Here is a 288,358-nt window from a genome sequence, read left to right on the forward strand (position 1 = left end):
ATGCAACAATAAATTGTATAAAATGTGACTTTTGGATGTAGTTTGATCTAACGTATCTTCAAAAACAATTTGTAAGTAATTAGAATGCTAGTTTGGCAATACTTGGGAAAGTTATTTTATTACTCGGCGTGACGATTTATTATTCATATGAATTTGCAAAGAAAAATTTCGAGTAGAAACTAAATGGTTGGTTAATATTTGTTATTAAAATGTCCAAGGGTAAACTCTGAGTCTTTAAACAGATTAGTTAAATTCCAAGCTACTCATTGTTATAGATTTCGCTAACCCCATTAAAAATCAATGTTAACAAATAACTCATTTCAATGTTCCCATTGTGTACCTAATGTGCCTGATGTTTAAAAGGTGGAGTGGACTGGAACAGTCTTGTCATATTTAGACTCTCTAGAGTGTATTTGGTGGAAAACTTTGCTACTCAGCATTCTGTCCTCGTAATATACCTCGTTTTACACTGATATTTAAGCCGATATATGCGGTTGGTGACGATATGTAATGGGATTTTATCTGTTGCTGTTCGCTTTAATAAATTTCATACTGTACAGACTAAATTCTCTTCTTGAAAAGAACTATACAATTTTGCTTTCATTATATTGTAAGTTTTCTAATCAACGTGGTCACGCTTGAATATAAGTCACTCAAAAACATGTATTTGAATAGAAATTACCAATTTAGAAATTTTGAAACTAAACTACGCTCCAAATCTTAATTATCTGACGAACAGCTTCTTTCTTAAATATACATACGTTGACATTTATTAGAATTTCAATTTTAAACAACAAAATAAAATGAACTATTCATTTTCTGCTTCAGGGTTCACAACTTGCTTAGATTTAGATTTTTTTAAAGTTTAATTAGCGATTATATTTTAGTGAGCACTACCCACAAGGATATTTGTAAGTAGTGTGTAGCGGAACGTGGTGTCAAATATGCCACAGTTGTCAGACAGAGTGAAGAACTTCAGAGCATTAAAAGAACGTTGTTGACAGAACACTTGAAGATCAGACGAGAAAGCAATTCAGATTGGAGAACACACCGAAAGATGACAGCGGATGATTGAAGGCTATTTACATGTTTTATTCAAATGCCTTTAGTTAAATACTCCTGCCTTATTATCTTGTTTTACAATATCACAAAAAATGCCATATTAACATTAACATAAATGGCTAGCAGTGGTTCATCTTCAATACGAACATTAACACAGCTCTACCGTACGGAGCTGAAACTTCGAGAATTACTACAACCATCATCAAAACAGCACATATATTTACAAATAGTTGTCAACGCATGATAATCAACATCCATTGGCCGCATACCATCAGCAACAGCCTTCTCTGAGAGAGAACAAACCACCTTTCAGCTGAAGAAATTAGGAAAAGACGATGGAAATAGATAGGACACACGTTACGTAAATCAACAAACTGCATCACGAGGCAAGCTGTAACTTGGAATCCTGAAGGGAAGCGGAAAAGAAGAAGGCCGAAGAACACATTACGTCGGGAAATAGAATCAGATATGAAAAGGATGAATAAAAACTGGAAAGAGCTAGAAAGGATTGCCCAGGACAGAGTTGGATGGCAAGTGCTGGTGAGCAGTCTGTGTTCTTCCATTATTGTTAATAAGCGTAAGTAACGTAAGTAACTGAGAATTTAAGGCAGTCTAAATCTCCTAGTATAATAATGGTTTTACTCGAGATTATTCAAAAGCCTGAACACCAGTTATAGAGATAGTTTATTGTCCAAGATTGATAAAATCCGCAAGCGTACAGGAAGCAAGCGCACAGGGAAACCAACTGAGTATGGGTTTGTGTTAAAAAACCATATATATATATGTTAATCAATTGTAGATAAATTATTGATTGCCTGTGTGTTACAACCAATGGGAGAAGGCTATATTGAGGCAATCCCCACAGGATGCGCATATACCAATAAGAGACTAATCAATTGCAGTCCTAAGCATCAATGGGAAGATTCAAGCAAACAATACCAAGTGAATTTGAAATTTCATACTGTTGCTAGAAAATGTTCAGGTATGTCATTCTAAGTATTATAATTTTGAAACATTAGTGATTTGTAGCTTATTTAAGGAAATATCTAAAACGGTGCCTTTTTTAAAACAGTAGAAGAATAAAAATATTATGAAATCAATTTTTGAGTGATAAATATTCATGTGGCCCAGGGTCTGACTGCAATCGGATCGTATGAATGATTGTTGGTTATTCTCATATATAATTATCGACTTAACTCGCGTTAGCGAATAACGGAAATAAAATGAGTCAAATATGAGAATGAATTTTGATCATTGATCTAGGCAGATGATCAGAGGAACGAAGCAAAGGAAGGGAAGAAGAGAGTGCGAAACCAATCGACGCGCAGTGGAAAAGGCAATATGAGCCAACTCAATCCAATTAAGCGTTAATCTGAGTTGGAGCTGGAGCTCAGAGAACAAAACTTCATCAAAATCATTCATCTGAGCTACAAATCTTCTCCACCATCTCAGTATCGATGAATGCAATTTCAATGTACCCAAGTACGTTACTAGTTGTTTGTTAAAAATTATTTATGTCTGTTTTACTTTTGAGTGAAAATATGATCAACTAAGTTGTTTCTGTGTATGTTGTTAATTAGATAGGACGAAAATAAATGTTTGCCATTTTTACTATTTCGTTACATATTCAAATGGATGTTTAATACATATAAATTAATTCAGTCGCATGTAATTTCTATTCTGCATTCATGTTGATACGTTGGTTTTTTAGAGCTTTTTGCATTTCGAGATGTTATGTAAGATTTGTTACGCATTCAATTTTGGTGCCTGAAATGTTTAATGTATCAAATCTTCATTGATGGTGTGTGCAATCTTCGTTCTAACTGCATAAAAATATCTCTGAATCGGGTGTATTTCCGAAATTCAAGAAATTTTAGACTGGGTGTAGATAAGCTCCACTCTTGTTTGCGATTTTGACCTTGCACTTGGTAAGCATCCAAAATGAAGCAGGAATCATTATTTACATCATTGTAATCCATAATGAAGGAAGTGTCTCGTTCTCTGTGGTTTTTTATTGGCTTACATGGAAAATAGTAAATTTTCTACGACGAAAATACCACTTTATCACGCTACAGACGTATCAAGTGTGTGGCAGTCAATCATGATGGGAGGAAAATTACAACATAAGAAAAGGCATACCTCTAATGAATTTTATAGTGGAAATTATTCTAAAATTATTTACAAGTAAGCGACTTAGTAAACGAAGACATAACAATAATTATTGACTACGATACACTTGGATGACTTGGAAATATGGAGTTTATCTCCAAGCCTTTAGACAACTAAATAAACAATGTCAAAAGATCACGCTTTCTAACTAAATACATATTAAAAATGATTATGAAACGTTCGTGTTGAATAGATTAACAACGCTTTACTCTGACGAAAAGAAGCATCTTTTTAAACTATTTTATATTATAAATTCATTCTTTTTGTCAAAATTCAGTGAGTTACACGAGTAGTGTAGCTGAACTAAATATTATCTCACTTGAACTATCATTTTTATGAAGACAACTTATCTTGGTGTTAGTTACCAATGTGTTTCATCAGTTCAATGAAATTTCGTATGAAAGTAGAGTTTCTAGAGATATTTTCAATTGTCTTATTAGTGTTGTTCATAATCTGAGTCTTTATATTACAAAGTGTGTGACTAATGTATTTAACAAACCAAGTTCCAGTTACGACACAGTGAACCTATTTATGTTATAGGTGAGTCATTTGTTATTCTCAGTGTTTTACAAGTGAACCTGAAAAATATTCTTTTACTCGGATAAAAATTACTGATTTGACAGGATACTTTACGCCATACAAATGTTTGTTCTCTTTGATAAAACAATTAAGTTTTTTAATACGATGTCGGCCTTCACGCGCCCTCCATGATTTACGACGAAAGCCTCCACTCACGGCCTGCTTCATGGTAGAAGTTTCAATACCCATATCCATCGTCAAGTCCCAGGTTCCCTTGATGTAGATTTTAATTTTTTCCACCGTTTAGTTACTGGGTGAATTTTGATGGACAGAAGCAATATAAAGACTCCTGTGTTCTTTCCTGCAAGTGACATATTCTGAGAGTTTCACCGATCCATAATAGTTAACTTTATTAGGATCTCAAATTGCTCTCAGCTCAACTATACGGGAAAACCTGCAAGCTCCATAAGGAAATTTCGTTCTAATATGGGATTCCTGAGAAGTGTACATCCACGATCACACAATCGTAAATTCAACCTGGGACCTTCGATCTTGGGCGGAAACACATAAGTCCTAGGCCATTGAGCCGGCATCCAACGGTTATAATGTCTAATCTTAATCAATCTATGACACTGAGTGTGAGACCAAAGGTCCTGGATTCGATCTCCGGTTGCAGAGTCGTGAATGTGCATTGCTGAAAAGTTCCGTACTAGAACAAGTCAGCCTCTCAGTGCTTCCAGATGTTCAGCGGTTGTCTAACATAGATCGATTCGTGATGTCAATAAAACTTAACAATCTCCAAAACCCTCTACTTTTAGTTTACTTCAGAAATTTCTATTTCGTAATGTAATTCTCATACTGTAACTTGATGATATAAACGATAAAATTAGAAATTGGGTGTTTTGAAGATTATTCTAAAAAAATACCCATCAAAACATCTTTAAAAATGTTGTTTACGTTCAGTAAATTAACATAAAAACAATTTGGAATAAAATTAATAACAAAATTGGTCAACCGTAATAAATGACTATTATATAACCACAATTAACAAATGTTCTGATAATTAGAACAACATATATAACCGAACAATATTGTTTATATATATTTATATTTTCATTAGACTCATAAAGAGAAACCAATTGAGGTTGTATATCAGTCAGTTATAACAACTAATTACAATAAATAGAATGTGAACATTTATGATAATATGAAAGATGATCTAATATAAATATGACATAATTTATGCTTAAAAATTTTTTTTAACGATTCGTTTCAACTTACTTACCTACTAATACAAAAGCTTCTACCAAATTATCTGTCTTGACTTGCAATTTGTGTGTATAAGAAAAAAGGACTGGGTCATCTGCAATGTCTTAATCGTCCTTTCAAATAATCATAGAATTCAGTATATAAACGGATTAAATACTCTTTTTTTTCAATGTTTATCATACACCATAATATAGGTCTTTATTACCTTGACCTATTTAATTTAACATATAAAAGTGCATTAACTTCAATTTCAATTAGATTTTTCAAAACAATTTTATAATTTGTCTCTTATTGTTGTTATATTTTATACCATTGAAATAACTAGGTCATATAAAAGTAATTTAAGAAAGTGAGAATTACTATTCTACTATAAAAGTGTATTTAAAACTATTCAAGTCAAAATAAAAAAAAACTTTATTTAAGCTCATGTAATGATGACTTTATTATTTTATAATTTCAATGTTTAATTTATGTGTTTAGTTGCTAACCATTTCCTATCAGAATTTTCTTTTCGGTTTTTTTTCGTTTTAGCGTAAAGCCATTAATCAAAACACTTTGTTACCAAATATTGAACAGGAATTTAGGAAAATGTATAGTGCAATGAATTGTAATAACAACGTCTTTATTTTTTTTTTTACAATTGCAGTCTGCTAAAATCAGAAACTCAGAAATATAGTTTGTTTTCATGTTAGATTAATTTTTCTATTTGTCTATTATTTTAACTCACTAAATTGATTTCAATAAAAATCATTAGTATTAGAAGGGGTTTTGTGGAGATTTTTAGAAAGTTCAATAGTTGAAATCATGAGTCAATTGAAGCACTAGAGTCCCATACTAGGACGAAATGGCCGTCCAGTGCTTCCAGGTTCTTCATAGTGGTCTAGCTTCAATTGACTCATGATTTCAACTATTGAAATTTCTAAAAAATCTCCACAAAATCCCTTCTAATAATAATCATCTGCTCACTAATGACTGACTTCAAGAGGCATTTCCTGGAGTTCTGGTGAGAAGCCGTTATCAGTGGAGTTGTGAGATATCAACTCACTGAAGACAATGATGTACGGTGGCACAACTTCGTGGATTGGTTGAAGTTAGACATTAACACCATTGGATGCCGGCCAGCTCAATGGTCTAATGGTTGAGCGCCTGATGCGAGACTGACGGGTCCTGGGTTCGAATCTCTCGTGAGGTGGGATCGTGGATGCGCGTTGCTGAGGAGTCCCATACTAGGACGAAACGGCCGTCCAGTGCTTCCAGGTTATCCATGGTGGTTTAGCTTCAAGTGACTCATAATTTCAACTATTGAAAGATCATTAATGCCTAATTAAAATACACAAGAACTTTCCTTTCAATAAAATAATAATGGTAAGTTTTAGTCAATTATGTCAAACTTTATTTGATTATAGCGCACTATAGGTTTTCGTCAATAATGGTATGCTTGATTATGTTGGAATGATGTTATTAAAAAGACTTAAATCTTTATATTTGTTGCTTTTACAGTAGATAACCAGTTCATGCAAGTTATCGTTTCTAAGAAAATATAAACGGTAAGTTTGTACATTAGCATTGTCTTCATATAAGTATCTAAATAGTGATTTATTGGTCATCATCTCCTCTATTGTATAGTTACTGTTTTAATAAACATTTAGGCTTTTGGATAGTGCTTCATAGGTACATTATAGTTGTATAAAAGATATGTGATTTATAAACAGATAAATACATCCCAAGTTTACTAGTAAATTCGTATATTAATAGGAGATACCTGGATGGATTGTATACACAATATAACATGTAACTATATATATATATATATATATATATATATATATATATACCTTGGGGAGAAATTTCAATATCAACACACGTACGTTTATTAGGAACTATTTTCAGTCTTCGGTTTATGAGCAGTCAACAGGTGCTTGAAGACGTTCAGAATTTAGAATCTACCATGTATTAGCATTATCAAATGTACAGATTATTAAAATAGGTTAAATCAAACAGTTATACATTTCTACTATTCTTAATTTTAAATACAGTGCGATCTTTTTGATTAAATTTGACAAAAATGCGCAACTTAATTCTGACATTGCTTTCAATAAGTTTAAAATGTTATCGAATCGACTAGTGTGAGGGCTTAAGTTTTATTACTGAATATTCCAATTTAGAGTAAAATAACTGTCAGCAAAAGATGAACATTTACCAATAAGAGACTGATCAATTGCAGTACTAGACATCAATGGGAAGGTTTAAACAAACAATGTAAAAGTGAATTATAAACGTCCACTGTTTACAGGTATTCAATAACTACCCAGTTGACTTTACTTCATGGAGATATCCTACCCTGATTACATTGTTTTTATTTCTCATTTATCTTACTTTTATTTATACTGTATAATCATTTACAAAGTACATATAATTTAGAATTTCCGATAATGTTGATGATAATAATATACTGGAGCTGATTATTCTAAACATTAACGTTAATCTATGACTGATGCCAACTGGCGAAAGAATGCCTATTACAAGAAGAAGCTAACAGTACGCGAACCAACCAAGTTTAGAACTGGGAATGATATCGACAAGTAACAGTGGAAAATAAACAAAACAGTGAGTGAACCAACAGCTAATTATAAATTCTAGATACGTAGGCTAACCGTAGCTTCGGCTATACATCTGCTGACGTTAAACATAGTTCATCATAGCTTTTAAAAACGGCGTCATGTGAAATGTTCGATGAAAGATTTAATTACTTACAGATCTTACGTTGATTATTATCGGTGTGACATACATAAACTATGTGAATAAATTAAAAACCCTAAACTTATAGACACTATTGGTTTTTGTCTGACAGAGTAGTTCATTAGTTAGAATTAGTCTTTTACATGTATCAGTAACTAACTATCCTGAGCTACACAAATATTACACTTCCATTAACTGTAAAACTAGATTATCAAAATTTCCAAGATTTAACTAGAAAAGTAATTCACCTCATAGAATGTACCATCAAATTAGCTATGCTATGATCATTCCTGTTATGATAATGAATACATAAAACTTGTAATACTTTTCGCTTCTTAAACCCATTAACTACACCTTATGCACTATGTAGCACTAAACAAATCTGTCTACATACTATAGTTATTTACAGACATTTCAACCACTGACGTTTTCGAAATCTAATGATTCACGTTTTGTTTCTCTACATGATTCAAATGATAACATTTTTCTTTGTCTATTCTACCTCAAAAATACGGGTAATATCACCCTTAAAGTAAATTAACACATGATTAAATATATTCATCATGAGGAAATGCAACATATTGTTTCAACAATCATCATAATTATAACTATATATCCTTTCTTCATTATGATCACTATTGTTGTTCTTCTGTATCCATAAGAAGAAAACTTAGTCCATGACAAATTAATTATAGTTTATCTTCTTAAAAGGAACAAAGTTTCAGTTATAATCTGTTTGATAACAAGACATTGTTAAGATAATACTTACTCAATGTTATATTAAAGTAACTATTATAATTCTTGTTATCAAAAGGGGGTTTCGTGGAAATTTTAATCATTTAACAGTTGAATTCATTAGCCAATTAAAGCTAAACCAGCATGGAAAACATGAAAGAGCTGGACGGTCGTTTCGTCCTAGTATAGGACTCATCGGTAGTGTGCATCCACGATCCTGCTCCGTGAGATTTCGTCCCAGGATCTATCGGCCTCGAGCGAGAGCGCATAACCTTTAGACTACTACTGGGACGAAACGGCCGTCCAGTACTTCCATATTTTCCATAGTTGTCTAGCTTAAATAGACCGATGAATTCAACTATTAAATAATTATTGTATTGAATTTTGAGAAACAAACAAGTTTTTATTATCCCAGTTGTCAAATGAATGGAGTTGATGTAATTTATAAACAAAATACTACAATATATTCCATTGTGTTTAGTGACAATGTGAATTAATCATTGATTGATATCAAAATGTTTATCTTCGTTATTTGAACATTGAACATTTCTTTGTTTAAACCAGTAAATATCGAAAACAGATAATTTAGATAATATTTACAATTTAATTCCAATTAACAATGGAACCATAGACCGAAATAATTATTGTAAATCATAGAGAATTTTTGGCTACAAATTTTAGGATTAAGATATTTACTAATATACAAATCTTTAAAGGTGATTTTGACTAGAACTTAGTTATTTTTCCGATTGTAAATGATAGAATCAGTTAAATGATGCATACCAGAACATCTTTTATGAATAAAGGTGTATTATTTTCATAAAACAAGTTACTTAATCATCATTTTCTTCCAACTCTTTGAACTGCTCGACATAGAAAAATGATGTGCTATGATATATCTGTCCAATAGTGTATTAAATGAAACTATCTCAACATAGGCAGCTTTACCCATGGAAGCACTCTGAAGTGTAGAATATAACATCTTGTTTATATTTTATGAAAACATTACTGTTTGATTAAAAGAAATTCTATGAGCATAGTGTTGTGAATATAAATTTACACATATCTAAACAACATTTACTTAGCTTACCAAGTTCAACTTTTATGCAAGTCACTTATAAGTACCTTGAGCTTGTCTATTATGTGTGCAATAAACGTCGTTCTATATCCTGAAACTGATGCCTGTCCAAAAAAAAGTTAATTTCAATGGCGCTATTTATAATGGTTATTGAACAATCCGCTTCAACAATGTTAGCGAAACTTGCATTTTTAACTATTTTGTCTTGTGATCCTTTCCATTAAAATAAATAATAATATCAAAGGCACAATCTTCAATACGAACGTCAAGGCAGTTCTGTTGTAGGGAGCTGAAATTTCGAGAACTACTACAACCATCATCAAAACAGTACAGGTATTTATAAATAGTTGTCTACACAAGATACTCAACATCCATTGGCCGCATACCATCAGCAACAGCCTTCTCTGAGAGAGAACAAACCACCTTTCAGCTGAAGAGAATATACATTACGCAAATCATCAAACTGCATCACGAGGCAAGCTGTAACTTGTAATCCCGAAGAGAAGAGGAAAAGAGGAAGGGCGAAGAACACATTACGTCGGGAAATAGAATCAGGTGTGAAAAGGGTGGATAACAAGGGGAAATAGTTGGAAAGGATTGCCCAAAACAGGGTTGGATGGCGAGTGCTGGTGAGCGGCCTATGCTTCTTCACTAGGAGTAATAAGCGTAAATAAGTAAATAATGACGTATTTTTAGTGAAGAAAATGAAGTCAATCGAAATCATGTTTCTTGTTGTTGCGACTTGCATTTTTCACATTAAATCAATTATCATTATGAAGTTATGTTTAAACAAAATTGTTTTTTTTCTTTATGTTATCATGAAAATGTTTCTTTGAATATTTAAATGTGGATTATTTTTGTTATTAATTCAGGTAAAACTAATATGTAAAGACTTGCGTAATTCATTTAAATACTTGTCATTATGTTGTGGATGTCTTGTTAATTATTCATTGACAGGTTATCTGTTTCAATGTCATTTTTCTTTATGGGCTTAGTTGTTGTATTTATCACTTTTGTAAAGCAGTGAATTGTTTATCTGCATGAAACTACAAGTTATTCATCAGTTGAATTAAAAATTTACCAATAATTTATTTTTTACATTCTAAATGTAAGAGCTTGTAGTACGACCGAGATTCCTAAACCGAAGTACATAAATCAGAGTTCCAACCTGAGATTTTGTGACTGACAATTTGATTTCTTAACCTTCAAGCCACCGATCTACAGTAGTTGCTGTCATTTCCAGATGGGCTGGAACCACCACAGCGACTAACAGATGAATGAGCCAACCCACTATTCCACTAAGGCGAATGATGTAGTGCAACAGATTTAGAAACTGGATGACCACCGATCTAACATAATCTGCATTTTTTTAATTACTCCTATATATTCATCGCGAACATATGTACACTAAGTTTCCTTAACATTTTGTTAAAGAAAACAAACTTCAACTTGGTTTATCTAGTATGGGCTTAGTTTCGTCGGCACAAATTGATTTTTAGCCGAAAATTAACAAACTTAATCTCAAGTCGTATGTTAGCAACTCTACTGTGTAAAAGGTGTATTCTATATGAAATTCCGAACTCATGTTCTACAAATTGATATATGTGACCATCAAAACTTCTTATCATTTTATTCGTTAACGCAGAAATGAGGAAGCTAATTAAAGTGTGTTTTAGTTAATGTTGTATAGATCTTATTATTTATATACATTATAAACTGCAAAAACTGATGAAATTGTTGAAGAATAAACTTTTCGTCCAAATAGTTTCTAATGCTGGTATAGGTCTCTTATACATAAAGTCGAATTCGAATTCCCAGAGCAAACATTCTATTCAGTCGAAAAGTTTTAGGTTGAATGATTTGATATTTCCATTACTATTACTACCAATACTAATACTACTAACAATAATAATACTACCAGTGCTACTAATAATATCAATACTAATACTACTACTATAATAGTACAGCCCTCAGAAAAGTAAGTAATGGAAATTTTGACGCTTTATGTTTTTGTATATAAATAAAACTGCTTAGCATAAACGAATGTCCATCATTGTAATTTTTTTTCCTATGGATGACCTATTTTTTCACCATGATAAAATGAAAATTTACATAGATTTATCTATCAATTGATAATAGATGTGATTTTGAATATATTTTTCCCAACACGTGTCATAATTGACCTTTATTTGTTATGGAAATCAAGAAACAAGTTAATGATGAATTGATGCATTGATTCAATATAGTGTATGTTTTCTTATATAAGCTTGGAAGGGGTAGTGTTTTAATTAGATGGCAATTAAAAATAGACACATTTAAGATTTAAGATAGATTTGAATCTATATTTATCTAATTCAGCTTCTTCCAATTGTGCGAATATTTCGATAAAATTTAACTGAATAATTACACATATTTAGCTCATACACCTACGTACTTTTATGGAAGGCTTACAACCTATCTTGAAGTGAATTGCTGCAACATTCAAGCCGAAATAGTGATTGGTTGCATGTTTTCCTCTTATTTAATTCTTTAGGAAAAACGACAAGCGATCAAATTTACACATCAAGTCTACCACATAATAAAGAAGAGATTTCAATAGAGCCAAACACATTTACAGCTAGAGATCTATTGCTGTTGGCTACCATTGAAAAATTTATGAATATTTACAATTTAAATGGTCATAAGCTAGAAGATTAGCGCAGTAATGCATATATTTCACTTTATAATAAATCCAGGTAGTCAATAAACTTCATCGGCTTCAGTGTACGTGTGTGTATCTGAGTAGGAAATTAGTTTATCGACCTTTCGAAGAAAAAAGCTGTTCAACCAACTGAACGATTCTTACTACCTAATTTTCATAATGTTTTGATGAATGTTATTTCATTGTCAGTTTTTTCAAGTCGTTAACCTACTTTCTATTATGAAACATTGATTCAAAATTTTATTATTTTTATGACAGCTAATAAACCTGTCATCACACCAACAGTTTAGACTTTTGACTTATTGTTTATTCATGAAACCTAGTTCCCTAATTTCATTGACTCATGATTGATTTAATGATCTCATATATATACAAATATTATTGTATATTAGAGCAAGGCCTGATTATGGGCAACAATTGATGTGGGTACATGGAATGTCCAGATAATGTGAGATACCAGAAGCACCAGGCAAGTTATTCAGTGCTCTGCACCCACCAATGATAGCAATGACAACGATAAAGATCAGTTCTTGTCAAGGACTCAGTCGATCATAGAGAAGTGTCCAGGAAAAGATCTGACCAACCTGTCAGGAGATCTAAACGCGAAAGTCATAATGGATAACAACGGTTATGAATATATCATAGGACGACATGGGCTAGGAGAAAAGAATGAAAATGGAGAGAGACTTGCGAACCTATGTGCATTCAACGAATCGGTTATAGGCGGTACAATATTCCCACACAAACGTATACACAAAGCTATATGGATCTCGCCGGACCACAGCACAGAGAACCAGGTAGATCATATTTGTATCAATAACAAATTCACAAGGTCTATGAAAGACGTGAGAACCAGGAGAGGAGCTGACATAGCTTCAGATTACCACCTGGTTGTGGCCCAGATGAAACTGAAGCTATCGGAACATTGGACATCCGGGGAGACAATAAAGCAAAGGTTCAATATAGCCTTCCTTCGAGATACTAACAAACTCAACGAATTCAAGATAACTCTCAATAACAGGTTTCAAGCCTAGCAAGAAGCCTAAGAAAAAGAAACGACGATGGAGGACAAACGGAAAGGGAAAGCACTAATTTCGAAATACCGAGAGGTTCTGGGATTCAACAAGCATCATCATGAGTGATGCATTTCTATAGAAACACTGAACAGGATTCAGAAAGAAAGAATAAGAAAACTGCAATTAAGGACAGTCGAACAAAAGCAGAAAAAGTCAGGGTACGAGCTGAATACAATGAAGCAAACAAGCAAGTGAAGAGCAGACAAGCAGAAATACATGGAAGAGCTAGCGAAGGCGGCAGAAAAAGCTGTAAGAGAAGGAAATACGAGACAGCTATACGACACAACGAAGAAACAATCATGGAAATATAGTAAACCAGAGAGACTGATCAAGGAAAAAGAAGACAAGCCAATTACTGCAATTGAAGAACAGAGGAACAGAGGGGTAGGGTAATTTAAGGAACTCTTGAAAAGATCAGCTCCATTGAATCCACCGGACATCGAAGCAGCACACAGACCTTCCCATAGCTGTCACTCCACCAACGACCGAAGAAATCAGGATGGCCATCAGACAAATCAAGAGAGGAAAAGCAGCAAGACCTGACAATGTACCGACTGAAGCACTGAAGTCAGACATATTAGTATTTGCAAACATGCTCCCGCTTGTATTCATGAAGATTTGAGAAGGACAAGTGCCGATGGACTGAAAAGGACACCTAAACAGTGGGCCTCAACATACACAAATGAAAAAGCAAGGTCCTCAAATACAACAAGAAGAACACCAACCCAATCACACATCATGGCGAAACTATGAAACAGATGGAAACATTCAATCACCTGATCACCATCATCGATCGATGTGCAGAATCTAATGCACACGTAGAGACGAGGATTAGCAAAACAAGTACAGTATTCCTACAGTTGAAGAACATATGGAACTCAAAACAACTATTAATCAACATCAAAGTGAGAATCTTCATTACGAACGTTAACACAGCTCTACTGAACGGAGATGAAACTTCGAGAACTACTACAACCATCATCAAGATAGTGCAAGTATTTATAAACAATTGTCTACGCAAGATACTGCATTTTGTCGGTCAGATACCATAAGCAACAGCCTAATGTAGGAGAGAAAAAAATAGCTTCCATCTGAAGAGGAAACTAGTAGGTGACTCTCGAAGTGGATAGGAGGTGGATTATGGAAATCATCAGTCTGCATCCCAAGGTAACCCTAATTCGGAATCCTGAATGAAAACGGAAAAGATGAAGGCCAAAGAACACATTACGTCGTGAATTGAAAGCAGACATGAAAAGGATGAATGGCAACTGGAAACAATTAGGAAGTATTGTCCAGGATAGAGTTGGATGGAGAATGCTGGTGGGTTGCCTATGCTTATACAGAGGGTACCAGACGTAAGTTTTTGTAGGAATACAATATAATATTTTAAACGACCCATTTCTGTTTACTACAAGACTACTATCGATCAAATGTCATAGGGCAGAAATGCGTATTGTTTTGACAGTACCTTTTCCCTATCACAAGGTAGGGGTGTTCATCAACTCTTTGAATCAGTTGTCTGGTAATCTACAATGTAAGGTCATTTAAAATATTGTATTGTATTCCTACTAACTTTCCTTGTGGGGTTCGACCCTGTCTTTTACACATAGCAGAGGCTACAGGGATTCGAACTAACAATCCAAGTCTTTGTGTTCATAATAAATTTGTAACACCTTTATCTCTCCCTTGGACTTAATAAATGATTTTATTTATTATTATTTTCCATACTCTTTCTTCATTTATTTTTCTTAACTCCCTCCCACCTTTTTTTCTCAAATATGTGCTTTACAGTCCAATTATCTGAACACTTCATATTATGTAATCTATTAATTTTTATGAATGTTAATCCAGCGTCTATGTCTTTATAATAATTGACCTATTTCCCATTATTATTCTTATCACAATTAGTACGCCTGTCACCACACTATCAATTTTTACTTTTCACTTATTATGTTTATTTATGCAATCTATACCATTGTTATCATTGACTCATAAACTGCTTTGAATGGTTTGATAATTCAGTTGTCTGATAATGAACCCAATATAACTTTTGATTAATTTAATAGTGTTTGCATATGCGTATAAATATTACTGTATATTAAAGTAAAATCTGATAAGGATATAATCGAAAACACTATTGTTCGCTTATATATGTTATATATAAATAATATATTCACAATATTTGACCGGAAACATTAATTTTTCTCCCATTTCTTCAAAAAATTTCTTATTTACTAAAAAAAGAAAAGGAAAAAGAAAATTCATAAAATGAGTCAATTGACTCATGATTTCAATCAGTGAAACTTCCAAAAACTCCACAAAACCCCTCCTGATAATAATCATCTGCTCACTAGTGTCTGAATTCAAGAGATACTCCTGGAGTTCTAGTGAGAAGCCATTACCATTGGAGTTCGACCAGGTCTGTTGTGAGATATCAACTCACTGGAGACAATGATGTACGGTGGCGCAACTCCGTTGATTGGTTGAAGTTAGACATTAACACCGTTGAATGCCGACCGGCTCAGTGGTCTAATGGTTAAATGCTCACGTGCGAGACTGATAGGTCCTGGATTCGAATCTCTCGGGAGGTGGGATCGTGGATGCGCGTTGCTGAGGAGTCCCATACTAGGACAAAACGGCCGTTCAGTGCTTCCAGGTTTTCCATGGTGGTCTAGCTTTAATTGACTCATGATTTTGTTTAAAAGTAATTTACACATTGAAATATAATCACTTGACATAATTTAAATATAAAGAGTTTTCTATCATTATAGATTTGATAAAATTCAATTATATGTTTATTTGATCTGCCCGTCACCTCACCATCACTAAGCAGAAAACATTGTTTTATTTCATTGTACATCTATCAATAAGTGAGTAACCTTGAAAGAAAGAAAGAAAGAAAAAAATAATAACATGACCTAATTGCCTGTGATGTGTGATATTTATTTTTTATCAATCAGATAAAAACCAATTTTTATATTTATTTTTTTGGATTGAACTTCAGAAATAAATTATCATTTATAAATATGTTACTGTATAATCAAATAATAGAAATTGAACGAAGTGAAAGTTTAGTAATCAATAAATAAGATAATGATATTTTCAGAAGAAGGGTTTATGGAAATTGTAGTAATTTTAATGGTTGAATTCATGATTCGGTTTAAGTTAGACCATCTTGGAAAACTTAAAAGCAATGGATGGGGTTCACATGCGAAACCGAAGGTCCTGGGTGTGAAATCCCATGTATGGGATCGTGGATACGTATTATTGAGGAGTCCTATACTAGGACAAAACGGTCGTCCATTACTTCCAGGTTTTTTATGGTGGTCTAGCTTAAATCGACTCATGAATTCAACCATTAAATTAAAACAGTATTTATTTAAAGATTGTACATGAATCAACTGAAGTGATAACAGTGAGTGATTTTTTTACTTTTTGGAAAAAAATTTATTAAAACAAATATAATTGACTCATGATTTCAACCAGTGAAACTTCCGAAATCTCCACAAAACCCTTTTTGATAATAATCATCCGCTCACTAGTGACTGACTTCAAGAGTTATTTCCTGAAGTTCTAATGAGGAGCCGTTACCAGTGGAGTTCAACCAGGTCTGTAGTGAGATATCAACTCGCTGAAGACAATGGTGGCGCAACTTCGTGGAATATAATGTTTGACAGCTTCTTTAAAAGATTTTATAAAATTATTGTACGTGATAATCAGATTTTGAGAGACTATCTAACACAATAAAATCAGATTAATTCATGTGTTCATACCATTATATTCTTTGATTTGCATTGCTTATTTAATGTTTTACAGTTTTAAACTCATCCTCAACAATAATTGTGATATTTTGTTTGATAGAATAAGTTTCTAAAAAAAAGAAATAATCTTTCAACAGAATTCTATTTGTCAGTATATGATATTTTTAATTTGATTATCGTTACTTGGTGAATATATGAATATGGAGTCCCACAACAGGACGAAACGGCCGTCCAGTGCTTCCAGGTTTTCAATTGTGGTCTAACATAATCGGTTCATGATCTCAATCAAAAACTTGGCAATCTCCACAACCCCTAAACTGATATGAATTTACTGTTAGTTTTTTTAAAGAATATACCGTGGACAGGTATTTAACATTTGGAAATATTCATGACTGTATACAACATCACCCAATAATGATATGATGTTTCTAATCAACAGTTTTTTATATATGAAAACCTAAGTATTTTTAAGGCATAAAACTGATAATACAAATAACACTTTATTCTTAAGATGTGGTATTAACCAAATTAAATTCACCTGGTATTTTTCACTTGAGTCTTCCCACTGATGTTTAGGATTGCAATTGATCAGTCTCTTGTTGGTATATGTGCATCCTGTGCGAACTACCTCGATATTGCTTTAATTCACAAGTACTTAAGCAAAGATGGATGGTAGCTAGCAGTTGGATCCAGACCACGATATTCATCCTATTTTAGACACATCAGCTGGTTATACCTGGGTCCCAGAATTTATCTTCACTCTGGGACTCGAACCAAGTACCGTTCGATTCAAATGCCATCACATTATCTACTTATTTCTTAAGTCCTGAGTCCAAATTAACTGAAATATTTTTCAACAGTGTACTTTGGATCATGTAGTTGAATAAGTGATGTAAATTAATAAAAAATGACTGTGTATCATGGATGGATAAAGATACTTCAGATTATGATGAGTTTGAGTTCTCATGGTGATGCGTTTCACTATGAAACTACGTATTTCTTCACTGGCATGAAATTGCGATTATTCACTTGACGTTTATATCATAAAAGCTACTTTTTTGACTCATATAAATTATGAAATACGACCGTAATTCTGAATGGAGTGAGTTACTGTTAAATAAAGAAATTCGGGTTACGTAGTCACTTGCTTTAATGCAATTTTATTTTAACCCGTATACACATTGAAATTTTTAATGTTTTTTCTTCATAAAAGAATAAACTATAGAAAGTCAGTGAAGGATATTCACCCTATGAATATTTATTCATCAACCGATAGTCAACGTTTTGAGTGGAATTTCACATATGAATCTATATTTAAAGAGAGATAAAATAGATTACAAAAATAAACCTCTGAGATAAAGGTTAGATATTATGACTGTTGAATGATGGCTCAATGGTCAAGCATTCGAACGTGAGCCTGGGTTCGATTTCCTTGTGTAGGGTCGTGAATGAGTACTATCGAAGAGTCCCATACTAGTGAGAAATGGGTGACTTGTGATTCCAGATCATTAATTGTGACCTAACATCGATCAGTTCATGATCTCAATAATGTTAATTGAATTTCATATTTCAGTGAAAATACATAGTACTCATAAATTTTCATCTTACATATTACATTGTACACTGATATAAACGAGCATCTAAATCATACACTTTTCTTTTTTAATGAACAATGTTTGAAACTGAAAATAGAGATGACTTTTATTAAATGTAATAAATTTATTTCTCAACATAAAAACATAAAAGGCATAAGGATAATTCAAAACATTATTGAATGATTTATTCACTATAAAATTAGATGACTATTTATTTTGATTAATAGTAGAATACAGAAAAAAAACGCACAACGAAATAAAGTTTATTTGAGTTTTTTCGAACAAAGAGGTTTGTTTGTAGTGAACAAGGACACAATTGGGGATAATCGAATGTATCTGAACACAAAATTACAGAATATCTTTGTAAAATCTGAGAACCATACAGTAAATACCTTATTAGCAAAATATTAGTCACTCACCTCAGACTTCATTGTTCCTTCATTTTCACAGCAATCATTCTTTTTTCTATTGAGTAACTTGTGTAGACAATAGTTTAGAAATACTTACACCAACTTGATGATGATTGTAGTAGTTCTCGAAGTTTCATCTCCGTTCAGTAGAGCTGTGTTTACGTTCGTAATGATGTTGATTAATAGTTGTTTTGAGTTCCACATGTTCTTCAACTGTAGGAATACTGTACTTGTTTTGCTAATCCTCGTCTCTACGTGTGCATTAGATTCTGCACATCGATCGATGATGGTGATCAGGTGATTGAATGTTTCCATCTGTTTCATAGTTTCGCCATGATGTGTGATTGGGTTGGTGTTCTTCTTGTTGTATTTGAGGACCTTGCTTTTTCATTTGTGTATGTTGAGGCCTACTGATACAGAGGCTGATGCTACACTAATTGTCTTCATCTGCATTTGTTGATGTGTATAGGATAGATGAGCTTGATCATCTGCGAAGTCAAAATCTTCTAACTAATTTCGAACTGTTCACTGTATTCAGTGCTAGCCCTGATATGTCGAGGTCTTCATAATTCAGTAAACCACCAAAAGAAGGGTTAGAGTAAGCAGCCTTGTCTGACTGTGACACTTACTTGGAATGCATCTATCACCTGTTGTCCATGTACGACTTTGTATTGTAGTCCGTCATAAGAATTCCAGATAATGTTGACGATCTCAGGTACTCAATAGTGTCGAAATATATATATCACCAAATAAAATTGATATAGATACTAAATTAAAAAGTATCATTTATCTATAAATTAAATAAATAAAGCCTACAAACTATCCAATGTAGACAAATAGAATTAAAATGAAAGAGACAACTTTAATTTTATCAGTATCCTATTTTAATCGTTTCAAACAGTATTATTATTGTTATTTTCTCTAATGGCAAGAATCTGTAATGACACAGCTGAATAAAACTTATATTTATAACTTAGACCATTATAAACTTTTAGGCTTAATTTTATTAGCTTTGAAGTGGATACTTCAGTTTTTAATAACTTTTACATTTTAATAAAAATTTTATTATACAATTTGCTTAATTCAGTAATATCAATGGATTAAATCAAATTAAAGTGATAAGTGAACTTTTAAGAAAAGAAAAACGAGATAATCGTTGATAAGGATATATTCACTGTATAAAGTGTGAGTATTTGAAATGATATAAATGAAATTCGTAGTTTATTTGGAAAAAACAAGCTGAAATCTGTTTATTACCGACAGTTTGTTTTGGTTGGAGTTTTTTTCTCCAAACTGGATGGTTTACTCATCGACAGTGAATTAGGGTAATACCCATAGCAAACATATTAATTTTTCAACCCAAATTGATAACTTAATTATTTAGTTTCATACTGTGGTGTAAGCTACTTATATCCATATAGGTGGTATATAACAATAGTCAGGAATAGAATGTATTTCAGTAGAAGACTGAGAAAGAAAGCATGGAAACGGAAAGTAATTGCTATGAAAATGCAGGAACAATGAAATCTGATATGGATTGATATTTGCGAAAGGAACAGTCAATTTTAAGACAATTGATTGATATGTTGCAAATTTACTGTATGATTCTTAGATTTTACTAAGATGTCCTGTAATATTGTGTTCAAATATATTCAATTTTCCCTCCACTTGTGTTCTTGTTCATTACAATACTTATTCAAATTGCGACATCCAATTTACTCGTAGATACTAATTTCGTCCAGCAAGGCAAAATATAGTGGATAGATATCCTCTTTAAAAAGAAAAAAAACACCGAATAATAAAACTAAATGGATGCGATTAAATTTGATAACATATGTCATTAATTTTTCTGATAGTGGATAATTTATTCGGCGAAATTTAAATTTGAATTTCACATTCGAAGTAATTGCGCCCATCAATGTTCAATAATTAAACAAGTAATGTAAATAGATAGACTTGAAAGAGGAAGGTACATATATGTAGCAAAACAAATTTAGGCCAGATGAAAAAGAAAGATAAGGAATATGAAGTGAATTAAAAATACATTTGTTGTTGATTACAGAATGTAATTAGTGATATGAATGCATTGATGAAAATATTAACAAAGCTTTCATACAACTACTTACCATTAATCCAGTTAAATTCATTTGATTCAGTGAAGAAATTTTTCTTGTCGACGAAATCACCTACTTAAGCGGTACATTCATATTTATAGTTATTCGATAAATATAATATGTCTATAGGAAGATAGAAATGGTTGGATCATCAAGTGAATCGTGATTTTAAATAACAGATGAGGTTGCAAAATAATCAAGTGTTTAGAAAAGGAGGATAAAAACAAATTACGGGTCAGAATTATGAATGATAATAGTCCGCTTGACGAATATGAAGAAAAGTGAAAACCGTAAAAATAATAATAATAATAATAACTGAAATAATAATCATGAAAAATTGTGAAAAGATAATAATAATTGATTACAGCTTGAAATTACAAAACAACACGAGAAACAAAACAAGACCAAAATATTCTATAGAAGGGAATTAGGGCCAAGGAAGGATGAGAGGTTGAACGTATCGTTTTTGTATGCAGAGTTTGGATTTGAATGGTTGCCCCCAAATGCCCCGGTACGGCCGAGAGTGGGGGAGTCCGCTCTCTCTCTCTCGAAATGCTCTCACATGGCCACGTGCGTACAACCACTGACAGAGAAGTCCTACTCACTGCCTTCTTGCAGTGGGGGTGTTGTTTACGAAATTCAGAGGACAAAAAGCGAATATCCGACGCTTTAACCGTGTTGGTGAATATGGAAGATTCACCTAGAGGAATTGAATAACCCTGATTCTAAACCAATGGTACACATGAGCTCCAGGATCCTAAGGAAACAAAGAGCGTAATAACCTATTGTTGATCACCGGCTACCATGAGACTGCATCTTCTGACGTTACTCCACTGCCTTGTGGATCAGACCTTAAAGTCAAAGGCTCCGGATGTGGCCCCCTAAGAAAACCACCGGTTTCGGTTTGGGCACCCGGACAGTATCACAACCCTCACAGAAATTTGATGGTGTGGCGCATATGTATCTGGTGCCCCCTTGTGCCAGTATTTATGTGTTCAAATAAATAATAATAAATAATAAATTTGAACGGTTGGATGACCAATGCCTCAGCAGTGAGTACGTCTTTATGTTGGCTTCCTTTTCATTCAGTTCTTTTGATTGTGTAGATTATCTTGAAGGAAAACGTTTTTGGAGCAACTTGTCCAGAGCTCATTAGGCGCTCCCAAATTGAAATGGTAATTGTTTTACATTCTTCCTTCTAAGGTCATGCCGGTGAATTGTCTGAGATTCATTTAAAAAGTGACCACTTTTTGAGGCTAATGTAACCTGCCCCACAGAAGGAAGTAAATTTATAGATTCGTATTGATGTGGCTAAATGCGGAAGTTTATCCTAAACATGTCCGCAAATGGTAGGTTGGCTTGAGGAAACAATACGAAGCTTAGTTGAATAAAAGGTTTTATTCGGGGATTTTGAATTCTATTTATTCAAGGTGTCGGCAGATGTATCTCCTTTAAATCCGACATTCATAAAAGTTTTCTTTTGAACTGTCCATGCATTTTCAGGATGTTGTATTGGTGTTAAGTTATTATCGACAAATCTAGGTAAATAACCATTTCGGATGATTGTCTGTCGAAGTTGAATACTTCGTCATCTATTTTATCAATATAGCACACTCGCCTAGTCCTCGAGGATAAAAAGTGAATTAAGTTTCTTTTTGTACTCAATGGGACCAAGCTTTGACCATTCCAGTTCTGCTTTTTATATATAGATCTATTTAAAGAACCATCTGACCTTCTTTCCAACTGAGCATCAAGAAAATAAGATTCAATGTGCATTAAATTAAATAATGACAATTAGTGAATCGATTTAAAATTTAATTGAGATCCATATCTTCACAAATAATGAAAATGCCATCCATATATCTCTTATATAAATGAAATCTCTCAATTACTGGTTGAAGTAGCGTATTTTCCAGGTTTGCTATAAATCAATCAGCTGTGAGAGAATCCAGCAGTGCACCTATGAGATCATTTTTCTACCATTTTCATCGATATTTCTAATTAAATCGACAAAATCAAATGAATCAAGAGAGTTGTATTTATTGGTGTGACTTCTGACGGGCTGTGAAATTTCAGCTAACCATTTATGCTTCGAAAAGATTTGAAATAGTTAAGTGATAGAAAATTTATGCAACTTATTGGGTAATGCTCCAGAATAATGATTTAAAATGTTACATATATTTTTGTAGTCGCATTTTGTCGTGTATTTAACCTTATTTGTTAACTTCACTAATCTGACAATTGAGCTAAACAAATATGGAAGTTCAATAATTAACTTATCAAGGTCACACGAAATGAACGTGTTCGCTATAAAATAATTAGAGTAATGGTATTTTTAATTAAGTTGGGTTTGTATGAGAGGCGAGTAGCTTACTAGCCTCATTTACTTTATTTGCAGCGATCAACAAGTCCTACAGCTGCGATAATGCCCGGACTCCATAACTGAAGTTAGTTTTGTATAAGCTAACCAGTTTAGCATTTGATTAGAAGATTTAATTCATAGGGTGATAGAGAAATTTCAGGAAATGAAATTCTATGAACGTCAGTTACTATAGCATATTTATGTGCCAGTCGTTCCCTTGAGAGCCTAAATCTATTTTGGACGCTTGGTTTAATACGAAAAACTTTAAGTTTCGCAACTTTGAACGTCATTATCTACTAACTTCATTTAGTCTTCTGAAAATCGTAGAGATTGTTGACTACTTAAAAGAAAGTGTTATGATTTCCCTGCAAGGAATCGTGATAAGATTCCACGTGAGAGTATTTCGAGAATAAGCGTCATCTACTCATATCTTTGTCAGTAAAATTATTTTTGTACATACATTCAAATTTCATTTTGAATCTTAGGTAGAATTAAATTACTGAATACCTTTCACTTTATTAGTCTACTAATTGATAAAATATTTATCATAAGTATTAGGTGGTTTGATAATTACTACTCTAACATCATTTATGTGCAGATGATAAATGGATAGTATTAAACAGTTTTAGCTCTTCACTTTATTATTACAAATGTTTGGAATGTACAACAGTGAACATTAATATTCATTAATCTTGACAACTGTTCCTAAATTGTGATTATCGTCATAATAGTTATTCGAAAGTTATTCATTCTAATTAATCAGTTAACATCAAATAACATGTTTGCTTGAATTCATTTCAACAAAATATCTTGGTATCCAAGACAGAAAATTCATGAATATACTTTAAAGCGTTATTTAATGACATTTTAATGGAATGAGATATGAACTAAATATAATATTAGAATCTCTGTTTTGTGTCTTTTATTTCAAGTGAAGTATTAACTTTCAATGATCACATTAATAAACTCTTTTCAGTTTAATTGTAGTGGCTGGAACTATCTCAAGCCCACATAACTTATTCTAGCTTCCGGACAGATCAATTTATCCAATCTTCACAAGTCACATTTTGAGTTTGTTGATTATTCGCTTATTAACCCTGACTTTTTTATATGATCGTAAGCGTGTTAATTGCTTACCCTATTCATCACATGTCTGTAACTTATTTTTGGTCTGAATACAAATAGCGAGTCACGCTTGACCCAAACGAGTTGGCTTATTTTCCTTCTTCACATCATTTCTGTGTCTGTTCAGATCAATTAGTGTACAAAATATATACGGGTCCAGGGTATCCAGTTGACTACCTCCAACCACCATCTAAATCTCAATATATAGTGCCCACAGTGTCGAGTCACCTAGACTGGTGGCCACATTCCAACATGATCGATAGCATTAGATTTGCACTAATAAGGACTAAACAAGCATGACATTGATCACCACCCAGTGATCAATCAACTGTGATTACATACTCGAAATTCATTCTTGTATTTGACTTATTTAATTCCGCTCTTCACTAACACTATTTAAGTCGATAATTATATACAAGGGTTGGTGACATATATATATATTCTGATAACATCAACGTTCAGTTTCATTGGAGTCAGATACAATTTTTCCATTATTCTTTTAGATTACAACCTAACTTCTCTAATAACCAGGATTTTTGAAAGTGTTACTGGTTCAGCATTATTTTTTAACAAAACAACACATTTATATGATATATAACAACAGTTGAAGTAAATGATACTATCAAAAAGAAAATGATTTAAAATCTATTTGAAGTAAATGCGTAATTTTACATTCATTTATATAATCAACAACTTAATTTGATTGACGTTCTGGAGTATTGAAGCTTTTTTATAATTAGGAATTACAACAATATGCGCAATTAAATGAAGAAACACTTCTCTATCTCGTATGTATTGTTTGTATTTTAAATAATACTTTTATGTAAGTATATGTATATACCTACATAAAATATGAAAACCATACATCAAATACATCATTTGTACAGCTTCCATCAGTTATTCTTTATATGCTTTATGATTCATTCAATCCTGTTTTTACTACAATTATTCTCTGTTTTCTTCAATTGAATCTTCCCAATCTTCTACTGGTATGCATTCCACTTACGAATGGTGTTACATACTACTTGCATCTGTCAATATAAGTAGCATACACATCTATACATATATAATTAGAAAAGGACTCAATTCACAATGTCACTCGTCATATTTTTTTTTCAAGATTTTTACTTGCTGAGAGTTTTTTGTTCAAATGCAATATTCAATTATTTTGACCAGAAATCGTTTAGTCTTTGTTTACTTTGAAAAATCCAAACTTCGGTCCTTTTAATTTTTACTCATATAATTAGATACTAGTGATAATAATGTTTAGTATTAACCAAAAATAAATTATTAGGTTATCTTTAAAAGAAGAATTAAATAATCTTGTAATGTTGGTGAAAGCAATAAAATATGAACGAGTGTTTATAAAAATTCCACAGAACCCTACAATAAGGAAGTTTATTTCATTTACCGAAGGTAGAAATCAAACAGAGTTTATTGTTTCACCTTCTACCACTAACTTATTACCTTTAGCCTTATTTCTTATCAATAAGCAGATAAAATGAAATGTTTTTACGAACACGTCACCACCCTAGAAATAACTAATCTTATCAACTTGAGATTTTAATGAATGTATATGTCAAAAGTTGGATGTAAACCCATTGATTTTTATAAGAATATTCACAATCGAAAACTGAATACATAGGAAGTTTGATTGTGCCTTGATAGAATCATTTTATGTCTTTACACATCTCTCAGTTAATTTATACTTTCTGCTCAAATTCGAACGTTAGATAACTGGTTTATTAATAATAATTGAATATTCTCGTTACCTTACGACTTACTTCACATAATTTTTTTGTCATATATAAATACAGTGCATAACTCGTAATTCTATTAGAACTCCCAAGTCTCTAAAGATCGGTATTCTAAAAGGACAAACCAATAAATTAACAAATCACAATACACTGTCAAAGTACTTTTTTCTTTTATTTTGCCGTTAATTCGAATATTTCATTTGAAAATACTACTGACTGACTTCAAGAGGTATTTCCTGGAGTTCCAGTGAGAAGCCGTTACCAATGGAGTTCAACCGTATATGTTGTGAGATATCAGCTCACTGAATACGGTGGCGCAACCACGTGGATTGGTTGAAGTTAGACATTAACACCATTGGATGCCGGCCAGCTCAGTGGTCTAATGGTTAAGCACTCGCGCGCAGGACTGATAGGTCCTGGGTCCGAATCTCTCGGGGGGGGCAGGATGGTGGATGCGCACTGATGAGGAGTCCGATACTATGACGAAACGGTCGTTTAGTGCTTCGAGTTTTGCCGTGGTGGTCTAGCTTCAATGGACTCATGATGTGGACTGTTGAAATTACTAAAATGTCCACAAAACCCATCCTGATAAACCGAGATATGTTGAAACTCATGCGGTTAATTTTCATATTTTGCAATATTTTACACACTCTTAGCAATATTTACTATAATAATTAAAATGACAGTAAATCCCCTGTCAATATCGACCTGAATTGTTGAGGTACTTTTGTTTTGCATTTCATCCGGATTCACTCAAATCCAAGTGTTAATGAACATACATACAGAGACTGATCATAAGCAGTTCAGAATATCCATAACAGCATAATAAAAACCAAATAATTGTAAAAAACACAACCTAGAAACTTCAATCACCTTATCTTATTTCTGTTATTTTCTTCTAGAATTGTTTAGTTTTGAAGGAAAATTCATGTTGTTAACATGAAATTTTCTACTTTAAATAATAAATTCTTTAGATAACACTAATATTTTCAAGATTTTATCATTTTTATTGTCAACAATTTCAACATTTGAAAAATGGTTTCCAATGTCAATCAAAATGCTATGTTTGAAGTGATTATGATTTAACCTAGTCTGAGAACAGAACAAAGACTGTGACCAAAAACCAATAAGCTAATTATCCTGATGAGTGCCAGCCCTGCTAACTAGAGAGAGAAGTCCAAGTTCGAAACGGGGAAATATATTCCGCAAGCAGCCAGAAGCACGAGCGATTGTTATAACTTGTGACCTGTGTGCTTTGTCAATGTATAACGTAATGGTACCGCGAATTAGAGAACAGTGAATTATCGATCGAACCAACGACGCACAAAACCCGTGCGAGCAGTCTAGAGTCTTTACCGGTTCTACTTCTCTTCTAGCCCTGCCTGTTAAGTCAAGAACAAAAAACTCAGCCTCTGCTATATAAATCATATATTTCAGTTTAGGTGTTGTGGAGATTGTTAAGTTTTTGGTTGAAATCATGAGTCAATTGAAGCTAGACCACCATGGAAAATCGCGAAGCACTGGACGGCCGTTTTGCCCTAGTATGGGACTCCTCAGCAGTGCACATCCACGACCCCGCACCCCGCGAGATTCGAACCCAGGACCTATCAGTCTCGCGTCAGGCGCTTAACCAACTAGACCACTGAGCTGGCCGGCATCCAATGGTGTTAATGTCTAACCTCAATCAATCCACGAAATTGCGCGACCATCTTCCATTGTACTGAGGTAGAAACAGGTGTCTACAGGAATATCGTATGTTATACAGAATAAAATGTCATAGGGGAAAACAAAACAAATACTATACTGAGTGATCACCAAATTGAATTAAACGGAATTAATGTTGAATATAAATCATAGTGAGTAATCAATCAAATCTTGACTTTTCATCCCGACATAGCACAAAATTACGTATTATAATATACCGTTTTACTTTATAGGGATATATCACAAAAAATCTTTAACCATTTCAATAGATGAATTATATTGATTAGTTTTTCAACCACATGACAACAATCGATAAACAGTATGTGATGGATGCTTTATAAAGAAAAAAATAATTATGTTATTCTTTGTTTATTCAAAATAAGAAACTATTTAGTATTACAGTAAACAGGTTATAAATGTTTTAATATGTCGACATTTCAATCAGGAATTGTTCTAGTACATATTAAATTAATAACAAGAATTTGGAACCAGGGTAGTATAGTCTAGTTTTAGATTACGTTCGCTCAGCATGACTAAGTTAACAAAACATGGTAATTTAAGGATGATAGGCTACTTCTATTATAATCAATACATAATTCATTGAATATAACGCTTTGTTGTTTTACAATTAATCTCAGATATTCGTAAACGGACTACAATGAAAATTTCGGTATTTCAAAATACTTGTTCATAAAGTATATAAATATTTTGTCTAGTAACTCTGAAGTCTATTTTTAAGTTACATAAGCAATTAACAAAACTGTGTGAAACTCTTATTATTTTAAATTCAATGAAACTGTTAGGTATGCAGAGGAATGTACCAATAATTATCATGTTAAGTCTATGGTGGCCTTGGACTTTAAATGTACATCCCCTATTGGCAATTATTTAATTCATTCGTTACATATTGTGTAAATGTTGTTTTCTATTTTTATGGTACGATGTGGTTTGTTTGGTTAGTATATAAATAGAGTATGTCTGAAATACAATGATTCATAACTCAGAGGCTGTGACTTGCGTTCTAGACTCAACTGGCTGGGCTAGACAGGGAAGCAGGACCAATCAGGGCACTAGGTCGTCCTTACGTGTTCCCCGTGTCACCGAATCGATCGATAAATACGCTGCGCATCCAACCTGCAGTCCACGCGTTACAACAGAAGCAATCGAATCTAACCTGTTGATAACAATCATATTAATTGTTGGTGATTAAAACCAATATTGATTTTTACAATAAGTTGAAATGGATTAAACAGATCTAACTACTTAGTGTTTCATCTACGTTATCATAAGTTTTTCAATGCAATGAGAAATGTAACAAATATCTCTTTCATACACATAGTTCCCTTTATCATTCATGCTATTCTGCTAGGATGTTTGTTCTTGCTCTTTTCAAAATATCTCTTTCATATTCAGATAACCAAAATGACAAACATTTGATTATTTTGATTATTAAATCAGTGTAATGAAAATCACTTGAAATCTTTATTTAATTATCTAATCCATAGTCAAACAATTTACTTATTTTATCAACAAAAGAAACTATAACATTCTTAGTAAACACACAGATATACCGACATTCTAGTTGCATGAAATCCAAAAGGTGATGATAAGTTTTTGATCCATTTTCAGGTATTTTAACATATACAGTAATTGATTATTTCAGATTTGTTTATTTACAGCCAAGTTCTTTTGATTGAATAAAAGAATTTCTCTTTGAAGATTTTGTATCAACTGATTACATGATCTTCCTTAATTTGAAAAGAAAAAAACAACAAAAGTTTTCATTCAATTTACGTGAAATAGTTTAATATAATTGAAATACCTTTTTTTGACAGGGGATGAAAATAAATTTTTACACAGTTTCTTAGTTGTTGATATTGTTATCGTTGTGTAGAGAATTCAAATAGTGTCTTATATTATTAACAAAATATTATTTTCAGTTTGGTTGTTTACACTGTAGATCACCAACGTAGATGATCTATGTTGAAATGATTGGAGGCCTACTTGAGTTAGACGTGAATGGTGTAACAAACTAGTTAACGTCGAAGTCACACCTCGTGGTCAGCGCTTTACATGGACTACCCCATTGACGTATCAAGGTACCATAGATGCTTTAAAGACTATACAACACAGAGGACGTTAATACAGAAATACATTAGATAAAGTAGATACAAGCGAAAGTAAGACCACTGCCGCATGGGCCAGTCCATGGCATACGATTAACTGATGCGCGTTGGTTGTCCCTGACCTTGACGAGGATCGATGATTTGCTCGATATTCAATGACCCAACTGCCGGATGATTTGGCTAGGGCTTAGTGACATTTCGCTGGCTCTACAACACTTTAGTTTGTTAATTCTATAGTTGTGTTTGAAAAAGAAAAGAAGATGTAGGGAAACTTTTAAACTAATATTAAATCATGGATGCTTAGTGTTGAGGTGTTGTTGTATGCTTGATCAAAATATTTGTTCAATGCTCTCTTGGGTTTTTACCGGTAGTTTAGCTAAAATCAGTTTGTAATTCAAAATTATGAAAATTCTACAATCTTCATAAATCCTACTATATTGAATCTATTATTTTGCTATATGTAAAGAGATGGATGTGAAAATTGTGATATAGGAAAAATTAAACAACTACATTTATAAGACATTACATCACAAATCAGAAAAACACTGGGAGGGAATCATATTAGGATTGTTGATTGTATTATTTTATGAAATATTAAACATCTAATTCTGTTGTTCTTATACAAACGATAACAAATATTTGAATATTAGATTTAAACTATAAAAATCCTTTAAAGTATCTGTGACTACATTTTTAAAAAATCGAGATTAAACAAAAGGTATTACGTATACTACTTATATATTTTAAGTGAACAAGTAAGGATGAGTTAAATTTATTGAAAAAGTATCAATGAAATATCAACGAAAATCAGCCCCAACTGTGACTCTAATTTGGTCGTATGAATGATTGTTATTAAAACATACATGTTGCCAAACCTCATATATAATTGTCGACTTAAACCACGTTTGTGAATGAAGGAATTCATGGATTTACGTATACATATATTTTGTACACTCATTGATCTGGACAGGTAATCAGCGAGATAAAGAGAAGAGAAGAAAGAGAAGTGAAATGCGTACAGTGGAGAGGGCATGTGAGCCAAGTCAATTTAGCAAAGTGTTAATCAATATTTATAGTCTATAAGCTATAGATATGTGATGAGTAAGATAAGAGATACATACGCACACGCTTACATAAAAACAGTTAAGGTTGATAAACGAATACTTGATAAGGTCAAAATGTAGCTTGAGTAGACTGCATATATTGGTTTGTCCATAAGCTAGAATAAGCTATGTGGGCTTAACATAGTAATTGGAACTACAAATGAACTGGAAAATTAAGATTGGAAATCTGAAATGAATATTGCCTTAAGTATGATACATGTAGCGATCGAAAATCAAACGATATTTTTAGATTTTTGATGATACAACTAATTAGTGATAAATGAAAAGTATTCCAAAAACCATTTGTAATACTATCCATTATAGTTTAATTATTAACTACAACATAGAATACAAATAATTCTTGTACATGGTTTCTATGCTGAAATGTTTCACACAAATCTTGTTTTAAATTATTATTCAGATCATGGAATTTTTAAAGTAGCAAATATTGATATCACCTACATCATTATTTATTTATTTAAACACATAAACATTGGTACAAAGGACCACCAAATACATATGTGCCACACAATAACAATGAGGCCAGTAGTAGTTATCATTTGGTTTGTGTGTGGGCTGGGATACCGTCCGGATGACCAGACTGAAACAGGTGCTTTTCTTACGAACCACACCCCATACATACCTACATGATAAAAGAATTATTATTTCGTTTGGAAATAAATCAAATTGTTTTTGTGTAACTGCTTCACGATTTTAACAAGTAAATTGTCTACTTTTGTACAGTTTTTGTGTACAGCTTATCGGAATACTGATGTAAATGACAATTTTTGTTTTCTTTTTTCACCTCTGTCCGTTCACTTACTTTCTTGCTTCGATTTGGGCACTCGGGCAGTATCACAGCCTTCACACATCAAATGAGATTTGTGTAGCACATATGTATTTGGTGCCTCATTGTACCAATATCTATATGTTAAAATAAATAAACAATAATGAGTTCATGTAGACTGTTGTAAAAGGTCCATAAAATGATGTTATATAATCATCTAAGATTAAAATAAGTAAAGGAATTGTCTACAATATTTACAACAATAAAGATTTATTGCAACTATAAATTGTCAGATTTGAAATAAAAAAATTAAAAACGAAATTCAAAATAGTATAAAGAATTGCTATACTTATTTTTAGGTGAACTATATTGACATCGTTACTTATTAACAGTGAATTAATTCTTTTGAATGTAGTCATAGAGACAATATTATTCTCTTTTATTTGATTTAATTAAATAATAGACTGTCGGAAATATATATTTAGCTTAAGATAGGAAATGAATTTTGATGAGGTTATCTCAATACTAGAATATTTCTATTTGGGAGTGACTATAGATAGACTATAGATACACCTGCGATCATTTATTCTAACTACTTCTAAAAATATCTATTTATATATTTTATTACAATGTCTATCACTGTGAATAATGCTACCTGGAGAGTTTAAAGCGAACTACATTTGATAGATATTATCTATGTTGTTCGTTCAGTTTCTTCGTTAAATATATTCCATATTGAAATTTAAGGTCAAAATTTAATACTATGAAAAAGAGAAATTAAGAGTAGTAAGTAAACATATTGTATTGAAAACAACAAAACGAAGCGTGAGTTTCTTGATTAATGTAAAAATATTTATGAACATACATGACGTAATCTTTATAATCAGAATACTACATTTAGCTTAGTAAAAGCTTTGAAACAACGCGTTTTTTCTTATGTTATTTAGTGTATTTACTTGGTATTGTTTGGCTTGTATCTTCCCATTGAGGTTTAAGACTGCAATTGATCAGTCTGTTATTGGCATATATGTATACTGTGTGTATGCCTCGATATTACCTTAATTCACAAGCTATTTGTAAGCAATGATGGATAGTGGTTTATTCTAAGAAATTTTGTGCCAATTTACATTGGTCAGTAGTAAGGGATAAAAATTCTTTTATTGAATAGTTATCAATAACCTGGATGCTTCATTTATTGGTCAGAAACCATTCAACTGAGGTATGTGCTTAACAAGTATATTGGTAATAGAGTGGAAAGTTTATACAGAAATAATTGATAATTCCATTTATGAAAAGTCCCCTTTTTTTATAAACGACACATTGGTTGTTCAGCGTAGTGTATAAAGCAGGCACAAAAGCAAAGCTAAACACTTCTAATTTTAATAACTCTACATTTTATAACTTGATCCTTAAACCACAAAACCATAACATTTATTAATTTCGAACAATCATTTTTATTTAAAGACTATCATTCTTAATGATGAATTGGCAAGGTTCAATTTAATGATAATGTTGTAAAGACTATAAAATTTTCGTACCTCTGTCCGATTGACTGAAATTTATCATAAATTATAAGTGAGAAGGTTTCGAATAGTCTTATTACAAGTTGATGAAATAAAAATTTTAATGGTGAAGTTCATGAGTCGATCTAAGCTAGACCACCATTGAAATAACAATTCCTTAAAATCATTATTATTGTACTGCATGTGAATGATAACTATAGTTCCACTTTTTAAACAGTACTTTTAATTTTCTTCAAACTCGTCAGTTGCCACTTAATAAACATTTTCATCTTGTTTAGCCGTCATGGTTAAGCCACTTCTATCGATCATGTTGCAGTGTGATAGCAAGACTATATGAACAGATGTCAACGATTTTTGGAGAGGGCCGCCATGAAACCTGAAATTTATTGTTTTTCTTTATTTGTTTCGTCAGGATGGTCCATTTTCAAGGAGACCAAAGTTTCCCGTTAGATCAATATCCCCTCTACTTAGAGTTTTATTCAGAGGTGTCACCTACAAGCTATTCAGATATCGAAAGATTTCTTGTAAGACTTTATTTAATCACTGAGTATTAGTCCAGTCCCTAGTACTGACCGAGTTCTATCAATTGATCACAAGTGATAACTAGCACGCTATCCAAGTTCAAGCTTCTTGATCAGATACTTACAACCGTCTACCTTTTGTTTAACTATGTCAAACTCTATGCGTTTTTTGTTGTCATCTAGAAACACCATTGAGTATCCCTTCCTTTTTAAATCCAATAATGAAACTTCGTTGAATTAATCCAAGTCACCTTTTCTATACAACTCAGTGTGCTCGTCTGTTTCTAATTGATCTTCAGAACAATAAATTAGTGATTGGATTGTAAGGATTATTTTTCAGGAATCACAAAAATGTCTTATAGTGTCATGGTTTTTAAAATAATTCTCTACTGAAAAATATCGAAGTCGTTTTATCTTATTGATTATTAATTCAAACTAGAATTCTCTTAGTTTCAATCGGGTTTCTTTACGATAATCAAGATCAGTTCATTGATCCACTGCTTACGGTATTCAATTGTGTAACTACATATATATTGCAGATAAATCTTACCGGTCATTATTCATTTAATAAAGATTTAAAACTTGAATTAACCTAACAAAAATGTATCGCGAAAATTATTTTAAGATTGATGGAGATTAGTGGAGAAAGTGATCTTTCTAATAGAAACCAAGTTCTACATTAGTTGATGAAATAGTTATACATACACGAGTTGTAGTAAACAATGTGATCTAGATAGAGATGAACAAACATGATGGACAGTATTTGATTAACTTTTATTTCAAATACATTTGATTATACTGGTTAAGTAAACTGAATTAATGTACATCCTAATGTTTGTTAGTACCAATTGGATCCCATTGATCTAGTTATAGCATTTACACTGGTTTTAGTGTTTTGGAATACTTTTTAATTTACCTTTATTTGATGCTGTGTGGTATACGTGTGAATCCTATAAGAATTGCCAGCCTCATGGAATTTATAGATGCGTTATGCTGTGTCAGGTGGTAAGTTACCTTCTTCTATGTCTTTTAACAGGCCATACCGTAAACCGTTAAATTACATAGTTCAACGGTGTTTGTGATGAGAAATCGAAATAATATCTTAAACAATAAATAACAAACATAAAGTAAAATACAAGACTAGTGATGTTTGTTTATTAAGGTGGAAAAATCTGTTGAAACGTTGTATAACAACAATAGATAAAACCTAGTGCTTCAAAGTGTTTAAATTATTTTTCCTGCACAATTTTTATATAAATTGACTGTAATATTGACGGTAATTACCTATGCAGTGCAAATCTGACATTATTCTAATTAAAATGAATTCAATATTCCTAAAGCAATTTGTGGATAATTATCAGTATTTCAACACTTGACAACAAAAAGCAAATTATTGTTTAATATTACCATATAGCATATATATTTGAAATTATAATTATTTCCGAGAGACAGCCGGTATTCACTATTAACTATTTTAGGAAGTTACGTTATTATTAAGCAACTTCTGTTCGAATGATATGCGAACTATATTTGTAGTGAACGAAAATTAGGGTAAGGTAAATCGATCTATTAATTCATGTAAGCTCACACAGTGCCTTTATAAAATATGAAAATCATATATTTAATATATCATTTGAACATTGTCCCTGAATTGTCCTATACATACGCCATCATTCTTCTAAATTTTTTGTTATTCCGATTGCTCTCTATTTTACTTCTCTTTTTTTCAATTTTTCGCTACTAAGGATTTCATTTATAATCCGTACCACATACTACTAATAAGTAGTGCACATCATATATTCACTATTATGGAATGTGCTAAAAGTATGTTGTATATGTGGATAATAACTAAAATTTCGAAAAAATCAAGGGTCATGCGCTTAAAATGGAATGTTGAATAATAGTTAACGCCCAAACGATAAACTTGTAGATTTTTGCTTCTGTCTTTACGCCTACCAACTTATTCTTGTTCATGGATATTATTATTCAAAATATATTTCTTAAGAATAGCAAAATTAGAGTTTCGCGTAAATTGATATCAAATACCCAACGTTTCAATCCTATGAATCACTGAATGACTATTTCATATTCATTTGAGGCTTCTCAGTAGTACATGCCTGTTAATCAACCACAGATCTTCTGGAAAGGTGGAGAGGACACTAGATTTCGATTACAAAGTCGAACGGAATCTAATGGTTCATTTTCCTCATTTCAATCAATGTGTTCGTTAGCCTTAATATGTTTTAAAATATAAAGTATGTTAAATAAAGACGTAAAAAATTGTAACTCATAACTTATTAGATATTTGTTTAGTAACTTAATTCAAAGTCTTATTTAAGCTTATTACTGATCATAATGTATTTCATATATATTGACATATTAGTCAATTAAGTGGAGAGATTTACTCTTGAATTTTTCTTCTCTAACATTTATTTAGAAATTCTAAGGAGTATTTCCATTGAATGAACACATAATAAACAGTTATTTGATTAAAAAACGTTTTGGAAAAGAATGTCAAACTATTTGTTGGTTATTTTTTGTACCATAATCGAAATTCAGATGGTATCGGATCATTATTTTGTTCTGGCTAGTTTTGAAAATTATTTTTTGTAGTCCAATATTGTTAGGGAGTTTACTTGAATATCTGGGCTACCCTTTCTTGCCATCTGAATATTTGTTTGCTCTAACACATCACTATGCCTATTAGTCTCATAACCTATTCAGGTGCGTTTGTGAAATGTTTACAACATTTTGCTGTACAAATTACAAAACAGCCCAATCAGAGACATTATAGTTGCTGGCAATATACATCGAAGAGAATACACATCATTCACATATCGAATCCTGAACTGCTAACTTCTGACTAGCGACCACACAATAGTTATCACAAGGATCGACCAAGAAATGAGAAAATGAATCTTGTTGAAATACTTTGTGTTGAGAATTCTATATTGTACTAAAAATATAATATTGAATATAGCCACTAATAATAATAGTAACAATATATGTTACATTGGATGTATTTCATCAAAATGAAATTGAGAAATACAAAATGCAATGACTAAAATTTTGACAGAATCAAAACGTATTTCTTTTTAGATAAGTATTATTAAAATTAGTGTACATTTAGTGCAAACAATAAATAGTTGAATTAATGAATTAATTAAAGGTAGACCACCATGGAAAACCTGGAAGCATTGGACGACCGTTTCGTTCTAGTATGGGACTCATCAACAGTGCGCTTCGCGAGATTTGAACCTCGGACCTAGGAACGATTAAATTACTACAATCTCCACCAAATCCCCTTCTGATAACATACAATAAATCACATTTATTTTTCTAATTAAATAAAATTTTCAAATGTAAATTTTGTTACTAGAAGATTTAGAAAAAAGTTTTTTTAAGTTTCATTGGTGCTATGACATTTGTTTATTGATAACAAATGTTTCCTTAAAATAAACAGAATAATTAATCCATTCAGATGTTATATTTAATTATGATGATATTTTGTCTTCGAATGATAAGTCATTCATAATTACATTTCATTTCATTCAGTATAATTATTCACCAATAACAGTGTTAGAACATAAAATACCAAATGACTGAAGCAGTACGTGTACAAAAAAAAACGTACAATGTGATCTTAACACAATTAGCGTTAATGCTAATTCACTGTGAAACTAAAGAAAACGTTTTCTTAAACCAATAAGCGAAAGTAGGATGACAGAATAAATTGGAATTTATATAAAATCTTATTATATAGTAAAGCTTAGTGGTATCGACATTAAGATAAATAGAAATCGACTCTACTATCAACAAATAGACATATATAATGCTGCTAAGTCTACGAGTTAACATGTATATGTATCCATACATGGATAGGAAAGTAAACAACTTAGAACTACAGAGTAATGAGACAATTATGCTTTTTTTTACCTTGTTAATCCACGATTAATTTTTGATATCATACTTATCATTTATAAACAAATATGAATTATTTGCAAGTTTTAACTTAGTTTCAACATGGTGTTTAAGAGAGGAAAAAGATATGTATCTAGTCTCATTAAAACCGTTCGTATCCAAGTTCCAAAAACGTATTATATATATATTTACAAAAAGTTGCTATTTCGATGAACCTTAATCGATATATCTAGTGTCGTTCTTCATTGATCAGTTTACCAATCAGTTCCCAGTAACAGGAGAACATGGAACAAGTGTGTACGGCCTTTTACAAGATGAATCTTGAACGAGTCGAAATTAAAATCGTATCAATGGTAAGAAAAATATTAGGCAAAATGATTCGAAAAGTAGGAATGCGTTAGCAGTATAAAAAAATGTGAAATAATTTCTAAATAAGAAAGATCAGTTCAGCGACGAGTTCTCTTTTAGGCGAATTCAGCTTTGAAAATGAATTCGCCGAAAAAAGAACTCGTCGCTGAACTAATCTTTCTTATTTAATGTCTTAATAATTTCTAAACTGAGGATATATGAGTTATGCAAGGTAAATTCATCTCTACTTATCTTGAATCATGTTTCTCGGCGTCTCCAGCGACTGATCGTCGGTATTGCAGTGAGCGCGTCAAATAGTCAGAACCTATAAACACGACCAAAAGCAATAGTAAATTATACCACAGACTAACATCACCCACATCAGTAAACATCTGGAGTAGAAATAGGCGTTGATTGAGTCTATTCAAGCCATATCTCAAAAAAGCCGGTGGATGAAGGTTCAAAGTCTTATCAGCCGAATTCCTTTTTAGGTTCGGCACCCTATGTTTAATCTTAGCACCATCGTATGTGAGTGATGCACCGCAGATATCAATATTTAAATATACTAAACGGCATATTTCACAGCTATATATTACAAGATTCCAACTAATGAGCCAAACAAAGTATTTAGTCGATAAGGTCCAATTTTATGCTTAATTCATCGTTCTACTTTTTACTCATGAATTTATTCTGTCACAAAACATGCAAGCCATCAGTTTGACCACCCGAATCATTACTTGCATGTATGAATAATAAGGCTGAAAATAGCGACATTGATTCCACAAATGATGAATAATAAGTGACTATATCAACAAATTTCACAAAACTAAGCTTTACTTATGATATGAAGATAAATGTTTTATTCACTGTGATTGAACTAAGTCTTACTCATCGATTGAGTAATACAGTTATGTAGTCAAAACTTAGCTACAATAATTGTTTTACTTCGGATAATTTTTTATATAAATATATGGCAATATTCATTAGAGTTGCAAAGAATCTGTTTCATACTCAAGCATTTTCTTCTGACATTCGTTCCAAATGACTGTTTTGAAAGAATGGCGATTAAATCCATTAAATTATACGTAAATAATCATGCTTATTGATCGAATCGTTTACATAAATTGGCTTTGATGCACTGGAATCTAAAAGCTTAAAGGATCAGGTTTGACATCATACTTTAATTACATAATTGAACATATGGTGAGACTATAATTTATGGACAACCTTCAAGCGTTGCCAAAGTGACCTTGAGAGTGTTCAACTAATAACTAGGACTGAATGGGGATTAGAAACCAGTGTGAGAAGTTGGAATTTTGATTTACAGTTGATGGTTAGGTTAAGGCATTACATTTAGAGTATTCATCACTAACTGACATCTGCTATAATGCCAAAACTCCATTTAGCCAAATGGATGAATGAATTTCGTGCCAAAATCCTAGACCTGTTAAGATATACCTGATTGGTTCGTTCATAAATTATTGTGCGCCGAACATGTTAATGTCTGTGCATACATTGTACAGTCTACCCATTTTTACAAATAAAAAATAGTGAATAACTATCGGTTGAGAAAGCTATCAAAAGTATTTGCTTAGTACAACTCCACACCGGTATTCTGGAGAGTTACGGAGGATATATATATATATATATATATATATATATATATATATATATATAAGCTATCAACTTTTCAAATAAATAAGTTTCACGATCACAACCGTTAAAATTACCATAATATCCACAAAACCCTTCTGATATTAATCAACATATGCTCACTAGTAACTGGCTTCAAGAGGTATTTCATGGAGTTCTAATGAGAAGCAGTGGACTTCAACCAGGTCAGTTGTGAGATAGTAACTCACTGAACACAATGGTGTATGTATCGCTTAATTTCGTAAACTAGTTGAAGTTAGACATTAACACTGTTGGATGCCGAATCAGTGGTCTAGAGGTTAAGTGCTCACGCGCGAGACCGATATATCCTGGGCTCGAATCTCTCGAGGCGTGATCAGGGTTGTGCACTGCTGAGGGGTCCTACAATAGGACAAAATCGCCGTTCAGTTCTTCCAGGCTTTCCATAATGGTCTAGCTTCAATTGACTCATGATCTCAATCGTTGAAGTAAGTTTCATTCAAAATAAACTCGATTAAACAAAATGAGTCATTAAGCAGTATTTAATATCATAATAAACAAATCTTTCAAAAATTATAAAACCATATGCAAAATAGACTATGGTTGAAAGTGCAGTCTAAATTTATTTATCTTTCCAATCTATATCAAGATTTGTAGATTTTATACTGTTTTGTGTCATCAGTGAGAACTTACGACGAAATCCATAAAAACAGTTAATCAACTGCTATATACTTTCTTGATGAAAATCAATTTCAAAATTTTCATGTTAACGATTTAATAATCTAATAGAGAGTAAATCTTTCAAATTATCTTCTCATGAACATGAAGATATAATGTATATGAATTCACAATAAACACCTTCTAAACTTACAATGTTAGGTATCCCAAATCTATTTCATTAAAACAAATATAACAGATAAATTCATTTCTAATCCATATATATATATATATATATATATATATATATATATATATATATATATATTATTGATATACAATTTAATAAATACATTGACATTATTTTCTTTATCATTATGTCAAATTTCTTTTCAGTACTATTTCGCACAATATTCATTCAGTAAATATGAGAAGAAGAAGAAGAAGAAGAATAAAACAAATGAAATGATTGAATCATGTACAATTACTTTTTAATGATCATTTAAACAATGTTGAATTTCAATTGGAATATCTACTTCTATTCGTATATAGACATATAGATATTACTTATAATGATGATTATTACTTTTCTTTTTTTCTATTCTGGGCAAATTGTTTAGAACATTTTGTTTTGTTTGTTTGTTTTGTTTTTTTAGAAAAAAGAACGTTGTAAAAATTGAACATCGCAAAGATCTAATATAATGAAATGGAATACAATGTCTTATGTACCATTATCCTATTATTAATGAAATTATAATGAAAAATATAACAATCGATAATCTACTTACCAATGAACGATATATAAAGACATATAAATCAATAATAGTTCACTAAAATAAAATGTTAGAAAATCACTATCCGGATATATAAAGAGAAATGTAAAAGGAAAGAAGAAAAAGACAAATGATACATTTAGATGGATCAATATAATTTATCGAATGATTTTAATTATCATTTAATATAAAGGAAAAGAAAAAGAAAAAACAAACAAATAGAACAAACCAGTTTATGAGAATGTTTTTTCCATTTGTTATTTAACACATAGATACTTACAAATTAGACAAATAAAGAAGAAGATAGTATTCATTAAATGAGTTAGTTACTATGGCAATTACACAAGTTAATAACAAAAAAGAAAGAAAAAAATGTGAAGAATCAATGGGAGAGATTAGAATAGAGAGAAAGGGAGAAAAGAGATTTTCTTTATGCTATATTTCAATGAATTAAAAGTTGAAAATAATTAATTGACTATTATTTCACTTTATAAATTATCATTTATAATGATCTTATACTTGTATCGATGTATTTCATAATTAAATCCAAATATAATTATTCCTCATTTATCTGAATTTAAAAGAAATTATGAGTTATTGTTTGTTATCACTTTTTTTATTTTAATGAACATACATGAGATAAATTGGAAGGAAAGAAATGAATATTAACTTGGAATAAACTAAATTTTCTTTGTGATGATAATTATAATGTCAACGATTGAATGATTTTCCTTCAATTTAAATTGATATTTATGATGTATATGTGTTAGAATATTTCGATTAGTTATTTATTAAATTAAGTCTTCTTCAGCAGATTCAGTTTTTTGACTGGTGGTAAATGTACGTGAAGTGGTTAGTTGTGATTGATTTTCTCTTGGTGGTGGGGGAGGGGGTTCTGTCATACGTTTAATTTCATCATTACCTATAGTACTTAGTACACTATCATTTCTAGAAGTTGAACTTCCATTATTTCCACTGAAATTTTGATGGAATAAACTCAATAGGTCAATAGGTAGGGGGAAAATGATGGTAGAATTTTTCTCATCTGAAATACTGCTTAATGTTTGTAAATAACGTAATTGAAGCGCGATGGGACATTCACCAATTTCCATAGCAGCAGCTTTTAAAGCTACTGATGCACGTTGTTCACCTTCAGCAGCAATTACTTTAGCTTTGGCCTCTCGAGCTGCCTCTGCTTCAGCTGCCATAGCACGCTGTAACTGAATAGGTAAACGAACATCTTTTATATCGACACGCTCAACCTTTACTCCCCATGTCTCTGTTGCTGTATCTAGACAATCTTGCATTAAATGAGCAATTTGTTCACGCGCTGTTAGAAGTTGGTACAAATCCACTGTACCAAGGACATTTCTTAATGTAGTCTGAGCTAGAAGACGAGTGGATCGATTAGCATCTTCCACGTTGACAACTGACATCACTGGATCGAATATGCGATAGTAGACAACAGCATCGACAGCGACAGTCACTGAATCTTTTGTTAAAACCTCTTGAGTTGGTACATTGAATGTGAATGTACGTAAGTCTATTGTTTTGACATTGTCCAAACAAGGTAGAATGAATACAAGACCGGGTCCTTTAGGAATTTCTGATACTAATCTTCCAAGGCGAAATACGACAGCTCGTTCATATTGTGCAATCACTTTGAGACACATAAATAGGGAAAATGGTAAGGTTAACAGTGCAGCTAGATAAGCTAAGAGCTGCATTGCAGCCTCACAACCAAACATTCCTTTGTTGCCTTGACGTTTATAGGATCCTCTTTTGCCCAGACGTTCAGGAACAAGCGAAAATCCACGCGCCAATGTTGGCATTGAAGCTGGAACACGCAACTGGGTTGATTCGTTAGCATGATCTGAAACATTTCCTGATCTTTCATTTTCGCGGTCTACTTGATAGCCAGTTAGGGCTGGTGGTTTACGTGCATTAGCGTCCATTCCCCCTGGATTTGTGTTTTGTGTATCTGAAGCAAATGAAACCGAAGGCATATTTTAAAGTCACAATTAGAAGCTGTTAAATGTTTATCAGATTCTTTGAATATCAACAATCTGTATTTATACAGTGCATTTGACAAGTTTTGCAATTCATTTAACAGTTAGTAGTACTGTCCAGAACATTTGAACAATTTAGTACACTTTATTCACGTACAAGAATGATTTTGTATGATACTCATGTGTGTATGTCACGATCTTTGTAACCTTCATACATTCTTCCATCATAGTTAAATTTGTCCTATCGATTTAATAGGAATAACTAGTTTATTGACCAATCAATTCATTGGGATAAATGTTAGAATAGTTAGCTGACTATCCTCATATGTCCGTCTAACAATCAGTATGTTAACTGTAAAGTTGGTAACCAATGGAAGCCTTAGTTTACATTTATTGTCAAATGGAAACTCAAATTGCAAATTATGTAAGCTTAATTATACTGTTTTTTGAGAGATGATTTATGGGATAATCCATCAAAACGATAAGATTAGCTATTATTACGTTAGGTGTTATAAAAGTATAAAATGCTAGTTTCAGTAGTCAACATAAAACTAATGGCTAAGCTACTAAATGAATTCTATTATTATGAAGGAATTATTTATCCATACAACTATTTGAGAATTCAACTGGACAATAATTATACTCGAAATATATTAAATCTCTATATAAAATAGGTGAATGGATGAACGTTTCGTCTTATTTGGGATTGGTCAGATGGATGTAATCGTTACACAAGTGAATAGCTACCTGGAATTATGAATTAAGTTAATAACGCGTCGGCGTTTGAAACGAAAGGTACTGAGTCCGAATCTCGAAGTGGACATCAACTCTGGAATATCAGTATATCCAGCTGACAAGTCCTAAATAAGGGGAAACGCTCATCTTGGATTCCGCTGATAGCCACATTTCATCCATTTTACACAGACTTATGTCATAATTGTACATAGGGTAATCTGCAAACGACCCACATATGGCAACTACGACCAATGAAATTCTAATCAAGATATCAACGACAAGATAATTCAAATCGTACCAAATCAAATATATTACAACTATTTTAGGGTAGTTTCAGTATCAGTCAAATGTATTTTCAAAATAACTCAAGAAAGAATCATCTATAATTTCACCAATATGTAGATAACATCAATAGGTCAATTAATATTTTTTATATTTTCAACATAAAGTATAAATTACTGATTATAGCATGGAATGAAATATTTAAAAAAAACACAAGGAAAAACTCTTTTTTCTAAGGCTGTATCAGTTACTGTACCTTTATGGACGACCTGTGGGCGACACTAAACTGACCTTGAGAATGTCCACCTACTAACTAGGACTGAATGAGGGTTAGAAACCAGTGTGAGGAATTACAATTATGATTTACAGTTGATAGTTAGAGTTAAGAGTTAGATTTTGAGGTTTTACATCGCGAACTGACATCAGCTTAAATGTCAAAACTCTATTTAGCCAAATGGATGAATGAATTTCGTGCCAAAATCCTAGACCTCTTATCTTATATCTGATTGGTTCGTTCATAAGTGATAGTCACGCCGAAAAACAACATAAATGATCCACTTTTTTAGTTCTTTTCCCATTATATTTTAGAAATGGGATGTCTTTCTAGTGAACGAACATAACAGTAGCCATCGTGTGACATACCCACTGACAATGAACTTAATTAACCTAGGTAAAACTGCCCACTCTTTTTTCAAGCTTGAAAAAAGTGTGATGAATTTTAGAAATAAACCAGTGTGAACCATTCATGCACCTCATTATGAAACATATTAAGATAATGAAGTGAGATGAAGTTTATCAGAACTATGTAACATATTAATTCAAAACACCTTGAATAGTCCAATCACACATATACTTGTTAAGATGTTTGTAAATGATTAAAGTTCGAACTAGGAAAATTATAAGGTCAGAAAAAATATTCATAATAAGGAGAACAGTAAGAGTCACATCACTCTGGATAATAAGTCAGTGTTATCGGAATAGGTTCAAAGAAGAACTAACTGTTTTTAAACACATAAATGGAACTTGAATCTCCATGTCACAAAAGCTTTAGTGAATCTTAGCATTTTCACCTACACACTTTTGCACAATGTTGAAAAAAGCTGATTTGTTACCACCCCTATGGCCTATCTCAACTAAATAACCTTTAATGATGAGGATATTTGTTTAGTATGTATTCTTATTAGATAATTGGAATTCATGAGTTTTTGTAACCAGTTGGATATACTTTCAGATATCCGTATATGTGGATTGCGATCTCTCTTCTCTATTTACTTGTTCACTTGGGAAATTAAAATGATAAATGCATTGGTATATGCTTACATGCTTTTACGGTTTTTAGTGAAGCGTGGAACTTGACAACCCAACAGGGACAAGTAGGCTATGTAACAGTTCTGCTGATTGGTAATTTAGGTCTTTGTTTCAATGCAAAACTAGTTCACTTACTTCTGAATGACAATGTAATGGAAACACTTTTTTGATTACTGAAAGCATAGTCAAAATATGTTACCACCTTTCCATCAATTTGTGATCTTTGGAGAATATCTTCTCAATCCTTCGACTGATAGATTTATTGTTCCCTAGTGGTACTGTCTGTTTAAACATTTAGTTTTACTGAATGATAACTTTTCGTGTGAAATGACTCGAGAAATAAGGATGAAATTCCAAATATTATGACTTACTTATTTCACTAGGGTGAAAATATAAAGAATTATATGAACTTCAAACAGACAATAATGAATAAGTTTAAAAATTTAATAGTTGAGTTCATGAGTCATTTGAATCTAGACCATCATGGAAAAGCTGGAAGTACAAGACGGCCTTTACGTCCTACTGTGGGACTCCCCAGCAATGCGCATCCATGATTCCGCCTCGCGAGATTCCAACCCAGGACCTATCAGTCTCGTGAGGGAGCGCTTGACCATTAGACCACTGATCCGGCATCCAACGGTGTTAATGTCTAACTTCAACCAATCCACGAAATTGAGCCACCGTTCACCATTGTGTTGAGTGAGTTACTATCTCACAAGTGACCTGGTTGAACTCTACTGGCCGTTCAATGCTTCCAGGTTTTCCATGGTGGTCTAGTTTCAGTAAACTCATGAACTCAACTAATAAATTACTATAATATCCACAAAACCCCTATGTGATTATATGTTTATAAATGTTGATTGAGCTTTAAAGTTGTAGCTGTTAAAATATTATATGTTATCATACATATGAAAGTACATATCGTATTTCATGATAAATAAAAGAATGATTTTGAAAGAAAAACACACACAAGTTAGAAACTGAACAGTCTTATTATAGATTACAATTATTTAAAAATGCTAACTCCTAACTAAACAATAATGTGTATTTCATTGAAATTATGAACCGATCTAAGTTAGACCACCAATGTGTTTTCAGGTTTTTACTGGTTGTCTAACTTAGATTGATTCATAATTTCAATGAAATTCAACAATCACCACGACCCTTTCCTGACGATAAATTAAAACAGAACTATGGGTGTAAATGACTTATGAATTGATGGCTTTTGAAAGTTTCAATTAGTGAAGAAAAATTTCCTATTTTTCAAAATGATCATATAATTATTCCGTGTTTCTTCATTAAATTTACATATTTACAGTCTACAATGAAATATTGATTATTTCAGGTCATTAATTAACCTTACTTGAGTTTTCCTTCATTTATTACATAAAAGATACTCAATTCATTTTATTCAACTTTGTTATAATGATTCACTCAACTTCTAGGTGGTTTTAAAATAAACGAATAGATAAATCAGACTGTACGTATAAAGGATATTCAATGACACAGCCAAGAAATACAAGAAAGTAAACAACTAATGACAATATTTGTGGAATCACATCGCTATCTGGAATCATTTACATCATGAATTGATTTTAGTTAGAGACCTATTGAATATAATGAAGATTGTAGTTCCATCTTGAAACAAGTGTTTAGTGGCCCTAAATCTGATTCGTATTTGATCGTATGTTGATTGCTATCGAAATATATATATGTCGTCAATCCTCGTAAATAATCATCGACTTGAATAGCGTTAACGAATAACGGAATTAAACAAGACATACGAGAATGGATGCTTGAAAACGCATATTTTGTATACTCATTGATCTGGACAGACAATCAGCGAGATAAAGAGAAGAGAAGAAAGCGAAGTTGAATGCGCACAGTGGAGAAGGAGTATGAGCCAAGTCGATTTAGCAAAGTGTTAATCAATATTTATAGTCTATAAGCTATAGACATGTGGTGAGTAAGATAGGAAATACGCACACACACATGCTTACATAAAAACGGTCAAGGTTGATAAACGAATACTTGATAAGGTCAAAATGTAGCTTGAGAAGACTGGATAAATTGGTTTGTCCAGAAGCTAGAATAAGCTATGTGGGCTTAACATAACAACTGACACTATAGATCTTCACAGTAGTATACAATAACTGCCGTACCACGTATCGAAACCAGAAAATTTATGCTACACATCAGGGGCATTACTTTTAGACCTGTGAGAGTTAACTAGCTTAAAGTGATGGTTTAATGTCCTGACTCAAATATCAGTAGGATTGTGGTCCTAAACATCTCATTGTTCCTCAGTTTTCACTAGTTGTTCATTTGAAGTCGCATCACAATTGAAAGTATCCTGAAGTTAAATAGTCCACTCAAAACTCGCATTCTGGTAATATCTAGATGAAACCTAATGAAGTCCCTTGGAATTCCACATGCACGAAATCATTTCCGGGAATCGAAATAAGGAGATTCTGTCTATTGTGCTAACTCTTAACCCCGAAACCATTGAATGACATCCAATGATGATTCATGATGTTTTGTCCAATACTTCATCGTTTTCACTGATAGTCTAGTTCGTGATCTAAACTATGAAAATTTTGCAATCTCTACTAATCTCACTATACTGAAAAGACTGTAATAAATTAACAACAGTCAACGAAACAAATATGAATGGAAAATAATTCTCAAATCAATGAGATAAACAAAAATAAAATATTTATCTCTCCACCGTACCATTCATAAAGATCCCGGTTATTCGTTTTTTCCCCATTAATTATTTCCCAGAATTTCAAACATTAAAATCTAATTAATATGATTTTATATTCTCCATCAAATTTATTCCAATCTAAATTTCCCGTTTAGTCGGCAAAAACAACATATATTATCTCATCTTTATCAGTTATTCTATCATAAACAACCAATCTATTTTAACAAAATAATACAACACATACATTTATTTTATTGTATTACCTTTAAAATTAAAGTTGAATTAATGTGAAGTTTAAATTGTAAATTATAAATTTCCAATTTGTTTAAATCTTCAATACTACTAAATGCAAATAAAATGCATCATTTTGTGGTGGTGGAGAAGATTTGTAGCTCAGGTGGATGATTTTGATGGAGTTTTGTTCTCTGAGCTGGATGCTTTGGTCGTGGAGCTTTCCGAAGAACGATGAAATCATATGATCATAGTACGTTTCTCGTTGTTCGAAAAATGGCAGAATTTCGCCAAAAGGCGGTCTTCCGCTCGAGAACAACTGCATTTTTTTCTACGACTATCTTCGTCAGCATGTTCTACCAACAAGTGTAAGATACAGATCTCTAATCAGCTGCCCATTGAGATGGAGAATAGCTGAGCAAAGTGGAAGAAAAATTGGGAAACCTCATGATAGCGGATGCACATTACAAGATTCGCAAATACCAACACGTCATAAAGGACCAAAAGATAATGCTATAAAGGACACTCACGTCAGAACACATGGGAATCTTAACAACAGCCATCGAAATATTATACAAACGACACAGAGAACAAAGAAGAAATACCCTAAGTTTAAAAGAACGGCTAAAATCCCACGACCAAACCATCCAGCTCAAAGAGCAAAACTCAATCAGAAAAAAGGCGCATCATTGATCAAGTTAATTAGGATTATAAAAGATACGTAAAAGAAAGGAAACATTACATACCTTAAGGGTGATAAGATCTCAATCAATTATGATTATTATTTTTAAAAATAACAAAATAGAAATTTTCGTTTTGTGATCAACTAAGAAAACTTGAAACAGTGAATAATTTATTTATTTATTTTTTAATCTGACTATGGATAAACTTTAAGAACTTCCATTAATGTTTATTAATCAATTACTTAAGGCAATACATAAACTACACTTGAACAAATTTTAAACTCTTCTAATTGTTCGGAAAATCGATTAGTACACTGTTGTTTTGTAAACCCTAATTGTATTCAGATCTAACTGCTATGAGTAATGATAGAATGATTTTTGGTTTGACTCTCTGATAATATTATAAATAGAATTTGCTTCATAAATTTATTAATATAAACTCGGTGCTTAATTATTGTGAAAATATTTGTCCAAATTTGTATAACAGGTTTTGTAAAACTTAGTTACTTCGTTGACTTTGTGTAATCTGAGTGTGATTCATATAACCCCAAATGCTCTGGCACGGTTGAGGGTGATGAGAGTCAGCTCTCTCTCTTTCGAAACGCGCTCACATGATCAAGAGTATACAGTCACTGTCGGGGGATGCTTACTTACTTTACGAAGTTGAGAGGACAACAAACGAATGTCCTGCACTTTAACCGGGCTGGTGGGTATGGAGGATCTATCTGTGAGAGTTGGAAAACCTTGATTCCAAATCAATGGGCTCCAGGATCCTAAGGGAACAGATGGTGTATGAACCTATTGTGAGCCACTGGCTATCATGGAAATGCATTTCTTTACGTTGCTCCACTGCCTTGTGGGTCACACCTTTAGGTCAAAGGCTCCGGGTATGGCCCCCCAGGAGAACCACCTGCTTCAATTCGGGCACCTGAGTAGTATCTAAACCCTCACTTAAATCAAATGACGAAGTGTAGCGCAGATGTACTCCGTGCCTCTTTGTACCAATATTTGTGTTTAAACAAATAAATAAATATGACTCACATAACTAGATGAATGTTTTGTCATAGTTTCAAACTCTTCATCTCACACGAAATAAAACTCGGAGAACTCTGTATTTCAGAGAGTCTGAGAGTGAATTGCTCACTATGAGGATTGAATATCCTGGGTTCGATTTCTAGTGCGGTCGTGGATGAGCATTGTTAATATGCAACACATTAGGCCCAATACCTATCCACTCCTCCTTAGTTTTAAATGGTTTTCTGACCAAAGTCAATCCATAATATGACGTTTACTTCATTAGTTCTCCATTCATATTATATCAGTGAGTAGTAATTACTAAACACCATAGTAAGAATTAACTATAACCAATCATAAGGCATTAATATGTGAAACTCAATTCTAACTTTTTGCTTCATAAAACCTGAATGTTTTGGTAGGCATTTGTTTTTGAACGAATTCCTATAACCCTTCCATTGAACAACTTATACAAACATACAATTTAAGATATCATTTTCGTTTTTTGAATAACCAAAAAGTTTGAAAATAAATAAATACGTATTCTTCAATATTATTTCAGTCATAAGAGATAAATGATATTAAATTAGACATGTATTTGACATTGTATCACGCACCGATAATTTTGTTAATCTAGATAGAATACTTTTCAAAAGATCTACCGTTACACCATACGTTGAATTTCTTTATTTCCCTTGAATTTCATTCAATACATAACAGACGTTGATGCATATATAATTAATTTTAACTATTGTATACAGCGAAACAATTTTCGATAACTTTATAACATTAAGGCAAGAGTATTAAAGGGAGTATCTATTAATGTAGATCAGTTATTCAGAGCAGTATTAGTACATTACTAAATAAAATGCATTTGTTTATTGGTATACAGTAACATATATTTACTGTTGATTAAAAATTTATTGATTTGCCCATTACAAATATAAGAAAAATGTACAAGGTTAGCTATGGGTAGGTAACTGAAGCTCACAATTGTAGTACTTGCGGTTTAATTACCCGATATATCATTTATTTCATTGTTACTAATTAGAATGACACATGTATACGTTTGCTAGATGTGATTTACACCATCACTTATAGCGCTACTGTAGCGTACTCAGAAGTACAAACATCTAATCTTCATATTCATTTGCTACCATAACCTGAGGATGTAAGGGTAGGGCCTTTTACCAAATTACTTCTGTCTTTAAATATGTCATAATATTGCCTAACAAATGCATATGACAACTGAGTATCAAATATTGGTTGAAAAGTTCGATGGTTTGTCTACATATTGTACATACTTATCTGATCTACTAAAACAGCAACATACGAAGATTGAATCTCCTATCCAAAAAAATCACGAGTTTTACCAGTATATAAACTAACAAGAATTAACTTATAGTTGTCAAGCCATATAATTTATCTACTAGGTAACATGTAATATCTAACCAGCTGTTCATAAAAACCTTAAATTTAGATCTTCTATGTAGCACCTCAATGTATTTTCATATAACCTAATTCATTTATAAATTTTCAGTATAAGGTTGTGGAGATTGGTGAGTTTAGATTCATATCACGAATGGATCAATATTAGACCACTATTAAGAACCTGGAAGTACTGGACGACCGTTTCGTCCTAGTATGGAACTCCTCAGCAGTACGCACTCACGATCCGTCATACGGAATTCGAATCCGGGACCTTCGGTCTCGCACGAGAACATTCAACCTCTAAACCACGGAGCCGGTATCCAACGGTGTTAATTTCTAACCTCAACCAATCCAATATTGATACATCCATGATTTCATTTTATAAATTTGTCTAATCGCGTAATCATTCTAACAAAAAACAAAACAGTCAAGTTTGTTATATTATTTTACTTGTTGGTTTTTGAATATTCCCCTTGTTCACCCTAAGGAATGAATTTTGCCCAGTATCTGTTGGCATATGTCCATTCTATGACGATTGTTTTTACACAGATAATAAGTCTTAAGTGTTTCTAAGTAAGTGTGAATAGTGGCTGGTAGCGAAACCATAATGTAGTAACTGTTTTAAAGGAAAAGATGCCATAGTTGAATTCTAGAGTGAACACCAACACTGAGATCCAAGTTTACTTTGTTTGAAAATCTATTTTAATTGATGACAAACAAAAATGATTATTTAAAAATTTTTGGTGTCGTAGAGATTGTTAAATCGAAAGTTCCATTTAATCGGTTGGGACTATTTAGACAACCACTACAGACGAGAGAACACTGGATAGATGCACAACGTGACACTTCACAGAAAATGTGGTTGGTCAGTTCCTAGGACCATCTCTCAGGCTACTGTAATTACTTACACCTGTTACCCCTCGTTGAAGAGCGCAGGTTACCCACCAGCATTCTCCACCCAACTCTGTTCTGGACAATCCTTTCCATTTGCTGTTCATCCTTTTCATGTCTGCTTCCAATTCTCGATACAGTGTGTTCTTCAGCCTTCCCCTTTCCGTGTCCGTTCACGATCCCAAGTAAGCACTTGCCTCGTGATACAGTTTGGTGATTTCCTCAATGTGTGTCCTATCCACCTCCAACGTCTTTTACTTATTCCCTCCTTAGCTCGAAGCTGACTTGTTCTCTCCCACAATAGGCCGTTGCTGATGGTATTCGGTCAACGGACATTGAGTATCTTGTGCAGATAACTGTTTGTAAATGCTTGTGCTGTTTAGATGATGGTTATAGTTGTTCTCCAAGTTTCTTCTCCGTACAGTGGAACTGTATTAGTGTTCGTATGGGAGATTCTGACTTCGATATTGCTTGACAGTTGTTTTGAATTCCGTATATTCTTCAATTGTAGGAATACTGTCCTTAATTTGTCAATCCTTTCCTTTAAGTCTGCATGAAATCCCCTTTGCTTATCACTGATGCTGACTAGATAGGTAAATAAACGTTTCCATCTCTTCCAGAGTTTCTCCATCGAATGTGATTGGTTTGGTTGGTGTACTTCCTGTTGTATGTGAGGATCTTGTTTTTTCTCTTGAATATGTTGAGACCTACTGATGCAGAGGCTGCCGTTACACTAGTTGTCTTCATCTGCATTTATTGGTGCATATGAGATATAACAGCTAGATCAAGCCATCTAATTTCATGTAAGCTGTCCAATGTATTCCGTGCTTCTCCTAAAATACCTTCTAATAGGACTAAACACATATTTAAGGCTTCCAGTTTTTCAATGGTACTCTAACTTACAATATTCTGTGATGTAAAACTATTGTATTACAATATAGATTAACTATATATGTATAATGGTAGAGTTGATGATAAACAAAACATGTTATTTGTATATTATGATATAATTCATTTACATCAAATGAGCATGAAAGAATTTAACTCATTGTTATAGGATCATTTAGATGATGTTATGTAAACAAAGAAATACATTAAGACTGATGAAAAAGTAAATATACATTGAATAACATCTCAGATGTACTTTTTACATATGTAATCAAATAAGCAATAAGTTGTTTATTTAGTCAATAATTATGATTTTAGATAATGTGAAATAATTACTTGACACTTCGATTACATTCTATTTCAACTAATGATACTTCAAAAAATATATTGAATTAATTACATAATACTAAGAGATAATTTAAGAGAAAAAAGTAAAAGATATTAGTTAGGAACATTTTGATTTTCATAACGAGATAGACATAAATGTACTGGAAAGCACCCAATTGCATCACAAGACAAGCCCTCACATGGAATCCTCAAGGAAAAAGGAAAAGAGGAAGACCAAAGAACACATTACGCCGGGAAATGAAGATAGACATGAGAAAAATGAACAAAAATTGGATGGAATTAGAAAGGAAGGCCCAGGACAGAGCGGGTTGGAGAATGCTGGTCGGCGGACTATGCTCCATTAGGAGTAACAGGCGTAAGTAAAGTACAAATTGTTTGTTTATTCATTAGTTTCAAAATAATCACAATACTTTACCTAATCCAGTACTTACTTCAGAATGAAAATAAACCTACGAGATAAAAGCAATAATAAATAGTGGAAAAATTTTTATACACAAATTAATAGATTTGTAATATCCCATTGAATAGAAAAATTAGATTTTCTGACGTTTCGTGATTTAGTGTAAGCCACTTCCTCAGAGAATAAATAAAATAGCTAGGCTTACACTAAGTCACGAAACGTCAAAAAATTTAATTTTTCTATTTAATTAGATATTACAAATCTATTAATTTATTTATAACAATCTACTCAATGCTCAATTTATTCGAAATTATCAAGTCAGACCTTGGTAATGATACCTACATATTGTAAGGTTCATTTTATTATATGAAATCAGTATTTTCATTGGTATTTACTTGAAAAGGTTTAAAGTACCATGCAAAATGTATAAAAAACGCGTCAAATTATACTATAATAGAGCTTCTTGGATATATATGTTTGATTATTAAAGTTGATACGTCTAATTTAATAAATGAGGTTAAAAATAAATAAATAGTGTTCAGCGCACTGAGCATCTTATGCATCATACACATCAATGAGTGTTAATTACTTACTTACGACTGTTACCCCTTGTGAAGGAGAAAAGGTCGCTCACCAGCATTCTTCATCCAACGTTATCATGGACAATCCTTTTCAGTTGTTCCCAGTTAAATGACTATTAGTTTACAACCAATACACATATTTCAAGTTAATTGAGAGGATTTGCTTTTAAAGGAGTATATAAAATTATAGTTCATCTTATTGAAATGGTGGAGAAGATTTTTAGCTGAGATGGATGATTTTGGTGGAGTTTTGTACTCAGAGCTGAATGGTTTGGTTGTTATTCTGAGTAACGATGAAAGCTCCACGATCAAACTATCCATCCCTGAGAACAAAACTCTACCAAAGTCCACCTTATTACTGTAAGTGAAAACATCTCCGTTTAGGAATTAAAGAATAATATTGTTTAAATACAGTTTAATCTACTCTGAAATTATAACCAGTCATTATATAAATGATAGATAAGCAATTGTGAAATGAAATAATAATTTCTCATTAGTAGCTTTACAACAAAAAATATCAACGAGACTATAATTTATAAAGGAACCAATCAGATATAAGATAACAGGTCTTGGATTTCGGCACGAAATTCATTCATCCATTTGGTTAAATAGAATTTTGGCATGTAAAACCCCAAAATCTAATTCTTAACACGAATCATCAACTGTAAATCATAATTCTAATTACTTACACTGATTTATAACTCTCATTCAGTCCTAGTTAGTAGGTGGACACTCTCAAGGTCACTTCAGCGTCGTCCAAAGGTCGTCCATAAATTATAGTCTCACCAAAAGATCAATTCGATTCACAAATATGGGGTAAAACATATATCAGTGGCCAATGACAAGGTATAAAATATTTTATTCAATATTGCCTCAGATGAATATTCTTAAAACTTTCTAAATTTCAATTGTGTATTAGTTTTGTATAGGAAAATTTCTTTAAAATATTTGCCCATTGAATATTGAACTGTGGTTTTTAACAATGAAATATTCTTTTACGATTAATAGTCTGATATACATGTACTCAGATTTACTAATGTTGTTACGTTCGAAGTGCACGGTACTGGGTTCGAGTCTTAGAGTGAACATCACCTCTAAGATGCAGGTACATCCAGCTGACGAGTCCCAAATAGGATGAAATATGCGTCCTGGACTCCGCTGCTAGCCACTAATGTTGTTATATGTTTTCAATGAAATGTTTGACTAGTTATCATGATGAGATTATTGAAATATATCATCATGGCTTTTTCTAAGTTCATAGAATTTCTTATCAGTATAGTTGAAATATTAAATTTTTCATCAAGAAAAAATTATTAAAATCAATCTATATTTTTCAATAGTCTACATTTTCAAGCTAACCTGAAGTTACAAAAAACAATCACCCCTTTGCTTTACGTAAGACAGTCTTGATGTAGGTCAAATGTCTACAAGTGTCTTAGATAGTAGAGGTGTTCTATTCTGTCAGCTGTTTGATTTGTTTGTGAGGCTTTCATTTTACTTTAAAGATATGTAAACGATAAGTTGGTGATTATTCCCTCAAGGACAATAAAAACTTCACAACTATACTATTCCTCTCAGAGAACATAACATTAACATCTGCATCTTGATTAATAAACATCTGTTCTCTCAGTTTCCTAGGTGTTAAATTAATTAAATAGATTTTATTTCATTTATTCTCTTATTAGCTAAGTTTATTTGCTTTCTTTCAACCTGATATAAAACATTAACATTTACAATCATAATGTTTTCCGAAAACAATTATTCATTTATGTTCTATTGTTGTAAAATGTTGGTTGTTTTGATATAGTATAATTTTCATTTGTTTCATTTGCGTCTTTCTATTGGTCAGTAGAATATTCTGAACACGAAATTAATCCAAATCCATATATACATTTGCAGGAATATGACTAACTTATATATCAGAAGGGGTTTTGTGGATATTATAGTTGAAATAATGAGTCATTCGAAGCTAGACCATTATGGAAAACCTGGAAGAACTGAACGGCCATTTCGTTCTATTGTAGGACCCCTCAGCAGTGCACATCCACGATCACGCCTCGAGAGATTCGAACTCAGAACATTTCGGTCTTGCGCGCGAGCGCTAAACCTCTAGACCACTGATTCGGCATCCATCGGTGTTAATGTTTAACTTCAACTAGTTCACGAAATTTAGAGATATATCCACCATTGTGTTCAGTGAGTTACGATCTCACAACAGACCTGGTTGTAGTCCACTGGTCACTGCTTCTCATTAGAACTCCATGAAATACCTCTTGAAGCCAGTTACTAGTGAACATATATTGATTATTATCAGAAGGGTTTTGTGGATATTATAGTAATTTGAATAGTTGAGATCATGAGTCAATTGACTCATAATTTATATATACCTACTTACACATAATGTTACAATATTTAATAGATGGAAAATACACAGATGAATCTATCACGAGATAATTTAAAACTCACATTCATTTAAAGTATCTTTTAAATTCAGACATTTTTATATGATCTTGAAAGGAACAAGTATTTAATGTTTAAACAATTAAATTGTGTTCAGTCTATTGAATTAAGTTACGTCAATTTGGTGTTATCACGAAATTAAACTCATCTCTGTCTACTTTGTTCACATGTATGGTATAAAACACAATAGGTATGGTGTTCTAGATATTAACCACTTAAAATGCACATAATCTCATAGTTAAAAAGCTTTTGAGCCACATATTTTCTAATCATGCTTATCTTACAATCATTTTTCTGCTTTCAGTAGTTTTACTGATAATCACATATGTTAATCACTTTGGGTATTTAGGCACTTCATGAAGATTTTGGAGCCTCTGACTATGTCTAATTTGGAAAAATTCAGGTCTAAATATCAATCATGTTGGCATATTTTCCTTCAAACATACCCCTTGAAGACGAAATACGCCTTTATCTTGTAATTCATACAGCAAAAATATGTAGTGCTGGAAAACCAATCTAGTGATGGACCATGTCTAAAAGTGAACATGAATTTCAGTTATTCATTGGTGGAAACGTTCTTGAATTTATTATAATAATCGCTTTTACTATTTGATCGAACATTTTCATAAGCTTTCGATTCTGAGCGCATATTAGTATTAATCTATTCAAAACACATAAATCATAGTATATATATTAAAATAGCTATCGCTTTCACTGTAAATAGATATATCCTGCTTGTTACTCTACTACTGGAACCCGTATACATAAACATTCCAATTACTTTTAGCTGATCGCCATAAATAGTGAGTGCTGAAACAGTCTTCTGAAAGTTTTGAATAAATACGTACATTTTGAATATCTAAGGCACATGCATCCATGAACATTATTTGGGACCAAAAGTAAGTGGGATTTGGATAGTCAGTGAAGACAATATTAGTAGTTGAGTTAAGGGAGGGCGGTGAGGTCATAAGATCCTGCTAAACCCCGCGGCTGAACTGAAACAGTGGAGAGAGATGATTATACACTCGCATTCAACCTAAGGTTCTTGTGTACAGATACTGCCAAGGGATGCTAAACCTCACTAATTCATTCACCTTCTAAAAAAAAATCATGGAATAATATTTTTTCCAGCAAACCGAAGATGGCTCTGGTTCCAAGAAACTCATTGACTGAGCTAAGATGTGGCGGAGAGTGAGGATGAAATCGATATATTCGTGAAGTGGAGAAAAATTGGTCTTCTAATAGTAAATCAGTCTTTTATCAGTTCTGAAAAATCTGTGGAGAACAATGGAATCCAATGGTTCAGAAGCATTGGTGATTTTATCAATTCAACTTACAGCTACAAGTACTTTGGAAACTGAAATCCAAAATGAGTTCCATACATACCGGGCCTAATATGAACCATTCTTGCCCATAATCACTCTATTAATAGCTGATGTGATCACCCCTCAGTCCCGGCTTGAGTTGGAAATAGAAGGCGCCAGTTAGTGCATCGGTGATGGGGATGACAGAATGTGGTTCTAAAGAACAGTCTGTGTACTTCACAGAGCAGCAAAATACTATCCTAGTTGTTGCACTTACGACCAAGTGATCATTAGAGTGACTACCATATGATCATTTTTGTATTGGTTGTTTGAATCTTCCCATTGACATTTAGAACTGCAATTGATCAGTCTCTTATTGGAATATGTGCATCCTGTGCGGATTGCCTCGATATATTGCCTTAAGTCACAAAGATTATAAATAGAGATCGATGGTGGCTAGTGGTGGAGTCCAGGAAGCGCGTTTCGTCCTACATGTGACTCTTTAGCCGAACGTACGTTTATCCCAGAGTTGGTGTTCACTCTGGGACTGGAACCTAGTACCATTCGCTTCAAAAATCATCGCGTTATCCACTTAGCTATTGATTTTAGACAACCACTAACTTGTGAAGTGGGGTGGGGTTTTAATTCACTTTTGTATTGATGGTTTGTATCCAAATTTCTTCAACTCACCTAGTCAGATCCTCCGTATCCATAAACCCGGTTTAAACAATAGACACTCCTTTTATGTAGAAATATGTAAGCGATCGAAATTAAGTAATCCAACGTTTCGTTAAGCAATCTGGTTCAGGCTTTCTCCATAAAATAATCAAAATCAACGGCATCAAAAATGAGTCCAGAATAATTGTTATGCGCCAAACAGCCATCCAGTTATATTTACTTGAACACTTTATTTGTAGCGATAGTGACAGTCACTTTATGTGAAATCCGACCAACTTGTTGCATGTGAAGCTATGTATGTACTTTTTTAATTATATCTCATGAAAGAAAAAGACCTAAGGCTGTAGTTTTGCTTGTTTTATTGATTCTCTTCAGCAAAAAACTAAATGTATAGAAGTATAAATTAATCTTATCAAAATATGTTAAAACAGTATTGTTGATGTGCGTGCTTTCATGTTAATTAAAAACAGGATGAGACAACGTCAAACATAATGGCTGACTAAACGAATAAAAGTGATAAGTATGGGGTTGTGGGGATTGTTGAGTTTTTGACTGATATCATGAATCGATCATTGTTAGACCCTCGTTGAAAACCTGCAAGCACCGAAAGGCCGTTTCTTCCTAATATGGGATTCTTCAGCAGCGCGCATCCATGATGCAGCAACTGGGAATCCAACCTAGGATTTTCGGTCTCGCGCGTGAATGCTTAGCTTCTAAACCACTGAGTCGGCATCCAGATAATCCGTGTCGGCTATGAGGCAGTTAACCACCGAAGTCAATAGAAGATGGTCGCGAAATTTCGTGGATTAGTTGAAGTTGGAAATTAACACCTTTGGATTCCGGCTCGAATGTCTAAAACTTGATCGTTCGCGCCTGAGACCGAAGGTCCCGGGCTCGAATCTTTCATGCAGGATCGTGGGTGCACACTGCCGAGTCCCATATTAAGACTAAATGGCCGTTCGGTCTTTCTTGGTTTTCAATGATGGTCTAGCATTGACCGATTCGTAGTTTCAGTCAAAAATAAAACTGATTTATTGCTGATACTCGTGCTACTTGAAGTGCACACAAATATGTAAGTTAAAAGAAAGATCTACATGTTTTTATAAACTAATGATTTCGATTATGCTGGTAAGTGTATTCTATCCATCTATTCAAATTGATAGTATCTACTCATGTGTGTAACACTATGGCTGTCAGTCTCTCTTTATAAAAACTGGGACCCATAAGAATCCGTTTAGTTCCGTCGAAATCAATTTTCTATTTTGTTTTCGCTTGATATAAAGTTATGGTCTACCTGAATATATTTCAGTATTGTATAGTTTCTGCCAGGAGTTCGTTACTATAACCGGTTATATAGTTTCAAATAAAATGATTATTACTATCACTACTATTCTTGTTACAATAATAAATAAGAAACTAACGTGACGGGATAATTTTGTAGATCCCAAGATGTTTATTTACTAGTTTTTAACCACGAAATAAAACGAACTACTTAATAAGTTGATATTTACCTCAGTCATGTGGAATCTAACGTCTAGGCATTTCAAAAAATATGACCACACATTAGCTCCTAATGAATTTTATGAATGTGAAACAAAATGATAAACTTAGATAGCTGAGAATACATGAAAAAAGGTCGTTATAAGGACATGATAAAATCACTTATACCACTCTTGATTCTAACAGTAAAATCAAGATTAAGCAGGTAGATATAGAAACTGTTTATAAATACAAAAACTCATTTAAGACAGACTTTCACCCAGTTTTTAATTTATGTCTAGCAATAAACGAGGATTGACGTTTATCATCTGTTTCATTAGGATTGTTGAGAACTTTTAAAATATAGGCGCCTAGTTGACAACTCATAAATGTATATTCTATATATATATGGAAAAGCTTAGATCATACTGTCTAGCAAAACAACGGATCTTTTTAAATTTCAGTCATTGAGATCTTGAGAGATTAATTTTCTTTCTTAATCTCTTCATTAACCTGGCGTCCAAATACTATGAGACTATTTGAATTGAGACAGGTCTTTATGTACATTCTTGTCCTTTTTGTATATTCATACGTATTGACACACAGTTGGATTCCAGTTATGATGGTAAAGAACGAATTTTGTTATCGTGTTTAAATTGATTTTCTCAGCATATTATTTTCTACTGACCTCCGAAGTCTAAATAATGTGAACAAGCTCTTCATGACTAGATGATGTAAATCAAGTTTTGTGGTAGGGTTTTTCATCATTTTCTGAAGTCTGATGGGTTTCTATTTTGCAGGAATGTTTCATTTGATAGTGTTTATTCAATCTTTTATAGTATTTCTAGTACAAATACGTCCAGTTCGTTTGAACTTACTCTTATTCAAAAATATTTGATACTGGAATAAACACGAATCCAGTGCTTCTGAGTTTTCAATGGCGATTTAACATCGATTGGCCCATGATTTCAATGAAGCCATGATGTATCTTCTCTCATATCAATTCATGTAGGCATTTGATTGGCCATCGCTGAGATCATGAATAAAAGGAATATTATGAACACTAGACAATTTTTTAAAAGTTTGGTACTCAGGTCAATCAGCAATCGACAAACACATTGAAATTAATCTAATTTCTCAACCAGTTGAAAAAATTATGAGCGAATATCAGACTAAAATTCAGATCTGTTATGTTACGACATGCATAATGAATGGTAACTTTTGAGATCTATTTATGGACCAATACTATACGTATATTTTTATCGTATAATTGTTATGTAACTAAACTATTCATATTCGTGTCCAACTTATTATGAGCTTTATTTTGACCTATCAACTATTATTATACGATTAACCATTCTTGAACTATGCCCTGTCTATTAATTACTAACTCCCTCATTCACAGCCACATCTGTCTAATTCTTGTACAAATGTTGTTTCATATTTTATGGTACTGTGTGGTCTGTTTGGTTGGTATATAAACCCAGTGTGCTCGGAATAAATGATTCATATCGCAGAGGATCTGGACTTAACTGGCTGGGCTAGGCAGGAAGCAGGACCAATAAGGACTCTAAACTGCTCGCACGGGTTTTACGCGTCATTGATCCCATCGATAATTCACTGCTCTCTAATGGGCGGTATCATTACGTTATACCTTAACAGGACACTCAGGCCACAAGTTATAACAAGATCAAAGGAAGATCCGGTCAAGATAAAAATGCAGATAATGACAGGTTAAAGGTCAACGAAACTAATCAGGATCGAGGTTTGCAGGATAAGCTGTTCATCATATGTAGACAATTTCTAATACTCCACTTCTACCTGAACTTTGTGCTGAGGATGCTATTCAGAATAAAACAAGTTAGGAACATATTTTTTGGCTAATCGGAGAATATTTTGTAATAAAACAGTGTAGTTCAAGTGTGTAAACTGTGTAGAGGATACCCAATGAAGACAATCGAAGATGGTTGTACAGTATGGTAGACTGATTGAAAATTGACTTGTACAACATTAAATCTCGACTTAATTGTCTAGAGATTTGGGGTTCGCGTAAGGGACCGAAGGTGAGGGTTTCGACACCTGTCTGCGGAGCCATGGTTCCATCCCTTGCTTACAGGTTTCTAATTGTTTCCTAACTTAGGTCAGTGTGTTCAATATAATCGGCCAAAATACAGAGCTTATACAAGCGGATTGTAGTGTACACAACATTCTTAAAACCAAAAAGTATAATATATGATACATGTTGTTACCATAGTAGTCTTATAATTCTGTTGAATCTAATATTAACTGAGAGCACTGTTAGCCTTGTGTCTACATCACCTAATTAACTTACCATTATATGCTCTTTTGTTGTGTGAACACAAAGCATAACTTTCCTCCACTTCAGGCAAATAAATTACAACATGATAAAACTGAATGAAGGATTTATACAAATAGTCACTAAAATCAAAATCTATGCATTATAACTAATTATTACTGTATTTGTGGTTATTCCATAACATCCAACGGGAAAGAAAGAGGTCCCAATTCGTCGACAGGAATTTGTGCCATTAATTTTGAATCCATACTATTGGATCTAAATAAAAGACACAGTCGAACTTTACAAAGAAACAAGAATCAAGTTTATACTGTTAAATTTTATACATTTATTTAGGTTTCGCTAAAATGTTCATTGTATCTTATATTAACTGTGGAATATACATTCGGAACTAGTTTACACAATATATCGAAACATGTAGTAAATCTTATTAAAATAAAATTTCAAAGAAAAATTGAATTATACTACATATATAGTTAAGTGAATGAAAACAAAAGTGGGGACAATCGCATGTATTTCAACATAAGATTATAGAATTTCTTAGTAAAATTTGAGAACGATACAGCAAAATCTTTATTTGAAAAATGTTAATCAAATGTCTCAATCACAACTGTTCCTTCTACAAATGTCAATCATTCATCTCAAACTTCGTTGTTCTTTCTATTTCACACCAATCATTGTTTGTTCTCTTTCTCTTTTTTTCATCATTTTTAACCTTCTGCCTCCAGGTATTTCAATTTCGATTGACGATACATCGTACTTATATCTGTCGACATCAGTAGCACACACCCCAATAATACTAATTAGTAATAAACTGAAGAAATTCACTAATATCATTACTCAAATATCTTCATTTACAATATTTATTTCTTCTAATAAAAATAACTTGATTTTCTGTCCAAATCTATTCATTACAGTAAGTAGATTGAATTAATCCTCTTTTTGACGAAATCATTTACTTAAGCTGTACATTCGTACATGCGAAATATGTTTATCTCTTTTTATCCTTCTATAGATATATATTTTCCATATAACTATAAATATGTATGTACGTACAGCTTAAGTAAATGATTTTGTTGAAAACATTGGATTAACTCAAATTCATCTTCAGAAACTAAGTAATAATAGAAAGATCCATTCAGTTTAATGACCTCATTCTTATATATATGAAGTAGTATTCTACATAATTAGATAAAATAAATCATTTTATAATGGATAAAATATTATAATAATGAGTAATATGATATCATTTTTATTAAATTATTTAAAAACTAATCTCAAAATTACCAATTTTTTTTACAAATTCCTGTGTACTTTAATCCTTCAAATATGGATTCATTTATTAGTGATACTTATCAGAAATGGTTTTGTGGAGATTGTAGTAATTTAAATGGTTGAGATAGTTGGAGCTAGACCACCATGGAAAACCTGGAGGCACTGGACGGCACTTTCGTCCTACTGTGGGACTCCTCGACATTGCGCATCATACCTCAAGAGATTCGACCCCATGACCTATCAGTCGCGCGTGAGCGCCAAACCGCTAAACCACTAGACTGTAAGTCCTGGGTTTGAATCCCGCGAGGCACGATCATGGATGCGCACTGCTGAGGAGTCCCACAGTAGGACGAAATGGCCGTCCAATGCTTCCCGGTTTTCCAAAGTGGTCTAGCTTCAATTGACTCATGATCTCAACTATTGGTATTGGTGATACGTTATTCATGTCAAATCAGTAATACATAAATCAACTTCAAAACTAAGCTTACAGTTTTTAAAAAAATTCCTATTCAAATTTGTCCTAATCAATTTTATAAACTATGTGATTCATTAATTTTACACTTGAAGTATTTATATCAGTAGTCTATGTATTGTTACAGAACAATGTACTTCAACTAAACACGTGGTTCGTATGGATTTCTTAGATAATATTGCCGATTAGATGTAATGTAGCAAAATGATAGTAGTTTGTGATGAGACAAACATAAAGTAAATATACCAATCTAAAATATCTTTAACTTCGTTGTGAACATAGTATTTTTCATTATTTTTGATGAACTTTGAATCCTGAACGGAAACGGAAAAGTAGAAGGCCAAAGAATACACTGCGTCGGGAATTGGAAGTAGACATGAAAAGAATGAATAGCGACTGGAAACAATTGGAAAGAATTGCTCAGGACAAAGTTGAAAGGAAAATACTGGTGAGCGGTTCATGCTCCTTCATGATGAATATTAGGCGTAACTAGGTACGTATAGTAAGCATATTTCAAAGTCATATAAATTAAATGTTATTAACAAGATACTGATCAACCATCTGAAACCATCCTTATCCAAGTAAAAATTTTCAGTCCTGGGTTTATTCTCATGTGGGCTTTATTACGTACGCTGATGAAGAGCTTAGGATAAAATACATATCTAGAACTTTAAGTTTTCCATAGTCATATTTGAACAAAATTACTGAAATGAGCCTAAATGTTTATGCATTATGAATATTTTTGGCATAAATATAAAAATATTGATTTGAAATTCCCTAACTTATTGATAACAGGAAGTTATATCTATGTTACCGCGTCCATACTTATGTAAATTAGGCAGAACTAATCATTTTGTAACAATCCAATTACTAGTCTTATCGAATGTTTTATCCTCATATATCAACCTAAATAATATAAATTCATATTAAATATCCTTTTCTAAAATTTTAAATATACAGATAACCTGTAATAGCCGATAAGTAATTTATCTCATGTTTAAGAATATAAGAATGTAATTTTCCAGTTCCTTATTTTGTTTTCAGTAACTATCGTTAATGAATTTCAATGAAAGTTACTTCTACAAAAACTTTGAGCTTAGTTTTCAGCGGAACTTTGCTGAAAGTATTTCGATTAGATTTCAAAACTATCTATGTTTAGTATTTGTAACTAGGTCAGGATAATTATCTACCAATCAATAAAGTAGTTAAAAATGATTTATGACAATTAAATACAATGCAAATAAACGTAATATGTAACTTATAAAAATTATTGTTTGATAAACTGTATAATTTATGGTCAAAAGAGATAATGATCGGTTAGAAGATTATGAATCACTCATTGGTTGTTCGAATTATGAATAGAAAGCAAGGATTTGTTTGACTGTTATCTATTAAATTTAAATACTTACTATACTGTAATTATATATATGTTATAAAATCAATACGATTCGATCTACACTAAGAAGGACCTGACGTACAGGACACCGATCACCACTCAGTGATCAATCAGTTGAAAATACGTTTACTTGTATTTTCACTTTGCCTCTGTTCACTATATCGCCGATGAATGCTCTGTTGGATATTTGATAATTTTTTTCATGTGAATTAATGTACTGATCAACTTTATTGAGGATGGTATTAATAACGTGTGATATACTCTCAAAGGGGATATGAGATAACATTACGAACCAAGAAACATTTTGGTAATATCACTGACTATAACACATTGCACTAAAGCTCCCAAACTGATACATAAATCTACCGAATTTAAAATTCTGGACCTCTCAGTGATTTGAAATATATCACATTGATTAGTGAGCTCGTAGACGGATAGAGATAATTAACTTCAAACTTGAATAAAATTGGTTTCCAATGATTCCTGACTTTCAATAGTTCTTCCAATTGAAGTTAATCTGTGACAAAATTATATTAAAACTGCTTCAGCCAACTTGATTGATAAGTTGGTATACCTTTGCATTATTAACCACTTAATAGAAAACATTTAAAGATTTTGAATAAATTATGAAACATAGATCAAAATGTCTCTTTTTTGTGTGTATCTAACTATCTTGTCAGACGAAATATCTAGCTATTTATGGCCGTGAATAATTAATTTAGACAATATTTTATTTTAAAAAATATCAGGATAATTTACTTCATTGCCAAAAGAAATATATAATACTTATGTTTAGTAGATTCAATACTGTGTTACTACTTACTGTGAGGTGGTTTAACTCCATACAGTCTAATCTTGAGCCATGATAGTATTCATTCTATTACTTTCTTTACGAGATGATATTTATAATCATCTTGAGACTAAAATGCTGATTTATTTATTCATTCAATCTGTAATACGTATATTGAATAATTTCGACTTCTTTTTGAAGAAACTATGTTGGATGATTCTTCAAATGAGTCCTAGTAACTACAATTAATTTAATACTTTCAAATGAATACTTCAGACGAAATACTCCCTCAAAGCAATCGATGTCAAATCATTTCTTGTGGAAATATAAACATAAATGCCAAGTCCAACTGCAGCTTCTTATAAGTATTATTTAATCATACATTATAAAAAAAACAAGCTAAGCACTGGTGAAATACATGATTATGAGACTGTTTTTAAAAAGCTGCTCAGCTTGAAGAAAAAACTCGAAGAGCTATAGAAGAAGCAATGAATGATTTAATCAATGTTACTTGAATCACATTATTTAATGCTACTAGTTTATCTTATTTTTACCTTCCTCTCCAAGACGTAAGAAATGAATAGTACCTGGTGTTATTCATTGTCAGAGAGAGTGCTTTGATATTAACAATTGTTTTCATGTTGAGTAAAAAGGAATGAAGACACAACAGTTACACAAAAGTCCATAGTCAGTCGATACAAATATAGCATCTATAAACAGGTAAAAATACTTTCGATTTAATGCACAAATTTCTATACATCATTTGTATGAATTCTATACCTGAGAATTTGAAAATCAATATATCCTTTTTACCATGTAATTACATGAACCATTTGAATGAATAGTTTGAACATTATGATTTTAAACAAATTAGAAAAGGTATTATTGGTTATATCTATCTTCAGTTTTATTAAGGCACAGTTAAATTTGTTGTTCATTATTTTGAATGTATTGACTGAGTTCATTATGTGTTCTATGTCTGATAGGTGGCATACTATCAAACTGAAAAAAACTATATGGCGGTCAACGGCACATGTTCCTAGGAATATGTTCAATAAAATGTATAGATAACCATCTTCCTGTTCTTCCAGTCTATATCATTTAATAAGTACGCATAAATAGCTATGGTCAGTTATAAGTGACAAGTAACGGTTAATTGTCTATCATTTTGAGTCTTCGAGTATTGCGTTACGTACAATGAAATCAAATTTCCTACTGGAAAACTAAATTTTTGACCTCTTTTTAGTTTTCTGTCAGTTACATAGATTATTCGATCACTTTTAACCATCAGTTGGATAGAAATATGTAGCTTTACCGGTTTGCGACTTTTACCCCTGTTTTTAGACTTTCTAGTGTGATTAGTTGAAATTATTGAATTGAATTTCATGAAAACGTCCGGCATTATTTTTTGGAGATAAATAAGAGTAATTTTGGTCATGTTACTATCAGATTTGTAGAAGCTATTGTTATTTTTACAATTTAATTCATAAATCACTGAAAAATCAAAAGCTATCAAGGTAGAGCATTGGTTATCCACTGTCTTATATTTTATCCAATTCGTTAGTTTCTATTCCTCTCATCAATTTTGTTATAACATTTAAGTTATGCTTTCAATGTTATAGTATGATGTCTATTTTTAGTCAGACGTATATCATACATACTTAGGATACTTTATTTGTAAATTTTCGAGTTATATCCCTCAACTATCATATCTCAGAAACTAATTAACTCATCATTTTGACAAATTATAGAGAAATAAAATTCATTGTAATAAGTATCTTATGATAAAAATATACATGAACGCAACTAATAAAATCCTCCTTTGATTGTCCAAGTACATCTAATTCTATCGTATGGCGCTGAAAAAATGGGAAATTAAACTTTAAAAAACAGCCTAATCCCTGGAGGTTATTAAACATTATTCAGATAATAACATCGAATGCGATCACGTCCAATGATCTGAGTTTGACTGAAATGATAGGAAATGGTAACTAACTAAATGACTGTTCATTATGCTTGGTAGCAAACCTAGAACAGGAAAAGTAACTAATCCAATATTTATATCGCCTCAAAAATTATCTACAATTATGAATACTGACCATATCTAAGACACACATTGACTTTACATAAACATACTTCAGTTTATGTTAATTAAACTAGCGTAATTCAATTAAAATATGATTAATCAAGTCATGATTATACATTTATTGCATTGAGTTCGAATATACATTCATATTTTCACAAAATAAAAGGCATAATTTTCCGAGAAAATGATAATCATTTTAAATCTTTCTATACTTCTAATAAACACTTGGTGGAGAAGATTTGTAGCTCAAGTAAAGTTTTGTTCTCTGAGCTGGATATTTTGATCGTGGAGCTTTCATCCTTCTTCTGAACGACGTTTAGGATAACAATGAAAGCTCCACAACTAAACCATCCAACTCAGAGAAGAAAACTCCATCAAGATAATATGTATATATATATATACTTATTAGTTAGATTAACTAGCAACAATATAAGATTTTATTTCCTTAAAATAATTACTAATACACTTAACTTGGTTAAAAGATAAGTATCGAATTAAATGACTTATTATAATATTATTAAGCTACAACAGTAGATAATTGGATTATACTCTAGTTGTCATTATTCTTGAATGTTTTGTGAATATAAACAAAATCATATTAACCGCGAATTTTCAACTAAAACAAACAAACAAACAAATGTTCTTTTCCAAATATATTGCTAAATAATCATTTTAAATTATGAATGTATAGATTTATCATTCTATTAAATATCAACCTCATTCTATGTTTACTGTCTAATAACTAGTTTGAAAGATATTATTTCCACAGTTGTTAAGTAAGTATGGGTAAAGAGTGTTACATTGTTACATTTATGATAACAAAGAAGGAAAAAAAACAACAGATAAGTATGTCAAGTTATTGTTATACTTTGTATTCATTTGAAATTACAAACTTATAACTGAATAATAATGATTATAACATTGCTTTATTATACATTAATCAACAGTGTTGTAAATTGATATTAAAATATGTTTTAATCAAGGTTCTCATACAATTTATTGTCATAAAATTATCTTTTATAAAGTTGTTATATGTGTCATCCGTTTGCTCGATCATTGAACTTGTGATATTAGATACAAAATTATTAAAATTTTTATTGACAAAGTTATGACAAATTAAAAGTGAAATGGTTCAAGTTACCCTGTTCTAATAATCCAAGAAAAAAAACTTTCATAATAAGTGGGATGGAAATAAAATGGTGTAACTTAATGGTAATGATAAATTTAATCACTCACAATATAAAAACAAATTTTAGTTGGTTGAACTTTAGTCAATTAGTGACTTGAAGAGAAAAAGAAAAGAGTCAGTCAATGAACTTTTCTAACCATTGAAGTAAGTATAAGAGTGTTAAAATATTCTTAATTTATTTATTCTTAAATTAACACTGGCATAAAACTATGACTGAATTTTCTATTTGACGTCAAGCTACATAGTTGTTCTCATTACTCTATAGTGCACATAACACATTTCGGTGAGACTATAATTTGTGGACAACTTTACTACGACACTAAACTGACCTTGAGAATGTCAACTTACTAACTAGAATTGAATGAGGATTAGAAACCAGTGTGAGGAATTACAATTATGATTTACAGTTGATAGTTAGAGTTAAGAATTAAATTTTGGGGTTTTACATCACGAACTGACATCAGCTTAAATGCCAAAACTCTATTTAGCCAAATGGATGAATGAATTTTGTGCCAAAATCCAAGACCTGTTATCGTAAGTCTGATTGGTTCGTTCATAAATGATAGTCACGCCTACATTTCTTCATATGAACAATCTGTGATATAATTGTCATTAGATACAAGTATGTAAGTAATTTAAAATCTTTATTCGCTTAAATAAATAATCAATGCACATCTATTGGACATTACTAAATTAAACGTTGGTCAGTAATCTATATCAAAAGGTGTGATTTATTAATCATAGAATGTTCAGGTAACAAATTCACTTTTGATGTGTATCTTATGTACTGTAACGTAGACCGAGAGATGGAAAACAACTAATCTTTATTATCAAACACTCACATACACACTAATGTTTTTAAATTATCGTAATTTATAGGTATCATTACCAAGGTTTGATTTGATAATTTCGAATAAATTGAGCATTGGATAAATTGTTATAAATAAAAATAATATGTTTGTATTATCCCATTGAGTGGAAAAGTTAGATTTTCTGACGTTCAACGACTCAGTATAAGCCTAACTATTTAATTTATTCTCTGAAGAAGTGGTGACGAAACGTCAGAAAATCTAATTTTTCTATTCAATGGGATATTACAAAAATATTATCTTACAATATCTGTTCTTATCACTCTATATTTGTATATTAATAGTTGGATACAAATGTAAGAATAATAATTACCATGTAATTAATTATTAATTCATACAAACTAAAATATAAATATACACACGTTTCACTGAGTGAAAAGCATTGAATTTCATCATGACTAGAAAACTTCAGTTAGTTCAGTTAGACAACGTATGGTTATGCACTATTATTCCCCTATGATGCTACTTAGTTATATGGATTTCATTATATATTGAAGAGGCGAAATAAGTTGATTGTTTATACTATATTTACATATTAATATGATATTTCCTTTTTGTTGGAAATATATTACTCATTTTTTATGAGTATATAATAACAAATTATTCATTATCATTGATATTGTAGTGAACGAGAACACAAGTGGGAACAATCGCATGTATTTCAACATAAGATTATAGAATTTCTTAGTAAAATTTGCAAAATGTTAATCAAATGTCTCAATCACAACTGTTCCTTCTACAAATGTCAATCAATCATCTCAAACTTCGTTGTTCTTTCTATTTCACACCAATCATTGTTTGTTCTCTTTCTATTTTCTTTCATCTTTTTAACCTCCTGCCTCCAGGTATTTCATTTTCAATTGGTGATACATCGTACTTATATCTGTCGACATCAGTAGCACACACCACAAGATGATATAGAATAAAGATACTTGAATATTATGTAAATATTTTAAATTTATTTTGTCGTAAGTAATCTATATCAACTGTAAGATTAACGTTACTCGGAAATTTACCGGAGCTGACAGGATTATATTCAAGTTGCACATGCTTATTGAATGACATAAAGAATTATGAAGATAATGGAATATTCTATGATAACAACCACATTTTGAATCTAAACATGTTTAAGAGAAGAATGTTTGGTTTCTCGTCCCATTTTCTATAAATTTGTAGATGATAAACGGAAGGTTTCAAAAAAGTCAAATCGTGTGTTTTTTGCTTTAAAAAGCATTCTATTTCTCAATGAATATGGGATAGTCTGATTCATGTTAAAAAATGTTTTTTTAGTGACCAAAACTAAACTTTAAATTAAATAACATGACTTTTTGTTCAAGTAGAAAAAACAGTGAGACTATAATTTATGGACGACATTTGATCGACGCTAGACCGGCCTTGAGAGTAGCCATCTGATAACCAGGACCAAATGAGGGTTATAAACCAGTGTGAGGAATTAAAAATATGATTTACAGTTGATGGTTAAGGTTTGAAATTAGATTTAGGGTTTTCATTACAAACTGACATCAGCTATAATACCAAAACCCTATTCAGCCAAATGGATGAATGAATTTCGTGCCAAAATCCTAGACCTGTTATCGTAAACCTGATTGGTTTGTCACGCTGAAAATAGTTTAAGAAATTTCTACTAATATTTATTTCGTAAGAGATACGAATTAGCGTATACTGCTTTACTGTAAGTGGATAATTTGTACTCAGCATCCATTTAAGTTTTCTAATATATTTCTTGAATACTTCACCCAGTCACATAAAGTGTAATATTATATTTAGAAAAGTATGTCATTTTTCTAATTTAGCCGTAATAATAGTCATTTTGTACTGAAATAATCAATGTATTCTAGCATACTATATCAATATTATCCAGTAAAAACTGATCTAATATCATACCTTCTATTCACTTGACTCAATAAATCTAAAGCTTCCATGTTAATATATTCGTGTTAAACGCAAAAATTCACATGAAAATCATTTTCTTATAAATTGTAGGAGTTACACATAATGAAAAATAATATTTTTCCATGAAATTCATGTTTAATTTAAACAACTTTATTTCCATTTCCACACAATTTGTTACTCATATATCATGAATAAATGTTCATCAACATGGATACATTGTAAATATACAGACACAAAATCAGCAAATGTGACATTCTGAATTAATAGGGAAATTCAGACTTTCTACTGCCTGTGTAGTGAAGGAGAACACAGGTGAGGACAACCGAATTAGAATTTGCACGAAATTACAGAGTTACGTGGTAAAGTAGAAAAACCATACTATAATTCTTAATTTGCAAAATATTCAATAATTGTCTCGAACTTCGTTGTTCTTGCATTTCCATACTAATTGCTTTCTATTCCCACTCTTCCTTTCTTGATCTTCCCCATCTTCTGCTGCCAGACATTACATTCCTGACTTGCGTCATATACTACTTATATCAATATACGTAGCAAGCACCACACCTGTCCCCCCCACTTGATCATTTATGAAATTCTGCGACCACTTCATAAAAACAATTACTTACATACAAAATTTTAAACAATGATCTTGATGATCATTGTAAATTCCACTCCTGATATTAGATAATTCTTTTATTTTCTGAATATCTTCAAAATGAATAACTATTTATTTAAAAAGTACTAGAAAATATCTTCAAATTGACAAATTTTAATAATTTAAATGATCAAATAAGTATGAAACGTTTAGATCTTTTTAATGTAAATTTAACTTCATACTTTTTTGCATACGTAACTTAATGATGCCGCCAATTAGAGAATAGTGAATTATTGACCGAACCAATGACATATACACCCGTATGAACAGTCCTAGAGTTTTTATCAGTCCTTCTTCCTGCCTACCCCTGCCTGTTGATTCGCGAACATCAATTTCAGCCTCCGCGATATGATTCATGTATTTCAAATATACTGGGTCTACATACAAACCAAACAGACCACATCGCACCATAAAATAGAAAATAACATTTGTACAAGTTCTAGCCAAAAGTGGCTGTGAATATAGGAGACAGTAATTAATAGACTGGGCATAGCTCGAGAACGGTAAATCGTATAATACTAGTCTATAGGTCAAAACAAAGCTTAAAATATGCGGAACATGATTATACATAGCTTAGTGACTTAATAATTATATAATAAAAGTATATGTATAGTATTAGTCCATAAATCGATCCCAACAGTTACCATTCGATATTCTCGTCGAAATATAACACTATTCTTGAAATTTAATCCCTAGTCGGAATTCTGAAATCACCACAATTATTTCTAGATCGTTTACGTAAATTATATTATGAGCAGAATGTCTATCAATTTTAGAAGGGTACAATATTAGTAAACATTTAAATATGGAATAGTGTAATAAAATTATATTATATAAACCATAAATTATATTTTATACTTTCTGTCAATTATTGAAATTAATAATTAAAACATCATGCTGTTTTGTCTGTTTATGTAACTTAGACTATACGAACAATGTACGTATCATTTTAGCAGACACCGTTTTTATTTACACACATTCTTGTTGACTTGAAAACAGGAATGTGCAGTTAGAAAGTTCATTTAATAAAATAGTTTTCTAATCGTACATTTTTATTTTACTTTATGAAAGACAACTATCGTATCGATAAACAGTAGTTGAGTAAAAAAATTGAGCTATATATATATATATATATATATATATATATATATATACTAATGATTTCTTTGAACCAAGATGGAATACCTATTTAGGGCTCTTTAGTTATCAAGATTATTTTAACTTATTTTGAAATGTTTACTCCATAAACTTTTCAATAAAGAGCAACTGTTGAATGGTACATATATATTCTTATGTACTTAAAAATCTTTTTATTCATCACAGACTGATCTCAATTTGGGTACCGTTGAAAATCATAGAGCACTGAAAAAAAATCACATTCGATTAGGTTAATTCTTCAGCACTGTTCATTTAAGATTCAAACTAAGAATTTCATGTCACATGGTAGGAGCGTGAGTGTGAAGCGATACACATTCCTATACTTGAATGAAACTGGTGTCAAATACTCCATGGTTTCTAATAATATCCCAGCTGAAGTCAGTCATGAGGAAATTCCACCTACAAATTGTCTTAAATATTTCCTCGCAGAATAAAGGTGTATTAATAAATGAAGTGGTTTATAGAATTTAGTGAAAATATATTCACGCTAACTAGTCACACCCTTGTTTTTGTGTGTAACCAAAGCCTTTGTTGATCAATGCATAACTAAAATTATATGTTACCACTTTAGTATATTCGTTATGTTTTAAATGAAATACAATTTTACAGAAAATTCTAAAATAAAGATGTAATGAATATGGTAATGAAGTCAAAAATGGTTCTCAGTAGCTGAAAATCTATTATAAATACTTCTTAGAAAACTGATTTTTAAAATGTTATCGAAGATATGAAACGAACAATAACAAATTAGATAGTCGAAGGTCAATTATAACTCATTTACGAATGTTGCCTATGAAGATTGAATTTAAATATTCAGCGTTAGTTGTGGACATCAAAATAACTTTAATATAGATGTGTTCATCTTATACGTTTTAAGTTGAAAAAAATATTTCATCTGGCTATCAACATAAAGACTAAATGAATATATAATAACCATGAGGACCGTAACATCTATACAATCAACTCGTAAGTTAGTATGTAATTAGTTCAGTTGTGTAAATTCAAAAGAGTTACATTAACTTCTCATGAAATGGTATACAGAAGAAGTAAAGAGAAGAGTTATAATAGTGAGTATTCATAATGTCATTGCAAAGCAAAATTGCTGACATACCTATTGTTCCAGTTGCATTATTTTATGTAGTTGTAAAAATATCTTCAATTAATGATGTTAGGAAAACAAACCTACGCACAAAATTCATCTGTTGTGTAATATTTTGTCAATTTCTTGTATCTCATTAACAGAATACCTTCTTTTGTATCAGATAAATAGAAACAAAACCGACTATGGAAATATAGAAACAGTAGGGGGTGTATCACTTTCAGTATGACATTAAAAAAAACACACAATAGAAGTTCATTTTGAAGTCAAATACTTTTTAAAACAATAAACGTTTAGTTGACATTAAAGATCGTTTGCTTCGTTTTTTTCTTTCATCTTTAAATATTTTTGATGTTTAATTTCAGTTTTTACATAAGAAGGACATACATACCTGAATAGTTTCATAATTTCTAGGTGGAATGATGTCTGTAAAGTTTTATTGTCTGTTCATTGTTTTATTAATAAAATTTAGTATTGTAAATCAAAATCCCAATGCTTGCAATGAATTCAGATGTAGTTAATGAATTGATAATAAAAAAATACTAGGAGAATGACAGAATGTATTGCCATTCGAAGTCTTCAAAACGATTTTATGTAATCAACGATCTTTACTGTTTCATTTGTCCTTCCCCCATCCATATTCCCATCCTTGTCGTAAAGGTCATTCATTTGAAATTGCATTTTTGTTTATGGTATGTGTATATTTTGGTAAATTTTCACAATGTATAGAAAGAAAGGTCGCATATCTTGTTTTTTTATCATTAATTTTTAGTTTTGAAGAAATCTCAAAAATTCACTCCATCTACTAATTAATACCCCTAAAGGTTGAATTTTTTATATTATTAACAATATATTCTTAACAGTATCAAACAATTTTGCTGGAGTTTTGTTCTCTGAGCTGAAGTTTGTGCAGATGATGTCGTTCAGAAGAACGGTGAAAGCTTCACGACCAAACCATCCAGCTCAGAGAACAAAACTCCATCAAGATCATCCACCTGAGGTACAAATCTCCTCCACCATCTCAATATAAAAAAAATCATTATCCTTGAAGATGTAGTAACAGTTACCTGGAATAATACACGAAAATATCATTGATTTTAATTAATTTGCTTTACTTAGTTTAACTTGTTATTAATAGAAATTCAATGAGATATATTCCATTTTTACGCTGTCAAAAATCATTTGACTTCTAAGCTTATGTTGTACAAACCGAAAAATTGTAAGTAGTTTTTGGAAAAATGAATCAAGAGACTTATATTACTATTTTTGAAAAGAGAAGTAATATCTCACCTGGTGTCTGTTAGCTAGCTTGTTAAAAACTTTATATCCTTCAATAATCGTTCCAGAATCAATAATCTTTATATCTAATAGCACTGTTCTGCAGATTTCCCAAAAGTTTTAAATAATAGACTAACTACTTATATACTTTAAAAGCAATATAATAACTTTTAAGTAAATACCACCAACCCAGTTGTCCATAATTTTTAAAATTATGTTAAATACCTCTTTCAAGCAAGAATAAATGTGACGGTAACCAGTTTTCTGTTATAACACCAAATCAACATTGTGTAAAATTTAATGGAAATATCTTAATTCAAAAACAATAGATTAAATGTCTTCACATTCAACTGTCATCTATTTAATTTGTAGATCACTAACGTAGATGATCTGTGCCGAATGATTGGGTGCCTACTCAAGCTAGATGAGAATGGTGTGACCAACCAGCTAACACCGAAGTCATAACTTGCAGTTAGTACCTAACGTAGGTTACCCTTTGTCGTATCCAGGCACTATGGGTGCTTTGATAACTGTACAACACAAACGACGTCTTTATACAAATGTATTAGTAAGAGTAAGTACAAGGAACGGAGTGTGATCACTGATGCATGGGCCACTTAATAGAGTGCAAGTAACTACTCTGTGTTGGTTGTTCTTGACCATGACGAGGATCGGTTAACCGTTCGCCATTCAGTGACCCGACTGCCGAATGAATTGGCTAGGGCTCAATGAAATTCCTCTGGCCCTACGAATCTATACCAAGTCAGAAAATCTTCACCTGTTGATCAGTGTTATCTGAATCTGAACCATTTGTATCTTTGCTGATAGAATAATTTGGTTGGTCAAAGAAGTGATATCATAATGAAGATATATTGTATAATTTTTCTCAAATATCTGTATATTTACATTTTAACCAGGCTTAGATTTTATTGTGTACAATGAAGCACACAAGCGTAATGATCAAGAAAATTTGAACTGTAATGGTTAGTTATACAACTGTGCAGAGTGAAGACTGGATAATTTGACAGCCTTATCTGAATATATCAAACACCACCACGGGATATTATTATGAATCGGCTCCCAGATTACTAGTCATCTGCTGGTAATTTAACTTGATCATTATGGAAATAATATAAAAGCTGGTGAGAGATTAAAATTTTGCAACAATTCACCATCCTTCATCATTTTTATACTAAATACAAAGTTATCTTAGTTTATTTCTATTACTGGTCTCTCACATTCGTATTGAATACTTTTTATCTGCTGTGACCTGGTTGTTATTTATTTCATTCCCGTATATTTGAGTACAAATAATTGTGTATTACAATACTCTTCCTCATATTTATGTATGTACCCAAATAAGTCAGGTTTGTTCCAGTTAGGGCCAGTATCAGAGCTTGGAACCACTAAATAATTGAAGAATGTATGGTAACTTACATAATTCGTTGACCATTAACTTCAGGAAAATCATTTTACTACTTCTCAAAAAATAAGTAGTTTAGCTTAAATTCACATCTTTACTCAATTGTTCAATGAAAAGAAAAAAGCTTGGTGTTTTCGTTCATAATTTTATTCACGTAAAATTAATTAAAATGACTAACAGACTTCTTTTCTTGTAAGGGAGTGATATTATCGAGTTAGGATTGCTGTATGCTACGTTTCTATGGCGTAGTGAAACTAATAAAATAGGTTTTTATAGGTCTGTTAACCAGATCATTTGTATCGTCAGATAATTATGTATTCAGTGACGTTCAGCAATAGAGTTTAGTAAGTTCGCCGTACTTTAATTTCACCAACTGAATTTGCTTATATTTCATTTTACTGACATTTTATACTAAATTAAAGACCAATATTCAACTACCTTTATGTAAAGGCGCCCAGGATTGAGTTGGATGAAGAATGCTGGTGGGCGGCAAATGCTCCTCCAAAAGAGGTGACAGGCGTAAGTAAGTAAATTCATGTAAATGTTATTTAAGACTGTTAATTAATCTATTTGCTTGTTGTACAGTCAATCTTTTTGTCACTGAAGTGTACTTAAAACTCAGTTTAATTGTTTAAAACTATTTGACCACATAGAATATGGAATCCATGATCTTCGCATAAATCTTTCTCTTTTTCCAATTTCAACAAATCACGATTGAACTAAAAAGATTCAGATTCTTGACTGGCTAATAAAATTACAAGATATTTGATAAGCTATGTGTTCAGTGAGTTACAACACACTTTAATTAACTTTAAAAACAAACTAATTGAGAAAAGTAAGCACTGAATTGTTTCATAAATACACAAACAAAAATCAACATATAAAGTTATAACTGCTGACAATAAAACTGGACAGTAGAATAGTTATCTTAGAAATCCTAATTCAACGTAAACAACTTATATTAATAGTGATTATTTAGAGAAGTAAACAATACCTGATTAAACATTGAATATCACATTGTCCTAAAGATTAACTTACGTGGTCATAGTAAATGTGTAAAAGAAAGTAGAGCAGTGGCATATTCTAAGTTACATGAAGTAATATCATTCTGACATTATATGTCTATCAATATACACGATCATCCCTAGAATGACTGAATAAACGAAGTATTGAGCTGAAAGTAGAGACTGGTTTCAAATCTTTGATAGAAATCATTTTAGAATTATTTTGAACGATTTCCACAGTATTCTTACTGATAAATATTTAAGAAAAGATCATATGGTTTTACGGATACTCAGTTTTCACCAATTTAGGTATTCTGGCAAGCACTTGTTGACTTTCAAACACAGCCGTAAAATTATCGTTCTTAACTATATATTTAGTTTATAGGTGATCATTTTGTTTGCTGCATTACACTAAATTAGAGTAGTTAATTTGGACGGAAATAACAGCAAAGCCGCTAAAAATATTTATTCTTATCTTGCAGATTACACACCCGATTTTTTAAAATGTTGACTAATTAGAATCTGAAATTGAGTCACACTAAGAGATTAAGCGCTTCATGCCATCAAGATTATATAATAAGTAGGGTACTTGCTGAAAAAAGAAAATTTCAGATATCCACACTGATTTTTAGTAAGAACTTTACGACTTTCGGCACTGTATATGATCAAGAGTGTCTACATTTTAAGAGACCAAATTCAAGAATCGAAAAAAAACTGTTCTATAATATTTCATTCCTAATGACATATCAACTAACCTCAATCTGTTATGAAATTAACGAATGAATATTAGTGTTTCCCAAATGTTCTGGTAAGGCTGAGAGTTGGGAGAGTCAGCTCTCCCACTCCAAATGTACTCAAATGGCTCCGCGTATACAGCCACTGTCATGTATGTCCTACCCACTGCCTTCTCGCAGCAGCGGTGTTGTTTACGAAATTGAGAGGAAAAAAAGCGAATATCCGACGCTTTAACCGGGTTAGTGAATATGGAAGATCTACCTAGAGGAATTGAAAAACCCTGATTCTAAACAAATGGTACACATGGGCTCCAGTATCCTGAGGGAACAAATGGCGTATGAATCTATTGTTGGTCACAGGCTACCATGGAACTTTATCTCCTAACGTTTCTCCACTGCCTTGTGGATCAGACCTTTAGGTTGAAAACTCCGGGTATGGCACCCTAAGAAAACCAACTGCTTCGATTTGAGCAACAGGGTATTATCATAGCCCGCACACAAATCAAGTGAATTGTGTAGAGCATATATATTCGGTGCCCATTTGTACCAATACTTATGTATTCAAATAAATAAAATAATATATATGTTTCCCAAAGCCATGAAAAAAAGGACTAATAATTTGTACTATTTTGTTTTTTGTATTCTAAACTACCCTATCACACTTATTCTTACAATGATCCATTTAGTAGTAATGAAAAAAGATAATTTATATTCAATTATTTAATAAGAATTCTCTTTTACATATGTTCACAAGAAACTATGCATTCATTTCTATTGAACATTATGTAAACCAACTAGAAATATTATTAGTATTATTATTATTATTATACATACAAAATGATCAAATAAAAGAATGAATACATCTATGTTATATTAATTATAACAAAGTTTTTGTATTGTTTTACATAGAAACACATAAACAAAGATATTTATGATCTATTTTATCAAACATTCAATGTTTAATTTTTTATTTGTCTGTTTGTTTATTTAAACAAAACGAACATATTACTCACGTATTCACTTAAAGAATAAAATCATGACAAACAATCCCTAGATCTGTTTTTAATTTTTTTTAATTTTAGTAAAAGACACAAAAAAAATTTTTTTGTAATTATTTTAGTTTTTCATGAAATAATATTTTACATAAAAAGAAGAAAAAAAATGAATGTTTTCTCTATTTTTTTCTTTCTTTCTTTCTCTCTTTTAATGTTTTTTTTGTTCTTGCATATTAATTATTTGTTGTCATGTGAACTAAACAGTTCAATTTCAATTCATTTATCTTTATGTTGTACAATGTTTAAAATGAAAATCAATATTATTTTGTTTTAATAATATAATCAATAAATAATTCAATAATTCAATAGAAAAACTTATCCGGGATATTGATTAATTGATTATTACTGTACAAAATGTTTAATGATAATTTATATGTATAGTAACATATTGTTTAATGGATAGAAATATGAATTAGTAGATCTTTATATGTTTTCCCTAAAATTTGTAATATAGAAATTTAATTTAAATCTGTATTTGTACATGTTATATTTATAGTTTGATTCATTCTAGAATTATTAATTACATTAGATAATTGTCCAGATTTGAATTGTGTATCAAAGCATGTAATAAGCATAATATGTGATTTACAAGCATCAACACGTTTACGTAGAATTTCTGTTTCTTTTTCTAATGCTTCTAAAAAGCTTGGATCATCAGGATCCATTTGTTCAGCAACATAAACTGTTAATAAATAAAAAAACAACAACAGAGAAATATTATAAAGTTTGTAAAATAAATGACTTTTTTATTTTCAGAAAAATCAAATCAATAATTTCGCATCATGGGTAATGTATATCCATTTTTGAAAAAAGGAAATGTTGACATTTTGTAAGCTTTTAAAGTTGCTATGCTTAAATAATCATCCATTTTACATTGATCACTGATGGATATTACTATATAACCAGATAATGAACCAGTGACTTTTAGTAAATTCTATACAAACTACTACTATTTATTATGAGCTTATATCAATTATTTGTTAGATTTATCATATTAAAATAGAAAAAAAATACAGGTAAGAGGTGAAGTAAAGGAAATTTAAAAAAAAGAATAATTGTTTACTGCAGAAAATAATATTCATTCTGATATACATTGAAAACATCCACATATATGACAAGAACCGATTGTTCTAATTGTACGGGTTTTTTTTCCAAGGAAAAATGAAACAAGAAATATGAGTTTTCTTATCAATGAGAACAATGTAATTTTATGAATATTTCTGACAGAAAAAAAAAACTATTTAAAGTGATTAATTATATTTAATAATGTAATTGGTATGAAACAGTGTGTACTAAAGCAAAAACAACAATTAACTTTACTCTTGATGATTGAAATAATAATTAGTAAAATATATACTATATTATTATGATAAGGAAATGAGATGAAGTTGGTTTGAGAAATGAGACGTATATTCATTACACATCTTGAACAATCTGATCATATATGTGGTTGTATGGTTGCATTGTAATGGAAGGAATCTAGCGGTATTTGCATATTTCCCAGTCTAGGTTTTTCTTCCTACAAACTAATTGTTTTAAAGTTTCAAACTTTGAGAGCTCTCTCAGCTGAGGCATAATTTCTCATTTGTTGAAAGTTTATTTAGTGAGCTCATCGGCAAATTAACTCCATATACGGGAAAGACGGATAGCATGATAATTATATGTAATCAGGGGTTCAATATGTTGTATTATGCTAACAATGTTATTTAAGTAAACTTATAAATACAATGAAGTCAATTTTTTTAAATTTTATTGAGTTGATAGTATATGAAATATTCTAAAGATAAGTTCCACCATAAGTTTACATCAATTGATGTAATACTGGAAGGCTATTTCGTTTTAGTTTAGAAATATTCAACCGTAGAAAATCAGGATTGCATGCTTAAGTAAAAAAAAAAAGAACCATCAGATCCTATGATGTACAGATCACTGAATTAAAATCCAGTGTTTTATACTATATCGGAAACGAAATAGTACTTTAGCGACAAAAGTAATGAATTCTTTTACTGGTTTTCTGAATTCCATCTTTATGTTGAAAACACTTTTCACTAATTCCTATTGATAATGTAATGAAGGAGAACACTGGTGAAGACAACCGAATTAGAATTTGCACGAAATTACAGAGTTACCTGGTAAAATAGAAAAACCATACTATAATTCTTAATTTGCAAAATAATCAGTAATTGTCTCGGACTTCGTTGTTCTTGTATTTCCATACTAATTACTTTCTATTCCCGTTCTTCCTTTCTTGATCTTCCCCATCTTCTGCTGCCAGATATTACATTCCTGACTCGCGTCATATACTGCTTATATCAATATAAGTAGCACGAACCACAATAAGACTAAAGTATATGTACATAATCTTTTGGTTATTATATTTAGTCAATAAACACTTTTCATTTCAGATGATTTAGAAAATTATTGTGCACTATATCATCATCATCATCATCATTAATGATCAATCATCATTTTATCCCCCATATAAATAAAAAATTCTTTCGTTTTAACTCACGATCAAAACTCCATGTAGAAGGATCAATAAGAAGACGATCTTTAGCTGTCATCAATTCCATTTTAAGCATATCTTGTTGTGCTAGTAAATCATATGTTTTTTCATATCGTATTTGACGTTCCATTTCCTATTGAATAATAAAAACAAACAAAACAAATTCACAAACAATGAACGAAAAAAACATTAGTAATCATAAATAATTTTTAAAAAAATTAAAAAAAATAAATACAGAATCTCAGGACGAATCATTCAAACTAATAATTACACTTAGAGTAGATAAGATACAAGAACTAATCATTTTTAATTATTTTCTTTCCATTTTTTTTCGCATTACAATTATTATCAACTAAATGAAATATTAATGAATGAAATCTTGTCATTGCAATGCTTAGTCTTCCTCATCTTATTTAATCTTTATACTTCCTTCCTATCTTTAATTCACCACACATAGAAACTAACAAATATACAAACATACACACACACACACAATGGGTCTCTTGAGAGATTTTTATTTAAATTAAATTTTCTTATATGTATTCTTGTATACATTGAATCTATTCATTTAATAGTGAATGAATAAATGACAATACAAATATGAGATTTGACAGTTAGAATGATAAAAAGAAAAAAAAAATGAAGAGAAACTGAAATGTTGAAGGTCTGATTGAAAAAAATTTGTTGATTTACTTATTATTTTTTCTATTCGTTTTAGTTTAACATTTTGATTAGTTGAATATTTCAAATGACAAAACAAAAACAAAAAACAATAAATGAAGCGATAATATGGAAGAAGTACACTATTGAATGTGTTTGTGTTTCTTCTTTTTCTTCTTCTTCTTCTTCAGTACTATGTAAAGTGTTAAATTAAATCATAGTTGAACTGTTTAATTGAATCAAAATTTGAAAAAAAAAGATAATAAAGATTAATATTTTGCCTGTTGATGAGGAATGAATAAATTAAACTAATGAAATAATAAGTTTTTTTTTAAAAAAGTCACTAATGATTGTCATTGTCATGTGAATAAATGACAACCGTATAATTCTGAAAGAAAGCGGAAAACAGAAAAGCCAAAGAAAATATCACGTTGGGAAACAAGCGGATATGAAAAGGATGGATAACAATTGGAAATAACTGGAAAAGATTGCCCAGGACAGGGTTGGATGGAGAGTCCTGGTGGGTAGGCATAAGTAAGTATGTAAGCACTAATCAAGTACACATTCATATTATTTATCCATAATCTAGAATTGGTATTTGATTGCTAAAATTTGAAGTTAAGTTTGCAACTATCTGCCTAATGATCACAAGTTAAATTAGAACAAAACATTTAATATTGCTTTCAATTATATCGTTATCAGAATTCCCTCTAATATACAGGGATATTTAAATAATCACCGAATGAGTGAACATTTCACTGTGTGGTTGGGAAAAAATTCAAATGAAGAAAACACGTAGCTCTATCTTGGCATATTTGATAGATTATAGATAAAGTTCGTATACCTTTGTCTCTTTAGAGTGAAGTTTAATACCATATTCCATATATAACATATGATATTGAAATCCAAACCTATAACATTAGTTTATGTCTTTAGAAGAAATTTGGGACACCTTTGTCTCTGCCTTGGCCGGATAAATAAAAATCGAATTTATTGATTATTTTCACATCCTATAATTATTGGTTATTTTGTTTACCTCTTTTAATTTATATTCATTTTTATCTAATTGTTTACACACTTCTTATTAGATAATTTTGATGATGCTCTGTGATTATTATTTTGATGTTTATTTATCCAAGTTTGACTTATTTCATGTGTTTAACTAATGACCAGAACGTTTGTTATTTTACGATTCTTATCACTGTTTGTACACCCGTCTTCCTGTAATGTTACATCCTAGTGAAGATTAAAGTATGGGTAACTTCTGAGAGCTATTAATGGACTAATATTATATATATATATATATATATATATATATATATATATATATATATATATATACTCTTATTGTATAATTACTGAGTAACTAGATTATGTTTATTTATATGCCTCTTATTACAAACTTGATTTTGACTTATAGACTATCATTACACGATTTACAACTGTTAAGTTATACCCAGTTTAATAATCACAGTCTCTCACAATCACAGCCACATTTGGCTTGATCTTGTACAACTGTTATTTTTTATTTATGGTATGATGTGATCTGGTTTGCTTGTAATATAAACCAAGTATGTCTGAAATAAACGATTCGTATAGTGGAGGTTGATATTGAAAGGACTAGGCAGAAAAAAGACAAATAAGTACTCTAGGCTGCCCATACCGGTCAATACGTCATTGTAGTGGCACAGTGTTAAGATTGCATAAGTCGTGTTATGAATGGAAGTCATATCACGTGAATATTAATTAGGCAAAAGCTACAACACACTCCATTTGTACTTTTCACTTGTCATATGTAGCTATGCAATCTATTTCATTGTGCCAATTTGACTCATAAATTGCCTTGACTTGTTTAATGTTTTAATATATCCATATAGATATTCCAGTACGTTACATGAAAAGCGACCAGTGAAGTTGAACCATGTTGACTGTGGAACGGTTACCCACTAAAGACAATGGAAGACAGTCGCGCAATATCATGGGCTGGTTGAAGTTGGAAATCTCTGGAGATTAAGCGTTTATACAAGATCGGAAGTCCGAGATTCGAAATTCACGTTCGGGATGGTGGATACGCAGTGCTGAGGAGTTCCATACTAGAACGAAACGGGCGTCCAATGCGTCTAGGTTTTTAATGGTGGTCTAACATCGATTCGTTCATGGTTTCAATTAAAGCGATTCAACCGAAAAAAAAAAACTAAATGTGTTGTTCTAATTTTCACAATGTGAAACTTTATCATATATTAAACGTTCTAATCATTGAGTGTTAGCTTCATTGTCATTTGAGAATTCTAAGCTCATAACAAAATAGACACATCTATTAGGTTGTATGTTTTTAGAACAAGAAGATGCTTTTGCGTAAACCAATAAAATAACTAAGTTTCTCAGAACTACATGATCTACTTGAGCAATACAATTTTAAACGATCTGATCGTATTAACTTTCTAAAACATTTATCGATAAATATAAAATCGAAGCTATATAAACTGTTATGTAATCAGACTATTCGAAATGTACTGCCATAATCTGTCACCAAGTTCTAATAAACATTTCCTAAGTGTATTATCTAGAATTTACCAATGACTATCTCTTTTATATCCTTTTTTTTAAATGGACAAATACTAATGTGCTATGAGTCAAATTTAATAAGACAAACATATGTATATATGTAAACACATAGGCTAACACATGTAATACATTTGCAATGATGAAAATTGTAATAACTGAATATTTTAAGCCATTAACAAAATGCTTTGTTATAGTCTAAATGATAATATTGATTAAACCTATTGAATTAATGAGCATATTAAGTGAATTGATGCAAATGAAGTGTGACAGTTAGGATGCTTATTCAATTTGATGACTTTTTTTTCTTTTAAACCCTACAAGATAATAAATAGAGAATTGTTATGGGTTTTATATAGAATTATTCAATAGAAAATCATCGAGAATTTGTCCAGATAACGGAATTCAAGAATTTACATTTTGATAATAAAAATAATATATATATATATATTAGTTCAGTAGTTGTGTTAATGGATTCACTGTTGAAAGATATGTGGACTTGTGAGAAAATATCAAAAAAGTAATTTCTTTTTAATTGAGATCATGAATTGATTAATGTTAGATCATCACTGAAAACCTGTAAGCACTAGACAGCCGTTTTATCCTGGTATGAGACTCCTCAATTGTGCGCACCCACGATCACGCATACGGGATTCGAACCCAGAACCTTCAGTTTCGCGTGCGAACGCCTAACCTCTAAACCACTGATTCATCACCCAACGATGGGGTAATTCTCGGAGTTTTAGTGAGAAGTCGTGAACAGTGGAGCAAATCTGTGTCGGGTAGAGACAAGTATCTACCTCAGACTACGGAAGATGGATTGGTTGAGGTTAGATATTAACACCGTCGAATGCCGGCCCGCGCGCGGGCTCGTGAATGCGCAATACCGAGGAGTCCCATACTAGGACGAAGTGGACGTCCAGTGCTCTTAGGCTTTTAATGGTGGTTTAACATTCATCAATTCATGATCTCAATCAGAAACTTAACAATCTCCACAATTCCACACTGATAAAATAACTTCGGCAGACAGTGAATATGAACTATGTATTCAATGTTCATGCTTGTAAATCCAATGTGCTAAAACAATTTGTATCTTTGATAAATCTGGATTGCGTAACAAGAAGACGAAGTTTATTATTCGAAATGTGTGATATATTAGCGCTAATGGTTGTATACTAAGGTTTATTGAAGACTTAGCTATACGAAAATTCGAATCCACACTACGTATTCAAAAAAGGTTTGTTCCCACTTTAAAGTTACCCTGGTAATATTACTTTATTATTCAACACGGTGAGTTTCACATAGTTTTTCCCATTATTTTGTTGATTGTCTTTGTTTCCTCTTACCCTCCATTTTTTTAGTTGACATTCTACTTTTTCCATATATAAATGCGCTGATATATCTCATAGTTCTGATAATCTTCATTTTCTTACTACATTATCCAAAGTACTAAATTTATCCTCTAGTGACTGCCATTTAAGTATTAAACATATCGATAGAACGATATATTAATTATCTTGACAATTTCTAGGTTAGTTACCATAGACAGTTATCTTCATGGTTTTGAAACTCAATTTTAATATAAAATATACATTTGAACCAACAAATAAGTAAACTGATAGAACACTAAAAATACATACTTCAGCTTTCCCTGGACGATTCCCTAGCTTAGTCTTATGTTTGATAACTATCCTCACCCCACTCTAACTTGTTTGATTAACCAATGAGATATGGTAAAAATTATTTTATGTTCACGGAACCACATTATGTTAGTAACATTTTGATGTGTGTAGTTTTTTTGTTTTGTTTAGGATAATAAAGTAAAATAATCAAGTTTAGCATTTCGAAGAACGTTGCTCAATATGCACTGAAATTAACCAAAGTCTTTGAAAACCAAACAGTAAATGAAACCTGACTCATTACAGTTTGAACCATCATATTTAAATCGAGTTGTTCAATAGAAGGTTAATAGGCAACCACAATTTTAATGTTGAGTTCAGAAATACATTTTTTTCTTCAATATTCAGTCATTTTGAAGTATGAAGTGAATGATATCCACAACTTAATTATTTTAATACATAACAACATTTTGGAATTTTAAAAAATTCATCAATAATAATCTTATCCCCTGATTTATACAATAGAACACACATTTTGATTTAAGATATTTTCATTGAATAATTTACATCAAGGTACTGAGGCTATTAGAAGAAAATCAGCAACAACTCCAAACACAAAAGTTTGACATTGTTATTAGACTACATGTGCTAGAAATCAATGAAGTAAATTCAACTTGTAGGCTACGGGATGATTTATTTTTAACTACTCATAAGTAGTTTAGAGATATAGAGAATATTTCAGATATGATATGAAATTATAGAGATAGGAAATACGTTATAAATGGAATTCATGTAATGTTATTAATGTACTCACAGTTGATTTACTTTATTTAGTCAGTTTTCTTTTCAAAACAAAACGAATTCTTCATAACTTACAAAGATTAGTATTCAGTGGACAAAACACTAGTCTACTAATGCATATTTTCAGAAGGGGTTTTGTGGAGATTTTAGAAATTTAGTGAAAATTCCCATTTTGCCATTTGGTAAATAAAGAAGGAACGAATTGAGCGAAGAAATTTCACTGATTGATTGTGGGATCGTGGATGGGCACTGTTGAGGAGTCCCACACTAGGACGAAACGGTCGTCCAGTGCTTTCAGGTTTTCCATGGTGGTCTAGCTTCAATTGACTCATGATTTCAATCAGTAATGCATATTAGTAACTAATTTCCACTGAAATGATGAATTTTTCTTTCTAGTTTTTAATTTCTAACAAACTAAAGTTTTAATCTGGACAGTTTTATTCTTACACTTTTATTGTAATAGTTGTTATTTAAATGATACAGAAAATATAAGTAAAACTGTTTAAAACTGATAGTGAAATAATAGAGTAATAGAGATAATATCATCTCTTAAGTTACAAAACAGTAACACAGAATACAAATGTTAGAACGTACTTGTACTTCTTCTGCATACATTGGGAGAATACACGAAACATTTGAAGAATTTTCGAGAACAGAATTCTTAACATTTGTCGAGATTTGAGATGAAATATTTTCACTTGGTTTATTAGAAACATATCTTACACTAATTGGACTGCTTGATGTTTCTTCAGATGTATCTTCTGAACAAGGAGGAGCTGAACGACTTCTATGTGAGGTAGATGATGATGAAAGAGCTAAAGTGCAAAAAATAAATAAACAGAATAATAAAGGACAAATGAAAGATTTTAAACGATCGCTAATGTTTTTTATATGACTAATACGTGATTAGACTAAAAAATGTATGACTGTATTACAATTGATGTACGTTGGACATTAGTCAGCTTTTTAAATAGCATTCTTCATCAATTACTTTGAAGCAGTCATAACTTATACGTTTAGTGGATTGCAGTATCAATATTACATTTCTTATACGACTACTTAACGAGTTCATGTCCCATGAAGTTATATTTTTATATACACTTCATCAAATGATTTCCTACAAATGAGGATATATTATATCCAATTCTAGCATGTATTACTTTAAACAAAAATACTCATTTAAATTGAGATACTGTTTCATTTAAAAGATGGAAATCTGTCTACACTGAATATTCGACAAGACTAAAATTTATGGATTCTGAGTGATCCTGAGAAATTCTAATAAATCAAAATGTAGGCGATCTACATCAACAATAGATTACAGAAAACCGAAAAAGATAATGGATACACATCTTCAAGATTGTGTTCTCAAATTATAGTGCGTGAGGTACAGAAACCCATCCGTGTGGCTCCACAACAATCAACCTTTGAACCCATGACAACGTCACAGAAATATTCCTTCAGCCTTGACCACATAGATTCTGTATCATTTTTGTGTACGCCAGTGGTGTATCTTATATAGACTATAACACGTTGAACAACTGAGTCTAGGCAAGCGCCTTTACACCTTCCACATACTGATTTATACAGTGGTGCCAGGTTGAACATACTTTAGTATAATTAGTACCGATAGTGTTGCCTGATAGTTCGTGACACGTTGAAAATATCGTTTTTGTAATGTTCTATTGTAAATACTGAAAACCTGTTCAGTAGATTCCAGTAACTGTATTCACCTTGTCTGCTTCGACAGTTCTTCCCCTTTCATATTTAAATTTATTGACAACGGCTTCTAATGTTCTCAATTCAAGAAGATTTGGAAAGAGAAACAAGTGAAGGACTGGGAAGAAGGGCACCTCATCAAAATACTAAAGAAAGGAGATCTCAGAAAGTGTGAGAAATACAGCAGCATTACACTACTGTCAGTACCAGGAAAGGTTTTAAACAGAAGGTTGCTAAACAGAATGAAACATTCAGTAGACGCCCAAACTCTAGATCAATAGGCTGGATTCCATAAGACTCGGTTGTGCACACACCAAATCACGACACTACGGATCTTCGTTGAACAATCGATCGAATGGAACTCGTCACTATGCATCTACTTCTTTGACTATGAGAAGGCGTTTGTCAGTGTCGATAGGAGGGCATTATGGAACCTTCTTCGACACTATCGTGTCAGTAGCTAAGATGGTTGTCAACATCGTCCGGAATTAATGCGACGGACTACAGTGAAGAGTGGTGCTTGGATGAAACTAATAGATGCATTCCAAGTGAGGATCGGAGTCAGGTAAGGCTACTTACTCACCTCCTTTCTTTCTCCGCTTATGGCTGACTGGATTATGAGGACTTCCAAATTTGACGGGAATCACGGAATACAATAGACAGGTTGGATGCAACTAGACGATTTGGACTTCACAAATGACTTGGTTCTTCTATCCCACACACACCAACAAATGAAGGCCAAGACGACCAGTGTAGCAGAAGCCTCAGAAGCAGTAGACCTCAACATACATAAGGGAAAAGCAAGATCTTCAGATACATCACGGAGAATATCAACCCACTAACACTTGATGGCGAAGCTCTGAGATAGGTGGAATCTTTCACATACTTCGTCAACATCATCGGTGAACAAGGACGATCTGACGCAGAAGTAATGGAGAGGATTACCAAAGAAAGAACAGCACTCCTACAATTGAAGAACATATGGAACTCAAAACAACTGTCAATTAATATCAAAGTTAGAATCTTCAATGCGAAATTCAACACAGTTCTACTGTACGGAGCCGACACTTCCAGAACTACCGCAACCATCATCTAATAGTACGAGTATTTCTAAACAATTGTCTACACAAGACACTCAATATCCATCGGCCAAATACCATCAGTAACAGCTTACTATGGGAGAGAACAAATCTACTTGCATCTCAAAAGGAAACTAAGAAAAAACTTTGGGATGGATTGGATAAACATTACGGAAATCATCAAACTGCATGTATATATGTACGATGTATATATAGTCGATAATAGCTCTACCTTGAAATCCTGAAAAAAAACGGAAAGAGGAAGGCCAAAGAACACACTGAGTCGAGAACTGGAAGCAGATATGAAAAGGACAAGTAGCAACTGGAAAGAATTGTCCAGGACAGAGTTCGATGGAAAATGCTGGTGGGTGGCCCATGCTTCTACACAAGGGATAAAACGATTACATAAGTATTATACCACGGACTCTTCTTCACATTATTTATTGGATTCAATCAAGCATTACCGAAAATCTGCAAACTTTCAATTATGTCAATTCATAATCCATCCAGGTTTACACAATCATTAGCTATGTGAAATTCAATCCGTCATTTGACCTCATCCATAACTATGTCTCTAACAAGTGAAAATAAATTGAAACAAAGTATATGTTTGTATGGCGTATACTAATCAATAAAATTGAATATTTGATAACTATTTATTATGATAGACATCTCTAGCTGATTAGATCCAAATAATGGATTGAACATTTTTTTACTTAAGGAATAGGAGTGAGAAGTATAGACCGTTGACTATCTAAAGACTTGAATGTTATCAAGTAGGTCACATATTTTGTTTGATAATACCTGACACTACTCAGCTGATTGAACTCAAACATAAGAAGCTATATTCAAACTTGAACTAACTCGCTTAAATAAGGTCAGTTAGATCTCAGATTAACTGATAGTCTTTAAAACAATCTACTCATAAAATTATTGAAAGCCCATTCTTCTCAATTATCCTATAGTAATAATGGATTGATCATTAAACAATTTTCAAATCGACTAAAATATATATATAAGGCTGAATTAGAAATAATTTAGCAGAATTAAAACGGAAACTGGAGGCATTAAAATACTTACATTGAGAAGTTACAGTTTTTGATGTTGCACTGGATTTTGAATTTGTTGAATGTTGTTGAGAACACTGCTTAGATGGTGATGTCAAATGAATTTGTTGAAATCCTTGACACGATAACTCTTGATTATTTACATCTGAATCAATTTTAGAAGTGTGTAATCTCTGTACAATTTGTAGATTATATTGAATTTTATGACTATTGCTTGGAATAGATGGTTCATTTTTGTCTAGCTCTTCTTTACAATAACTACTCATATTAATACTTTGAATTACTTGTGACTCTTTTATTCTTTCATCTAGTGATACATTTGTTTGATTGATTCTATGACAATGTTCACAGTATTCTTGTGTCGTACAATGTTTCTGAGGAATTGTTTTATTCTTCTTAACATCCGCAGTGATAACACCAATTCCTCCAGCAGAGCTACCACTGGTAGAATCAGCGTGTGATGAAGCTTCACTATCCCTCACAATACTCTCATAACCACTACTTGCGTGACCACCTCCTCGACGAGGACCAGAGCCAGATATATTAGAAGATGGGATGCCAATAGACAACTTACCGGTTTCAAATGATTCAAGAAGAACTTTGCCATCATTACAATGTTTGTCATGTTCTTCTGTTTCTTTGTTTTCAACTCTTCTGTGGCCACTAACCGAATTACCACTTTCTGAACTTCTCTTACCATCAGCTGGTCTTCTTGTTTCACTTACTGCTTCACTTTTTCTATTATTATGATGGTCTGGTCGACATGCAAGTGACAGTTGAAAACATCTATGACATCTTTGTCCATTTCCTGAATGATGGTGATGTTGATGAGTATGATGATGATGATGTCTTTTGCAACGACATCGTAATGATGTATTAGGTTCTGCTTTTGAATTCCAAGCACTATTGTGTTCAGTAAGTAAACTACTACTACATTCACTTCCATGTCCACTACTTGACTGCATAGAAGAAATTTTTGTGGAGGCTATTGAAGTGTTAAATGTAAGTGGAATGTTACTAGCATGTGCATTAGATAATAGTGTATTCTTACTCGAATTATGCTGTTTTTCCGATTGTATGTGCTTAGAACTTGATTTATCCCTACGAATGCATCTTATACGTGTCTGAGACTCAAACGTATCAACCTGAGAGGAAGAATGTTTGTTTTGATTGGAATGGTCAGAATCTTTAGTTAGTGGTTTACGACGTAAGTCAGAATTCTTTACAGCTTGATGGTCAACATGTTTTGTATCTTGTACAACTTCAGTTTCAGAAGATTTCGCCTCTTTCTCTTTACGCTTCCCAAATAATGGACTTGTCAAAAAGCTTAACCGTCCTTTACTTGTCTAAAATTCAATATAGAATAATTCATTCAAATAGATATTGCAACCGATATGAATAGTTAAATAAGAGGAAAACTAACCGATATGTTTATGATATATGCTTATCATCTTACACAGAATTACTACTCGTATTCCTTCTCATTCATTATTGCCGTAATCTGTTATTATAAGTCATTGAAATGAAAACCTTATTCATTGGGATTAGTTTAATATGAAGTCAAATTATAATTTAAAAAATGATATTAAAATATCTAACTATGCTAATATAAAGATATCCGTTTAAACAATAGAGTTGAACTATTTCTAGTAACTGATTCTAAAGTAATAATAATAATACCAAAATATTACTTAAACTGTAAAATTATTTAAAGTAGATCATCTAGTGCATAATTGGCTAGGATAATCATCTGGATCTAATAAATCATTAACATTGATGACTGTGCCTTAAACTCTGTGAATTCCACAGCTAATTTCAAGGTTAGAAGTTAAATTTAAAGCTAAAGAGTTTTCCCAAGTTCGGTATTGACTTACCACTCTTGAAACCTTAAATACCTGAGGTATTCCTAACAGTTAAGTATAAATGACATAGCTTATAACAGAGGTGACCTGCTTGAATACCTGGGCTACCTGTTTCTACCAACTGGATATTTCAACAAGTAATCTGTTTTCTTGTTTGTTTTAACACATTATTAATCCTATTAGTCTCATAACCTATTCAGGTGCGTTTGTGAAAAGTTTACAACATTTTGCTGCACAAATTACAAAAGAGCCCAGAGACATCGTGGTTACTGGCAATATACATCGAAAAGGATACACATTATTCACACGTCTATTCCTGAACTGCTAACATCTAATTGGCCACCATTCAATATTTATCGTAAGGAACGATCAAGAAATAAGAAAAGGAATCTTGTTTAAATACTTTGTGCTGAGAATTCTATATTTTAAGTTGCCATAAATTTTAACAAAAATGAGTACTTACTTTAGTACGAATTTCTTTTGATAACTTTTTTCCTACAGTAGTCTGTAATATATTTGATTTCGTCCCGATGCTATCATTATTTTGTGCATTGTCAGATTTATGAATAGTACAACTATCTAAAAATACATCATTCTTATTGAAAGAATGCTCACTTTCTGTGGAAGAGCAAATACTATGAGTTCTTTGACATTTGGATGATTTTGGAGAAGTACAAACAAGTAAATGTGATTCATTCTCTTGATGCAATTTGTTAGATTTTTTCTTTGTTTCCGGTGAAAAGCATGTTTTTCGTAAAGGGGAAGTTTTAACATGTGTGTTAGAATATTGACTAGTTGTTGTAGGAGAAAATCCCACAGTTTCTCCATGAAAAGGTTTTGTATTAATACGAAAATGAGACTTTTTTGAGGATGCCCAAAATCCAGTTGGCTGGTGTGATAATTTTTCTTCAAATATATCACTGTTATACTGAGTTTTATTACCACATGATACTATGTTTTGAGTATCAGAAGTTCCTTGTGGTTCTTTATGTAAATGTGGATTGGATGATCCATCAGGTCGTCTTGAAGATGGTATGTCTCTGTCACTTTTTCTACATATATTGAGTTTCCCTTCCTTTCCATAAAGCGGACCAGAAGATACAGAAATCGGGAGTGGAGCAGTTGTTCTTTCGGAGTCAGTGACTGAATCCTGTTTAGTGTATTCATCAAATGAACGAGGAAGTTCAGAATGACAACCTTCCTGGATTGAGTTAGGTGGTACAGACCTTCCACGGCGTAGTTTACTAATTTTCATACACTGCGGACTTTGTATTATGGCATTTTCATAATTACACACTCTAGATCGTGTCATCTGATGAGAGATAAAATTTCTTTCTCCAGAAAACATAATCTCATTTTGGGAATTATTTTGGCAATAGCATGTTTGGTGGTGAGCTGATGGGTCATGTTTAGCGTTTGTGCAAATGTTTGTCGAAGATTCACGAGGTTTAATGATTACATTACTTTCACCTGACTGGTTAAGGCCACTTTCCTGTGAGTTATAAGTTTCAACAGAAACTGACTTAACCCAGGCGGCTATTCTTGCAAAGTTTGAAGATGTCTGAAGAGAAGTAATGAACGGTTGTTTCGACTGAAGAGCAACATTACCGAATAATGCATTACTAAGTGCTTTTGAATTAGATATATTCGAGCATGAATTATCTTCAGGCTTCATGAATTCTGCTTTGCCATGAAATCTGCAAAATAAGAGTTAGTGTATTTTTAATACCAGTACTGAATATAACATCACTTTAGAATGTGGTTAATGGTATCTTGGGTGTAGAATATGCTTAATAAATTTTTAACGAATTAGAGGAAAAAACAATGAATCTACCATCCTCCATGTTTACTTTATTATCAAAATGTTGTAACTACTGGTACAACTACCACGGACTATATTACAAGTGTAAATTCTTCATTTGACACAAATACAAAATGGGGCAATCTAAGCTAAAAAAATTAAATGTAGTATCTTGTATTATGATGGCAACGAAATACGTATTTCTTTTCATGTATTAGTGTGAATAGTTAATGGAGGTTTTAAAAACTAATTTTTAATGATAAGTTATTCTTGTCGATGAGATATCATCCAATAACTCTTAGGATATGTTAAATACTTACATTTCCAAATACAGAATTATGCACCGACTGCTGTTAGACCACCTTTGGAAACCTGGAAGCACTGGGCGGCTGTTTCGTCCTATTGTGGGACTCCCCAGAAGTGCGCATCCACGAACCCGCTAGCGGGACTCGAACCCAGGGCCTTCGGTCTCGCGCGCGAACGCTTGACCTACTGGACCACTGAGTCGGCATCCAATGCTGATGGTGTCTAACATCAACCAATGCACGAAATTGCGTGACCATGTATGTTAGCATATACTTTACTAAATTTACTTACATATGATGTCTGATAGATTGACCATCATTACCAATCTCTCCAAGTGCCATACTAAGATTTGCATTTATTACGGTGCATAATTCATTCCCATCTGATTTCATCAATTGTAATTGGTGATTTTCGTTTGTCTGAAAATCGAGTAACAATGTAAAAAGTGAGAAACAGAGGCAATTCTGAAATAATTTGATTAAATTAACAACACAATTACACTATGGAATGACCAGTTCAGCAGATATTTATAACTGTCTGGCACTAGACAGTTGTTTATTTTTATTATAGAACTCCTCATCATTGTTTATCTGAAACTTTGTAAGAGGTGAAACGCAAGACCTTCCTACTTAGCAATAATTGTGTTAACTTTAGATTTCTGAGTTGTCATTCATTTGTTGGGAATTTCTATTTAACCAGTTAACGATAGAACGATTATTCTGCCACTGTCATCAGTGATAAATTATTCAGTGCTGTACATGGGTGAACTTCAATTACTACAGCTTCTCTATAGAACTTTGGGAATATTTATCGAATCTGGACACAAAAAAACACGATTTTTAATACAATGCCTCGTATTCTAGTTAAATACAAATTGACTGAAGATGGGACTGTGAATCATTGGATACTAACTAAATAATCTTCAGATAAAGAGCCTGCAACAATGCCTAAAAGTTATAGATTCAGTCTCTGATGGAGTAGTAGGTATACATTGCCAAGAATACCTGTGCTATGATGAAATCATGGTATATTATTTTTTTCTAAAGAGCTGACCGTTTAAGTTAACAATACATAAAAGTATCATTTCCGTTCCACTGATATGTTATTTACTACGTCAGTTTCAAAGTGAACCGTTTAATGAGTTATAATTAAATTTTTTACATTAATAAAATGAAACAATCAACATACTTTGATAAAATCTTCTTGCATAGTAGTGCTTATTGGTAATGTGCTATGCTTTTGAATCCAATCTTTAACAAATGGTTTAACTTTAGCTATAGGTGCATTTGTATCACTATGATTCATAAATGATTTAGTTAAATAACATTCATTAGAAGATTGTTTCATAATAGGATTTACATTTCTTATCTGATTTAGATTAGATGTATGAGGAATAGAATTTGTTTGTGTATTTAATTCATGATCATTTAGATTATTATTACTATTATTAGTATTATTATTCACTGTCCATGATTCTAATGATTGTGGTTTAACAAGTTGGATATGATTTCCTATTGGTACTATACTTGTTAAATCACCTGTTTCTACAGTTAAATTACTCTGGTTCATAAGTGAACCAGCCATAACACATGTTGAACATTGACTGCTCAATGTTGTATCACCATGTTGTACTTCTAGAAAAAAGAAATAATTTATACTTTTAAATTTAGCACAATGAAAATTATTATTAGAAAGGGGTTTTAGGGAAGATTGTAGCAATTTAATAGTTGAATTCGCGAGTCAATTAAAGCTAGAGCACCATGAGAAACCTAGAAGCATTGGACGGTCGTTTCGTCCTGGTGTGGGACTCATCAGCTGTGCACATTTAAGTTAATATTGAAATACATGTATATTGAAAGAAAAAGAAGAATCTAAACAAGTATGTTGTAATTCATTTCAGTGATAATTAAAAATGAAAAAATCTTACTATATTTATTAAATCAACTCTTAGTATAGACCAATTTAATATGATATATAATTTTATATATTTTATCAGAAGGGGGTTTTGTGGAGATTGTAGTAATTTAATAGTTGAATTCATGAGTCAATTAAAGATAGACCATCATGAAAAACTACTGAAGACAATGGTGGACGATGGCGCACTTTCGTGGATTGGTTGAAGTTAAACATTAACACCATTAGATGCCAACTCAGTGGTTTACAGTTTAAGCATTCGACAGTGAGATCGATAGGTCCTAGGTTCGAATCAAAGTTGAGCACTGCTAAGGAGTCCCATACTAGGACAGATTGGCCGTCCAGTGTTTCCAGGTTCGCCATGATAGTTAATTGACCACCATCTACTAACTAGCCTCTTTTTCACATTATTCAATTCATTTGACTTTACTGTCTCAGTAATATTCTCAAATGATAATAACAATTAATAAGTTTGGTAACAGCTCACATTCAATTAATTTAATTTTGAATTCGTTTATTTTCTGACTTTGTATGTTACAAGTAAAACTGAATCTTGATAAAAATATGTATTATTAAAACAAAACTAACATATTTTGAAGATTCGGTGAACGTTTTACATACTACTTAAAATTTAATCAGTTGTTCAATACCTTCGGTAACTTATTAGCTTCTATCAAATCAACTGAAATCGTCAGTTTTTCAAAGAATTTATTTCTGCTAACTTATGAACACCTACCTTGAATAAAATAATTAGTTCAAAGGCTTTTTACCTTTTAATATCAAACCATTAATTTGAAATAGTAAGAATACCTTAGTTATCTTCCATCTTTTATTATCCTCAATGTTTCATGGAGCATATGAAATATTCTCAGAGACCTTATTCACCCCGTTTTTTATTTATGTTTTCATTATATACCTACGTAAATACTGCGATATTTCGGGATTACAGATTAATAATAAAGCACGAAGCGAAACACTTCCTGTTTTCTACCTTCAAAATCAACGACAGTTTATATTTTCGAAAATTAAAACTTCATTGAATGATTTCTTTAACAGTATACCCTTGAACGGATATGTTGCATATTAGCTATTATGTATAAGCGGTATTACAAATAAATTTGATATTATTGTCATAAAAAATCGAAATGTAAGAAAGATTGTATGACTCGATGAATATGAATGAAAAAGAACATATATCATAAATGAGGCAATCATTTCGTTGTCATAAAGTATGTTGAACTACTTTCATTTAGTTTATTTATTTGTTTACTTATCATTGTATTTTCACCTTTTTGTTATTTACTTACTATGTATGTACTTACAAGAAAACTATGTGTAAAAGGTGAATGTATAGTTTATCTACTCTTCATATATATATATATATATATAGATTACAGAGACGATGATAATTAGACTGTTGTAAGAAATAAAATCAAGAGTTAGTCAATAACAGAATAAACAAATAAGGTGAGAAGACAAAATTTATACTTGAAGTATGTTACATTCATTTTATCATGAAAATAATAATCATAATAAGAGGGAATAATTCTATTTATAAATAGGATTTTGTTTTTGCCTTAATTTGAAACCAAAGAAGTTGTATCAGGCAAAATAAAAACCGAAAGTAACTTTGAAATGAGCTGAAATGTAAATATCCTAGCCGGAATAAAAATGATTACTTTAGTGAACAGTAGACAATGTACCAAGAAATCTTAAGCAAAAGAGGTGTTGCAAATACGTACCTACGTATGCTCAATCACCAATCAATAATATATATATATATATGTATACCTTTAACATTAAACAGGTAAATAAGTTAAAACACCATAAACCGAAGAATCAAACACACGTCGAGTTAAATGTATGCTTCGATCGTAAGTAAAGTTCACAGATTACAGATAGGAATTACTTTTATTTATACAGAAATGATCCCACTGATTTTTTTTATTTGTAAATACAAGACTTGTTAAAGGATAACCATGTTTACTAAGTTTCAGGTTTTACCATTTTCTAGAAAATCTGAATAATTCATTTTCAAAAGGTCAGACCACGTATTTAACCCTATCATATTTTAGTTTTATAAGACCACCATTTTGGGTTCAGTATTATAATTGTGTAGTGAAGTATCTGTTTTATTTCCAGTATGATATTCTGTTTAGCATAATCTTGATAATATCTCATGCAGACATGTATTCGGGATAACCTTATTTGTATAGATTTAATGTGAATTTCGTTCAGTGTGACATGTATGGGCTTTTGTATTAGCTCTCTATATTTCCCTAATGTGTACTATTAGTTAATTACTCATCATATATGAGTAAAACAGTATATAACTGAGCTCATGTTTGGTTCAAGTTGACATGTTTTGAGTGATGAAGTAAGTATTCTGCAACTGATTTGTTTTCTCCATATTTATGTAGTGCAAATCACAGTGGTTCTCTATTCGTAGTAATCAGTAGTTCAAAATCGCAGTGGTTACCGCTAAATAAACACGTAATAGTCTCACAATGAAAACAATGTTTAAAAAAATTAAGTGAATTCGACATGAGGATAAATATGTTGTGATAACACAAGAAGACAATGTACAAGGAAGTACAAAAGATAGTACGTGTATATTTACCTCCATTATTTGGACAATGATCAATTATTCTTTCTATTTGGATAATTTTGTTAGATGTTTTGTTAGACGTGATATTTGACTTTTCTAAAGCAATTGGTTTTATGGATACATTTTTTTGAATGTTTTGAACTTGTTTATCTTGTTCTGTTTTACATAATTCATCAGCTTTTTGCTCCAAATAGTCTTTTTCAGGAACCTTTTGATGTATATGTGTACAGTTGGCACTAATTGGATGATACTCTTCTTGTGATGTTAACTGACATGGAATTATCACTTGTACTGAAGTTTTAGTTAGTTCATCAACTTGAGTTTCCTGGAAAGTCATATGAAATGGGTAATATGTTAATTAATTATTTATACACATTACTGAAACATTAACGGTGCAAATGTACTCTTCCTAATTTGTTTGAGAATTCTGAGAGTATCTGCAAATATTTAACTCGTTCTGGTCATCTGCGTAGATTATTTTATACTTCATATCGGTACACAAACATATTTTTCAATTTCATATCAAGGAAATTATATATTCGTTTAAAATAAGTTCAGCGCTATTTTATACATTTTAATCTCCATTTTTCACTCATTTTGTTACTTTCGACAGTAGATCTAAAAGTGTAGTGAGACAAACTTCGTATTTCTTCATGAAAAACAGTTTGATATAAATAAACACAGTATACTCAGTTTTCGCTATCCTTGATTGATAAACTCAAAAAATAGTTCAGTCATGAGATAACAAATTTACTTCATTTTTAAGTCAAATAGATAACCAAAAGCATAAAACTCACTTTATCTATCATGCTTGGTTTCGCTACTGCATTTGTAGTAGTTTGAGATGCTTGATGACTAGGGTTGGATGGATGGAAATCTGATTTTGGTCCATCAACCCATTGTTCTTTTTGAGTACTTAAAGTTTCAATTGCATTCTTCACTGCATTACGTGGCCATGCATAAACATTTGTACGTGGTGCTGATCTTTTACGTTCCTTGGAATGTACTGCTTGTGGTGAACAGTGGTCACCAGAGTTTGTATGACTTCCTGAATGACCTAATGAACCGCTCTCAGCTCCTCCACTACCACGTCTCACGCCAACAGACGAACCAACTGGTGAATCATGTAATTGTTGTCCGTCAAATTGTTTCACTTTACTTCCACTGCTTGCCTCCTAAATAACAATATGTATTTCATATATCTGAATATAATTTGACTTACATTGTCTCAACGCAGTGTGATAAAATATGCTTAATTAGATATAAATTAATAGGTCGAAGGTTTATTCGTGAATAACTCAGTTATTAACAGTGATATCAGCTAATATCTAAACTACACAGGTAATACATGTTATAACCCGATTCTGTTTATCATTTGATGTCTTTCAGGAAAAAACATTCTAGATTGTCAGTAATACCACAATCTATTTTATCAGGGAATACATGGAAATGAATGGGAACTCTAAAACTGATGTACTATGAGAAAAATATCCACTCTTCGCTTAAGCCGATAGTTCTACCAAATATTATAACACAACAATCTCTCTTCCAAACACACTGAAATTCTACGAATGTATTCATATCATCCAGTTTTGTAACCTGAATGTATATTATAACACTTCACTCATATTTGGGTCTGTATATGTTTTAGTGAAGACTTTCAGTTAGCGTATTTGTCAGACAGTATCATTTGATCAGTGACAACTTGTTTATATCACCGTATTACTATTGGTATTATCATCATGTTTGTATCACCATGTATGTCAGATCACGTGTTACAGCGTACACTAATATCCCTTTTATTAGCTTAGATATTAGTTGCTTAACTCTCTCAGTGACTCATTAGCTTTCTTATAGGTGTGGTTTTTAAATCCAATTTACTAATTCTTTCACATTTATTCTCATTTCTATTTTTATTCGCTTCGTGTGCTTGTGACCTTGTGATCAGCACTATGCTTCGTATTGTCTTTTGAAATTTGTATACCATTGGGAGTTATCTAATAACAGTCATCAGGACGATTAATGCATGAAGCATGGGAATTATCTTGTTCTCTGAGCTGGAACAAAACTCCATCAAAATCATCCACCTGAGCTACAAATCTTGTCCACCATAGGAGATTATTGTAATATCAAATGTTGGATTTATACGTTGATAACTTAATTTTTAGATGTTACTAGCTACAAAATTATTACTAGCCTAAAACATACTATGGTGAAAAGTTAGTAGAAATAAACCACCTCTTAATCACATTACGTAACTTCATAACTCAGGTTCAGGGTCTACTATCGATTGTCTCCAACCACTTGAATATGAAAATGAATAATTGGTAATTTATCTGAATTGTTTGTTTTTATCATACAGGAAAATTAGTTCCCAGCAAAGTAATCCTAACATGTTATAAATTTAAATTACCAGCGTCACCTACACAGGAGTACTTAATATAAGGATATAGATTATCAAAAACTTAAATCATGTATGCTTATAATTGTAATCAACACCTACTAAAAATGGGTTATCGTTAATCTTATTTGTTGATAACCGGATGCATACCGACAAATACAAGTGAACATATACAAAAACTTACTGAACCTGTGTCAATACTTGCTCCTGATGTTGGTTTACCAAGTCGAGAACGTACCTTCTGATTATCATCTTGAACATATTGATGACTCAGTAGACCTTGACGTCCTAAGTAAATAACAGTATCACATGATTGTTCACTACTAGATGTATAATCTTTCTCAGATGAAGCAGGTACACTTAAGAGACTATCAGGACCATAATGCCTATATTTTGTGGAAAATCCTTTGTATCCATTTGAACGTTTCATAGCTGAGCGTAATCCCATATTTAAACGTAACCGTCCTGCTCGCCTTAAACCAAAACTATCACAAGAAGAACTGTCTTCGGAGCTGGTATTCTGATCATCAACCTTAGAATTTATCTCACTGCTATTTGGACTAGTTCCTACTAATGTTCTCTCATGAGTCCTATGGCGTCGACTTCTTTGAATTTTAGATGCAAACTGTAAAAGCTATTTAATGAAAGAAAAAACAAAGTGATGAAATAACTTGAAAAGCTTATTATTTTGGCTACAGATGAGGTAACTACGAAAAGTAAAGTACAATTTTAAGCTGAATAAATAAACCCAAGGAAAAACTTCCAGGATAAGCTAACTTAAGTAAAATATTAACAACACAGATTGTAACTCAAGGATTAACATAGATCCTAATCAGTAGGTTTAGTCAATAATATTCTGACGTTCAACACTTTCTGAACTAGACCCCAGTTATTAATAAACAGTCAGAAGAAATGTACAATATGCAATTTCCAAATTATTTTCATTTCTAAGAAGAACGTAGTAGTGGACTAGATAAATTATTCTGTGCTAATGTAAGTTATGCGTAACAAATGTAACTTCAGCACTTAATAGGCAATGAAGAAACATTCTGACTGGAAATATCAGTAAGCAATAGATCTAAGTCGTCATCATCCTCAAATATTTATTCCACTCCCTTATTACCATTGCCATATGATCTAGAACGTACTGAACATTATGATACTTGACATAATATGTGATATAAAGAAACGCTCGATTTATTGATGAAATATTGGTAAAACATCAATACAAAATTCTTTGAATGTTTTAATCCTCAAACTCATGAATAATCCATTGAAATGAATTTATCCAAAACCAAGAGATTGAATAACGTCTAACAGCTAATCAGTTTCTTTTAATTAAATGAAAATTCACAATCACGAGTACGTTCAGATGTTAACGACATTTATTTACCTATGATTGATATAATGCTTCAAAGAGACTTCCCATATCAAACATATTTTACCCTAAAATATCTGCTTAGAGCTCAGTGTAACAGACAATCATCTAGAAAATACTTACAAACGTGAAGATAATGTTGCGCAGGAATGATTACTGATTAATTTATGATATTTAAACTCATGAGTTACACCAAACTTGAATGAATATGTAGTGTATAAATTATTAATTAAATCTCTTATTGTGTATACTTATTTAGTTGACTTTGTCTTTTAAAATATGTTTATTTGAGGTATATGGTTCAATCCATTAAGGAAAATATTAGTTTAAGTAACATTGGTCGCTCTATTAGTGTTACCATCAACTGCTCTGACATAACATATTCATTGTTTATAATTGATTGTTGGTTATATTTGATCAAGATAAGGATTTAAAACCTTATAAATTATTGGTTTGGATCGACAATAAAAGCCCTTACAAATAAGTAAAAATTCACCTTTGTTGTACAACCAAGCGATTATCTAAAATCAGTAACTAAGTGGATAACACGTTGGTAATTTGGAGCGAAAGTTATCGGGCTCGAGTCTTGGTGTGAACATTAGCCCAGGTACAGTGAAATTCGGGTGGAAGTTCCAAATAAGACGGAATTAGAATCTTGCATCCAAGTGTTGCCTGCCTTCCTACTCTAATTAGAACATAATTTTTTGTCTGTCTAATTACAATATGATTACTACCAGAAGAATGGAAAGGTTATTGTATGAATTTGATGCGATGCAATGTGAAATCGATAAAATTTAAGAAGCAATAAAAACAATAAAGATATGATGAAATTCATAGTATCCTAAACATTTTAGTGAACATATAAGTGAAATTAATTATATATATAGCCTACCTGCAAATTTTCATGATAATAATTTACATTTGGTGATGTTTGTATAAGTATACATGTTCGGCAGCCAATACTTCCAATAGCTTCACGTAACATTTGTGAAAGCTTACTATTTCTATGAGGATGGTGTCTATTGCCATTGATTAATGCTAAGACAACTGAGGTCATGGAAGAAAGTGATAACACCGAATCGTTTAATGAAGTTGTTGTTTGCTTGTTTTCTGAATTTTGTGATTCCGTATCAGCTGAAATGTCTGTTTCAACATCTCTAGATAGTTTTGTATTTCCCAGATCGATCAAATGTAACCGACTCCGACCACCAGCGACTTTATCAAATCATATAAAAAAAATCAAAGTCATTGGTTATGTTACAGTGAAAATTATTAATTAAGCCATAAGTAAATAAACAATAAATAATAGTATTATTATATTTTATCGCTGGTTAATCACAGAGGCCACTGAAAATATAAAATATAAGAGTTATAGGCTGTAAATAACTTGAAAACATTGAACAAAGATAGACAAAATGACAGTCATTCGACCAAAACAAAATTCAATGTCAAATATTCTCAAACTTTCTTTAGAACAAACAAGCACAGTCAATGAAAACTAGCTGGTCAACGACGATGAAAGAAAATTAAAGATGACTATGAGGTTACTTTTCTTAAATTTTAGATACGTTTTCCTATTGATAATTTCATTTGTAAAGTTCTGTAAAATTATGTAAGAAAACTAAATGAATAGTTTACAAGTGAAACAAATCATTAAATCATATAGTTTAGGTAGCAACTATAAAGTGCCTAGAAACAACTGATATTATTAAGTTATCCAAGAAGAGCTAACAAGTTTAGACAAGTTTAAATAGATGATTCAGTGAAAATTCTCTAATAGATAGGAGGATAATTTGAAGATGAAGATTTCAGTTAATTGTTTAATAAATAAATAAATAAAAAGAAGCTGTTCAAGACAGTTTATTGTAGCAGTGATTAATTAGTAATTATTCTTATATGAACGTATAAATAAGATTTAAGTCAGGTGATAGTAACTATGATCCCAACACACCATGAACCGTTTATCATCCTCGGCAATTGCTATAAATAACTTTAAAACGTTAAAAAAGTGACTGGTATTTTATTGAACGAGAACACAAATGGGGACAACTAAATGTATTTCAACATCAGATGACAGAATTTCTTATTAACTTTTGAAGAACCATACAGTAAATACTTCATTTGTGAAATGTCAATCAGTCGTCTCAGACTTCATTGTTCTTTCGTCTTCGCACTAATCATTCACTGCTCTCGTTCTCTTTCCTTTAATCTTATTAACCTTCTGTCACCAGGCATTTCACTTTCAATTGATGATACATACTACTAATGTAGCACACATCACAGTATTAATAGGTATTTTAACAGCTATAAAATTAATATTACTTGAGACGAGCTACAGAATGTGTACACTTAATATTCTTTTTCCCCTTTCAAAATCAATCTTTTGACATTTGAATCAATAAAACCTGCTAGAAATGACATGAATTATCATTTTTTGTATTGCTTAAATTCATGATGTTAAATCATTCAACTTCAATAAACACATGAAGCTGAAATGTAAAAATACCAATTCCTTTTCAACTATAACATAATTAAGACTACTAGATCACGTTTTCATATGACAATTATAGACTTTTTTAGGTGATTACAACATTTTCTACATGGTACTCTTTTAAACAAGTTTTAAAAAATATCTAATTGAAAAGAAATTCACTTGGTATTGTTTAATTGAATCTTCCGATTGATGTTCAGGACTGCAATTGATCAGTCTCTTATTGACATATGCGTGTACTGTGCGTATTGTCTTAATTCGTCCTACTTGGGACTCGTCAGCTGGATGTACCTGCTAGCCACTATCCATCTTTGATTATAATGCTTGTGAATTAAGGCAATACGCATGATATGCACATATATCAATAAGATACTGATCAATTGCAATCATAAACATCAATGGGAAGATTCAAGTAAACAATACCATGTGAATTTAAACTTCACCTCATTATATACGCAAGTGGCTCTCAAAACTCAGTAGCTAAATGGACAACGTGATAACGTTTGAAGCGAATGGTACTGGATTCGAGTCCCAGAGTGAGCATCAACTCTGAGATGCAAGCACAAATAGGACGAAACACCCATCCTGGATTCCACTACTTACCACTATCCATCTTTGTTTCTAATTGGATATAATTCTCACAACCCTTTTGCTTGTAATTTATTTTAAAAAATGAAGACTGTCGTATGTGTTTTAGAATGGCGGTTTTTGGTGATTGCATTAATTTTAATAATTGAATTCATGAGTCGATGTAAGCTAGACTACCACTGAAAACCTAAAAGCACTGAACAGTGAAATATGTATTTCAGTTAGAGATAAAACATAATAATCTTTCATCATCATAATCTTTCTTTAAATGGACATTATATATTAAGAGTTCAATTAAAACAATATTAACTATTAGATACTCATGATTTCTTTGGCTACGATATATTAAGAATATGAGAAAAAAAATCTAGAATTTACTTTAGAAGTTTGAACACATTCCAAAAACCCTGTTAAATATTTACTCTCATAATCAAAAGAATACAGAATCATATGATTACAGAATGATGAAAACTTTTCCCTCCTTAAACGTATAATCCAATCATTCTTTAATCAGAAAACTCACTATGTACATAAGAAAGCATGTTAATTAGAAGATAATGTAAATAGCATTCTCATAATCCTAATTTCTAGGATCAGTATATTTTCTCTGTATTGTGATTATTCTGAAAACATAAAATTTCGTTAAGAATGATATAAAGAACAAAGGCGATTGATCTAGATCTAGATCAAATGCTAGAGATACGCTTTTATTTTAAAATCTTCATTCAAATTAATCAGTAAGTGATAAATTATTCAAAAAATAACTATAGTACATCAACAATAGATATAATCGAAATATACATCAAAGTTCTATGTAATAATTTCAACTGTGATGAAAGTGATAAACATCTGTTGGTCTGTAGTATTCACGAGTTACTTCTAGTATTGTATAAACTTGAGTAGTACGGGTTTTAGTATTATTGAAATTGGTCTCTCATAACAATCGAAGAACAGAAAATATCAAGAAACTATAATTTTCAAAAGTAATACTAGTTCAAAAAATCAATAACTAACCTTCAATGAAGAAAAATTAGTAGTCCGTAATGAATAGCTTCTACTTACTCTGAAGAATATTTTAGCAATAGATTATTCCAAATTTCAGTCATATCAGTATGTTATCCAATAATATTATAGATTCATTTCTCATTTCCTTTATTCCCATAAGTATTTAACTATATGTTTTTCTGTTATTATGTTAATGGTCATAGTGTAAAGCCTAATTTACATAACTTTATTACAGATAACCTATTCCACATGGTCTTTTTTGATGTTAGTAATTTATTAGAAATATGTGGTATTGTTCTGTAAATGTAACTATCGTCTTAATTATACAATAAACTAAGTGTAAATCTATTTTATTCAATAGGTTCTAATCCACTATAAACAGTTAGATTCTTTTTATGATAGAGAGGGTTTTTGCAGGTAAATATTGATTCATTCTCTCTAAAGTAATATCATACCTACTAGGTTCTATATACTTATGTTATATGAAATTTGCTCCATTTTTCTAATTTTTTCAATTCATGAAATAACGTATCCTTATCTTAAAATGTTTTTATTTTTATTTGAAATTACATAAAACACTAAGTCAGCTTTATTAAATTAATTTAATAGGTGAATTCATAAGTCGATTAAAGCAAGACAACCTTGGGAAATCTAGAAGTAGTGGACAGCCATTTTGTTCTAGTCTGGGACTCCTCAGCAGTACGTATCCACGATCCCGCCCCCCGCGAGATTCGAACCCAGGACCTATCAGTCTCACGTGCGAAAGCCTAACCCATAGATCACTAATGGTGTTAATGTCTAACTTCAACCAATCCACAAAATCAAGCCTCCGTACACCATTGTCTTCAGTGAGTTACTGTTTCACAACAGGTACGACTGAACTGTATTGGTCACGGCTTATCACCAGAACTCCAGGAATTACCTCTTGAAGCCAGTCACTCGTGAGCACGTGATGATTATCATCAGCAAGGGGTTTTGTGTAGATTGTAGTACAGTGCCGTCTAGTGCCTCTAGGTTTTCCAAGGTGGTCTAGCTTTAATCGACTCTTCAATTCCACTATTAAATTACTACAATCTCCACAAAACCCCTTTATTAATCTATTTATAAATAAAATACCAGTCATAATCCTTGTAATTTGAATTGAATGTGTAATAATTAATGACAGTAATAACGCCATTAATTACCTCAAGAACAATCATTTATTCTAGAAATTCACTTTTTGACATAACATTATGCTACTATAGTATTGTACAAAATTATGTCATATTTATTATTGTTATGGTATACAAAAAATGGATTAAATTAACTTAAACATGTAAGTCTATCTAGAATTTTACTTACCACCAGAACCGATACCACTTCTTTCTACTCTGTATTGATATATATGCAGTGTAAAAAATAAATGTGAGTTTCTTTTCCATAATATTGCTGGATTAGAAGAATTAGATTCTAAAGGTGATGAATCTGTTAGGGATTTTGCTGGTGAACCATCAGTTGTTATCGATTGGTAACGAGCAGATAACGCAGAATCCAAATAAAATGCTGCTTTATCAGCTGTGGGTGCTCTAAGTTCACTTTGATTTTCTAGTTGAGTACCTGAAATCGGATCTTCACGAAGGTAAACACCAGGTGCATTTGCTCCTGCTGCATCTGTAGCTTTAGTATTTCGAAAAAGAAAAAGGAAACCCAGCAACTTGTGAATGCAGATAGTTGTGTGTTAGACAAATAAAGTCCAAATATATAAACATTCGTTGAAATAATTTATAATTGTTGTCTATTAATACCTCAGTTACTTTAAATATTACAGTTCTACTGTACCGAGCTGAAACCTGGAGAACTACAACAACCACCATCAAGAAGGTACAAGTATTTATAAATGGTTGTCTACGCAAGATACTCAACATTAAATTGACCGGATACCGTCAGCAACAGCCTTCTCTGGGAGAGAACAAACCAGTTTACAGCTGAAGAAGAAATTAGGAAAAGACGATGGAAATGGATAAGACATACATGACTACTCAAATTATCAAAGTGCATCACGAGGCAAGCCGTAACTTGGAATCCTGAAGGCAAGCGGAAAAGTGGAAGACCAAAGAACACAATACATCGGGATATAGAATCAGACATGAAAAGGATGAGTAACAACTGGAAAGAGCTGGTGGGCGGCCTATGTTCCTCCACAAGGAGTAACAGGCGTAAATACTTTAAATATTATTTCATACAACCTTCATTCGTTATAATAACATTACAGTAAATCTCAAAATATTTTGTTTTATAGATAACATTAAGGTTAATAATAAGTAATATATGAAGCGTAAAGAAAACTAAATAATTAGGTTATTAAGACAGATTATGTAAGAATAAAATTAGAAATTAAAATTGAATGGGACTGAAAAGGTATTTTGGCAATATTAAGAGCAGTTCAGTAGAAGGCTAAGGTAAATGAAAAGTCTGTAAAAACATTTTCTCTAGACAAACAATAGGCTTCAGTTATCTGTGAGACATTAAATTTGGAAATATAGGACAGATTTTACGAAATTCCATAGATAACTTTGAAAATTAAATTAGTGTTAATATGGTAAAAAGTAACGGTTAAATATCCGTAAGTGGGGCTTTCGGTTTCTTTATTTTGTCCTTTGGTTAACAATGCAAGTCGATATTCAAAAATTCAATGATATAAGTTCCTGGTTGTACGCCCAACATAACTAGTCTCACAGAACCAGTAGAAATGGTAAAATTACACATAGACAGTGGAACTACGCAGTTCATCTTTATTTCTTGAACCCAATAATATCTGGCTGAAGCATAATAGGCATAATCTTGCGGCATTTACTGTTCATTCAAGAGATATTCTTATACATCGAATCATTATTTCACTGGAACGTCTAAGCTGTTATACTTCAGAATAGTAGCTTATTTGTTTGTTTCGGTGGTTTTGCTTCAGATCTTATCATCGTCATAAGTTTCATCAGGGACTTTAGAGTATATTCTTTTCGCTTAAAAAAATCATGAGTGAATTTTAATTCCTTTTCACAGGTTTCATCAGTGAGACAAATTTTAGCTCTGTTCACATGAAACTAGTTTAAAATAGGTATTATTTTGTTTAGCTTGTATTTTTAATTACTTATTTGTCATTTCATTCATGTTTGTTATTGTTTTTGACAGATGAAATACCACCTAAAAATACGCAGCTGCAACATTGCCAACCCTCCTAGTGAACATAGTTCGTGAGAAGTTGTTTTGAAATTAAGAGTGAAGAGAAAATTCAAACAATCATACATATTCCTGCCAATCTCGAAACTTTTCAATATTCAGTTTCATTATTATTCGTAATTCACGCAAACTGATTTATGAATGTTAATGATGACTGTGTATGAGAGAAAACTATAAAGTCACATGTTCGAATCCTAACATGATCTAACATTTCTCTTACTCTCACTCATTAGCTCTACGTTGAGCCGGGCATTTCTGTTTCCATCTTTTAATCTAGGTGGAAAAATAAGTTGTTTTCCTTCACCTTTGTAAGGAAAATGTTTATCAGTATACATGTTTCAGTGAGATGTTTTGATAAAGAACAGACTTTTTATCAGTATTTGTTAATTTTAGTCACGATATTCAACTAATTGAAACACATTTCTGATGCTTACTTCAAACTATTGTTTTTTTTTTGGAAATTTGTACTTAGTAAGGGAATCATTTAAATTGCTTTCTCTTTCTTTCATTCACTAACTCACTTACTCACTCAAACACACACGTAATCAAATGACCTGAGAAACAAAATCAGCCTGTTTGTACATAAAATAAAATGGCGTCAATTAGAATTTTATTTTAACTAACAAGAAATGAAAAGCAATCAAAGTCAATAAATAGAATTAAATAAAAGGTGAGAATATTTTTTATCTCTAAGTAACAAAAATTTCCTAGTCGTTCATTAATCAGAAATCTTATTAACATAGAAAAAGTAGATAATTTTTAGTTCTCTTCAAAAAAAAAAATATATATCTATATATATACTATCCGTCAGCTTACTATTCGAAACAGAAGAGAGAAGATCTCTAAGTGCTTCCTCTTTACCATACACTTCAACTGCAGATATTCGAACAGAAAATCTTGCACCAGTACGTTCTTTTTGTTCAGTGATTAATCGAAATAACCAAGAGATAGCTGAAGGGATAATGCCAAGACCAGATGATTGTTTGTCATCACCAAACATTGAATTAGATTTGACTGAAAAGGATTAGAAATTAAGAAAGAAAACTAAACAATCAGAGGATAGAAATCAATCAATAATAAAATTTAAACAGTAGAAAAAGGAAATTTCGGAAAAATTTAATTAAAACAATTTGATGAACATATTTATTAAAATGAAACTTTTTATTCTATCCTTATAACAAACAGTATAGTTAAAAAAGTACTTTCATTCAATGTTTCTAGACACTTTTAATAGATTGTGAAGAAGAAAGATTGGTAAATGATTAACTATGATATTAGAAAAGATCTAAAGTAAAGAAAGATTATTTTTTCAATGATCCATCTACAGGATTCAAACTTTTATAGAATCTATTATTATAGTGACAGACATCAATGTCATTGAGAGATAATTAATTTCACTGATTGAAATCATGAGTCAATTGAGGCTAGACCACCATGGAAAACCTTGAAGCACTGGACGGCCGTTTCGTCCTAGTATGGTAATCCTCAACAGTGTACATCCCGCACCCCGCGAGATTCAAACCCAGGGCCTATCAGCCTCGCACTAGGCGCTTAACCAACTAGACCACTGAACCGGCATCCAACGGTATTAATGTCTAATTTCAACCAGTCCACGAAATTGCGCCATCGTACACCATTATCCTCAGTGAGCTGATATCTCACAACAAACCTGGTTGAACTCCATCCGTCACGGCTTCTCACTAGAACTCCAGAAAATGTCTCTTGAAGTCAGTTTCATGCTAGGATGAAACGGCCGTCCAGTGCTTCTAGGTTTTCCATGGTGGTCTAGCTTCAAATGACTCCTGATTTCAACTATTGAGATAATTAATTGTTGATTAAAATTTTTATGACAAGTTTATAAATGAACTTCGGTCTATACATTGAAAATATACAAATTTTAACATTGCTATCATGTTTATAAATGATCATTATGTCAAATGGTATTGTGACAAACCTTATGGGTTTTAATTCACTTGGTATTGTTTATTTGAATCTTCTCATTAATTTTTAGAACTACGATTGATCAGTCTCTCATTGGCATACGTGCATACTGTGCGGATTGGCTTGGTATTGTTTAAATTGACAAGTATTATGAGCAAAGATGGATAGTGGTGTTTGAAGCGAATGGTACTGAGCTCAAGTCCCAGAGTGAACATCAACTCAGATGTCACAAATAGGACGAAACGAGCATCCTGGATTCTACTGGTAGCCACTATCAATCTTTGCTTATGCGAGTTGGTAATTTTTTTCGTATCATTATGGGGGCTTGTAAAGATTGTAGTACTTTCACAGTTGAAATCACAAGTCGATCTAAGCTAAACCTATACTGAAATACTAAGTCCTTTATTAAGATGAGACGAAATAATCCTTTTCCCTACAAATTTCACATATGATGCATTGTATCTATCAGTGTTTCTTAGCTTAATCATAATGATTATCATTACATCATTTCAAATTAACATCTGTGTATTATTTTAATTCCATTTATAATACGATTATATTTTTTGAGTGGTAAGACGCTAACAACTAAAGATTGGTGGATAACAGTTTTATACGTCTTCATCAATCATTTCCTTTGCAAAATCTATAAAAATCTACAAGGAACTGAAAAGAAGCTCACTAAGTTTTCAATTGAGAATGAAAACTATCCTAAAACGGTGCCATCAAGTTTAATAAATTGATTTTTTTGTTAGAAATGCTTATCAAAGATTTCTAGATAGTGTTCATCATTGATTTATATAACTTATATAGATGTTTACTTTGTAATATGAAATTTCTCAAAAGTTCATAGATAAACGACTTCATCAAAGATCTTGAAAGTTATGTTCTATAATATTAATATCCTTCTTACTTTATTCTCTTTTTCTTCCTTTAATCTAACCAATATAATGAAATAAATAAATCTTCTATATTTGTCTCCTACTATTTTATCTAGCTATACAATAACTTATATTTATAGGCATAAAAAATAAACTCGTATATACACACAACTACTGTTTATATGGATATTCATCTACATATCATTAATTCAAGTGGCAATGTAAATTACTATCACACAAGTATTTAACTATATATCTCTAACTCTCATATACATATAAAGAAGTGAAAGGAAGATGATTAATTGTATTTGATCAATGAGGCATAAAGCATTTATTATTTTGTACAATAACTATATAAATATATTTATTCTAAGAATTGTAAAGAAAAAGAAGCAAAAAAAAAAGAGAAATTAATTGTAAGTTCATTCTTTTCATTTCCATAGATTAGTTGCCTTGACTCAACCTTGAATTATTCTATTCTACGTGCAATTATCAATTAAATTGTTGTGATGATCAAATGAAAGAAAAAAAAATCTTTAAATCATTATTACAACTACAAACATTGAAATTTAATAAAGCTTATTCTTAAAAGAAAACTGTAATAATCATATCATACTTGTAGAAGAGAATTTACACCAGAATAAATGATAAAATCATACACTAATGATAAATTTGATTGAGCCTCTTTTTTTTAATTAGTGAAATTAAGTATAAAATAAGTTCTTATAGAAACAATTGATAAACCTGAAAATAATAATAAATCTAGTAAAAAACGAAAATAGTCGATTGATAAAAATACCCTTAACAACAACAACAACAACAACAACATTGATCACATGTTCAGTTTAAAAACTAAAAAAATTATCTTCATTGAAACAGAAATTCCCTGATCATTTAAAATATATACTATTTTATTTGAATAATTCAGTTCACTTCATTACAGATAATTGGAAATTGTACCATAGTCACAATTGATTGATCACTGGGTGGCGATCAATGTCATGCGTGTCTAGTCCTTATTTAGTGCAGATCGAATGCTATCGACCATGTTGCAATGTGGCCACCAGCCTAGCCGACTCGACACTGCACTAATAAGGACTAGACAAGCATGACATTGATCACCACCCAGTGATCAATCAAATGTGATTAAATCTCAGTCCTACAGGAGGTCAGTCGCGGCTCGAATAGCTCAGTGGTAACGTCTCTGACTGTGAAGCTGGGTGACACGAGATCGAATCCTCCAGGGAGGATCAGTTCCCTCAAGATTACAGGTGCACCTTGCTGACGAGTGCCAAGTAGCACGAAACCCGGGTCCATGGTTTCCTGTCGACTACCTCCAACCACCATCTAATTGTACCATAGTTTTTAGTAGTATGATATGATGTCACTATTATTTCTCATATATTTACTAAATCTATAGAGTATATATTATGTATGATATCCCAGATAACTTAAAATGTTAATATGGTCAATATTTTTTCTGGAAGTAATTCGACTAAAATCATCACAATAAATTGTTATCTGGTATGAAAAAAAAATCACATAGCATAATCCAATATTATTTAATGAGTTAATGATTCACTTTGAACTTGGTTAACTTCATCATTTACAATCAATCACTTATCTATATGTTTAAATTCAATCTTTTATTGTAACTATCCCATTAACTCTTATTTTAATTATATCAATTCAAGAAATATTCTATCTAATAATCTCGAACTAAATAAGAAATTCTATTAATAATATCATTCAATAATAATAATTAATATCTAAGCATTATAAAATATCAGTAATAATAATCGATAGGAAATTGATTATACATAAATATTGTTAGATTAGATGAAAAGAATTCGTTTATTATCTAATGTTTGTATGTATTTCTATTCTGATCATGTAAATATATATAGAGATAGATAGATAGATATGTAGGTAGGTAGGTAGATATGTATATGTATATACGGCTTTGAAAATGTTATTCCAATTATTGTCGTTATAAACAAATAAATCAATGTGAGAATAATATTTGTTTATTTATTTATTTGCTTACTTTATTTGTTTACAAATAATCTATATGAGTAATACGTGAATATATCAAAGGGGTTGTCTGATCTTATTTAGTTGTATATAATAGAAAATCGAATTAAATGCTATAAAGTAAATATTTGATTAAGTTAACATAAAAAAAGAAGAAGATAACTATCATTTATGAAACGTAGCTACTTGAACGTTTTATTTTTTAAAAGATGAACTACCAGCACTTCAAAAATAATGATACGTTTATAGTGTTTGTATGAACTAATGATTCCTTTGTACTTGATGTAGGCTTGATTTACAATTCCAAATATAGTACATAAGTTCATGTTTATCTAGTACTTCTTGATCCAACTGAGTTATTTCTGGAATTCCTAGTTTATACCATAATTCAAATACTTCTAATTACCATAATGTTATTATAAAATTAGTTAGGTCTAAAGTAACATTTTATTCTCTTTGTCTTTCATTGACTCGTTATCGACTTTAAACTCGAGAACATTGAATAATAGTCGCTTGTATAGGAACTAACTAGGCCTTTTTAACCTTTTGATTTCTATGATGCCAATTAAAATGATTGTTCTTCTTCTAAGTTCTTATATATATATGACAGTAATCTGTTGTGTCTTTAAGTAAAAGTGAAGAAAATTCAGCGAAGAAAATTCTCATTTCGATTAAATCATTTATTTAAGCTGTACATTTGTACTGATAGTTGTTTGATAAATATGTAAGTCGATATTCAAATGAAAAATAGAAGTGATCTCATCCTAAAATGATCTAAGTTTTTAACTATCAAATCAGATTTAAGTAATAATCAGGGTATTAGAGAAAAATAGAAGTATGAAAATTAAACAGGTTTATGCTGATTTCAAACATTTTACTTATGAACAAATTTGTTTAGACAATAAATAAAGGTTGAAGGTTATACTTTTCAGTAGACCTAATAACCTTGTACTTACACTCTTCATCTGACGCTTCAAATTTTAACTGATTCATAATAAACAACACTTTACAGGTATCATTACCAAGGTTTGACTTGATAATTTCGAATAAATTAAGCATTGATTGGATTGTTATAAATAAATAATACATTTGTAATATCCCAGTAAGTATAAACACTAGATTTTCTGACGTTTCATAACTCCGTGTAAGTCTAGCTATTTTATTTATTCACTGAAGAAGTGGCTTACACTGAATGACGAAACGTCGGAAAATCTAATTTTTTCTACTCATTGGAATATTACAAATAAATTATTTATTTACATAACACTTTAGATAATAAAACTCATTGTGTGTTGCAAATAAATGTTAACTAAATTTAAGAGAAATGAGGGTAGACTATGAATGAAATGTGATAAATTCATTTATATTATAAAAAGGTGAAATTTATAATAAACCTTCACCTTCACTTATCTAAAACATTTTAAATCATTATTTTCCGAGAATGTAAATCATTTGCATAATAGTCCTTGTATCTATACTGAGAACTACTTAATGTGATAAGTTAAAAGTTTTTTTCTGAAAGCAATAAGTGATATGTGAGATATGCCGACATTCAACCGCTTTTAACATTTCCTGTGGATGGAATAAAAGTATATATTGGAGATTATTGTTGTCAACAATAAACTAACTAGATCTACTATATTTCCTTTAGAAAATATTAACAACATTAATAACAAGCACAACTTTATAATCTTATAAATAACTTGTCATTGTCATTTATGCTTGTCAATAAATCAAATCCACTGATTATCATTTAACAAAACCAATGAGAAGTTAAATTAAATAGAAAATAGCCATCAATATATAAGATAGACTCTATACAAGTGAATGTGAAACATGTAATATTACATCAGCGATACATGGATCATTGACAGTTATATATAAAGTACAAACAAAACATGAAGTGAATATAGTATGTCGCTATCGGAAAGAAATGATTGTTTTTCCTGATACATATACAATAGATTTATATATACAAAATCTAGTTTTGCATAGGATTTTTTCTGTGGAAAACAATCAATTTTACAAATCACTAAGAGAATTTCTAACAAAACAAAAGGTGTAAATTATCACAAAATCATAGTTGCCGAAAGACTTAAGCTTTTCATTTTATTATTTAACTATATTATTGGATGATTTATTGAAAGAAATATTGATTACAATACTAAGATGAATATCTTTATAGGTAGGTAGATAACAGTGTATTGCATTTAACTTAAAGAAACTTGTCAGTAACTAAAACCATTTAAATATTCCGTTAGAAATAAAAAAAAGTTTTCGTGTTGAGATTCGATCAATAAAATTGGATAAACTGATATGATATAAAGTGAGTTTGTTTTCCAGGTTCATGTTAGCTTTTTATAACATTAACTGAGTGAACTAAATGTATTGACTAGATAAAAATCTAACTTGATTCCAAATAACAAACATTGATTTCTTAAAATAACAAATCAAAGGAAATCAAAGGGAATTCTTTCCATATCACATCATTCAGTAAATTTGTATTGGTAAAGGTTACTTAGATTTATGTGGTAATACAATCTGAATTTATTAGATTTGGTTTCAGCTTATTTCCAAATGTGCTTCAGAAGTTATGAAATTAATAGACCTTAAAATAAACCCACCAATTTGTCAACTTACAATCCAAAATCTACCCTATAAATGAATTAAAAATTAATACTTCTTGATTTTTTGCTAAGTTTGTCACAGTTCTCTTTTCTCTAATAACACTTAAACCAATTACGAAAATGTAATAAGAAGACGAAGATTATCAGAACTATGTGATATATTAGCGTAATACATTTCGAACAATCTGATCACACATAATGTACTTATTAAGAACATTTATATATAAAGATAAAAGGTCAATGAAAGGTCAACCATCCGTGGTAAGATTGGCTTATTATCCAGAGTGATTAGGTTTCAAATTGTATTTACATTATTATTATTACTCTTATTATTATTATCCTTGTCTCCTCTTACCCTCCATTTCTAGTCTAGTTGACCTTTTATTTTTATATATAAACGTTCTTAACAAGTATATATGTGATCAGATTGTTCGAAATGTATTGTGCTAATATATCACACAGTCACAATTGATTGATCACTGGGTGGCGATCAATGTCATGCGTGTCTAGTCCTTATTTAGTGCAGATCGAATGCTATCGACCATGTTGCAATGTGGCCACCAGCCTAGCCGACTCGACACTGCACTAATAAGGACTAGACAAGCATGACATTGATCACCACCCAGTGATCAATCAAATGTGATTAAATCTCAGTCCTACAGGAGGTCAGTCGCGGCTCGAATAGCTCAGTGGTAACGTCTCTGACTGTGAAGCTGGGTGACACGAGATCGAATCCTCCAGGGAGGATCAGTTCCCTCAAGATTACAGGTGCACCTTGCTGACGAGTGCCAAGTAGCACGAAACCCGGGTCCATGGTTTCCTGTTGATTACCTCCAACCACCATCTAATATCACATAGTTCTGATAATCTTCGTCTTATTACATTATGGGAATTTATCAAAGAGAATAATTGCTTTAAACCAATTATATTGGAAGGATAAAAAAATGTAGCATAGTGCAATTCATATGATCTAAGGTATATGATAGACATGTTTTATACATTTTACAGTTGTTTAATTACAAAGGTCATAATTACCAAATGATCGAACGTTTTGTTATGGTTACATACAAAATTATTAACTTTACACAACTATCGTAACAAAATATGTTGACTTGACACTTTAACCATTTCAGTTTTATTTAACTCTAATATCCATGACTTCATTCATTTTAGAATTTTCATTTATTTTTGTTGTGTGAATGTTCTTCAGTCGATTTTTTTAAATGTCTATAGATACTATAAGTTGTTTTCCAGTATTTCTTTTTTTACATAACTCATGATGAATAGAATATGGCGGGTACAATTTCCTTCTCAACTCATTTTTAAAGTATTTACAATATTATGTATTTTAACAACTCATCTGATACTCGCTACAATTTCTTATAGTCACAGTAATTAAATACTAAGACCTAATATGTTATCATCATGAGATAGCCTAGTATTTTACTATTTAAACCTTATTTTCAGTGTCACTATGAACATATGGAGTGGAATGCGAGTTCATCTAAATGATGATTTTCTCTCAATATATAAAACTTTACCAAAACTTGTAATTAACAAGAATATCGAGGCTATCAGCTCATAACGTTTATGTACTAACAGGGACTTCATATGACGGGAAGAAAAGTCAAAATTAGATTGATTTACTCATTGTGATTTTCGTTCAACATTAATCCTGTTTTAATTCTGCTTTCCCATATGATATTTTGTTCTGTATGACATACGATATTCTTATATTCAGTGGACATGAACTATGCTCAGCATGACATACAGCTTATAATTTGTTATCATTTCGGTTATTTTTCATACACGTCATTTCATCCTAACTATTAATCAAAATAGATGTACAATCAATATATAAATGTGGGTATTTTCGATTGGGGTCGTTTTGTTTTCGGCTTAATAAATCTTCATTTACTCTAGTCTTTGTATTCTTACTTTCGCGTCGTAAGAGTTGCAGTGGATCCTAGTTTTACAACTAAAGATATAAGCAATTCTGGCACAACAATTAGTGACGATCAGATATAACAAATAGCGTTCAATCTACAACAAATATCAGAACTGATCACTGCAGTCCTTAATATGATCAACAGGAAAATTTGAATCCTTACATTACAAAATCTTACATAACCCAAAAAAATACAATGAATTGTGCTTCAAGCAAATAGCTTGAATAAATTAACTATTCACTAGTGTAATTATGAGTAGCCCAGGAGGGACTCCAGGCGGAGTTGTAATTATGAGATTAACATTAAAAGTGTTATTTAGATGTTTCTTAGAAAATTTGCTGAATTTTCATATTTATTTGTATCTAGTTCAAAAGTTACCAATATTCATATGTCAGTGTCATTTAATGATAGAAAAAATATTACTCTCTAAGTTGATCTGTTAAATCAATATTTTCTGAATATAAATAAAAATTTTACTTACTTGAATCACGTGTACCAAATGATATAAGGCAACCATCGGATCCATTTACAACTGATTGAATAATATCGGTTAGAGCAAATGCGCATAACTCTGCCTAATTGTTCAAAAGAGAATATATTTCGATAAATTATATATTCACACCGTAAAAAGAAATGAAGAAACAAGTAATTAGATGTTGTTTTTTTTTTAAAATAATAACACTGATATCATATTAATGTAGAATTATGAATTCATCATAAAACGATGTAGAGTAAGAAATACATGAGAGAAAACATAAGCAAAAGTTTTCATTGTTTGACTGATAAAGATAAAAATGATTCAGAATGAATTAGGGTTAAGTGATTTGAGCTCTCTTTTTAACTGACTTTATTTCAATCATTAAAACTTATCATTACAAGTAGGGGTTTTGTGGAGATTGTAGTAATTTTAACAGTTGAGATCATGAGTCAATTGAAGCAAGACCACCATGGACACGCACTACTGAGGAGTCTCACAATAGAACGAAACAACCGTCCAGTGCTTCCAGGTTTTCCATGGTTGTCTAGCTTCAATTGACTCATGATCTCAACTGTTGAAATTATCATTACAAGATAGAATGATTATTATTTTCACATCTTCTAGTATTACATTTTATCTGTATTAATGGAGGGGTGGGGTGGGGTAAGCTTTTGTAAGTATTCAAGACATAAATGACATAAATCCATTGCTTTCTTTTTCACTTCTAATACAAACTAGTTTAATTGTAACTTTTGTTCACATATCTCAATGTGCTTTTCTTTATTGATTATGAAAAGAAAAAGATTTGCAGATTTATAACTAAAATATGAAGAAAAGTTTAATTGAAATTAATTTGAATTTGGGATTAGAAAAAACTTTTTTAATCTGTAGAATGATACTACTAATACTCTTGAAAATCTGTAAAATAATTAAAATTCAATTCAGTCCCTTAACTAACTAACTAACATTCACTTGGTATTGTTTAACCTGTATCTTTCCATTGTTATTTTGGACTGCAAATGATCAGTCTTATGTTGGCATATGTACATTCTGTGCGGATTGCCTCGATATAGCCTTAAGTCATAAGCTTTTTAATCAAACCCAGCTGACGAGTCCCAAATAGGACGAAACGCGCGCTCTAGATTCCACTGCTAGCCACTATCCATCTTTGCTTAACTAACCAACTAACTAACAGTTTTATGATTCTTCGGGAAAGTGTTTTTTAACCAACTATTTTCCATCAAATGAATAGTTTCATAGGATGTTTTATTAATATGTATCCCTGACTCATTCTAGTGATAAATTCAACTATATAAGCTTTATTTACCAGAATATTTATAATTTAATAACTGATCAATGAGTGTTATGCATCAAATTTTAAGGTAATCCTGATATATAAGGGCTTTTGTGTGCTACCGTGAATTTATAAATTGTTCTGAACTTTGATAATTATTCATTTGACTAAGATTAAATTGATGATTTTAAATTAAGGACATCCTAATATGAAAATTTCACTGGGATAATATTAGAGTGGTATTTGTCACAAATCGATCACAGTTGAGGCTTCTTTGTAAGCCAGGGAGCTCTAAACAGGTATTTCATTGAAGTATTAAATACCTTCTCAGTGTTCACTGAAGATTACTCCAGGAATGGAAATCATAAGCTTATAACCGGATCCAATAGTTTTGGGTAAAATGGTTTGGGTTTCTGAATTTAATCAATTAACAATGTTTCACGATGAATATTTAATCCAACTAGTAAATACTATTATACTACCGATATGTCTGAACGGAAGATAGCTAAGAGTTTATATACAACAACGATAAAGATGCTCAGTAACCTTCCATTTTTAATGTTAGTCTAACTGAAATCAATCCATGATGAATACCAACCACAACTTCAACAATGAATTTACTATTCCGGTTATTTAATGCTACGACTATTAACAATTAATAAAATTTTTATGATGCAAATTATGAGCATATAATCCAATTCAATTATTCAGACCTTTATATTAAAAAGTCGATAATGGAGTGGTACAGAAAATAGAAGCATGAATAGAACAATACGTAGACTATTACATTTTTATTCGATCAGTGATATGTCTAATACAAAAGTTCTTTAATGAGCAACGAATTAGCTGACGGATAGTCCTATATTATAAACAATTCATTCATCTTAACATTGCAAACCTTATTCTTTGTACTCTGTTCAAAGCTACCAAGGGATTTATCCGTATTCATTCTTAAGGTTTCAACATGACAGATTGTTTCCTAGGTTTTCATAAATGGCAAAAGAGTCTAAACATAATTCAATGTTATCAACAAGCATGTATTTTCAGGTAGAAAAAGTAAAAAAAAATTATTTTATAATATTCAACCACATTATCTAGCTGTTTTGTGAAATCTAATATTACCATCGAATCTTCTTCTGTAAAAATTCCATCCATTGCAAATAATTTTGGACCATGTAAATTTGAACATTTTATATTTGGAGTTGATTCACTTCCATTGATATTTGGATCATTTAAACAAACTTGATTTTTTCGTTTTTCTACTGTTAAATATGAAATTTTTTGTTGTGATCCTTTATCAATTTCATGATCAGATCGTAATTGTAATATAATTTTGACCTATTAACAATAAAGTATAAAAAAATAGTTTTCTGGTTGAGAAAGTTCACGGACATAAATGTTGTCACATTCAGAATATTAGTTAAATCATACTCTTAAATCAAGTACCATTTAGAAAAAACAAATAAACATGCCATGCAATTAGTTCCCTTTATGAATTTAAATAAAGCCAAAATGAACATTGATGTAGAATAATATGAATTCTTTGTATATCGTGGTTTCTCATCAGTTGCTTACAACCAGATATGTATTCGAATTTTACATTGAGGTAAGATATAGTATGGAACAATTGACATAAGTGAATGTAAACAATTGGAATGACAAAAGTTATCAGTAATAACCTTCCAATGAGTTACAAAAAGGGTATTGTACGAACCCTTTTTGACCGAGCACGCAAAATTTGTTTAAAGATATGCCTGAGAGATGAAATTGTTCTCGCCATAAATTGCCTACGTGAAAATGCATATTCGGCTAAGTTCATTCAGAAATATGCCAAAACTAGTCCTCGGGTAAAATACGATAAAGTGCAAAAGAAAACCTGCTTCTTATATTTACACTTCAAAGGAGACGAAATTACTGGAACAATTAATCACAGAATAAATTCCGCGTTGAAAGTGACCTAGCAAGCAGCAAAACTGACAACGGTATGGGAAACAAACTGCTCACTCAAACAAACTACAATCGACAGGTCCTCTCTTCTCAGTAGCTCCAACTGCATTTACCGATTTACATGTACGTGCCAAAGCACATACATTGGAAGAACCAAGAGAAGAGTACATGTTCGCATTTCCGAGCATGTTCTGAAGAAATTGAGACTGCGAGGGACAAAGGCTCTTAACAGTGCAGTAGCTCGGTATTTACTTGACACCCGGCATACCATTGGCATTCCTCGTGCTTTTAAAATTATTAACAGACAAAGAAATACTTTTCCTCTCCGTTTCGCTGAAGTGATCGCGATAAAAACGAAACTCAAACCTGATCTATATATTCAAAAAGAGACAGTGATAAATCTATTACTACCCTGATACTTCAATTTTTTAGTCATTAGTTTTATTTCTTTAATGTTTACTTCGTTATATTTCTCTTCCATTACCGAATTCTTAAACCACCCCTTCACTCATACATTTCCACTCACTTGATTCTCTTAATTTATGTAAATTTTTCAAATCCTATTCAATTACTACGCAACCCATCTTACCAGTTTTTTAATTCCATGAATCTTATGTGAACTCTTCATTACTTCTGAAATTATCACATAATTTATCTTATCTGTCTCTGGACTTCACTCAACTAATTACATCACCCATCTATAATGTTTCCTTGATTCTGACATCAAATAACCTCGGACCTGTTCTTGCATACATGCATATAGTTATTATTGATAATCTTTGTCATTCTTTACATTCACTTATGTCAATTGTTCCATACTATTTCTTATCTCAATGTAAAATTCTAATACACATTTGGTTGTAAGCAGCTGGTGAGAAACCATGAAATATAATGAATTCATATTATTCTGCAACAATGTTCGTTCTGGCTTTATTTAAATAAACATGTTTATAAATTTACTTTCGCCACAAAGATGTATAAACTCATTTAACGCACTAGTAAATAATCACTGTAATTAATTCCCAATATTCATACAAGTTCAATTCATGGGGTAACAGAATAAGTAAAGAGGAATCGTGACGTAAGCAAACTTAGTGAACATATACAAATTTTTATTAACAGGGTAGACAAAATAATATAACTGATAATCATTATTAGTGTTAACAGACACAATTATAGTAGTTGAGGCTGGTTTGATAAAAAATAATTTATTGAATGGATAAACCGATAGAGGGTCAGACATCTTACTGAACAACGTTAATAAAACGAAACTAATTATAACAATCATTAATTAATAATGAAATCTACTAAGATGAATAATGAAGCCGTTATTGCGATCACATAAAAGTATATAGGAAAAATAAAGAACGTTCTTAATTGGTTAAGAGGTAGACGAATTTTATTTTTTTAAAAGTATTTTCTCAAACAAAAAATGGAGAACGGTAACAGGAAATCGATCACTATACCAGCAACCAGGTTAACTAATAATTTTGTTTGTATATAGACATTAAGGTTGAGATGATCAATACCTAACACTTCTCCAAAACGTAAATGCCTGCCTTTTTTCTGTCTATTTATCACATAAAATGCTATACCAAAATCTACTGAATGAACACTAACTGATGTCTTCCTAAGGCTCTGTTGGTTAATTTAATCTCGCTTCCTCTGTCACTTATTCTGTTCGTCCATAAATTAAACATGTATGAATATTGGAGTTAAACTACTACGTATAAAAATTACCCATAAATAGGACTGTACAGCTTCAAAAAGTGATATCGTCGAAAAGAAGATTTTCTTCATTAAAACACCATCATTCTTTTTAATTATAATTATTCTTCATTAGTAAACCAAACTATACAGTAGTTAGTCCACCTTATCTACGAACTTATTAAAATTGTTTGGTCAAATTGTATCTACGGCTTAATTAAGAGACAACCGAATTAGTAAATGAGCAGGGTTATTGATTTTTACATCCTTATTCTTATTTAAATCCATATACATATTGAAGGTTGAAGCTTTTTTATCCAAAATTATGTTTAAACATTTTATTAGCCGTTAACACAATTGGGTTACAAAATCTTTTATGGATTATCTTTAACAAAGCATAATAATATAAAGGTTAAAGCAACATTATGGATTAGTTTCGCTGCTTAAAACAGAGGTTACCATACTAGAATCCTATAAAATGTCATATAACTAGCTGGAGATAAATACAACCGACATTTGATAAACTAATCTATTAGTTGAGTCTATTAAAGCTCTAAATTGAATGAAATAACTAATTTGCTATAAAAAAAAGAAATTAAAATGCGAAATTGAGTATGATTGATACAGGGATAAAATAAAAATTGTTATCCTAAATTGATCTTAAGTCGGAGACAGTTTCTTATCCAACTATATCAGCAACATAGACAGTTATATTTATATTTACAAATGAAAAATAATTTTGACAGTTTGATCAACCTAGAATTCCTTAAAAGTATTGTATCATTAGGCGAAGTGAGTTTTAATTTTTTGCTTCTAAACAAGTGATTCAATAAACCGTACAATCAAGCAAATAATTACTGCCTTGTTAATAATGCTCCGCACGACAGTCTGAAAAGTGAAATGGTTTACATGAAGAGATAGTGATTTACTTTTAATAAGGTACAATATAGTTTTAAGTGTTTAAGAACATGAGGGCAATGAAGGCAGTTATATTCTGACGTTCGTCCGTTCGTTACGCCAGTTAATCCTCGTGGAGAAGTATGCTTCTCCCACCCACCAGCACTTTTCATCCAACTCTGTCCTGGGCAATCCTTTCCAGCTCTTTCCAGTTGTTATTCATCTTTTTCATATCTAATTCTATTTCCCGATGTATTGTGTTCTTCGGCCTTCCACTTTTTTGCTTCCCTTCAGGATTCCAAGTTACGGCTTGCTTCGTGATGCAGTTTAACGATTTCCGTAATGTATGTCCTATCCACCAACTTCATCGTCTTTTTCTAATTTCCTCTTCAGCTGTAAACTGGTTTGTTTTCTCCCAGAGAAGGCTGTTGCTGATGGTATCCGGCCAATGGATGTTGAGTATCTAGCGTAGACAACTATTTATAAATACTTGTACCTTCTTGATGATGGTTGTAGTAGTTCCCCACGTTTCAGCTCCGCACAATATGACTGTTTTGATGTTCGTATTGAAGATCCTCATTTCGATATTGTTGGACAACTGTTTTGAGTTTTATATATTCTTCAATTTTAGGAATGGGGCCCTTGCTTTGACAATCCTTGCCTTTACGTCTGCATCAGATCGTCCTTGTTCATCGATGATGCTTTCCAGGTACATGAAATATTCTCAAGTAGTCAGTTATAAAGTTAAGTTAATAAAAAGGTATTCATGCATTAAATACAGTATATGGCTGCCCTACACTATATCAAAGGGCAGTACTTTAACCAGTCATACATCTGATTAGTTTCTCAGTAAAAATTTATGATCAGCAATCTTGGCAATAATATTTCCGATTGCGGATCATCTTGTTACGAACTTTCTTTGTTATATTTTTATTCATTCAAAATCATGTCATACTATATTTCACCTGTGGAATAAATTTTGATAATGTCGCACACCAGTGAATTGATTTACTTCAAGTTATCGGATGGCTGGCTTAAGTATACCAATTCTGAAAATCAAACAAAAGACTAAATTCCATGCCGGAAATATTCGCCTCATGCATTCACCATACTGTTACATACTAAATGTTATCTATAAAAGGAGTTTGCTGAATCAAAAGCGATAATAAGAAAATTTTTTATCGATTATTGAAAAACTTACTAATTTTTATCAATTTAGTAAGATCAATGGAAACCTTGAGTGTTTTTTGCGAAAAACAAAGTTATCATCTGCCTTCCTAGGCATTCTCAGATAATTATAAACCATGATATAATTACATGGTATATAAGAGGTTGAAGGTGTCTATTACTAGCTCTAAACAAATATATTTTTTCTGCCTATTTTAAGTAAACTAGTGGCCAATAAACCTCTAAATGTTACCGAGTTTTAAACTAACTCTATAAATTTCAGCGGTTGAACATTATTGATTTCGTATGAGTATAAATTCATGCGCACGACCAGCTTCGTTACTAATACTAATTTTATACTATATTGAAAAGCTTCTCACTACCCTTCGTATTCATGATAGATCTTTGTTCATTATATTTTCTGTGGATGAGCCTCGTTCAATCAATGTAATAGTATACAACAACAGAAAGATATTCATTTTAGATCGTGAATATATTAGAATAAGATTTCGTGAATCATTAAGTTAAGAATCCTTGGAGACATAAACACGATGTGTGAATATGAAAACTAAAAAACATTCAAAAGTGTTCTTGAAACTTTTTTCACCCAACAGTAAACTTTATGAATAGGCCTTTTCAACGAAGTGACTAAAGGACACTGTGATAACATAAAAACAATGCAATATTCCGTTTATCAATAAGATTTCAATCAATAGTACTGTTTAAGCTGAATGCTGTAAAGAACTTGTAAATGATTTAATATATATATTTTTCAATAAATCTCAGTGGGTATCCGTTATTCTTTAAACGTTTTTTAACATTCATTACTTCCTCTTCTAGTGTATCGGTAATACATATTCTTTCTGTTCTGTGAAACAGTGTTTTAACAAGTGCCTTTTTGGAATTAATTGGACAAAAGCTATTGAAATTGAGATAAATCCCATTCCATTTGTCTTTCGTATAAACTAAACGTTGAACTATATCATCCTTCCTTCGTTTTATTGCGATATCGAGAAAAGGGAACTTATTTTCATTTTCATGTTCCATAATAAACTGGATATTTGAATGAGATTAAATAATCATGTGTCTTAATAGTTGAATTCATGAATCAATTGAAGCTAGATCATTATAGAAAACCTGGAAGCACAGGACGATCGTTTCGTTCTAGTATAGGGCTCCTCAGCAGTGCGCAACTACGATCCCGCTCCGCGAGATTCATACCCAGGACTTATTATTCCTATTAATAATAATAATAAGTTATTAGTTAAAATAATGTGTTGTTATTATTATTGCTGAATAAGTACTTGAAATAAAACATTCAATATGTACTTATTCATTTCGATGTTGTTTTTCTAAACGAATTTTAAAAAGGAAAAAATCTAATTAACTAAGCATTTAATTAATGATTCAATTAAATTTTAAAACTAACATTAATCAAGCTGAAACGATTAAATCATTACAGGTATACAGGCATAAACGAACACAATTAAAATGTTACCTTTCTAAGATGATTGAATGAAATGAATAAAAATTAGTTTTGATTAATAACTACCACTTCAGTATAAATGTAATACAATAAGCCAATTAAATCCATAACATAATTAAGTTAATATTCAATTTACTATCAATAAAATGAAACTTAAAATCAACTTGAATGATAATAACTTGTAACTCTTTAAATTAGATTTTAAATACATTATGAATTATTATTTAGTATTCACTTACTTTACCAGTTTTATTATTTAATATAGAATTGTTAGTTCCATTTCGACTCCATTTTAAAAGTGTTGGAGGCATTGGAGGTGGATGATGATGGATAGCTTCGGAAAATCCTGTCAAACATTTTGATTGTTGATTGTAATGATATAATGTTGATGATGTATTATATCCAGTTAAATGATTTATATCAATGATATCATTAGATAGAATTTTACGTTTACGTTTTGAATTATTTGTAATTGCAAGTTTCTGACCAGCTCTATTTAATAAAAAAAAATTAAATAAAATAAATGGATACAATTATGTCCCAATGTGGTAATTATTCTATGGAATGAAGAAATTTTTCGTAATGATATGAAAATCTCCACTAAAGAAAACCTAATCAAAACTGCAATGTTCCTTGAAAATTCAGTTCATTTAAGTCTTTGTTTTAGATTACTCATAAATTACGTCTTAGAACTCAACTCTGCATATATTCATCTAATCAATAATTAAATAAAATGTCAATATTGCTTGGAATTATAATCATCGATAACATGCACTTGGCCGTTAGCCTATATTGTTCTTCTGATTTACTACTAACTAACCCATAATAAAAGTTCGGGTTAGTAAATATATATTCATATGCTTTACATGTTTTTCGCCCGTGCAAGTTGATAGAAGCTCACAGCTCATCACTAGACTTTCTATTTCCCCTTATAATACTGTATTAGCCTTCAAATATTATTTGGATGTTGCTTCTATCATTTGCTAACAATCCCTGAAATACAATTATGGATGAATACCAGTAAATTACTATGTTTCGTTAAGTTCAAATGATAACTAAACATTACTACTACATATATTCATTCTGAGGATAGGGAAGATGATCTTGTTTGGAAGACAACTATTGGATTTCAGCAAAAACATAGCTATATATTCTATACATTTGTGCGTAATTAATACTATCATGTAAGCGTTATCTATTCAGTCATTTGACTTTATAACCAAATAGTATATTATCTCGAAATATAAATTTTTCGAGATATTTAGTCCTCAATAGAAGCTAATTCATGAGCACTTAGTTAATTTATGATACATTAGCTTGTTCTAATTCATGTCGTTATATTGACTAACAGTTCTATGTCCTAACACAGTAACATTTATTAAACAACTAAGACTGATCAAGATACCATGGAAAACAATTCAAACAGGATAACTAAAATCATCACAGGTTGAACTAAATGTTACTTACGTTATAAAAGTTGTTAGCTACCTAATTTCATTAAATTAGTAGATAACCTATTAAACGTTTAAAATTAAATGCACCAGTTCGAGGTCAGATGTAAAAAATAAAATCCGAAATACAGGTACATTCAAATATCGAATTCAAAATAATATGACATATTCATTCTGAACGTCATTCATTGCTGGTCACCTTTCATCAATTCTATAAAAACTTGTAGCATAATGGTTATCCCAGTCAGTCAAAAACGTAGAACTTCGTACGTAAGTACATCAGTTCGAGTTGCCATACCACATTAGCATAAAAATACAATTTTCGATTCAAATCCCATAGTGGTAGAGATAGTAAAAGTATAAGCAGTAATCGTAAACATTAGGGTTTGAAGATGTTGTTTAAGGAGTATAATCCAATGAAATAAATTTGGAAAGAGAAAAAAAGGGACATAAAGAATTCAGAAGATAACAATTTGGGAGAACGCAATGAGTGGATAAACCTGAGCCATTGAAAACGATTTCGAGCCATATCATTTAACGTCTCTAACCATCGGTTGTTATCGTCTCGTGGATCCTAACCCGGTAGTATACACCTACCAACATGACTCAGTACACTTGTCAGTAACTTCATGGATTTGTGCCATGTTTTGGTCTGGCCACCCCTAGTTTTCTTCCAACCTACTCCTACACCATAAAACATCGCACGTCGAAAAAGTCAATGGTTGGATATACGTGACACGTGTCTCAACAATCACAATTGATGAAGTTTCACAACTTCATAATGGTTATATCGACGTTACACTATACTCAAATGATATATATATATATATATATATATATATATCAACTATGCTTGATCAAAATCCAATCTACACATTGAGATCATACAAATCAATACAAATCAATATAATTTTTAATTGAGTTCATTAAAACATAAATTCCAGTTCATATTGATTTCTTGTAAATTTTTTCAACTTGATTACATAATAATAAATATTTAATTGAGAAAAAAAGGAAAAATAAATATTTATCAACATAAAAAGGGGAAACATATGTTCAATGTAAAACAATTTTTTCTCAAAAAAAAATTTAAAAAATAAAAAAAATATTAAAAAAATAAAATGAGTTAACAATATTTCAGACAAATATTAATCAATAATTTTGATCTAAATAGATGAAATAGAAAATTGTGTTTAAAGCGAATAATGTGAATGTTTCTTTTTTTCTTTCTTTCGGTTTGAAAATTAATTCCAAAAAAATAGAAATAAAAATAAAAAAAGAAATTTATTCTCTGTCTACGTCTGTTTTTGCTAGCTCGCTCTCTCGCCCTCTCTTTCTTTGGCTCTTTGCTTGATTTCTATGCTTGAAATTACTTTCTATGAAATGATTAGTTATATTATTGAATTGTAGTTTAATAATTTGGGAAAAAATTAGAGACTGCTGTCATAAAATATAAAAACCAAACATTAAAAAAAAACATTATTTTCACGTCTTCATTCAGTTGCCTTTTACATGTTTCATGATTCTTTCAATATTGTTGTTATTACAATTACTTTTTGTTTCTCAACATGTTTTCTTCAATTTAATCTTTTTAATCTACTGTTGGCGGGCATTCCACTTCCAATTACTGCTATATACTACTTATTTCTATCAGTATAAGTAGTATGCAGCACGACATGTAAGGTTTTTCATAAATAAATCAAATTAAAAATGTTTACCGTTAAAGATTGAAATAGATGACATTGATCACCACCCAGTAATCAATCAAATCTCAGTACATCTCAGTCCTACTGGAGGTCACTCGTGGCTCGGATAGCTCAGTCGGAACATCTCTGAATGTGAAACTGGGTGACATGGGATCGAATCCCCTCAAGATTGCAGGCACACCCTGCTGACGAGTGCCAAATAGTACGAAACCTAGATCTACGATTTCCAGTTGACTACCTCTAACCATCATCCTAGATCAACATAGTGCACGTAACGTCGAGTCACCTAGACAGGTGGTCACATTTCAACTTGGTCGATATCATTCGATTTGCACTAAGAAGTACTTGACATACATGACATTGACCATCACCCAGTGATCAATCAATTGTGAAAGATTTCATGTCTTATTTAGTTGTCCAGTAAGGTGTTAGAGTTTTCTATTATATAAAGATGTAAATACTATGTATTAAATGATGTTAGTGATTGCATTTATGGAAAACTAACTGATAAGCATTCTGAGAATGCATTCCAGTGATAATTTGACACAAGTGAAGTGAAGATTGTGGAACTATAACTTTGATAGTCATATTAGAGTGTTTGACTGATAATATTTATCGGTAATTTAAACTTCAAACTCTAAAAAATGCTAACCAGAACAAACAAAATAAACTATTTAAACTCTGCCCTCAGAGTTGAATGAAGAATTATGGTGTAGCACAGTGAAAGCAGATATTCGTCGGAAGTCACCGGGACGATGCTCCCTCTAACAACCAGAGCGACAACCAACAATGGTACATGAAATGTCCGTACGATGTGAGAGATTGGGGAGACCAATCAAACAGCTATAGTAACGAGGAGATACAACTTGACGGTGCTCGTAATCAGTGAAACCCATTGCAAACTTAAAAAGCTACCACAACCACCATCAAAAAGGCACTAGTATTTAAAAACTATTGTCTACACAAGATACTCAATGTCCGTTGACTGGATACCATCAGCGAAAGCCTACTGTAGAAGAGAACGAACCAGCTTCCATCTCAAAAAATAAATTAAGAAAAAAACTTTGGGATGGATAGGACATACATTACGGAAATCATCAAACTGCGTCACGAAGCAAGCTTTAACTTAGAATCCTGAAGGAAAACGGAAAGAGGAAGGTCAAATAACACACTATGACGGAAATTGGAAGCAGACATGAAAAGGATGAATAGTAACTTGAAAGGACTGAAAATGATTAGCCAGGATAGAGTTAGATGGAGAATGGTTGTGGGTGACCTATGTTCTTTCACGATGGATGATAGACTTTAGTTAATAATTTAAACTTTAAATGATTATATGTTGTATCATTCTCACATGGTTATTAAACTCGATAAGCTATAGAAAATAGTTTCTATTCTAATAATAATTGACTGATTTGATTTATATTATCACTTTGAATTTAACTGCTTATATTTACATTGTATTATGCTCAAAATAGTACACTAACAACTGATCATTAAAATGAAACTTATCTTTATACATCACACAGTAATTAGATAAAGTGTAAGACATTGAAAATTGGTTAACATTGTTTTTAAACTAATAAAAATAAACAAAGGTGGAGTATACAACAAACTTTCTTCAGTGAAACCATTTTTATGTAAGAATGTTTTTTTTTAAAAATTGAGTTATGCACATGTCAAATTATTTTAAATAACACAGTTGCATCAACAGACTCCCAAGTAATAACGGAAATAGACACTGAAAATTTAATCAAAACATTTGGACCTACACTGAACATAACACATAAACAAACATTAAAAAAACCATCAGAAAAATGAAGGGAATGACTTCATTTTATATCGTACTTCCCAGCTGAGAACAGCCGAAAATACCTAGAACGTTCATCTATCTATCTATTCATATATATATATATATATATATATATATATATATATTTGCCTACAGGGATAATGCATAAGCGGCCACTTTGATACACATGAACAGAAAACAAAATCCCAAATATAATTAGACAACCATTTACTTGTGTGATAAGATAAAAACCGAGAATACCTTCTTCGAAAAAAATACCAGAAAGAAAAGTATAATAAACTGTGTTAATTAAAGGAAGAATTAGCAGCCTTGAGACATTGAAGATTTCTTAATTAGGACTCCCTAAACTCATAGACTGAATACGAACTAACTATGATGTAATAGTGTTCGGTTTTCAATCGATCAGAAAATTTTGTTCTCTACATATATTGAATAATGTTATTAAATGCAATAGAGACAAACGTGATAATCAACATAATTCTTAGCTTTTTGCTAATATCATTTAGTGTTTCGGTGTTTGTAAAGCCCATTGGTACCGAAGTCAGAATTCATAAGCATGAAATTAGTTAATAACTATTCTGAATCTCTATCAGATGACGTCTATAAGATCATTTTATTGACCATAATTATGAATTGCTACATAATAGTAAACTAGAATGAACCATCTATTCATTATTATTCAATAATCACTAATTTGTTTTGGTCTATTTCAGTTTATTAGAAACATTATGATTAGAATAAAATCTGTTTTTCAAATGGTTTTTACTTTAAAAGAATTATAACTAAAAAGATTCTCTAAAACATTTCATAAGTCAAACACAATATATTTGAAAACTTATTACTAAATACATATTCTTTATACACGTCAGTCAGTCAACTACAACGTGGGACCAGGCACATATATGCATCGGTTCAAGTTGCCATACCTCATTAACACAACAAGATGAACACCAGACTCATAAAAGTAGTTAATTCAGAGTTGGTAATATATAAAAGATAGATTGCATATACATGTAATTGAGATTATACAAAATATGTAACATATAGATACTAAAAATTGTATAGGAAGAATTCAGATGGAATCTTTGAAGAAAAATACTAAAACCCAAAATTCAAAATAATTTCTTCAAGGTTACTATTGCCTCGTATATTACCCTCTGAATTAAAGTGTTTATTATTATAGATGATTCAGCTTAACTGAATTTAAAGATTTTTTTCACTTTACAGAGTTACCAAATGAATCGATTGGGTTTTTCTTGAAAATCATAGTATTTAGAAACCTACACAATAAATCTAGTTTATTATTGATGCTGCCCGGTCTATCTGTTATTTATAGTAGTCAATAATATGACAGTATTATCAACAAATTGTTTCAACTACATTTAGATGACTAAGACTTGTACATAACAAAAAATCTCTCAGTAATTAGTTGGATCTTGTTTTTTATTCTTTCTGAAAAAGAAATAAAGTTTTTAATTATTTACTTATCTAGTTTTTTTTGTTTTACATTTGTGTTTTAACAAAACGTTCATTCTTCAAATATGGTGAAAATCAGTCTAAATTACATACTTATTGACATTCGTTTTTTAAACAAGGAACTTAAATGAAAAGGGTGGGCATTTTAAAAATAATCCTACCATGATCTATTTGTTTGCAATTATAAATTATGAGGAAAATTTGTAACATTGAGTAGAATGTTATTTTTCTGACTGATCATTCTGTTGAATACTATGATTAAGTCCACAACGTATTTTGCACTTGTACGTACATTTATGTGAGTAAGTCCTGATACATAGTCTCATTACTAAGAAATGACCAATATAATGTTTGCCTACTTCTTAGTACTGATAAAATTCTATCGTTGAAACTAAAATGTGGCCACTGTTCCATGGCACTCAGTACTACGTAGACTATCTTTGAATATTACATTTTTGGTAAAGTTGTTCAGATGACCGAGGCCTATTTGTCGTTTAAATTCAAAACCAGCAGCAACCTTCATATTCAATCTTTTTTGATTAGACGATACCTAATGGATTTGGATTGGTATCATCCAGTTTCTTTGTCAGCTTAGTTGTGGAATCCGAAAATATATAACTTTACTGACTGAAGTATAAGATCAATAGTGTATATATGCAGAAAGGATAAAATTCCATGACCAGACAGACGGTTTTACTTTGAAAATCTGGAATTGTCAGCTTGCGTTAGTGAATAGATGCTTTGAATTCTATGAAAGACCTATAGTTGATGCATTTGTCATTAATAATTCCATTATCGAATCACTTACTATCTACAATCCAGCGGTTACATTCACGGTAACTAATATATTATGTCATCTGTCTCATTTATAGACATCTTACTCAGCGAATCGGTGAATAGATCCTTAAAACATATATCTACGAAATGTAAATAAAAAAACAATATATTTATTGACTTATATAGCTCTATACCTTCAAATAGACATAGGAAGTTTGGTCACTCAACATTATCGGAAACGAAAACTTAGTAGTAAGTAGTACGTTGCGAAGAAACTGATTTACTCGGAAACACTCTTCATAAAAAAAAACTACTTCAGTCGTTAACTTGACAAAAATATAAAAAAAGTATTCTTGGAAAGTATTATTATCCTTGTCTAAAATTTTAATTTGATAAATGATCGGGCATGATATGTCTGATTAATTTGATCGTTTGAACGTTATATGTAAGTGAACTTTGACTGATATTCCTTTTTTGTGCGTTTAAAATATAAGCTTTTTTCGTTTATCTTCTTGAAGCAAATTTGTTTACCCACTAAAGTAAAATACACAGATCCCTTAAATTGTCGTACATGGAATCCTGGTAACCTATAATTTTGAGGGATAGAAGATATTTTCGAATAATAAAATGCACCAAGTTATGGAAACAGTACTGAAATATCTCTAATAAAACATTTTATTCATATTAAATCAATCATTCATGAAGTGTCATTAGGCAGCAGTATTGAAACCTACTTTCTTCTAATGGAAAATTCTATATCAAGTGATGACTACTGAACATACTGTAAAGCAGAAAATAGAGTATACGATAAAACTGAGTCAAAAGAAATGCCTGTTACCTATCAGTAAATATATATCCATTTATTTATGAATCATTGTCTATTTGTAAATTATAAACTAAGAAGTTTTCTGCTAAACGTGTCTTTACTTATCTGCTTTAAATGAATATCGAGTAATATAAACAAAGATGGATAGTGGATAGCAGTGGAATCCAGGACGCGCGTTTCGTCCCATTTTGGTCTCGTCAGCTGGATGTACCTTCATCTCAGAGTTGATGTTCACCACGGGACTCGAATCCAGTATTGTTCGCTTCAAACGCCATCGCGTTATCCACTTAGCTACTGAGTGCTGATAGCCACTTGCTTGTGCAATGGGGTGAAGTTTTAAATTCACTTGGTGTTGTTTGCTCGTATCTTCCCATTGATGTTTAAGACTACAATTGATCAGTCTCTTGTTGGCATATGTGCAATCCTAAATGATAATAGGAAGATACAAGTAAACAACACCAAGTGAATTTAAGAATATCGAGTAAGGTTCATTTCCTGAAAGTTTTTGTATGCTTTCAATTTAATGGTATTCTGTTAATAACTACCTTCAATATGATGAACACCAAACACACATTAAAGAGTGCCCAATTGATTCACAATAATATAATAAAACATTTTAAATAGTGAAATTAGAAGCTCACAAATGACTTTTATATTTAGAAACATCTTTACAGAAAATACTCATAAGTTATAACTTGTAAAAAACCAAAATAATTTCAAGTTATAAGTGATTATGTGAAGTATGTTAACTAAAAGGAATGAACGATGAAATTATGAAAATAAACATAAAATAAATCGATACTTGAAAAGAAAATTACAAAATAATTAACAAAACATTTAGAATTTAATTGTTATTGTGGACTGATATCAGATGGAAAACCACTGGAAACTACGAAGTAATGGTTAATTGTCTCACTCGATTTTACTAATAATCAGACATTCACACCTTTACTATAAAGCGAGTTGAACGAGAGATATTTCATTTTTAGTGGAGTTTTGTTCTCTGAGCTGGATGGCTTGATCGTCGAGCTTTCATCGTTCTTCTGAACGATAAACTTCTACCTGACGTTTGTGCTGATGATGTCGTTCAGAAGAATGATGAAAGCTCCACGACTAAACCATCCAGCTCAGAGAACAAAACCCCACCAAAATCATCCACCTGATCTACAAACCTTCGCCTCCATCTCAAAATCATATGAGAGAGATATTTCAGTATTTCAGTAAGTATAAAATTCTTAAATTACTGAGTAAACATTGAACAACTTGAGTTTCCAAATCCGGTCGTTCTGTAAAACAGTGCGAGTGGTATTCAGTATCACTAACGATGTTTGTCTTAATCTAAACACTGCTGGATCAATGATAATCACTATCTCTCATTTCGGAATTGATTACGTTTTTTCTTATAATGATAACAATTTTAAGCATGGACCATCAAATTTTACATTTGAAGCCCAGTGATATTGCAATCATCACCAAATCTAAAGATCCTGGATACGATATTGGGTAACTTCGTTAATGCAAACTTTTAAAATGCTTCATGCTAGGACGAAACATTCGCCTAATACTCTCTAGTCCTCAAGCCATTTTCAGTGAATTTTCAAAGACTAATTTCAATTTGAACAACCCTTCTAGATACTCTTCTAATGATTATCACCTACGCTGTTTTATTTCTGAGCTACTATAATTCTATAAAGAATTAGTTACTTCAGCGGTACATTTAACAGATGAACTGATTCGTGAAGAATAAACATTTTCCTAAAAACAATTGAACGATACATCAATTTCTCTTTAAAAAAAGATTATTAAATTCATTATTATAATATGACATTCCATTTAGCAGTTAGGGTAGAAACAATTATGCCAATCTCTTAAGTTAATTTTTCGAAATATCTCATACTCTAAACATCTGAATAGTTCTCACAAAATAAATTGCAAAATCAAGACAATCACTATTCATTTTTGTGTATTCATAAAATAATAAAGCTGTGTCTTACAATACCCTATCACTAACTGATTTGTATCAAAGTATTGTGTAAAAATTCTTTACCTCAATGACCAATACATGGAAAGTTGAAAACAAACAGTGAACTGAGTAATTTAAAATCAAAGATATTTTTTATTAGTTGCCAAAAATTGTAATCAATTATTCACAGTAATTAGTGACGACTAAGTTATCTTTTCAAAATAAATAATATTCACAGTACAGTACGGTTAGAATACATAAATTGAGCGGTACCTAAATTGTGTATTCCTGACTTCCTTTATACTTAATCTGACAAACAAGGTCAACTGTTGTAAATTTTGTTTTATTTTTTCAATAAGTTGTAAACAGATAACTGCATACGATGGACATAAGTGAGTAATAGCCGTTTTGTGACCTTAATTTTCATTTTGGTTTATTTACTTACTGACTAACATATAAGCCAGAGAAAGAATATTTTACTTCGGTATCAATCACTGTAAATATCTCAGTCCTTCAGCATTTCTACCGTAGCCGATTGTCTCAGTGGTAACTTTCCAGAAGTTGAGGCTAGATGACAGTGGTTGAAATCTCTCAGAAAAAATCACTCCTATCATGACTACAGATATATTTTGCTGATGAGTATCAACTAAATGGAAACCGAACCTTAAGTTTTCACATCAACGAACTCCAACCATTTGTTATAACACCATGGTACTCACGTTCCTGAGTAACTGAGATTAGTGTCAACGTTGCAGCTCGACTGATAGAATTTGATCACCACTAAAAGACTTGAAAAACATGATAGGATGGTCATTATTTAAAGACTAATAAATATGAATACCATTAATTTAAAATTAAAACATTTACGAAGTTAGTCCCTAAATTGACTAGTGATCTTATTTTTATTAAAGTTTGTTCGATTGAGATTTACCGATCAAAGCCGTTGATTAATTAGATCACGTTCACGATTTCACTTATGAATTATCAATCAGTTAACTTGTAATAATGAAAAAACAAAACAGCATTTGTTTCAAAAGTGCTATATCATAATAGATTATTCATTACTAAATAGCAACATGTATAAAATATACATACTTTGAATCTGCGCTAGGAAACCCTATTGGATTTCGAGTCTAACGCCTTAACCACTTGGCCATCGCGACGATGCATATACTTACTTTTTATTTATTTCTATCTTTAAACTTATTAAATGTTCGCAATTGACTTATCAGAGATAGTTGATGATTCAGTAATTGTAGTAAATAATCATTTAATTACAATAAGCATTTAAATTTAACACTTAAACGATAATTAATATTTAAATGCTGATTTACAGCTGAATAATTAAATGTAGTTATATACAGGAATAAAGCAATTGAATCACCATGTAGATAATTGTTCCAAATTATATATATATTAGTCATTGGATTTATGTTTTAGTTTGTATTCATCAAACTATTTGTTGATAACTTCACTTACAGTATAAAGTAAGTATTTTAATATTGTTTAAAATAAGATTCATTCAGTTTGCTGTGAATCATGCTTGTAGTATCTAATAATTATGAATAAGGACTTCTAGATCTGCCAATATAAAATTGCTAGTATTTTACGATAAATCTCATATAGTCTATTCTAGTTTGTAATATTCAAAATGATGTGATTCATCTGATTAAATCACTTTATTATCAATAGGATTTGATCTGCCTTAAGAAGGACCTGACATGTATGACATTGATCACCGCCCAGTAATCAATTAATTGTCAATACATATCAGTCCTACTGGAGATCACTCGCGGCTCGGATAGCTCAGTGGGAACATCTCTGAATGTGAAACTGGGTGACATGGGATCGAATTCCCTCAAGATTGCAGGTACACCTTGCTGACAAGTGCCGAACAGTACGAAACCTAGATCTACAATTTCCAGTTGATTACCTCCAACCGTCATCTTTGATCAACATAGTGCACGTAATGTCGAGTCACCTAGACAGGTGGTCACATTTCAACTTGGTCGATATCATTCGATCTGCACTACGAAGGACCTGACATACATGACATTAATTACCATCCAGTGATCAATCAATTGTAATTATCAATGTTTTTATTCATAGTAATAACAATCAAGAAAGAGTAGCTCAATATCTCAGATCTTTTATTTCTGTCGATAAATTAAAATTTTTAAATTCACCTATTTATTTGACACATCTGAACTGACGTCTATTTTTTAAAAATTTTAATCAGTTCAGTGCTTATGATGTTACTCATTTGTTGATAACCTTACAACAAAATCGTTCACTAGTGCCTGTCTTTACTAAATAGTCATATATTCTTATCCAATGTCATACTACGTAATTGTTTTGCCGATCAAATGTCATCTAATAAGTGAATCAAAATTTCAATGTAATTTGCTTGACAATGATAAGTTGAAACTAATCATTAAAGGGTTTCAGACTTATATTTCTTACTAGTAAACACCTATCAGCATGGTTTATCTGTGGATCTGTGACCAATTTTCTTCCTGAAATTCAAACTTCCATAGTCTGGAAAACGTTGGTGATGACTAGTGTAGTGTCGGTTATTATGCTAAGCCCATATATCTTATTCTAGCTTTCGGACAGCTCAACTATTCATTCTACTTGAGTCATATTTTGACCTTGTTAATTATTCGCTTATCAATCTTGACTGCTTTTGTATTAGCGCATGTGTGTACATTTATGATCTCATTTATCACATGTCTGTAACTAATTTTGTGTGACTATAAATATTCAATAACGCTTAACTAAGGGGATTTGGCTTACCCGCCATCTCCACTGAGCGTCGTTTCGCTTCTCTCTGTTCCATTCGCTTCATATACAAAATATATGCATTCAAGTGTCCATTCTCGTTACTTGACTTATTTAATTCCGTTATTGACTAACGCGATTTAAGTCGATGATTGTTTACGATAACAATCATTCATACGATCAAACTTGAGTCAGATCCCGGGCCACTAAAGTGGAGAGCCCGTCGACAACATTGTCTGATCTAAATGACGACAAAATAATGGTCCCCACCAAATTAAGATGAACCAGTAGTAACTTTTCTGTGATGTTACTTCAAGTGGGTTGTAATCTAATGATCGATTTCAGTTTCCTTAAGATTACTGATGAGTATTAATAGAAACGGAACCTAAGTTCATCTAATAACTGCTACTAATTGCTTATTAAAATAAATTAGAAAGAGAAATGAACAAAAAAGAAATAATCCATAATCATAACTATTCATTATTGAAACTGATTTATTTTGATTAAAGAATACTATCTAGGGATGTTAGTCATTATGTTTATGTTTTTTTCATTTTTCTTAAAGACAATTCCCAAAATAATAATAATAAGTGGAAAAAACAAGTCGAGATGTGAGGTATAACTTAGTAAGATAGAAACTATTCGACAAAAAAAAGAACATCTGAAATAACTATTCATATACCATTCTTTTTTCACATTTTACAAGCTTAGCTTATGCCTATAACAACCTATACTAATTCTTAGATTTATAAGTAGTATGCTTTTAGTTACAATTCTACAAGTATCTAGACATACCAATAATACACACTTATATATCAATACACAAAGATACATTAAAATAAGAGTGTGACAGAGAATAATGTGAATGAGAGGAATAATTAGTAAAATGTAAAGAAATTGTTAAATTCATAATATTGAAGAATAGATTCAGTGTTAACAGAAATATACATATTTCTGAATAGTGAATTTATTTTTATACTAGATCTGTGTTTCTACGAGCTGAAACATAGAATAACTTACTCTAAAAAAATCAACTTTAATGTTCGTTGGAATCATGAACCAATCAAATTTAAACAACCATTAAAAGTCTGGAAATACTATTAAGGAGCACTACACTGGGACAAAAGATCCATTCAGGTTCTCAATGGTTTTTTAGGTCAGATCAGTTCGTGATCTCAAATCGCCGTACTTTTTCTTCAAGCTGTCGTACAAAGATAGGCCACCAAATCACAATATCGCTAGTCTCAAGAGGAGGCAATCTAATGTGAATGTAATTAACATTTTGTGGAAATAATCTCTTGTCAGTTAATTTGACCAGTTATTATTAGATAAAAATAATAATAAAGGATGTTCGTAAACATAATGTCATTTTATGATAAAAATCCCTGCCCTAGACCTCGAATTCTGAACCTTACGAAAAATGTGGGGACTTTAAAAAATCTACTTTGGGTTATTATAAGGCTTTGAGAAGACCGATAATTTTCATTCATAAAAACAAACTAATTTGTAGATTAGTAGAGAGAGTAATCTGAAGACATAAACAGTTTGATCAGTTGTGTGAAATCTATTTATACTTTAAAATAATGTTATGTTCTTTTCCTCAAAGTTTCAATTTACAAAGTTGATTCTTGATTAACTAAGAGCTAGCCGAAAATTTCTCACGGTTGTTATAAGCTCTCCCCTATACTATACTCTTACCGAAAATAGCTCGAAATCTGACAGATATCAATTCAAAGAACTTGAATTATTATCCAACACTTGAATATAACACACTTGGAAAAAGGTTACTGTAGCAGTACACACGAAATGCTTCAATAAAAAAGCTCTATAACACTCTGTAGATCAGATTTATCTGTTATCTGAGTTAAATAAATTTAACGTTGCCAGTCAATCAAACATTACATAACTGAGAGTTTCTCACTTGATTATCAGTGATATTAATTAAGGCCGTTTCAGGTAAGCAGTGAAAAACATAAAAGATACAATAGTTCAACAGAATCCTAATTTATGTCCACCATAACAACTTAAATAACTAAATAAACAGAAATGGTTTCTATCTAATTGATCTGAGTTCAAGACAAAGTCAGTTTTTCGAGTTAAACTGAAAAAAAATAAAAAGGAGGGGGTATATGCTAAGATTATTCACTGAGCGTGCTACTCAATTAAGTCAAAATTCTTAAATCTACGAATTTCAACTTCTTGCCTTCACAATTCCCAAATTAATCAGTTAACTAATTTTAGTTTTTTTAGGAGTTATTCAGTTTCACAATAATGATGAGTATCCAAATGAAGTTTACAAATCTATTGATAAATCTTGACTTAAATATAACCCATCAAATCGGTATCTACCTATCTACAACTTAAGATAACGATTATGCTTCATCACAAATAACTAATTGAAAAAGAAAAAGAATTATTGAATAGAATTTCATAGATCAAGAGGTATCAAGTTTGAGTTTCATAGTTTCTATCTTATATGTAACCATGTTAGCTCACCGTTTAAGACTCAAAGTAAAACTTTTTATAAAAAAGAATACTTCAGATGTTGATATCAGTTTGTAAAACTGTCGACTTTCATATTTTTCATTGATTTGACCTGACTAAGAAAACCTATTCAATAGTGATGATGATGATGATCCAAAGTTGTAAGTTATTTTAAATCACAGCAGGATTCCGGTAAGTGTTGAAAATCATTTTCTTTTTGTTTTAACATATTCATTATATAATAGTTAACTAGTGAATATGAAATAAATTGTAACTTTCATTTTATAATTATAAATTCAGTAAATAGTAAGTAATAGATTATGACAGGATAATTCAACATGTTTTATAAGTAAAGAATGAATGATATGAACACTATAATAATTGACAAAATGACTTTAAAAAACCGACAACTGATAAACAAAAAGTTCTGATATAATGACAAATGATGAACAGAGAAAACAGAAGTTAATGTGACCACACAAACATTGAGGTGGAATAAAATTATATGAATTGTTCTTTAATTATATTATAATTAGATATCCATAGTGATTATATTTTCATAGATCTCGTTTAATTTATACCTGATGTTTTGAGTAAACAATTTTGTTAAAAAAAAAGAAAGAAAGATTCACCTTCTATGTGGATACAAAATTAATTATTCATCATTAGGAATTCATTATACTGTTATGTATGAAAAAATGTTGTTATTGATTTATTCCATTAACTAAACACTTGAAGTTGAGCCGATTTTTATTCAAAAAATTTCAAAGTTTTAAGGGTGGGGAGGGTTAACTCTACCTCTCCAAGTGCTGTCACATGGCCACGCGTATACAACCACTGACAGGGAAGTCCTAATCACTGCCTTTTCGTGGCAAGGGTGCTGTTTACGAAACCCAGAGGACGAAAAGTGAATGTCCAGTGCTTTAATCGGATTGGTGGATACGGAGAGTTCGCCTAGGGTAGGTGGAAAACCCTGATTCCAAACCAATGGTGTGTGAACCAATCGTTGGTCACCGGATAACATATGACTGCATCTCGTGACTTTGCTTCACTGTCTTGTGGATCAAACCTTTAGGTCGTATGCTCCAGGTGTGGTCCCCTAAGAAAACCACCTGCTCCGGTTTAGGCACCCGGGCAGTATCACAGTCCACACAAAAATCAAGTGGCTTGTGTGGCGCATATGTATTCGGTGCTCCTTTGTACCAATATTTATGTGCTCAAATAAATAAGTTCATATTGATTAACCGAATCGTTTTTAAAGTACACTGTCTTATTTGATAATATTGAAACTGTAACTAGAGAATACAATCATATCTAAAAGACTAGACAAGTATGTCATTGGTTGCTACTCATTTAATGATAGAACCCTTTTTGCAAGATCTAGTAAGTTGTAATAATGTTACCTAACCCGATGGTAAATTTTCAGGATTAAACAAACGATGTTCCGAGTACCCCAAGTAAAATAAATTTCCTCCAAGGTCTATAGAATAGATATTAGACATATGTATCATTTAAATATCAGTCATCCATACAAATTTTATATAACAGAACTATCTGAAATGTAATTTATGTTAAAACTTGTTGGATATATTAAATAGTAAAGAATTATGTTCATCATTTGTTTGGTGGTAACACAAACTACATCTATATCTACATACCTAGTTCTTAACTACTCTATATAACAAATGATATTACTTTAAATTGTCTCATAAACCAGTCAATTTTGATAGACGAAGAGTATTATTTTTATTGATTTTCTGTGCTATTTACATTACCTAATATAAGTGTATCAGTTAGAACACTATACAATATTAAGGTAACTAAATGGGCAGTATAACATAGTAATAATTTCTCTAATCACTAGCCGAATCTTATGTGTTGCGTGATTTAATATGTTTAATGAAACTCTTTGAAATCTTAAACAATTTTCATAGTTATCAATGCCCTATTCACAGAAGATGATAACAGAATCAGACTATAGGATGAAAGGTATAAGACTTCATGTAAAAAATGTCATTTTTTCCTACAATTTACACCGAATCTAGGGTTGTATTGCTTCTATAAATATGTTTCCGAAATAATTCGAATATATCAAACAGTAAATGGATTTTACAATTAAATAATATGCAAGTACATACTTCAACTGGTAATTTTCTGAAAAAAAATTTAAGAAACGTCAATGTAAATGTAAATGAATTTATGTTGTATATTTTACACAATTTCTTTATTCTTTAAGTGAAATGGATTTTCGGGAGTTCTAATGAGAAACCATGACCAACGGAGTTCAATTGTGTCTGGTATGACGCAGTTACTCGCTGAAGACAATGAGGGATGGTCCCACAATATCGTGGATTGATTAGACATTATCACCGTCGAATGCCTCCTCAGTGATCTGGAGGTTAAACGTGCACGTGCGAGATCGTGAGTGCACACTTCTGAGAAGTCCCATACTAGGACGAAATGGCCGTTCAATGCTTTCAAGTTTTCAATGGTGGCTCAATATTAATCCATTCATGATCTCAATCCAAACTCAACAATCTCCACCACCTTATACTGATAAACAAAATACATGCAATTATAACTAACGTAACATCTTTTTAATGCATTTAATAAATAACATTCGATCTAAACTAATTTTTACCTGGTGAAAAATGATGCAGCAGCAGAAATTTGTGTTACTGATGGTTGTTGATTTATTTTACTACCTTTATTAGATTGAATCAATTGATGAATAATTTTATCTTGTTCAATATTTTGATCTTGACCAATTTCATTGATTTCATTATCCAATCGTTGATGTGTATTAACAATCGATGGATTTATCTCACCCCTATTATTAACTGACTGATGATGATCTTCAGAATGTGATTGCATCTAAATAAATTAATGAAGAAAACAATAAAGAAATGTGAAAATGATGCAAAAAACAAACTACTATCTTTTATTTTGTAATAAGTAATAACTTCCAAATAAATGTCTTTTTTGTTGTTGTTGAAAGTTCATATCGATGAATTCAATGCGATTACTTCTTTGCATAGATTCTTCAATTAATTTGTACAAGTATTGATATACATTTATTTTACACTGATTTATTTGACGTATGATTCACCAATGAAGAAAATAATAAAACTATTTTTTTTAATTAAAAAAACAAAGAAAAAAAACGCGCGCACACACACGCACGCACACAGTGAAACTAATCTTCATTCATCTTCATTATCATATCTGTAAAATAAAAAAAAAATTAATTTTAATGAAATAAACTTTAAGGTTCATTAGATTTAGTTCAATGTGTTTTGAAATGGTTCCTTTGCTTTCCTTCATCTTTCACTCTTATTTTTTTTCTCCATTTCATTTATCCTCTTTCTATTCTTTCCATTCTACATTATATCGTCTTAGATTCTTAGTAAGAAAAAAATTTGAATAAACCAACACTAATGACACGTTTTCACTACTGAAGATAATGTATGTATGTGTGTGTGTTCTGTTTTTGTTTTGAACTGTAATAAATCATGGTGGTCTCTTAATCAAATTTCATTTGTGACCATTTAAGAAGAAAAGAGGAAAAAAAGACGTTTATCCTTTTATCCAGTCAATATTTAATAAATATCACATAAATGATGAGAAACAAATGATCATGAATCGTTTTATGTTTTGTATGTCTTTTCTAGACTTTATTTTTCATAAACAATTATGCAATGTTTACTATAAAATATGATCCTGTTGAACTATATTCTGCTTAAAGATTAAAGGTGAACATTAATATGTAAGATGCGCACCATAGATCTTTAGTATTCCATGATAATGTTAGTCATCGATGAAAACTATCCTCAAAATTATAGATATTTGTAGATAAACTTGAGAAAATGTTTTAAATCTATCAGTTAACTGACAGATTGAATAAACTTTGTATAGAAGGTCTCAATGTTTTATGATCTATTTTCATGGAAAAAAAATTGAAGAATTGCATGAATCCGGTAGTAGAGAAATCAACTTCATATAAAGATGTATAACTAAATTCAATTATCATTTTATTGATCTGTTTAAGATGATACATCGGTATAGTGTATTATAAATTGAAGCATTTTCTTCATTAAATTATGATAACAAAATTATTATAGTCTTAAATTCATGGAAGAATATTATGAATTTCTTTTTTTTAAAAAAAACAATTTGGTATATCATGAACTTATCAACTACTTACAATCATTTAGACAACTTATATAAATTAATGCTTACTGGATAATTATTTTATCCTATTTCAAGACCGTCCCAAGCCCGGATAAAGGAGGAGGGTTGGGCATGGGGTTAGCGACCCCATCCCGTAGAAAACTAACTCGCTAAAAAAACGCTAACCAGAGCACTTAGACAGTTCTGCTCATTCTACTCAACTAAAAGCCTCCTTCAAAATTATCTGTACTGTCAGAATAATCCGTTTAAGAGGAATGAAAATATAAATTTATGGACAACAAAGGCTGTAGCTATACCATTGTTCAATCGTAACCTTTTGTACAAAAACGATATGTCAAATGCATTGTTTTACCATAGCTTAAACATTCATTCCTGTCTTCCATAATCTATCGTTCGTTTTCTACTCCTTCCTATTTTTTTTTCACAAATATTAATTAGCCATTAATACAAGTTTTAATTATTATTCAGTTCTTAATACCTATTAAGTAGACATTTTTCTTCACCTTAGCATTCTTTCCCATGACAGAGTTGGATGGCGAATGCTCGTGAGCGGCCTATGCTCCTTCACGAGAAGTAACAGACGTAAGGAAGTCAGTATGTAAATTAGCATTCTTTACCAACCGGTCATCAGATAAAGTCCATCCAAATATCTGATTTTTGTAAACAATTTATGACATAACATCACTTCAGGCTATCTAACTACTTAACATCACTTTAATTTATTACAGACCACTATTTTTAGCAAATATAATTCACTGTAAATACGACTGTACAACTTATGTAAATGGAATCATAAAAAAGAAAATCCTCTTCACTAAATTGTCTTTCTTCTTCTTTAATAACACATAGAGTCTGTTTTATTATTATTATTATTATCTTCGGATCAGTTCACACATGTTATTTCATTTTCATTATATTCAATTAGTTTTGCATATTCACCTTCAGTTTCTTTTTCTTAATCAAGGAATATAACAATATATGAAATACGAAGAAAACAAAATTGAAAACACACTCAATTATTTGTTTGTTTAAATATTACTTTTCTATTATATACACATACATACAAACATAGTCAATTATTCCCAGTATGATACAACTAAGATATCTTTATTTAATGTATTGGCACCTATTTAACAAATAAAATAATCATTTAAGTGGAAACACTTGTTTACTTGATTACTTTATCCCTTGTTTCCTTTTTTCATCTATATTGTAAAAATAACTTCTTTCCTTCTTTTTTCCTTTATTTATTTTCCTTCTAGTTTTAAAGGTCCTTATTCAACTTAGTGACATGATAATAATTTCAATTTTATATTTTATTGAAATGATGAATAAGTAAATAATTAATTCTAATAACAACCAATGTGTATCCTGAGCTTTCTTCTTTTGTTAAATGTATGATCCATGTGTTAGTCATTGTTAGTAATAACAATCAAAATGGTGAATTTCTTTCTCTTTTTTTCTCTTTGGTATAACAAACTAAATCTACTGTATTTGTAAACAAGATCAAGAAGAAGAAGAAGATAAAATAAATGTGTATTCAATGATGGTTTGAACAAATTTTTTTGTTAGCGCTGGAAGTGGATAGGACACACATTGAGGAAAGCACCCAACTGCGTCACAAGACAAGCCCTCACATGGAATCCTCAAGGCCAAAAGAGGAGAGGAAGACCAAAGAACACATAACGCCGAGAAATGGAGATAGACATGAGAAAAATGAACAAGAATTGGATGGAATTAGAAAGGAAGGCCTAGGACAGAGTGGGTTGAAGAATGCTGGTCGACGGCCTATGCTACATTAGGAGTAACAGGCGTAAGTAAGTAAGTATTCAATGAAGGGAATATGTTAGGCGGACACATAGAAAATAATTTAACATTAACATGAATAAAAAATTTAAATAAAATGATATGGAATTGAATAAAGACCAACATGAATTCAAGAATATAGATCATCGACTTCTGTTGGTTCCCTATTTTTTTAAATGTGTTAAATTGATTGGTTATGTGAAACATTCGTTGTCAGTTTATCTTTTATAAATATTCTAATATATTTTAACAAACAATACTGTTTAGTATGAACCTCTTTAATTATATTTCAAATGAAGAGGTCTTTGTAAACTTAAACACTGCTATATATGATAGAGATGTAAATTAATATTTCCCTGTTTCTTTTTCGAAACACAACTGTATATTTATAGATATACATTAACTGAACTATGAAATGATTGGGGTAATTTCAATTACATCAAAATGAGCCTCCTTAAGTCTAAAATATCTAAGAAAATTTGAATGGTTTTTTAAAAAGCAGAAATACTAGTCACTATTGTAGGTTAAATAATAATAACCACGAAGTACTTGAGTCATAACATGAATACATTTTCTAGATATCGATCTAAAGTTCATTGCTCACTGTAACTAACATATTCTACAACTGAACATGTTAAATCTCCTCAGTATAAAATGTTGATTATATTTTTATGTCTTGTGTCTTATTGTGTTGCCAAATATAGATTATAAAAACATATATTAAAAAATATACAAAGACGAAATTATATAACTCGGTTTCGTTGAGAGCAAAGAAAGTCATAGGAACAGTCAATATTTTGCCTGAGATGTCATAAACAAATGAAATTCAAAAAATATGACCTGAATTGTTTAGGATAGGTTAGGATTGTTTTGGTATACTGTATAGTTTGTATTTGCTATTATTAAATTCGAGAGTTATGTTCTTAAAATAATGTTGTATATTTAATAAATAAACAAAATAAATGTTGTTTAAGAGATAGAAGTTTAACTGAACAGTGTTGTAATACCTTGCATAGGACATTCATTTTTTGTGGCCCGTTAATCTGACTTGAATAAGATCATATGATGATGTTATCAAAATACACATCTTGGCTACCCTCGCACATAATTATCGACCTAATTCACTTTAAAGAATAACGAAACAAAATAAGTCAAATATGAGGAATAATTTTAATTATGTATATTTCGTACACTCGTTGATCCGAACAGACATTCGGAATAAAAAGCTAGAAAGCAAAGCGGAACGGAGAGGGCGAGTGAGCCAACATGATTTCATCAAACGTGACTCAACATTTATAGTCACACAAAAATAGGTTACAGACATATGATGAGTAGGATAAACAATGAATAGACATACACTCGTTTAAAAACAGTCAAGGTTAATAAGTGAATAATTAACAAGGTAAAAATAGAGCTCAAGAAGAATGAATAAGTCGGTCTCTACGGAAGCTAGAGTAAGTTATACGGGCTTAACATATGCATCTTAATTTTAAAGGGTAGGTATAACTAACCCTTACTTTTTCAGAATTCCTGTAGGATCTAATTTGTCAATTGTATGTAACAAGGACTGAAATATATTCAATTTGAGTCGCTTTTAACATCAGAGAATAATGAACTCTCGAAAACATATTTCTCATCATCACCATGTATTTGATGATCAGCACAAGCTGATCTCACACAAATATCTGAGGTAGTAGTAAAGACAGCTAAATCGTAATAGTCTTAATCGGAATACTACAGGAAATTAATAAACACCATAAAAAGATGATGGCTATAAAGTTCTGATGAAAATACTCTAATGGATGTTGAAAAAACTTGATTTAGGGTAAATTAAATTTAATGCATAAAAACATATATTATTATCAATTCAGCTGGCTATTTAATCATTGATGAATGCAGTGTGATCTATATGTAGGACGGAAACTAAAGTATATCTGTGTATCTCGTTTTTTATTCTCGTATATGTCTTTTTTTTCGTTATAAATAATGAAATAATTCATTTAATTGTTTTAAAAACAAAGAACATTAAATATAATTCAGTTGAACATAGCTCCTCTTCTTCTTCTCCTGTATACTATATGTATCAAATCTTCCCCGTTATTCTTTCTATTTCTAACGTTTTACACTGTTGAAGCGATTTGCTTTGGCTTGTCATTCGCTGGTTTACTGCCAGACATGCGCCTGGCTTCGTGCTGGATTACATGTACGCTGGGTTAGCGGTAGATATCCCTGGCTGCAGCGTTAATCGCTAGTTTTATGCATTTGGGAAATCAATGTATGGGATTACTGGCGTACAACATTGAGCTGTGGATCAATCGGCTCGTGTGTCGATGAAGAGGGAAGCCTACTGTATGAATTAAGGTGAACTGCATACTGCTTTGAACATAGACATCTTGAAAGTATATTGCGTCTACGGGATATTCTGTGGTCACGCTTGGCCGAGCATCGGTTTCTCATCCATTATGATGCACATGAAGTCATAGATTGGGCGAGTGCCTGCCAGTGAGTATACCTGTATATCAACGCGGGTTGTTGGTTGAAGGCTCTTTACTAATAATCAGTCCAGAGCCACCAAATTTAAAACAATTCCACACAGGTCATTTACACGTAACTTAATTATTCCTTATTGTCATTTAAATCCATTTCATGTATTTTTATCCTTTTAATACTAATCTAATATACAAACCTTTCATGAACAAAGTTTATTTATGCATATAAGTCTACGATTATGTTTCAAACTATTGGATTTTTCAATCATGAGTCATTTGAACCTAGACAACCATAGAAAACCTCGAAGCACTGGACGACCGTTTCACCTTAGTATGGGACTCCTCAGTTGTGCGTGTCCACGATCCCGACCCTGTGAGATTCGGACCCAGGATCTATCATTCTCATGCGCGAGCGTGTAACCATTAGACCACTGATGTTTAACTTCACCCAATCCACGAAGTTGCGCCACCTTACACTATTGTCTTCAGTGAGTTAATATCTCACAACAGATCTGGTTGAACTCTACTGGTCACGGCTTCTCACTAGAACTCCATGATTTCAACTACTGAAATTTCTGAAAAAAATCTCCACAAAACCCCTTCTAAAAATAAATATTTCACAGATGAGCTAGTATATTTTTCTTTGAAATGCATATTTCCTAGTTAACAATCTATGGTTTTTCTTCCTTTACTGTTGAATATGGGTTATATTATTTGATTGAATAAATTTACGGATTTCACCTTGTATAAAATCTTATTTGAGTACATTTCAAGACAATTACAATTCTCTTAAATATCAAGTTACATAAACGGAACTATAAGTGTTCTATTCAGCTATCACTGTTTCTGACTGACTATTCATCTGTCTATCAATTAATTATATTTCGAAACAATAATAGATATTTTAGGATTCCCCCCATTACATTTTATTTTCTCAGAAAAAAATATTTTATCACTCTATAGTGACAAAAATTTCATGATTTAACAGAAATAAAGTAAAATCTATTTCAAATGAAGACAATGAAAATGTTGTCTACTTCAAAATCATACAGTTAAAAGTCTTTTTTCAAATAATAAAGAAAAAAACTAACTAGAAAGTCAGTTAGATTTTCTGTTATCATTCAGTTCAAAATGATCTACATTCTACATAGAGCTGGATAACACTATTTATGTTATCGTTTATGCTTGATGATAAAAATAAAATTATTTATTTGCGTGCCTCACCGTCTTTTAATGATAACAAACAAAACAAAACAAAAACAGGTCACAGGTTCTTATTTATTTATGTTGCTTGACCCTAACTGTTAGTTTTATGTTTGTCTCATTAAAAATAGACTAGAAAAGTTTTACTTTAAAAAAAGTATTCACCTATTAAACAAAAAAAATAAATATCAGAAGGGGGTTTTGTGGAAATTTTAGTAATTTAATGGTTGAATTCATGAGTCAATTAATACTAGACCATTATGGAGAACCTGGAAGCACTGGACGATCGTTTCGTTCTAGTATGGGACTATTTAGCAGTGAGAATCCACGATCCCGCTCGCAGGATTTGAATCCAGGACCATTAGTCTCACATGCGAACGTTTAAACTCTAGATGATGTATGTGACAGACAGTGCTCATCCAGGAGTCCCAAACTAGGACGAAACAGCCGTCTAGTGCTTAAAGGTTTTCCATGGTGGTCTATTATTAATTGAATCATGAATTCAGCCATTAAATTAAAAAAAATAATTAGTGGAACATTTGATAAAAGCTCAGTTTTTAACTATTACATCACTATTTATTGTTAATTTAGTGTGTCATAGTTTAATTTCGCACATCAAGTTCATTTCTCCAATAAAACATATTTTTATGTTGGAATATTTAGGTAATATGAACTATACTTATTTCACAATTGATCGATCACTGGGTGGTGATCAATGTCATGAGCGTCCGATCCATAATGAGTGCAGATTGAATCCTATCGACGAAGTTTCAATGTGGCCACTAGACTAGGTAAAGCGACATTGGTCAATAACATTCGATCTGCACTATGAAGGACCTGACACGCATAACATTGATCACCACCCAGTGATCAATCAACTGTGAATACATCGCAGTCCTACTAGAGGTCACTCGGATAGCTCAGTGGTAACGTCTTAGACTGAGAAGCTGGGTGACATGGGATCGGATCTGTCAGGGAGAATCAATTCACTCAAGATTACAGGTACACCTTGCTGATGAGTGCCAAGTAGCATGAAACCTAGGTCTAGGGTTTCCTATTGACTACCTTCAACCACCATCCCTCTATATTTTTTGTTAGATTTATTTACTGAATAAGAGATTTCGAATAAATCTCATGATAGGTTCGACTTATTTATGCATATATGATTTAAAGGATTAAAAAGAAATATAAGTACCATGTCAATAAATGTTTATCATTTGTCAACTATTTTTCTTAATTCACAAAGGTCGATAAAACTATATGACTTGACGTTTATATTTCAATCACAATAAAAATTTATTTAATTGGTTAATAGAAGATTTTGTCCGATTTTTCTAATGTTTATTTCCATTAAACTGAATAAAATGTACATTTAAGTGTTAACTGGAATAGCTTCATCTTTCATTACTGAATCAATAGAGATTAGTAAACAACAGATACGAATGGAAGATAACATAAAATCATTCAATAATCGTAATAAATAAACAGACATAAGCATTTTAGCATTGAACGATAGTGATCGATATCGAGTAAAATTTGTGTTATGTACGCTTTACTGTAAACAGAGAACTCATTCTAAAATGAAGTCATAAATTGTCTTTTTCGTTTTTAAAGAAGATATTCGATGGTCAATATACCCTGTAGAAAAATGCATTTTCTGTTGTACCAGGAAATGCATATCCTCAAGAGTTATTCATCAATCACAGGGGTGGATAGAAGCGAAGAATGATAAGTTGTTTTCAGTAAATAATTTATTTGACTCTATTAACGGTAACAATTAATTATCTACAGTCTACACTTACATCTGCAAATCGACATAAACACATGCAAAACGTGATATTACATCTCGATAGAAGGTTATTAATAAAATATAGATCACTTCGATCAAAATCATTCTATTTTGAGTTTGCCTAGCAAAAAGAACGTAAATAGAATAAAAGAATTTACTTTATTGATCTAAATCTTTTGATTTGTAAATGATCGAAGATTTAAAAATCTGTAGTTCTGTGAAACTGAAAGTGTAAAATAAATGTATAGATGCTACTCCACAATTCCTTCTACTATACACTCATCATTTACTTACATGTTTAGAATAAAAATTGTAAACATTATGATGACTAAGTTCCTGTCGCAATTGTCAGCTGTTTGCTGTAAATTTTTATTCATATGATGTCGTCTCGTTATGTCAGATACCATTAAAGTATTATATAAATTAATTAGTAGTGTTGTAGTGAGAAAAAAACTCAAGCGAGGTAAATCAATTTACTGCCTTTGTAAAATATGGAAACCACATAACAAATATATCGTTTGAATATCTTCCTTGAGTTATCCTTCACATACTCTATCATTCTTCCAATCCTATTGTTATTCCGGATGCTATTCGTTTTACTTCTTCTTCCTTTTATTTTACTCTTTTGTTGGTAAGTATTCTACTACCGGTTTTTGCTATGTACTACTTATATATGTCCGCATAAGTAGTGCACACCGCAGTATATCTTATCTTGATTTTATAAATATTACTAAGACAATGAAATAAACGACAATTATTCAGTAGAAATAGTTTTATCCACCAATATGTTAAAAGCTTATTATAAATGGAATGAAATACAGATCCAAGATGTTTATCAAAACTTTCATAGAGTGTAAAAATATTTCAATAAACCAACTAATATGTATTCAAAGAAATCAACTTTCTATCGCTCAAAATTTATCTCAGTTCATTTATTTCGTGTTTCTGATATTCTATGTATCATTGAATAATATCGTAACATTTTCTCTTCGTTTTTTTCTCTTTAAACTTGTCAAATATAGTAAAACAAAGAAACAAGTAATCATACATCCTTGCATATATATATGTATAATACTATATATTCCCATTGACCTAATGTAAACTACTGTAGTTTAGTGATATTCCAAAATAAAACATAGTTAATATACTATGATCCATAGTTACTTTCATTTATTTAAAATACGTCAATATTTCAAGCATATGACATTATACTTTTGAAAATGAAAGTTTGAATTAAATGTCTTTTAAAATAAAAATGTTTGACATATTTTATCCAACTGAGTTTAAACTTAGAAACTAACGACAAATTAAAACTAAAACAACAACAACAAAAAAGTTGGAGAATAAATGTGTAATCTAAAAGCTTTAGTGAAGATCTAAGAAAATTACCATTTTTTTTGGTTGTTTTCCAGCTTATTTTCATATGAATAACTTTTAATGTTGTCCCATAACATATGAAGTTCAATGTAGAGATCTCTTTTCAATGAATTTATTATCAAACTGTACAATTGTATATGTAAAAGAAAAACATTAACACTATTGGATGCTGGCCCAGTGGTATAATGGTTAAGCGCTCCCACACTAGACTGATAGATCCTGTGTTCGAAACCCGCTAGGCAGTATCGTGGATGCGCACTGCTGAGGAGTCTGATACTAGGACGAAATGGCCGTCCAGTGCTTCCAGGTTTTCCATGGTAGTCTAGCTTCAATGGACTCATGATTTCAACTAGTGAAATTTCTAAAATCTCCACAAACCCCTTCTGACAATTTTTTTATGTTAAAGAATATTTAATCGATTTTAATTATTCTACGAATCCACAGGTTGATTTTAAGATTGTGTGTATGATTCGTTCAAATCTACTTTAATAATCGTTTGTGATATCACTTCATTTATTTTTTGCACCTCTATTACCTTTAATTGTTCTAACTAAAAATTTTTAATCATTTTACTATATTTACATTACAATTCGTTACAAACTTATTGAATCTTTTGTTATTATTCATATTACGTAATCTTTCGATTGCATCATTATGGCTATTCCTAGTTCATATGTTCTTACGGAACTAGCACTTGAACAGAAAACATTTTCACATTTATATACGATTGTACAGCTTGATAATAAATTCCTTGAATAGAGGTCCTTTCGCTGAAATTCGTGTTTACAATGTTTAGATGAGAATTATATGTAGAATAAATATTAATATCACAGGTCTTGTGGATATTATAGTAATTTTAATAGTTGAGATCATGAGTCAATTGAAGCTAGACAACCATGGAAAACCTGAAAGCACTGGATGATCGTCTCGTCCTACTGTGGGACTCCTCAGCAGTGTGCACCCACGACCCCGCCCTGCGAGATTAGAACCTAGGATCTATCGTTCTCACGTGCAAACGCTTAATCTCTAGACCACTGAGCCGGCATCCAACGATGTTAATGTCTAACTCCCACCAATCCATGATATTTATTAAACCAATTCATTATCAGATAACATTTATTTTCCGAATTTTCTTCTAGAAGAAAGGAAAAAGGAGAATTTAAAAAAAAGAATTGTCTGATCAGATAAATGTCATCCCTAAAAATTATGTTTGTATGAATTCTATTGGTTGTTATGTATCGATTTCCACTATGAATTATGAATATATATACATATAACAGGATCATATACGTACCTCCGAAAAAAAGTGTTTGTAGTTTTTTTTTCTATTTTTTCATGTTATTTTCATGTTATGTTAATTTATTGTATAGGACAAATGAAGAGGAAGCAATAAACACTAAAATAAATAAATGTTCTATAAACTGTATTCCTACTACAATTTTCTTTTTATCAGAAGGGGTTTGTGCAGATTTTAGAAATTTCACTGATTGAAATCATGAGCGCCTGACGCGAGACTGATAGGTACTGGGTTCGAATCTTGCGGGGTGCGGGATCGTGGATTCACACTGCTGAGGAGTCCCATACTAGGACGAAACGGCCATCTAGTGCTTCGAAGTTCTCCATGGTGGTGTAGCCTCAGTTGATTAATGATTTCAATCAGTGAAATTTTCTTTTTACAAATAAAACTACTGATACCGATTTTTTCTCTTCTTAGATCAATCATTGTTGAGTACTAATTTATTTGTTTAAATACAACGTTTGTAATTTTATACAAAATTATAAAAACAAATTTAATGATGACATTCAGATATGAATGTACTTTAATAAGAATGAAGTCAACTTATAAACTATTTAATCATATACTCGCTGTTGACTGATTTCAGGAGAAGGTACAATAAGAAACAGGTACAATTGAAGTTCAATCATGTGAAATATAAGGTATTTATCAACCGATACCATTAGAGAATGGTTTCATAATATTCTAAATTAACTAATGTTGAACAGTTACATCATTATATATCATCTCATTAGTTAATAGGTTAATTCCTCGCCTCGACGTCTGTTGTGGTCGTGCGTTTACTTTGCAGATTGGTTGTATGCTAAGATGAAATAGCCTTTCATTAATTTTTTTATATTTTTTGATGCTTGTCTGACTAAATCAATCAGTGAATTAAACTAAAAATTCCACAATTTTTACAAAACCTCTAAAATAATGTCATTCTCACCAACAAATCACAGTATATATACTTACATTTATGAAAGATACCATAATATATCCCACTTAATTAACTTAAATGCTAATTCAATAGCTGTTCTTGAGTATACTATACACTTATGCATAGATATAGAAATTACCTACCTGTAATCATAATCAATAAAAATATTCATGTAAAAACACGACTGATTTTAATACATCAGTATGTTCACATTACTGATAAACATTCAAATAAGTAGTGCTAACGCATTTTCATAATTAATTAAGGTAATATGAGAACTTCACTAATACACTATTAAAAAGGCTATCAAATGTCCAATAAATTTTTATAAAAGTTATTTTATTATAATTTATTCGCTAAAAAGTTAAACTTACTTCCTATTAACATTTTAAGCATAAACATTCTTCTTAAGTATGTATTAAACTTAATACCTAAAGTGATAAAATAGGCGTAGTCCATAAACAGTTTGTTGTGTATATTTTTTTTATTTCAGTTATACTCATTCACTTAAATATGGATTGCATATACTATCTGACTGTAAACATTTCTATACACGACGGAAATATAAGATGTACCTCAGATTATACGGTGTACTAAATAATCAATACAATAGAAACAGCCTATGGCTTTTAAATCTTGTACAAAAGTTGGCTATTCTTTTCATTTTTAAGTATCTCCATTCTATATAACAACTATTTTGGTATTTCAATCGTTACTTCTTATGTCATTCATAGAAAATTGAGTTAGCTAAAATATATAGTCATTTTTAAGTGACACTTTTGCGTTTATTTCTTTTAAGAACATATTGTAACGAGATTTGGAATCTGACATGAAAAGGATGAATAGCAATTAGAAATAACTGGAAATGATTGCTCAGAACAGAGTTGGATGAAGAATGCCAATGGGCGGCAAATACTCCTTCACGGAAGATAACAGGTGTAAGTAAGTATTTAAGTACTTTTAGCTCATATAAATGGAAATCTGAAAAATACTTGGAATTGGAAACATTTCTGCCAAACTGATACTATTTAATCATTAGATTTAAGTTAAAATATATTTTACCCTTCAATAAACAGAAAAACTAGTCTTACAGCTATCGATTTTGTTCTATGTTGTCAATAAGTAAAGAAACTTTACAAATATAACTAAACATATATAATCCTTTGTGAATGATTACACAAACCGGCGAAGTTATTTAATCAAATTATACTATTCTCCATCTTGAATATATTTTTTTTCAAATTTTCATTCGATTTATCAAGTGATATTTTGCATTAATCAAAAATGTACATCATGCAAAGAGTAACAAATCACATAGTCATTGATAGTCATTGGTAAATAATAATTTTAAAGTCGATGGCCCGATTAAATATCGGGGCTACCTGTTCCTGCCATCTAGATATTTCAACAAGTTATCTGTTTTCTTGTTTGTTTTAACACACATCATTACGTCGATTGAGCGCACAACCTATTCAGGCGAGTTTATTAAATGTTTACAACCATTCGTCGTACAAGTTACAAAAATGTATAGTCAGAGACATTTTGATGGCTGGCAATATGCACTGAAAAGTACAAACATTATTCAGATGTCGCTTCCTGAACTACTAACATATAACTGGCGATCACTCAATATTTATCGTCAGGATTGATCAGGAAATAAGAAAAGGAATGTAGTTGAAATACTTTACGCTGACAATTCTATATTGTACCAAATATATAATATTGAATAAGGTCAATGATAATAATATAATCATTTATGCTTTCTAATTTTGACCTTAATGTTAAGATAATAATAATAATAATTCTCCATTATAATTGTTATCATATTCACAAAAGATAACATTCTGTCCTTTTGTGAATGATTTAATGTTTGATGTATAATAATGTACAAGTGTATGAAATAAATTCTTAATCTACTTGTAGAAGATTAAAGATGATAGATCTTTCATCTTTTATTGATCGCCTTTAGAATGTATTACTATTATTTAAACCTTCTATTTTAATACAAATTTATATAACAGCTTAGATATAATAATTATAAATGTAAATATCATACAGGAACTGATTAAATTCCTTCGACTTAATTAATATTTCAGTTTGACACTAGTTGCTTACATAAATAGGATATTTCTTAAGTGAATTAGATTATTATACATTTAATACATTTAGCTTAGCTAATTATTATTGATTACATTTAAAATATTTTTTAATTATAATGATTATAAAACAACGAATCAGTTACATAATATGATGTGATCTAATGAGGAGATATGTAAGATTCTTGTTATCACAGGTTTTTTAATTATCGGATATATAAAACAAGATAATTATGATAGTTCTGATGTATCTTCTATTAGCAAAATCACAGTTTTCGCAGTTGATTGATCACTGAGTGATGATCAATGTCATGTATGTCAGGTACTTCTTAGTGCAGATCAAATGCTATCGACCAAGTTGCAATGTGACCACTAGTCTAGGTGACTCGACATTGCGTGCACTATATTGAGATAAGATGATGATTGGAGGTAGTCAACAGGAAACCCTAGACCTAGGTTTCGTGTTATTTGGCACTCGCCAGCAAGGTTTACTTGTAATCTTGAGGGAACTTGTTCTCTCTGATGGATACCATCCCATGTCACCCAGCTTCGCAGTCAGAGATGTCACCACTGAGCTATCCGAGGAGCGACTGACCTCCTGTAGAACTGAGATGTAATCACAATTGATTGATTACTGGGTGGTGATCAATGTCATGTGTGCCAAGTTCTTATTTGGTGCAGATCGAATGTTATCGATCCGCCAGGGAGCATCAGTTCCCTCAGGATTACAGATAAACCTTGCTGACGAGTGCTAAGTAGCACGAAACCCGGGTCCACGGTTTCCTATCGGCTACCTCCAACCACCATCTAATCTTAGATAGATATCTTTATATAAATTCCAAAAGAGACAACAGAAACTATTATTTGATTGAATAGTTTCACAGTATTGATGCACCGAGTTGATATGAAACATTAAAGATGAAGAATGTATTTGTAAAATCTTAGCGAATGAAATTGAAGTAAATCCAACGTTTCCTTGAAAAAGCTTGGACCAGTTTGCCGGGCGAAGCTTTGGATTTACTTCAAATTCATTCGATGAGATTCTACAGATACATTCTTCCTCTTTAAGAAACTATTATTCTTTAGATTTATTTCATAACAAAAATACGTCCTATTATATATACAATGTTCAGATAACTGATATATTCAGAGTAATGTTATATAACCTTAGTTAAATCTTACATCTATATACAATTAATAAAACTGATCAACGTTTATATTGTGATTATTGTATTGCTAAGTTAAAGCTAACTTATAACTACTGTCTTGATGACATTTTAATTAGATTCATGAAGATAAAATAGTTTAGTATCATTAAAAAATTTTTATTAATGATGTTTTAAATAAACGAGCTCTCCATATAAGGAGAATATGAAGAGACAATGTGATGAGACACAGTTTCATTCCTAATAACATGTTTACAATTTGAAAAGAAATCCTAAATCTCAAAGTGATTTTAAAAACATTTTCAAGTTTATTTCATTAGCTTTAAGTCTGTTCTTATTCTATAAACAGAGTTAGTGACCTATTGTCAGATAGTTAATATTTTATAAAGAAAACTTGATATTATGTATTTCATGTAAAACCCCATTGATATATCTGACTAGTGATAGATTTTCAGCTGTATACTTCATTACGTTTCCATTCGAAACACTATATATTAAGAATGTGGGACATTTCCATCAGGGTTTCCATCAGCATAATCCTTTTTGCATATACGTTATTACCTTTTCCCATTATATGAATTGCATTATTATTTGTTATGTTGGGTTTCAGTGATTGGCGCATTTAATGAATAGTAGAAAGTGTGTTTTAAAACGTTTCAGATGCATACTGTTTATTACGGTTACGTTTTTTAGAAAGAAGACTACTGCATTTGAAACATTGAAAGTAACTATATATATATATATATATATATATATATATATATATATATATATATATATATATATATATATATATATATATATATATATATATATATATATATGGTTGAACTGAATGTTCTTGATAGTAATTATTGTCAATATTCTGTAAACCTCGTGTATAACTAAACTGTGTATAAGTGTATAAATCCATTTAACTCAGACATATACACACATATCTATACAATCAACTTTACAGAATCTATTTAGTATAATCCATAATTTCAAACAATGAAACTGTTTACTGTCAATGTAAAAGAAGAAATGTTGTCAACAAAACATATACACTCTCACAACAAAATACATTAAAACCATGTGCTTTTTTTGTTTTGTGATACACGCCATGTTGACAACTGCATCAGCTGTTGTGTCATTTGTTTTTTTGTTTTTGTTTTGTTTTACTTAGCCCTCTTTTTTATATCTCCACTACTTCACTCTCTTTACAGCTTTAATCATTTCCTTGCTATTTTTCAAGTTTTCCATTGACTGACTCACTTTCTACTGCATCTTTTTTTCAAAATGTGTGCGTGTTTTTATGTGTGACTATACACAAGTTGATCATAATTTTACATTTTTGTAGTGTAGTGACTATATAATGTAAAGAAAATCTGGTGACATAATTGATGTAAATGAAAATATATGTATTACTGGTAAAATGTAAAACTGAATTATACAAAGAAAACACTATATGAAGGTATAATTCCTTAGTGTATAGGATTGTTAGTAGTATTAGTAGTGGTTACTAAAAAAAACATAGATATAAATAATGATGACCCTTTAGCGTCTCACATCAGTCGAAATTTTGAAAAAAACCATTTGTACACATATATTGTATTAGATTTTTTCTCTAAAACGCTTAAAATAGTTAACAGACTCATCAGCAGTAATTTACAGTTGTGTATTATTTTTCTTTCCCGATTTTTTTTTGTTTTCCAGTCAACAAATACACATGGAATCAGCGTATGTTTCAAAGAGTAAGTTAAATAATATAGAAAAGAAAATATAAATTATAACAGAACACAAAGAAATGTGAATTAGGAATGAACTTCCAATTATGTAACTGAAGTGAAATGAACTAGTATGAATTGATAAATAGGTTTGATAATAGTTAATCATTATTACATTTTTTCTGTGTTCTATTACATAAGTTTACGGTGACAAGGTTTAAGAATGTGAAACATTTTGAATTAAGTTACATAAATATATATGACTAAATTGATTAAGATAACTAAAAGCTTTTAAGCAAGGTACTATTTCCTGATTAGTCTAATTCATCTAAGTACACTTTAAAATAAATCGTTTTGACCTGATTTAGCTACATTTTCTCTTTTGACAAAGATCAAATTATTTCGATAATATACGACGAAAAACTAACGTAGACTTGATTTCTATCTTAAAAATGATCTCAATCAAAAAGCTTAATAATCTCCACAACCCCTATACTTATAATGTTTGTATTTATTTCAGTAAATCATCAATGAAATTTATGCATATTATCAGTATTGGAATGTATTTACCACACTAAATAAGGTCAGGTTTATATCTCTTAGGTGATCTTGTAAGTAGCATTATTAATTTGAATGATATCTATCACCTATTTTCATAAGTTCATTGACTTAAAGTAAGATAACAAATTCTGATAAGAACATGTAGATTGTTCTAAAAGAATAATTCAGTGATTATTGACGAAGAACTCTGATGAAAAATAATGAAGGAACGAGTCAAGTGAAGAAATTTCTTTTCAGTTAGTTTTTCATCATGGCTCTACCCTAATATATATGATTTACAATACCAAATTACTTGAGTAGATACGTTACGTAATAATTATATAATGACATATTGATAATGTAATTATTACGCGACGTATCTACTCTATGAGTATTATTTCATGGTTGTAAATCATACATATGTATTAGTGTAAAGTGATGATGGGAAACTAACTGAAAAGAAATTTCTTCGCTCAATTCATTCTTCCTTTCTTTACTAAATGTCAAACTGGGAATTTTCATTTCAGCGATTATTTATTTATTGTTTGTCATGTATTTGGTTAATACAACAACAAGACAAGATCTTTTGATTCATAATTGTATCATCGTAACTACACATTTGTTAATTTTGTGTTATATGCTCGAAGTAAATGAAGTTAGTACATCGTTCTTTTTTTTCTGTTAAGATAGATATCAGGTTTGAGATTTGTAGTTTATAGATTTACTATCTCTAGAAATTGAGATTTTCATCTAAAGACTTTGCAAGTGTACTTCTTAATGTATAATGTATAGTGGATGCGTACTACTGAGGAGTCCCATACTAGGACAGAACGGTAGTCCAGTGCTTTCAGGTTTTCCATGGTGATCTAGCTTCAATCGACTCATGATTTCAACTATTGAAATGTATAATGAACTGTTGATTTTCTTGATATGGTTCATTGTATGTAACATAAATATATAAGAACTCTTTTTGCTTACCTGGAACAAAATTACATGAACGTGAGAATGTAAGCTGTAGGAAAATGAAACTCTCATAAAAGAACATGGTAGTATCAGATTAGCGTAAAAAAATATTATCATACTGTTCTTTATTTTTGTTTTTTTTTTTCTATGTGAAACAATTAATATTGGCACCAAAACGAAAACAATTAACATTCTGATTACTCCCATATAGTTTTACATTGAATGAAATAAATCTGTGTAGTACTTCATTTTCCAAAGTATCCAATGACTCATCTACTTGTACAATATGAATGTCTACAAACAATATATATACATATATACACATAAACATCCATAGAGAGCTGAAATTTGATTTACAGTAAATGTATCTTAAATATAGACATTCGGACTGTTTTTCATGGGATTTTCATTAGCATATTACTTTTATGATGTTGTGAATCACATAAATGAAAAAAGAGATTTTATTGATCGATTCAATAACAGTTCTATTCCATAACATAAAAAGATTTTAGTAAGTAGTTAGGTATCATAATAATTACAATAGTTTTGCCTAGTATTACATCATTAAAGTAATAACAAGTAATATAAGTTATTTCTAAAGATTAACTTAAATTGTTATTCATAACTTCAATTCAGTATCAACCATAAATTTACTTTTTATGGAGCTATGAACCTGAAGTTCAAAGTTTGTTAAATTTAATTACGATGATATACTTTAATGATGATATAATTTTATATGAAATTGTCAGAACAGTAGCATTTATATCATAAAACTATGAAATAACTATAGTTATAAGAGATATGTTAAGTTCATGAAAACGTTCCAATATTTAGACAAACTTATTTCAAAGAATAACATTCTTTATAGAATAAACTAATTTATGCAATCAGTTCTTTTAGTATGAAACACTTGAAATGATCCTCTTCTATCTAATAGTGTAAAGTTGTTTTTTTTTTTAATAAACTTAAATTTACCACTAGTAACAATTACGTCTATCAAGTTGATCAACCAATCATATAGAAAGGAGTTAAAATCATATCAACTGTTCTGATAAATTGATTCCGCTTTCTGTATAACAAATTGTTCCTATGAAAAATTGTCAAATGATATTGTTATCAGAATTGGCGGTTTATGGAGGTTATAGTAATTTAATTGTTAAATACATGAGTTGATTTAAACTAGATCACCATTAAAAACCTGGAATTACTGGACGGTCATTTTGTCATAGTATATGACTTCTCAGTAATGCACATCCATGATCCCTGAGTCGGGTTTCGAACCCAGAACCTTTGATCTCGTATACGAACGTTTAACCTCTAGACTAGTTCATTTACATTGACCAAAGGGAAGATTGTTCATAAGTAATTATCCTCAAATTAAACCTTAGAAATAAAATATGAAGCTTCATCAAAATGATAGAAATGTTGGTTATGATGAAAACATTTTAGGGAACATTTCATAACATATTATGAGAAAGTTTATTACCAATATAGAATATCAAATAGCTATAACGTCAGTATATTCTCTTTACTGTCATATGATATATGATACAGTCTAAAAAATTTATTAGAATGATCCTCTTTACTTAAAAAATGTCTACAGCTTATGTATAAAATGATATTCAATAAGATTCTTATTTAGATTAACATTTACTTTCATAGAATATTAACTTCACTTTAACAGTCCTTCAGATCAGTTTAAGATTACAGCATAATCCATATTAAAAATCTGAAAGTTATTCTTTTACACAAGTTCTAAAATCAAAATGGATCAGTTCGCTAGTGTATTATTCATCTCTTGAAAATAAAATGTAGTTCATTTACTCTAGTAGTCAATCAGTATAAATGATGAAAAGAATGTTTTTTTTTTTTAAAATTAATCTGAAGTAAGATTATATTTTCTTATTTCGTTTTAATTAAAGTTAAGCAAATTGTAATTCAACTTAAATGGATCATTATTCAATTCAAGATGACTAAAGAGAAATTTTAAAATACTATTAAATTATGATATATCTTTGATGTATTATATCATATCTTATAATTTAACACCGAAATTCTAACATATGGGCGGTCTGCTTAAATATCTGGGCTACCTGTTCCTTCCATTTAAATATTTTAACAAGCTATCTGTTTCTTTGTTTGTTTTAACAGATCATTATGTCAATTAATTGTATAACCTATTCAGGTGAGTTTGTGAAACACTTAGGATATTTCCCTATACAAGTTACAAAAGAACTTTATCAGAGACGTCATGGTTGCTAGGAGTATACATTATTCAAATATCCATTTCTGAACTATTAACATCTAACTGATGACCATTCATTATTTATCGCAAGAATCGATCAACAAGTAAGAAAAGGAAACACACTGAAATACTTTTTTTCTGAGAATTCTATATTGTACCAAAAATATAATGTTGAATAAGGCCACCAACAAGAATAACATCTCTTTATGTGTTATCAGAAAAAGTTTATAAACTAGACAAGAACAATGTATAACTCGTTTCTTTTTTACATTAATTTGACTTGAAGTAATATAATTTCTATACTTAATATTAAGATATATTATTACCTATAAAACTATAATGTCGTAAAATGTTTTTTTTCTCTTTATCAAGCAACTGTACCAAATATATTTAAATCATTGTTTCCCCTAAGGAATTTACTCAAAAGTGAAAGGCAGGATTTTTTTTCCCAGTTTAAATGATTTTGAGTAAGACGGAAAGCGATGTATGTCTTTCCTCTCTCTCTCTCTCTCTGTCTCTCCCGACTCCTCTCTCTCTTCCTCTCGCTTAATATGTGTGTTTGTATAGCTTGCAGTTCTTTTCCTAACACCAAATTTGTTATTTTTCAAAATTATTTCTTTTGCCCATTGAATAGTTATATATATGAAACTAAATGCTCGATGTAATTTCAGTATTCAAATAATTCCTATGTAACAAAACAAAATTTTATTGATCAATTATTTGTCGTTATAGTTAACACCGACATTTAAGTGAATATAAATTAGTGTTTTATTAAATTGTCTTTTTTCTACATTTAATCAAAGATTTTCACTCTGCCTTATATATCAGTTATTAATCTTGGATAGATCATTCTGTTTAATTCAATTATATAGAAGCTAAGGAACAAAATAATGAGCTTAGAGAGACATATAGTTTTGAGCAGTTAAAATGAGAAGAATGGGTTCGAATATCTCATAACGAATTAATTTTCTTTAGCTTTCTTAGTCCAATAAGGTTATAAGTAAACAAAGATTTTAAAATATACCGGAGCTCTAAAATCTTTGGAGTTTTAACTAAATTTTAGGTTAACAAAAGCTTATTATAAATTATATTCATGTAGATAGATATCTTCTGGTCGTGCATAGGCCAAATCGCGACATCACGGATCACCGTTGAACAATCAATTGAATGGAATTCGTCACGATACATCAAATTTCTTAACTATGAGAAAGCGTTGTGCAGTGCATATAGGATAACTTTATGGAACCTTCTTCAACACTATAAAGTACCTGAGAAGATAGTCAACATCATATGGAATTCATACTATGCAATTAGGTGCATGAAGTACAGCTGATAAACGCGTTTCAAGTGAGGACCGGTAACAGACAAGACTGCCTTCTCTCTCCGTTTCTCCTCCTTCTGGTGGTTGACTGGATTATGAAAGCCTCTACATCTGGCAGGAAGATCGGTATACAATAGACAGTTAATATGCAACTAGATGATTTGGACTTCACGGATGACCTAGTTCGTCTGTCCCATACACACCAACAAATGCAGGTCAAGACAACCAGTAAAGTGTAAGCCTCAGAATCAGTAAGCCTCAACATACACAACAGAAAAAGCGAGGTCCTCAAATATAGCACAGAGAATACCAACGAACACAATCACACTTGATGGAGAAACTTTGGAAGAGGTGGAAATATTCACGCACCTAGTCAGCATCATCGATGAACAAGGACGATCTAATGCAGACCTACAGCCAAGGATTGGCAAAGCAAGGACAGCATTCCTACAATTGGAGAACATACGGAACTCAAAACAACTGTCTGAAAACGAACATCAAAGTCATAATCTTCAATACGATCGTCAACATAGTTCTACTGTATGGAGCTGAAACTTGGAGATCAACTCCAACTATCGTCAAAACATTACAAGTATTTATAAACAAATGTCTACGCAAGATACTCCATATCCGTTGGTCAGATACCGTTAGCAACGACCTACTGTGGGAGAGAACAAACCAGCTTCCAACTAAAGAGGAAGTTAGGAAAAGACGTTGAGGGTGGATAGGGCATACATTGAGGAAATCATCAAACTGAATCATGAATCAAGCGCTAACTTGGAATCCCGAATAGAAATGGAAGGAGAAGACCAAAGAACACACTGCGTCGAGAATTTAAAGCAGACATGAATAGGATGAATGGCAACTGGAAAGAACCGGGAATAATTTCCCAGGACAGAGTTGGATGGAGAATGATGGTGGGTAGCCTATGCTCCTCCACGAGGAACAACAGGCGTAAGGAAGCAAATATCTCAGATCTAAAATTCGTTATTATTTTAAGCTGGAATCTCCTAACTCCAAAGCCTATTCTATAAAGGAACTAAACTGAAAAAGAGTGGAACTAATTGGATGAGTAATAAAACGTTTGTGTCATACTGTTTCATTACTATAATTGCGTATACATGTTTAATCAAACGTTATAAGAACATCTCTTTGATATAGGGGAGAAAATTAGTAGCTCAGGTAAATGACTTTGATGGAGTTTCGTCTTCCAATCTGGATAGTTCAAATGAATAAACCATCCAGATCAGAAAATAATACTAAACTAAAATAACATCTCTTTTTACTTCTGATAAAAGATCCCCTTTATAAAATTTCATGAAATAGCACCAACTAACGGTTATTTAAATCCCGAAAACGTTGAAAATGACGATAAATATCTATTAACTAGAAAAATATGATTTTTGTCAAGTTAATATTGACTTGCAAAAGATATCTAACAAAGCAATAAACTTAAACAACTTAGGTTTTATTTGACACTTATGATCATAATGTCCGTCAGGATCGCGGCGACGCTTTGCTGACCATTGCTAACTAGCTTGAGACTCAGGTTCAGGACTTCTTGTAGACTACCTTCAATTGTTCAATACTTAACAAGTGAAAATTAGTTGATACTGTTAAGTCTTACTCTTAATACAAATGATTCAGTAGGAATGTTTCACAAGTTTCTATCTTCAGTCACGCCTCATTAATTTTTTTTAAAGATCATCAGTCTGTTAAATGTATTGCAATAATTGGACATAATAAAGTCTTCGTGAACTGTAGTGAGTGAGTATATTGGACAATGAAAAATAATATCTTTTATTCAGATGAGTAATTTTAATGAACATTAATATATCGTTGTTTGCTTTCACTTGTAAAATAAGCATAAATTTGTTAGTTAGCTTACTGCACGTTCAATAAAATAAAGCATATGGGATAAAAGTTCCCACATATACATCATAAACTAAGACATTTCTAACCAGTAGTTTTGTAGATTATCACTATTAATGTTCTCATTTTATTTTATTAACTAAACATTTCACTGACCTCAGAAAAGGTCATCTCTTAGCGGGATGTAAATCTAAAACGTTGAAATAATTCAAATAATATTTTCGTCTATTAAAATATTTCTTTACGAAAATATAGTGATGATGACACTTTCAAAATTATTCACATCTCTATTAGCCATATATTTATGATGTTGCGAAACGACCTTCTAGTGCTTTCAGGTCTTCAATGATAGCCTAGCTAAGATTGACTAGTGAATTAAACTTCTATCGATTGATAAATGAAAAATATTTCGTCACTGTACGATCTTTTCAAATTATTAGGAATGCAAGCTTGAAAATTGTTCAGATAAACAATAAATTAATTCACATATTTAGAAAGCATCTCCCAATTTAACCAACGAATTTAAAAACGAGTTTTGTTTCATTCAGTATGATATTTTCAGACCAGTATTACACACTTGCTACATGACTCATAAAAAAACTTCTGAAAATACGATTGAAACAAAAGTTTTAATAGTATCAGTGATGACAACAATATCCTGTATGGTCAAGTTAATAGTCTCAGCGAAATATGCCATGACATTATACAGTCATTTAACCGATCGGATACAGGGCATTGATTCGTAATCGACAAAGCCAACTGCTCAAAGTAAATACTGATTTAAATCCTCAATAGTTTCTGGAATCAGCGTAGCATGCGCGACCAAGCAGTTATTAGATCTGACCTGTATCGTAAAATGCAGAATCTTATTGTGTGTTTTCTATGTTCATTTGTCGTTACTAATAATCCTGATCTTTGAACCGATTATAGAAGTCGTATGGTCGGAAAATGAAGTTAACGCAAAAAATATATGTAATCTTTTATATTCTTGGCATTATGTAAAATAATTTTAAGACACGTGTTTACAATGCTTAAAGAAAAATGTTAAGATTTACAAACCAAATGACAACATCATTAACTTACCAACTGAAGTGGAGAGGTTTTCTCTCTTGATGATTCCCAGAGAATTTGCTGCTGTTTTGCAGCCGATATCAAACCTTTTTCAGCAGCCCACCGAATAGATCGTGAATAATCGGGGCAAGATAATTGAGACTTGTTTTTGATCGCTTCACAAACAGGATTTAGGTGTTGAAATTCAGTTTTATGGTTACCTAAGTGTGCATAAAGTGAACTTTCACCTAATTTGTGATTTGTGTCAACACGAATGTAATTTGAATTAGTCTGTAAATTCCTTTGTATTCCAGTCTGGTGATAGACTGCAGTGTTTGGATGGTTAGAAACAGTAGGAAAATATGTTCTTTGTAGGATATGTTGACTAGATGGTATGAAAGTTAAATTATTCAGTAGTTTATGATCTCTTTGAATGTGGGGGTTAATTGATGTGCTTGTTGATCCAACACTTTTAGATAATGTGGTCTGATATAAAGGCTCTTGGATTTTATTTACCTCGTTATTAGAGCCTTGGGAAAAATGTGGAGTGTGAGTTTCAGTTCTGAAATGATTGTTTAGTAATTTAAATCCTAATGCTTTATAATTTTGAGGTGAATTTTGTAACGAACTTTCAAGTCGAAAAATATGCTGTGGTCTTGAATTATCTGGAACAGATATGTGATATAACTGGGTCGACTTAACACTTTGGACATTTGACTGTGATGTTCTGTAATAGAAAAAATAAAGAATACATTTGTACATATACAGATAATAACAACTCATCATTTTAAAATTTAGTTAAACTATCAATGTTTGGATAAATTTCAGACTTCACGTAATGTTATGACTTCATCTGATATCAATTAATAGTAAAATTCATGAACTTCATTACTCAACCCATAGGAAAACAGACTTGATTATTTGAAAGTAGTCCTGTACACTGATGCATAGTCAATCGATTCTAGAACATAAGCAAGCTTTGATTGACAATTATCACATTTGAGTTTTTTTATCAATTTAACAGATAATCTACAGATGTATCATTTGATAAATGGTAAGGAGTCCCAACCAGCGCTTCCAGGTTTTCAAATGATGATTGAACATCGACCGGTTTATTATTTCAATAAAATCTCAACAATCTTCACAACCCTATATTGATAATTCGATAAACTGTTGAGGTTCCTGTTGTTTAGATGATGAGAATCCTCTGATATACCAACTTCTTGTGTCATAGTTTATATTTGAGTGTTCGACACGGGAAGGGAAGGGACTGTAAGCATGTGTTATTTTAATATGACTTCGCGTCTTGGTTGTTTCAATGTTTTGGGTCTTCAGCTCGAACTTTCCGGTACTATTTTCTTCTTACAACTTATGAGTTATTTGACTGGATGTTAGTATTTATCTTAAACATTATTCATTTGGTTAATAGTTAAATCGTTATTAAAATCATTCGAATTACCTGTGAAGTTCTAAGTAAACTTAAGAACTGAATGACTAATTATAATTACTTTATAATACCATTTTTTATTTAACAAAGTCACCTAGTTCCTGCTTTGCATATGAAATACAATAAAATGTGCCAAGTGATGAGTAAGATTGTAGTTTGACTGAATGCATTTGATGAGGTTGTGTTCTCTGATCTAGCTATTCCAGTCGCAGGGCTTTTATTGTTATTCTAAACAATATCTTCATGTATATTCAAATGAAGTTGGGACTGAAGATATTCACCAGAATAAGTGCGTTAATACTATATAGTTAAGAAAAATAAAACCTCCCTTTAAGAATTTATTTGTGCTTAATAACTTTTTAACAACATTAGGGTTTATTCTAAACAATAAAAGCGCACGTTTCCATGTAAACTGTAAGTACATTATAATCATTGAAAAAAATAAATATTAAGAGAATTATGAAACAAAAGTATTGTCCTATAATTAACTTTGATTTCTGTACCAGGAATATTAGTATTAAGCTATGATGAAAACTCTAAATTATTGGTGCGCACAAAGGATCTGATGCAGATATGAAGGCGCGGATCAGCAAAGCAAAAGCAGCATATCTACAACTGAAGAATATCTGGAACTCCAAACAACCATCTGCAAACCAACACCAAAGTCAGAATTTTCAACAAAAATGTCAAGACAGTTATACTGTATGGGGCGGAAAATTGAAAAACTACGAAAGCCATCATCCAGAAGATACAAGTGTTTATTAACAGTTGCCTGAGTAAAATACTTAGGATCTGTTGGCCAGACACTATGAGCAACAACCTACTGTGAGAGAGAACAAACCAAATCCCAGCGGAGGAAGAAATCGGGAAGAGGAGCTGAAAGTGGATAGGATACACATTGAGGAATGCACCAAACTGCGTCACGAAGCAAGCCCTCACCTGAAATTCCCAAGGCCAAAGGAGAAGAGGGAGACCAAAGAACATATCGCGCCGAGAAACGGAGACAGACATGAGAAGAATGAACAATAACTGGATAGAACTAGAAAGGAAGGCCCATGACAGAGTGCGTTGGAGAATGCTAGTCGGCGGCCTATGCTCCATCGGGGTTAACAGGCGTAAGTAATTGAGTAAGTAATGTTGAAAACTACTATACTTATATAAGTATTATTATTAATAAAAATGGAACAATTCTCTAGTTCAATGGGAAGATACACTCAACTTGTTAAAAAAAGAAACGCACACTTATGTAATATCTAATTACTTCTTAACATCGATAAAATTCTAGTTTTAAGGATATCAAAACTATTCAAGAACATCTTTGACTCCGTTTGTTGAAATAGTAGGAAAGTAAATTCTACTCATATGCAAATTCTAAATATTAAAGACAGTATCAGTTATCGATAAAAAACAAACATAAGTTGTAAGTGAATTTAGATACATACACAAACAGAACTAGCTAGTATTAACACATACTTTCCCCGAGTATTTTTATCCTACTAGTGAAATTCGTAGACAGCTGTTTAGTCACACTAAATTATTTGTCTAATAAAACTACATACGAAACCATTCAAATTATTAATTTTTTTCTAATAGTTGAGTTCATGAGTCAATTAAAGCTAGTCCGCCATAGTAAACCTGGGAGCACTAGATGACCATTTTTTCCTTGTATAAGACTCCTCAGCAGTGCGTATATACGACTCCGCCCGCAGAATTCGAGCCCATAATCTATCAGTCTCGCGCGCGAACGCCTAACCTCTAGACCACTGAGCTGGCATTCAACGATCTTTATGTCTAACTTCAACCAATTCACGAAATTGTGCCACCGTCCACCAGGTCTGTTGCTGGCTTAGTGGTCTAGAGGTTAAGCGTTCGCGCTCGAGATTGGCAGGTCATGGGTTCAAAACCAGCAGGCGAAGTCGTATATGCGCACTGCTGAGGAGTACTATACAAGGACGAAACGACCGTCTAGTGCTCCTAGGCTTCCCATGGTGGTCTAGCTTTAATTGATTCATGAACGCAACTATTAAAATGACTAAGAATCCCCACAAAGCCCTCTTCTGATAAGAACATTTTTTACTTTATTTAAACATATTTTCAGTTTTGAATCATTTAAAGTGTGAGAAACTTTATTCAAGTACACTGATTGCAATAATCCAACTTAATACGTCTTACATGAATTTAGAACAAGGAATTTTACAAAAAAGAAGGGAATAACAATCTGAAAATTATTCAAAATGATAAAATAAAGGGCTTAGGTGTATTATACTTAGTTTAATATTTGTTCATTTGCAGATAAATAACTGAATGAATTGTGTGTGTGAGTGTATGTGTAAGATTGAGTTATTCACAGTTGAAATTAGGTAATAAATTTGTTTTTATATGAAGGAAAAATAAAAGTGCAAGTTGAATGTTGAAATTGTTTCTGAATCGTCAATGTGCATGTAAAATGAAGAATCATCAAATACATAATTGTAATGACAAAATATCCCATAATAATTTCTGTCGTAATAACGATGCATGTAAAATAAACAGGTTGGATAGAGAAAGAGTTCAATTACTTGTTAATGAACATTCTTACTAACCCATATATGTAGCACTTCTGGTGTTATGTGTGCCGAAATTTTTTTTTCAGTTTCTAAAGGAGGAACAACAGAATGTTATCTGTGAGGTTAGTTGTCATGATTTTAATCCAGACTATGCAGGAGAAACTTCTAGAAAATTGAATGTGAGGTTGAAGGAACACAAACAATGTTTGAAACATGTTCTCAAATCCTTGGTTGATCTAAAGAAACTTGAGAATAAGTTGGCGATAGCGTCACACGCATTAGAAACAGGACATATGATCAATTTTGAAAGGACCAAAATACTTCAGAATGGTTTTAGCACATAAAGTTAGATTGACTCTAGAGATGGTATATATATATATATATATATATATATATATATATATATATACATGAATCGTTATTCTGACAGAAATTATTCTGGGATATTTTATCATTACAATTATGTATTTGGTGATTCTTCATTTTACATGCACATCAGTGATTCAACAACACCTTATTTCAACTATGAATAACTCAATCTTACACATACACTTACACACAAACACACACACAATTCCTTCATTCATTTATCTTCACATTGTGAACTTTTCATATGATTCGTATATAACTGACTCATGTTATCCTACTTACTGAAGTCAACATCTGAATATGAACAGATAAGCACAGTAAACCATTATACATATTGTAATAATAATTTTGATTATTATTATTATTATTATTAATGGCTTTATTCAGTATTATATTTTGGTACAATATAGAATTCTCAGCACAGGGTATTTCAACAAGTTACTTACTGAACAACGAACAAAAAGGCAGTAGCAAATACAAAAAAGATGTCCAGATAAGTTTATTGAAATGAAACACTGGGACTATTTAAATTTTAATCACTAACATTATTTCAAATATAATTTCCACAAATAATATAATATGAAGTTTTTCATAAACAATCAATTTTTAAAACTTTATTTTTTTTCTTCTTTGTTAAAAAGTCACTTATTTGTCCGGATATGTTTCTTTAGCAACAAACATACTACTACTTGTATAAGTTAAAAACATGTAATCAATTTATACTTGTAAAGTGTTCAATTGTTTTTATGTTTAGATGAAAGGACATTGATTTAAATATTTTTTCATGTTTGTTTTTCTTCTTAATAAAGACATGAAAATTTGTTAGTTAGTAACGAAAATCCATTCAAACAATTATCATCGAATTCTAAGAGTAACAATCAGGGTAGCAACATATTTTAAAACTATTCGAAAAAGAAAATCATTAAAATAAACTGTATTTTATATTAAATAGTAATTCTTATTATTCCTTATAAGTAGAATATGCATAATTTACATATCGAAAGTGTTATACTCCCATGAAAATGCTATTTGCTTTTTATATTCGTTAGATATATGAAAAGAAAAAAATTGTTACAGTCAGATTTTATGATGTTGAAATGAGAGAGAGAGAGAAAAAAGGAAAACGATTTAGAGGTATGAGAAGGGGTTTTATGGAGATTTTAGAAATCTCACTGGTTGAAATCATGAGTCAACTGAAGTTAGGCCACCATGGAAAACCTGGAAGCACCAGTAGGTCCTGGGTTCAAATCTCACAGAGGGCGAGGTCGTGGATGCGCACAGCTGAAGAGTCCCATACTAGGATAAAACGGCCGTCCAGTGCTTCGAGGTTTTCCATGGTGATTTAGCTTCAACTGACTCATGACTTCAGCCAGTGAGATTTAGAAATAATCAAGAAAAATGTTCATACAAAAGAAAACATTTTTACGCATTACCAATCTATTCTTTATTTAGTTATAGTAAGATATGTATACAATACAAGGTTTAATGATGTCATGACATGAAACTTATTGAATGTTAATGTTTTCAAATGCATTATTGAATTTTCCCTTTACTATTATTATTAGAGAGTATGTTTATCACAATTGATTGATCACTGGTGGTGATCAATGTCATGCTTGTCTAGTCCTTATTAGTGCAAATCGAATGCTATCGATCATTGATCACCACCAGTGATCAATCAATTGTGATTACATCTCAGTCCTACAGGAGGTTAGTCACGGCTCGGATAGCTCAGTGGTAACGTCTCTGACTGTGAAGCTGGGTGACACGAGATGGAATCCGCCAGGGAGCACCAGTTCCCTCAAGATTACAGGTATACCTTGCTGACGAGTGCCAAGTAGCACGAAACCCGGGTCCAGGATTTCCTGTTGACTACCTCCAATTACTATCTAAATCTCAGAGTATGTTTATCTTTATTCGAACAACAGAAGTGAATGATGATATTTGGAAATTCTTTGACTGTTACATAGTTTATTCTTATTTAACAATCTATCTTTATTGCGTCATAGGGATAAGTAGATAAATGAAGAAGAAAGAATTTTATAACACAAAACGTTCTGTAAATATAAAGTTTTAAGCAAACAACCATGCTGATCATTTCATTTAATACTGACATACACTGCTAAATTCAATCTGATCTTTTAAAGTTCATGGAATTACAAAAAAGAAATGTGAAGCAAAAAGCAATAATCTTCAGAAATAATAAACACTAAGAAACTGTATTCTGTTATACTGAATAACTAAGCATTCTGACTAATAATACATTGGTGTCAATCTAATACATACGTATATCGTCATAGAAACAAAAAAAAAGGTTTACTTAAATAGATTAAAGGTTACAAGTACTGAGCTTCAGAATGTATTACAATTATCAGTGCCTTAGTATTGATTAAATCTTAAGCCTAAAAAAGAATGAAAATGATAAACATTTCATAATCACCATTACGTAATAACTATCGACTTTTAGAATCTTAAATTCACTACTAATTATAATTTGTGACAAGTACATAAACTATTTCCTTAGACTATCAAAACAAAAAATTTAACAAGAATAAAACTAAGCAACCAATAAAACACAAATCAATCAAGTTCAATAAATAGTTCTTCAATTCTATTGAATGTTCTATTCCAAAAATACAATGATGATTGTATAGGAACAATTAAATTTCTATTGTATAGCAATGACTTATATATAATTAGTTTATTATTAAAATCTTTAAGTGATGGCTATCACTTAACAACAAGCAAATAAAATCACACAAAAAATATCTCTCTCTCATGAACTTAGATATGAAGTAAATCAAAGTATAGTGACTGTTGTGGTGAACAGAACACGGGTGGGGACAACCGAATATATTTAGCACAAAATTGCAGAGTTAATTGGTAAAATAGAAAAATCATACTATAATACTTAATTTGCAAAATGTTCAATAATTGTCTCGAACTTCGTTGTTCTTGCATTTCCCTACTAATTGCTTTCTATTTCCGTTCTTCCTTTCTTGATCTTCCCCATCTTCTGCTGCCAGACATTACATTCCTGACTCGCGTCATATACTACTTATATCAATATAAGTAGCACGCACTACAACTGTATACACTTTACAATAATAAATACAAATAGAGCTGTTTTCCTAAAAAAAAAACGATTCCAAAACTAAGAACATTCCTGTTGACTACCTCCAACCACCATCTAAATCTCTCATAATGGTTTAAGCTATTTTATTTGTACAAAACTACATCCTAAAATAAATGTTTTATCCAAAAAGGTTTACAGTTCTATACAGTACACTTCTTTGTTACATGTAACTTAACATAATTTACAAGCTTATTTAAAATATTAGATAATTCGATAAGTTTATCCAGTTCACTGTAGCAGAAACTATACCAAATCAGAATGTGATCATATTTAGGTTTGCTGCTAATATATTTTCAAATTGAGATATTTACGTACAAGTTAACATTTTATTCCAAACACTAGATTGATAAGTTAACCTATATCATTTTCAGATTTTATAATGGTCTATGATATATAAATGTATATGCATAGTTCGTAAAAGGGTTGAAAATTATTTTTCATTCTTAGTGTTATCTACTGGCCATGAACTCACTGTAAGGCATACTTTTTAAAACAGTCAGTCGATAACGTCTGTTTTGTTCCAATTCTATCTATGTGAATTGCTTAACTGGTAATTAAATAATGTTGTAATAAACTATCAAACTTTGGAAAGTAAATTCGTCAAACCTTTTATTTATTACTGAAGGAAATCAGGAAGAATCGATGGAAGTGGATAGGACACACATTGAGGTAAGCACCAAACTGCGTCACAAGACAAGCCCTCACATGGAATCCTCAAGGCCAAAGGAAAAGAGGAAGACCAAAGAACAAATTAAGCCAAGAAATGGAGATAGACACGAAGAAAGTGAACAAAAATTGGACAGAACTGGAAAGGAAGAACGAGAACAGAGTAGTTTGGAGAATGCTGATCGGCGGCCTATGCTCCATTGGGGTTAACAGGCTTAAGTAAGTTTATTTATTAGTATCAATGATAATGACTTTCAGCCTCCAGTTAAATATTATATTTTTATGTAATTCCCATTTCCTTTTGAAGTAAACGAACTGGTATTGTTTCAATGTATCCAAATGAATAACCATAATGCCAAAGCTTAATGGTTTTGTACATGTCTAATTTTAAATGTGATGTATTCGTAGTTAGATCAAAATGATTGTTTTCTAAAACCAACTAGTCTTACATTAGGAATCAGAAAATGTAAAGTTTTTATACACAAATAGGAAATACTGATAACCCTACAGGTTTTGAATTTTAGCCAACAGCCGGAGAGGTCACTTCTAAATAGTGTGATTAAAAAGTGAACAAATTTTTTATTTAATAGTATCGCTTTCTTGACAGTATGTTTGCAAGCTGACATTACATATCTAGAGTAATTTCTCTGATTTTCCGGAAAAGAAACTATAGTGTCTGTTACTATGTTAATCCCACATAACTTATTCTAGCTTATGGACAGGCCAATTGATTCATTCTTCTTGAGTTACATTTTGACCTTGTTAACAATTTACTTACCAACCTTGACTGTTTTTTATATGAACGTATGTGTGTGGACATCTTATCCTATTCATCATATGCCTGTAACTTATTTTTGTGTGACTTTAAATATTAATTAATGCTTGATTAAATGAAGTTGGCTCACTTGCCTTCTCCACTGCACGTCGTTTCACTTCGCTCTCTCTTCTTCCCTTACTTCGCTATATCTCTCTGATTGTCGGTTCCGATCAACGATTGTATGAAATATACGTATTTAAGCATTCATTCTTGTATTAGACTTATTTAATTCCGTTATTTATCAACGCGATTTCAGTCGATGATTATACACAATACTTAGTGATATATATATATATATATATATATATATATATATATATATATATATATATATTTCAATAACAATCAATCACACAATATAACTGGAGTCAGAACCCAGGCCACTAAAAAAAATACTTATGATTAAATTGGTACAATAGTTATGATACAATTTGAAAAAAAACCGTTTTAAAAAAATGACTGGGAAAATTAATCTTAAAATTTACTACAGAACTGTATTATTGATAAATCAGAGAATATATCCTTCACTATACTTACTTGAAATGAAATTATACTAATCAGTCAATTGATCATTATAATGAAACAACATGTATTTATATTGAATAATAGACAATTATATTTAGTCAATCAAATTATTGCTTACTTATAATTAACGACTAACTAATATCATAGTAACTACTATTTGTGTGAAACAATGTAGATAGATAGATAGATAAATAGATAATGATTTTCTATTAGAAAGCAAAATTTTTATTTCTTTCAAAAAAATGTATTCTTTCTTTCATTATCTTGCCTAGTAATTAGTCCAATATTAAGGTTATCTTAAAGAATACATTACCACTAATAATCATATTTAGAATTTATATACTTTTTCTTTCACTTCACGATTAGGACGCTGATAAATGAAAGTTTTATTCTTTCTTTATAAATAATAATAAAAGAAAATGGGATATGCATGAAAAAGAAGATTATCTTCCGGAAATTAAAATGAAATTATTACTCTGTATGTTCTAACATAAAACAACATTCTTTACAGAAGTGCTATTCATTCTAATAACTAACTTCTTTCTTTTTTTGTTAAATAAGGCTGGTGAGAAAATCTTAATTTTATTCTTGTATATTAGGAATATTGTTTATTTGATGAAAACATTGTTGCTTCTTTTATTTATTTTTCATTTCATGTTTTAATCAGTATAGATTAAACATCAAATAAAACATCATTGAACAACATACAAACAAGGAATTACTTTGGGAAAAATAAAATGAAGTAGATGAATTTAACATTCATAACATCATGTTTATTTATTTTTTTGTTTTATCATGAAAGTATATGGATATTTCATATGTTTGTTGTCTCTTGGACAAAAGAAATATTTTTAATAGTTGAATTCATGATTTGATTAAAGCTAGACCACCATGAAAAATCTGGAATCATTGGATGGTCGTTATGTTCTAGTACGGGACTCCTAGATGCGAACTATTGAGAAGTCTCATACTAGGACGAAACGGCCATCCAGTGCTTCCAGGCTTTTCAAGGTGGTCCACAAAACCCCGTTTCTGATAAAAATATATCTAATCATTTATGGCTAATATGTTATACATTTTGAATAAATATGTTGAATAAATAAAAATTCTTCAATGAAATAGATCCTTTTAATATTTGCACGTCAATTCATAGCTGAGTATAGAACATTATTCATAAATTACATAGATTCATTATTTAAAGTTTTTTGTTCTTGTGAAGTCAGTTGGTTTTTGTCCTTCATGAAGAACACAGATCTATTATTTGTTTAAATACATTATGATACTTCTCATAAATATATCCTGAATCATTACATAGTTACATTTTGTATATCGAAATTTCATTGATATGTACTACATTTGATGCAGGTAAAAAAAACCGGAAATGATGAGAATTTCTCGTTACATTATATTAAACGATTTAAACTATGTATTGGTCGTAATCAAATCAGTAAAAATAGCGATCATTAGTCATACATCAAATTTTTGTAGACATTTATTACAATTTCTAAAAATGTTTCAAGTGAATAAAATGTACAGTTAACCAGTAGATTGAGAATTCAGTCCTTGAGCTTGCTAACAGAACAAGTGACTTAAGAAAAATAAATAATTCTATTTTAACAGTATGAAGATTTGTGGAGATTGTAGTATTTTCGCAGTTGAATTAACAAGTTGATCTAAACTAGAACACCATTAAAAACCTGGAGGCACTGAAAGGCCAACTCCTTCTAGTATGGGACTCCTCATCAGTGTGCATCGATAATCCAACACACGGGACTCTAGCCCGGGATCTTCGCTCTCGCTCACTGATGCTTAACCATGAAGAGTTGCGCTTGATCCCGGATGATTGAAGTTAGACATTCACACAGTCGGGTACCGGCTCAGTGGTCTAGAGGTTAAGCCTTCTCTCATGAGACCGGTGGTCCTGGATTCGACTCCCACGTGAGAGATGTAGTCAGCACTGATGAGGAGTCCCACAATAGGTTAGTGTGACCGTCCAGTGCTTTCAGATTTTCAATGGCCGTGAAAATTCTGTTTTACTTAAATATATACTCAACTCTATTCGATGCCTCAATAGATGGATGACAATGTAGTTTACCTGAGTGTATGAACAGGATCTGGATATAATATGCTAATCAAGGAGCGTGTTGGCAACAACGTGTACTTGCTGCCAAAATTGTATGTCAACCATCGATGACAGTAATTCTCCCGGGATTATCAGATAACGCTTGTAAAGTATTTGATTTACAATGTTAAGTAACAGTTTTATATTAAAATATATTGTTACGTAATTTCACCATTTCACGTGTCTTATAATTATTTCCAGATACCGTTTTTAGAATAAATAATGATAAACAACTATTTAACTATGCACAAGATATGCGGTACATATAAAGCAGAATTAAACAAAGAAAACGTGACAATATATATTATTCATATTATGTATTAAAATTAATTAATATTCTACCTGCGTATTCAAATAAGGATACAAATATTAGTTCATACGATTCTTGACTAAATACTGAGGCATAACAGTCTTGATTGTTTTCTGATCTCAAAGCTTGGTAGAATAAAGTGTACACGTAAGAGTTTCACAACTATTCTATCTAATTTGAAGCGTTTATTCAAAAAAATCAGCTTTACATTTATTTCTGTCCATACTTCATACCGCTAACAAATGTTCTCTGAAAAAGTGATTTACATTAAGTGACGAAACGTCAGAAAATCCAATTTTCTACTCATTGAGATATTACAAATATATTATTTATTTATTTAAAACGTGCAAATGTTTATCTGTACACTTCTACATTACACATTTTTTCATAACCACTAAAATACACACGAATATGTTTCACATAGAATCAACTTTGTTATGGCGTTCACCTAATCAGTTTTATTTTGATTCCTTTAAGAATATTCTTCTTTATCTTTTATTTACTATTCAAACTTATGTTAATCAAATTTACTTTATATTTATTCTGTGAAAAAATGATTTACACTAAACTTTAAGTAAAATGTTAAGAATTCAGTTTTCTACTCATTGGGGGGAGGCATTGCAAATATAACGTTTTTTTATTATTAATTACTGCTGATTAAAAGCCAAAATACAAATCAGTTTTCTTATTAAAAAAATTCAATTTGACAAAATATACTCATAGTGTTCTTTAAAAATATAGACCAGTTTTGTAACCATGGAAATTAATTTTTATCAATGATATGTGAGTAGTAATTGTCATATCTCATTATGAATTACTTTAATAGTTTTTTTCTTTCTTTCATTCTTTAAACATAATAGGAATAGAAAAAAAATCCTCTATAAATCTTTTGAGATACCGCTTTCATGTACATTAATTACAGAGTGAAGAACTGAAATAACATAAAATATAACTTATTTTATTAGGAGAAGGGGTTTTGTTAAGATTTTAGAAATTTCACTAGTTGAAGTCATGAGAGCGAGATCGTGAATGCACATTGCTGAGGATTCCCATACTAGGACGAAATGGCCGTTCAGTGCTTCGAGGTTTTCCATGGTGGTCTAGCTTCAATTGACTCATGATTTCAACTAGTGTTATTTTATTAGGTTAAATTATAGTAAAATCTAATGAAAAACATTTAACTAACCTGATAAAAAATAACTTTTGATTTTATTGTAAATAAAATATCACCTAGATACTGAATTGAGTGTTCAAATTTGATGTAACGTTAAACAAAATTGTATTTTTTTAAAAATCAATCGATATTAGATAATTATTATTACTAATGTTCATGATAAATATTCCATAACATCATTTCATTGAAATCAAATTCTTTGAATGTAACAACAAAAAATAGAAATGAAGTTATGGAGCTCATTTTAATTCCAGTGATATAACATAAATTTCTCTTAATATTTCAAGTACCATTTACAGGTTATTAATGTTTTTTTATTTCAATAGTAACATCTTTCAGCTGTATTTGTTCTTTTCTCATTTATAACATAATAATATTGTCCACCAATATTGTCATCATTGTTGATGGTAGTTATCTTGTTTGAATGCTCATTTTATTTCCATGATCACAATCATAATATTTTAAGATCAAAATCCAATTACAACATAGATTAATCTAGGTGACATATACATAAGAGAAACAAACCGAAAATACAGACATGCTTTTATTATTATTATTTGAAAGAAACAAACTATTCTTAATTATGATTGGTTGTTACGGTCTAATATATTTAAATGCAGATTTTGCATTCACATTTCAGTAGTTCGTTAAAACTGATTAACAGTCTTTAGATTCAACAATATTAAACTTCTTACATTTTTTTCGTAATAATTAATTCAGGTCAATAAATGACATTGAAATGTATGAACAAATGGCAAAGTTTGGTTGCTTAAATGTTCATATATATTTAAGATAATTTGGTACTTATATCAAACTTCTTTATGTTTATCATGAATAGATAATCAATTTGTTAAACAGTAAATATTTGAATAAAGTTTAGTAAGTATCATTTGTAAACAAGTCAATGTTCGAAATGCACTTGTAATCCATAGAAAGTTTATAAAAGTTTACTTTATGGGATTTCATGCATTCAAGCTACAAGGGTATACAAATTAGCTTGAAGGTTGATCAAATTAACACGTCAGCCAATGCAAATGGTTATACAATAAACTTATTCATACGCTAAAACGGTGTATTTAAAAGCTAATTATTTACTCGTAGCATAGAATAATTTTAATTAGCCTTGCCAACTGTTATGTCATTACTACAAGGTAATATAAAATCTTTCTGAAATGACAATATGCAAATTATTAGTTTTTTAATGCTCATTATTTCATCTCAACTCGTTGGCAAATTTTGATATGAAATTTAATCAAGATTTTTTATAAATCATAAGCTATTGTTTTGAACATAAATCTTCTTTAGTCATTTAATATAACTGAAGCCTACAAATGATTATTACTTAAACTGTAAGCAAGTTATCAAGCTTTCAACTACATAATATTCACAATATTTATATCATTGGTTGATATTATACGAAATTCAGGTATGAAGGTTTACTAAAATCTCCGACTATGATATAACAAGTCAATAGGAATCAGTGTTCTCATAAACCTTTATATGGAGCTATACATTTTCATCGTGAGCAACCGATTAATTAATACTCAACATATTTCAGGTTTTTATTCTTAAATAAATCAATAAAGTTCGAATAACACATTATATCTAATAAGTCAGAAATAGTTTAGTTGATTTTATCGATTGCTGATTAATGAAGCATATTAAGCTAGTTCTAAAATACTATTACCATTCGTAAATCAAAATTGTCATTGGTATCTGTTGGATGGTATCACGTAAACGTTTCTTATCTAATCAATAAACATACATCAAATGAAAAGTACTTAGTACCAAACTCCTTTATTAGGTGATTAGAGGCAGCTAACAGGAAATCATAGAACAAGAGTTGATGCTAGTTGAGATTCGTCTGCAAAATGTACACGTAATCTTTGGAGAATGGGTATGAACTGGAGAATTTAAGCAAGTGTCATATAACTTCACATTCGGAGACATTATCATTCAGCTATTTACAGCAGGATTAAGGTTAACAGTATTTTGTCTACTCACTTCAACCAAATAATATCTCAATATAATGCGGGAGATTTTGAGTCACTAATAATGGTAGCCAGTGTGTAGCTTGACTCATAGAATATCATAAATACTAAGGGACTAAACAAACATGATACTGATCACTACTCGATTAGTCAATCAGTTGCAACATTCGTCATTTTCAACTAGAAAGTTCTCCATCAATTCAATAATAAAAAACCAATAGAATAAATAATAAAAACTTTAACTTATTAAATAAGTTGGAAAAAAAACTTTATTTCATCTTCCCGCATTTATTTTCAAGGGAAAAACAAACTTCTATTGACTATCAAGTTAGTTACCTTTTCTTCTATTTAATTGATAAAAATGATAAACATTTATGCAAGAGGTTTTAAAAGAAAACTACCCCCACCCAATATACATACCTCATCATCATTATTATTATTATAGATTAACATTTGTTTATTCTTCTTAGAAATTAATTCTTTCCTTGTTGTTTCTATCTAATTAAAATTATATAATTTCTTAATAAACATTTAACTTTACTGTAATAACTCAATTTAATCAACAAAAAAAACGAAAAAAATTTTTTCCATGCATTCTATAATAAAGTATTTGAGCAACACTTCACCAACCTTACCAACCATTCCTTATACACACAAACACACACTTTTAATTCAATTTTTTACTTCATATATATGCAAATACATAAATACTAATGTACAGATTGTGTTTCTGGGAGTTTCAGTTATATTAAGAAAGAAAATTGAAAAGTAGAACAATCGATCGAATTAAATGTTTTCATTTATTTTATAAGAGAAAAATAAAAATAAAAAAAAATTATTTACTCTTCTGTAAAACTTACTTCACCTTGTGGAGGGGGTGTGTGTGTATGTATTTTTATTTTCCTTTATTATCTATACTTCCATTTTATTATTTGGTTAAATGACTCATATGTATTTATTAATGGACAATATACATAGAAATAGGTACATATTCAAATATAACTATATACATATAGTTTCTTGTAAATCTTTGAATTACACTATACATGAGTGTACAATGCTTTTTTTGTTGTGTCCATATTGTCGTTTTTTTAAAATTGTCTCCATGATTTGGTACCTATAAATAATTTTGCCTCTGGTGATTATTAATTGTTATTTGTTTTGTATAAGTTGTTGTTTTCTTTTTTTTTATTTTGCTTCGTTGTTTTTCTTTATTTTGTTTCTATTTTTTAAAATGATTTTATTCTCTTTCTATTTAGTTTACTTATCATTATTAAACTAAACATTAATGAACAGTTAGTGATGTGTCGTTTTCTTTTCTAGGAAAAAATAATAAACTTTTTAAAAAAAAACATAAAATGTTTATCAATATGGCATCTTCTATAATTAAATTGTAAAGAGAATTGAATAGATATTGTTTTATGAATACACTATTACATTTTATTTACATTTTCATGTATGAACAATCTAATCCTTCTTGTTAATACTTCATGTTTATACATAATCATTAATAACATGTATGAATCTTTTATTAAGCCTTAAAATACATTAAATGAAATATAATGTAAACGATGGTATTAGATATCAATTCAGAAAAATATCTTATTGATTATTTGACATAAATGTTTTAGGCAAATATTCCAAATTATTGTGATAATGACAGTGGATAAGCATTTTAGAAGTCTTAAGGTAGGATTTAATAAGAAAAAATAATGTGCATGGTAATTTCTATTCACAACTGATTGATCACTGGGTGATGATCAATGTCATATGTGTGTGTCAATTCCTTCTTAGTGCAGATCGAATGCTATCGACCAAGTTTTAATGTGACCACTAGTCTAGGTGACTGGACATTACGTACACTACGTTGAGATAAGATGGTGGGTGGCTGGAGGTAGTCAACAGGAAACCCTGGACCCGGGTTTCGTGCTACTCGTCGGCAAGATGTAACTGTAATTTTGAGGGAACTGGTGCTCTCTGACGGATTCGAACCCACAATTCTCAGTTGAATTTTTTAAGTGACAGTAGTATATAACTTGAAAGTTAAAACTTTATCAGTTATAAAAATTAATAAACATTATATGATTCCTCCAGCTTTAATTTATTCTTATTATCATGTATAATACTTCATAAACGTTATTTGTGATTAGATATAACGGAATATGCATAAATTGAATACTAGACTATGTAGTTCCTGTCTAATCAAATTATTCAAGAATAGAAATTACTGAACTGAAGAAAATGAGAAGATATGGAAGTTTAAAATATTTTTTTTCACTTGATTATCATTGCATGTCATTCCTTAGTCATCTATATTTAAAATGTAATATTACGTAACAGTCTATGTCAACAATCATAATTATAGCAAGCTTTAAGTAGGTACTAAGAATGAGAAATTAGCTTTATTGTTACACTTTTAAGAAGTCATGTAGATACTTAATATTACATCATGATATTTTCATTTACACAGTAAACACGATTATTCTTATTTCATAATATCAATCATTAGACTGGATGTATATTCCTTAGACTAGTTGTGTAACATTTTATAAGTTATACAAATTGTTACATTAGTGTAAATGTTAGTTTTCCATATTACTACTAACAAGTTAATAGTAAAGTAAGGTATCAAGAAAAAGAAAACACTTTCTCTGTATGTTATCTTATAGATTTAATAAAATGTAAAAACTACTCATTATATGTAATCAATAGAGTAATAAAAAAAGCCCGATTAATCAATAATATTTAAATTGATTTTATTGTTTTAATTTGTTTCGTAACAAAAAATCAATTCGGAAAAAAGAAAGTTTCTATCTTTGTTTCCAATTATAATTTGATCAGAAAAACATTATTTATTTCATTCGAATAAAAAAATATATTTTTAAAAAAAACTTAGCATGCTACTTTTCTTTGAAAATACTATTAACCATGTATTATACATAAAGATATTTGTACAATAAATATTGTTTGTAACTATGAAAATGATAATGATTAGGAGAGAAAGGAAGATTTTTCAACAGCAACAGCAGCAAAAAAAGAAAAAAAATGGAAAAATCACTGGTTACATTTTCAATTTCAATTATATTATTGATGTTGCTAAGTGAATGATTACATGATTAGATAAATGGATATTCTAGTGATATAGATATCAATAAAATTTATTGTTTCATAAGCAGTGATGGATAGTGACTAACAGTGGAATCTAGGATCAATTGCAGTCTTGAACCTCAATGGGAAGATACAAGCCAAACAATACCAAGTAAATTTAAATTCATCCCATTGCACAAGCAAGCGGCTATCAGGACCCCGTAGCTGAGTGGATAACGCGATGGCGTTTGAAGCGAATAGTACTGGGTCCGAGTCCCAGAGTGAATATCAACTCTGAGATGCAGGCACATCCAGCTGACGAGTCCCAAATAGGACGATACGCGTGTCCTGGATTCCACTGCTAGCCACTATCCATTATTGCCTACAAAATGCTTGTGAATTAAGGTAATATCGAGGCATACGTACAGTATGCACATATGCCGATAACAGACTGATCAATTGCAGTCTTAAACCTCAATGGGAAGATACAAGCCAAATAATACCAAGTGAATTTATTGTTTAATGTTTCATTTTTATTTTAAAAAATGTGCTATTGTCTGTTTTACTGGTCAACATGATAGTAAGAAGTGTTTGTCTGAAAAAAATGTACAATTCGATACAATAATAAATCATTATTTTAAGGTTTTGCTGAATTAAATTGTCAATGGAGTTATTGATTATATACATAGATTGTAAATACCCTATCTTGAATCGGATTGATTACATGTACTTGACATATTTATCGAAATAAATGTAATTTCATTCAGTATACAAAATACACCGTTGTTTATCTTAGTACTTTTTAATTATCTCTGAAACTAGAATTCATTTTTAAATGGAAAATTTTTTTCTTAGTGAAAATTATTTATAATTTGTTCTTAATTCTTTGTGTGCTAGAAAATTAATAGCATACTTCCGTGTCATCTGGGAAACTTAGGACAAAATGATTATCATAATTCACCATTGTTTTAGTCATTTGTCACATGATATTAGAATATTATTATTGTTATTAATATTACTACGACTTTGAAAGAGGTTAATACTGGTTGTGTGTCTTCATGTCTTTCTAAGCTCTTTCAGTGTATCTTCAAAATTATTAGTAATTACGATTTCAGAAGATAAAGTTTAAAATACATAATTATTCAAACTGAAATTAGTGGTTATCAGTTGAAGAATCATCTAAATCAAAGAGCTGTAGACAAATTTTATGTCCTAGTTTTTTTGGGGGGGAGGGTCGGTGTTCGTCACTGCTAGGTCCAAATGTTGAGCTAGATTTGTACTTAATCGTTCTTGAATTCCATCAAATTTCTGGATTACAGTGTTTCATGATAAAAACCTTCAAATATTAACTTTTTTCAACTATCCAAACAAATACTTATTGTGATAAATTTGGAATGACTGTTGTGTCATTATATCTACTTAAGAATCTAGAAGTCGGGTTGATACGAAGGTAATAGTCGATAGATTCATGGTCTTGACACGACAGTATAAGAAACTGTTGTTCATTCAATTCACTTTTAAATTGCTGAACACCAGTCGTTCTTCGTTAAATGTCGAAAACCAAAAACTGTTATGATGGTATCCATATCGCGTTCCAAGTTAATATTGGAATTCTTCCATTTTCATCTTCATTTCATATGTATAACAACTAACTTTTCTTAGTAACATTTATGAATATTAACGTAGTGCTGATATCATGAAATACAGAATGATTCATTACCAAACATACGAATAAGATTGATAGGAGTAAACACAAACAAAACGATAGTAGGTCCCATGTTTAACAGACCCCAGTCTTTTTCAAGTGATTCCTCTGAATATTTGAGAATGATCTGCAATTTAGGTTCTAAAAAGTTTTTGTGTCCATGAAAATATGACATATCTTATAAGGAATAAAAGAGTTTACTTTTAATTAAGGTTTAAATTATTCGTTGATTTACTTTGAAAAGTTTAAACCGCTGATCAAGTTATAAATGTAACCAATGTAAAATGTCAACTGTTGTTACTTAAGGTTGTTTACAAAAAAAAACACGATTTCATTGATGTTCACCAATCTATGTTATATTTAATTTGACGAATGGTCTAGTAATACAACTACACTAATTAAAAACTTTCATTTTGTAATCTTTTAAAAGGCCACAATGCTATGGAGATACCAAAAATCAAGCATTTCCCAAATTAACAGCATAAGAGTAACAGATTTAAAAAATGGTAAGTCCTTTAAAATGGTAGAATCAGAATGATTTTTATTTTCTTTCACCTAAGGTATAAGGTAGAATTTATGCTCTTCGATAGTTTATTTAAACCTAATTCGTAATGTAATTATGCTTTAAGAAAATACATATTTCATCTGCTTGAACAAATTTATTTCTGGTTTCAAAAATCCCATTACTTGCATATAAATTTCTTATCATATTTTATTTGTCTTAACTGAACATTTATGTAAAAGACTGTATCTTGAGTGTGAAGATTAAACTAAAAACTCGTTTGAATATAATTCTTTGTTGCTATGGGTTCTATGAAAATCTAACCAAATTTTTAAGCTAAGTTGGATAGTGGGTAGTAGCAGAATTCAGGATGTTCGTTTTTTTCTGTTTTAGACTTGTTAACTGCGAGTACTTATGCTGACATAAGTGGTATATGACGTTACTCGTGAACAGAAGGTCTGGCGGCAGAGATGCAAGAGGATCGAACAGTAAAGAATGGGAACAGAATGCAATTTGTATGAAAATGCAAGAACAGTGAAGTCTGAGTCATTATGAGACATTTGATGGATATTTTGCAAATTATGTATTTACTATTTGATTGTTAGATTTTATTAACAAGTCCTGTAATTTTGAGTCAAATACATTCGATTGTCCCCACTGGTGTTCTTGTTCACTACACTTTCACCTCAGTGTTACTGTTCATACTAGGACTATAACAGTATCGAAGCAATTCGCAAAAGATGCAAATATTTTAAAAGAGACTGAATAATTGTAGATGTTGACATCAATAGAAAGATTTAAACAATAAATACAGGGGAATGAACTTTTCTCAAAATGAAATCAATAGTTTACAATCTATTTATACATTTTTGTTAAATAAAATAATTTTAGTAGATAGGTAGGTAGAGCGGCCTATGTTCCTCCACGAGGCATAAAAAGGCGTAAGTAAGCAAATAACTAAGGTAGGATAATTATTAATAATTAATCCTCTACCTTTATACTTATTATGATTAGTTGGTTATTCTATATTAAACTTTTCGTTAAAGTTTTCTTTTCAAGAGCAATCAATTGTACAGACTAAAAACTTCACTAAAAATTACCTCTATTATTATCTATTGCCTTAAGTTATAAACTGTAATAACATTAATAAATGTAATTATATTTCGATTTTTAAAAAATGTTTATTTAAACTATACTGTGGTGCGTGCTACTTATATTGATATAAGTAGTATATTACGCGAGTCAGGAATATAATGTCTGGCAGCAGAAGATGAGGAAGATTAAGAAAGGAAGAACGGGAATAGAAAGTAATTAGTATGGAAATGCAAGAACAAAGAAGTTCGAGACAATTATTGAACATTTTGCAAATTAGGTCTTATAGTATGATTTTTCTATTTTACCAATTAACTCTGCAATTTTGTGCTAAATATATTCGGTTGTCCTCACCTGCGTTCTCCTTCACTACAATACTACTATATAGTACACATTTATTTCTCATAAGTATATGAGTTATTTCTATGGCAGTTTTTTCCACTCTACTTTTCTCCTTTTTTTCTTCTTCTAAATGCCTAAATGGGGGATTTTATTTTACGTAAAATTGTATTCACTTCAATTTTAAAATGTTATATTTATTAGCAATAGCTCGATAATTTTGATATAAGGGAAATGTTTCTATTGTTTATATTGTCAATTGATAGAAACATTAACAGTAAATACTTTCCAAAAATTATTGATATTTACAATTTGTACTTTTATAGCAACTCAATTTAAGTTAGTACAATTAATCTAAGGAATAATTCCAATCATATTGTAAATATCAATATCAGGAGATACTCCTGGAGTTTTAGTGAGAAGCCGTGACCAGTGGAGTTCAACCAGGTCTGTTGTGAGATATCAACTCACTGATGACAATGGTGTACGGTGGTGCAACTTCGTGGATTGGTTGAAGTTAGACACTAACACTGTTGGATGCCGGCTCACCGGTCTAATGGCTAGGCGCTCACGTGCGAGACTGATAGGTCCTGGGTTCGAATCTCGCGGAGTGCAGGATAGTGGATACGCACTGCCGAGGAGTCCCATACTAGGACGAAACGGCCGTCCAGTGCTTCGAGGTTTTCCATGGTGGTCTAGCTTCAATTGACTCATGATTTCAACTATTAAAATTACTATAATATCCACAAAACCCCTCTCTTATTTAAATAGTAAGTATTCGAAATATATTTCTTATGAACTAATTTATCTTTGCCAACTGTTCACCATCGCATTCCGTTTTTTTTTTTCGTTGTTTTTAGAAAAATAACTAACCATAAAAATAAATTATCTAATAAGTTTAAACAAACTTTATGAAGTACTATCAGTTCACTTAAATTTGCAATTAATTCTATTGAAGATACGTCTGAATGAAACAAACTATTTTAACTACCAATTAACGATTGAAATAAACCACATATATAAATGTAAAACAAAACTATTCAGTAGATCATATGTTCAATGTGTACAACAACTGTTCTTGTTTTATTGTATATATATAATTTCATTTTATCTTATATTCATATACATAAGCTTAGTCATAGAATATAATCGTTGTAAACATAAATATTGATATACTGTTAATGATCAAATCAATATGGTTCACCGATAAATGAAACGAATAACACTAAAGTACTTATGTAGACGAATATACATGAGACCTTTAACAGTACAAAATCACTAATAACATTTTGAAAAAAGTAGTAATAAAGATAAATTTATTATTTTTGTGTATTGCATTGGCGTCCAACAAAATGTTCTCATATAAGTCACATGATTTACCGACAGTTATTTTTTTTCTTTTTGCTTTCCTTTTAGGTTTTTGTTGCCTAGGAAAAAAATTTCGTTTCTGTTTTATTTTTATTTTGCTTTTTTTGCAAAAAATCAAATAAAATCTTACCTTATTGTAGTATATGTTAAGTAATTATTTATAGGAAAGAAAATTATCTAATTTAGCTACAGAAGTCATAGTGATGTTGTAGTGAACAGAACACAGGTGGGGACAATCGAATGCATTAAGCACAAAATTACAGAGTTACTCGGTAAAATAAAAAAACCATATAGTAAGTCGTTAATTTGCAAAATATCAATCCATCATATCAAACCGGACTGTTCCTGTTTCTAACATCAATTCATTGTCTCACATTTCATTGTTCATGCGTCCTCTTACAAACTGAATTGTGTTCCCGCTCTTCCTTTTCTGATCTTCCCCTATCTTCTGCTGCCAGACATTACGTCTTTAACTCGTCATATACTACTTACATCAATATAAGTAGCACGCACCACAATGTTATTAACAAAGGATTTCAAAGAATAATGAGTAAAAATATAAAAAATAAAGTTTGACCCTTTATACCGTTCAGTTTATCAGTCACTGTGATATTTAAGTCAAGATTTCAATAACTGCTTTAAGAAACGCAGTTAGTTATTCTGTGTATGAAAAGAATGAATTACATGACTTGTGCTTGTATTATTTTTCAATGTTCATATCTTTAATGCTAGGATGTTTATTTGTGTATTTGCTGTAAGTTTATTTAATTCTAGTCTTTTACAAAACGTTAAGTAAAATGAAAAACAAATGTTCGAACCTGTTGAATAATAGTTTCTTTACACTGAAACGATTTGAATCTCACTTTCTATACCAGTGAAAATATGTCCTGTAGTGTGTGCTACTTAAATCGATATAAGTAGTATATACGTTAGTCAGGAATAGAACATCTGGCAGCAGGAAGTTGAGAACATCGAGAAGGAAAGGACGGGAACAGAAAGTAATTGGTATAGAAGTGAGGGGACAGTTAATTTTGGGACGATTGATTGATATTTTGCAAATTAAGTATTTACTGTATGATTCTTAGAATTTACTAAGAGATTCTTTAATTTTGTATCTCCACTTGTGTTCTCGTTCACTATAGTAGAAGTAAGCAACCTTTTGGTCTTAACATGGAAATCCTAACCCCACTAGATTTCCGGATTGATTAATTCGTGTTTAGTAATCGGTCACGATTAAACCTAACTGTCATCCTTACTCATTGGTAATATCTGTTACGATTTCAAAATGATTGGACTTTATAGGCCAAAACTACTCACCTGAACTTATGAAATTCTTCACTTTTGTAAAGTAGTAAGTAATGAGTAATTGCATGATAGAATAGGAACGTTCTCCTCATTCGGAATGGTTTTCCAACTGATATCAATCTGTGATGGAAACTAATTTCACCCTCGTCCTTGTAAATGTATCAACAGCCGATGGTACAAACTTTGTAGTAGATGCTTTAATTATATAAACTGTTTTCAGAGGACTTTATATCAGTATTTAAAAAAGTTTTCAGGGAAAGATGATTTCAGGTGAGCTTTAACAAAAGACACCCACTTTATTCCACCTCCTTGCCTCTTGTTATTCTAACTTAATAAATATTGGCATTATTATTTAGTTCATTATTCTGTTCGATTCATATTTAAAACAATTTAGGTGAATTTGTAGTAACTAAACACATTGAAAATGTCTGAATGTTCAAAAACCCTTCACAATCAGCTTTTGTTAATAGATAACCTGTGAGTAAACTGAGAACATTAAATCACTCGGCTAAGTATGCGGGGTCAAGCCCCTTCGTACTGTGTTCCAGCCGTTTTAAGGTTGGTCTGTCCTTATCGGGTGGTGCCGATTGGATTTTCTGGAAATGGTTTTCGTTTTGCAAGGCTCACAAACCCATTGTGTGGATGTGATTTTGTGGGAAAATCATTACCCACAAGTCTTAGTGCTCGTGAGTCGCATCAAGGGCATTTATACGCTACATGCATGCCACTAACACAAGTTTTTTTCATGCATCCTATAGCATATATATAAGTATGTTCACGCGCATGAAAGAGTAGGCAGTCACCGCTCCGTTCAAACGTATTCGCTATAACTGACTATCACTGGCGCATTGCATGCATGCCAGTGGTACAGAGGCTTTTGCCCTTGCACCTCATGACAAACACGTAGGCATAAGCGCTCCTCTGGGGAAGGTTGATAGTCACTTCCCCCTCTTATTTGCTACTGCATTTTTTGATTTCCATCAACCTGAAATATTAGGCCACTGACTTTGTTGGACATAGATCAGACATTTTTTCAGCTTACATTCCTGGCGCTAACCGACGCACGTACTCCTTGCATATACTCAGCTACATAACCCACAAAAGCCTAGACTAAACCAATTCATATACATAAGCATAAACATCAGACAGCCAGCAATATTTTATTGAGCCCCGAATTGAGAACACAATTGTTCTGGTTTACAGCATAGTAGTGGATTATATCGACGTCAACCGAACACCAAAATTAGCTAACATGGTTGCCCTCACCACTCAGCAGCACCACTTTGAGGAATTGGGTCGGGTTTCGTGGATTTTCTTCAAAGACACAGGTACTATAAATGAAAATTAGAAGCATTAGAAATGAATATTTCTAATGGCTAGGTGCTTGTTACGAGTTCTGAAGTTGTTATTTCATACTCGGAATAAATATATGATAAATCTTTTGTGGTTTTCAGCCTAAAAATCTGACCGATATTTATAGAAACACATGTTGCTTGAAATTTGATTAATTGAACTCCGGATAACTGGTCTCATAGTCCCATTGTCACTCCACCTGATGCTATCTGAAAGCTTGGGATCTTAAGCACGTGAGGAGGATCATACTAGAAAGCAACAACTACCTATTATGCAATTGGGATTGAGTGTCTGTTTAAATAGTTTTAGTTCTAGAGACATTTGTCACCAAACGAAATATGAAAAGCATGTGAAACATGTTCCTCACTTACATTAAAGTCATTCAGCGCATATATGTTTGGGTTTACCGAGTTGTAGAACTTGTTGAAACCGCATTTTTCATTGGCAAATGAATTCAAATAAACTACAGATATGATGTAATCAGTTGGTTAAAACAATGTCGTAGAAATTTTTAAACTACTTTTTTAATCTTAGTAGTTGTATATAAGTACCTGATTTAGTCCCAAAATCCTGTCAAGTACATAGAAACAATAACCCAAGCGTATACATATCGATGTGTATTATAATTATTCCAGAAAACATCATAAAATCCACTGATGTATATCATCATAATGTCATAGTGTTTAGCTGATTTACGCGAATCAATGTTGTGATTTCATGACGGAAACCAAATAAACAGAATTTACTGAAGCATTTAAAAACATAAACTTTTATTGTAATAAAACGTTATAAACCTTTTTCTCATTGATGTGGCAATTGTTGTGATCTATCAATATTTAAGCTCGTTAAATAATTTATAGAGAGATAATAATTTTTATTTTCATATAATTTTGGATGAAATCATTAAAATAAAACTATTTTACAGATGGGAGAGAACAAACCAGATTCCAGAGGAGGAAGAAATCAGGAAGAAGCACTAGAAGTGGATAGGACACACACTAAAGAAAGCACCCAACTGCGTCAAAACGCAAGCCCCCACCTGAAATACTCAAGGCCAAAAGAGGAGAGGAAGACCAGAGAACACATTACGCCGAAAAATGGAGACAGACATGAGAAAAATAAACATGTGCACAGGATTAGAAAGGCTCAGAACAGGGTGGGTTGAAGAGTGCTGGTCGGCAGACTATGCTCGATTGAGAGTAACAGGCATAAGTAAGTAATTTCACAGATATTTTTGTTTAAATAATCCAATTTTTAAATGGTTTATGATTAATGGAATTCTAAGTAAATCTCAAATAATATATTATGAGTAACCTAAGGATTATATTATTGGTAATGTGTTGAATTCAGTTCCATTGACGAGTCTCTAGATACATAGACTGTCATTTTAGACGCAGACAAGCATGGTAAACTAATGATCAAAATAATTATAATGGCGATAGTATTATTGATAGCTTTATTCAATGTTATAAAGTTAGTATGGAAAATGGAATTTTCAGTGTATAGTTTCTCTTACTTTTCTTATGCGTTACAAATATTTATGTACATGAAATAAGTGAATAAAATTGTGCAAAACAAAGTCAATCATTTTTTCAAAAGTATAAGAATCTATACAATTATGGATTAACGTTTAATTATGTCAGCTTTAACAACTTGTCTGTCAAGTAGTAGAGTTTCGGACGGAACATCAAATTCAGATATCAGATTTCCTGGTTTATAAAACCAGATGGCATTCAAAGTTTAATGGAATTTTTTCTTTCTCAATCTATCTAGTTTTAGGGAGGTAAGTCGGTAAAATCCTCCACGAGGATTGACAGGCGTAAGTAAGTAAGTATGTAAGTCGGTAAAATCTCGTTAACAAGCATCAAAACACATTTTAAGGTAGAGAATGATAGCACCCAATACGTCATCCAAGAATTCTATTACAATTTCATTATTTTCAGACAAACGAAAAGTCTCTAACAGAAGGTAAAATTATTACTCTATTTTGTTACGTCGGAAAATTTCTTCCGTATATAAGACATTAACCACCGACTGTTACCTAAGACAAGGGGATTTAGTTAAATGAATCCCACTACTTATTATTATAAAGTAGCATAACCTGATTATATCAAATTAAGTGATATATATTATATATATATATATATATATATATATATATTCAGAACCGCAGTGAAGAAATTATGCAGGTTATTATGAACAAACATTTAAAACAAATGACTTCATATTGTGAAGAATTTTGAAGTGATTAAATAGCACGGGTATATCTATACTAATAATTCATAAAATTTAAGAAGGAATACTGACATCATTTTATCTGAAGCATTTCATAACCCACCTTATCCAATCCGCTTTGACGTTATCTGATTCTGAAGATTGACGGTAAGAATTTTCGTTAGGCAATAAATTCATTCGATCACCATTTAACCTCATTAATGTCGGTGATACTTTGGTTAATTTTCCTGTTGTAACTGATAAAACGCTTCTTCTAACATAACTAAGTGCGTCAATTTTTAATTGAATAAATCGTGTAGCACATGATGCACATCTATCATTGGCAACTTTAACAAGTGGATGATCTGGCAGTTTCAAACTTTCAAGAATTTGTGCTGTAATTGCGGGTGAAAGAGGAGTCTAAATGACAATAAACAAATAAGAAGCAATTATTTGGATTTACCAATTAGACAATGCAATACTAAAAAGTTAAGATTACTAGATACCTGTTTACCGTAAAATCTTATTCAACTCAAAAATAAATTAATCACTTATGTGAGTCAACGTTGATAACAGAAAATCAACTAAACTTATTTATTGATCTTAGCAATATCCTGAATAGATTTATTTTATCAATATTTTATAAATTAAGAAAATGGTTATCCGAATAGGGATTTGTGGAGATTGTAGTAACTTTAACAGTTTAATTCATTAATTGATCTAAATTAGACCACCATTGAAAACCTGGAAGCACTTGACGGTCGATCCATCCTAGTAGGGGACTCCTCAACAGTGCACTCCCGCAATCCTGTGCACTGGACTCGAATCCACGACGTTCAGTTTCGCATGCGAACGCCTAACTTTTAAACCGTTGAACTGGTATCCAACGGTGTTAATATCTAACAGTTATCCACCTCAGACAATGGATGAAGAGTTGTGCTAGATCACGGGTCCATTAGATATAGATATTAACTACTTTGAATGCCGGCTCTGTTTAGACCAATTAATGAATTCAACTGATAAAATGTTAAGCACTAATCAAGGGTCATTGCACACATTTATTTAGTACAACTAGTTTCTGTGAATTAGCTGAAGGATATAACAATGCAATATTTTGTTCTTTGGAGGAACATTAATTAAAAGTGAAAGTTTATTGCCTTTCTGTTAGTGAGCTGCATGAAATGAACATAAAACATAGAAATAAAATTTGATAATCCACAAAAAAAAAGTAGAAGATGAAAGAACTCAATACAAACAACTTCAGAAGATACAAAAATGTTTATCAGAGAATATTTCAAAAAAAGAAATAGACATCTACAATTTAGAAGTTATTACATGATATTCAGATGACTGATAGAATTTAATAATAAACAGAACAATTTCCTCTCAGAAGTTCTACGATCGTCTTAGAATATCTCATACATTTACATTAAAGAGTTCATTTGGTCTTTTTTTTCTAGACAAAAATCATTTTAGAAAAAAAAACTTTGAGTCTTCAATTTTTCTTTGAACACAATTCAGAATAAAACAGAGATTATGTCTTCACTGTAATTCTATTACTCTTGTGAATAGAGATGATGAGTCAATGGGGTGTATATTCTTTTTCCATTATAAATATATGTAAATTAAAATTTAAAAAAATTTATACTAATCAAGCCCATCCTTTTGACTCAAATAAATCTAGATATACAATAATTAACTTGAATATTTATGATTGTATTATAATTCAAGATTCTTAATATCCCATTACATCTAAAATAAACCCACTAACTGAACTATTTCAGTAAACTTTTCTACGAACCAAATCATGAAGTAGAATTATCAAAAAAGAATATCAGCATAATCAAGTATTGATAAACATTATCTTCTTTGATGGTATGATGCTAAATGTATAAAAACTGTGATTATCCCTTGGGAAATGCTTATTTCCTTTTTTTGTTTCAGTTTACACATATGAATCATGAGTGGTTTTATTGTTTGTTGATGATAGTGAACATTTGGAAAGAACAATGAATAATAAATATAATAATATGAACACAGGAACCATTACACCCAATCTAAACAAGAATAATTTAATAAAATGAAATTATTAGGTCTTAATATTTAAGAAGAAACAGTTTGATGTCATGTACTATTTTTAAAATGTACTTGATAAAAAACATTTTACTGGTTGGAATTATGAGTCAGTTAAAGCTAGACCACCACGGGAAACCCGGAAGCACAGGACGGTCGTTTCGTCATAGTATGGGGCTCCTCATCAGTGCGCATCCATGATGCCGCACCTCGTCAGATTCGAACACAGAGCCTATCAGTCTTGATCGTGGATGCGCAATGCTGAGAAGTCCCACAATTGGACGAGACGGCCGTTCAATGCTTCCAAATTTTCCATGACGATCTAGCTTCAACTGACTGATGATTTCAACCAATGAAACTTCTAAAATCTCCACAAAACCCCTTCTGATAAAAAAAATATTTATAAGTTAGATTGATGGAATTTCTTTAGACCTAAAAATACATAAATTTATGGATGAAATATCGTTCACTAAGTTATATATAAACAAAAAGACAATGAATATTTTGAAAAACTTCATTTTTTATTGAACTTGAAACCATTGGTTAATTTAATTCACTTGCTATTGTCTACTTGAATCTTCCCATTCATGTTTAGGATTATAATCGATCAGTCTCTTATTGGCATATGTACATTCTGTGCGGATTTCACTGATATTGCCTTAGGTCACATGCTTCATAAGCAAAGATGGATAGTGGCTAGAAGTGGAATCCACGACCCTCGTCTTGTCCTATTCAGGACTCTGCAATTGGATATATCTGCATCTGAGTTGATATTCATCCTGTGACTCAAACCCAGTACTGTTCGCTTGAGACTCCATCGCGTTATGCAGTTATCTACCGAGTCCTGATAGCTACTAAGTGGATAAAGTGATGGCGTTTGAAGAGAACTGTACTGGGTTAGGGTTTCAGAGTGAACATCAACTCTGATATGCAGGTACATTCGGATAGTGAGTCTCAAATAGGACGAAACGCGTGTATTGGATTCCACTGCTAGCCACTATCAATCTTTGCTTATAATATCAATCATTTAGTTTGGTACTGATAGGCACTATAAAAACCTAACAGAACGTCAAACCCTGAACACCATTGTCCTTAAGCAAGTAGAGTGCAACTGAGTTGTTCGCTTGAATGCTGTTCAGTTTAATTTTAGACTTAATTCCATTTGTGATATGTCAGGTTGACGTCACTAACAATTTACTGTCCTTAATTCCCCTTCATGAAGAAGCAGTTATCATTTGAACTTGAGAAATTTCTTCTTGATAAGCCATTATTCAACTTCAACAAAATCTGAAGATTCTGAATGTGATTTTGTGTAATTTTTTGTTTATCATTTTTTTTTAAAATCCTCAAATCATAGTAAAATATCTGTCAATCAACTGAAGTTACTCTTTGATGAAAGTAATTTTAGACTTAGTCAGTCATGGTGATTTATCATGAACATCCGACAACTGGGCTTTTACATCATTTACTTGTTTACTTTATTCATACGCTTAGTTTTTTCCATCTGTATACATTTTCTTTTATGTTCTCGTTTGTTTTTGTCTTAAGATACAAAAGGAAATACGAACAATACAAAAAAAGTAATAAGTGTATAACATCAAGATAGGATTATTAAAGATTGTTATTTTCATATTCACCTGTATTTATGCATATTTTGGTGGTTATCATTACATTATTAACAGATGTTAAGGTTATTTTTAAATTTTTTTGTCTATACTACTTTTATTTTATAGTAAAAAAAAAGAAAAATCAATTTTGGGGATTTGTCGAGATTGTAGTATTTTTAAAGTTCAATTCACGAGTTAATTTATACTAGACCATCATTGAAAACTTGGAAGCACTGGACGGCGGGTTTTTTTACTTAAATTAAGGATTTCAGGATAAAATTATGCATGAACTATTTTGTATCGAATTACAACAAGTTAAATGTTAATATTTTTGTAGGTTTGTTGGAGACTTTTATATTGCAGGTTGTTAATACTTTATAACTGTGTAATTATGGTGATATGACGTATAATAAGATATTACAACTATTGTAATCATCATTAAATGATTGTAAAAGTCTGAATATATTATAGTAGTTTAAGAATAACTGTATGTCGATCAACTTCGAACAAATATTATCGTTAATCTGACCAATCATCATTTATCATTTACTGTATAACATATATCTACTTATAAATCTTTTATACAATTACACACAGTAGTTGTGAGTTATGTTACAGTATACATTTGACTAAATAGCTAATACTAGAATCTTGATGATGAATTATTCTGAATTAGTATGAATTAATGAATAATTTTCCTTCAGATATCTTAATTAATACACTGTGATTACGACATATTTATATCAACGGTATCATTGAATAAAAGTAATTTCCATAAAAATCATTTGTGTTACACTCAGCTGTTTTTGTGAAATCGGATTTATTCTACAAGTAAATTTTACAGTTGTTTTCTCGTCTTGATCATCAAAACAGTTTTCTTACACAGATTAATACATATTTGGATAGATAAAGATATTAGTGAATGTTGCCATGGTTACTAATAAAGCATTAAATTTAAAATTCCCACTTTCGATATAAATCAAAATACGATAATCAAGTCTCATATATAAATTTCTTACATAGTGACGTGTATAACTTTTGACTTTCAGAAGGTGTACAATTTAACGACAAGAAATAACTATTACCGTGTGCTTACTTACTTACTTACTTACTTACTTACTTACTTACTTGCTTACTTACTTACTTACTTACTTACTTACTTACTTACTTACTTACTTACTTACTTACTTACTCACTTACTTACTCACTTACTTAATTAATTAATTAATTAATTACGCCTGTTACTCCCAATGGAGCATAGGCCGCTGACCAGCATTCTCCAACCCACTCTGTCCTGGGCCTCCCTTTCCAATTCCATTCAATTCTTGTTCATTTTCCTCATGTCTATCTCCATTTCCCGGCGTAATGTGTTCGTCGGCCTTCCTCTCCCCCTCTGGCCTTGAGGATTACATGTGAGGGCTTGTCTTGTGACGCAGTTGGGTGCTTTCCTCAATGTGTGTCCTATTCACTTCCAGCGCTTCTTCCTGATTTCCTCCTCCGCTGGGATCTGGTTTGTTCTTCCCCACAGTTGGTTGTTGCTAATAGTATCCGGCCAACGGATCCGAAGTATTTTGCGTAGACAACTGTTAATAAACACCTGTATCTTCTGGATGATGGCTTTCGTAGTTCTTCAGGTTTCTGCCCCATATAGTAGAACTGTCTTGACATTTGTATTGAAAATCCTGACCTTGGTGTTGGTTGACAGTTGCTTTGAGTCCCAGATGTTCCTCAGTTGTAAATATGCTGCTCTTGCTTTGCCGATCCGCGCTTTCACATCTGCATCAGATCCACCCTGTTCGTTAATGATGCTGCCCAAATACGTAAAGGTTTTTACATCTTCCAAATCTTCTCCGTCAATTGTGATTGGATTGGTGCATTCTGTGTTGTATCGGAGAATCTTGCTTTTCCCTTTGTGTATATTGAGACCTACTGCTGCTGAGGCTGATGCTACACTGGTCATCTTCTCCTGCATTTGTTGTTGCGTTTGGGATAGAAGGGCCAGATCATCTGCGAAGTCTAGATTGTTCAGCTGCATCCTAGATGTCCACTGTATCCCGCGTTTCCCTTCAGACGTTGACGTCTTCATGATCCAGTCGATCACTAGGAGAAAGAGAAAGGGTGAGAGTAAACAACCTTGCCTGACACCGGTCTTTACTTCGAACGAGTCTGTCAATTGTCCTCCATGCACAATTTTGCAGTGTAATCCATCATATGAGTTCTGTATGATATTGACTATCTTCTGAGGCATGCCGTAGTGTCGAAGAAGCTTCCATAGTGTTGTTCTGTCCACGCTATCAAATGCCTTTTCGTAGTCAATGAAGTTGATGTAGAGTGATGAATTCCATTCAATTGATTGTTCCACAATGATCCGTAGAGTTACGATTTGGTCTGTATACGATCTATCCTTACGGAATCCTGCCTGTTGGTCACGAAGTTGGGCGTCTACGCAGTCCTTCATCCTGTTTAACAATACCCTGTTAAAGACTTTTCCCGGTATTCAAAGAAGAGTGGTGCCCCTGTAGTTATCACACTTGCTGAGGTCGCCTCTCTTCGGTATTTTGATCAGAAGTCCTTCTTTCCAGTCTTTTGGTACTTGTTCCTCATCCCAAATCTCATTGAAGAGAATGTGGAGTATCCTTGCAGTTGCCTCTACGTCTGCTTTTAGTGCCTCTGCTGGAATGTTGTCCGGTCCTGCTGCTTTGCTACTCTTGATTTGTCTGATGGCCATGCTGATTTCTTCAATTGTTGGTGGGCCAACATTGATTGGGAGGTCCATGGGTGCTGCTTCGATATTGGGTGGGTTCAGTGGAGCTGGTCGATTCAAGAGTTCTTTGAAGTGTTCTACCCACCTGCTTTGTTGCTCTTCAATGTTGGTGATTACCTCGCCTTCCTTGCTTTTCACTGGTCGTTCTGGGTTGCGGCGATTTCCAGAGAGTTTCTTTGTCGTGTCATACAATTGTCTCATGTTTCCTTCTCTTGCAGCCTTTTCCGCCGTCGTTGCTAAATATTCCACATATTTACGTTTGTCGGTTCTGATGCTCCTCTTCACTTGTTTGTTTATTTTTGTGTATTCAGCTTGTGCCTTGGCTTTTTCTGCTCTTGTTCGACTGGTATTGATCGCTGCTTTCTTGTTCCTCCTTTCTTGAATCTTATCCAGTGTATCAACAGTGATCCATTTCTTGTGCTTCTTGTGACCCAGGACCTCATGACATGTTGAAGTGATTGCCTCTTCGATCCCCTTCCAGTTGCTCTCCACAGTAGTTCCTTCTCCATTGAGTAGATCATAAAAGGCCTGGAATTTGTTGCTGAGGCTTATCTTGAATTTGTTGAGTTTGTTAGTATCCTGAAGAAAGGCCGTATTGAACTTTTGTGATATTGTCCGCTCCATTGTCCAGTGCTTCTTGATTTTCAATTTCATCTTGGCGACCAGTAAGTGATGGTCTGATGCTATATCAGCTCCTCTCTTGGTTCTCACGTCTTCCATCGTCCTCCTGAACGTTTTGTTGATGCAAATATGGTCGATTTGGTTTTGTGTAGAGTGATCCGGTGAAGTCCATGTGGTTTTGTGTATGTGTTTATGTGGGAATATGTTGTCGCCTATGATCAGTTTATTGAAGGCACATAGGTTTGCAAATCTCTCACCATTTTCGTTTCTTTCTCCCAGTCCGTGTCGTCCCATGATGTCTTCATATCCAGTGTTGTCCGTTCCAACCTTGGCATCGAAATCTCCCATCAGAATGGTCAGGTTCTTTGTTGGGCACTTCTCGACGATTGACTGCAGCCTATTGTAGAATTGATCTTTAGCGTCTTCATTGTAGTCTTTGGTAGGCGCATAGCATTGGATGATCTTCAGTGAAATGCCCTCTTTTTTATTTTGAACGAGGCTTTGATGATCCATGGTCCATGAGATTCCCATCCTATAAGCGCATTTTGCGCTTGTTTGGACAGCATCAATGCAACTCCTTGTGTACGTGGTGCATTTTATTCTTCATGGCCGGAGTATAACAGGAGCTCTCCTGTACTTAGTCGTTGTTGTCCAACTTGTGTCCAATGTGTTTCACTGATCCCAAGTACCTCTAGGTTGTATCTTCTCATTTCTGCAGCAATTTGGAAGGCTCTTCCGGTGTCCCACATTGTACGAACATTCCATGTACCTAAATAAGTGGTCGCTCTGGTTGTCAGAAGGGGCATCGGCCTCGTAACTTCCGAAGGAATTCGGCTTTCATCATGAGGCGTCATAGTTCTTCTAAATGAAGACCTTCTGACTCTCAGGGCAGAGTTTAGAAGGTTTGAATAATTTTTTCTGGTTAGCGTTTTTTTTAGCGAGTTAGTTAATATGTTGCAGGGTTTTGAAAAATTTACCAGTCATTTTTCTAAAAAGACATTATATGTTTAATGAACACTTAATTCGCTTTCTATTATCATCCTACATTTTTTAAGTATTAACTTCATACATTATGAACTCACTCTCGTACTTTATAAATCCAATGACTTGAATTATTTCGTCAGATACACCGTTCATGCTTTTAGTGGAATCCATCAGATTCTATAATCATATTTGTAAATATTTAACTTTCAGACACAATTCTAAACGAGTATTAATTATTAACACTATACATTCCCAACAACTGGTGTTCTGGCTTTCACATAATCTCGAATAATCTCATAGTGATAGAAAGAGAACTGATCTAATAAAATACACAATTAACAAGTTATCATATTTCAAAATTATGAAGGGATTATCCTCTATAAATATAATACAAATTTGCATATCCATTATAGCTTACCTTCATCAAGATTACTGAATAATATGGTGAACCAGGAATGATTAAATCGTATGCCTGTCGTATCAAATCTTTTAAACACAGTAAACATGCATTACATCGAGTTACTAACATTGGAATAGAATCAATTGAACCAGCATGTAATATAGATTGTAATACAGACATTGTTGTATTTTTACAATTAAATCTTTTATTAGTTATTGAAATATGATCAGGTTTGTTTAGATAATGATTTGAATGAATATTATTATTATTTATAGATAACTTTGAATTCTGTAATATTTGCTTTTCATGTAAATCAATATCTGTTTGTAATTGATTCAGATCAACTGATTGATGATTTTGATTGATAGAACTCATAGTTTTGTTTCTTTTTTTAATTAGTTAATCCACAAATTATTATTTCATATTTTATCGGCACAAAATTCAAAGTATTGAGCATCTAAATTGATAAGGAAAACAAAACAACACAGTAAGTATAAAACAATAAAATATTGTAATTTGTATTTTGATAATACACTACATTCTGTGATTTCCTTATGTTATCTTAAAAAGTATATTTGATTATGATTAATGTTTAATGTCATATATATATCAAATTCAGACAAAGGTCTTATTTATATATTGGTTGTTTGAATCATTCCATTGTTGTTTAGGACATTAATTGATCAGTCCTTCTTTGGCATATGAGTATTCTGTACGGATTACTTCGATATTTCTTTTAAGCCACAGACATTGTTTAGGCAGAGGTATTTAGTGGCTAGGAGTAGAATTAAGAACGCATATTCTACCTTATTTGGGACTCGTCAGATGAATGTACCTGAGTCCCAGAGTTGATGTTCACTCCGCATTTCAGAACTCAGTATCTAAGTGGATAACACGATGGTGTCTGAAGCAAATGGTACTGAATTCCAGTCTCCTAGTGAACATCAACTATGGGATTCACGTACATCTAGCTGAAAAGTTCCACACAGAACAAAACGTGTGTCCTTTATTCGATTTGCTAGACATTATCCATTCACTGTGTAAAATGTTCTATCTAATATCGTTTACGTACACTTCTTTATTTCGTTTGGCTCCTAGGAATGAACCAAACTTCTATATTCAGGAGAAATTTGTATAATCTCTACCTTGATGAACAAAACACTGTCCTTTTTAACTAAGCTCTTAAAAGGTGATTCATTTTACTGTACACATAATTCTTTAAATATGTTAGTGCACTCATTTTCATATTTCATAGTGACCGTTAAGTTGAAATCAATCCTATCCACGTTTCACTTAAAGTAATATCAAGATAAATAAAAACATTGCTAAGACTTCGTGTGAGGTGATATAGTTCAGTTAACCTCAGAAAAAGGTCCCATCTTAATAAATCCATGAAATGAAAAGAATAATAAAATAACTAGTAAAACATCGATACAGTAAGTCTATAGAAAAGATTGTCAGAGCAACGCAGTCACATCAAAATACAAATTTATTATGATATATGGAAAAACTAGATAATACACGTTTTCTAAACAACGTTATACAAATGTTTGTAAAACTCATAAAACCGCAAATTAACTTATTGGTTCATCATATCTCTAGCTTCAAACTGGTTTATCATCTAAGTTATTACTTGAAAAATTATTCATTAAAAGTGAGCGAATGACAACTTAGTGGAATAAGGCTTAAGCACCTGTATCAAAGCCTGAAACTTCAGGTTTCTACTTATGGTAGGATCTTGTATCAACACTTTTGAAGAGTTGTGTACAAGAACAAAATATCTATTCATCACTTCTTGTTCCTTAGCTATCGGCTAACTAAAGCCTATTCTTAATTTAAAAAAATCCAATACACATCAATCTCTAAAAGTTTCTCCCACTATGAATGTGTCTAACATTTTCATCGAACACACATAAATATGAAGTAGATGAATCAACCTACTTGTTTTCAAACTATTTCATAACCGATTAATGTACCTTAATAAATATTAATGTAAATAATATGAATAAGAATTATTCATCCAAACTGATTACCTAATCATACAAGTTCATCAAATGTATTAACAAATAATGTTTAACGGAAAAAGAATCGTTTAACATTATCAGTATTATGTTTCACTAACTCATGACGTCTAAGCCAGTCTATATAACAAGTGTATCTTAGTTTTATTTATTAAAATGATGCTTTGTAATTTATAGAAAATCAATCATTTATGTATAAGAGATTTGATTTGCCATTTTTATCTTAATAAGCAATTTTTTTTATTATGTCTGACTCATGTACCCATAAAAAATAAATTTATGATTAACGTTCCCAAAAGAATAGTTGATATAGTAGCTATGCTATTCGATTCATCAGGTCAGTTTTTAGTAATAATACAAATGAATGTGAATAAATTTATGTAACAAAAATTATGTATGAAAATGTTGTTGTAGTAGTAGTAGTAGTATCAGTAGTGGTATTAGTAGTAGTGCATTGGTAGTAGTACTAGTACTAGTATTAGTATTAGTAGCAGTAGTAGTAATAGTATTGGTAGTGGTAGTTGTAGTAGTTGTAGTAGTATTAGTAGTAGTAGTATTGGTAGTAGTATTAGTACTGGTATTAGTATTGGTACTAGTATTAGTAGTAGTAGTAGTAATAGTATTAGTAGTAGTATTAGTAGTATTGGTAGTAGTAGTAGTAGTAGTAGTAGTATCAGTAGTAGTATTAGTAGTAGTAATATCAGTAGTAGTATTAGTAGTAGTAGTAGTAGTAGTAGTAGTATCAGTAGTAGTATCAGTAGTAGTATCAGTAGTAGTAGTAGTAGTAGTGGTAGTAATATTGGTAACAATTTAGAAGATAATAATTCGATTATATAGAATGTTGATTTTATATTATGGTATATACTAAAACAAATATGACACATAATTAACTGAAATATATTAATATTTATGTAGTTTACTTGTGTTTGTTATGGGAAACAAATTATTTTGAAAATCATTTCTATTCTAGAAGACTACTGATGATTTTTAGAGAACTAGTGAATTATTAAAGAACAAAATAAATAGTCATTTCATTCACTAAACTTAATATATATTCACTAGTTAGTCGTTTTTCGGTAGATTTCTTTTTAATACTCATATAATATTTTGACTGATAAATTTGGACTAAATAAATAGTACTGTGGTGTGCATTGCCTATATGAACAGACGTAAGTAGTATGTAACAGGAAATGGAATCAGAATGCTTACCAACAAAAAGAGTGAAATAAAAAGAGAGGGTCGCAATCACTGATCGTCTCAACATATAAGAAAGGATCAAAATCAACCTGAGATAACCATAGAGGGATTAGTTTGAGTAATATAGCGTCTAAAATACTAAGGTCAATAATTTTCGGACGCCTAACAAAGACTGGTGAACTGAAAACATGGGAAACTAGTTTGGCTTCAGACCTAGTCGTAGTTACATCGACCACATATTCACCATTCATCAGATTTTAGAATACAGACATGCTTATCGGCGTCCGACAATGGTGGTCGTTCTTGACTTTAAAGCAGCATTTGAGTCTGTAGACTGTGAGGTTCTGTGGTAGTGTTAACCATTGAAAGGTGAACCTCGGAAGTACAAAAGCCTTGTGAATGTTCTTCACTCGAACACTACTAGTCGAGTGGGAGCATATGGCGAAATGTCATCGGATTTTACAACCTCAAGTGGTGTCCGTCAAGGCTGTCCATTTTCTCTATTTTTGTTAACTTCATCATAGACCTACTGATGGAAATAACGTTCTCGTCTACTGAATTCTCGAGTATTGATCTCCTTCCAGGAGGTCCACTTATCGACTTAGAATACGCAGACGACATAGACCTGTTTGCTGAAAATGCTGATAAAATGCAGTCTTCTAGTAGCACTAAGCAACAATGCCAGGACGTTTGGGATGCGCTTCTCTCCCTCTAAATGCAAGTTGTTGCTTCAAAGCTGCTCTGCACCAACACCTGAACTAAGGATAAAGAGTGGAGTAATCGAACGCGTCGACAACTTCACTTATCTTGGAAGTCTGATAAGCCGTAAAGAGTTGGTGTCTGACTAAATCTGTCCACGGATTCAAAAAGCTCGTTTGGCTTTTACCAACTTACGTCAGCCATGGAGAAAGCGATGTACCAGTCTATCAGTTAAAGGACGAGTATACTACTCAGAAGTTTGTTATATTTTACTTTACGGCTGCGAAGCATGGTCACTAAGGGTAGAGGATACTCGCAAGCTACTGATATTTAATCACAGATGTATTAGAAATATTGCTCGCATCTACTAGGATCACCGGGTAAGTAATAGTGAGGTTAGAAGCAGGGTATTAGGGAATGATGTTAAATCAGTTTATGAGGTTGTCAATCTACATCTACATGGTTGGGATACGTATTACGTATGCTCAACCACCAACTACCACGACGCGCAATGCTGACCAGTGTTGGAGACGGATGGAAGAAAGTTAAGGACGGCCAAACCAAAACTTGGCATCAGTCATTCAAGTCACTAACTTCTGGTCTGAGCCATGTTGGTAGATGAAGACTACTTGGTTTGGGGCTGCACAACTATCTCAACTAGTGATTGGAGACTCTGGATGACATGGCTAAGAATCGATCACAATGGCGTACGTATATAAACTCTTCGTCTTCCCTAAAACCGTGAGATTAATATTACTTTATACATTTCTTTCTAATTCTTTCTTCCTGCACAGTATCTTTATACACAATCTTTCTTTATATATTATTACCCTTGAAGTAACTACTTCTATGAATCCGGTGTTCATCTTGTGCTAATGTGGTGTGACGACTTGGACTGATGAATATATTTGCCTGGTGCTACGTTGTAGCTAACTGATTGACCGATTTGATAGTAAAGCACACTGTGACTTTAATGCAGAAAACTAGAATTTTCATGATAATGATATTGTGGTTGTAGTCTAAAATAAAAAGATTTACTATGCTTTTTCAGCTTTTAAGTAATTGGTATGAATTTGTAACTAAAACTATCATGAAAGTTGTACACAGTACGAATAAAACAAATTAGATGTCAAGCTTTCTGTAATCATTCTTACAAAAATGAAAGTAATCCTGAATTATGTTAATAAATAGGTTAATAGTAAAAGGAGTCCACAGTAAAGATAACAATAATATAAGTAAGAAGTACAATGAACGATGTTCATCTATTCAACCTTTATCCTACACACTTTGCCCAATTTACGAAACGATACTTTATGGTGACTATGAATCATGAAAATTTTAAATCAAAATACAGTACAATATTATTTATACAACAAATGTAGTACAGTATGTTATACAAACGTCAAATCATTAACTATTTCATGTGCCAAAATGACATATAAAGTGAATGAAATGTTTAGATAAGAACGGAACTATAGAAACCAGTAACAAACAGAGATTAATAAGTGAATTCTGTTATATATATATATATATATATATATATATATATTAAAGACACATGCATTGTCTGGTCAAGGAATTTAATATGCTAGAAAGAATTATGCATGCTGTTTTTACTGTTACTGTTACTATGAAACATTTGATTTTCTCTTATTAAACTAAAAATGGATACAGACTATCTAAGATTCCCACTGGCATATGTCTGACTTGTCTAATAAAAATTAAACAATCATAAAAAATTTAATGAACGTTAGTTCTTTCATCCTCCCATTATATTTTTCTTATAACATTTAAAATGAAATCTTTAGAGAAGCTTAGAATTATATACAAAAGGTTTATTAATATGAAATGACCATAAAAATATCTAATCACCAACCAGATACATCTCTGCGTACCTGACCTTAAAGTGCATTCTACGCATGAGAATTAGTAATAATACATTAGTATTAAGACTGAAAGAGGTCGAGTAATTCATTAGTTTATAGCCTTTTATATGAACATTGAACGCTTGAATCATCATAAAACCTTTTTTAAATAAGTATTTATTGAATCTATACCATATAAAGAACATGTCTTATTGAATAACGACAATGTTTATCACTGACTGCCAAAGTAATTCACGATCCTTATTATATTAGGTTATACCACTGTCCATTTATGCATACATATCTAACAGCGACTAAAAACTATTATCCACAGAAGGCGACATACTGAAGTCACAATCTATACTTGTTATACACCCGACTAACTTCAAGAAGTGACTGCAAATTTCATGAATGGTCTTGAGTTCAAAGAATCTTAGCCGGTTTAAAGTTTCAGTAATAAACAAATATTATATGTTTGAACTTGTAGAAAATATAAGTCTCAAATTACAATGTTAACAATTACCAAACATGAATCCAAATTTTTAAAGTGAATCTTCGACGACTATTTATCATTAAATATATCAGAAAAGCGAAGTGATAAACAGTATTTATTAAATCCACCAGTAAGTGGTAAATTGATTTTATAAAATCAGTTTATTGATTTATAAAAGAAACTCAATTTATACTTTCGTCTTAATTTTTTTAAATAATCAGTAGTATCAGCTAAATAAGCATTACATAGTTATTAGAAGTTGAATACAAGTGGACATTTCTGAAAATTCATTATTGTCTTCGGATAAATAGTTACTGAGATTTATCATCTGTGCTCACCTAACAGAGCCTCAAGTATTAAATTAAGAAGTAACATGCTTCTTGGTTTGTGTTATCTTTAGACCATTGAGATGATACTCAGTTATTTGAATTTATAACTGAAGGCAATTTGAAGTAGAATAACATTAGTTATAGAGTGAGGTGAAGATAAATGGCAACGAATAATCCTCACGTAGGCCTTTGAGTAAGACTTCTTCAGTTTGAACTTAATGTTCTCTCTGTAAGACCAGAGATCCTTGATTAATATTTTTAAATATTACAAGTAAGGATTTTTGAAGTGACGAATATTTACCCAACTATTTCCTATTTGAAATGACTGCTTATCTTTGATTCAAACACTTTAAATCAAACAATTTATGCATATCTTCCATATTTAATTGAGATATTTCCACAGTATTCGTTATTGAATGATATAAGAGTATGAAATTCAGGTAAGCATAAATATACCTCATTAAAGCCAAATAACAAATTAATACAAAATAATGATTTATGATCTGCTTATTTCAAATGTGATTCACATTTGCTAAATTATTATCAGGATTAATATAATTTTTTCTGACATATGACTATTCCTATCAATATAAAGTTGTTTCCCATACTGTACATTAAACAGATAAAAAAAACTGTCTTACCTTGGACATTTTGGTAAATAATTTGTAGACATAATAACATTCTAAATGACATTCTATTATTTATTTGACTTTACAAAATAATCTATCCATTTGTTAGTTGTTCACAGTTGTGACAACCAAGCTGAAATCTTATGACTACCTTCTTAGGGAAAATAATCTCAATTGTTCCTATATATATTACTATGTAATAAACTTGTATTATATTCTTCCAGTTTTATTATGCACAAAATTAAGCACCTAATAAATTATAAAATTAAGATTTATTTATTGGGTCCAATTACTTAATATACTGACAATTTAAATAAAACTTTATATCAACATAGTGAATACATTTTAAACAGTTTTGTTAAATTTACTTGATATTGTTTGCTTGTATCTTTAAATTGTTAGTTAGGACTGAAATTGATCGGTCTTTTATTGGTATATTTGCATCTTGTGAGGATTGCCTCGATATTGCCTGAAATCATAAACATTATAAGCAAAGATGGATAGTGGCTAGCAGTGGAATACATGACGTACATTTCGTCTTATTTGGGACTCGTCAGCTAGATGTACCTGCATCCAAGAGTTGATGTTCACTCCGAGAATGAATAGACGATCTCATAAACTATACTAGCTTCATTATTATTACAAATCCATAATATAAATATTTAGAAGTACTGTTAGACAGGTATGAAATAGTTCAGTCAAATAAACGTAACATAAAAAAACAATATCTGTACTGAAAAGAAGGATATATTACTTTAAATAGTCATAACTTTAGATGTGTTTACTGTTGAAATTGTTTGTATGCTTGTTACATTAACGATATACACATCTTTATTGCCCATAATCTGGATACCTTTTTACTTTTAAATAAACATATACTTTTTATCATTTTAACTAGATAAATATATATATATATATAAGAGCTCTCTCAAGGTAATCAAAATAAACTCCTCTATTTCGTTATCAATGATTAAAGTTACGTTAATCTTTTTACCGTATAAATAAATTTCATTACCTTAGTATGCCAAACTTTGAAACATTCATTATTTCGCTAAAAATCTTGTTGAAAAACAAAAGTAAAAAAAAACGTTTAATGGGACATTAAGTTACAACTGATTATAAGTTGATATGGTGGCACTTAAGAATGAGGGAAAGAAAAGGACAACAGAAATGAGATCTTACTGTGTGCATGAAAAATAAATCAGAAGGTTTGTAGCCTAGCTTAATGACTTTGGTATTGTTAAGTTCTCTGTGTTACATGGTTTTATTATTGATTCATACAGCTTCCATTTACATTAAATAATAATTTTATATCCAAATTAATAATCTGAAAAATGACCAGGCTAGAGGTAAAGTACATCGTTTAAAACGAGTTAAATTGGTCGAAGTTGTAGGAATTTACAGTCTCGTTCTCGTGAATACCTCCCAGCATGGATAAACAAAGGTTTGATGAAGAAAGTGAACAGCTTGATATTGGCCCATTTAGTACAAACTGATCATAGTGCCAGTACAAACCAATTTTTTTCAACTTTTCGCCAAAACTTGTCAGACGTGATGTCTTTCAAACGACTGAAGTAGTAGTCATCCGGATGAAGAAACCGGAGCTATGCGTACAGAAGAAATATCTTCAACCACTCCTCCTACCCTAGCCAACATCAAAGCCAATTAATCAATAGTAATATTAGTTATCCAATGACCTAATTTGACTATGACCTTTCGTAATCAACTGTAATTATTTCTGTTATCTTGATTAACAAATCTTTGTATTATTACCATTATTATTATTATTATTATTATTATTATTATTATTATTATTATCAGTATTAGTCGTTAAACACCATTATTGATCTCCCCTATAAATGATTCATTCACTTCGCATTCATTCCTCCTTGTTACGTATTACTAATTTTTCACACAATATAGTGTTCCACCAAACACTTGACCGAATTGTAATTGCACTATTATTTCTCTCACCTTATCTGACCCATATTTATTCTCATCATGGATCTTAAATTTCACTTAACATATACGCGGATTCAAGTTAACATACTATATTGGTTGTATCAAAATTAACAATTTTTAGATTGAGATCATGAACCGATTGATGTTAGACCACCATTGAAAACCTGGAAGCACTGAAGGGCCGTTTTGTCATATCGTGGGACTCCTCAGCAGTGCGCACACACGATCCCGCTCGCGGGATTCGAACCCAAGGTCTTCAGTCTCGCGCGCGAACGCTTAACCTACTTGACTACTGAGCCGGCATCCAATGGTGTTAATGTCTAATCTCAATTGATTCACAAAGTTGCGCGACCATCTTCCATTGTAACGAGGTAGATACCTGTCTCTACCCGACACGGATTAGCTCCACTGGTCACGGCCTCTCACTAGAACTCCGAGAATTCCCTCACGAAGCTAGTCACTAATGAGTACATGGTAATTATCAGTATAGGGGTTGTGGACGAAACGGCCGTCCAGTGCTTCCAGGTTTTCCATTGTGGTCTAGCTTCAATTGACTCATGATCTCAACTACTGATTTATCAGCAAAAAACGAATGTATAGTTACATATGTAATAAAACAATAAATCAAATATCAATATACGAAGAACAGTATCTTAAATTAATTTTTAGCATATTGTAAAGCTATAAAACTTTCCCATAGCGTGCTTAGTTTATTTACACAGAAAACACCGACTATTCTTAGAAGTATATCGGGCTAGTAATTATTCGTAAAGAATTTTCTAGACTTACAGTCCTTCAATGACCTGAAACAACATACGTACAAATAAAAATTGGACCTATGGATACAAATAAAATATATTCAGTCTCTCCTTTTTAACTTTATCAAAATCAGCCTCGATAAGTTCATGTTCATTTTAACTATAGAATGACTTAATTTGACCTATAGCCTTTTCCTTTATATTTTCATAAGTGAAATTCGTCTTACACCAACATTATAATCTATATACTTTTGTAGCATGATTAATTTTGTAAAACTAAGAATTAGTCTAGCATTTAATTTGTTATTGTATTTTTTACTTAATCTATAAGGTCCTATGTAGTAAGTGATCCTCAATATATTTCAGTTGTAATTACATTATAACATATATTCAATCTGTTTATTAACTTCACAATTTCAAGGAAAGTACAAAATAAATCAAGTTAACACTAAATACTAGTCATTTTAACAACAAAAAATGACGAGACCGCCATCCAGTGCTTCCAAGTTTTCCATGATGGTCTAGCTTCAATTGACTCATGACTTCAACTATTAAAATTACTATAATATCCAAAAAGACCTTTCTCGTAATAATCATCATTTCCTCATTACTGATTGTCTCCAACAGTTAGTTCCTGCAGTTCTACTGAGAAGCAGTGACTAGTGGAGTTCAACCGCGTTTGTTGTGAGATAGTAACTCACTGAACACAATGGTGGATGTGTTGCTCAATTTCGTGGATTAGTTGAAGTTAAACATTAATATCATTGGATACCGGTTCAGTGGTTTAGAGGTTGAACGTTGGCGCGCGATACCGATAGATCCTAGGTTCGAATCCGACGAGACGGGATCATGAATGCGCACGTGCAGTCCTTTCAGGTTTCCCATGATAATCAAGCTTTGACTGACTCATGATCTCAACTAATGAAAAATGTAGTTTGAAAAAACACTACAAAATTCATACACTGTAATTTCAAGAGATAACTTTGTCTAAAACTAATTATTTCTTCAAATCATTAATTTCAGAATCAAATCCGTTAAACATAATGAGAATATTTTTTTCAAAAACAAAATAATTTTTTCTTCTGTACTCTAATAAAATGGAAGTTTGATAAACTATAAAAAAAGGAAGAAAATAAATAACATGTGAAATTAATGTTTCTTTTCATTGACTTTACTTTCAATCTTCTTTAATCGAGTTCATCATTCTGTTCAAATAATGACCACATTATCGGAACCAACATTAAAAGCAAACCAATATTTTAATATTTACTTGGTATTGTTTGGCTTGTATCTTCCCATTGAGGTTTAAGACTGCAATTGATCAGTCTGTTATTGGCATATGTGCATACTGTACGTATGCCTCGATATTACCTTAATTCACAAGCATTTTGTAGGCAATAATGGATAGTGGCTAGCAGTGGAATCCAGGACACGCGTATCGTCCTATTTGGGACTCGTCAGCTGGATGTGCCTGCATCTCAGAGTTGATATTCACTCTGGGACTCGGACCCAGTACTATTCGCTTCAAACGCCATCGCGTTATCCACTCAGCTACGGGGTCCTGATAGCCGCTTGCTTGTGCAATGGGATGAATTTAAATTTACTTGGTATTGTTTGGCTTGTATCTTCCCATTGAGGTTCAAGACTGCAATTTATCCTGAATTCTACTGCTAGCCACTATCCATCATTGCTTATAATATTTTGATAGTTCAATAACATATTTTTTAACTTTTTATTACACTAAAATGTAGTTGCTTTTTTAAAAAAATCCAAAAATTTAACTTATATTACTTAATTAAATATACTATAATCTTTGATCAAATTCAACTGTCAGTTTTCAAAATAAGTAATTTCTAGAATTTTGTGAAAAAAACAAAATAAAGTTGAAACATGTTTTCTACCTAGAAGCTGTCGTGATAATTTTGGTTAGAAGAACAATGAAATTTTCATTAATAAATCATTCTATTCAGAGAACATAACGCAAGCTGTAAAGTATCTATGGGTTTCATGATGCTGATGATCATTATCATGAAAGATATGTACATATTAGGATTTGGTTTAATTATTTGTGAAATTGTTGGGGACGATAGATCCCCAAAACTCAAATTTTGTAATTTACTTATCGATTAAATGTGCAGATAGGTCAATTGATGAACTATCGATTAAATGTTCAAATAGCAGTCAATTGTTGATTAATGTTCAAAAATCTTCCATGACAATATCGATTGTAAATATTTGTATAAATACGCTTGACTTGTATGCTTGATCTGATCTGCCTGCCTGACTTGTTATCTGCTGTTGTCTGTAGAATACACTTTCTACACCTTACCCAGACTTCTTGATCGAGTTAGCAGAGTTGGGGACAACGGACCAGAATAGACTATTGAGTCTCTGAATCCTTGATCCGATCGATAAGTCACTGTCATATAATCGGCAGTCCCTTTGAGGCATAACAATTGGCGACGGGGTAAAAAAAAAGAACAATCCAAAGTCAGCCTTCAGCACCCAGATTTGTCATCAGTGTCCTTCAGCAACATTGGTCATTAATCAAACAGTAATTTTCATTACCGGTGCTGAATAAAAAAAAATGACTCTCCCTTCCGATCGAGTACAGCTGCTATTTGAAAGACAGTTGGAGTTTTTAGTCAAATTACGCACGCAGCTGTTAAATCACTCATGCTTTGGAGATGCAACGGAAGTGGAGGGATTGATCTCTCAACTGCACACAGAGCTGGAAAATGATTGCAGCCCCAATGAATCCCCGATAAACCGTATTTCAAACGGTACAACAGTCACTCAAGATTCGCCCAGTGGTCCAGTCCTCTCCATTCCAGAAACATGCCCGGTAATGGACTCAAACTCCATTATCCCCAAAACAGCATGTGCAGACGGTGACTTATCCAGCTCACAAACACACTCCCTGGTAAATGCTCATAGAATTGTCGCAATAACCACCCATGAAACAGAAAACAAATCGAGCAGTACACTGAATACAACTGCTTCAAATGGTTCTCATCAGTCTGCGACAGATGTTTTTGACAAATCTTATTATCAAGATTCTCTTTTACCAGAAAATATGTCAGATGCATCAAATGATGATCAAAAACTTAATACAATTTTGATAGATGCTAATTACCTTGATGATCCATTATCTACAAACAAGATTCCAAATAAATTTGGTCACAATATTTCAGAAGAATTAAACTTCGAACACCTCATATCAAGTGTCGTTCAGCCTCAAGACTTAGTCACTTTCAGTCAATTCTCTGTTCAGTGCGATAAATATGTCTTAAATAAATTCAAGTTAATTATAACGTGGGCATATGAAGATCCAACACTGTTTCGTGGGGGAGGATGGACCTGGAAAACTTAAAATCCGGATATCAACTCCGGATCTTCTAAAAAGGGGAGGAGTGTTGGGGACGATAGATCCCCAAAACTCAAATTTTGTAATTTACTTATCGATTAAATGTGCAGATAGGTCAATTGATGAACTATCGATTAAATGTTCAAATAGCAGTCAATTGTTGATTAATGTTCAAAAATCTTCCATGACAATATCGATTGTAAATATTTGTATAAATACGCTTGACTTGTATGCTTGATCTGATCTGCCTGCCTGACTTGTTATCTGCTGTTGTCTGTAGAATACACTTTCTACACCTTACCCAGACTTCTTGATCGAGTTAGCAGAGTTGGGGACAACGGACCAGAATAGGCTATCGAGTCGCTGAATCATTGATCCTTCGTTCGTTCGAGTAAGACGCATCAGTAATCGCATTCAAGCAATAACGAAGCATAACAGAAATCATTACGAAAACGGCTACAGTCTATGCCTAAAAATTAGGTTTATTAACCTTATAAAGCTCACTAGCACATATAATAGTCATTATCATACACATAATCTTATTTATTAACTCAACGATAACATGAATTTATCTTATTTCTCTGATGTTTATAAACTATTGACAGTCTATAGTATTTTAAAATTAGCCATACACACTGAATTTGATACAGCTATAAGAATAAATTTGTCTAGAAGTAAATATAATATATAGATCATCATGATGGAGAGATGATCACAATTACCATGAATATTATTGAAAAGTGGCTCATGAAATTAATATCATGTCCAAACTAAGATTTTACAGCATCACAACTTAGTAACATAAGATTGCTACAATGAAAAAAATACTGTAATTCAATCAATTCATCACAAAATGTTCCCAAAATACAAAAATGAACATGGAAACTGGTTATTTTTTAAAAAAAAATAGATTGTAGATTTTCAGTCTTTCTAATGAAATTCAATAATGATTACACTGGCAATCTTTATTTTCATGTTATGCAATAAGACAATATATAGACTAATGAAATGAATAATGCATTTTACAATATTTCATAATGTTCAGCGAAGTATTAACACTATAAGTTAACACTGTTATGTTACTATACTGCGTAAAATATCCCATTATAAATAATTGAAAACTAGTTGACATAATCCAATATACAAAGATATAATATTTATTGTTTATGTTTTTTTTGAGAAAAATAAATCAATCTATTCACAGTCGGTAATTATTTAAACCGGGAAAATCATTAGATATACAATTACAGTTCAATTTATCAATATAATATTCCACTAAAGTTCTTACTATTTCGTTTATGATATTTTGACAGAATCGATTATTACCACAGAATATTTAGTAGTGAGCATTTGATATCAGATAAATCGGCATGTCAAAAAAATATACTTTCTATATAAGTTCTATGTTTGTTTGTTTGTTTTTCTAAGCCTATTGCTCACATAATTTTTATCGGGCAATTTCGATGACAATATGTGATGTTGTATCTGATTGGCTATTGAGTATATAAACAGTGGACAAGGGAATAGTTTGCATCATTTAAGATCTCACGTCGTAAACTGTATAAACAATAGTTAACTTTACGATGAATTTCTCTGAAAATTCAAAAGCGAATCTGCGTAACTTTATTATAGATAAAATATTTATGCCAAATATAACTGGAAAATCAACAAAGAACGTTACCAACTACTAAATTCTATGTAAACAATGATTGAAAAATTGTGTTGTAACTGCAAATGAAATATATTGATGTTTTAATCGAGATGATGAACCGATCAATGTTAGAACACCATTAGAAGCCTGGAAGTACTGGACGACCGTCTCGCCTTAATATGAGACTGCTCAGCGGGATTTGAACACAGGACCTTCGGTCTCACACGCTAACATTTGCCCTTTAGACCACTGAGCCGGCATCCATCGGTGTTAATATCTAACTTCAACCAATCCACGATATCGTGTGTCAACCCTGCATTGTCTTCGGTGAGTAACTGCCTCACAACTGACACGGGTGAACTATACTGATCACAACTTCTCACTAGAACTCTGAGGATTACTTTTAAGTTAGTAACTAGTGAGTACACGATGACTATCAATGGTGGTTTAACATTGATTGGTTTATGATCTCAATTAAAACTCAATAATGTCCATAACCTTATACTGAAATTGATGTTTTGCTGATTCACAACACTTCAATTTAAATCAATTTTTATTTTCTGTTGCTCTCTATTATATCTGATTAACGACGAAAATTTAAATTTCATCGAACGTTAGACGTTGGATTAACGATTTATTCATGGACACTTCATTTTAAATAATAGAATGAAGAAATATTGTAAAAGAAAAAGATTCAGAGCTTTTCAAGATATTTCATTAATTCAAATGATTTTTACCAAAGTATTGAATCACTCCTACATATTTGAAGGCATAATTTCTAAATGTTTTCTATATTATTTTTTAAAAAAACACTGCAGAATAAAAAAATTATTTATTTTGATGACCTGGTTATTCAATAAAATATTTCTTATATATAAGCTTGTAACTTAAAACAATATCGAGACAATCCTCATAGGAGGCACATATGCCAACAAGAGACTGATCAATTTTAGGCCTAAATAACAATGAAAAGCTAAAAGCAAACAATATCAAGTGAATTTATTATCTATATTTTGAAAAGAAAAAAAAACCGAACACACTGAAGAAGTAAGAATGTTTCTAGAATAAAAGCTAAAGCAACATATCTTTACACCCTAACATACCATCGATATTTTGTCCTGAATTCAAAGTATATAACATAAACCAAAATAAACTCTGTAACTCTTTACAACAGTCTAAACAATTTTTTTAAATTTATAATTAGATTCAGCAAAACCAAAAAAAGTTACACTAAATTCAACAATTAATTATAATCGTCTAAAGATCCCCATTATGTTAAAAGACTAATATTTGAACGAACGATATTCTTTCCGAATAATTCTCATCAGTTTCTACAATTCATATATCCACATTAAAAATCCGAAAAATGGCCAGGTTAAGGGCAAAGTACATCGTTTAAAGTATGTGAATTTAGGATTGTAAAATAAAATACAATAAAATTGTTAATGTTGATATAACTAATATAGTATGTTAACTTGAATCCGCGTATATGTTAAGGTGAAATTTAAGATCCATGATGAGAATAAATATGGGTCAGACAGGGTGAGAGAAATAATAGTACGATTACAATTCGGTCAAGTTTTTCGGATTATTTATTGTAGAACCTGTAAAGAATTTTTTGGAAAGGATATTCTTCGTTCAAATATTAGTCTTTTAATTAATTATAAATTATCTTTGATAATATTACATTGTTAATAATGTACTAAACAGATCCTTTTAAAAATAATGATTTCTCATTTAATATGCTTAGTCATAAATGGAAACACAGGTGAACAAATGGACTGTTCGTATTGATTTCACAGAAACAGATGTTAACTAACTCCTTTCATATATCTATATCAGTTAATTACTGTTTATACTGGAAACATTACACGTTTCTTTTAGTTTCTTTTTCAAACTGAAATTCAGACCATTGAAGAATAGAGCGAAGAATGAATCATCTTTCATGTGTTGTATATGGTGAAAAACAGTATAATAAATCTTGTAAAATAATTTATTATTATTATTATTTTATCCATGAAAACATTTGACTCCAATTATAAAATAAATTTAAACAAGCAAACATACATACATAATGAAAAGAAATATTGCAAAAAGCAAATAGATTCAAAAGGAAACCAGATGATTGGCAGGTTTAAGTCCATCCTTTTTAAGTAAATATAAATCTGGTTTACAACAGATTAGTGGTTTATCCTCTGTATCTAGTTTATTGAATAGATTTATATATATATCAGCCATTGGTAACTATTATCATAATCATTTCATACAAGTGTTATACAGAAATATTTATAGTATGTATTATATAGTTCACTAACTTTATTCACGAATACACTAAAACATGTAAATGATAGAATAATAGGAGATAAATTAAGGTGAAGATAACATATTACATAATTATTTATTTCATATAAATCAGTGTAATATGAAGAGTAACCGTATACGTATGGCTATGGTCAATTATTATTCTGGAGCTTGTAGGACTGAGGTATTTGAGTAGGATTGACCTCCTTATTATGTCTATTTAAGAAACTAGAATTATTTAATGGTTGAATTCATAAGTCAATTGAAGCTGCACCACCATGGAAAACCTGAAAGCACTGCACGTGCGCATTCACGATCCCGTCTCGTCGGATTCAAACCTAGGATCTATCGGTATCGCGCGCCAACGTTCAACCTCTAAACCACTGAACCGGTATCCAATGATATTATTGTTTAACTTCAACTAATCCACGAAATTGAGCAACACATCCACCATTGTGTTCAGTGAGTTACTATCTCACAACAAACGCGGTTGAACTCCACTAGTCACTGCTTCTCAGTAGAACTGCAGGAACTAACTGTTGGAGACAATCAGTAATGAGGAAATGATGATTATTATGAGGAAGGGGTTTTTTGTAGATATTATAGTAATTTCAGTAGTTGAGTTCATGAGTTTGAATCCTGCGGGGCTGGATCGTGGACGCGCACCGCTGAGGAGTTCCATACTAAGACGAAATGGCTATCCAGTACCTCCAGATTTTCCATGGTTGTCTAGCTTCCATTGACTTATGAGCTCAACTATTAAAATTACTATACTATCTACAAAACTCCTTTCTGATACTAAACTAGAACTACGTTTGTTGAAAATATATAATTTTTTTTCCACTGAGATCATTTCCACTATTCAATCAATGTGTTGTGATACATTTACATTAATATGTAGTTATTTTTTTCTTTTACTAACTTTTAAATATTACTTAGTGAGTTTTTTTCACAGTACACTATCTTAGTAATTAAGTCACATTCATATGTTCATTATTAATGATACACTTAAATACAATTACATATATTTATACATTAATGGTAATTCATTGAATTTATATTCAGCTTGAAAGACTCAATAGAATAAAGTAAATTCACTTGTATTTTGTAATATTATTATAACTATTTTTCGGAAAAAACAAGGATGATCTTAAACATTCGAATTTTTTTGGTTATTTAAATGGGTTAAAAGTGTTTGTTTAGTTAATAGAATAACCAGCTGTTGAAATGATGTTCATTTGACTTGTTTAAAATAAATAAAAGCAATAACGATTAGATAATAATGGTATAGACATTTTGTATGTGTTATATTGTCTGATTATCGAAATGCATAGAATGTAATGAAATGTTTAGATTCTAATTTAATATCAGATGGGTTTTGTGGATAGTATAGTAATTTCAGTAGTTAAATCATGAGTCAGTTGAAGCCAGACCACCATGGAAAACCTGAAAGCAGTGGACCGCCGTTTCGTCCTATTGTGGGAATCCCCAGTGGTGCGCATCCACGACCTCGCCCCCCGCGAGATTCGAGCCCAGGGCCTACTGGTTTCGCTCGCGAGCACTTAACCACTAGACCACTGAGCCAGCACCTCTCTTTGGTTTCTACTAACTCATGATTTTTTTATGATAATATGGTATTTAGAATATACATGTAGAGAAGGATTTAAAAGTTAAAATTACATAACCGAAATATTTATTTACTAAATTTTTTTCTATTTATTACTGATGAACGTAATTTCCTTATAATACTATCACTGAGTATGCCAGACTTTCAGTCTCATATCAACTTGGTGAAAGTATTCAATCAAATTTAGACGAAATTTCTTATATATTTCAGTGAAGTTATTTCTTCTGGTGATCAACTGTATTATGAAGACGTCAGCATCTGAGGGGAAGCATGGGACACAATGGACAGCTAGGATGAGGCTGGACGATCTAGACATCTCAGATGATCTGGCCATTCTATCGCACACGCAACAACAAATGCAAGAGAAGACGATCAGTGTAGTAGCAACCTCAGAAGCACTAGGTCTCAACACACACAAACGGAAAAGCAAGATTCTCCGATACAACACAGCATGCAGCAATCAAATCACACTCGACGGAGAAGATTCAGAAGATGTGAAAACCTTTACATATGTGGTCAGCATCATTGATGAACACGGTGGATCTGATGCAGATGTGATGGCGCAGATCAGCAAAGCAAGAGCAGCATATCTACAACTCAAGAACGTCTGCAAGACAACAACAAGGTCATAATTTTCAATACACATGTCAACACAGTTCTACTGTATGGGGTGGAAACCTGAAGAACTACGAAAGCCATCATGCAGAAGATACAAGTGTTTATTAACAACTATCTACGCAAAATACTTCGAATCTGTTGATCAGACACAATTAACAACAACCTACTGTGGGAGAGAACGAACCGGATCCTAGTGGAGGAAGAAATCAGAAGGAAGCACTGTAAGTGGATAAGACACACATTGAGGAAAGCACCCAACTGCGTCACAAGACAAGCCCTCACATGGAATCCTCAAGGCCTTAGGGGGGAGGAAGATCGACGAACACATTACGCCGAGAAATGGAAACAGACATGCGAAGAATAAACAACACTTTGATAGAACTGGAAAGGGAGGCCCAGGACAGAGTGGGTTGGAGAATGCTGGTCTGCAGCCTATGCTCCATTGATGGTAACAGGCGTAAGTAAGTTTTTCAAGCGGGTCATCAGGCTTGATTAGTTGAATAAATTAAATAAATGATTTTAACTTTTCTTTACACTAATTGAAGATATTAGAATTCCGAATAAAATAACCATAGCGTTAAAAAAAATATTAGACTCATTTACCTCTTAGTCTATATCAGTAGAATGTCAACATTCTCTTTATTATGATAAAATTCTCAATTTGAATAGTAATATATTATAGTAAACTTCCAATATATAAATCAGTGATTACCAATTGTAAATCATTTGTCAACTATATTAAATACGAGTCATCTAATATAGAACAAATTTATTTTTAAATTTATCTCTCTAACCAATTAGACCTTGTGTAAATTAGAATTATAACTGATTGTCATTAAAAATTTTGATAGTTTTAGTCTGACATATTCTGATATTCAAATAGACTAGTGATTGAATCATCGTTTTTCTTTCTAAAACAAAACGGAATTAATTTTATTATCTGATACATTTTTTTTGCACAATTTTCAGTAATAAAAACTGACAGAATACTAAAAATAATATTTGATAAAGTTAACGAAGTATAAGTTAACACTATACGAAAGATGCATGTAGTGAAATATCAACGAATTGAAAGTAAGTTGAAACTTCATATTATTAATCAAACTATGCGTTAAAAGCTTTAAATTAACTAACAACAAAATCCGGATTCTATAAGTAAATATCAAATTCATGTGTTTCCAGTGAGTAAATAAAATGTTAGGATATACTTCTATGATAAATGTTTGTTAAATATTCCTTGTTTCTGTGTAATTTAAATACCATTACTTACAGACTTCATGTGAAAGAAAGCTTTTGCTCAATATGTCCCTCAGTTTAAAAATATATATTTTACAATTAATTAAATTTTTTCAGATAATTTTATAACCTAATCTAGAGTAATGCTATTGAATTGAGAAAAAAAATCAAGGTACAATAGTATCTGTAGGTATACTTCATCTGTTTTGAAAGAGTTTATGAGGAACGAGGACAACATTCGTCACATCTTATTAAGGTAAATTTTAGACTTTACTGTCTTGATGCCTTTTTGTCAGCCATGAATTCATGATTATTTTGTTTGAATTTCAGTGAAAGTTAGTTTTAAGAGCTGTATTACTTCTTTTATTGAACTATCCATATCCTGGTTGCATGAAATCATACATAGTGTGTCTCCAGGAATCAAGGTTGAATATTACAAATTTTTGATGATAATTCCATAAGAATATATAAATCCTATTCTTACTTCCTTTAATATCACATATTGTTTTCTTCAAAATAGATTTTATCGATACTATTGGTTATTGTCACTACGACCTTCATTAATGATAACGATTACTCTGTCATAATATTTTATTAAGTAAGGAAGTATATTTTACTGGTTACCATAATAAAAGCAAAAATTCACTGACTTCTAGCATTTTTTCTCAATACTGACTGAATGTATGACTAATCAAACACTAAATATTTTCCACTTATTGCTCACTACTTACGATTGATTTATTCCATGTTAATAATTCTTGACTACTGTATTAACAGTCTGTTATCGTTATAATTCAAAAATTACGATACTATCCATCGTAACCTTTGAATTTTATTAACTTTTCTTCAAAATTTGGGAGTCAGAAACAATGTTGGATACATATTCCTTCTTAACCTGTCACATACCCTCTTAATATTAACTAAGATGAAAATATTTTAGATGAATATTGTACTATGCATAGGAAATAGTTTAGGGAAAAACACTTGTTTTATTCGACTATTTGTATCTATCAACAATAATGAGTATTTTATTATATATAAGGAAAATTTAATAGAAAGATTTCATTCTGTTGTAACTTTTTTTTATCAACAGTGAAGTGATTCGCATCGAAATATTTATATTTACAGAAACGACCGGAAGAAATCACTTCAAATGCTCTTTGAGCTTGAGTATAGTTAAGCAAAACGTTGAAAGTAACTTGTTTTCTATTTTTAGTCAAAATGAACTTGTCAATATTTCCTTCAGTCACCATGAGGTAAGCGATTACTTGGAATCGTGAAAAGGTAGAGGCAGACTGATGGGTACGTTGCGTCGGGAATCGGAGGCAGATACAAAAAGAATGGACAGGAGTTGGCAAAAACTTGAAGGGATAGCTTAATACAAATTTGGTTGAAAAATCCGCGTCGGCGTCCTATGCTTCACTAGGAGTAACAGGCGTAAGTAAAGTAAGTAAGTAAAAACGTTAAGTTTTAAACAAAGTAAAATGGAGATATAGAATATTTGTATGCAAAACATAAGTCACAATATGTTCGTTGTTTTTTAGATTTCAATAGAATACTACGCTTAGAGGCTCTCAAGTGTTTAATAGACACTTGTTCACGTAACATCGGTCTACACTGTTCACTTATAAATTTAATAAATTACATTTTTATTGTTAAGAAAATATCTGGTGCAAGTCTGTAATTCTGTAAACAGAGCTATTGTCAAGCAATAATTATGTATACCATAAGAACGACTCATGACAATGACTGAAAAGCTTATTCACAATCGAGAGTACATTACAAAGCTATTTCGTTCTGTTTTGACATTCTCCATGAGACAATAACATGTATAATCTAACTCAAGACAATTAGATCTTGTCATAATTATAGTTTATGAACTTAATAATATCATTTTAAAGTTTTAAAGAACTAAACCCTTATCTAACACATCCAATTGTCTTCATGATTCCCTAGTTACTATCAATTTGGAACCAAAAAATAATAATAAACATTGCTTCATAATAAATAGTTAATCATAAGTAAGTTCTGACGTTAAGTTATCAACATTACACGGAGTGAATGAGTATACATAGACAAAATTGAACATCATCTCTTATTTGTTGTAATATACAGTTGATTAGATCTCTTTTGAACAAATTCGATAAAAATTAATATTCTTCAAATTTCATTCCCCTTTATCTCATTTCCTGTTTAAGTATCTAAACGCTTGTAAAATAAATAATTTCATTCTCCACATGAGTCAACTGTAAGTACTAATGAAATTATTCAAAATAAATAAGCACAGATTGATTGCAGCTAAGAATGGAATCCAAGATGCGAGTTTCGTCTTATTTGGGACTTGTCAAAATAAAGCGTTAACAACCAATCAATATATGTATATTTAGGAAGCATCAAATCACAAGTTGGATCCCATGGAATAATTATTATTAATTTATTCAGTAGGACTATGTTTCTGTAAATAAAATTTAAAATCTCCATTTATGTTGCATAGCATTTTAAATCATATTTTCAAATATACACTTAAAATGTCGAACAAAATTAATGCTTATTCTGAAAGCAGATAACATTTTTTCAATGAACATTTACTAGAGTGAACATCAACTGTGAGATGCAGGCACATCAAGCTGACGAGTCCCAAAAAGGACGAAACGCGCACCCTTGATTTTACTGCTCGCCACTATCCATCTTTGCTTATAAAGCTTGTGACTTCAGGCAATACCGAGGCAGTCCGCACAGGATGTACATATGGCAACATAAGACTGATCAATTTCAGTCCTAAATAACAATGTGAGGATACATGTAAACAACACCAAGTGTATATCTGTCTTATTTTATTTCAAATTAAATCCACACATGGATAATACTAAATATGGGACTAATTACAATATATTAATGATTAACAGCTTATATAAATCTGTTTTTCAGTCTAATTTATTCATTAATTTAACATTTCACTAAAGATTTCATTTTGAAAAGAGCAAAAAAAACATTCTAGCAGAATAGTATAAATTCAGTTTATTTCATTAAGTTCTCGTCATCTACTCACAACCTGTAACATTTAAATAACATAATTACATAATAGATTTTAATTACTTACATGGATATATCAAAATAATCATCTTTAATTAAATAAGTAGTGAATAACTTTAATCATGCATTACCTTTCATTTTCCAACACTTTATAGTTTATCTTTATCTAACTTTTAAAAGTGTTTTAAAAGTACCTCGGTATGTAGCTATTTTATTCATCATATCATACATTAGAATTTTATCAATAACCTTATGTAAAAAAAAGTTATTAATAAAAAGAAATAGAAAATTAATAATACTAATTGATACCGATTGTTACTAAGTGAATTAGTCAACGTTTCCGGCTAAAAAAAAATACAAAAAACAAATTTTTTTAATTTTTTTCTAACGTACATTATTATTTTCGTTTACTTGCAATGAAGAAAATGTTCAAATATTTATGTTACCAAGTTAATCATGGATAGAAATATATAAATGAGATCATTTAGATCATTTCAATGATATGGTGTAAAGAAAATTTGAATGTTAATAACTTTAAGTTATAATTAATTATTTAATGAATTAGCCCATGTGAAAAATTATTCATTTATTAACTTAATTAATTAATATAAAATAAAATTATTTACTGAGATCATTATGAAAAGTAATTTTCTCATTCATATTCAAATGTGTTTGTTTTTGTCTGTTTGTTTGTTTGTTCGACCAACCAAGTTCATTATTTAAGATAATGATCATAAATATTAATTCTAATAGTTAGAACAGCTTATTTTTAAAAAAAAGCATGGAAACGAGTAACTAAATGGATAATGATAAGCTTGTATAGAAATATGAAAGAAGTAATCATGGCGCAAGACTGATAGGTCCTGGGTTCGAATCCCGCGAGGCGAGGTCGTGGATGCGCATTGATGAGGAGTCCCACAATAGGACGAAACGGCCATCCTGTGCTTCCAGGTTTTTCATGGTGATCTAGCTTCAATTGACACATGACCTCAACTGTTTAAATAACTACAATCTCTACAAAACCCCTTCCGATACTAATCATATTTTCATCATTATGTAATAAAATGAAACAAGCAATTTTCAGAACTTTGTCATGAAAGAAATGTACATCTTTTGAATAATTAGAATAAAATTGTGAACTTTAAAGAGAATTATAATATTTTTGCCTTAAGGGATAAGATAGATGATTAATAACGTCTATAATCAGTTTGGCAAATGATATATGATGGAGAGAAAAAAATTCTGTTAATGAATTTTAAACATGTTGAGTTTTCTTTGAATATCTCCTAAGGAAATATAAGTTTACACAATTGAAATCAATTGACTAGTTTCTGATGAGTTAGTTTGCTACCTAGAATTCATGTATTAAGGACATTTTATTGCATATCCCAGCATTGATGAGCCGTAGTCAGCAACAAGCTTCAACGATTGCTTGTGAAGTTACACACAATTAGACAATTTTTCACCATTGTAAAAGTGTACTTCAGTAGTTCATTTACTATTGACTTTACAGAATCCCATTACACTGAACATTTATAATTGCAATTATTTGATGATGAGCTTTAAATTTTATTCACCTTTTTTTAATCAGCAACTTACTTCTTAACCTACTCAGCAGACTGTAATCTAAAGTTTTGATATAAACATGTCCAAGTGTTTTTACGTTTGGTCACTTAAAGTAACTTCTTTAAGCTGTCATGGCTGCACATTCAGATAACCAATCACGTTCAAAATCAAACAGATACTAGTTGGAATCTAAATTTGAAGAAAACTATGATTACTAAGGAGTAAATATTGATTTAATATATATCATAGTAAGGATCATTATTTAGTTCACTTTTTTAAAATGGATATTTTAATTTTCTTCCTTATGTCATAAACGATAGATAAATTTCCTCTTTTTTGCATCCATTGATCTAGCAATAAATAAATCAATTAATCATTATACATATGCAAATATATTCTCCGACTAAGCTTTTCTTACAAATGATTTACAGACCTACATATGTACGAACTTATCCATTTCAGTTATATCTAGAAGTGAATGAAAAAGAAACTATACATGTGCACAAATGGATTGTAAATTACTTGTGAAAAAAATACGCAAGGGAACAAATAAGCTATTAATGCACTGTAGCTACTGATTATGGAATAAATAATACCGGCTACAGAATGAACTTGCAAGACGTCAGTAAGCAAAATTGACGACATATGACATGGCACAAATGTGAAGTTTACATAGTCATCATACATTAAACCAATATAAAACAGCAAAATTAAAACCTGTTAACCCTCGTGCAGGAGCACAGGCTCCTCACCAATATTCTCCGTACAACTCTGTCATGGGCAAGTCTTTCCAGTTTTTTTTCAATTGTTATTCATCCTATTCAGTTCTGCTACCAATTCTCAATGTAGTGTGCTCTTCGGACTTCCTCCTTTCTGTTTTACTTCACAATTCTAAGTTAGCACTTGTCTCAAGATGAAGTTTGATGATTTCCTTAATGTATGTCCTATCCAACACCAACGCCTTTCTATAAATTCTTCTACAGATCTAAAATGGCTTATTATCTCGCACAGTAGGTTGTTGCTAACGGCATCTGGTCAACGGACAGTGAGTACCTTACGTAGATATCTGTATTGTTTTGATGACGATTGTGGTAGTTCTCCAAGTTTCAGCTCCACACAGTAAAACTGGATTGATCTTCGCATTGAAAATTGTAAATTCCATGTTGACATGCAGACAGTTATTTTGGGTTCTACATATTCTTCAATTGTAGGAATGCTGTGCTTGCAGTGTCAATCCATGATTTTACATCTACATCAGATTCTCCTTAGTTGTCCATGATGCTGACAACGTACATAAAACTTAACACCTATTACAGAAATTCTACATCAAGTGTGTTGTGTTGGTTGCTGTTCTCCGTGTTGCATTTCACGATCTTGCCTTTCACCTTGTATATGTTGAGCTCTACTGATGCACAGACTGTCGCTATATTCTCTGTTTTCACTTGCATTTGGTGGTGTTTATGGGATAGAAGAGATAGGTCATCTATCGAGTCCAAATCACCTAGTTGCATACAAGCTGTATATCGTATTCCGATTCCGAGCTTCCTGTCACATGTGGAAGTCTTCATAATTCAGTCAACCAGTAGAAGAAAGAGAAACGGAGAGAGAGAGTAGTTTTGTCTGACTACGATGCTCACTGGAAATGCGTCTGTCAGTTGTCCTGCATGTATCACATTGCAGTGTATTCCATCGTATGAATTCCATATGATGTTGACTATCTGTTCAGCCACTCACTCCTTAGTGTTGAGGAAGTTTCTGTCAAGTTCTCCTATCCTCACTGTGTCAAGTGAATTCTCATGGTCAAGGAAGTTGATGTTTAGTGAGGAATAACATTCAATTGATTATTCAACGATGATCCGTAATGTCGAGATTCAGTTCTTGAATCACCGATACTTACGGAATCCGGTATGTTGATATCAAAGTTGGACATCTACTAAATGTTTCATTCGGTTCAGCAACATTGTGTTGAACACACTTCCTGTTACTGATATTAATGTGATGCCTCTGTGGCTCACGTCTCACATATGCTGAGATCTCCTTTCTTTGCTACCTTGATGAGACATTCTTCTCTCCAGTCTGTCATCACTTATTCCTCATCCCTAATCCTCCTGAATAAAATGTGCAGCATTTTAGCAGTCACTTCTATGTGTGAGTTCAATACTTCAGATGGCATGTTGTCAGGTCCTACTGCTTCACCACTCTTCATTTGTCTGATGACGTGTCATCCTGATTTCTTTGGTTGTTGGTGGAGTGACATCTATACGAATGTCTATGTGTGCTGCTTAGATGTCTGGTGGATTCAATGGAGCTGGTCTATTCAGAAGTTCTTCAAAGTGTTCTAATCACTTGTTTCTGTGTCTTTGAATCTCAGTGATTGAATTGCCCCTTTTGCCTTTGACTGATTTTTGTGGTCTCTTTTCGAGCACCTTCAAGTTATATAGCCTCATTTTCGTCGCTATGTGACTGGTCCTCTCGGTCTCCCACATTTTTCTTATATTCCATGTATATATATTAACCGTTGATCTGGTTGTTATGCAGTGACATCATCATTCTCAATTCTTCATCATGACAATAACAAAATTACATCACAAATGTATATGACAAATTTTCCAATTCACCAATAATTAATTAAAAATCATATTCACGAAGCCATTTCTTGTCATTTATAAGAATATTCATGAAGAAGTTTATGGAATAAACTACACTTCATCTATGAAACTGTATTTAAACTTAATAATTCAGTTAGGATCCATAAATTTCTTTGGACTAATATTTTGTTTAAATAATGAGTATGAAAAAATGAAATAAAAATTTGTAAACCGTTCCCAAAGTAATCAACGAGGAAATCATCATTATTTAAAGCCGTAAAAACACAACTGTTTGAAAGCCTAATCAATATATAACTTATAAGTGTGTCACTGATTCATTTTAATTAACAGTGTTATAAACTATGTTTTGTATCATATAAGTAACATGTAAAGACAGAATTCACATTTTTCATAATCTAAAGATTTTGCGTTTAAACAGCACATATTTCCAGATCATCACTTAGAAATTTTGCGTATATTATTGTGAAGTAACAGGCTACAAGAAAATATATTGTATTGAAAATGTGAATGTAAAAGCTAATGTTCTATGAAATCATCCACCACACTTAAATCAATACACCGGGGAAAATGTTGTAACTTTTATGAAATCTTCACTACTGATTATTATTTCACATACATATGTATTTCTAAGTGTTAACTTTATCCGAAACACTTGCAAATTGCTTAAAATATGTATGTCAAATATAAATATGTAATGTGTCTTGGAATAAACCATGTAGATACCTGAATCAAAATATTTTAGATTTTGTTTCTCAGTTTATTATTAAGGCCGTAACAAATTGTTATGAATTCATTGATAATTACTACTCGAACAAATTTATGATTCAGTGAACTATACAGTCAGTGGTTCAAATATTTTCTTACTTAAACCTCTAAATAGTTTCTATAATGTATAACCCTATTCTGAAATGTTTTCATTTTCAAAATATTCATTCAGTGAACACTGACATTTTCTATTATAGTGGTCATAGAATAATACTATTTCGTTAAGTATGATATTGATTTCAGTCTAGAATTAGTTTATTTGAGATTTACTACAGCTTACATAGCCGTATTGTTACCTAATTGTAATAAGAAGTCATAGTGAATACAATGATTTCCCGAATCACCGAACAGGAGAAAAATCGTCAGTATTACTCGTGGTTAATTTTTTTTCCCATTCTTTTAATGTTTTTTATCCTTCTCTAACCATAGTGCTACTGTTTATCTCTTTCACAAACATCACTACTATGTAATATGAATTCAAAACAAAGAAAGCTTAACTAGATAGATACTGAATCAGATGTTTGTCATATAATTCATAAACAATCATGTTTAATCTTTAAAGTTTACTTTACACGCACTTTGTTAATTACTATTATTATTATTATCATTATTATTATTATTATTATTATCACAACACAGTTGTGAAAATGTCAAATTTTAGTGAGGTAGTTTAATATTTGTTCGTCAATGATCGAATACAACTGACATAAACTACTTTGTTCGCATGAGTAATGACAACAATAATAGTTACTATAATATTTATTAAGTACTGTGATTATTATAAATGAATCATGATTTTTTTAAAAATGGAGACAGAAAACGGTAATAAAAATCGGAAACTTTTTTTAAATACACTTGAAAAAAAAGATTTGGAACTTGCTTTGATTGTCATCTAACAATATTTAGAACTTTCCATCATATTAAAATTCAAAGATAAATAAACAAATGCGTTGTGTGTGTGTGTGTGTGCGTTGTTTTCAATTCTAGAATTCTACAGTTATGTATTCAAATTAATGATTCAAAGGAATGAGCAAGATTCAGTTAAATGTAATACAGGAAAAAAATTTCCAAATGTAGAACTGTAAATAAAATAAAGTTTGTTTACAGTTGTAAATGGGTTTCAGTCCAATTAAGTTAACAAAAATAATTATCAGAATAAATTAAGTCAAAGTTGAGTGACAGAAGAAAACAATTAAGTATTTTTAGAAGGAGGTTTCGTGGAGATTTTAGTAATTTATTAGTTGAATTCATGAGTCAATTAAAGCTAGACCACTATTGACTAGTTGAAGTTAGACATTAACATCGTTGGATGCCGGTTCAGTGGTCAAAAGGTTAAGCGTTCGCACGTGAGACCAATAGATCCTGGGTTCGAATCTCGTGAATCGGGATCGTGGATGCACACTGCTGATGAGTTCCATACTAGGACGAAACGGTCATCTAGTGCTTCCAGGTTTTTCATGTTAATCCAGCTTCAATTGACTCATGAGATCAACTATTACATTAAATATTTATACTGACTGTTTTTACTGGACATTATACAATACACTAAATTATGTGAACCAGGTAAAAGATCGTAAAAATAGTTTGTGTACAGTAACTAGATTAAATAAATAACGACTAAACCAATACAACTAAAAAAAATCTGAATTGCGAAAATCAGAATCAAAATAGGATATTTATATTAAGTACATCAAGTTATTCTATGATGAAAATTACTCATGACTTATTGCAGATATTCTTCATCAAAAATGTCACTTCACCTTATAAAAAGTTGTACAATAAATATCAAACAAATCTTATCAGAAAGCAGTCAGAACTATAGTAATTACCCCTCATGAATAACTTAATTATGAATAGTTTACAGTTTAAGCATAAAAGAAAAACAGATTTCTCATTCAGCATTTACCCGAGTACAGATGGTAAGAACAAAATGAATGATATTAACTTTAGGATCTTTTCAAACATGTTAAGATGGATTGATACACTAAAAGATTTTTGCAGGACAAACCTATTAAATTGCTTCACAGTGTTTTATGCAAAGAACCTGAAAGGATTTAACCAAACAGACTTAGTTTATACACATAGTTCCCTTTATTATCTTGAAGAGAGCAAAAAAAGATTGATGAGGAATATTATGAATTCATTTTATTTCGCTGGGTCCTCATCAGCTGCTTACAACCTAGAATATTTTAAAATCAAAGTTATCATAGAAATCGACATACCTATAAAAATGAAGGCGATTAGAGATGAAGATTTGTTTCATGTCGCAGCAAAGGTTCCAATAGAGTTAATAAGGTCATAAAAAATTTTGTCTCGGATAAACAACATTTGGTAGGGAAAGTTCCAGAACATCGAACTACTTATTAGAAATCATAGAGTTAGCAAACATTAGATGACTGTGTGATGAAGTAACTAAAAACAGATTAATAATCAATAATGCAATAAAAAGGGTGTAATGTTACCAGGACAAAGAAAGATTTATTACTATTTCTTTTTGGACATATAATCTAGTTCTAGACGTTTGATTGCTATAGCTTCAGTAAATTTCGAATTGGAATTCGGTTGTTTAATCACCTTGAAAGGTGATAAATCTTTCTTTGCCCTAGTAACATTACACCCTTTTTATTCCATCACCGATTATTAATTTCTATGATAACTTTGATTTTAAAATGTTGTAGGTTGTAAGCAACTGATTAGGACCAATCTTTAATTTTGCTCTCTTGAAAATAGATTTATGTTTGTCATATTTTATGAAGCTGGTGTATTCTACAATGAACGGGAGTTATCAATGCAAAATGCAAATCGGCTTTGTAAAATAGATCTCTATGTGTTTGAATTAGAATTTCTCAGGTGATTTTTGCAGGTAGTTGACAAGAGACCCTGGACACACGCCTCGAGCTGTTTGACACTTGTCAGGAAGATTTAACTGTAGTCTTGTTGGGACAGATACTCTATGGACGATACGATCAAGTATCACAAAGCTTCACAGTCAGATACGTTATTATTGGGCTATTCGGCTCTCTACTGGCCTCCTGTGGGACTGATATGTACTAACAATAGACTGATCACTGAGTAATGACCAACATCATACATGTCAAGTCCATCTTAGTACCGTTCGAATTCTGTCGATTAAATTATAATGTGGCCAATAGTCCCAGTGATTCTATATTGCATTCACTATGATGAGATGTTAGGTGGTGGCTGTAGGTTACCGACAGTAGACCCTTGACTCTAAACTAGTGTTCACATCCCAAATTGACCGACAGAATTAAACCAATCCTAAAAAGGATTTGAGATTCATGATATTAGTCACTAATCAGTGATTCATCGATTACAAGTATTGTAGTTTATATTAAAACAATAATGTGAAATTCCTGTTAACATCTTAAAGTTCTTATAAAATGTTTTAAATCCAAATCATTCATTACAGTACAAAATTAATAGGGCAAATATATTCGATTTACAACAGTTGTTTATAAACAATAAATCATAACAAAATAGTTTATAATTCTTTCTATAAATCACTTGAACAAAATAAAAAGAAGACAATATCATGACAAAGAAACTGTATGTGATATTTCATTGCTTCATAATGTACGAATAGGAAGATAGTCTGATATCATCATGATTGTAAGCATACACTATGACAAAAACATAACAAGACATGTGACAAATTTTTATTGTTTACAATGATAAGTCAAGGACTTTATCAATCTTTTTAAATTAAACGAATCCATAGACGTAGTTATTGTTAGTTATCTTTGTCCAACTTCCGTATGACTGAGATAAATCTTTGTAACATTCAAATGAAGAGTTAACTGAATGTTATTCGTCACTAAACATCAACTTCCTTGACCATGAGAATTCACTTGACACAGTGAGGATAGGAGAACTTGACAGAAACTTCCTCAACACTAAGGAGTGAGTGGCTGAACAGATAGTCAACATCATATGGAATTCATACGATGGAATACACTGCAATGTGATACATGCAGGACAACTGACAGACGCATTTCCAGTGAGCATCGTAGTCAGACAAAACTACTCTCTCTCTCCGTTTCTCTTTCTTCTACTGGTTGACTGAATTATGAAGACTTCCACATGTGACAGGAAGCTCGGAATCGGAATACGATATACAGCTTGTATGCAACTAGGTGATTTGGACTCGATAGATGACCTATCTCTTCTATCCCATAAACACCACCAAATGCAAGTGAAAACAGAGAATATAGCGACAGTCTGTGCATCAGTAGAGCTCAACATATACAAGGTGAAAGGCAAGATCGTGAAATGCAACACGGAGAACAGCAACCAACACAACACACTTGATGTGGAATTTCTGTAATAGGTGTTAAGTTTTATGTACGTTGTCAGCATCATGGACAACTAAGGAGAATCTGATGTAGATGTAAAATCATGGATTGACACTGCAAGCACAGCATTCCTACAATTGAAGAATATGTAGAACCCAAAATAACTGTCTGCATGTCAACATCAAATTCACAATCTTCAATACGAACGTCAACATAGTTCTACTTTATGGAGCTCAAACTTGGAGAACTACTACAATTATCATCAAAGTAGTACAAGTACTTATAAACAATTGTCTATCCAAGATACTCCACATTCATTGGGAGGAAACCATCAGTGACAACTTACTGTGAGAGAGAACAAACCAGCTTTGAGGTGAAGAGGAAATTAGGCAGATATGTTGTAGGTGGATAGGACAAACATTGAGATAATCACCAAACTGCACCACGAAAAAATCCCTCTCTTGTAATCTTGAAAGGAAAATATGAAGAGGTTGACCGATGAAGACGTTGCGTTAGGGATTTGAGACAGACATGAAAATGATGAATAACAAATGGAAAATCTTGTACATGACAGAGTTGTATGGAGAATGTTGGTGGGCTTTCTATCCTCTGCCATGAGGGGTAACAGGAGTAAGTAAGCAAGTAAGTTATTACTTCCATAAGGTTTCTATATAGTTATTTTACGCATTGTGAGGGCCCTCAACGAGATGAAGACTTACAGTTTTAACGATAACTTATCATGAAATTAGTTTATTGATATACACTTGTAGTGCCTGTACATGGTTACTGTAGTCGATTGCTTTATTGTTACTGATACATCGGTTAGAGTTCTACTTGCATAACTGATTAAAACTGGGTTCTTTTATAAGACAGAAGGTAATTCTGATCGAACAAAAATATGCTTATAATGAATCTTAACACGAATGTATGCTTAATTGTCTATAATTAAAGCAAAGTTACTGAAAGTATGATAATTCTGGACAAACAGATAAGCATCAACTTAAAGGTCAAAACATTCAACTCAATAGCCGGTTTTAGTTCTATAGCTTTTCCCATTATATAATTAACAGATTTTTATATTTATTTGTCAGTTTCAACACGTCACTACACAATAATAATTACTATTTCAATATACTTTACTAATTTGATAAAGTACATCCTTTTCTATTTCATTTCTTTCAAATCAAGTTGAATAATTTACAAAACTATAATTATATGAATTTAAGCAAACCTAGATGATCCATTATTACAGACATGAGAAAAATGATCGAAAATTGGATAGAACTAGGACGGAAGGTCCAGGATAGAGTGGGTTAGGGAATGCTGGTCAGCGGCCTATGCTACAGTGGGAGTAACAGGTGTAAATAAAGTGAAGTAAAATTTATCTTATATTCGGAAACACATTTTCTAAAAGTCTGATGAAAATAACCTTTAAAAAAATATCTCTTATGAAATTTGTATTCTCAAATATATTTAAAAAGAAATATATATGAAATTTAAATAAATAACATATTTGTAATATCCCAATAACATTTCCCAACGTTTCGTGACTTAGTGTAGGCCAGTTCTTCAGAGAATAAATAACCAAATCAAAATTAATCCAAGTTTAAATAGTATGACGAAACAACACAAGAATACTATGACATCATATTCTTGTTCGTCGGGATATTACAAATATAATATTTTTATTTATAACAGTCTACCCTATATAGTGAAAATTCCCCGTTTGAAATTGCGGAAGTCATCGCAATCCATGTTCACAAACCTAACCTTTGCATTCAAAAGAGATTTGTACAACCACTTTCGCTGCCTTGGCCATCGGTATAAGATTTACCTCAACGGTACTATTTTTCACACTTCTTCCATTTGGCTTTTTTTTAATTTTTTAAATTTTTTTGTTGTTTCTGAACTTTATAACTTCTCAAAATTCATCTCTTAATTCTTACGTAACTACTATTCTATTGACCATCCATTAAAAAAAATTCTGCTCCTTCTCTGTTTCTGATATTACGCAACGTAGCAACTTCTTGATTTAATAATTACTTTGAATATTAATAATCCTCTTTCTTCCAATTACTCAATGTTAATTTAAATGTCATTATGTAATTATTACGTAACATATCCACTCGATGAGTATTATATCATTATTGTAAATCATATATATATTAGTGTAGAGACATAATGAAAAACTAACTGAAAAGAAATTTATTCGCTCAATTCGTTCCTTCTTTAATCTACCCTATGATCAATTTATTCGAAATTATAAAGTCAAACCTTGGTAATGATACTTATATATGAAATTGGTTATTATCTAGTAGAATATTATATACTTCCAAAATAAATAATACAATAACTAATAATAACAAATAATTAACTATGAAACGTTAAGTAGTAATAATTTATATAAATGAAATTTCACTGGTTGAAATCATCAGTCAATTGAAGCTAGACCACCATGAAAAACCTGGGAGCGCTGGACGACCGTCTCGTCATAGTATGGGACTCTTCAGCAGTGAGCATCCACGATTCCGCCCCTCGCGAGATTCGAACCCATGACTTATCGATCTCGCGCCAGGTGCTTAACCAACAAGACCACTCAGATAGCCGGCATCCAACGGTGTTAATGGTGGTCTAGCTTCAATTGACTCATGATTTCAACCAGTGAAATTTCTATAGATCTCCACAAAACCCATTCTGATAATAAATAAAATTATCAATCAAAAAATTAAATATAAAACTTACATCTAATATATTGATTAATTTTTTTGGACTGAATGGAATTTTAGTTCCTATGCAAATGTTTATTCTAGTTATATTTTAATAATTAAAAAGAAAGACCATTGAGATCTCCAATTAGTAATAGTTAAGTTCATTTTAATATATACATTCTGAAAACAAAACTGTTTATTCAGATATGACTTTTTTTATATACACAGAGTTATTTTAATTGGTTAATATATATATATATATATTGGTTGATTGAGAATTGATTGGTTAAATTATTTCATTAAAAACTAATCAGGTTAACTACATTATCATGTATTCATTTCATTTATAATCATAAAATATAGAAATGGACAATATGTTGGTAGAAAAATAAAAATTAAATTAGTTATTTACTCATCATATCTCAAGGTGACCTGCTTGAATATTTGGCCTACCTGTTTCCTGCCATCTGGATAGTTCAACAAGTTATCTGTTTTCTTATTTGTTTTAACACATCATCATTGCTTATTAGTCTCATAACCTATTCAGATATGTTTATGAAAAGTTTATAACATTTCACTGAACAAAATAGCAAAATGTATAGTCGGAGATATCATGTTGACTGGCAATATACATTGAAAAGAATGTATGCTATTCAGATCGTCTACTTTTGAAATGCTAATATCTAACTGGAGATCACTCAATATTTATTGTCAGGATCGATCAAGAAATGAGAAACGGAAACCCACTGCAATACTTTGTGCTGAGAATTCAATATTGTATTAAAAATATAAATACTGAATAAAGCTACTAATAATAATATTATTATTAATAGATAGAAGTCGGATATGGCAGTATTTTTGAAATAATACTCTTACTGACTGGTTAAAACGTAAACTAAACCAATAATAATCCTGTTTATATATTTCGATATAAGTTTGTTGTAATGTTGTGTTTACAGGTGAAGTATACTCAAAACTGAAGTGAATACATTACACTTAATACATAAGAAAGTTAAATTCACTTAGTATTGTTTCCCTGGATCTTCCAATGATGCTTAAGACTGCAGTTGATCAGTCTCTTATTGACATATGTGCATAATATGCATATTGCCTCAATAGTGCCCCAAGTCATAAGCATTATGAGAAAAGATGGATAGTGGCTAGCAGTGGAATCCAGGACACGCGCTTCGTCTAATTTGGGACTCGTCAGCTAGATGTACCTGCATCCCATCGCACAAGCAAGTGGCTATCAGGACTCACTATCTAAGTAGATAACGCGATAGCGTTTGAAACGAATGGTATTGGGTTCGAATCCCAGAGTTAACATCAACTCTGAGATGCAGGTAAATCCAGTCCCTAATAGGAAGAAAAGCGCGTCCTGGATTCCATTGCCAGCCACCATTCATCTTTGCTTGATTGAATTAGTCTGGGTAAATTACCAGTTTACCAAAACCTATGTTTACAAGATACAGCCAAAACTTGAAACTAAGTTTACTGTAACTGTTGTACTCATTTGTAATGAGTTGCAGAAAAACTTGCATAACTTTCAGTTGTGAAACTTCCTTTTTCAAATGTATTCAAATCAAAATGAATAACATAATTAAGTATGGTCATAACTACAAAGTACCCTATGATTACAAGAATTCTTTGTGGATTATAATTCGGTTAGACACAGTAAAACATATCTCAGATAACCTAAAACATACCAGAATTAAAGAGTTGTGTTCTCAGCTGAATTTATATATCGATCGTGTACATTAGAAGGTCGTTGACAGATTGAGATATTATGAAAGTCTCAGGAAAGACAGGAAATAGGTTTGAGAATACTATTCTCTCACCAGTAATTTGATTCTTATGTGACTTTGATTATTTGTTCGGTTTACACTGTTGGACAGCTATTTTGACTTTTATTTCAGAATATAAAGTCATTTACATTAAATTCGTATTTCCCAAGTGTCAACGCTCACATGAGAAATATAAAATGAAACTTTAAACTATACGTCATCTTCAGTTAAACTCCGCCTGTAGCTCTTATAGGGTTACTGCCGATCCCAAGCCCGGGTAAAGGAGGAGGGTTGGGAATGGAGTTAGCGTCCCCATCCCGTAGAAAACTAACTCGCTAAAAAAACGCTAACCAGAAAAAATTATTCAAACCTTTTAAACTCTGCCCTGGGAGTCAGAAGGTCTTCATTTAGAAGAATTATGACGCTTCATAGTGAAAGCCGAGCTCCTTCGGAAGCCACGAGGCCGATTCCCCTTTAACAACCAGAGCAAAAATTTTTATAGGTACATGGAACGTTTGAACAATGTGGGAAACCGGAAAGACCAGTCAAATAGCAACGGAAATGAGGAGATACAACTTGCCGGTACTGGGAATCAGCGAAACCCATTGGACCCAAACCGGACAACAAAGGCTAAATACGGGAGAGATGCTGCTATACTCCGGCTACGAAGAAGAAAATGCTCCACACACTCAGGGAGTCGCTCTAATGCTGTCCAAAGTAGCACGAAATGCACTTGTACCATGGAAATCTCACGGATCCAGAATCATCAAAGCATCATTCAAAACAAAGAAGGAGGGGATCACAATGAATATTATCCAATGTTATGCACCCACCAATGATAGCAACGACGACATTAAAGATCAGTTCTACGAGCGGCTACAGTCAATCATTGAGAAATGCCCAAGAAAGGACCTCACCATTCTGATGGGAGATCTAAACTCCAAAGTCGGAATAGACAACACTGGATATGAAGATATTATGGGACGACATGGACTGGGAGAAAGAAACGAAAATGGAGAAAGATTTGCAAATCTATGTGCATTCAACAAATTGGTCATAGGCGGCACAATATTTCCAAACAAACGTATAAACAAAGTTACATGGATCACACCGGACCACATCACAGAGAACCAGATAGATCATATTTGCATCAATAAAAAGTTCCGAAAGACAATGGGAGGTATGAAAACCAGGAGAGGAGCTGATATAGCTTCAGATCACCACCTATTTGTGGTTAATTTAAAACTGAAGCTAAAGAAAAACTGGACAATTGGACAAACAGCACTACAAAGGTTCAATACAGCCTTCCTTCGAGATACTAACAAATTCAACGAATTCAAGATAGCTCTCAACAACAGGTTCTAAGCCTTACAGGATCTACTGAAAGAAGAAGAAACTACTATGGAGGACAACTGGAAAGGCATCAAAGAAGCATTAACTTCAACGTGTCAAGAGGTTCTGGGCCAAAAGAAACACCATCATAAGGAGTGGATCTCTATAGAAACTCTGGACGAGATCAAAGAAAGAAAGAACAAGCAGACAGCAATTAACAACAGCTGAACACGAGCAGAGAAAGTCTAAGCACAAGCTGAATACATAGAAGAAAACAAGCAAGTGAAGAAGAGCATTAGAGCCGACAGGAAGAAACACGTGGAAGAATTAGCAACGACGGCGGAAAAAGCTGCAAGAGAAGGAAATATGAAACAGCTTTACGATACAACGAAGAAACTGGCAGGGAAATACAGTAAACCAGAGAGACCAGTCAAGGACAAAGAAGGCAAGCCAATCACTGATATTCAACATTAGCGGAACAGATGGGTAGAATACTTCTAGGAACTCCTGAATAGGCCGGCTCCAATGAATCCACCGGACATCGAAGCAGCATACACAGATCTTCCTATAGATGTCAACCCACTAACGGCGGAAGAAATCAGGATGGCCATTAGACAAATCAAGAACAGGAAAGCAGAAGGACCCGACAACATACCAGCTGAAGCACTGAAGTCAGACATCGAAGTCACTACAAACATGCTTCACCTTCTATTCAAAAAGATTTGGGAGGAGGAACAAGTGCCGATAGACTGGAAAGAAGGACACCTCGTCAAGATTCCAAAGAAAGGAGATCTGAGCAAATGTGAGAACTACAGAGGCATAACACTACTGTCAATACCAGGGAAAGTCTTCAACAGAGTGTTGCTGAACCGGATGAAGGATGCAGTAGACGCCCAACTTCGAGATCAACAAGCTGGATTCCGTAAGGATCGATCGTGCACAGACCAAATTGCAACACTACGGATCATCGTCGAACAATCAGTTGAGTGGAACTCGTCACTATACATCAACTTCATTGATTATGAAAAGGCATTTGACAGTGTAGATAGGAGGATATTATGGAAACTTCTTCGACACTACGGAGTTCCTCAGAAGATTGTCAAGATTATCCGGAACTCACACGACGGACTACAGTGCAAAGTAGTGCATGGAGGACAGCTAACAGATGCATTCCAAGTAAGGACCGGAGTCAGACAAGGCTGTTTACTCTCTCCCTTCCTCTTTCTTCTGGTGGTCGACTGGATTATGAAGACCTCGTCATCTGAGGGAAAACACGGGATACGATGGACAGCTCAGAACCAATTAGACGATTTGGAATTCGCAGGTGACCTAGCCCTCCTATCCCATACACACGAACAAATGCAGATGAAGACAACTAGTGTAGCAGTAGCCTCTGCGTCAGTAGGCTTCAATATGCACAAGGGAAAAAACGAGATCCTCAAATGCAACAAGGGGAACACAAACTCGATCACACTAGATGGCGATACTCTAGATGTGGAGTCTTTCACGTACCTGAACAGCATCATCGATGAACAAGGAGGATCGGATGCAGACGTAAAAGCGAGGATCGGCAAAGCAAGGGTCGCATTCCTACAATTGAAGAACATATGGAACTCAAAACAACTTTCAACCAATATCAGAATGAGGATCTTCAATACGAACGTCAAGGCAGTTCTACTGTACGGAGCTGAAACTTGGGGAACTACAACAACCACCATCAAGAAGGTACAAATATTTATAAATGGTTGTCAACGCAGGATACTCAACATTCATTGACCGGATACCATCAGCAACAGCCTTTTGTAAGAGAGAACAAACCAGCTTCCAGCTGAAGAGGAAATTGGGAAAAGACGATAGAAATGGATAGGACATACATTACGCAAATCCTCAAACTGCATCACGAGGCAAGCCCTAACTTGGAATCCTGAATGGAAGCGGAAAAGAGGAAGGCCAAAGAACACATTACGTCGGATAATAGAAGCAGATATGAAAACGATGAATTACAACTGGACGGAGCTAGAAAGGATTGCCCATTACAGGGTTGGATGGAGAATGCTGGTGAGCGGCCTATGCTCCTTCACGAGGAGTAACAGGCGTAAGTAAGTAAGTAAGTATCTTCAGTTAGCGTTAAAAAAAGTTTCTCTAGTAAATTTACGTAGGAAGAAAGGAGATTACTAAGAAAAAGGTTTCATTTACTAATATTTTTGAAATTATTTAATTTAAAATATTACAGATCACAATCGATGATCACTAAGCTATTTTTTCGACAGTTGATCAGCTGGATTTTGCAGTTTACAAAACAAACTGACGTTAATTGTAAATTACATGCTGTTATATGGATCATATATCACGTTAGATGAACCCCTTCGAAAATAATTATAAATTTTAATTTTGTATTACTTTCTAATTTGTGTTCCAAAGCATCTGTACTATGAGATAGGAAACGCAATTCCGTTTGCATAATCTGAAAGGCATTATACATAAAAGTCTTATATCATGGAGCCGATATTCATTTGTTAAACTATAGATATGTGACTGATATGTTAACATCATTCAAAATTACGAATAAATTGTCTAGTGAAACTTGATAAATTCTACAAAAGCTGTATGAAGTTTAAAACTTAGTAAATGCAGTCTGAATGATACAATGATCAGTCGAGCACTACTCTAATGACTTTGACTGAGTTTACTCTCTGTTATCATAGAAAATGTGTACAGATTGTTCGATTTGTGATTTGACATTACGGATCGACTTGAGCTAAACTACCATTAAAAACCAAGAAGCGCTTATCTAGTAAAAAAATATATCACAATACACACATATGTTATTTATAATTTCTAGTTTAATAAAATATTTTAGATTAATTACTTAAACTCTGGGAATCTAGATCATCCAAATTTACTTTGGAATATTTAACTCACTGCAAACAGGTTCCACCTTTAGGCTTCTACCATGTTCTTTCCAGCTTTCTATACATTTCATGTTTTATTTCTATAAATGATTGATTTTTAGAAGACTCCTTCCAGCTTACTGTCATTTTAACAGACTCTGAGATGGCGAAGATATGTAGCTTAGGTGAATGATTTTGATGAAGTTTTGTTCTCTGAGCTGGATGGTTTGGTCATGGAGCTTTCATCGCTCTTCTGAACGACATCATCAGCATAAACTTCAGATAGAAATGAAGCGTTCGAATTTCTCCAAATGTGGTTCACAGCTTGTCCTGTAGATCTCAACCTTGATTGGTTTATGCTGATGATATCGTTCAGAAGAACGATGAAAGCTCCACGACCAAACCATCCAACTCAGAGAACAAAACTCCATCAAAATTTTAGTAGACTCTCATTTTATTAGCTATTATTCTAATAAGTAATAATGTCAATTCATTTATCTTTTCTGACGTATTATATCACTCTTCCACGGTTGAGTGTAATTGTAAGAGACATGTGAAATAACGAGATTCATAATAGTATGTTCTCCGACAAACTGAGTTTTTGCATGATGAATGATTACAAGCTATTTGAAACGTTTTATAGTTTATAAATATAATCTATATTGCTTAAAAGTAAGAGAAAGTTGATCTTTTAGAATCTCCAAAACAGAATAACCATCTGAAATTCTACCAATTGTAAATCACTTATGAAAATATAGAAATTATTTACTTTCTCTGAACGTTACACTTTACAATCACTGATATATTTCTGAAACTTTATGGATTTAACTTCATCTTTACTATTTCATTAATTAGCGATCTAACAAATGAAGTATTGATTAGTTGGACTATTAAACTACTTATCGAGTCATTAAAATAACTTTTATTTCAGATAAATTCATTTTGCATGTAACTGATTGCCTTAACAATTTATTCAGTTTTGTTACCGTAAATTCAATAACAAAATATGTTGAAGGTTAAAGTTCATTAGGTTGTAGTGACTCACTTTTATCACGAGAACACGATTGGTTTATTGAAAACAATTATTATTATAGCCAATTGTACCAGTGACTGTTTTAATGTGCTTTTGTTTAACTGTGCTAAAAAGCATCCATTATTCATACACTTTGATTGTGACCTCGCGCGAATTCGGTTATGTTCTGTAACCAAGCTTGTATCCTGGCACGACCTCGGTATCCTTTCAATACCACGAGATCGCCAGCGAATATATCTCGATTTGGTTCATTAATTGCCTTCTGATATTCGGCTTCCGCGGGATTCTTTGGAGTCATTTGGCACGTGCTTCTCTATAGCTGTGTTCATAGTCAATTAGGACTCGACGCCACGCTACAAGGTTATGTAGTCCAAAGTAAATGATGATCACTAGGCAAATAAAACTACCAACGAAATAATGCTGACACTATGGAAAGGTTATTAATATCCTTTTTCAGGCAAACGGTAAGAGAAGAATATGTATGTTTCATAAACACGTCAAACGTTAGCCTACGTTTCTAAGTAATTTATATTTTGGCTGTGGGTAATTACTATATATTCTTACTTCCCTTTCGAGTTACTTTTTTGAAATCAATGAAAAATTTTGATTTATAGTTGAAAAATAGAGCCAAACAACTTAATTTTAATGAGATGACTTCTTAAATCCCAAACAATACTTGTCTCCAGAAGTCTATGGGGAATTCAAGTGTAGTTTCCTCTTAAAATTCTTTGGAAATTACAAGCATTCTGCTGCAACTTTTGTATTATAAACCAAAAATTGAATTATTATCCTAACGTTTAGAGTTTGTACAAATAGAGTTCATAATACAAAAAATTGTTTCACTATGCAAGGATACCACTAGAAAAGCTAAAAACCTCATTTCCAACGAAATAATAGAAAATCGTCTATCCCCCCCCCTAATTTATTTTTTTCCATCAACACTTTCTTTCATAGCCCTTCTTTAGTTAACCTCATTTATTAACTATAGAATATGATATTTGAATTCAACTACGTTTCACCATGATATCTAAAGTTTTCTCTCTACAATAACCATATGAATCACTTAATCCATTCAAATGATTCAGCATATACAATGTATTATTAACTTGATCACTGTACATTGATTCATGTTAATTGTTTAAATAATTTAATCCAATTAATAAAAGTTCTTTCTATGAGATTATGTAAGAGACTTTTCTCTTACCCAAATTTTAATCACTTCATTTCTCTCATTTATTTTAAAATCATTAAACAAAACAAACGATTCATTTCAATTTCTTTTTTTTTCTTTTCTAAATCCCTTAGGATACCTTATACAATATTACCATTTTTTTCCAAACAAAAAAACGAAAAAAATCAATAATTTATTAATTGTTCCGATGTATAAACTATAAGTTTATTTATGTCATGAAATAGAATTCAATTTTAAGCCGAAAGAACAATAAATCACATTGTGCCTTTTTTCTTTTTTTTTCTTCTCTTTTTTCTTTTTTTGACTTTGGAAAACGAGTAATTTCTTTTTCTTTTTCTTTTTTTTTCGACATTAGAAAATGTATTGAGTTGCGTGTTCTCTTTTTTTTGTTTGAATTCACTTAAGTGAAGGTTTATATTCAATTAAACAATAAGAAATATATGAATGAAATTACCAGGTATATGTATAGACATATGATGTAAGTAGATATGTAGTTAGTGTTATATTTTATCAAGATTAATATTTTAGACAACTATACAAAATATGAAATTACATGGATAGTAATAGTTAGAGACTATTTGTAATCTACTATTAGTTTGATTATATTTTAATGTTATAAAAGGTTATTTTGTTAAGTTGAATCATTTCAATGTGATTTAATTTATGTTAATGAAAAAGAATAAAACAATTTACGAAAAATAAAACCTGTTGAATCATCCAATTGAAGAAAATGATTGAAATTAAAACAAATTTCCTTTGATAAAAACTTATCTTCGCAACAACAAAAAAAGAACAGTTAGATAAAAAAAAATTTTTTTAAATACTATGTATAATACTCTCAAGGAAAGTGGATAACTCTGGGAGTTTTTAAATCTTTACTATTTATAAGCTAATCATTTGGAAATGAATCAGATGAAGAAATATTAATCTTGAGACTGAACAGAACAATTTAAAGAATACTAGCAAAATTTATATGGACATATATTCAGTCTAGTTAACAAAATGCATTGATGAAGCTGTCAATAGTTCTATCACAGCTAAGGTAAGTCAAGCGTGTCATGAAACTAACATCATTTAATCGATTTCAGTAGTCCACCATGTTAATAATTATTTGCTAGTCTTTAATATTTAAAGTCTTTTTAAAACGATTAAGACGGTAAACACATGGATCGAAAAAGTTAAGCTTTCGAACACAAGAAATATGTTCAGCTTTGTTTTGTTCTTCTACCTTGATCAACTTGATGCTCAGGAACTAAATATTCATCTTAATTATGAGAATACCTAATCTAACCAATACATATGTATATTTTATTCTAATATTATTATTATTCACACGTTTTTGTATGATTATTAAACTTGTAGAATTGTGAAAAACTAATTTAGCACATTAACACAACATTACTTACTTACTTACGCCTGTTACCATCAATGGAGCATAGGCCGCTGACCAGCATTCTCTATCCCACACTGTCCTGGGCCTCCCTTTCCAGTTCTATCAAATTCTTATTCATTTTTCTCATGTCCATCTTCATTGTCCGGAGTAATGTGTTCTTTGATCTTTCTCTTCTCCTTTGGCCTTGAAGATTCCATGTGGGGGCTTGTCTTGTGACGCAGTTCGGTAATTTTCTCAATGTGTGTCCTAACCACTTCCAGTGCTTCTTCCTGATTTCTTCCTTCACTAGGATTTGATTCGTTCTCTCCCATAGTAGGTTGTTGCTAACAGTGTCTGACCAACAGCTGTTAATAAACACTTGTATCTTCTGCATGATGACTTTCGTAGTTCTTCAGGTTTCCACCCTATACAGTAGAACTGTGTTGACATTTGTATTGAGAATTATGACATTGGTGTTGGTTGATAATTGTTTTCAGTTCCATATGTTCTTGAATTGTAGATATGCTGCTCTTGCTTCGCCGATCTGCGCCATCACATCAGCATCAGATCCACCTTGTTCATCAATCATGCTGCCTAGATATGTAAAGGTCCACTGTACCCCATGCTTCCCCTTAGATTTTGACGTCTTCGTGATCCAGTCGATCACCAGGAGAAAGAGAAAGGCTGAGAGTAAGCAACCTTGCCTGACACCGGTCTTTACTTCGAACGAGTCTGTCAATTGTCCTCCATGCACGATTTTGCAGTTTAATCCATCATAGGAATCCCGTATGATATTGACTATCTTCTCAAGCTCGCCGTAGTGTCGAAGAAGCTTTCATATTTTTGTTCTGTTCACGCTATCAAATCCTTTTTCTTAGTCAATGAAGTTGATGTAGAGTGATGAATTCAATCCAATTGATTGTTCCACAATGATCCGTAGTATTGCGATTTGGTCTGCACACGATCTATCCTTACGGAATCCAACCTGTTGCTCTCGAAGTTTGGCGTCTACGTAGTTTATTAACACAACTTACTAATCATTTTAAACTATAAAAATTTTATTTTATTAACAGTTTACAATTTCAAAAGTCATATTTAATTTAATAGTAACTTTGATAGGTGATAAAAAGTCATATAAATTAAATAATTACACAATTATTTATATATTTTACGTACTTTAACAATAAAAGTCAGGACACGGTATAACAAAGTAATTCAGTATATTGGAAATTCATGTTTTTATCAACTAAGCTGAAAATAACTTTTTATGGTATCTATAATCTAAAATATTTTGAACATGCTAAAATCATAAACTACATTCTGTTTATATAATCTAAGAATATTCTATAACAATTTTGTGTAAGTTTAAAAATGTCGGTTATTAATGTAAATCAAAGAACTTATCAATCGTATATTTAACAATGATAAACTAAACAGTTAATGAAATTATACTATTGATAATGTCAACTATATGACAAATTATGATGATGACGATGATGATAATAATAATATCAAACTTGACAGTATTCAATACAATTCTCTAAAAATTATTAAAATTTCGATAGATTATGCTGACATATTTTGCTATTTCTATATTTGATTTACGAAGGTAGTTTGCATATAGGAGTAGATTAATCTAAACAATATTTGAAATCTATGGATTATTGAAAAGCTGTTTCATTCTAACACATTGAGTCACAATAATTTCTATATAACAACTAGTTAGATAAGGATCAAACTCAACATCTTCTGACTTGATGGTTAGTACTTTACTTTTAATGACTGATTTCAAAAATAGTTCAAATAATTTACAAGAGATATCATGATCAGTAAACTTTAACCATGTCCAGAATAAAACAGTTTTCACTGATGATAAATAATAATAATGATAATAGCAAATTATGTCAAGTTGATGTGAACAATTCATTCACTGTAAAGCTCCAAGTTTTTTTCAACTTGATAACACTGCTTTATAATAACCTACTGGGATAAAGTGGCTATCCAGTGATCACTAGTTTTCAGTGTTATTCTGTCTGTGAAGGATACTACCTTATACTAGCCATCTTGTTCAATTCTCTGTTTCTAGCCGTTTCCAAACAAAAGTCATTGAATATTCTTTCTTGTACAACAGACTGAAGAATCTTTCTGTTAAATGACTAACACACCAGTTCATTTTTATTCAAGTCGTATAATTTACAACCATAAAGTGTAAGTAACTAGTTAATGAAAAATGTCACAGGAATGATTTACATACCTTAAGAAAACTTAAATCAAAAGCAAACATCTAACAAACTAGTTATTATATACATACATATACAGATATGATTTCTTTCGCTGTGGTTTCTGAAAATTCGATTAACATAAATTAAACAACCATTAAGTCATTAAATTATATACTAGATCTCTTCTAATAAAATAATCCCAATAACTTTTATGATTCACATGAATGATCAGTCATTTCACATATATCTCACTCAAAACCTTACATTCTCTTTCTTCTTTTTTTTAAGAATCATTTTGACATCTCTATTCGTTAGTGCTTTTTTTTCCCCAATAATATAACAACAATGAACTTGTAAACAAAATGATTAGTCAGCCCGATCTCTTTCATATAATTCTTTTTCTCTCAAAATATTTTTCTATGTTGTTATTGTTGTGTTTCGTTTTGTTTTTATTTTAACCATTTCCGAACTTTTTTTATTTCAATACTTCTCACATCCTAAATATTCATGATATGCTCAGTTTATAATGCGTATTTTGATATAGTTGTTTGTTTTATTTTTATTTATTTATTAAGATTTATATTTGTCGGTAAGGTGAGTAAGCAAATGACAAGAATGAAATGTTTAATTCACTTTCAATATCATCCGGGATTGATTCATTTTACTTAGTATATAAAATTATAAATGTAACTAGTCTAAAATAATTCAGAGAATATTTCGTATACTGGGCATAAAAATAGAACCATTATACAAGGATCTATACTTGTTGTATATTATGAGAATTGAATCATCATATTATAGAAATAATGAAAATAGTAAGAGGTTACATATAACTCTTATTTCATCTCTTTATTCTTATGGGAATATTTGAATAGTAATGTATAATGATTGCAATTGATGTGTGTACATATGTTAGTTAGTTTACCTTTGTTTATTCATATGATATCATCATCATCACCTATAGTTTATTTTTTCAAAATTAACAAACAGTTTTTCAATAAATCTTTTTCGCTGCATCATAATAACGTGTACAATAAAATAAACAACTGACAAGAACGTATACAGGTTATTTGATTTTTCATAGTTGGATTAAAGATTAACATTGTAAAACATGTGTTTAGTAATAGTTGAAGTTTGACATTTGAATATGGCATTATTTCTATGTGAATTTGTATGGTAAATCCCAGAAGGAATAAAAATTGTTGTTTATTTTTAATAACATAGATAGATATTATAAGCAAGGATGGATAATGGCTAGCAGTGGAATCCAGAATGCGCGTTTCGTCCTATTTGGCACTCATCAGCTGAGTGTACCTTCGTCTCAGAGTTCTTATTCACTCTTGAACTCGAACTCAGTACCATTCACTTCAAACGCTATCGCCTTATCCACTTAGATAGTGAGTGCTGATAGCCAATTGCTTGTGTATTGGGGTGAAGCTTGAGTTCACTTGGTGTTGTTTACTTGAATCTTCCCATTGATGTTTAGGACTGTAATTGATGGCATTTAAAGCGAACGGTACTGGGTTCGAGTTCCAGAGTGATCACGAACTCTGAGATGCACGTACATCCAGATGGCGAGTCCCAAATTGGACGAAACGCACGCCCTTGATTCCATTACTAGCCATTATCCATCTTTTCTCATAATGCTTGTGACTGGGGGCAATATTGAGGCAATATGCATAGTATGCACATATGTCAATAAGTGACTGGTCAATAGCAGTCCTAAACATCAATGGGAAGATTCAAGAAAATAATACCAAGTGAATCTACAGATGGATATTTTACAACCTGTCTTTCATAAAATAAATGAGTCTAAAGTTTTCTTATTTTATAGAATATGGTTCTAAAATACAATATTCAACCTGGAATATAAAAAAAGATTTTACTGTTCAAAGGAGGTGAATAATTATTAAAATGGGATCTTTGTAAAATCGCGGACAGATTTATGTCTTATAGCTATTGTAAATAAATGCTAACTAAAAAGCTACATTTTTCTAGTATGTTAGTCATGAGGAATATGCTAGACCACTAGCCTTTTGGAAATAAAACTTTGTTTGTTAGAATTGGAAAATGTCCTAATTCTTAGCTCAATAGAGCAGTAGTTGCAAAAAATGAAAATGTTCACTTTCATCTTGTATAATGCTGATAGAGTTATGTCCTGAAACAATTGACACATAAAAATTGTTATTCAGTTATCCTTGATTCCTTTTATGTTTCAAACTATTTAAGTAGGGTGATAGGTGAGTAAATCATTCAAAAAAGAAATCTTATATCTTCATTTAATGATACTTGAAATAATGAAAATTGTAATTACACATTTTTATCAAAGTACGTTTACACTGAAACAATATTCAAAGTAATAAGACTCCTTAAAATACTATAATATAAAATTTGTTTATCCATGTCAACCAAATTTTTATTCCCAAGTCTTCACTATTCTGTAATTAGAATTTTTTTAAAGCGTTAATGGTAATATTAATATAAATACATTTGTAAATAAAACCTCTTTGATCAATGGAAATCACTAATTGCCAAATCATCAATAACTTCAAATGTACTCACTACTACTAAATTATACATTAAATACATCTGAAAATGTGCCATTTATTAAACTCAATTAACATATCCTGATAACAGAAATGATTAGACATTTCAATGTATCCACCCTTTAAAATTACATTGTTTTGTGGAGTATCTCTCATTAGACAACATTAAAATCTTTTATGGATTGAACTATTTTGATTAGATTATAATAAATCTATTAATTTAGTTAGTTAAATATGTTGTGTAAAATTATTATCAATGATTATTATCGGTTTAAATACCCAATGTAGTATTTGCTGTGTTTTTTTGTTCCAATAATTCTTTAACTAAAAATAATTTGTGATAAAATCTCTACCCAGAAATCTAATGACTCGTGTATTATTTTTGTTTGTTTGACAAAAGTCAAACTATTTGAATCACGATTTAACGAAAATTTTTTATCTAGGTAATTATATACCTGTCATCATGGTATCTTTTTGTTTGCCACCACCCCCACCTCCTAAATATTGTTTTTATATTGTTATATTAGTAATGACGACAGAATACCATCATCACTATTTCATCTGAATGTCGGTAAAATCTAACTTCAATTATTAACGGGAAAAACTGCAAAGATTAAAGTATTTGATAGTTTATTGTTTATAAAACATAATCAAATATTTTAAATATAATTTTTAATTATCAGAAAAAATAGAAGTTTTTCTCGTTTGTGTATGGATTTTAGAGATGACTAAAAATGAGTATTCTAAATAGATAAATAAACTTGAAAAGAATACAAAATAATGTTATATATGTATATATATATTCGCTTTGTTAACTCCACGTGGAGCCCCTCTGGGACTACTGCCGGCCCCAAGCCCAGATAACAGAGGAGGGTTAGGCATGGAGTTAGCTACCCCATCCTGTGAAAAACTAACTCGCTAAAAAATGCTAACCAGAAGTCATAAAGTACGTTTATATTGAATGAACGGTTGCTTATTTTATAGATTGAATTATCGACGTTTTCGAGTTCTCTCTAAATCGAAGCATGAAAATGATTTTACAAACCGATTTCTGATTAAATTTCTTTCAACTCAACAAATTGAAGTTTAAATGAATAATGATTTAAGGTAAATACTAATTTTTGTAAATGATTAGAATATTATAACTTGATATAGATCGAAAGTTAGATGTGTACAATAATAGTCAGAAAATTCCAGTAGAATTATGCCCTCTGGGTTGAGTGACTTAATTGTGAACAAAAACTCAACTCCACCGAAATTATCATTTTGATTTATAAATCTTCACCACATAGTAGTAAGAAAATATGTAAGTAGGGTGTGAGAAATAATAATAGAATAAACAATCATTTTGAGTATTTGGTTGAAGATTGTCTAATGTTTACCTAGTTACAATTTAAGTAAAAGATCATAAAAATTGAATAATTGTCAACTGTCTAAATGCATGAGTGAACGAAATATATCCATTATTTAAATGTATGAGAATGAAAATAATAAAACTCAATAAACGTAAACTACAAAAATGTAGAGAGAAAGGAAATATACGCATTACGTCATTACTTACTTATTTACGCCTGTTACTCCTAGTAAAGCGTCGGATGCACACCAGTATCCTTCATACAACTCTGCCATGGACAAGTTTTTCAGTTCATCCAAGTTGCTGTTCATCCTATCCAGTTCTGCTTTCAATTCTCAATGTAATGGGTTCTTCGGACTTCCTTCTTTCCGTTTTCCTTCACGATTCCAAGTTAGCACTTGTCCTAAACTGCAGTTTGATGATTTTCTTAATGCATGTCCTATCCACCTACAGCATATCTCCCTAATTTCCTCTTCATCTGAAAGATGGTTTGTTCTCTCTCACAGTAAGTTGTCACTGATGGTTTCCTCCCAATGAATGTGGAGTATCTTGCATAGACAATTGTTTATAAGTACTTGTACTACTTTGATGATAATTGTAGTAGTTCTCCAAGTTTGAGCTCCATAAAGTAGAACTGTGTTGACGTTCGTATTGAAGGTTGTGAATTTGATGTTGACATGCAGACAGTTATTTTGGGTTCTACATATTCTTCAATTGTAGGAATGCTGTGCTTGCAGTGTCAATCCATGCTTGTACATCTGTTATATCCTAGTGAAGATTAAATTACCAGTAACTTATGAGAGCTATTAATGGACTAAGATTATATATTATTTTATTCTTATTATATAACTATCCAGTAACTAGATTATGCATATTTATATTCCTCTTATTATAAGCTTCGTTTTGACTTATAGTTTATTATTATACGAGTTACTATTCTTAAATTATACTTAGTTTATTGGTTACAGTCTCTCATGTTCACAGCAACTTTTCGGCTTGATCTTATATAAATGTTATTTCCTATTTTATGGTGTGATGCTGTCCGTCTGGCTGGTATATTAACCGAGTATGTTAGAAATAAATGATTCGCATAGTGGAAGCTGTTATTGGTGTTCTGAACTCAACTGGAAGGGCTAAGCGAACAAAGGACCAATTAGGACGCTGGGCTGCTCATACCGGTTAAACGTCATTGGTTTGGCACAGTACTAAGATAGAATAAGTCGTATTTCGATTGGTGAATAAATCACGTGATATGTCACGATAACATCTATACCAGATTCTCCTTAGTTGTCCATGATGCTGACCACGTACAAAAAACCTACCACATCTCATAGAACTCCATCAACTGTGATTGTGTTGGTTGCTGTTCTCCGTGTTGCATTTCACGATCTTGCTTTTCGCCTTGTATATGTTGAGCTCTACTGATGCACAGACTGTCGCTATATTCTCTGTTTTCACTTGCATTTGGTGGTGTTTATGGGATAGAAGAGATAGGTCATCTATCGAGTCCAAATCACCTAGTTGCATACAAGCTGTATATCGTATTCCGATTCCGAGCTTCCTGTCACATGTGGAAGTCTTCATAATTCAGTCAACCAGTAGAAGAAAGAGAAACGGAGAGAGAGAGTAGTTTTGTCTGACTACGATGCTCACTGGAAATGCGTCTGTCAGTTGTCCTGCATGTATCACATTGCAGTGTATTCCATCGTATGAATTCCATATGATGTTGACTATCTGTTCAGCCACTCACTCCTTAGTGTTGAGGAAGTTTCTGTCAAGTTCTCCTATCCTCACTGTGTCAAGTGAATTCTCATGGTCAAGGAAGTTGATGTTTAGTGAGGAATAACATTCAATTGATTATTCAACGATGATCCGTAATGTCGAGATTCAGTTCTTGAATCACCGATACTTACGGAATCCGGTATGTTGATATCAAAGTTGGACATCTACTAAATGTTTCATTCGGTTCAGCAACATTGTGTTGAACACACTTCCTGTTACTGATATTAATGTGATGCCTCTGTGGCTCACGTCTCACATATGCTGAGATCTCCTTTCTTTGCTACCTTGATGAGACATTCTTCTCTCCAGTCTGTCATCACTTATTCCTCATCCCTAATCCTCCTGAATAAAATGTGCAGCATTTTAGCAGTCACTTCTATGTGTGAGTTCAATACTTCAGATGGCATGTTGTCAGATCCTACTGCTTCACCACTCTTCATTTGTCTGATGACGTGTCATCCTGATTTCTTTGGTTGTTGGTGGAGTGACATCTATACGAATGTCTATGTGTGCTGCTTAGATGTCTGGTGGATTCAATGGAGCTGGTCTATTCAGAAGTTCTTCAAAGTGTTCTAATCACTTGTTTCTGTGTCTTTGAATCTCAGTGATTGAATTGCCCCTTTTGCCTTTGACTGATTTTTGTGGTCTCTTTTCGAGCACCTTCAAGTTATATCGCCTCATTTTCGTCGCTATGTGACTGGTCCTCTCGGTCTCTCATATTTTTCGTATATTCCTTGTATATATATTAATTGTTGATCTGGTTGTTATGAAGGGGCATCGTCTCGTGACTTCCGAAGAATCTCGAATTTTACCATGAGGCGTCATAATGATTCCGGAAGAAGATGCTTCAACTCGAAGAACGGGGTTTAAGTGGTTTAACTTTTTTATTCTGGTTAGTGTTTTTTGTCATGGTTGTTTTCTATGAGATGGGGATGCTGTCCCGATATCCATCCCTCCATTTTTGTGGGCTAGGGAACATCAGAAACCCTAGGAGATCTACAAACTGAGGCGCATTAGGGTTATCGGGTCAAAGTTAATAAAACAATTACTGGCCTGATTTTTACAAATGTAGGCAGAGTTTTTGAACTCAATTTTTTTGATCCAGAGTTTTATTTCTGTTGTTTCAAGGATTCACAGCTTAACTATTTATATTAGACTAGTTTTTACATAGTATGTTAGTGAAGCGGTTACAAGTTCACTTACACTCCGAAGAGAACAAAAACTCAGTGACCAAAAACCAATAAGCTAGCTATTTGATGAGTCCCAGCCCCGCTAACTAGAGGAAGAAGTCCAAGCTCGGAATAGGGGAAGTATATTCTGCAAACAGCCGGAAACGAGTGATAACAACAAACACAAATCAAAACGTATATATGCAGCACAAAACCGTCCTTGGGGAGAGTTACCAAATAGCATACTAAAATATACAACGGACCAATAGCATTTAAGATTCGCCTGAGTAGGAAATACGACATGGTGACAAGAGCGCTTTTGGCGCAAAAACAAAGAAATTCAAATTTTCTAGATAAAATTACAAAATTAGGTTTTTTTCCAAATGAGTTCTGGGAATCTAAGGTCCCCAACAAAAATGAATACTTAATATTTACATCACAGTTCGTTTGTATTACGATGGTTAAAATCGAATTATCTACGAACCAAATAACTCTTTTTCTTACCCACTGCAAAAAGAATTTAGGAACACTGGAAAGTGAATTCACAAACTATCGACATTATAAATTAAACCACAGACGTAAATGGAATGATAAATTTTTAAAAAAAGTATTTTAGTGTATTCATACTGTTATTTTTATAAAAGTTAAACATTCAAGCTTGAAGATATTTTATTCCTTCACATTTTATCATTATTCGATAGTGATTCCTAGAAGTAATTCTCATCATTATTTTCCTGGAAACATTGTTAGGACTCCAAGTTTCTCCTTCATATCAGTTACAAAGTATGTAAATAATACTTCATAACTAAATGATATACAATGTTTTTAAATGATAATGGAGAAGAAAAAACCTACATAAGTGTATGTATAATCCTCTCCAAGTACTTCTCTTCTTAAAGCTCCTTGTTATAGACTATTCTGTTTACCGTGTACTTTAAGCATTTGTAAAAGCTGTTGTACCGTCTCTCTCATGTTCAAATATAGTGGTTAGACGTAATTCATTCCAATGCTTGAGGATGAATTTATCATATTCATATAAGGTGGTTAGGGTTAGTCGATGGAAAAACCTGTATCTTAACTTTGTCTTATTTGGTATTCATCATTAAAATGTAACTGCTTTATTTGAGATTTAAAGAAGTGATATCTAGCTGCATATTCATAAGTTTTGTTACAACATCCGGGGTTTTCTGTTGAATGCGTCCGATCGACCACAATTTTAATAAAGTGTATGCAATGTTTAGACAAATGTTTCACTTGTCGTAATTCAACTTGTTCTATCGAATCCAATCATCATTAGGAATTAAATAAATATCATATTGATTACGAATCAGTGATCAAACAACCCAAATATATTGACAGTAGAATATAATATTTTAAATGAGCTGTTCAAGTCGATAGCTTTGTAGTTAATTTAATATACGATACTTCAATAGATTTGAATCTGTTTTTATTCGTGTAGTGTTCTCTGACATGCACATTCTGATGAACATAAAAATATTATTTATGTAATACATACATATTACTAATAAGTAAACAAATCAATTAAGTCACAGTATAAGAAAATTAAGTATTACTGTTTATAAATACTCATCTGATATATTTTATAATAGTTAATGAAATATCAGTACATCTTATAGACAGTTTCATTTTGAGACTTCCACTCACTTATTACTTAACATAAATCTCTCATGACCATGGTACTACTGACCCACTGCGCTGAAATCCTGTTTTTTTTTTAGACTTTCAGTGAAACTTCTAATCGATATCGATTCTTATGGAAACTTAACATGTTTTTTTTAACCTTCCCGTTAACTTAAATAACTAAACTATATTAAAATTTACAATTAGGATAATTAAAATATATAAAACCATTACAGTAAACTGATAAAAGTCTTTCGTTTTATGTAGTCTACTACTATAAATTTTATTACAATTTTATTTTCACGTAAATGAAATGGAATAAACAAATAAATAAATAAGAAAATAGGGTAGAAAAAAACCATAAAAGAAAATAGGTAACATCATTTATCAACTATAGTTAATGTCTAGAAATACTACTAATTTATCTGGTTAGATTTATGCTAAGTGATTTAGTTAATTGAATTGTTTTCCCTTTTGAACATTATATGTTAATTTAAAAGAATAAGATATTTTAGGCAAGACTCTAATTTATGGACGAGCCAATCAGAGGCGTTTTAGAGATTTCAAGGTTAAGGCGCTAACTTCAGTGCTTAATGCTAACGTACGATCGGTTCACAGGGAATTTTGTACAAAACATGATAATTGAGCTGCCATAACAAATAAAACGGCGGGACTATAATTTTTGGACGAAACAATCAGGTATAAGATAATAGATCTCGGATTTTAACGCGAAAGCCCTTCATCCATTTGGCTAAATAAATTTCTGGCATTATAGCTGATGTCAGTTCGTGATGAAAACTCCATATATAATTCCTAACTAAGGCAAATTACGACAATTATTGCGAACTGGATAATAAAAGCACCAGTAACACTGGCTGCAGCCAGGTACTACAATATATACGGATGTTTGGAGAGCGTACAGACTCCTACATAGGCTTGGTTATGTGCATCGTGTCGTTATCCACAAGTAGCATTTTGTGCACTCAACAACCGGTGTGCACATAAACAATATTGAAGCTATGTGGTCGAGGCTGAAATAGTTTTTGAGACTTTATCATGGCTCCAGAGGCCGACTATTCTGTGGCCGTATGGATGATTTCCTCTACTGCGTGCATTGCGATTTTAGAACCTCTGAACCTCTTTCTAACCTTGACAAGTTTTCGAACCACATATAAGCAGTGTATCCACTTTATTTCCTTGGTTTTGTATAACAGATTTTTACTCTATACTGACTGTTTGTTGATTAGCTAACATTTCTCAAGGTCGCTTAAGCTCCGCCTGTAGCTCTTCTAGAGTTACTGCCGGTCCCAAGCCCGGGTAAAGGAGGAGGGTTGGGCATGGGGTTAGCGTCCCCATCCCGTAGAAAACTAACTCGCTAAAAAACGCTTACCAGAAAAAATAATTCAAACCATTTTAACTCTGCCCTGGGAGTTAGAAGGTCTTCATTTAGAAGAATTATGACGCTTCATGGTGAAAGCCGAATTCCTTCGGAAGCCACGAGGCCGATGCCCCTTCTAACAACCAGAGCAAAAATTTTTATAGGTACATGGAACGTTAGAACAATGTGGGAAACCGGGAAGACCAGCCAAATAGCAACGGAAATGAGGAGATACAACTTGGCAGTACTGGGAATCAGCGAAACCCACTGGACCCAAGTTGGACAGAAAAGGCTAGCTACGGGAGAGATGCTGCTATACTCCGGTCACGAAGAGGAAAATGCTCCACACACACAGGGAGTTGCTCTAATGCTGTCCAAAGTAGCACGAAATGCACTTGTAGGATGGGAATCCCACGGATCCAGAATCATCAAAGCATCATTCAAAACAAAGAAGGAGGGGATCTTAATGAATATTATCCAATGTTATGCACCCACCAATGATAGCAACGACGACATTAAAGATCAATTCTACGAGCGGCTACAGTCAATCATAGAGAAATGCTCAAGAAAGGACCTCACCATTCTGATGGGAGATCTAAATGCCAAGGTCGGAATAGACAACACTGGATATGAAGATATTATGGGACGACATGGACTGGGAGAGAGGAACGAAAATGGAGAAAGATTTGCAAATTTGTGTGCATTCAACAAATTAGTCATAGGAGGCACAATATTTCCACACAAACGTATACACAAGGCTACATGGATCTCACCGGACCACACTACAAAGAACCAGATAGACCATATTTGCATAAAAAAAAATTCCGAAGGACAATGGAAGATGTGAGAACCAGGAGAGGAGCTGACGTAGCTTCAGATCACCACCTAGTTGTAGCCAATTTAAAACTGAAGCTAAAAAAGAACTGGACAAGTGGACAAACAGCAATACAAAGGTTCAATACAGCCTTCCTTCGAGATACTGACAAACTCAATGAATTCAAGATAGCTCTCAACAACAGATTCCAAGCCTTTCAAGATCTACTGAAGGAAGAAGAAACTACCATGGAGGACAACTGGAAAGGCATCAAAGAAACATTGACTTCAACGTGTCAAGAGGTTCTGGGCCTAAAGAAACACCATCATAAGGAATGGATCTCTATAGAAACACTGGACGAGATCAAAGAAAGGAAGAACAAGAAGACAGCAATAAACAACAGCCGAACACGAGCAGAGAAAGTCCAAGCACAAGCTGAATACATAGAAGCAAACAAGCAAGTGAAGAGGAGCATTAGAGCCGACAGGAAGAAACACGTGGAAGAATTAGCAACGACGGCGGAAAAAGCTGCAAGAGAAGGAAATATGAAACAGCTCTACGATACAACGAAGAAACTATCAGGGAAATACAGTAAACCAGAGAGGCCGGTCAAAGACAAAGAAGGCAAGCCAATCACTGAAATTCAACAACAGCGAAACAGATGGGTAGAATACTTCGAGGAACTCCTGAATAGGCCGGCTCCAATGAATCCACCGAACATCGAAGCAGCACACACAGATCTTCCTATAGATGTCAACCCACCAACGACGGAAGAAATTAGAATGGCCGTCAGACAAATCAAGAACGGGAAAGCAGCAGGACCCGACAACATACCAGCTGAAGCACTGAAATCAGACGTCGAAGTAACCACAAGCATGCTTTACCCTCTATTCAAAAAGATTTGGGAGGAGGAACAAGTGCCAATGGACTGGAAAGAAGGACACCTCATCAAGATTCCAAAGAAAGGAGATCTGAGCAAATGTGAAAACTACAGAGGCATTACACTACTGTCAATACCAGGGAAAGTCTTCAACAGGGTGTTGCTGAACCGGATGAAGGATGCAGTAGATGCCCAACTTCGAGATCAACAAGCTGGATTCCGAAAGGATCGGTCGTGCACAGACCAAATTGCAACACTACGGATCATCGTCGAACAATCAGTTGAGTGGAACTCGTCACTATACATCAACTTCATTGATTATGAAAAGGCATTCGACAGTGTAGATAGGAGGACATTATGGAAACTTCTTCGACACTACGGAGTTCCTGAGAAGATTGTCAAGATTATCCGGAACTCATACGACGGACTACAGTGCAAAGTAGTGCATGGAGGACAGCTGACAGATGCATTCCAAGTAAGGACCGGAGTCAGACAAGGCTGTTTACTCTCTCCCTTCCTCTTTCTTCTGGTGGTCGACTGGATTATGAAGACCTCGACATCTGAAGGAAAACACGGGATACGATGGACAGCTCAGAACCAATTAGACGATCTGGACTTCGCAGATGACCTAGCCCTCCTATCACGTACACGTGAACAGATTCAGATAAAGACAGCCAATGTAGCAGGAGTCTCTGCATCAGTAGGCCTCAGCATACACAAAGGGAAAACCAAGGTCCTCAAATTCAAAGCGGAGAACAGCAATCCAATCACCCTTGATGGCGAAACTCTGGAAGATGTAGAATCCTTCACATATCTGGGAAGCATCGTCGATAGACATGGAAGTTCAGATGCAGACGTAAAGGCGAGGATTGGCAAAGCAAGGGTCGCATTCCTACAATTGAAGAACATATGGAACTCAAGACAACTTTCAACCAATATCAAAGTAAGAATCTTCAATACGAACGTCAAGGCAGTTCTACTGTATGGAGCTGAAACTTGGAGAACTACAACAACCACAATCAAGAAAGTACAAGTATTTATAAATAGCTGTCTACGCAAGATACTCAACATCCATTGGCCGGATACCATCAGCAATAGCCTTCTGTGGGAGAGAACAAACCAACTACCAGCTGAAGAAGAAATTAGGAAAAGACGATGGAAATGGATAGGACATACATTACGCAAATCGTCAAGCTGCATCACGAGGCAAGCGCTAACTTGGAATCCTGAAGGGAAGCGAAAAAGAGGAAGGCCAAAGAACACATTACGTCGGATAATAGAAGCAGATATGAAAAGGATGAATTACAACTGGAAGGAGTTGGAAAGGATTGCCCAGGACAGGGTTGGATGGAGAATGCTGGTGAGCGACCTATGCTCCTTCACGAGGAGTAACAGGTGTAAGTAAGTAAGTAAGTAAAGGTCGTTCATAAATTAGTCTCGCCGATATTTTACTTTTATATGATTCAATATTAAATGATTGGAAGTTATCAGTAGAAAATTAAAAATCTTGTTTTCATATTGGCTGGAATTCATCATTGTAATTTTAAAGAAGCTAGTGTTTTCGATCGTGTAATGAGAAGACAAACATTATCAAAACTATATGATATATTAGAGCAATACATTTTGAACAATCTGACCACATATAATGTACTTGTTAAGAACGTTTATATATGAAAATAAAAGGTTAACTAGACTAGAAATGAAGGGTAAGAGGAGACAAGGATAATAAATAAATAATATGAAAACAATTTGAAACTTGATCACTCAAGATAATAAGCTAATATGACCAGGATAGGTTTAAGCTAATGTTTGTTCCGTGATTATGAAATTAATTTCCCTAATCCATTTAAATATAGCAAAACTATTAATTGAAGCAGAATTACGTAAATTAATTCCGACTTCATGTGTTATAATCATTTACCAATAGATTTATTCACACTCAAAACAAATAGGATTGTAGGTAAATGATCAGAAGCTTAAATATATATTTGATCATATCTTCCTACAATTTCTCGTCTCACGTCTTAGTTATTCTCCAGTTTTATCTCAAACACAATATTATCTAGAATAATGGATTATACTCACCGTCTGTTTACATTTTTTTAGTGGTCCTGAGATATCTGACTCCTACTATCAACTTGTACTTTTACCTATTATGTGTGGTGACTTATTCTATTTCATTCTGATTATTGACTCAAATTACCTTGATTGGTTTAACATTTTCATATAAATATTCGTGCATATTAGAGTGAAGCCTGATAATGATCTAATTGAAAACAACTGTTCGCTTACATATGTTGTTCTAATTTTCACAATCGGAATCTTTAATATTCTACTTAGACGGTATTATGATTGTCATTGAAATATACATGTCCCCAATCCTCGCATATAATTATCGACTTAAATCGCGTTAGTGAATAACGGAATAAAATAGGTCAAATACGAGAATGAAGTGTGAATGCGTATATTTCATACAACCGTTATTCTCAACAGACAATCAGGGAGACGGAGCGAAGGAAGAGAAGGGGGTAGAGAGAAGCGTAACTAAATGACTCACGGTGAAGTCATGTGAGCCAGCTCGATTAAACCAAGCGTGAATCGATATTTACTTCAAGACAAAAATAAGTTGTAGACATGTCATGAGTAAGATAAGAAATACCCATACACATACGCTTACATAAAAATAGTCAAAGTTGATAAACGAATAATTAACAATGTCAAAATATGACTCAAGATGAATGAATAATTGGCCTATCCAGAAGCTAGAATAGGTCATGTGGGCTTGGTACAGCAACCGAAACTACAAATTCATAATCCCTGGGTCTATTACTGATCCGCCCATACGACTTCCACAAGTGTCCATAACTAAAAAGTGTTGCTCGTACTAATTGAAGCATATTTCCCAACCTAAGGGCTGTACAATAAATTCATATGAAAAAAATTGGCTATAGTTCCTATTTCATCTACAAAATACTATCATTAACAAGGTTATACTAATAGTATGTAGTTTATTGACAAATCTCTTATTCAACTAGTACTTTTTTTTCTGATGATAAAATGAATCGGTAATAAACTAGCTGAATAAAATGGTGAACAGATTTGAATATTTTTCGATAATTTCACTTGATTATCATAACAATTGATCTAATTATTATATGACAGTTAAATTACAACGATACATATTCCTTTGATATACATTACACTTGCTTATATACTAGAACCAAACTAAAACTTAAATTCTAAATATATTGGTTTGTATAGGAACTTTCGTCTAAATTTGATCGAATAGTTTCACAGTATTTGGGCGCCGAGTTGATGTGAGACATTAAAGAGAAAGAATGTATTTATAAAATCTCAGCGAATGAATTTGAAGGAAATCCAACGTTTCGCCTGGCAATCTGGTCCAAGCTTTTTCAAGGAAATATAATAAAAAATCAAAATTACCGAATATAAATAGGAACATGGTCCTCCGGTTCATTGTATACTGAATAATTCATCCAATCAAGGTTAAGAATGTTTAAAGTAGGTATTTGCATTGGTGTGTAAGAGATATGTGGTATGAAACGAAAAGTGTTAAGATAATAGATTGTCTGTATACGTAAGTGGTTTGAGAAGAAATTCCATTCACCATATATTGTCTCTGGTCGGTGAATTTTAAGAAAACATAATTTTTATATATGATATGAATCAAAAATGTCACAGCATGCATAAAATGAATATAAATAAACAAGATGAAGGGATGAATTCAAAGAGGAAGAATGTATTTGTAACTGAATGGTTGTGTTATTTTAATGTTCCAGTTGATTGTTTAACATATTCAGATAATGTAATAATTGAATTAATGAGCCAATTGAAGCTAGACCTTTATGGAAAACCTTGAGGTACTGGACGGTCGTTCCATCCTATCTTGAAACTCCTCAGCAGTGCACACCCACGACCCTGACTCACGAGATTCGAACCCAGGACCTATCAGTCTCGCGCGCGAGTGCTTAACCACTAGGCCACTAAGTCGACATTCAACGGTGTTAATGTCTAACTTCAACAAGTCTGCGAAATTGAGCCACCGTACACCATTGTGTTCAGTGAGTTACTATCTCACAACAGACCATGTTGAACTCCACTGGTCACTGCTTCTCAGTAGAACTCTAGGAACTACCTCTTGGAGGCAGTCGCTAGTGAGCATATGGTGATTATGATCAGAGAGGAGTTTAGGGTCAAGTTACATCCATCTTACGAGTCCGAAATAGGGCGAAACGTGAGTCCTGAATTCAACCGCTTTTCACATATTATCTACTCTATATTAACTTGCTTAATAATGGCTATACTGATGAAATCTGCACAGGCTGAACATATGTAAAACAAGACTGATCAAATTTCAGTCAAAAATATCAATAAAGGGATAATCCAAATAATTTTAGGGCGAATTATTTGATCTATCTTTTTAAGCTTACATATTCATTTTCTCAAGTGTACTTTGCTATTGTAACTCGAAGTTATAAGAAAATTTTCTTCCTTATCATACTACTTACGCATATCATAATGATTGACTGTACTGTTTCCAAAGTACTTGTTAAAACTCATTTCACAGATTTTCTCGAAATGTTGCTTTTTGTATTGCATTGAACTAACTATTTTAGGTTTCCCTTTGTAAAGTTAAAACATTTCTTAGTCATATGAATTGTTTACTTTATAATTGAAATTATATAAATTAAATATTATGTACAGATTGATTTGTATGACGCCAGTAGTAAGTGGAATAAATATAGATTAATGAAAGAAAATCCAGAGAGTAATTACTATAAAGACAAGCTTCACTATTTGTATCACATCAAATTGTCTATTCGTATGACGCCTATATTATTTATTACATTGTTATATGAAATAATACACATAAATCTATGTAAGTAGAATTGGAATCATTATTTATAAAATAATGTCTAACATTAAAATGATTCAATATGACTGGAATGTATCATACTGATAAGCTAGATATGGCGTCCACATAACATTAATCATATTATATTCGAATCAGAAATCTCTGTTCTATTTATGCACAGCAGGTTTTTATTGTTATTGTATCGTCTAATGATTGACTAATATTTTGAACCTATAAGATAACTACTTTCAAATAATATAATAACATGATATCTGAAATTTATGGATTTGTTGAGGCTAATGTCCTCAACATCTGACTCCAAATAATAATATCCTGTAACTGAGTATTTTTGGTAGGCTTAATCTCCTAGTAGAATTGCGAATTTACTCGAGATTATTGAAAAGCCTGAATACCAGTTATAGAGATAGTTTATTGTTAATGAATAATAATAATCCACAAGCGTACGGTGAGCAAGCACACGATGAAACAGAGTGAGTGAGTCTGTTAAAAATCCATATATATTTGAGAGTTAATCGGTTGTGGATAGATTATCGATTATCTGCACATTGAAACCAATAGGAAGATAGCTTAAGAGTTAATGTACAGACATACATTCGATCATACACACCGAAATTAACATAGTGAATTGAGTCTGAGTTACAATGAGTAGACAAATGATACAGTGGCCAAATGGGATTGCCACAGATTACACAATTAATGTCTATTCCTTCCTTTAAGTTGTATCATAGATGCCTTGCATATATATATATATATATATATATATATATATATATATATATATATATATATATATATATATATATATATATATATATATATAGTGAAATTATTGAGAAGAGATCCCTTCGCTTAACTCGTATTTTTAATGACTAAATGGGAATTATATACCATTTAGAAGACGCAACAACTGTTCAGTTTAAAATAGTACCGATACAAAATTAACCTGTTTTACTCAGCTTAAGAATGTTTTCGAAAGAACACCTTTACACAACCCCCTATGCTATTCGGTAACCTCATCCTCAAAGTCTTTGACTGATGTATTATATTTTTGTAAGTTTTCTGAAGAAAACCTGTTATATTAAAAATAACTTGACTGCTTTTAATACGAACGTTTAAAACTGCAATACTCATTAACTCGCACTTCAGTGAAGATTCTTAAACAAATGTTTTGATAAAACAACTGACATTTGGGCAGTATCCACTTTGTATCATTAAACATTAATTAATTTACTAATATACACCTACTAATTTGATTAACCAATAAAGATTTGCTAACCCATTTGTCCACTTCAGTGTATCCAACACGAAACTAATTAACAAGAAATACTCCCATGACTATTACGCGTTTACTTTCTAAACCCATCTAAAAATACATTTGATTGATCCGACCAAAATAAATTAGCTACTGAATGATCCGATTTTTAGATCATTCGATTGTTTATCAGTGGAAAAATTGCTAACTGTTTTTTGTGATCCATATCAAATTCACGAAAACTTTTGAAATCAATTCAATCATATTAAATAACAATTCAATTTTTAAAATTTATTTTCATAACAAATTAATTCATTTATTTTAATAGTTGAACTTATGAATTAATCAAAGCCAGATCACTATTGAAAACCTGGAATCACTGGATGGCCGTTTTGTTCTAGTACGAGACTCCTCAGCAGTGAGCACCCACGATCCCACTGTGGGACTCGAATCCAGAACCTCTAAACCAATGAGGTGACTAATGAATTCAACTATTAAAAATTACTACAATCTCCACAAACCCCTATTCTGGTAATAATCATTTATTTTAATTTATGATAGATTTCTTGCGAATGAATTTCAAAATTTTAAACAAAGGCCTATTTTATCTTTTATTACGTCGTTGACCAATTTGACCTGTTTTATTCAACTGAATAATAATTAACAGTATAGGGTTGTGGTGATTGTTAAGTTTAGATTGATATCATTAATAGAGAAATGTTAGACCAGCAGCCTCAGCAGCACTAGGTCTCAACATATACAAAGGGAAAAGCAAGACTCTCCAATACAACATAGCATGCAACAATTGAATCACACTCGACGGAGAAGATTTGGAAGATGTGAAAACCTTGACATATCTGGGCAGCATCAATGATGAACACGATGGATCTGATGCAGATGTGATGGCGCAGATCGACAAAGCAAGAGCAACATATCTACAATCCAAGAACATCTGGAACTGAAAACAATTATCAATCAACATCAAGGTCATAATTTTCAGTACAAATGTCAAGACAGTTCTACTGTATGGGGTGGAAACTTAAAGAACTACGAAAGTCATCATGCAGAAGATACAAGTGTTTATTAACAGCTGTCTACGCAAAATACTTCGGATCTGTTGGTCAGGCAGTATCAAAAACAGTCTACTGTGAAAGAGAACAAACCAGATTTCAGCAAAGAAGGAGAAAAAGGAAGTTCAAAGAACACATTACGTTGAGAAATGGAGACAGACATGAGAAGAATGAACAACTATTTGATAGAACTGCAAAGGGAGGCCCAGGACAGAGTGGGTTGGTGAATTCTGGTCTGCAGCCTATGCTCCATTGATGGTAAAAGGCGTAAGTAAGTAAGTAAGTAAGTAGTAATACCAGATTTTCAATGGTGGTCTAACATTGTTTCATTCATAATATCAATCTGAATAATAGTCAACAAATATTCATCATTACTATTCATTATGTACTACAATACAGAAAACTGATCTTAAGTGATAATAGTAATGATAATAATAATAATAATAATAATAATAACAATAATAATAATCTGGTGATAATCCTACAGATAGCTACACTTAACATTGATATAAAATTTATGAATATAAAAATGACATGACAACAGAAAAGAAAGTTTTCTATTAAATCTTATTTTGCTTTACATTTAATGGTGTTCATTTGTTCGTTTGTTTATTTGTTCTTCTTCAAAAAGTATAATTTTAACAATGAACCAATATTTTATTCATATTTCTATTTGTTACTTTTTTTAGTTAATCTATTCTAATAGAAAATCTTAAATAGGGAATTTCCTATTTCACATTTATTATTATATTATTATACATTTGTTTCCTAAATAAAATTGTAATCCATTAAAATATTTATATATTAATTATTTTGTTTATTCTTTTTATTTCTATGTAAGAAGATGGCAACAACTATAAACAAAATAATGCTGTATTGATTACTAGAAAAGGGAAAAAAACGCTTAATTATAAAGAAAAGTTCATTAATTTTCTGTTATTTATAAATGCCTTATTTGTTTAATACAATGAAGTATTTAAATAGTTATAATCATAATAATTTAACAGTAATTCCTCTCTTATTCTAATGTCCCTGTTTATATCATTGTCTGTTTTTGTTTGTGTTGTCAAGCCGCAATCATTAGTCTACTAGCTACTAATATTCTTATTAAAATGTACAGTAGATTTTAAACTAAATTATATATATATATATATTCTTATAATTAGTGATACAGAGAGTGAAAGAGAAAAAGAATAATTTTATAATCAGTTATAGTTTATGAATTACTTAATAGCGTTCTTTTTTAAAGAAAAAAAGAACATCTTCATATTCTAAGTGAGTAATTCCAAAATCAAATTGTAACTAGGTGATTATTAAAAAAAAATCTATTCATACATTGAGACTGAATAAACTTGGATTATTAATAAAACAATTTTATTTTACTTCAATGTACCGAATTCAGTTTTTCTCTATCTTCTTTCTATTTCTATACTTTTTTTGAGACATTTAGACTGAGCAAAAAATATGAAAGACTAGAAAAAAAGAAAGAAAGAAAAAGAAAAAAAGAAGTAGTTACGTTTGATTAATGAATTAATTGTTGTGTTATTCACCCGCCTTTCATTTCATTTAAATTTCTTAAATTTAAACAATCATCTTCTGTTAAAGAAGAAATTTCAATAAATTTATACGTAAATACGTTAAATTAAATTAATGAGAGTAAAATAAAACTCCAAATTTCTAGACAAATTAATTTCTTTCTTCTCATTTAATGAATAGTTTATTATGTGAATAAATAATATAATGTCAATGGTTAGTTAATATCTAATAAATTAGCTAATTTAAATAGAAATAAATGAGCATTTAAAAGAGAAAAAGAAAAAGAAAAGAGTAAAATAATTTTTAAAAAAGTTGACGTAAAGAGTAACTCAACCCTAATTTGATATCATAATGGAAAACCAAAAAAAAACTGTTCGTTGTTATTAAAAATTATTGAACAATAGAGAGAAAAAATTATTATAAACATGAAATAGTTTATAACCATAGTGAAGATTCTTATTTTGACATTTGGTAAATAAAGAAAAATGAATGAATCGAGTGAAGAAATTTCTTTTCAATTAGTTTTTCGTCATGACTCTACACTAATAATATATATGTATGATTTACAATAATGAAATAATACTCATCGAATAGATACGTTACGTAATGATTATATAATGACTTATCGATTACAAACTAACATTGAGTAACTGAAAGAAAGAGGATTAATAATAATCAAAGTAATTATTCGGAAATCAAGCTGTTGTTACGTTGCATAATATATAAAAAGAGAAGAAAGTTCAGTGAACAAGAACACCAGTAGGGACAATCAAATATATTTGACACAACATTAAAGGACTTGTTAATAAAATCTAACAATCATAAAGTAAATGCTTAATTTGCAAAATGTCCACAAATCGTTTCAAAATGACTCAGACTTCATTGTTCTTGCATTTTCATACAAATTGCATTTTGTTTCCATTCTTTACTGTTCGATCCTCTTGTCTCTCTGCTGCCAGACCTTCTATTCACGACTAACATCATATACTACTTATGTCAATATAAGAGTACACACCACAAAAGAACTAACAAAATATTCTGATGAATGACCAGTAGTAAATTAGTTGTGTAAGAATCAAGAGACGAATGTTGAGAATAAGTAAAATACAAAAATTGGAAGAAATATGAAAATAATTTATCAAAGTTTTGCTACAAACTCCCCTATACCGATGGCCGAGGTAGCGAGTGTTTGTAACTAGTTATATGTTTTTAATCCGTCCTATTTCAACAGGTTATTTAAATAAATCAGTAAAACATTATACTAATGTTATTTTTATTTGAGTTCTGCATAGTTTAATGTTGTATTCAATGTTAGATTGTGAAGAAATTCATACAGTGAAATACGAGTTTCACTCTTATAATTGTCAAGTAAATGATAATCAAGTCGTAATGTCCTGTGTTCTGTTAAAAATAATCATACGATTGGTATCACCTATAATTATTAACATGTAAATCTAGAAGGTTTTTACTTTGGTTTTCATATACTTAACAAAACGGACATGTAATATACAAGTAAAAAAGTTAGTTTCTCAGTCTGATCATGACTATTAAACCCTTAGATTATAGTTACAGTTTACTGATCAGAACTTCAGAGAATAAAAGCTACAGTTCATCTGTCACGGATTGTCATTAGTAATATATCGATTATCTCACTTTAATGTTCCATTTAATAGCATCTTTAATTGATACGTGTTTATCGTTAAGATGTTCTTCCAAATCTCTTATTCTAAATTGAATTTTAGTCGAAATTATAAATAACTGAACATACTCATTCTTCTCACATGATTCTAATTCTTCAGTAAAACAATTTAATCTGTTTCTATTCTAAAAACAACAAATTTAATTTCTCAAGAAAATCATCACAGAAACTGTTTTCATTAACTTACAAAATTTTAATATTTCCCCTAAACTTGGTAGGTTTTAAGTTTAAAAAAAAAGAACTGAAATCGAATTTTTGTGATGATTTACTTACCAAAGAGCAGCGAGATGCTTTACATTTGCTTAGAAAAGACAACACTCTAATATCATAAGCAACCCAGAAAAATGAGGAGGGATAGTTCTTATGAACAAAGCCGATTACGTTAATAAAATGAACTCGATTTCGAATGATCCGACCAAATTTCAGAAACTCAACGGCGTGAAGGACTTAAATATGAAGGCAGAAAAATTGCTGACTAACTCATTAAAGGAATTAAAAAATAAAGTTATACTTACTCCGGACATACACGACTCACTCAAACCCACTGGATCTAACACACCGCGACTATATGGTTTACCTAAAGTTCACAAGACAGGTCTTCCTCTTCGCCCAGTTCTAGATATGTATTATTCGCCTTATCATAAAACTGCAAAGTGGCTAGTTCGGATTCTAAATCCCTTACACAAACTAGTCGTCAACAGAAGCATGAGAGACGTCTTCGATTTCATTTCCAAAATGGGAGATATGAACTTAAATGGGAAACGGATGATATCTTTAGACGTTGCTTCCCTATTCACCAATATACCGTTAACGGAGACTATTGATTTTGTGTTCCAACAACTACAAGAAAAAAATAAATCAATATTGGAATTCCGGAGGTTAGTCTTAAAGAATTACTTTTGAAATGCACAATGAATGTCCATTTTGTCTTTAATAACACATGTTATAGACAAACTGATGGTATAGCGATGGGTTCGCCTCTAGGTCTCATCCTTGCGGATTTATTTCTGGCGAAACTAGAAAATGGGCCTCTCAAAGAGGTTATCAATAAGCTTGATTTCTACTGTCGTTACGTTGATGATACCTTCATCATTGCCGATCAGAACATTAGAAAAGAACAACTACTAGAACTATTTAATAACAAACATCCTGCCAATAAATTTACATATGAAGAGGAAATAGATAATAAACTATACTTCCTTGACGTTGTGTTAAATAGAAAAGAAAATGGTCCTATCAGCAGAGGTGTGAATAGAAAAATTTCTTCTCCAAGCCAATACACACATTTTTTAAGCTTTGTGCCTCTTCATTATAAGAGAAACTTAGTCAAATGTCTGGCAAGTAGAGCAATTAAAATATGTTCAGTCGACACAATTGATAAAGAATTAGAGCATATTCATAATATACTGATTGAATTGGGATATCCACAGGGTTCCCTGAAGAAACACTTCCGTGTAACAAGTAAGAAAATAATGACACTGACGGCTAATAAGAAACTCTCTTTCTGAAGCTGCAATTCAGTGGTGATGTATCTAATGATGTATTGCGTGATAGACTGACTAGAACAGTAAAGAGAACGTTTAATGCTGCCAACCTCTGTCTATCGTATTCGACCCGATCTATAGTGATTCCCCAACTGAAGGATGAATTACCTGGTTATGCAACTTCTATGTGTATCTATGAGTCCAGCTGCTCCTGTGGAGAAAGCTATATTGGGCGCACTATCAGGCAACTAAACCAAAGAGTTAGTGAACACCTCCCTTCGTGTTTTGGAAAAGGTAATGTCAAGACAATACGCAGCTCGGTTCTATCACACTTGATCGATAGTGGTCATGTAGTGGACAGAAACAAGTCATTTAAAGTTATTTATCGTATTCCCACTAGTTTCCCTTATGATGTTCGGTCTCGTCTCTTACACACAGCAAAACTATAGGAATTCGAGCCAACAAGCCAAGTTTTTATGTTCAAAAGAAATTTGTAAGACCCTTATCTCTCCCTTGACCTTAATAAATGAATTTATTTATTTCGATAGAACAATGAGAAGACGGAGTTGTTCTATCGAAATTTATGAAAGGGACTAATTGTTTTAAATTTATTTATTAATTTTTCAAACTTTCTCTTCGTTTATTATTTTTCTTTACCCCCTTCTACCATTTTATTTTATTTTCTCTCAAATATACGTCTCACGGTCCAATTATCTGAACACTTCTTATTACGTCATCTTATAATTTTATAAATGTTGTCTCACCGTCTATATTTTTCTAATCATTGACCTATTTCCGATTATGTAACATTGATTTAAGCCTTTATTATTATTCTAATCAAAACTAGTACACCTGTCATCATACTATCAATTTGTACTTTACACTTACTACGTAATCTTTTTGATTGTTATCATTGACTCATAAACTACCTTGATTGGTTTAATAATTTCGTATATGAATAAAAAAGGTACTTTATATCGGAGTAAAGCCTGATGAAGAACTAATCGAAAACAGTATTGTTCGCTTATATATGTTGTTCTAGATTTACGTTTAGTAAAGTGTGTGAGTTACACACACACACACACATTTTAACTACATGTATTGATAGACATTTGTGTATCCTTTTATTATTTCTCATTCAATCTACAGTCTTTAATGGGGCCCTTCATTTTGATATCAATTAGGTTGGACAATGTTATCGACGGACTCACCACTTTAGTGGCCCGGGATTTGACTCCAGTTATATCGCATGAATGATTGTTGTCAAAATATACAACCTGGCTATCTTCGTATATAATTATCGACTTAACTCGCGTTAATGAATAACGGAATTAAAATAAGTCAAACATGAGAAAGGATGTTTGAATATATATTTTGTACACCCGTTGATCGGAACAGACAACCAGAGAATCGCCACTAATGAAGCGAAACGAAAGGATGAGCAGTGGAGAAGGCGTGTGAGCAAACTCAAATTAATTAAGCGTTAATCAATATTTATAGCCAGATAAAAATAGGTTACAGACCTGATGAACAGGATAAAAAGTGTACACACATACGTTCATATAGAAACAGTCAGGGTTGATAAGTGAATGATTAACAAGGTTAAAATGTGACTCAAGAAGAATGGATAAATTGGCCTGTTCAGAAGCTAGAATAAATTATGTGGGCTTAACATGGTAACCAACACTACCAGTCAATTGAATAAATTTATTAATAACTAATATAAATAATGATTGCAAACTATAGGCATCTTTAGTGGATTATGACATTATCGGAATTTTTTGATTAATTAAAATTCAAGTAGATATCATACGTGAATAATTCATTTCAGCTGGTGGAGAAGATTTGTAGCTCAGGTGAATGATTTTGATGGGGTTTTGTTCCCTGAGCTGACATTTCCTTACTTATATCAATACACGTGGACAACTGTGGACACTCATTCTATTGGAAAAATGTGGAAATATTGGATAGAGGAAATTCCAAAAACATCATAGAATTTTTAGAAGCCTGGCACTCAGGTCAATCAGCAATCAACAAGCACATTGAAATCAATCACAACCAAACCATCCAGCTCAGAGAACAAAACTCCATTAAAATTCATTTCAGCCATTATCATAGATAATGTCCGAGCAAAACTTCAATCGTTTAGTTACAACTGAGATAAATTCTCACAACTTTAGTTAACTTTAGGTACTAAACGGGTTCAGTCAACATACACAATATCATGAATCCAGCGGTTTAAATGTAACGAAATCGTCATAAGACGTGATGCCCTTAGCTCAGATCCTTGGTGGAGACCTTGGTGACAAGCCTACTTGATGTGTGGCAACGAAAGTAAATGTGACTAGTCAATGAGTGTGAACAACAGGCACTCAAGTTACTGACTATTAAATAGGTAATTTCTTTTCCCCTTATTGATTTCTACACCGGATTCATTGAGAGTGACTCGTAATTGTATGGAATAAAGTGTTGTCTAGCGTTACTCTGGTTCTATACTTTAGTCATGAGCCATGTATCTGATATAATATGATCTACTCTCCGTATAACGTACCTTTCTATTATCCAATCTAGTGGTAGTATAAACTCGGTCATCCAGTTTAGTTTTACTATGATTTTATCTTAGAAGCGTAGTATATAATTACAAACAGCTATCCGGTGCTTCTTGTTATTCAGTGATCATTTAGTGGATGTTGGTCAGTAAAAAAGCCTTGTACAGATTTCAGGTGAACTTATTACAGTTCGTTTTTTTATAAACTTCAGGATAATGAAAGTCAGTTTCATGTTCTTCATCTTTGCCAACAATAAGTTCTGTCCTTACCTTTGCTATTTAAATAATTTCCTAAGGAACAGTTGAAAAAATCTGTTAACTGGAAACAAAATGAATGGCAACATTTCCTACTGCATGCCACGGAGTTGACGACCTTTAAGGGCTATTAAAAGTCATGTGTTTAACAGCTTTTGAACTATTAACTTTCCAAATTCGTTTAATCTGATTGTTGAATGAATTCTTAAATATGACATTACACTGAATGTATGGCTTGATCTGTACAACCAAGTTTTCTTTTCGACTGCTTCATTTACTGAAAAACTTTCTTGTTATCATTATATAATTTCTGCTAATTCATTTCACTATACTTGTATAAAATTACTTAATTAATTCCTATTGATTACATATCTCATAATGTCAACTTTCCCGTTCAAGACAATCATTTCATGAGACTTTTTATATTTTTACCATATTTATCTAATGTTTTCAAATTTAAACAACATTGTTAACTCTTCATCTTCTGTAAGTTACTAGTATTTGATGACAGAATTATTAGAGATATTGCTCTCATCTGCTGGATTACTGGGTAAGTAATAGTGAGGTTAGAAGCAGGATATTAGGAAATGATGGTAAATCAGTTGATGAGGTTGTAAATTTTCATCGACTGAGATGGTTGAGCCATGTGTTACGTATGCCTGAACACTGATTACCACGACACGCAACATTGGTTAGTGTTGGAGACAGTTGGAAAAAAGTTAAAGGTGGCCAAATCAAAACGTGGAATCAGTCCTCAAAGTCACTGACTTCTAGTCTGAGCCATGTTGGTAGATGTAGACTACTTGGTTGGGATCCGCATGACTATCGTACCCAGTGTTTGGAGACTCTGGGTGACATGGCCCAGAATCAATCACAATGGTGTAATTGTATACACTTTTTGTCTTCCCTTAAACCGTGAGATTAAAATTAGTTTATACAGTTCTTTCTACGAACTAATTCTTTCTTCCTGCATTATACCCTTATACATAATCCTTCTTTTATATATTACCACCATTAGAGTAACTACTGTGAATTTAGTGTTTATCTTGTTGAGCTAATAAGGTGTGGCAACTTGGACCGATGCATATATGTGGTTAGTCCTACGTTACAGCTGAATGACTGACTGACTTCGTCTTCTATAATATCTGTACCTAGTATTTTGCTTAAACAGTATTTTTTTAATAAGTTTTGTACTGGTTAGAATATTTTGTCAACTTGAGTTAATTGGAATTCATAAAATAATTTAGGAATATGACAGTGTGGATTCAATTCCGAATTGCCAAAAACTGTATGAACGTACAACTACACTTAAAAACATTCTTTACATGATCATTTAAATGTCATTTTCTATACAATAAATTTTACTATTAACACCATCTAGTAAAAACTATTTAAAATCGTTTATTAATATCGTTAAAAGTGATTTTTTCTCATCTAAATGCATTTTAAAAATTGCATGTGTCCTTGTAATCAACCACTATTCTCATAATGTAAACCTCAAAAATCACAGATAGATTTATTTTGTTCTATGGTGAATGTAATCGGTTTCTATAGGAAAATGACTAAAAACTAGTTAGATTATTTGAAAACTTTAAAAATACTACTTAAATAAAATGGTAAATTAAATAAGAACAATTTTGTCTCAATTTTGTCGGTATCTCTTTGTTTTACAGCTGATAACTAATGACTTTGATTATTCAGTAACTGACTCTATCTAACGACTATAAATATATCAAGTCAACTATAGAATAAAACTGTTAAAAACTAATTTTCACAATATCAGTGACTATTAAAAGAAACAAAAATGAAAAGTAGCATTGTCATATCAATTTTTTGTTATATATAAACAAATAGATAACTACCTTCAAAACGAAGCAATAGTAGACATTAAATATTAATCAAATATTAATCCATTTATTAAGTTAGTTTTATATTCTCTACCTAGAGGCGGCCTACTTGAATATCTGGCCTACCTGTTTTCTGCCATCTGGATAGTTCAACAAGTTATCTGTTTTCTTATTTGTTTTAACACAACATTATTGCCTATTAGTCTCATAACCTATTCAGATATGTTTATGAAAAGTTTATAACATTTCACTGGACAAGATAGAAAAATGTATAGTCGGAGATATCGTGTTGACTGGCAATATACATTGAAAAGAATGTATGCTATTCAGATGTCCACTTTTGAAATGCTAATATCTAACTTGAGATCACTCAATATTTATTGTCAGGATCGATCAAGAAATGAGAAACGGAAACCCACTGCAATACTTTGTGCTGAGAATTCTATACTATTGAATATAGCCACTAATAATAATAATAATAATAATAATAATAATAATAATAATGATAATAGTAATAATAATAATAATAATTAAAAAAGATCTCTGAAAAATGACCAAATAACTTTATATGAATAGACGGCAGTTAATCATATTGGCTAAATAGTTTATAGTACTTCTACTCAGAAAAATGGTTGACTCATTATCTACTTTGGTCGTTGTTTGTATCTGGTACTAATTATAAATAAATGTTTGAAAAATTTAAAGCTTTTAGATGTGTTTCAGACCTTTTGAAGGTTGTGTGACGAGTCATTAGAAAGCCTCACAAAAAAACCAAATCTCCCAATACTTACCCATATGCAACTCAAAGGAAATGAACTTAGTTACAGTGCCATAATATCTCCGTTATCAGATGACTCACTGTAGGTACATACATAATAATATTATATTTGCTTTTAAAAAAACAGTATTTAACGTTTTCAATAGCCGCCAAACATTTTGTGACGATGTTTAATCACATTGGTTGGGAAATTCGTGAATATATCTAAACAATCAATTATTCAAAACATTTAATCCCTTTGATAAATTTAGATAATGCAATTAGAAGACGAAGGTTATCAAAATTGTGTGATATATTTTCGCATTATATTTCGAATAATTTGATCATACATATACT

At 31.6% G+C, this 288,358-nt stretch overlaps 4 protein-coding genes across 5 annotated transcripts; 1 reads left to right on the top strand and 3 right to left on the bottom strand.

The window, feature by feature from the left end:
* Positions 1-28,901: 28,901 nt before the first annotated feature.
* MEC2_1 (Mechanosensory protein 2) lies at positions 28,902-43,698 on the bottom strand. The gene is made up of 2 exons (XM_012937725.2): positions 41,009-43,698; positions 28,902-29,924 (listed from the first exon to the last, which is right to left on the bottom strand). Exon 1 carries the CDS (start codon positions 43,571-43,573, stop codon positions 42,359-42,361), a length of 1,215 nt encoding a protein of 404 aa, XP_012793179.1. The 5' UTR covers positions 43,574-43,698; the 3' UTR covers positions 28,902-29,924; positions 41,009-42,358.
* Positions 43,699-80,487: 36,789 nt separating this feature from the next.
* On the bottom strand, positions 80,488-188,610 carry MS3_00001882 (uncharacterized protein; the record flags this gene model as incomplete). Of its 2 annotated transcripts, XM_051209386.1 has the most annotated exons (19): positions 80,488-82,392; positions 84,223-84,349; positions 90,453-90,673; positions 93,737-95,069; positions 96,049-97,282; positions 97,984-98,111; positions 98,881-99,326; positions 102,227-102,539; positions 103,012-103,389; positions 104,800-105,249; positions 106,886-107,208; positions 111,419-111,733; positions 114,107-114,304; positions 123,201-123,294; positions 125,614-125,829; positions 131,935-132,187; positions 149,614-149,846; positions 175,036-175,729; positions 188,127-188,610. In XM_051209386.1, the coding sequence occupies 17 exons, from the start codon at positions 149,844-149,846 to the stop codon at positions 82,169-82,171; spliced, it is 6,486 nt and encodes a 2,161-aa protein (XP_051074839.1). The 2 variants fall into 2 exon arrangements, with proteins under 2 accessions (XP_051074839.1, XP_051074840.1); XM_051209387.1 differs by lacking the exon at positions 188,127-188,610 and having other exon boundaries at positions 82,169-82,392; positions 175,036-175,788.
* A 13,572-nt stretch (positions 188,611-202,182) lies between these two features.
* Positions 202,183-211,894, bottom strand: MS3_00001883 (uncharacterized protein; the record flags this gene model as incomplete). The annotated part of the gene is made up of 3 exons (XM_012942431.1): positions 202,183-202,267; positions 203,195-203,490; positions 211,538-211,894. The coding sequence occupies 3 exons, from the start codon at positions 211,892-211,894 to the stop codon at positions 202,183-202,185; spliced, it is 738 nt and encodes a 245-aa protein (XP_012797885.1).
* Positions 211,895-223,741: 11,847 nt separating this feature from the next.
* Positions 223,742-225,136, top strand: MS3_00001884 (uncharacterized protein). The gene has a single exon (XM_051209388.1). The coding sequence runs from the start codon at positions 224,060-224,062 to the stop codon at positions 224,843-224,845; it is 786 nt and encodes a 261-aa protein (XP_051074841.1). The 5' UTR covers positions 223,742-224,059; the 3' UTR covers positions 224,846-225,136.
* The last annotated feature ends 63,222 nt before the right edge of the window (positions 225,137-288,358 follow it).

This window comes from Schistosoma haematobium, chromosome 1 (genome assembly GCF_000699445.3).
Source record: "Schistosoma haematobium chromosome 1, whole genome shotgun sequence".
NCBI lineage: Eukaryota > Metazoa > Platyhelminthes > Trematoda > Strigeidida > Schistosomatidae > Schistosoma > Schistosoma haematobium.

Coding starts and splice junctions, on each gene's coding strand:
- MEC2_1 (XM_012937725.2), bottom strand. CDS start 43,573: ATGCCTTCGGTTTCATTTGCTTCAGATACACAAAACACAAATCCAGGG.
- MS3_00001884 (XM_051209388.1), top strand. CDS start 224,060: ATGACTCTCCCTTCCGATCGAGTACAGCTGCTATTTGAAAGACAGTTG.